The sequence below is a fragment of the Anomaloglossus baeobatrachus genome, chromosome 1, assembly GCF_048569485.1.
Source record: "Anomaloglossus baeobatrachus isolate aAnoBae1 chromosome 1, aAnoBae1.hap1, whole genome shotgun sequence".
NCBI classification, from domain to species: Eukaryota; Metazoa; Chordata; class Amphibia; order Anura; family Aromobatidae; genus Anomaloglossus; species Anomaloglossus baeobatrachus.
The window spans coordinates 615,092,792-615,381,149 of NC_134353.1; the positions used below are offsets into that span (position 1 = coordinate 615,092,792).

At 46.8% G+C, this 288,358-nt stretch overlaps 1 protein-coding gene across 1 annotated transcript; it reads right to left on the bottom strand.

Moving 5' to 3' along the window:
- Nucleotides 1-29,669: 29,669 nt before the first annotated feature.
- On the bottom strand, nucleotides 29,670-216,158 carry HSD17B3 (hydroxysteroid 17-beta dehydrogenase 3). Its single transcript, XM_075340462.1, has 11 exons — nucleotides 215,923-216,158; nucleotides 174,774-174,820; nucleotides 159,838-159,913; nucleotides 111,992-112,099; nucleotides 110,206-110,273; nucleotides 105,508-105,543; nucleotides 47,874-47,908; nucleotides 46,665-46,746; nucleotides 37,810-37,875; nucleotides 33,437-33,586; nucleotides 29,670-30,553 (listed from the first exon to the last, which is right to left on the bottom strand). Exons 1-11 carry the CDS (start codon nucleotides 216,074-216,076, stop codon nucleotides 30,455-30,457), a joined length of 921 nt encoding a protein of 306 aa, XP_075196577.1. The 5' UTR covers nucleotides 216,077-216,158; the 3' UTR covers nucleotides 29,670-30,454.
- Between the last annotated feature and the right edge of the window lie 72,200 nt (nucleotides 216,159-288,358).

Here is a 288,358-nt window from a genome sequence, read left to right on the forward strand (position 1 = left end):
TCCCCTTGGTCATCCAGGGGACGGGAAAGGCACGCGTATTTTTGAGAGTGCTTCATGCCAAGCATCTTTTTCTTTTTCAAAAGGGGGGGTCAACTGATGCCAGTCAAGTGGGGTGTGTGTGGCCCAATTAGTGGCAATGAGGGAGACTGTGGTTGGAGTCCCCTCGCTGTGTTTCTAAAAGAACCAAGATGAACAAGTCATGGCTCTCAGAGGACTTTTCTTCCCCTGGGTCAGCCATGGGACGGGAAAGGCACGCGTATTTTTGAGAGTGCTTCATGCCAAGCATCTTTTTCTTTTTCAAAAGGGAAGGTCAACTGATGCCAGTCAAGTGGGGTGTGTGTGGCCCAGTTAGTGGAAACGAGGGAGACTGTGGTTGGAGTCCCCTTACTGTGTTTTACATGCTTTTAGAAAGGCATGACATGGCTTAGAGGTTGACTTTCAGCATCTGGAAACTGTTGGCTACCAAAATGCTGCCTTTCCAACCTTTTTAACCGAGGATTTTCGAGACCTTATGCCCATCGCAGTGCCCCAAGAGCCGATGCCCAGGCGCCACTCCTTCTCCAACAAAGGCGTGCACGCGCTACACCAGCATGCCGCACTAAACATCACTGATTCCTTGAGAAACTCTGTGTGACAGGGTGCATTTCACCACAGATAATTGGCCCAGTAAGCATGGACAGGGGCGTTACATGTCGCTGACTGGGCAATGGGTTACTGTGGGGAGAGATGGAGAAGGGTCTGCTGTACAAGTCTTGCCGTCCCCACGAGTTGTGTCAATCCTTCTTCTGTATGTAGAAGTTAATACACTGCTTCTGCCTCTTCAACCTCGTGTGGGTCCTCCACCTTGGCGCAACCCCTGTGTGGTCAGGCCACCCTTCCTTGTAACTGCGCACAAGGACTACCACACACCTCCTTACTATGCTGGCAGCAGAGCTCAATGCCATCAGGCGGTCAAAGGTTTACTTTGAAATGTATGGGAAATGTGAGTCACACCGCTGAGAAGTTGTGGACGGTTAGCTCTGGAGACCGAGTTTCATCAATGGTTGTCTCCACTCAACCAGCAGCCAGGGAAGGCCGGGTGCGACAATGATGCAAACATGGGTGCGGCCCTTCGCTGTGACAATGTGACACATGTGCCTTGTGTGGTTCACGTGTTGAACCTGGTTGTCCAGCAATTTTTAAAGCACTATCCTGGCCCACATGGCCTTCTGCAGAGAGCACGGTGTAACGCCTTCCTTGATCCACACACTCAGATGGGCTGTAAATGATAGGCTAGAGGGAAGCCACTCACCAAGCAGGACCCCTAGAACCCTGAAACCCTTTAACCCCTATACAGGGATTAGGAATTACACAGGGCCCAAGGTGATTAATACCTGTGGAAGGCTGCAGTTCCAGAGAATAGTAGTCAGGCAGGGTCAAAACATTAATTGAGGAACAGGAACAGAATGGGACGGCCAGGACTTAATCAGAAAACAAGCAGAGGTGAAATGCGGATCGGCCAACAAGGTACATAAACAGCAAGCAGGAAAAGTAGTCAGGTAACAAGCACACAAAATCATAAAACTGAACTGGGGGTAAAATTAACCAGAGGTTCATAGCTATGTCTGGCAGTGGTCTGCAGACAGGATGGGCATAAAAAAGGGTGTGGTGTCTTGCCATTGGTTGTAGCTGAATGATGGTATTTCATCTGCGAGATACCCACCAGCTACATTCAGCCAGAGATTCTGCATCTGTCAAGGTAATGCAGCCCAGTGGGTGAGCATAACCTGCGTCCACCTGCGCCGCTGGCATCGACTCCTCTCCCATCATCAGCACTATGCATGAAAGGAAGACGTTGTCACCTGGCGACCGGAGTACAAATTGACGGAGCGTACTCCGTTGGTGACTTAACAGCCGTGTGCGGCAATGATGCAAACCTGGCTGCGGGCCATCGTCAGGGCAATGTGACACACGTGCCTTGTATGGCTCACGTGTTGAACCTAATTCTCCAGCAATTTTTAAAACACCATCCCGGCCTACATGGCCTTGTGCAGCGGGCACACTCGCTATGTGCTCACTTCCATCGTGCGCACACAGCAGCTCAACAACTTTCATCACTCCGGAAGTCTTAGGGTCTGGCAGTTAAACGCCGGAAATGCGATGTTCCGACACGCAGGAATTGGAATCTGCACATGTTGCAGCGTGTGTGGCAGCACCGCAGAGCCCTGCTGAAATACGGTATGACATATAGCCTGGGATAACTTGATCCAGAGGTGGTGCAGATCACGCTGCTGGAGTGGTGTCAGATCAAGGACCTATGCACCCTGCTACACAGTTTACAAATGTCGACGAAGATGTTTAGCACTGGCAATGTCATTCTCAGCGTGACAATTCTGGTCATCTACATGATGGAGCACACTGTAATTATTATTCGGAGTCAGGTGTTGGGACAAGAGAAAGGGGAGGAAGTACAGGAGGAGTCATATGCGGAAGGGATAACAAGATCTACGAGGTCCAGATGGTCAGCGGCACCTATGCGGCAGTCATGGTGAGGGTGAGGGATTAACAAGGGCGCATAGTATCAGCAAAAAGTGTTGAGGAAAGTGCAGGAGCCCATGAAGAAATGGAGGACGAACTGGCGATGGGCATGGAAGACTCAGCAGATGAGTGAGAGCTTGCTCACATTTCGGTTGTGCGAGGTTGTGGGGAGAGGGCAGAGGAAGGAGGCACGATTCTCACCTCTCTGCCACCAACACACCAAGGACTTGGTCCTCCTGGATGCACAAGACACATGAGCGCCTTCTTGCTGCACTACCTACATGACCCTCGGATTGTACGAATTCGAAGTAATCCTGAATACTGGGTTGCCACACTGTTAGATCCCCGGTACAAGACAAAATTTGGCGAAATAATTCCTGCCATAGAAATGGACGCACGTATACAGGAGTATCTGCAGAATGTGGTACGCAATCTTAGATCTGCTTTTCCACTAAACACCAGTGCTGCACAGAGTGAATCTCAACGCTTTGTCATGGATAGGAGGAAATGGTCTTTTCCTTTTCCACATCGGAGGGACCGAGGGATGGCTGCTGTGCTGAGATGGCGTTGAGTACGGTGTCCCTGCAGAGTTGCACTTTTGGTCATATACCAAAATGAGTTGAAAAAGGACAGATGCTGGTGGAAAGGGGAACAGGTGTGTTGGAAAGGGGAAAAAAGTTTTGGTCCGTGGATTTGGTGGTTAAGCAAAAGTAACATTTGATGAAGAAACACCATCTGTTACAGTGGGACTGGCAGATTTGGATAAGGTGGTATATACTATGTTACCGCTATATAACGAAAATTAATAAGAAAAGAAAGAGAAAGGTATATATCCCCATCAGCAGTCAGTGTCCACCGTGCTCCCAGTTGGAAAAGGAGAGGTTGGCAACTGGAAGGTTTGGTGGAGGATACAGAGCTGTGTGGCTATGAAACTAATAGTAGCCTGAACCGAGTTAGACGCCATTCGGATCTGGAGACTGGGAGCCCTGTTAGCGTCACAGGGTCCACATGCCCACCCAGCCCAGGAACTCCCTGTTAACAACACAGGAGCCATTGAGTACGCTGACCGTGTGCGTAGGGGCCACACCTGTGGACAGCAGGCGCATCAGCAGCAGCAGGCCTGTTAATGCCACTGGGCTGCACAAGCAGGACTGGTAGGACAGGAGCTAGTCTTAACCGTTCTGCGTTACCAACTGTGGTGGTGGCCTGCATCGACACCCTATCCCTGCCTACCTCTGGCCTAAAGCCGCAATGGGTTCAACACATGGAGGTGTGCTCTTTCGGAGCATAATAGAAGAATGCGCACCTCCTTGTTGGCTCCAGCCCCTTTTATAACCTGGGTCCGCCCCAAACCAGGGTGAACCACAATGAACCTCCTGGAGACAAAAGTAGAGTGACACGTCATGAGTGGCATAACTAGCGTCCTATTTGGAACCGCAACTTCAATGATGACCTCATGGCTGCCATGACCCAAACACCTCACCAGTCATCGTCTGACCATCAATAATGCGGTGACAAGTCATAGGGGTGGGCCTCTGCAAGCCATTTGGGAGGACACCTGATGCCCTGTGGTCTATATGGGACCCCCACATCAGGGGCAGGGCCAAAGAGTTCATTACCGGACCTAGTCTCTGATGCAGTAAGTGCCTGAGCATGCTCAGTAGCATGAAATACAGTCTCTGAAAAAAGACTATCAGCTTTAGCATGGTGTCTAGGTACAAAACAGGACTTAGACCCGGCACGGAATGCAAGTACCTGTGCAAAGAGGCTTTTGACACTTAGTGTGGGAGCATGCGCTGTATCCCGAAATGAAGACTTAGCCTCAGGAATGGCACAGTCAGGCTGAGCATACTCACTAGGCGAAACACTGTAGTTAGGCTGCAGCTGGGGTAAATCGGCACACGCATGCGCACTAGCTGCCTCTCCACACTTAGACGTGGAGGAGAAATTGCTCTTCGGGTGTGAACTTGGAGATGCTGTCTATGAACAGAAGGAAAAGCTAAAGGAAGCCTCACTTTCTATCCCTCCGAATTATCAAATGCAGCAATGAATTCCCTGAGTTTGCTATAACATTAGCGTAGCAAAATGTGCATGAGGGTGTCATGTAGAGGTGCTAGAAATAGCTTGGCACCAGTGGGGCACTAATGGAATACAACAGCCAGTTCTATGATGCCACTAAATGGCAGTATTTTTTGCTATCATTATAGCTTATTAAAAACAGAGCAGGAGGGTGTCATGCACAGGTGCTGCACATAGATTTGCACTAGTGTGACTAGACAAAAGTCCAATAGCCACGTTTAGGATGCCACTAGGTTCACTGACTGTTTGCTAGTATAATGGCTTAGTAACAATGAGTTTGAGTGTGCAATGCAGGCAGAGGTGCTGCAAATATCTTTGCACTAGTGGGAGTATACAGAAGTCCAATAGTCACGTTTAGGATGCCACTAAGTTCACTCAGTGTTTGCTAGTATAATGGCTTAGTAACAATGAGTTTGAGTGTGCAATGCAGGCAGAGGTGCTGCAAATATCTTTCCACTAGTGTGACTATACAGAAGTCCAATAGCCACGTTTAGGATGCCACTAGGTACACTGACTGTTTGCTAGTATAATGGCTTAGTTAAAAAGAGTTTGAGTGTGCAATGCAGGCAGACGTGCTGCAAATATCTTTCCACTAGTGTGACTATACAGAAGTCCAATAGCCACGTTTAGGATGCCACTAGGTACACTGACTGTTTGCTAGTATAATGGCTTAGTTAAAAAGAGTTTGAGTGTGCAATGCAGGCAGACGTGCTGCAAATATCTTTCCACTAGTGTGACTACACAAAAGTACAATAGCCACGTTTAGGATGCCACTAGGTACACTGACTGTTTGCTAGTATAATGGCTTAGTTAAGAAAAGTTTGAGTGTGCAATGCAGGCAGACGTGCTGCAAATATCTTTCCACTAGTGTGACTACACAAAAGTCCAATAGCCACGTTTAGGATGCCACTAGGTACACTGACTGCTAGTATAATGGCTTAGTTAAAAAGAGTTGGAGTGTGCAATGCAGGCAGACATGCTGCAAATATCTTTCCACTAGTTTGACTACACAAAAGTACAATAGCCACGTTTAGGATGCCACTAGGTACACTGACTGTTTGCTAGTATAATGGCTTAGTTAAAAAGAGTTGGAGTGTGCAATGCAGGCAGACGTGCTGCAAATATCTTTGCACTAGTGTGACTACACAAAAGTCCAATAGCCACGTTTAGGATGCCACTAGGTACACTGACTGTTTGCTAGTATAATGGCTTAGTTAAAAAGAGTTGGAGTGTGCAGAGAACAGGAGGGTACAGTGGCAGGATTGTGGGGCTCTGGGTAGAGGAATGGAAGCCTGCCTTTCTATTCCCTCCTAATAGGGAAATGCAGCGACGAAATCCCTGACCTGGGCTACACAGACGCTGTCTCTGTTTTCAGGACCTGTCACCTATGGCTCTGACCCTGCCGGTTTGAGCCCTTAAAAGGACTGATAGAAAGTGCTCTCCCTAAGCTGTCTAGCGCTGTGTATGGAACGCATACAGCTGTATCGGCGATAGGACAAAGGACGGAGCTGCGACAGTGATGTCTGACACCAAGGACGCAGAAGAGATAATGGCGTCCGGACGGGCAGATACTCGTTTTTATAATGCAGGGACATGTGACATGGACATCCTATCACACATGCCGTTGCTTCTCTGGCTAAAAGTCCACGTAGCTGTGTGTGTGTCTGGGATTGGCTGACATGCTGGCCCGCCCCACAAGACGCGCGCGCTTAGGGAAGGAAGACAAGGAAAAAAAAAAAAAAATGGCGATCGCCATTATACAAACAGCAGTGATCTGAAGGCGCTGTTCCCGCACACTATACACTGAAATGTCATAATAGTGTGAGTCACAGAGTGACTTACACTGTTACAGCGGAAAGCCAGCTAGGAATTAGCTTTTTTTTTGCTGCTAGAACTGTTCTCGAACGTTTCTAGAACTATCGAGCTTTTGCAAAAAGCTCGAGTTCTAGTTCGATCTAGAACAGGCCCCAAAATCACTCGAGCCTAGAACTGGAGAACCTCGAACCACGAACCGCGCTCAACTCTAGTCCCTACAATGCTCGTCTCTCTAATCCAACCCCTTGGCAATATATCACTCCTACCATACTTGCTTTAAGCTCCTTCTGGAACTAGGAAGTGCCTAACTCTCCTAACGCTGTACAACCTATACTTTCAACTTACTTGGTTAATCTACATCATTAAACAGTAGCAATACACATTATACAATAAAACATTTCTATATAAGACAGAAAAAAGCAAATAGATTATCAGCACACCGATCAGCTGTTCCACCAATCTCTGTAACGGTACTGCGCACGGAGAGGCTAGGCAACCTTGAAATCCTAGGAAAAGAAAAGAAAAGCCAGCGCAGACCAGAAGATTAAAAGGTCCTTGCAAAAGAAAATTAATATAATAATAATAATTGTTATTTCTACAGCGCCAGTATATTCTGCAGCACTTTACAATTCAGAGGGGACATCTCCAGACAATATCACACATTAGAGTAACTCATTGTCCAACACATACTAAGAGGAGTGAGGGCCCTGCTCATAAGCTTACAAACAATGATGATATAGAAGCTAACTTGGCTGTTGTTATTTGTGGCATATAGTTCAATGAAAATGCATTTAGTTTTATCTTATTTTTGTGGCACCCAAATAGGAAGTGATTTAAAGTGTTCCTTCTTTTCACATACCATATAATCAGTGAGAAAGCACGCATATGGACATACTGTGTAGAAGATAAATGTAGAGTGTGATTGCCACCAAGTGGCCATGGTAAGCTTAACATGATGGACAGAATAAGTACTTTGAAAAGTAGCACACACATTGATTATTGCATTGGTACTGATGTAAATCACTTACATTTATTAAAAAGAACAGAATTATTACATGCATAACTATTCACACCTACGTGTTCGTATGAAAGACCTGCGCATTGACAGCTTTTCCCGGCTGAAGTCTTTGTGAACATGTGTAAACCTACAGTCTTTCCCAATTATTTCATGAAAACCTTTAAATTGCATGCGGAGTGAAGAGGGCTTTTGTATCCAGTCTAAAGCTGAATTGCAATTTGTTCTCAGTCTGGGCCACTCTACAACACAAAGGAGTTATTGAGATTAAAAAAGGTGAGCTTTTTCAACAAATAAGGCTTCTCATGTCTTAGGTCTGTGCTCGGCACCATTCAGGGGCACCATAACAACTGGCTTACATAAGTGCTTAAAGGGAACATGTCTCCAGGTTTGCCCAAAATACACTAAAGCTACCGCTGGTCTATTACCGCAGTTCAATAAGCTGTGTACAATATATGACAAAAGTGAGTACACCCCTTAATATATTTCTAAATGTTTAATTATATCTTTTCATGGGAAACCATTGAAGGTATGACACTTTGATACAATGTAAAATAGTTAGAGTACAGCTTGCATAACAGCAATAAGAAGTACACCCCTAATTGAAAATGGCCAAATTGTGCCCAATTAGTAATTTACCCTCGCTGGTGTCATATGACTCATTAGACTAAAGATTTTTTAAGATGGCTTAGGCTAGAAGATGATTGCCAACACCCTGAAATTGAGCTGCAGCAAGGTGGCCAAGACCGTACAGCGGTTTAACAAGACAGGGTCTCACCACGGTTGCCCATTTGGATTCCGGCTCCACAGGCAATTTCATCCTTCAGTATCTGCTCCATCGCCTTCAGCTCCGTACACAACAGCTGGGTTTTCAACTGACTAGTGCCTCTATTAACAGGAAACTCCTGGCAGAACTTAATTGGTTTGTCACGTGGTCAGTCACGCTATGGATTGGAGTCCTACATTCTGAAGAAATCTCCTTCTCATGCTCTATTCTCCTAGGTCTTTCTTGGCTATGTCTTCATGTGCTGGTTATTGACTGGTCTACTGGTCAGATGCTCCACTTTGGATCTTATTATGCTACCAACTACCTTGCCAATGTCTTGCCCAAGACCATGCTTGCCATGCCTCTGAACCTTGCTTCACTGCCAATCCATTATCGAGCTTTTGCAGATGTCTTCTGTTAAAAGAATGCTATGATCTTGCCACTCCACAGACCATATGTCCCATCAATCTTTGACCTGGCACGTCAGCTCCTCGAGGTCGGGTGTATCTGCTATCCCTGCCTGAGACTCAGCTCATTTCGGAATTATTTTAAGAAAACTTAGCCAAGGGATTCTTCATCCGTAAATCCTCTTCCCTGGCTGAAGCCAGCTTCTTTTCTGTGACTAAGAAAGATCGCTCTCTATGTCCCTGCGTCGATTATCGGGCCCTTAAAAAAAATCATCATCAAGAACAAGTGCCCTCTGCCTTTGCTCTAAAAGTTATTTGACAGAATCGGTGGGACAAAATTTTCTCTAAATGGGATCTAAGGTAATTGGGAGTACCGCCGCTGCCGTTGGGAGTACCCGGGGTGATGGAGTTGGGCAGCAAGGTGTTGTTGCCCTCCACGGGTAGGGAAAGGCCCCGGGTCTCTGAATGGTGGAGTGCAGTGCAGGGGGGAATGCAGGCTCGCTAGTTGCAGGGGTTAATTAGGTACTCACGCAGCAAAAAAGCAGACGCTGACAACAGGGTAAACCAAGTCTCTGACTGACGCTGTCTCTTGACGGGAGCTCGTCCAGGTCCTGTTCCCTACAGCACTGCCTGGTGGTCCGTGACCTGCCTCCTGGCACAGTAGTTTTAAAGTGTCCTTTGTGGCCCGTCAGCTTAGAGCTTTCCGCGCCCTGCTCCCCACTGTGGCTAAGTGAAGAAGCCTGCTCTCAGGAGCTCACTCTTGGGATTTCAGTGGGCCACTTGTTTGGAAAGCCCTATCCCCCTCATTGCGTTAGTGCCCCCGATCTCTGAGCTTCGTTGGAACAGTCCATAGAGGTCCTGTTCTCCGCAGGTTAATTTGCAGGTCGCCTGAAGCTTCTCCCCGACCTAGGGTCCGTATACCCCGCCGTGCCTTCGGTCCCAGACCGGTGATTAAGCCCAGGCTACTGCCCGTCCTCAAAGACAGTTCCCATGCACCTAGCCTCAATCCCCTGCGACCGGGGGTCCATCTCCTCTAGGTCCAGACCACCGTCTGCGACCTAGTCTGCTTCTCCTCTGGGAGCTACAACTCCCAGCTTCCTAAGAGCTCTGACTTGACACCTCCCACCTCCCTGCCTGACCCCTAGGTGGGTGGCCCTATTCCAGATTAAGCAGCCCACTGGTGTGCCTGACAGGGTGGTGCAACGTGTATCTAGGATTTGTGAATGCTGGTGGAGGCAGTACTGCAGGTTAGGTTCCCAGAACCATGGGGGTTTGAGCACTGCACGGGGAGGGAAAGATTATGCAGAACCCTGTGACGTCCTGAATAGTCCAGGGTGTCAGAGTATCTGGAGCCATCATCAAAGAACTTGAGATTTGCATCAGCAATTGATTGATCAGTAACAAAAGAAAATTCTGCTGTTTCTTGTTCCATCATTACAAAATAATAACACTCATGTTCTACCCTAAATGCATTATACAATGTAATGGGCAGGGCAACTGGTGCTGAGGGTCGCATACGTGCTCTGCCAAGTTATAGACCTCATGCATGCCACCTTTAACATGGGAGGCCAGGACATGATGAAGCTGAGATGAATGAGAGAGATCAGAGTCCAATAAAATCTTTACTGAAAGAAGTGGTTAAACGTACAGTATATACACATCTTATAGCAGGCACAAGACTTTAAAAATTAATTGTCTGCAATATCCAGAGGCAATAACTTCACTGTTACACATTATGGTACACTTCTTCTGTTGCATGTAACACTAAACCAATAAATCATCATGGGAGCCTTCATCTTCCCTTGCGAAGTCTGCACAGGTCAAGGTGGGTCGCAATAGCTCCTCAAAGCTACTTTCAATTTCAAATTGGTGTGGTACACACGCCCCTTGGTGTGCATCTTCAATTCCCCATAGGAGAACCTGTGTCCCAGTTTGCCGCCCCTGCAGCAGTCGAACCTCTCGGATCTGAGGTCTGCTGCTGTGGCTCGAGGGTCTTCGTACCCGGGGTCTTACGGCCACTTCAAATGCAATGGGGGGATAAGAGTTTGTGACGCCACCCAGGGTTCACGGTAAGGGGAGTACCGCCGCTGCCGATGGGAGTACGCAGGGGAGATAGAGCAGGGCAGCCAGATGACGTTCCCTCCACGGGTAGGGTAGATCCCGGGACTCTAGATGGTGGGATGCTGGTTGTAGGGGAGCGCAGGGCTGGTTGGAAGCAGGGGAGAACCATGTACTCACTCAGGCAGTGTTGGTAATGATGCGGCCGCAAAGCAGACTCTGATAACAAGGTAATGTCAGGTTTCCGGGTTTTCCAGTTCTCTTTTGACAAAAGCTTGCCCTCGGTTAACATGGAGTATACTGTTCTGTTGCCCTACTTCCTGTCCAGCTGCTTAAAAGGCCGCCTCTAAGCCTAGTCCAGTGCCTGAGTATACTGCTTGCTGTGTGCTCCTGCCTTGCTGCTTCTAATTCCTGATTGCCTTTGGATCCTCCTGAAAGAATACCGACCGACTCTGGACCATACCCGGTTTCTTCAAGCTGTGCCTGGACTCCGTCTGCCGTCTGTGTTCAGCACTTCTGCCCGGTTCCTTCCGGTTTGTAACCACTTTGGACTATCATCCCGTACGGACACTCCTGGACTTTACCACTTGCCCCTTGTGTCCCGGCTGCTGCGCATTTAGGCCTTCCGGGGTGATTGCCGGACAGTCCCTGTATAGGGGTTTGCTCTGGTGGTCTCCCTGGGGGAGTCCGGTGCGTGGCCCCGGGAATTCCCTTCGCTCCGTTTCGGGAAAGTATTTCGTGTGTTTGTTCTGCTGTGTTTGTTCCGTTCTGTACCTACCGTGGTTACATATTATAAACATCTTGTACCAAGAACTTGTCTCTGGTTGTCATTGCCCTAACGCTATCGAAATCCTCAGAACATACAATAGTATTACAGGTAAACCAAGTCTCTGGGTGCCGCTGCCCTCTCGGGAAGCCCGTCCAGGTATCCGTCCCCTATAGTACTGCTGGGTGGTCCGGAACCTTCCTCCATGCACAAATTAGAAGTGTTCTGGTGGCCCATAAAGCTGTCCGGGCCCCACTCCCTACTTGTTGGTAGTGGAGCTGCGCTATCAAGGGCTCACGCTTAGGATTTCTGTGGGCTGCATGGGTTGGAAAGCCCTATCCCCCTCGTTGTGCTAGTGCCCCTGATCTCTGAGCTTCTTGGGGACAGTCCATAAAGTCACTATCCTCCGCAGGTTAATTGCCGGGTTGCCTGAAGCTACTTCCCGATCTAGGGTCCTGAACCCCGCCGTGCTTTTGGTCCCGGACGAGTTATTAGACTCGAGCTGCTGACCATCCTCCAAGACCAGGTCTAGGCACCCAGCCTCAATAACCTGCGACCGGGTCTCCGACTCCTCTGGGCCCAGACCACCGTCTGCGACCCAACCTCTAACACCCAGGGAGTCACACACTCCCCCACCTCCTCACTTCTCGAGAGCTACCACTGTTCTGTTCTACTTCTCTCCCACCAGTCTGTCTGACCCCTAGGTGGGCGGCCCTATTACAGCTCAGCAACCCACTGGTGTGTCTGACAGGGTGTAGTGTGAGGTGTGGTTTTGATTTGGATACGGATGGAGGCAGTACCATAGGTTGGGAACCAGGAACCAAGAGGAGATGAACCCTCCACTAAAGGGCAGACAGTTCAGTACCCTGTGATGCCCTGACTAGTCCAGGGGCGTCACACCAGGGTAGCCATTTACTCCTCTATAGGCCGCTTTACACACTACGATTTATCTAACGATCTCATGAGCGACGTGACACGCCCAGATCGTAGTTACGATTTGCCGAGATCGCACATAGGTCATTTATTAGCGGTCACATGTAACGATCGCACAAGCGGCACAAAATCGTTCAGCGATATATTGTTTGACCAAGGAGGTCGTGTGGATGTTCGTCGTTTGCAGGGTGTCAAACGTACCAATATGTCTGCGATGAACAATATTTTGAAAGTGAACGACGTGTCAATGATCAACGATTTGCGATCCTTTGGCGTCGCACGTAGGTGTCACACGCTACAACGTCGTTAACGATGCCGGTTGTGCATCACAGAATCCGTGACCACGACGATATATCGTCAGATAAATTGTAGCGTGTAACGCCACCTTATGACCTTCAGGTCTGGCTACACTTTCCAATTCTACCTAGTAATGATAACACTTGCTTTAGGCCCAATTTGCCTGTGATAGAGAATCCTTCTGTCTCTTGATACTTGTACACTTTAGAGCTATTCCGAGTATGGTCTCCCTTCTTCACATACAATACCTGTAAGATAATGCTGGTCTGCAGACTATAGGACCTTAGCAGTAGCATATCTACCGGGGGAGTCGCCCCGGGCCCCAGACCTGGAGACGCCCACCCGGAGCTACTGCTATGCAGGTCTCAATTGGAGGGATTTGCTGTACGAGTGCTGCTGGGGCAGAGAACTAATCAGCTCCTACCCAGATGGAAGACAATACCTGGCCTGCTATTGGTAAAGGACCTGCAATGATGTCATGCACATTTGACCCCCACGTGGGAGGAGCCACAGGGTTTTGACGGGCAGGTAGCAAAAGGGGGTAAAGAAGAAGCTGAAGGAGATATAGACATGTAATGAGGGATTATTGAATGTTCTCAGTAATTTTTCAACTGGCTAACACGGTACCAAAACCTTTTCACTTGTAACATGTAATGAGGGGACATGGAGAGTACAGGGTGAGTGGCATGAGGGGTGCAGTCTGTGTGGGATATGGGGGTGCAGGGTGTGTGAGGTATGAATGGTGCAGGGTGTGTGATACATGGGGGTGCACGCTGTGTGGGATATGGGAGTATAAGCTGTGTGGGATATGGGGGTGCAGTTGTCGCTGGCAGTAGTGACTGTCCATGGCAGGGAAGGCTACCAGAGGCGCTCTGATTCGGAATCGTGGCTGTGGCTTGAGTGGCAGCCGGATCTGGGGCTCACGCAGCAACCTGCCGCCCACAACAATAAAAAGGGGGGATTTACAAGGGAAGAGTTTGTCAGTGACGCCACTTGGTTGCGGTGAGGGTTGGTGGCACCGCTGCTGCCTGGTTATGGGACGCCCGGGGCTGATGGAGCGGGGCAGCAGGATGGTATCCCCTCCATGGGTAGGAAGGTGTTGTCCCGGGGCCCAGGTGTACGGGAGAGGAAATGCTGCGGAGAGTGTCATGCAGGGCTGGACCGAGCCAGAATGGTGTACTCACAGTTCCAAAGAAGTTCACACAGAGTCCAGTAGTAAACCAAATTGCCAGTGACTGTAACCTCCAGTGGGTGTATTCGGGTCCCACACCCTGGTGTAAGAAACAGGGGTCCCTTCCTCCTCTACTCAGTGTTTTTGTCTTCTTTCGGACAACTCCGCTTGGAACGGGGAAGTCCACTCCCGGTAACTTCGTATGTTGGGAGCTGTGGCCCGCGAAATCTGACCCGTGGGATCTCTGTGGGTTCTGAAAGACACCCTATCCCCCATGTTGGGCTTCCGTTTCGCTCTCTCTGGGCTTGCTGGTGGGACAAGAAGTGGAATCTTGTCCCCGGTTGGTTAATTAACAAGGGGCTTGCAACCTTCCTCGTCCTAGGGTCCAGGTACCTCAGGACCCCTAGATGGGCGCTCCCATCCGCCTCGTCCCGCCCACTGTTGTGTCCCTATTGTCATGGGTGGTGACTAGGCTTTACTGGCTGGTGTTGTGCACTCGGGTGTGGGTTTGTGTTGGTGTGCCAAGGAGGATGGAGTCCTGCACCTGGAAGATTTGTACAGTCTCTGTGACAACCTGGTTTTGCCAGGGCGTCACACATTGAGTGTGGAATAGAGCACCACAAGGAGGCAGGATGAAAGGTAAGTGCTCCACCATGGAGCTGAAGATGCAAGGAACGTTTATGGTAATGTGTGGAGGGAGAATAGGGTTGTTCACTCAGTGTACAAAGTGACGGCACATTTTGGGGGGCAGCATACAAAAGTAAGGACAGTGTGACAGTATGGGGGGAGCAGTAAATGAGGGACAGCGTGAGGGCACATTATGGAGGCTGAGTGAAAAGGGGTGCACAGTTGTCATGCTCCATCCTGTGCCATCCCCGACCATGGACCCTGCTGGCCATGGGGACCCGGGGCGTCTTCGCAGTGTTACCAGGGCTGGAACAGCTTCTGTCCGTTCTGTACTTAACATTTCCAGCAAGCTGACACAGCCCACGCGCGCACCCTGCTTTCCTGTATCCACAGTAGCACTGCAGAGCCCTGCATGCACTAGGGATCATGTGATCTCTGACTCCTCCCCTCCCTCTGACATCATCGCAGGTCCCGTTAGTACAGAGCTATTTTGAGTGCAATTCCCTCTTAGCCTATTGTTGAGCAGCTCTGTGTATATAAAGCACCCTCCCCTTATAGGAAGTGCTTGGGCAACATTTCCTATCCTTAGGTATTTTGTCAGTGTAGAGGTCGTGCTGCGTACCTCTTCCGGTGTCTCTTACTAATATGTAATTTCCTATCCTTAGGTTTCCTTTTGTTTGCTGAGCCTCTGGAGCTGCTGCTTCTGTGTTGCCAAAGGGACCCGCAAGTTCCACGTCCACAGAGCCTTGTTGTAACAGCGGTGCCACATCCGGAGGAGCCACTTCCACTTCCTTCACGTTTGCCGTGTCTTTGCACATTGTGTAGTGCCACTGTCGGGGTACACTAACCTGAGACTTTGCTCTTTTCTTGTGACGCGGTGAGTTGTAACCACTGTCTGGGAGATCATGCATTTAGGTACCTTGGGGTTCGGCCAGACAGCCCCTGTATAGGGGTTTGCTCTCGGTTGCTCCTCCAGGGGAGTCCAGTGCATGGTCCGGTGGAGCCTCTCTTGGTCACCTTCGCACTCCTTTCCTATTTAAGGATTGTCAATAAACCCAGTCTATTGCTTACCATCTACACTCTCCCGTGTCCTGCTTGTGGTCAGCTACCACGGAGCTGCAGTCTAGTGTGTTCACACATCCACGCTCGCCATGCTGCGGTGAGGGTTATAACAGTATGGAGAGGGGGCAGCATGGCGAGGCGCACAGACGTTTTGGACAGTGTGGTGGGTATTGTCCATATCACAGGTACATTATGTTTTATGGACAGCGTGTAGGCCATAGTTTATGATGGGGGGAAGAGTTTATTTTTCATAAAGAAAGACAGGGTGGCACCATAATTCATGGGGGAGGGATTGTGCAGTGATTGTAGTATATGAGGTGGATAGTGTGGGGGCTACTTTTTGGTCATGGAGCATAATGAGGCAAAAAAAATGTAGGTGCACAGTATATGGGTTATTTAGTGCACACTGCACAGCATGTATGGATATTTTTTATTTGGGTGTAATTATAATGACACATATTTTTTAGGGCATCGCGTTGGGATGTGCTGCAGAAGACCGGAGAAGATGGAAGTCTGCGGAGAAGAGCTGTGGGCATGAAAAGTCATCATGGCACCTGGACCAGATGAAAAAGAATGGGGTGATACAAGACTAATTAGAGAAGTCACCAATAAGGTACCAGGTTCTAAGGTGCATTTACACTGGACGATCGCAGCCTTTAAACGTCCGTCGATTGGTTGCTTATATGATGCTGATCGGAAGTCGTTTAATGGCCTATGACTGCAGACTTGTGAATCTTCATAACAAGCGCACAGCATGATGTCAGGGTTTTCCAAGGCAATACAGTCTGGGGAAAAAACCACAGATATGTGAACTACCCCATAGACTATAATAGGTACATGTATCTGTGAAAAACACATACTTGAAACACAGAAATCTGCATGAGGCTTTAGTCTTACTTATCAGTAGAGGGCGTGATCAATTTAAGTGCTTGGGGCAGCATGAACGCCAACTATAGGTCTGCCGCTACCCTTAACTGTATTAGTGTGTGTATTCATGCAGACATTTTTTTCTTTTTCTAGAACTACTTGGTCGGGGGACAAAATTGGACATGTGCATTGCCTCATTGGATAACATTTGTCAGAGTACGATCCAATGATTTGTCGGACCGCACTCAAAACGAAAATATGGTTGTCTGCACAGCCCTTAGCATGTGACACTATAGTTGTAAATGTGGTTACCTGGTTAGGGGCCCACTCAGATGTTTTGGCACCTCTGAGCCTAACCCCTAATTACGCCTCTGGACCTTAGGTATTTTTACTTTTCTCTTCCAATATTATTATCGAAATTTTACAATTTTAACAGAAAACAAAAAGAAAACACTCCAATGTAGATCAAAAAAGGAATAAATAAGAAGCAATAAATGAGAGATCTGTTAGCAGTAATAAACCAACTGTATTTATGCCTTATAAGAAAAGGAAATAACACACAAATATTAAACATAAGTAAAGAATATTAAAGGAATGCTAGTAATTCAAGTTTTAAATCCTACTTTAGGCCTCTTTCACACATCTGTGGTGTACGTGCGTATGTGTGTGCATGTGTCATTGTGTGTGCCTTCAGCTTGTGCTGTCAGTGTGCTATCAGTGTGACACCTGCATAGCACACGGACAGCATGAATTTCTAAACTTGTGACGCTCTGGACTATTCAGGTCGTCACAGGGTACTGCACAAACTGCCATCCCCATGCAGTATTCAACCCCACATGGTTATGGGAACCTAACCTTGCAGTATTGCCTCCAAGCATTCACAAATCCTAAATACACTTTGCATCACACCTATCAGGCACACCAGTGGGCTGCTTAAGCAGGAATAGGGCCGCCCACCTAGGGGTCACACAGGGAGGTGGGAGGGGTCAAGTTCAGTTCAGTTCAGTTGTAGCCTTCGAGCAAGCTGGAAGTTGGAGCTCCCAGGGGAGAAGCAGACTAGGTTGCAGACGGTGGTCTGGACTTAGAGGAGTCAGTCGCAGGGGATTGAGGCTAGGTGCCTCAAGGCTAGGTAGGTCGCAGGGGATTGAGGCTAGGTGCCTGTAACCTGTCAAGGAGGACAGTCAGCAGCATAGTCCTATCACCGGTCCGGGACCAAAGACACGTCGGGGTACACGGACCCTAGGTCGGAGAGAAGCTACAGGCGACCCAGCAATTAACCTGAGGAGGACAGGGCCTTTATGGACTGTTCCCACGAAGATCAGAGATCGGGGGCACTAGCGCAACGAGGGGGATAGGGCTTTCCTAGCAAGCGGCTCACTGAAATCCCAAGCGTGAGCTCCTGAGAGCAGGCTTCTTCACTTAGCCACAGTGGGGAGCGGAGCCCGGACAGCTCCAAGCTACCGGGCCACTACGGACAATCTAAATTGGTGCCAGGAGGCAGGTCACGAACCACCAGGCAGTGCTGCAGGGGATGGGACCCGGACAAGCTCCCCTCGAGAGGCAACGGCAGTCAGAGACTTGGTTTACCCTGTTGTCCGTGTCTGCTTCATTGCTGAGTGAGTACCCGACTGACCCCTGCACTGCAACCCCACATCCCCATACAGAGTCTCGGGGCCTTCCCCCTACCCAAGGATGGTAACGTCATCTTGCTGCCCCACTCCATCACCCCGGGTGCTCCTAACGGCAGCAGCGGTACTCCCAATTACCGTACACCATGGGTGATGACATGAACTATACCCATCCCCTGTAAATACTCCCCTTTTTCATTTGAGTGTGGCCCCTAGCTCCCGGGTTCGGAGACTCTTGAGCCACGAGTAATCACCACCACCGGATCTGAGCGGTTCGATCCTCTGCAGGAGCGGCACACCTCAAATTTCTGGCGTCACGAACAGGATACGGACTTGGACCACTAACCTGGGTGACGTGTGCATTGAAAATTGAAACTGCCTGTCAAAAGTTCCGTTCCCACCATTTTCCGCTATCTTTGGTGCCAAAACGCAATCTTCCAGACCAAAAGCGTGTGAAGCCGAAACCCCGCCCTTCGTCCTGAGAGTTCGGCCGGAGCCGGAAGTTCCCAGAGTGCCCCAGCGCGACAGTGAGTGGCTGGCGAAAACCGAGGGGGCATAATGGCATGTAGCAGCGGAAGTGGAGCAGGGACACCAGGACTCTACCAGAACTTTCCTGGGTACCGCAGAGGCAAGATGGCGGCTGCACGAGACTGGTCACCGGAGCGCGCTGCTCCTGGGACCACGACCTGGATCGAGCAAGAGACTGAACAACTCTGCAGTAGGATGCGGACGCAGATCCTCTTTATCCTGGACCATTGGAGGGAAGAGATGAGGAGCCTGGCAATGGTGGTGCGAGCCTGTGAAATTGAAGTCCCACGTGAGAAGCGGTTAATCAGCTACCCAGCCCCAGTTGACCTGACCTATATGGCTGCGGGGTCTGGTCTGCCCTCGCCCGTTGCAAGCGCTCCGCCACCGTCACCCTCGTCCATGGCGGACGCCGAGCTGCCTACCCCAACAGCGGCAGCGAAACCTCCAGGCCCCATTTGTAGAGAGCAAGCTGCAGAGACTCAGACCCACCAACCGACCAGGCCATGACAGCGGCTACCGCAACATCGGCCAGACCAGACTCAGCCGCATAACTGGGCCCGTACCCTGACACGGAGCACCTGGACTCTGCACCCCCGACTGCAGAGCAGTCGGTTCTTTTATCTGCCAGGGCGGAGTCTGTGGAGATGCCAGCTCCACCACCATGCGGCGTCCCAGCGGCTGCAGAAGTATACCTATGACCCATACCAGCAAGGGAGGCGAGGCCGGACGCTGGCGCCCCCTACTGGGAACGACAACAGCACAAGCTGCACTTGGAGATGACAACACAAGATCAGCGACGACTGGAGATTGCTGCCCGTACCGAAAGAGAGAAGGAGAATGTGAGAAGTGCCGCCTCCCAAGTCAGAGGGCCGTGGTACCAAGGTCTTGTAGAGCGGTTTGACCCCGATCGAGGATGGGGGTTTGTACGGGAAGCAGTCCTCAAGGAGGGGGTGTTTGTCTCCCGGAGAGATGTAGAGGAGCATCTCCCGAGGGGACACCCACGCCGTACCCTGGAGCTGGGAGAGGTGGTTTTGTACACCAGGCACTGTGGAGAGCGGGGCTGGTATGCCTTGGATGTGAAAAAGCTTGTTATGATCGATGAGCAGGTCTTGCCAGCCTCCACTGTAGGTTACAAGCATTAATGGCAGCAGTACCAGGCTATCAAAAAGTTACGTTGAAAATCTGTGTTTTCTTTTATTATTTTTCTTAGTTTGTTATTTTCTTGAAAGATAAGTAATGTTTATATGAAAAATGATGATTACCGGGTTTTAATCAACCGAATACTTTACCTGATTAAGAGAGTTAGCATGATGTTTGCACCTGGTGCATGGACTCGGCTTTCCTTTTCCATCCATATATTTTTTAGTAAAAATGGACCATGGCTGCGGGGCTGGTTGTGGCCAGCATGGACTTGTGCTATTGTAAATAGGTTGCACCTCCTGTGCCTACCAGAGTCGTCCTTTTAAATCTGGGACTTTAACCCTGTCACGGAACCAAGTAGGAACCAGTGGGGTTCAGGTTTGTTTGGGTGGCGGGTTAATGGGATCCGGGACATTGGAACTGGACTGTCGCAGGAAGGGGCTGCAACTGAGAAGGTTGAGCCTCCGCTATCAATGCAACCGGTAGCGTTCCACAGTTTTTATAAAAGATGAACTCTAAGAGTTAATGAAACATTTAAGTGATATGCCTCCCCTATGAGGAATGAAAAACAAAAGTGCTAATAAAAATGTTATTTCTTTTACTTTTGCAGTAAAAAAAAAAAGTAAAACCTCTGGATGCCCTGTAGCTCGTGGACAAGCTATGTTTAACCAAGGGGGAATGTGACGCCCTGGCCTATTCAGGTCGTCACAGGGTACAGCACAAACTGCCCTCCCTTTGCAGTATTCAACCCCCCCATGGTTCTGGGAACCTAACCTGCAGTACTGCCTTCACTAGCATTCACAAATCCTAGATACACTTTGCACCACACCTGTCAGGCACACCAGTGGGCTACTTAAGCAGGAATAGGGCCGCCCACCTAGGGGTCAGACAGGGAGGTGGGAGGGGTCAAGTTCAGTTCAGTGATAGCCCTCAAGCTGTGAGGAGCTCTGAGGAAGCTGGGAGTTGCAGCTCCCAGGGGAGAAGCAGACTAGGTCGCAGACGGTGGTCTGGACCTAGAGGAGTCGGACCCCCGGTCACAGGGGATTGAGGCTAGGTGCCTGTAACCCATCAAGGAGGACAGTCAGCAGCCTAGTCCTATCACCGGTCCGGGGCCGAAGGCATGTTTGGGTACACGGACTCTAGGTCAGGGAGAAGCTTCAGGCGACCCGGCAATTAACCTGCAAAGGACAGGGCCTTTATGGACTGTTCCCATGAAGATCAGAGATCGGGGGCACTAGTGCAATGAGGGGGATAGGACTTTCCTAGCAAGCGGCCCCCTGAAATCCCAAGCGTGAGCTCCTGAGAGCAGGCTCCTTCACTTAGCCACAGTGGGGAGCAGAGCCCGGACAGCTCCAAGCTACCGGGCCACAACGGACAATCTAAATTGGTTCCAGGAGGCAGGTCACTGACTACCAGGCAGTGCTGCAGGGGATCGGACCCAGACGAGCTCTCCTCGCGAGGCAACGGCAGTCAGAGACTTGGTTTACCCTGTTGTCAGCGTCTGCTTCATAGCTGAGTGAGTACCCGACTGACCCCTGCACTTTAACCCCACATCACCATACAGAGTCCCGAGGGCCTTCCCCCTACCCGTGGAGGGTAATGTCATCTTGTTGCCCCACTCAATCACCCCGGGTGCTCCCAACGGCAGCGCCGGTACTCCCAATTACTGTACACCACGAATGGCGTCACAAACTATATCCATCCCCTGTAAACACTCCCTGTTTTCATTTGAGTGTGCCCCCTAGCCCCCAGGTCCAGAGACCCTCGAGCCACGAGTAATCACCACCCCCGGATCCAAGCGGTTCGATCCGCTGCAGGGGCGGCACATACTTGTTCATGGTGCTGCTGTCTCTGGCGCAGCTGCTGCTTTCGGTCCTCGGTGCGGTACATATGCAATGAACGGGGGTCAGATGCAGGTGACAGCAGGGCCAAAGACAGGAGCACTGGAGACAGTTGAGTATAGAAAATCATTTTATTTCATGAGGTTTTCTTCGGTACGTGTCACACTGATGTCACACGGATCACATCAGTGTAGAGGCTGTGTGTCCGTGTCTCCGGTATGTATAAAAATAGACGTCACATGTACGGTACCGGAGACACGGATGTGTGAAGGGGGCCTTAGAATGTTAAACCAAGGTTTCCATTTGCTTGAACATTTGGCCTATGAGTTATTGGCTGTTGCAAAAATGTTTTCATATGTGTTGGGAAGAGAGGTTTTTTTCAACAATAGTTGAAATATTTGGAACTGTTCTGTCCTTCCAATGTGCGGCAATGTCAAATGGGCAAATTGTTGTTTGTATTATTAACCCTATGCTGATCGAAGGTATAGATTGAGGTTTCAGTGTTTGTTGTAGTTTGACCATCTTTTCAGTTAGCCATTAAAAGGTATCAACCACTGAGGACTCTGTTCTTTTAAACAATTTTTTTTGTTGTAGTTTGATTAATTTGGACTCCATTTAACCTCTGTTCCTAAAGTTTCCTAAGGCCGGCATCTCACTTGCATATCGCTTCCAGTGCGAGAGCATCAGATGTGAAATGCTAATGAACCTTGGCTCAGGCTCTGCTGTGAGGGTGAGCAAAGTGTCATGCAAATGATGCCCTCGCAAAACCAGGTTGTCACACAGCCTGCATAAATCCACCTTCCAAGTGCAGGCCATTGGCACCTCCTTGGCACCAACACAGTAACCACACAGATATACACCAGCCAATCAGTCCCTACTCACCCCCTCCCCAGGAAAATGGGAGTGGTCGAGGAGAGCGTGAGAAGAGACAAAGCAGAGTTTAGTTTCAGTTGAGCTGTAGTCAGTGAAGAGCTAACAGGAGGGAGTTGGAGCTCCCTGGAGAGGTTGGTAGTCGGGGTTGGAGCCCTGGACTACCGGACTAGGTGGCAGTGAGGGCCACAGGCACGGAGATCCGGTCACGGGGAACCTGAGGCCGACCAGGTCAGGGTTGTAGCCCACCGGTGCCGAGAGAGGGGACTCGGTCTGGAGGCTGTTCAAACGGACTAGTCCATACAAGAAAGAGATAGACAAAGAGCATGGAAGAAAGGGCCCCTGACTGTATATCTGGGTGTGGGACCCGAAGACACTCGCCAAAGGTGACCGGCCATTGGCAATTTTGTTTACAATACAGACTGTGTGTGGTTACTGACCATTCACATCATCAGCAGCTCATCCAGCACCATGACAACCGAACTGTGGGTTTCCTGCTCCCTGCAATCCCTCACCATTCTCTGGGCCCCGGGACTACACCTCCCCTACCCGTGGAGGGGATCCCACCTTGCTGCCCGGCTCCATCAGCCCCGGGCGCCCCATCACCAGGCAGCGGCGGTGTCACCATCCCTCACCACAACCCACGGTGGTGACTCTGTCCCCTATAAATAACCCCTTTTCACTTGTGGGCGACGAATGGCTGCAACTCGAGCCACAGCCACTGCCCGGATCCGAGTGCCTCGAGCGCCCCCCCCCCCCCCTCCTCCGGTTATGATCTGTCCCCCGCCCACGGCACAACTGTAATCCGATCTTGGCGATCGGATCACAGGTGCAGAGAAAAGGCAGGGAGTGATCTCTTCATCTCCTCCATTGTCAGCCTGTGTGTATATCGCACTGCACTCGGATGACATAGACTTGTATGGGTGCGAGTGAGCCGAGGCTCGCAGACAATAACAGCTCGCTGCAATTTTTTTTTCCTCAATTCGAGCCGGTAAAGCACTGGGCTTGTCGCATCTAATGGATGCGACAATTCCAGGCGGCTGGAGGCTGATATTTTTAGGCTGCACCACCCCTGTCTGAGAAGACCAGCTCCCAGCTGGCGTTATCTTGGCTGGGTATCAAAATTGGGGGGAACCGCACGTTTTTTTTTAATTATCTAAAGTTAAAAAAAATGCTGCTTGAGGTTCCTCTTCTTTTGGTACACAGCAGCGTAGGTCTGGGGCTGTAGCCTTGGACTTTATGTGCTGGGTATCAGAATACAGGGGGGGTCCCTACACCAATTGTTTTATTTATTTTGTACCATGATTCTGATGGTACATGTTAGGGTGAATCGGATCTTCCAAATGTGATGTCATTTTAACACGTCCCCTATCACATTATGTTTATTCTGGCTAGAAATATAATTTTTCTCTAAGTCCACGTTGGCATGGAGTTCTTTATAGTAAAAGTGAGGGTGTGAGGGTAAGACCCCCAGATAGGGGGGCGAAGCCCCTCGTGCATGATTATGGTGTATGAGAGAAAACGTGAAGCCCACCAACCAAGTGAGTCGCCTACTAATCTATAATGAGCCCATACATTTCTAGGCTCATGGTAGATGCTAGAGTTTATGGGCTCCTTCAGTTACACTGCTTTCCCTGCCCACTGGCCGTCCTGGCGCCTGGGATTGGATGCCGTCAACTGACATGCTGCCGCTCAGGGTGGGGGCGCATCTGTCTGAAACCAATCACAAGCGCCGGTGGGCGGGGAAAGCAGTGCATATGTGATGAGCGTAATGCGCGGCACCAGAAGTGAATGCGAGGCCTGGAAGCAGCGTACAGCCATGCTGGAGCCTTGGTAAATATAGCACGCTTGCTCCCATGCCCCTATCTCTTCTACCATGATTTTTAATCTCTGGATTCTGATCCCCATAAACCGGAACCGGATTATTAAAAAAAAAAAAGATAGCAGCGACCCGCCAGTCTCAGTTTTCTGTGAGTCTGCCTCACAGGTCTAATTTTAATCTTTCCATCCATGGAGCTGTGTGAGGGCTTGTTGATTTGGGTGGTGAGTGGATGTTTTTATTGATATAATTTTAGGGTACATACAACATTTTAATGGGTTTTTTTTATTACATTTTTGGATGAGTTATGAAGACCAAAGAAGAGCAATTCTAATATTGAAGTTTATTTTCTGTTTACGTTGTTTACCAGTAAGGTTAATTAATTTTCTACTTTATTAGATCTAACTTTTACTGAAATAGTAATACCACGTATGTTTATTTAAAACTTTTCCTGCTCTATACATGTACAGAAGATGAAGGGGTTAAATAATTGATGTTAGGTTAAGAACTTCTCAAGAAACTGCAAGTATTGTGGAATGTTCTTTGTATGCAGTGGTTAGTACTTACCAAAATTGCTCTCAGAAAGGAAAAGCAGTCATGAGTGCCCAAAACTAATTAATGTGTGTTAAAGCAAAGATTAACCAATTTGATCGGCTCCCAAGAATACCTATTGTGGAACAACTTGATGAAAAAATGTATGGTAGCTAAAATGAAAAAAGAAAAAAAAAAAAAGTCAGAACACATAGCACTTTACAGCTTGCTATGTATATGTCACGCTGTAGAAAGGCTAGTAAGACGTAGTACAGTGTAATCCCCACTAGGTGGCAGCAGAGTAGTGAAGGAGAGACAAAGAAACACTGTAACGGAAACACAGCTGAAGTACAGCAGAGTGACTTCAGCAGGCAGTTTACCGACAAGACACCAGGGGGCAATAGAGTAGTCAAACAGTCAGGGTCTAGCCAAGAAAGTCGAGTCACTGCAAAGGGAGGATCAATATCAAGTCAGAAAACAGAACCGAGTCGGAAGCCGGGACACCAGGTATGCAGAGGGGAACACAAACAACAGACAGGAGAGGGAAGTCTGGGACCGGGACAGGCAGACGAACGGGGGAGGATACAAGTCAGGACACAGTAACAGGGAGGCAGGACAGATCGGGGACACTCACCAGAACCAGTATACGAGCTGCAAGGCAGAAATATCACTGGCACTGAGCAGTAGGTAGAGAGGCAATATATAGCGTCCTGTGATTCAGAATGAGGCAAGGGAAGTTAACCACTGACATGACCAGGTCAGAGCTGGGTGTAACCAGCAGCAGGGAAAAGCCGGCCTGGATCATGACAGTATGGAGCTGCATACCTGCAGAACATTCAGAGTTCCCGTGATGATTCCTGCATATTTCTTAGGCTCGTTTCACACATCAGTGAAAAACACTGCCGTTCTTCACTGACGTGTAAAACACGGACATGTCCCTCCGTGTGCTGTGATTCACGGCACATGTGGGTTGTCTAAGTGCAATCCGGGCTCCGTTCTCCGTGGCCCGTGATTGCATTTAGAAATCAACTCACCTGGGTCTGCGTATGTCAGTGATTCTGGTACATTTAAAAAAAAGCACAAACGTACCAGAATCACTGACGTGTGAAAGGGGCCTTAAGGTGCCTACAACAAGCATGTGAAAAGCAGAAGTGGACCATGGAGCTATAGAGGAAGGTGCCCGTCCTGCTGTGAAGAATCACATTTTCGTTAATAATCAAACAATAGTGAGATGTGTGAGAGTTACATAATCGAGTTGCAGATGTAAGCAAAATGCACTATAGGGAGACAGTAAAATGGTGGATGTAGTGTGATGGTTAGGCGATCTTATGAAAACCTGGAATTCTAGCATTAATGTGACATGTTCTACCTAGCCTATCAATGCAGACCAAATATTTTGTTGTTTTCTCTATTCTTTTTCTTCCTCCAAGAGAAGTAACTTTTATGTATTTCTGTGACGCCCTGGCAAAACCAGGTAGTCACAGATAGGCCCCCGCATAACCCCATCCCTGACCTAGTTAACACACAGCTGACCTGAAACCCTAGTCACCCCCCCCCTTAGGGAAAGATAGGCACACCAGTGGGCGAGACCAGGCGGTTGGACACGACCTAGACCGCCCTGGGTGGGAAAACAAGCAGTTGAGTTCTGAGTCAGAAGTAGAGTTGGTAGTTCGAGGGGAGAGGAGTGTGGGCTGGAGCTAGGGTTAGCTCCAGCAAAGGAAGTCCAAGTTGAGCGGTGCCAGGGTCGGAGCCCTGGTACCTTGGCTAGGAGGCAGACGGTGGTCTCCATCAGCAGGAGACGGGAAGACAGCTCAGCAGATCCGAGGTGGACCGGGACAGGGTTGTAGCCCGCCGGTACCAACACGGAGAACTGACCCGGAAACCGTAGTACAGAGGGGGTACTCGGACCCTGAAGCCAGGACTGAAACCAGCGGCCTAGCTAATTAACCGATTGAGGGCAGGATTATAGGTCCTGTCCCACCCAAAGTTCCTAAAGAAGACAACAGCCCACCGATATGGATAAGGCCACCGCCAGGGCCCATAGATCCCACGGGCCAGCGTCTGCAGGCACGGCTCCATAGGCCATAGCCAGCTGGGAGCAGACTCCTGAGTTCCAGACCATGAAGATAACTGTGGAAGAAAAGGCGCAAAATAGGGTCTTACCCGGTATGACACGTGGGGGCAAGTGTGGGTTAGTACACTCACCTAAAGGGGTTGTGCAAGTCACAACCCCTATGAAGGCACGTAGTAAATGTGGAAGGCAGCGGTCCCGCAGTGTAGATGAGATCCAAGAGGTAAAGCAGAAAGCAGGTTTCAAATTCCGCGCCAGGCCACAGCGAATCCAGATGCTTGTTAGTAAATCCTTTCTTTATTTTTACACAGGTCTACGCGTTTCGAGGACATATCCATCCTCATCATCAGGACAAAGTACAAAGAAAGACTATACTATGCCTGTCCGAGTGCACCGGCCCTTGCCATCTCTATACCCTGCACAAAGACACTGGGTCCCGGGACAACCATCCCTACCCATGGAGGGGTTAACATCCAGCTGCCACTACATCTCCCCTGGGTGCCCGACAACAGCAGCGGTGGTGTCCCACCTCACCATACACCGTGGGTGGCGTCACAAACTTAATACAGCCTAGCCCGTACATCTACGTCCCCCCTTTTTATTCGGCGTAACCCCCGGTTTCGGAGGATCCCTCGAGCCACAGACACATACAGCGGGTCCGGACCTGAGCAGCGGCGGCTGCTGGCACGGGGGCGGCACATTTCCATTGACAAACCCATATGAGGACTTGTTATTTGTGACTGGCGAAAGCTGGATTCAGGACATATTATTATATGAAGGATATTACGGTACTTCATACTCGGTAATAAAACTGTACAGTAGCAACATAAAACTAAATTATGGAATGTGTGGTCGACTACTGCAATTTGGTGCCCACAGACACTGCCAAAAAGAAAGACAGAGCACAAAGTGACTCCATTTGATTCATTAAAGTCAATAGCCCCATCAACGGATCCACCTGAATCCCATTTTTCAGGGCTTTGATTAAAGCCCCTGACCTGTGGCAAGGGCGTAATGTGAACACAGACTACAGCTGGCCATACACATTGGCTGTTGGCTGAACAATGCATTGGCTAATCATTTAGCTGACTGCCATCTTAGCTGACCCTCCCATGCACAGGAGCAGTATTTCGTTTGAGTTCTCCTGTGCTGTCAATGAGAAAGTTGCGGCCATATAAGGCTAGTGATGGCTTATCTATACTGTAACAGGACAAAGAGATAATAAGACCAAAATTGGACATGCCCGTTCAACATTTTTCTTGATCCTCAGTTATCTGTGGCCACCATACACTTTTGACTGTTGGCGGAACTCATTGATATCGGTGTGTTTGGCTGACATTAGTCTTATACATATCGGGGGTCACAAGAAAACCTATATACCCTTTCTCGCCCTTAGGCCTCTATTTAAGACTAGCTAACAATGTGATATAACCAAATTAAACCCATTGTCTGCTCATATTATGTTTCTGTCACACAGATGAGGAGACCAAATACTTTAACGGCATCACTTCTTACTGGAGGACTCAAGACAAAATTAGAAATGACATTCCATCAGTGACATAATCAGTCCATGGAAGTAGTGAACTTATTTAAGATGTAGTCAATAGAGGCTTAAATGGCTTGTCCAGAATTAGAAAAAGGATCTGCTTTTTTCCATTAACAGTGCCACGTCTTTGGTGCAGTTCCTTTATTTTCACTGCCATACCAGAAGTAGCCCATGGACAGACAGGGTGCTGTTTCTTGGTAAGAACAGAATCTCCCTTTTATTAAATCCCAGACAACCGCTATAGGGTCTTCATTTTTTATAATGTACTTTGAGGTGAATCTAAAGCCAGCTTTACACGTTGCAATTTCGCATACGATATCGTATGCGATTTGCAACGCCCCCATCGTATGTGTGGCACGTTCAATTTGTTGAACGTGCCACACAAACAATTAACCCCCGTCACACGCACTTACCCGTCCATACGACCTCGATGTGGTCGGCGAACGTCCACTTCCTGCAGTGGGAGGGACGTTCGGCGTCACATCGACGTCAAGTGGCAGCCGGCCAATAGAAGCGGAGGGGCGGAGATGAGCGGGACATAAACATCCCGCCCACCTCTTTCCTTCCACATTGGCGGCTGGAGCTGCGGGACGCAGGTAAGATCTGTTTAATGTTCCCGGGGTGTCACACACTGCGATGTGTGCTGCCTCGGGAACATTGCTCAATCGCACGTTCAATCCACGAGGAATGAACGACGTGTATGCGATGAATGGATTTTCATTCAATCGCACGTACCTGTCACACACTACAATGTACCTTACGACGTGACCCCATCGACACATCGTAAGATATATTGTACTGTGTAAAGCTGGCTTTGGGTTGTCATCTGGGCTGTATGACATTATATGTACACACGTACACATTCTTACTGCTAATTCAGTCTGCGTACAAACCGTATATTTCAATGTTAGATAAAAAAGACTAAAATTTTAATTGAGTCTACTGCTAAACAGTAAATTTTCATTAGATGAATACAACTTTAGAAATGTATTCATAACTAACAGAACAATATTACACTGGATAATTGATAAACTTGATATAATCGTATTAAACAAACAATTTAATTAGTATTAGGTTTAATACGTTACTAAACCTTTATAAGTTTTTTGACATTTTTGTCACCCTAAATTGCCCTATACATTGGTGGGGGGTCTGCATCCTGAGACCCTCACTGATCCCTCCGAGCTCAGACCACAGCTCAATAGGAGGTATAGATTCCACTTTGTACATTTGTGCAGAATCTGAGTGCTTCAACGAAACTGGTTGAACGATTCCTGGGGTGTCATAACCAAGACGCTGGCAGTTTCACTGGATCTCCAATATATCAAAAAGTTTATTCACACTTTAAACGATCGATTCACCTTTGAACAGCATTTTACTATCTACAGATTTAGCAATAATAAAAATAACTTGCAAGACATACTATGGCGTTCACTTAGATCCATTATTTGAAGAAGACAATTTACATAGTATTTCAGCTGCCATGTAAAGCTGTAGTCACACTTGCGGGAGGATCACATCGCGTCGGGCGGACCGGCTGGTGGCTCTCCTGAAAAAAACATGTCAGCTTCATGTATTTCTATGCAGCCGACATGTTTCGGAAAGCTGGCAGCTGGTCCAGGAGATGTGATCCTAACACGAATCACAAGCAAGTGTGACTCTAGCTTTACACAAATTATTATGGTAAACAAAAATTCAGGGTGCATCATACATTAATTTTACTAATGCAATATTTGTATCTCCATCTTCATTTTTTGTAGCATCTTGTAAGCCAACTATAAATTTGTTTGCCAAGGCACAGTAAGTCGTTGCTGAAACTGTAGTGTAGATACTCTGTACAATAGCAAAGGAGACCAATGATAGGATGGCCATTTAATAATGTCATTGAGACCACCAGTCTCCAGTTATAACAGAATAAGGTCCACCATATGCTTCATTTATAGTAAATTTGCTTCCACAGGAATGTTGTTTTGGTGTCATTTTGCTTTTGATTTGTTTTTTTACTGTGAGCTCCTAAGGTGCTAAGCATTTAATGCTCATAGGCTCCAGAGATGTGAATCCAATCTTGGAAGGCAGCATAAGTTTTGTCTTCCAACCAATTTAAGTTTTTTTCATTGCTTTTTCAATAATTTTTAAAAATCTCTCTTGTACTCTATCGCTGTGGATAACGGACAGTGGAATTTGTTTCATTATACTTCCCTGGAAGAAAAGGCAAACATAGTTAAAATTTAGTTATTATATTTTAAGGTATTATCATTAAAATGACATGTTAAAGTTGGCCAACTCTTTAGGCTACGTTCCCATGATGAGCTTTTGGTGAGTTTTTGATGTTGCAAAATTTCTGCACCTGTTAAAGGGAATCTGTCACCACAATTTTGCAATGTAAGCTAAGAACAGCATGCTGCAAGGGTTAAAAAAAGAAGAAAATATCTGTTTCTCTTATTTGCCTGCCAGCTATTGTTTACTCATACTAAAGGGTTAATTGCTCTGTGATTAACAATGGTGTGACCCCTCTGCACATGCATGGCAGTCTGGCATGCCCTTGATATGATTGACACCTCACAGCCAATGCACAATCTCTATTGAGAGCCTGTGTCAGTGGTGATAGCTCCCAGCTCTGCTAAACTCAATTCTGAGATAAAGTCAGAACGGCTACACCCAGTAATCTAAGTTAAACATAGTTAGTTTCAGAATCTCTTTGCCTACATTATGCTGCTCTCAGATGAAGTAGCAAAAAACTGGTTACAGATTGCCTTTAAGTAAATAAGGTTACTTGTGTTTTTTTTATTACATTTTTTAAAGAATCTTTTTTACCCTGTGGTTCTTGTCTCTTTTTGATATACCATGTTTTAAATAAAGCTGCTTTGTTTTTTAATAGTTTACTGTATTTGGCTATGACAAAACTTCATGTGGAAGGAACCTGAAGACCCACCTCTTCCGACAAGCCTACAACCTGCCATAACCCTCAGTCTGATACAGCGCTGCACCTCTACCCTCACCTACTGTATCCTCACCTATCCCTTGTAGACTGTGAGCCCTCATGGGCAGGGACCTCTCTCCTCCTGTACCAGTCTGTGCTTGTATTGTTTATGATTATTGTACTTGTCCCTATTATGTACACCCCTTTCACATGTAATGCGCCATAGAATTGATGGCGCTATAATAATAAATAATAATAATAATAATAATAATGTGCTTATTACAACTGCAGAAACACACTATAACTGCTTGTTCACTTTACCAGCAGTTTTGCATCTAATATAATGAAAAAGGAAAGACCTCGCATCACCTCCCATAGGTGCTCAGGAGAAATTAGACAGTTACTAGAAGATTAACTCCGGCACACTATTAATTTCAATAGACCAAAAATGAACGCAGTAGTTGGATATCAAAATCTCTTTCTTTTATTTTGTTAGTGCAAAACGTGAAAAAAGGTGCTGTACAATTGTCCGCCAGGTGTCGACGTTTCCGCTAACAAGCCTTCATCAGGTCAGACAGGCTTCACCTATACTGGAAAAATAGTCTGGTAAATCTGTAAGATGATTGCAGGGATATAGAGACCTCCATGCGGAGACAACATCTATGGGGTCCCTTGGTAATGCCGGTGTACAGGGTCAGGCCCTAAGAATGTGTGCCTTCTAATGAGGAGATCTCAGTAGTAGTATATGTCTCTTGTTGGAGCGTCCAGGTGTTAGGAGAGTATGGCAACCAAGCAGAGGTCAGGTAGCTCCGATTTGACTTTGGTGCTATGGTCTGGTGTGAAGTCCATTGGACTCAAGTTAGTCTCTTGGGATTATCAAGGGCAGCTCCTGTGATATGGAGACAGGGTCCACGGCTCATGCTAGGAATCAGGGGATTATGCCTGATTGTTATTTGGCTAGTGACTTCAGTGGTATAGCCAGGAGGGAGGTCCGTAGGGTTAGTAATCATGAGAGAGTCATGTAAGGTGCAGCTCCTAGTACCCTCAGAGGTAGCTGACATGAGTCTGTGGTGCCACAGAGGTGAATCCCACAGGACGAGCGATTCACCTCTGCGGCACCACAGACTCATGTCAGCTACCTCAATTCCCTCCATGCCCATGGACCTTTCCTCCAGGCCATACCTCTGAGGGTACTAGGAGCTGCACCTTACATGACTCTCTCATGATTACTAACCCTACGGACCTCCCTCCTGGCTATACCACTGAAGTCACTAGCCAAATAACAATCAGGCATAATCCCCTGATTCCTAGCATGAGCCGTGGACCCTGTCTCCATATCACAGGAGCTGCCCTTGATAATCCCAAGAGACTAACTTGAGTCCAATGGACTTCACACCAGACCATAGCACCAAAGTCAAATCGGAGCTACCTGACCTCTGCTTGGTTGCCATACTCTCCTAACACCTGGACGCTCCAACAAGAGACATATACTACTACTGAGATCTCCTCATTAGAAGGCACACATTCTTAGGGCCTGACCCTGTACACCGGCATTACCAAGGGAACCCATAGATGTTGTCTCCGCATGGAGGTCTCTATATCCCTGCAATCATCTTACAGATTTACCAGACTATTTTTCCAGTATAGGTGAAGCCTGTCTGACCTGATGAAGGCTTGTTAGCGGAAACGTCGACACCTGGCGGACAATTGTACAGCACCTTTTTTCACGTTTTGCACTAACAAAATAAAAGAAAGAGATTTTGATATCCAACTACTGCGTTCATTTTTGGTCTATTGGAAATTAATAGTGTGCCGGAGTTAATCTTCTTGCATCTAATATAAGTCTATGGGGAAAATCTGCATATAAAACTCAGCATACCCACAAGATAAACTGACATGTTATGGATCCAAAACGCACCACAGGTCAATTTATTCTGCTCAAAATAGAAGACGCACAGTGGGAAGAAGATTTCTACAAATCCCATCTGTTTTGCTACAACTGTAAGAAACTGAGTTCTTGACGCAGTAAAATATAGAGTCAAAATCTCCCTAAAAACTCATCGTGGTCACACAGCCTTAGACAAGAGTAATTTTATTGTTGTTAAGTGTTACTTTTATAAATAACTTATAATATTTAATAAATGTTTAATTCTATAAATTACCAAAACTGCATGTGCAAGGCAACCAAATGTCTCATTTCCATGTGTAACATGATTTAGTGACTCTTGTACAAAGTCTCTTGAAGATTTTGTTATTATATTTGTTTTTTGGTTTTTGGTCATAGGAGTAGAAACACCATATGGAGTAACAGCCTGAGGGGAAGAAAAAAAAATAGGCAGATTAAAACACTGATAGAAAGGTATATTACTAGCAAATAAATTCAATTTATTTTCATTACATAATAATTATATTACTTATATTTTTCCTTATATCACCTTTATATATGTAACAGTTTTTATACAGTAAAGTAATAATTGTGAACACATTTCAGGTTTCATTTCATGGCAGTCAGTAAGGGGGGAGGGGAATACAGCTGAAATGACAGTACTGTGTCAGGAGAGGTGCAGCTGTAGATTTGTTTGTAAGTCCACAAACCTCTGCTCTGCTGTAAAGCCCCTTTCCCAAACACACTGCCACGAGATGAACCCTGAAAGGTGTTAGTATTCTCTGCTCTACTGCAGGCAGACTGTCTGTCATTACATGTCTCACATGAGTAACCTGTTCTAAGCTATGGAGGGGCTGTGTTCTTTTGACCCCTGTATGTTTCTGCCTGCTTAAGATTGGACAACAACAGGCAAGAGACAAAGTGCAAGCCCCCTAGTGAAAAAATCTTATTATAACCTAAATTTTACAAGCTAATATCTCCACAAGGATAAATTAAGAAATTAAAACTAAGTTTAACTTAACTCTGCATCCACTATTCCATGATATGGCTAGTTTAACCCTAAAACGCGCAAGCAATTCAATCTACCATAGAAAACAAATGACCTAGCAGGCCTGCGAGGCCCCAGGTATCCGTTCTAGGGTTAATACTCTAAAACTAGTGACTGGTTATTTTTAGGAGCATAGAAGCCCAGTAAACCAAACCAGTATCATATATATTATTTTCCTAGTACATGTATAATACAGTATTTAGTTAGATACACTATCTTGAGTCAGAGATGTAACATAAAGCTCCAGCGCCTCATCTACCATTTGACATTTATAACTCTGGTGTACTCTCATGTGGCAGAGGAATCTTTGGGCCTAATAATGCTTTGGGACCTAGGTGCATCTACTTCCTCTGCTCCCCATATAAGTAAATCTCTGTACCAAGTTGTGGCTTCTCTATTATACAGGGTGGTCCAAAAGTAGGTGGACAGTATGTGTAATAGGGTTATCAAACATGGTATAAAGTGAAACTGACTCAGTTGCCCTTAGCAACCAATCAGATTCCACTTTTCATTCTTCACAGACTCTTTGGAAAATGAAAGGTGGAATCTGATTGGTTGCTAAGGGCAACTGAGTCAGTTTCACTTTACACCATGTTTGATAACCGTATTACACATACTGCCCACCTATCTAGAAATCTAACACAAGTCATTTTCTACTAGATTCATAGAGCATTATAAGAAAAGTAGAACTTATAAATGCTTTAAGGGAATCTGCTAATTATTTTAATTGTGTTTACAACATCATTCCAGATGGAGTTAATTTAATAAGTCAGTGAGTATTTTAAGGTGTTGCCCCATTGAGGGGTTGGTTGTCTTAAATGTCATTATTTGTTTTACCTAGGGCTTAAAGGAAATCTGTCAGCAGGATTTTGCCACCTAATCTGAGAGCAGCATAATGTAGGGGCAGAGGCCTTGATTACAGCAATTTGTCACTTACTGGGCTGCTTAGTGCAGCTTTTATAAAATCACTGGTTAATCAGCAGTAGATCATCGTTAGATGACTACTTGGTATGCTGTCAGGTAGTCCAGCATATTCATGAGCTCTGTATAACTGCTACATCTGCAGCAGAGAAAACATTGATTTTATCAAAATGATAGCAGGCAGCTCAGTAAATGACACATCTCTGGAATCAGAGTGTCTATCTCTACATTATGCTGCTCTCAGATGGGGGGGGCAAAAATCTGGTGACAGATACAATACAGGCAAATTAGACATAACAGTACCAGGTAAGAAGCCAGCACATAAATGGGGGTTAACTCACCAGACACCTTATAATCATGTTTACTGACTTGATCTTCCCTCAAATACAAATAAATGTGCTAATTCATGTAGATCAGCTGCTAATTCATTTCATTCAGTTCTTATGCATTGACTAGGGCAAAACCATTTGTAAATATAGAATTTCCTCATGCAATGGAAGTTATTGGAAATACTAATGAAATACTAAAGAATACTTAATTAGTATTAATAGCATCTGCCTAATTAGTAAGCATAGAACATTTCAGTGTGGAAGCTGTAAAAGATGGAATTAAGCAGATTTATGTGTATATATATATATATATAGATATATATATATATATATATATATATATCTATATATATATATATATATACACACACATACATACATACATATATATATATATATATATATACACTAGTTGTAGTACCCGGGCGTTGCCCGGGATAGTAAGTGTTTGTCTCTCTCTCTCCCAATCTCTGTTTGTCTGTCCCTGATGTCTGTCTCTGTGTCTCTGTCTGTCTTTGTATCTGTCTCTCTGTCTATCTGTCTCTATCTCTGTGTCTGTCCGTCTCTTTCCCCGTCTGTCTCTTTCCCCGTCTGTCTCTTTCCCCGTCTGTCTCTTTCCCCGTCTGTCTCTTTCCCCGTCTGTCTCTTTCCCCGTCTGTCTCTTTCCCCGTCTCTTTACTTGTCTCTGTCTTTCCCTGTCTCTTTCATTGTCTATGTCTCTTTCCCTGTCTGTCTCTGTCTGTCTCTCTGTCTGTCTCTTTGACTGTCTGTCTCTCTCTCTGTCTCTTTCCCTGTCTATCTCTGTCTGTCTCTTTCTGCCTCTCTATCCGTCTCCCCACCGACATCTTATTACCTCACACATAAGCTTCTTATACTAACAATTTATTTTGTTCCTATAGCAACCAATCACAGCTCCTATTAATAACCTAATAGCTCGCAGCTCCATTGACTTTAATGGAGGCAGGATTTTTGGAAAGGAACTGTAAAGTGCGGGGCTAAATTTTCCTGTCAAAACATAGTCTTTGATGTTCCCTAAGTCACATAGGGCATCTGTGCAAAATGTTTTGATTGTAAATGTGATGGTGTGGATTCCTTTCGCGGACATACACACATACATACACACATACATACATACATACATGGATACACACACACATACATACACTCAGCTTTATATATTAGATTTTTGACTGATTATAAAAAGACTGTTCAAGTTTTCTACCTTGCCTTACGCATGAGACAACTGTTGGCCAAAGACTTAATTAATAAACATCTATTTCTATGTGGGCAATCATGAAATGACACTTATTAGAGGCTCAGTTGCCAAAGCAGTCTCTCACTACTTTTAAAGTGCAGTCCACAGAGACATCCCTAGTATCAGCCACATTGTTTTAAAAAATTGTCTTCATTTTAGTGGCTTACTAAGTACCTCAAACAAAGTAGCCCATAACAGAACCATACAATGTTCCCAAATAACAGATCGAGCCATAATACCCTCCATCTGTGCAAAACAGCAAGTACCTATAATAACACAGGCCGTAATCACCTCCTACAGGCATCTTTGCCAATAGGAGAAAATGATATGTCAGTGGCCAATCATAGGTAATTTCTTCATCTGGTCTCACTTTCTGGAATTTTAGGTATCCAATGACAATGTAGTATGGGATGATATCACCTATGTAATTACCTAACACATTGCTCAACGTGAGCACTTCTTCCCTTGTATATAATATCTCTTCTTTTTTTCATACATATTTTTCATGCTAAAATTTTTTGTTATTTGATGTCATCATCTAGATGTTTGTTTGTTTATTTTTTTTTATTCTGTTCTTGTACAGACACTCTTATTCCTTGAAAAAGGATATACTGTATATACTCGAAATGTTGGATTGGAATTGTTTAATTTAAAGCCTATGAATAAAATACATTAACTTCAATTACATATTTTTTTTTCTATATTTCATTATGGGTGCCGAAGTTCACTAGCCCTACTGGCCATGGCCAGGAGTCCCCTTTTGAAGAAGATTTTCTTTAAGCGTGCAGTGGTGATAAAAAGAGGTGACAAGGACCTATGAGAAACATCAAGCAGTGGATTTAGCTGGAGGGTGAATTAAGTGAATATTAGTTTTTTTTAACCTTTTAAAGGCCTTTTGTCAGCCTTCTTTGTTAACATTCTGCTGAATTTGCGCTTAGTAAATAAAAAAAATCTCTATTGTGAAGAAAACAGATTTTGTTAAATTCTAATAGATGAACTTATTCGAGAACAATTGAATTCAAAGTCTAGACACCACAAATATTGCAAGACTAACAGAATAACAATATGAAAATTTGATAGTCTTAATTACACATTACCTGTATAATAATTCCTTTGATTTTGTATTCAGCTTGGAGTGCTTTGGAAAAAGTAGAAACAAATGCCTATGGAAAAAATATAATAACAAATAGATCAACGCATTGTTGCAACGTACATAATAAAATAAAATGCAATGGACCTTATTCATTATTGTATATTCCCCAAAGTATTTGTCGCACTTTTAGTGTTTTGCACCTTTTTTTGATTCTGCCATATTCATCTTTCCATTTAAGTCTTCTTTAAAGTCACATTGGGTTAATCCAGGGTTTCCCAAACTCCAGTCTTCATGGCCCCCAACAAGTCATGTTTTCAGGCTGAGCTGTCACTGAGGTTACCCGCTGTCACTGGATACAGCAGTGGCCGCGGGTAACCTCAGTGACAGCTCAGTTGATCGCGCTACTCATTACAGTTGCTGCGTGGAGCTGACAGGAGCGGTGGTGAGTAGCGCGATCAGCTGAGCTGTCACTGAGGTTACCCGCGGCCACCGCTGCATCCACCGCTGGATCCAGGTAACCTCAGTGACAGCTCAGCTGATTGCGCGACTGTCTTCAGTTGCTGCGTGGAGGTGACCGGAGCGGCGGTGTCTTCAGCAGCGGCAGTGTCTTCAGCAGCTCCGGTCACCTCCATGCAGCAGAGCTTGAAGCGACGCTGGAGGTCCGTGGATTACGCCGGACATGGAGGGCTTTTTTGGGCTTATTAAAGTGGTGAACCAGGGTATATGTTTGTTTTTTATTTCTAATAAAGGATTTTTTCGGGTGTGTGTGTTTATTTACTGTCACTTACAGATTAATCATGGAAGGTTTCTCGGGGAGACGCCTGACATGATTAATCTAGGATTTAGTGGCAGCTATGTGTCGCGGGCGGGGAGGAGGGTGTCAGCACACCGCGCTCACCCCTTCTGCTCGGGTCCGGCAGCTGCTCAGTGGTGGCTCGAGCGGTGGGCCGGATCCCGGGGTTTCTCGAGCGACACTCCTCGCCCGTGAGTGAAAGGGGGTTGTTGGGTGTGGGGATTGTTATAGTTCGTGACGCCACCCACGGTTGTGGTGATTTCACCACCGCTGCTCAATATGGGGCTCCCGGGGATGGTGATGCGGAGCAGCCAGTTGTTGTGTTGCCCCTCCGTGGGTAGGGGTTGGTGATCCCGGGGCCCGGTGATGGGGAAGTAGGTGCGGGGCCTGGTGGGCGCAGGGACGCGGGGGCAGCGCTGTGCCTTGCGGCACTGTGGTACTCACTCAGCCTGAGACACGGACACAGTTTGTACGGTAAACCAAACGGCTGGTAGGACGGTCCCACAGACGGCTGCACCTGCACTCCCGGTAGGTGACGGTGATGTCCCTCTTCCTTGCACCTATGTTTGACTTGTGGTAGCGGTGGATTCCCTCCGGTTACCCGCTCCCCGACTGCAATCTGGGCCGGAGGAGCTCTACACTTTGCCCGCAGGCGCTGGCCCTGAGAAACTGGTGCCGTGGCGGTGGCGGTGTCTCTCCAATACGGGTTGGGCTGTTGCCTTCAATCGGGACTTGGTTGTTGGGGGATCTGCGTCCCCGTCACTGACGGATTCGGCAAATTTGGCGACTCCTAGCCTTGCCGGGGTCCGAGAGGCCCCTGCCCTGGTGCTGACTGTCCTTCGGAACACTGCTCCAGACCACCGGGCACACAGCCAATGGGGTCCTTCCAGGAACTTCCAAACGGTCCCCCTCCAGACAGTCACCGCCGTCGCTGACCTTGCTGATCTGGCCCTACACAAAGCTGGACCTTCAGGCTTTCTTTCTCTGCTGCCACTTTACTTGCTTTCTTCCCTTTTCCACTTTTCTTCCTTCACTTTCACTTAGCTGTTCACTTTCTCACTTAGCTCCTCACTCCTGCTCCTCCCTGAGCTTAACTCTCTGTTGTTTACTCCTTCATGTCCCTCACTGGACTGCCTGGTTTTCCCGCCTCCAGAGTTGTGAGCTCCTCGGTGGGCGGAGCCAACCACCTGGCCCACCCCCTGGTGTGCATCATCAAACTCCTGGAGGAAGGCAACAAGGATTTGTGGTTAGCATTGATGTGCCTACCTGGAGTGTGGGGTGTGGTGGTGTTGTGACCCGTGTCCCCTGGCTTGCCCAGGGTGACACATTCCCCCTTAGCAAAATGCAGACCGTCCGCGGGCTGCCGTCCTACACCGGTTTTATTTTTCTGTAAAAAGGGGTAACAAGGTTAAGAAAACATAAATAACATTTTTTTAATCAAAACTCTTCCCAAGACGGGAGGCACATTTACTTTTAACGTTGCAACGGTTTACGGCTACGGTTTCCGCTCTCTCCCACCCAAGCAACCTGGCCCTGATGCTGCCCCTAAAACCCAGGCAGCACCCCTTGACCCACAGTCCAGCACAAGTCACCCGAGCGGGATCTGTCCTTCCCCTCCAGAGGGTGGCCACCGGTTCCTTTGGTGGCTGGGCCCTGGCCTGCTCCGCTCAGGGCCCTCCCTCCAACCTGCCTCTCCGGAGACGGTATTGCGGAAACGGTAACGGTAACCAACATATTTACAAGCCACTTAACGTTTGTGGTGCCCTGCAAGTTCACGGGCTTGTCCATGGATAGTTCCCATGCAAAACTTAAACGGTCCCCACGGGGACAACGGTGCCGGCTCCGGCCGGTTGCAATCACAAAAGCAAATCAGATGAAAAACTCGGTAATTTTCATTTTCCTTATCATTCTTTTGCAAACTTTCAAACAAACAACAACTTAAGTGGTGGTCCCAACGGGGACGGTGCACCGGGCATCCGCTGCCCTACTCCGGTCCTCCAGGCTCCAGTGCTCCTTCCAGGGGAGGGGGCGCGGCGCTTGCTAGGGCCTCTGGGCTGCCCTTCAATCTAGCGTCCAGCGCAAACCACCCTCGCTCCCCAAAGAACCGAGTGTACTGGATGATATCACCCGGCATCAGATTACGGCCAGGATGCTCCTCGGGCAGGTGGGCATTCACATCCCGCCGGGCTACAAAAACTTCGGCCTCCAGGCCCGGCTCGTAGATGAACCCGTAGCCCCGGCGGACATCAAACCGCCTCACCTGCCCCACGTACAATGGTCCTCGGGCACGGGAGGTTGCCCGCCGGAGGTGCTCCTTCTCCCAGATCGCTCTGGCCACCAGTTCGGCCTTTTTCTGCTCCCTCTCGGCGATCTCCAGGCCCAGCGGTACCGGCTCCCTATCCCAGTATGGCGCTGCCGCCAGCGCCGGCGCACGGGTCGGGCCCCGCGGGACATCCAGAACGTTACCCACTGTCAGGAAGGTGGGCGGCGTATCCCGCGGTGTCATGGCCTTGGGCGCTGCCTTGCAGCAACAACCCGGCGCCACCTCAGCCGAGGTGTGGGGGATGGGCATAGGGGCTTTCCGCTGGCGGGCCTTGGGCTCGGAACGGGTCATCGGCTCCGGCTCGGGGAGTTTTTCAAGGGATGCCTCCGGTTCTACTTTCGGCGTCTTCCACGGTAACACCTCCGGTGTGCCGCGGGCTCCGGTTACAGGTCGGCCCCCCTGGGTGGGGACGCTGGGTACTGCTACCGGTTGCGATGGTAGCAGGCCTAGTGGCGGGGTCACGGCCTCCGGGACGGGTGGCGAGGGAGGCAACGGGGGGAGAGGGCTTGGACCGGGCCCCACAGCCGCGATGACCGGCCCTTCAAGGGCATCGGGACGTGGGTCACTCACACTCCCTTTCTCCGCCTCCTCCTCGCGTCTCCGCACGGTGGCTACAACGTCCGCCATGTCGGCCTCCCACTCCTCCATGAGGAGCTGCATCCTGACCTGCAGCCTTTGATAGAGCTGCGCGGTTCGGATCTCCACCCACGCCGCGGTTTCAGGCGCGGGGGCTACGGTGTCGCGGGACGGCATCCACATGATGGCTTCTCTGTTTGCTTCCAGGAACGGTATATTCGCAGGGTCCTGGCGTCCCTGCTTTTTATAGCTGCAGCTACATGCGTCCAGCCGCCATCGCGTCCCCCTTAGCTCTTTCCGGCCCCTCCTCTCTCGGGGCGGAGTTTTGGCCTTCGCGCCTCTACTTCTCGAGAAGACGCTCGAGCGGGAACTTTTCGCGCCAAAGATGGCGGCTTCTGAAATTTTCCTGCCGGATACCTCCGGCGGTAACAAGGCGCACCTCTACCTGACGGCAGAGCGGTAAGATCCTGTTCGTGATGCCAAGTTGTCGCGGGCGGGGAGGAGGGTGTCAGCACACCGCGCTCACCCCTTCTGCTCGGGTCCGGCAGCTGCTCAGTGGTGGCTCGAGCGGTGGGCCGGATCCCGGGGTTTCTCGAGCGACACTCCTCGCCCGTGAGTGAAAGGGGGTTGTTGGGTGTGGGGATTGTTATAGTTCGTGACGCCACCCACGGTTGTGGTGATTTCACCACCGCTGCTCAATATGGGGCTCCCGGGGATGGTGATGCGGAGCAGCCAGTTGTTGTGTTGCCCCTCCGTGGGTAGGGGTTGGTGATCCCGGGGCCCGGTGATGGGGAAGTAGGTGCGGGGCCTGGTGGGCGCAGGGACGCGGGGGCAGCGCTGTGCCTTGCGGCACTGTGGTACTCACTCAGCCTGAGACACGGACACAGTTTGTACGGTAAACCAAACGGCTGGTAGGACGGTCCCACAGACGGCTGCACCTGCACTCCCGGTAGGTGACGGTGATGTCCCTCTTCCTTGCACCTATGTTTGACTTGTGGTAGCGGTGGATTCCCTCCGGTTACCCGCTCCCCGACTGCAATCTGGGCCGGAGGAGCTCTACACTTTGCCCGCAGGCGCTGGCCCTGAGAAACTGGTGCCGTGGCGGTGGCGGTGTCTCTCCAATACGGGTTGGGCTGTTGCCTTCAATCGGGACTTGGTTGTTGGGGGATCTGCGTCCCCGTCACTGACGGATTCGGCAAATTTGGCGACTCCTAGCCTTGCCGGGGTCCGAGAGGCCCCTGCCCTGGTGCTGACTGTCCTTCGGAACACTGCTCCAGACCACCGGGCACACAGCCAACGGGGTCCTTCCAGGAACTTCCAAACGGTCCCCCTCCAGACAGTCACCGCCGTCGCTGACCTTGCTGATCTGGCCCTACACAAAGCTGGACCTTCAGGCTTTCTTTCTCTGCTGCCACTTTACTTGCTTTCTTCCCTTTTCCACTTTTCTTCCTTCACTTTCACTTAGCTGTTCACTTTCTCACTTAGCTCCTCACTCCTGCTCCTCCCTGAGCTTAACTCTCTGTTGTTTACTCCTTCATGTCCCTCACTGGACTGCCTGGTTTTCCCGCCTCCAGAGTTGTGAGCTCCTCAGTGGGCGGAGCCAACCGCCTGGCCCACCCCCTGGTGTGCATCATCAAACTCCTGGAGGAAGGCAACAAGGATTTGTGGTTAGCATTGATGTGCCTACCTGGAGTGTGGGGTGTGGTGGTGTTGTGACCCGTGTCCCCTGGCTTGCCCAGGGCGACACATATGGGCTGCCAATAACTCCTTATTACCCCAATTTGCCAACGCACCAGGGCAAATCGGGAAGAGCCGGGTACAGTCCCAGAACTGTCGCATATAATGTATGCGACAATTCTGGGCGGCTGTTGACTGATATTGTTAGGCTGGGGGGCTCCCCATAACATGGAGCTCCCCATCCTGAGAATACCAGCCTTCAGCCGTATGGCTTTATCTGGCTGGTTTTAAAATTGGGGGGGACCGCACGCCGGTTTTTTTAATTATTTAATTATTTATTTCACTGCACAGTATAGACACGCCCACCAGCTGCTGTGATTAGGTGCAGTGAGACACCTGTCACTCAGCGTGGGGGCGTGTCTCACTGCAACCAATCATAGGCGCCGGTGGGCGGGGAAAGCAGGGAATACGAGATTGTTTAATGGGCGGCCGGCTTTTTCAAAACAGTAAAAGCCGCCGGAGCAGTGTGAATGCCGTGCAGCGCCGCGCCGGGGATTGGGGATCTTTAAATATATGAGAGAGGGCTGCTCAATTCAGTTACTCAGGGGATTAGCGGTCACCGGTGAGCCCTTCACAGGTGACCGCTAATCAGGACGCCACACAGACAGAGCCGCAGCATGACAATGAAGTCGGGTGAAGTTAACCCGAGTTCATTCTGATTGTGCGGCTCTTTCTGTGTCTGCTGTCATCTGCCATTCAGCTCTGCTACATGGCTGTATGTGTCTGCTGTCAGTGGCCATGTAGCAGAGCTGAATGGCAGATGACATAGTAAAAACGCATCTCTACACATTACACACGCTTGGCAAGTCAATAAATAAAAAAAAAAAAGGGTGCCCAATGCATACGTCACAGAACACATGATCTAAAGGATCGCACACAAAATTGATCAATTTAACATAGACTACTAACGCTCATGTGACAGCAAATGAACGGCCTACATGCAATCTCTTAAGATCCCGTATGCAACCTGGGCGTGTCACATCGCAAATGCGATTGTACAACTAATTGCAACGTGTAAAGCAGGCTTTAAGGGATACCTTAATCTGTGATCCAATCAATGTCCTATTCCACAAAAATCTTCACTTATCTTATATGTAAATAAGTTGTTCCAGGCTAAAGGATGGACAATGATCTGCACGAGAATCTGCCTCAAGATTTACCTTTATTTCTAATAAAGGGAGGAGTTACCAGTGTGAGACATGACTCTAACACAGAACATTTGATTTAAACTTTGTCTTCTCACAAACTCATTTGCTGCAGCTCTCACAGCTCTGCTGTATTGCAACAATATTGCACCACTGACTGCCTATGAGAAGGAAGCTGAAGCATTGAGAGGAGCCTGCAGATGTGTCAAAACTCTTCCATATGATCAGAACAGAAAGCAGTCTTCACAAATAACAATGGTAACACACCCTTCTATTTACAATAAGCTCTGGAGATGGATTTTCGTACAAATCAGTGTTCAGCCCATAGCCTAGAACAGCTCATTTACATGTAAGAAAAACGTGGATCTTTTTTACTAAGACATCGGATTGCAGATATTAAGGTATAATGTTATTTAGCTTCCTATGACCTACATGCCCAAATAGATGACTTAGGAAGGTTGAGCCTACTGACAGGTTCCCTTTAATTGGTGGGACAAACTACAAGGCAGAAAGTAGCGAGAACAAATCTTAATCAATACTTCATCCAAAGTAGTGTCAGATTAGGACTTAAAAGGCCTTGGGAGGATATTCTTTGAGCCGATTTGTGAAAGCCAACATGGAGCACAGCAAAGGGGTGCATAGATAGTGGAAGGGAGCAAAGTTTGGCCCTGGAGCTGAGACAGGTGCATAACAGGATCCTTCAAGCAGAGATTGTCCAAAGTGGAGTATATGTGGTGCTCTGGACAAGCCAGGACGTCACAGGTACAACAACAACAACAACACACCCCACACCCCGGCTAGGCACACCGAAGTCAAACACAAATCCTTGTTGCCTCCCTCCAGGGGCTGATGTCCACACCAGGGGGTGGGCCAGGCGGTTGGCCCCGCCCACTGAGGAGTTCACAGTACTGGAGGCGGGAAAAGGAAGGAGTTGAGAGAGATGAGTTTTGGAGAGGAGTTGAGGAGGAGTGAAGTGAAGTGGTAGTAGAGGAGACTGAAGGCGTCCGGGTGTGTGGCCCGGACGGAACAGCAAGGTTGGCAGACGGTGGTGACCGTCTGCAGGAGAGGCTGATTGGAGTGAACCGTAAGGACCGGGAACGGGCGGTGGCCCAACGGTACCGGATTGGGGAGCAAAGAGAAGCCAGCACCATTCGGCAGGGCTTACGGACCCCGACCAGGCTAGGAGTCGCCGTAAAACTGGCAAATCCATTAGCGAAGGGAACCTCTGGGGTTTCCCAGCAGTCAAGACCCGATTGAAGGCAACAGCTCACACCGTAAAGGGAAACACAGTCACTGCCAAGGCTACAGTTCCCAGGGCCAGAGCCTGCGGGCAAAAGGGGCTCCCTCAGCATCCATCCAAGCTGGGGAGCGGGTTACCGGTGGGAAGCCATTAGAACCGTAAACACAACACAGGTGCAGGGAAAGGCAGTAACCATCAACCTACCAGGAGAGCTACCGCAGCCGTCTGTGGGACCCGTCCATCCAGCAGTTTGTTTTACTGGAGACTTTGCATTCATCATTGGCTGAGTGAGTACCACCGTGCGGCACAGCGCTGCCCCCGCGACCCTGCACCTCACCAGGCCCCGTAACCCGCCTGCCATCCATCCCTACTCGCTCACCGGGCCCCGGGACAACCAACCCCCCTACCCACGGAGGGGAGAAACAACATCCAAGCTGCTCCCTGTCATCGCTCCCGGGATCCCCGTTCAGAGCAGCGGTGGTGTCACAACCTCACCACAACCGTGGGTGGTGTCACGGACAATATCCCTAAACCAAACCACCCCCTTTCACTCATGGGCGAGGAACGCCGCTCGAGTTCCCGGGATCCGGCCCATCGCTCGAGCCACCGAGCAGCAGCAGCAGCAGCCGGACCCGAGCAGTGGGTGAGCGCAGCGTCCCCTCCTCCGCCCGCGACATATACGCTTTATAGATGACCTAGGACGTATGTAGTACAGTATAACCTGGTGAAAAATGGACCAAGAGGGCTAAGCCATACAGAACTGTATTGACAGTGGCATGGCACTACAGATTGAGATATTGCTTTGGACTGACTATTGTTTGCTTAGTCTACACTATGTGTAGGACTGGAAAATGGGGACCACAGACCAATGGTGTGTCTGAAACTTCCTCTAAATGTTTTATTCTCCACCAACCCTATTGTCCACCAAAACCATAGGAAGCTAAAGAAGCAGTGTATTAATTTATTGTATGATTTCTACATCTTTTTTATGAGTAAAAAAAGGCAGTTCATTATTTAACATTTTGTGCTCATCACATTCACTTACTTTGGAAGCAGAATATATAGTATAAAGAGGGCAAGGAAAGGTACCACAGGCAGATGAAATATTCAGAATAAGACCCTTTCTCCTAAAGTAAATAGAGCAAATATGAGTGACATATTATTTACTTTATAATAGGTTGAGTTATTACTTTAAGGTCTCATTCACACATCACTGTTTAAGTCTGTATGTCAAAACATAGTACTGGTGTCATCAGTGTTTTGGATCCGTATATGGTCCATGTGTCCATTGCGTCTACTGTTTAATAGTTTTTTTTATTTTTTTTAGGGGTACTTTGCACGTTGCGACATCGTGGTCAAATCAAAAGTGACGCACATCCGGCGCCGGTAACGACGTCGCAACGTGTAAAGCCTAGAAGCACCAATAAACGATCGCAAAAGTGTCAAAAATCGGTGATCTGTGTAGTGTCGGTCATTTCCATAATTTCGCTGCAGCGACAGGTACGATGTTGTTCCTCGTTCCTGCGGCAGTACACATCGCTGTGTATGAAGCTGTAGGAGTGAGGAACATCTCCGTACCTGCGTCCCGCCTGCAATGAGGAAGGCGGGATGTTTATGTCCCGCTCATCTCCGCCCCTCCGCTTCTATGGGCCGCCTGCCGTGTGACATCGCTGTGACACCGCACGACCCGCCCCCTTAGGAAGGAGGCGAGTCGCTATCCAGAGCGACGTCGCAGGGCAGGTAAGTGCATGTGAAGCTGCCGTAGCGATAATGTTCGCTACGGCAGCTATCACAAGATATCGCATCTGCGACGGGGGCGGGGACTATCGCGCTCGGCATTGCTACAATCGGCTAGCGATGTCACAGCGTGCAAAGTACCCCTAAGATATGTATCTAAGTTGTGTAGTTTCTAAACTGTGAACTACATGCTGTATATTATGAATTTACTGCACATATTACACTATATTCAGGCTCAGACTGGTCCACCGGTGAACAGGTGAATCACCGGGTGGGCCCTTGTGCAGGAGTATGAACAGTATTTGACACAAAATACTTGATTCACTATGTACAGACAAATGCAGCATCTCATCATTCATATAAACTCCCCAGCTCATTGTATAGAGGCATAGCCAAATTTGTGAATGCAGGTAATTTAATATTTACATGTAGGTGAAAAGTGAGCTGACACTGACTATAGCACCTTCAAACAGAAGATACATTTTCAAGAAATGTACCTAAAAGTAACAGATTTTACCTTTGCTCCATCTGTGTCAGTACTAGTCTTGTCATCTAGATGAAAATACAAAAAGTAATATTCAGTATAATATATAAACATATTTATATTTATGTACTGTATTTTTCGGATTACAAAACAAACTGGAATACAAGACGCACCCCAAACTTAGAAGATGAAAACAGGAAAAAAGAATTTTTAATGTTAAAAAAGGAGGTCCATATTATAATCCTGGAGTCTATTTAATAATCTGGATATAGCTCACTGGGGGGACACGGTGGGGGTCACAGAAGGCAGGGTCACAGCTGAAGGATAGCGGCAACGGCACTGGGCTGGGAGCAGGGGGTGTTGCGGCAGTGCAATGCGGGCGCCATTTATCTCCAGGCGTTGGAAGCGATGGGCTTCAGGAAAATGGCTGCGGTGGTAGTGCACGTTCAGTCTGAGATCTTGGCCTCCACAGACATTTTCCTGAAGCCCTTCGCGTCCACTGCCTGGAGATCAATGGCGCCACATCGCACTGCCACAACACCTACCCCTCCCAGCCCTGGTCCTGCAGCATTGCACTACTCATGCTGCCACCGACAACCTTCGGCTGCGACCCCGCTTCATCCCAGCTGTACCCCATCCCTCTTTCCGGTGATCTATATCTGGATTACAAGTCTCACCCCCCATTTTCCCCCCAATTTGCAAGTTCTGTTCCCGTCTCTGACACCAGAGAATCCTCGCAGTGCACAGTGTGTGATTTCAGGATTCATAAGTCTGCAGTCACACAGAGTGAAAGCAGACTTATGGATTTAGGTTGAACAACCCCTTTAACCTCTTCCCCGGCAAACAATTTTTGCTTTTTCACTTCGCTTTTCCCTTCCTTTCTCCAAGAGTCTTAACTTTTGAGTCATGTAAAGACTTGTTTATTTTGTTGGACAAATTGTAGTTTTAAATGAGACCATTTATGCTACCATACAATCTATGTAGAAATAGGGGAAAAAAATTCTAAGTGGAGTTAAATTGTGAAAAAAAATCAATTATCATTTTTTAAATGCGTTTTAGACATTTCCTACATGGTAAAAATATACTGGTAACATGATTCTTTAGATCAGTAAGATTACGTATATTTTAATGCTTTAAAAAAATCAGAACTGTTGTTAAAAAATAATTAATTTGTATCATTATTTGCTAAGACCATCAACGTTTTTATTTTCCATTTTTGGAGTAGTAAGGGCTTGTTTTAAAGAGGTGAACTGTAGTTCTCATTTTGGTGGCCACTTTTACTTCATTTTTTGGGGGCCAACACAATGAATTAAAAATGCAATTTCATATTTTGATTTTCTACTTTTTAATTTGCTGTGTTTATCATAAAAAGCAGCCATGGGTTTTTCTAAACAGCTGCCTAGCACTCTGAAAATGAAAATGGTGGAGACCCACAAAGCAGGGTTTTCAAGTTGCCCTTTCCTCAGTTCGAAATATAATTAAGAAATGGCAGTTAATAGGAACAGTGGAGGTCAGGATAAGGTCTGGAAGACCAAGCAAAGTTTATGTGAGAGCTGCTGGTAGGATTGCAAGAGAGGCAATCCAGAACCCCCGCCTGACTGCAAAAGACCTTCAGGAAGATTTAGCAGATTCTGAAGTTGTGGTACATTGTTCTACTGTTCCGAGACACCAGCAAAATATAGCCTTCATTGAAGAGTCGTAAGAAGAAAACCTCTTCTCCCAACCTCACCAATAGGTTGAGCAGTGATATTTCCGTGATTTCGAAAGTAATGAATGAGCATTAAGGAAACTGTGTAGGCAGAGATGGGAATTTACCCAAAAATTACAGTAAATGTTTCTCTCAGATTTTTTTTATTATTTTTTAATAAATTGCATACACATATTTATGAAATATCTGTTCTAAAATACTTTGTGCACCTCGGCATTGAACAAAATTTCTATTTTCATAATTCAAAAAGTGATGTTTCCCACTGTGTAATGTTCTTACATTCATCTTTGTAATTGAAATAGACTACCATAACTACATTAAAATAATCCATGTTTTCTTAGGGGAATTTAAGGAAAGCTCAAAAATTCTAACGGTTGGAGGAAACCCATTTGTTTGCCACTTTTGATTAGTATTACTGCATGCAGTTTTAGAACAATTCTATGAATCTGTATAGGAAATTTAACAACATACTTTTCTGCTGCATCAGACATAAAATAAACTAAAACAATCTGTAGTAAGGAAACATTAATGCGCTATGTGGAAAGCTGGCCAACAATCCGATAATTTCATGTCAGCAAGACCTTATTTCAGTGATATGTAATCCATGGTGTGAACACAAAACAATTTAAATAATAAAAAAAATACATCCAAAAAAACATCGGTCTATGAAGCTTGTCAGGAGATTTGCTTGACTGACTTATCACCAGTGTAGAAGAGCAAAACTTAAAGGGGTTGTTTTCTCACTAATACATTTCTCCTCGACAGGGTGGCAGCAAATCAGTGATCTCAATGGCTGTAGCAGGGAATTACGTGTCCCACTTGGAGCCCTGAGCTCACTGATTGGCTGCTGTGCTGTTGATGTGAAGTACATACTGCAGCCAATGCCAGCCACCGGGAACAGTGGCAGAGACTCGCCGATGGACCCGGAGAAGGTGAGTGCAGCACTGTTTGTGTGGCGCCCTGGACTAGCCAGGACGTCACAGGTACTGCAACAACACACCCCACACCCCGGTTAGGAACATCTAAGTCAGACACAAATCCTTGTTGCTTCCCTCCAAGGGCTGATGTCCACACCAGGTGGGGCGGAGCCAGGTGGTTGGCCCCACCCACCGAGGAGTTCACAGTCCTGGAGGCGGGAAAAGGGTGCAGTTTTCAGTGGAGTGTAGAGCGAGAGTGAGGGAAGTAGTAGTGGAGGAACTGACTGGCCGTGTCCGGGTACGTGGCCCGGGCACAGAAACAGCAAGGTTGGCAGATGGTGGTGACAGTCTGCAGGAGAGGCCGATTGACGCACAACCGTAAGGACCGGGGACGGGCGGTGGCCCGCCGGTACCGGATCAGGGAGCGAAGAGAAGCCAGCACCATCCGGCAGGGCCTACGGACCCCAACCAGGCTAGGAGTCGCCGTAAAACCGGTGAAATCCATCAGCGACAGGAACCTCCGGGGTTTCCCAGCAATAAAGACCCGACTGAAGGCAACCGTCCAAACCGTGAGGGAGATAAAGCTACCGCCAGAGCTAGAGCTCCCAGGGCCAGAGCCTGCGGGCAAGAAGGGGCTCCCTTAGCCAACATACCGCAGGGGAGCGGGTTACCGGTGGGAAGCCATCGGGGCTGAGAACATAATACCGGTGCAGGGAGAGACAGTTACCGCCAGCCTACCGGGAGTAACCGTTGCAGCCGTCTGTGGGACTCGTCCATCCAGCCGTTTGTTTTACCAGAGACTCCGTGTGCGTTACTGGCTGAGTAAGTACCACCGTGCCGTCTGGCACTGCGCTGCCCCGCGACCCTGCACCTGGCCAAGCCCTGCAATCCACCAAACAGACAATCACTCCGGGCCCCGGGACTACCACAATCCCCCTACCCACGGAGGGGAGGAAAACATCCCAGCTGCTCCCTGTCACCGCTCCCGGGATCCCCGTACAGAGCAGCGGTAGTGCCCCTACCTCACCACACACCGTGGGTGGCGTCACAAGCAGACACCCCAAACACCAACAAAACACCCCTTTCACTTACGGGCGGGGAGCGCCGCTCGAGTCCCTGGATCCGGCCCACCGCTCGAGCCACCGAGCAGCAGCAGCAGCAGCGCCAGACCCGAGCGTGGTGAGCGCAGCGCCCCGCCGCCCGCGACAACTTGGCGTCACGAACAGGATTCGTACCGTTTTACCGGCTGGTGGAAGTGCGCCTTGTGTCCCGCCGGAGGTGTCCGGCCGAAATGTTTCGGAAGCCGCCATATTGGGCGCGAAAAGTCCCCGCTTGAGCGTCTTACCGAGCAGTGGAGGCGCGAAAGCCGAAGCTCCGCCCCTGAAGAGGAGGTACCAGAGAGACACCAAGGGGGCACGGATGGCGTCTGGCCGCATCTAGATCCTGGCTATAAAAGCAGGGACACCAGGACCCTGCGGCCATCTTTTGGTTCCTGGAGGAGGCCGCGGCAGCGATGCACCATCTGACAAGCAACACCGTAACCCCCACGCCCGGCACCGCGGCGTGGGTGGAGGTCCGGACCGCTCAGCTGCATAGCCGACTGCAGGTCCGAGTGCAGCTCCTCTTGGAGGAGTGGGAGGCCGACATGGTGGACGTGGTGGCGGCCATCCGGAGACGCGAGGTGGAGGAAGAACTGGAAGAGCGGGTAAGCGACCCACGCCCCTGTAGCCCTATAGGGTCGGCCATCGTGGCTGAGAAGCCCGGGCTGCGCCCGCTCGCCCTGCTGCCTCCCCCGCTACCCGTGCTGGCTGCTGCTGCCCCGCCACTAAGCCCGCTACCACCGCAACCGGTAACGGTACCCTGCCAATCCGCCCAGGCGGACCGACCTGCAGCCGAGGCCCGTGACCGTCCGGCGCCGCTCCCCTGGAAGATACAGAAAGCCGAGCCCGTTAGCGGAGATGCCCCGGATGCACACCCAGTGACCGTGCCTAGGCCCGAACCGACCCCGGCAGCTCGCCCTGTGCCGAAGGAGACGGAGGGCAAGCGGGAGAAGCGCCCTGTACCCATCCCCCACGCCTCGGCTGAGGCTGCGCCGGGTTTTTGCTGTGCGGCAGCATCCCAGGCCATGACACCGCGGGACTTCCCACCCCGAATGCCGGTCCTGGGCAGTGTAAAGGAGGTCTCGCGGGGCCCGACCCGTGCGCAGGGGCCTGCGATAGCCCCTTACTGGGACAGGGAGCTGACACCGCTGGGCCAGGAGATCGCGGAGAGAGAGAAGAGAAAGGCGGAGCTGGTGGCCCGCACGATAAGGGAAAAGGAGAACCTCCGCAGAGCCACCTTCCGAGTACGGGGCCCGAGGTATGAGGGGCAAGTGAGGAGGTTTGACGTCCGAAGGGGCTACGGCCTTATTTATGAACCGACAAATAGGAATAACGTTTGGAACACCATTCTAAGTCCGAACTGGGTGCAAAAACCTAAAAAATCATCACTATGGGGAGATAAGGTATGCACACCAGTGACTATGTAAGGGGAATACATGAAATAGCAGAAACTGCTGTGTGAATACTGACTTGAAAAATCCAATAGCTATATGCAAGAGTGAATATGTGAAAAATGGAATCTGCATTACTGCCATGAACATATGAATCAAGAGAAATTTAGCTCCTGAATTGATCAATGCAATAGAGCCCCAACACTACGCCAAAGTATTTCTCTACATTGGGGTCCCTAGCTTGTGTGTGTCCTCTCATGCAGTTAAAAAACCTACCGTGTATGGGAAGCTGAGACCCAGGCTATTTATGCGTATGATATGGATTGGCAATAGGTGTGGTTGGGGAGGGTCCACAAACGAAAAAATACTAACAAATAGAATGGTGTTCCAAATGTTATTCCTATTTGTTAGTATTTTTTCGTTTGTGGACCCTCCCCAACCACACCTATTGCCAATCCATATCATACGCATAAATAGCCAGGGTCTCAGCTTCCCATACACGGTAGGTTTTTTAACTGCATGAGAGGACACACACAAGCTAATTGCATTGATCAATTCAGTAGCTAAATTTCTCTTGATTCATATGTTCATGGCAGTAATGCAGATTCCATTTTTCACATATTCACTCTTGCATATAGCTATTGGATTTTTCAAGTCAGTATTCACACAGCAGTTTCTGCTATTTCATGTATTCCCCTTACATAGTCACTGGTGTGCATATCTTATCTCCCCATAGTGATGTTTTTTTAGGTTTTTGCACCCAGTTCGGACTTAGAATGGTGTTCCAAACGTTATTCCTATTTGTTAGTATTTTTTCGTTTGTGGACCCTCCCCAACCACACCTATTGCCAATCCATATCATACGCATAAATAGCCTGGGTCTCAGCTTCCCATACACGGTAGGTTTTTTAACTGCATGAGAGGACACACAAGCTAGGGACCCCAACGTAGAGAAATACTTTGGCGTAGTGTTGGGGCTCTATTGCATTGATCAATTCAGTAGCTAAATTTCTCTTGATTCATATGTTCATGGCAGTAATGCAGATTCCATTTTTCACATATTCACTCTTGCATATAGCTATTGGATTTTTCAAGTCAGTATTCACACAGCAGTTTCTGCTATTTCATGTATTCCCCTTACATAGTCACTGGTGTGCATACCTTATCTCCCCATAGTTATTTATGAACCGGGCCTGGAGGCCGAAGTTTTCATAGCCCGGAGGGACGTCAATGACCACCTGCAGGAAGATCACCCGAGCCGCAACTTGTTTCCCGGTGACCTTGTCACCTATACTCGGCACTGCGGGGAGAGGGGCTGGTTTGCCCTGAACGCTAGTGACTCGCCCACCCCAGGGCTATGGGACACCCGGTGCCGGGCTGGACTAGTCCGGTGGTAGTCAGTGGTGGCTGGGCCCGGCTCCGTGGCCCTGGTGGGTGTCAGTAGAATATGTAGCTTGCTTGTTAATGGTTGTGTTCGTGACGCCACCTGTGGTATGCGGCTAATAAGCCGCCGCTGCTGTGTGAGGCCTCCGGGATGATATTATGGCAGCTATGATGGTACTGCTCCCCACAGGTGGAGCAATGCCCGGGGCACAGTTGGTGCTTGTGAAAGTCTATGGTGCTGTGTGACTAACACGGTGCAGGGCCGACAGGCGAGGAAAGAACCAGGCACAAACAACAGTCTCTTTACCTTTTCCTCTTTTACTCTGGGAACAGTCCAGTCCTGGGAGACCGTTACAGGTGGTGATGGGGATCCGGTCGGCCTGGAAGTACTTGGGGTGATCTTTCTGGCCAGCTGAGTATGAGGCCTACTCCTGTACCTTTCTTGGTGATGATAGGACCCTGCTTCTCTGAATCCAGCAATGGCCCTCTTCGCTGCTGGGACCAATAGCACGTCCCTTCCCTCTGTAGGTGGCTGCGCAGGCCCACTCCCTGGTGCTTCTCCGCTGGGGTCCACACCGGGCCCTGATGCTGCAGCTGTACCTTGGATGTGTCTGGGCCAGGGGCTTGCAGCTCCCCTGCCCTTCGGATTCGGCTACCAGGGACGGATTTTATACCCTGGCAACCACAGACTCCGATGTCCGAGTCTCTCTGCTGCCTCTCATCTACTCCTGCTTCTCTGGGCCAAACTGCTCCAGCTCTAGGCCCCAGATTCACAGGACAGCTCACTCTGTGTCTGTTCACTTCTGCTGCTCCCTACAGACTAACTAACTCCTCCCCCAGGTCAGGCTTAAGGAAGCTCCCTGAAACTTCAGGTTCAGAGCTCCCCCTACTGGCCTGAGGGAGAAACTGCGGTGGATGTTAACTTACTGGCCAGTAGACTTCCCCATTACCTCCAGACTCAGCATTAACCCTCAGGAGGGCAATGCCGTTGTGGCGACCAGGTCCTAGGGCGCCACACTAGGCTGAGAGGAAGCCAGGAGCCTCCAGCACCAACCCAGTCCCCTCCCCCGCCAGGTGGAGCGGATCCAGAGTGATGGCAGCGGTTCCCCACCGCAAATAGTCCCCGTTGGGACCACATGCACTGTGTGATGTTCTTGATGTTGTTAAATGATTGATCTGTTGAAAAAGTAACCGATGATAAGATCGAATCAACCGAACAGTTATCTGATTTACAACCGTGATTGAACCGGCCGTTGCCGGCAACTAGTCCCCGTTGGGACCCCTTGCACCGTGCGTAAGGAACTGCTTACGGACAAGCCCGAGAACTTGCAGGGCAACCACAAACTTGTGGCGTGTAAATAAAATGTGGGCTTGATACTGTGACCGCCTCCGGAGAGGCTGATTTGGGAGGATGGGCCTGGAGGAAATGGATGGCCCAGGCCCGCCACTACCGTAACTGGTGGCATTCCTCTGGGGGTCAGGGGTCCCCCATGGACGTGGGTCCCCTGAAAGAGACCGTACCCGCTCGGGCAATTTGGTTCTGGACTGGGGCAAGGGGAGCTGCCCACTTCTTAGGGGCAGCATCAGGGCCAGGTTGTTTGGGCGGGGGGAGAGCGGAAGCTGTACCGTTAATAAAATGTTGGTAACGTTAAAGTACTGTGCCTCCCGTTGTGGGAAGTTTATAAGATGTTTCATGTTTTACCGTTTTATTACCTTTTTTCCAGTTGTGAAAATAAAACAGAGGATGGACGAGCAGCCCGCGGATGGTCTGCGTTTAACCAAGGGGGAATGTGGCGCCCTGGACTAGCCAGGACGTCACAGGTACTGCAACAACACACCCCCCACACCCCGGTTAGGAACATCTAAGTCAGACACAAATCCTTGTTGCCTCCCTCCAGGGGCTGATGTCCACACCAGGTGGGGCGGAGCCAGGCGGTTGGCTCCACCCACCGAGGAGTTCACAGTCCTGGAGGCGGGAAATGGGTGCAGTTTTCAGTGGAGTGTAGAGTGAGAGTGAGGGAAGTAGTAGTGGAGGAACTGACTGGCCGTGTCCGGGTACGTGGCCCGGGCACAGAAACAGCAAGGTTGGCAGATGGTGGTGACAGTCTGCAGGAGAGGCCGATTGACGCACAACCGTAAGGACCGGGGACGGGCGGACTCGTCCATCCAGCCGTTTGTTTTACCAGAGACTCCGTGTGCGTTACTGGCTGAGTAAGTACCACCGTGCCGTCTGGCACTGCGCTGCCCCGCGACCCTGCACCTGGCCAAGCCCTGCAATCCACCAAACAGACAATCACTCCGGGCCCCGGGACTACCACAATCCCCCTACCCACGGAGGGGAGGAAAACATCCCAGCTGCTCCCTGTCACCGCTCCCGGGATCCCCATATAGAGCAGCGGTGGTGCCCCAACCTCACCACACATCATGGGTGGCGTCACAAACCAACACCCCAAACACCAACAAAACACCCCTTTCACTCACGGGCGAGGAGCGCCGCTCGAGTCCCCGGATCCGGCCCATCGCTCGAGCCACTGAGCAGCAGCAGCAGCGCCGGACCCGAGCGTGGTGAGCGCAGCGCCCCGCCGCCCGCGACATGAGTGATCTGTACGCATGCGCACCACTCTCCCCTCGTCTCCACTCGGCCTCCGTATCTTCATGGTGTAGGTGTTGGCTGATCATGTGATGTGTTCAGCCCTCCTCCTCCATGACGCGGCGGTCGATTGTTGATGCTGGTTGTTGTGGTTACGCATGCGTCACCACCTAGGTCACTACACACTGATTGGCTGCATGTCTGATTAAATACCGGCTGTTACCACCTATATCCCGCCCCTGGACGAAGGCGTGTGCCGAAACACGTGTAGGGCGTCCTGTGTATCCGGACACACTCTGAGTTTTTTGTATATCTGCAAAGCCTATTCAGGTAATGTTGGTATCCTGCCTCCGTATGGCGACCCACTAGTTTGTTCTATGTTCTTGTGATAAGCTATATTTTAGGCATTATATTGTCACATTTGTAGTATGATTGGTACACCAATTGCTGGTGATCTGGTCGATCTAATGGTAATTACCATTCCTATATAATGCATATCATTATGCTGTATTAAATCTCATATTGTCTGGCCTGTTTTTGCAATAATTATAGTAGACCGCCTTTTTATTGATTGCCCAAATGATAACATCATATACCGCTGCGTTATCGGCTGGTTGTCCAATCAAATGGTGACTGCACATAATAATGGCAAATAATATAATCTATCTATATATGACCCTATTGGGTCTTGCAGCCCAATTTTGATTGGACGGTGATTGGTTTCCTCGGCGGTGATTCCATTGTCATTAATTAATACTGGCAGGTTGTGACAATCATGGGTTTGGAGCCCTATTATCACTATTGATCTTAATGGTCAATTGCTTGGGTTTGTGGAAATATCGGATGTAATAAATGGTAATTATCACCTGAATTTCTGAATATCTCCATAAACCCTGCTGACTACATATATATATATATAATTTTGATTGGTGATTTGTGACTCCACCCTTGACCTATTATATCACATGGCAAATACTTGATATATGTTATTTTGTCAATATGGTCGCTGTATATGGCAGTTCTTCCTCTAATTTATATACCACAAGTATGATCTACTATAGTCAGTAATGTGTCCGGATACTTATGATGTTTTATGGTGTTTTTACTTTCACTTGATCAATAAAATTTTGCACAATTATTGGACTGTTTGATCGCTTTTTCTTTGTTTTTTCCGCCCGCGACATTTGTATAACAAACTGCAGCCAGGGGAGAAATTTAATTGAAAGATAATAACCACTTTAAAGTAAATTTGTCAGCAGGTTTTCGCTATGCAATCTGCCAGCAGCATGATGCAGGGACAGAGACCCTGATTTTAGTTTACTGAGTGCACCAGTTAATACAGAATCACAATATCCTCTGCTGCAGATTCTCTAGCAGATTTCATAATGATGAGCTCTGAATAACCTTGTCCACACCCCCATTAAGCAAGCTTTTGTGTACATTGTATATTGAGAGAAAGCTGCTAATCAGTGAAGGAAAGTGGTTGAACTAGGAGGCATGATGCCAGCTTCTCCTTAGTGATGATCTGGAGCTGATAAAACTCTGTATTGAAAAAGCAAAAAACAGCCCAATAAGTGAGACATTACTGGAATCAGGATCTCTGCCCCAACATCATGGTGCTTTCAGATTACATCAAAAAATCTGGTGACAGATTCCCCTAAAGATATGTTCACAAATGTTTGATTTAATGCAGTTGTGACAGGGTCCTTCTCCCATATCACACAATCAACAGAGCGAGAGATGGATGAACAATCCAAAGCATATTTATTCAATGCAATACAGAATGCCCATCAAATAATCCACCATACAGAGGGTAAAATTGTCCAGTAATGGCATAAATGTCCCGGGGATCAGTCACAATCCTCCAGCAGTCCTTTTCCAAGCAAACGGGGGTTTCTCACAGTCTCTCTGGCATGCTGGCCGCAGCCTCAGCTTTTCCCTCCCAGAGGATCAATCTTGCTTCTTCTCTCTTGTAAGGCTGGGGTCACATGTAGCGACGCACCAACGATCCCACCAGCGATCTGACCTGGCAGGGATCGTTGGTGCTTCGCTACATGGTCGCTGGTGAACTGTCAATCAGGCAGATCTCACCAGTGACCAGCCATCAGCCTCGTGTAATGATGCTGCGCTTGGTAACCAGGGTAAATATCGGGTAACTAAGCAAAGCGCTTTGCTTGGTTACCCGATATTTACCCTGGTTACCAGTGTACACCGCTTACAGGCTGCATGCGCTGGCTCAATGTATACATAGCTAGGATACACATCGGGTTACTAAGCAAAGCGCTTTGCCTAGTTACCCAATATTTACCCTGGTTACCAGTGTACGCTGCTTACACAGAGTCTGTGCTCATTGGTCTCCCGCAGTCAAACACGCCGATGCGTGTTGCACAGCGGGAGACCAACGAGCAAAAAATGAGCCAGAACAGCGTGTAACGATCAGCGATTTCACAGCTGGGGCCAGGTCGCTGCTTACTGTCACACACAGCGAGATCGCTGATGAAGTCACTGGTACGTCACAAAACCTGTGACTCGGCAGCGATATCGCTAGCGATCTCGCTGTGTGAGAAGTACCCCTTAAGGCCCCGTCACACTAAGCAACATCGCTAGCAACACCGCTGCTAACGAACAACTTTTGTGACGTTGCTAGCGATGTTGCTGTGTGTGACATCCACCAACAACCTGGCCCCTGCTGTGAGGTCGTTGGTTGTTGCTGAATGTCCTGGGCCATTTTTTAGTTGTTGCTGTCCTGCTGTGAAGCACAGATCGCTGTGTGTGACAGCGAGACAGCAACAACTAAATGTGCAGGCAGCAGGAGCCGGCTTCTGCGGACGCTGGTAACCAATGTAAACATCGGGTAACCAAGAAGCCCTGTCCTTTGTTACCCGATATTTACCTTCGATACCAGCCTCTGCCGCTCTCACTGCCTGTGCTGCCGGCTCCTGCTCTGTGCACATGTAGCTAGCTGCAGGACACATCGGGTTAATTAACCTGATGTGTGCTGTAAGTAGGAGAGCAGGGAGCCAGTGCTCAGTGTGCGCTGCTCCCTGCTCTCTGCACATTTAGCTGCAGCATACATCGGGTAATTAACCCCATGTGTGCTGTAGCTAGGAGAGCAGGGAGCCAGCGCTAAGCATTGTGCGCTGCTCCCTGCTCTGTGCACATTTAGCTGCAGCATACATCGGGTAATTAACCCCATGTGTGCTGTAGCTAGGAGAGCAGGGAGCCAGCGCTAAGCATTGTGCGCTGCTCCCTGCTCTGTGCACATTTAGCTGCAGCACACATCGGGTAATTAACCCGATGTGTGCTGTAACTAGGAGAGCAGGGAGCCAGCGCTCAGTGTGCACTGCTCCCTGTTCTCTGCACGTGTAGCTCCGTGCGCTGGTAACCAAGGTAAATATCGGGTTGGTTACCCGATATTTACCTTAGTTACCAAGCGCAGCATCTTCCACGCGGCGCTGGGGGCTGGTCACTGGTTGCTGGTGAGCTCACCAGCAACTCGTGTAGCCACGCTCCAGCGATCCCTGCCAGGTCAGGTTGCTGGTGGGATCGCTGGAGCGTCGCAGTGTGACAGCTCACCAGCAACCTCCTAGCAACTTACCAGCGATCCCTATCGTTGTTGGGATCGCTGGTAAGTTGCTTAGTGTGACGGTACCTTTAGTCTCACCCAGAATGACTAATCACCAGGTAAATAGAGAGTTTAGGTGGATCCCAGGTCCCCTCTCCCAGACCTACTGACAGAAACCCAGCAGGGGGGGGATTAACAGGCAAACAAGACAATGTACACAGAATGGACAACAGAGCACCGCGTCTAAAACATGAACCCACACAAAATGGTACATAACTCACAATATATCACACCATCACAACCTCTCCCTCCTTTTTATTAACTGAGTACGCCATGAGGTCTACACAGACCTCTGGCCACCTCACTTAAATCCATGCTTCTCAGCTGTGGATAATCCCTTGTACAGCGGTAGGGTTGGAAGGACAAGCTTCCCTTTGTGTCCTCCTTCACTTAAACTGTGTTTCCCACACCCACAAATCGGCATTGTAGATCTCCCACATCATTTCCAAGGAGAATATCTGCAGGCAGGCCACTCATCACCCCGCCCACACATAGCTTGTCCCCAAAGCTAAAGTCCAGATCTACAGTCGCCTTTGGGATATTCCTCCTTTGTCCTCCAGCCAATTCAATAACAATCCCTGGTCCATGATGTATCGTCTCTGGCCGAATCACCCGGGGATCAGTTATTGTGAGAAATGCCCCAGAGTCACAAAATCCAATGACTCTCTGTCCATTCAGCACAACCTCCTGTAAGTACTTACTTTGATGGTGAGAGGAAGTCGGGCTGTGGCTTGCACCCCATAAACTCCTAGTGGTCGATAACGAGTGTCTGAGTCATTAGGCAAGTCAACTTGAAGGGGTGAGAACTCTTCTCCCTTGTATTTGGCTGTAGAGAATGAACAGGTCGATTTGGTGCAAGATCATTCCTCAATCGACCAGCAGGGCAAATGTTTTGCAAATGCCCAGGCTGCCCACATCGATAACATCTCCTCTGTGTCGTACTCCTTCCAGTGTGCATTCTGGAGAAGGCAGGAGGAGAACCTGGTAACAAAGGCCAGAGCCCATACACACCAATAGGGGCATCTATGGAACAGGGGTCAGCGGTACACTCTGGCAGAGGTGGTTGTACTTCTTCCTCAGTCAGGATGGAATGCACAAAATGCACTGGAGGTGGAGGTGCGTGGGGGTCCCTCCGAGTCCTTGCGGGACAACTGGATTGCAGGTGCCCAGGTTGCCCTCACCCATAACATCTCCTCTCTATAATTCCCCCAGGATGTGGTCAGAACTGTTGGGGCCCAGAATTATGAGCCATGGTTGTCATCAGCCTGCAACTGCGTGGAGGGACAGATATAACTAGAGAGGGCCGGGGTGCAGAAGTAGACTGTGGCTTATCGTCCAGAAGGCTCCACCATTATGTTCGGATAGTAAGAGCCTCATCAGCCAGGACTGCAGCTCAATCCAAGGTGCACGGCGTGTGCTCTCTGACCCATTCCCATATTTCTGAGGGACACTTGGAAAGAAATTGTTCTATAAGAAATACTTGTATAATGTCTTCCACAGTGAAAGCATTTTCCGCTTCCAGCCATCTCCGACATGCCTGGGACATTTTATGGGCATACATCCTAAACGATCCCCCCGTGGTGCATGGGAGGTCTCGGAACTGTGCTCTATGTGAGTCTGGGGTGATGGCATGGTATTCCAGGATAGACCACTTTACAATGTTGTAATCCCGGTTCTGCTGTGAATCAATGGTGCGATAAGCCTCTGCCAGACTTCAGTTCAGGAGTCCCACTAACAAACGCATCCAGCCAGAGTAGGGCACCTCCATCATGGCACACTGCTGCTCAAAGTCCTTGAAGAACCCTTCCACAGCTCCTGAAGCCTCATCAAATGGCTTGATGTCCGCCCAGGTGATCCGTACAGGCTCCCGGATTGCTGGGTTTACATTCCAACTCACAGTACTCCCTCTGTCGGACTCCATTGCGTCTTGTCTCCTCTGTGCTTGGCAAGCAGCCTCCTTTTTATACTCCTGAGATACAGCGGGGCCCAAAGCTGCCATCTCTTCTTCGAACCACACCAACCACTGGCTTTTTGGGGCAGGGATCCCCGTCCCCAGTGCTTGTCTGTCAGACATCTGCGAAGAGGTGGTCTGGCTAACACCCACCAATAGATCAATTAAGGCCTCTTTACTTGGTCCATGGTGGTTCAGGCCCAGATCTCTGGCTCTCTCATGTAGACTGGATGCAGTCCAGTCTCTGTACTCACTCTGTGGGTGGATCTCCATTAGAATGTGCTCTATTGATCCCACCGCTGTCAACCAGTTGTGACGCTGTCCTTCTCCCATATCACACAATCAACAGAGCGAGAGATGGATGAACAATCCAAAGCATATTTATTCCATGCAATACAGAATGTCCATCAAATAATCCACCATACAGAGGGTAAAATTGTCCAGTAATGGCATAAATGTCCCGGGGATCAGTCACAATCCTCCAGCAGTCCTTTTCCAGGCAAATGGGGGTTTCTCACAGTCTCTCTGGCATGCTGGCAGCAGCCTCAGCTTTTCCCTCCCAGATAATCAATCTTGCTTCTTCTGTCTTGTAAGGGTACCGTCACACTTTAGCGACGCAGCATCGATCCCACCAGCGATCTGACCTGGTCAGGATCGCTGCTGCGTCGCTACATGGTCGCTGGTGAGCTGTCAAACAGGCAGATCTCACCAGCGACCAGTGACCAGCCCCCAGCCAGCAGCAACGTGCAAGCGACGCTGCACTTGCACGGAGCCGGCGTCTGGAAGCTGCGGACACTGGTAACTAAGGTAAACATCAGGTATGGTTACCCGATGTTTACCTTAGTTACCAGCGCACACCGCTTAGCGTGTGCAGGGAGCAGGAGCCGGCACTGGCAGCGTGAGAGCTGGGGAGGCTGGAAACGAAGGTAAATATCGGGTAACCACCTTGGTTACCCGATGTTTACCTTGGTTACAGCTTACCGCAGGCTGTCAGACGCCGGCTCCTGCTCCCTGCACATTCAGGATTGTTGCTCTCTCGCTGTCACACACAGCGATGTGTGCTTATCAGCGGGAGAACAACAATAAAAAAATGAACCCGGGCTATGTGTAACGAGCAGTGATCTCACAGCAGGGGCCAGATCGCTGCTCAGTGTCACACACAGCGAGATCGCTAATGAGGTCACTGCTGCGTCACAAAAAACGTGACTCAGCAGCGATCTCCGTAGCGATCTCGCTGTGTGTGAAGTACCCCTAAGTCTCACCTAGAATGACTAATCCCCATGTAAACAGAAAGTTTAGATGGATCCCAGGCCCCCTCCCCCAGACAGAAACCCAGCAGGGGGGGGGATTAACAGGCAAACAAGACAATGTACATAGAATGGACAATAGAGCACGGCGCCTAAAACAGGTGTGACGCCCTGGACTAGCCAGGTCGTCACAGGTAGTACAACATACACCCCCACCCTGAGACAGGCACATCAGCCAGACACAAAATCCTTGTTGCCTCCCTTCGGGGCTGATGTCCACACCAGGTGGGGTGGAGCCAGGCAGTTGGCCCCACCCACTGAGGAGTTCACAGTCCTGGAGGCGGGAAAGGGAAGTCAGTCAGGGACGTACAAGAGTGAGGAGTGAATTAGTAGTGGAGGAGAATACTGACCATGTCCGGGTGTGTGGCCCGGGCACTGAGAGCAAGGTTGGCAGACGGTGGTGGCCGTCTGCAGAAGAGGCCGATCAACGCGGAACCGTAGGACCAGGGACGGGCGGTGGGCCGCCGGTTCCGAACCGGGGAGCGAAGTGAAGCCAGCACACACAGGCATGGCCTACGGACCCCGACCACGCTTAAAGCTGCCATTAGAGGTCAAATCCGTCAGTGACCGGAACCCCAGGGGTTTCCTAACAGCCAATACCCGATTGAAGGCAACCGTCCAACCAACAGAAGGAAATACAGCTACCGCCACCACAGCTAGAGTTCCAAGGGCCAGAGCCTGCGGGCAAAAGGGCTCCTCCGGCACATATATACGCTGGGGAGCGGGTAACCGGTGGGAATCCATCGGGACCGAACATACACAAAGGTGCAGGGAAAGGCAGCCACCACTAACCGTCCAGGAGAAGCCACAGCAACCGGCTGCGGGACCCGTCCATCCAGCCGTTTGGTTTACCAGAGACTTTGCGTACCTTTGTGGCTGAGTGACTACTACCGTGCCGTCTGGCACCGCGCTGCGCAGTCCAAGCGACCCTGCACCCATCCAACCCTGCCTCCCTGTCATCTCACCGGGCCCCGGGACCACCAACCCCTACCCACGGAGGGGGAAAACAACATCCCAGCTGCTCCCTGCCATCGCTCCTGGGATCCCCGTTACCAGCAGCGGTGGTGCACAACCTCACCACAACCCGTGGGTGGCGTCACGGACCACATCCCCAAACCAAACTACCCCCTTTCACTCACGGGCGAGGAGCGCCGCTCTAGTCCCCGGATCCGGCCCACCGCTCGAGCCACCAAGCAGCCATCGCATCAGCGCCGGACCCGAGCGTTAGCAAGCGCAGCGCAGCGACGTCCTTCCCCGCCCGCGACACATGAACCCACACAAAATGGTACATAACCCACAATATCACACCATCACATCAGTTTTCATCTTGGAAAACCAACAACAATTTACATTCAGTAGATATAAACAAGGTTTCTGTGATTTAGGTCACATGCATCAGAAAATTTGTGCATAATATATCATTTCTATTGATTCTGCATAGAAAAGGAATGTATGAGCCCCAATAAATGACAACTGGGCTAATACAGATTTGCTGCTATGCAAACTCCAAATCCATGCCACAAAGGCAAGGTTCAGCTTGTGACCATAGCCAAAAGGGAATGTCTCTTTAAAACAGCTTATGTAGATTTGCAGAAGAGAAATATTGGATATATTGCTGGATTTGGTGTATGACTTTGGTCTTCTTTATTTAGTGGGGAATGTGGATCTTTGCTGAGTAGAAGTGTTCATTTTTGGTGTTGCTTATGCAGCCTAAGGGCGGCTTTGCACGTTGTAACATCGCACGTGCGATCTCGGTGGGGTCAAATCGAAAGTGACGCACATCCGGCGTCACTTTCGACATCGTTGTGTGTAAATCCTAGATGATACGATTAACGAGCGCAAAAGCGGCGTTATCGTATCAGCGGTGCAGGCTCCGACTTTTTCATAATTACGCTGCCGCGACAGGTACGATGCTGTTCCTCGTTCCTGCGGAAGCACACATTGCTGAGTGTAAAGCCGCAGGAGCGAGGAACATCTCCTTACCTGCCGCCGGCAGCTATACGGAAGGAAGGAGGTGGCCGGGATGTTTACATCCTGCTCATCTCCGCCCCTCCGCCGCTATTGGCCGCCTGCCATGTGACGTCGCTATGATGCCGCACGACCCGCCCCTTTAGGAAGGAGGCGGGTCGCCGGTCAGAGCGATGGTCACAGGGCAGGTGAGTGCATATGAAGCTGGCGTAGCGATAATTTTCGCTATGCCAGCTATCACAAGATATCCTACCTGCGACGGGGGCGGGGACTATCGCGTGCGATATCGCAGCATCGGCTTGCGATGTCGCAACGTGCAAAGCCCACCTTAGACTATATATTTTTTAACCTATTACACTCTACCTAGGTGTTTTTTTTTTAAACTTACCCAACTTTTACCGCTCAAGTATATATTTCTTCTCATTTAGGCTGGAGTCACACTGCGAGAGCAACGGATGTGATCTCCTCCATTGGCAGCCTGTGCGTATATCGCACTGCACTGGGATAACATCCGAGTGCAGTCCAATGTTTCTCTCGTAGCCATTCACTTGAATGGGTGCGAGTGATATGGCTCTCACAGAAAATCGCAGCAAAGCTGACCAACTGCGCTCCCTCATTGACTAACATTGGTCAGAGTGCAATGCGAGATTTTCTTGTATTGCACTCGTTAGTTTTTCACGCTCGTGTGAGCATGCCCTTTAGAGTTGAGCGATGTTCAAAGTTCGGGGTTCGCCAATTTCATATTCGAGTGATTTTTGGGGGTGCTCGAGATCGAACTCGAACTTGAGCTTTTTGCTAAAAGCTAGACAGTTCGAGTTAGGTTCGAGAACTGTTCGTTCACCAAAAACGTGGCTTTTCACAGTAAGGGGTACTTTGCACGCTGCGACATCGCAAGGCGATGCTGCGATGCCGAGCGCGATAGTCCCCGCCCCCGTCGCAGCTGCGATATCCTTGTGATAGCTGCCGTAGCGAACATTATCGCTACGGCAGCTTCACATGGACTCACCTGTCCTGGGACGTCGCTCTGGCCGACGACCCGCCTCCTTATTAAGGGGGCGGGTCGTACGGCGTCACTGCGACATCACACGGCAGGCGGCCAATAGCGGCGGAGGGGCGGAGATGAGCGGGATGTAAACATCCCGCCCACCTCCTTCCTTCCGCATATCCTACGGAAGCCATGGTGACGCCGGTAGGAGATGTTCCTCGCTCCTGCGGCTTCACACACAGCGATGTGTGCTGCTGCAGGAGCGAGGAACAACATCGGACCGTCGCATCAGCGTAATTATGGATTACGCCGACGCTACACCGATGATACGATTATGACGCTTTTGCGCTCATTAATCGTATCATCTAGGCTTTACACACTACGATATCGCCTGCGATGCCGGATGTGCGTCACTTTCAATTTGACCCCACCGACATCGCACCTGCGATGTCGTAGTGTGCAAAGTACCCCTAAGAGCTTGGACCTCACTATATCCAATCTGTTGGCCACAGAAATGTCGCCTTTCAGCCTGGTGGATACAGGTGGTTTCCGAAAGCTGATGGCCATTGCAGTCCCTCAGTACCAGTTGCCCAGTCACCATTACTTATCTAATAAAGCTGTGCCTGCACTACACCAGCATGTTGCAGACAACATCAGCTGTTATTTGAAAACCTCTGCATCTGACAGGGTGCATTTCATCACTGACACCTTGACGAGCTAATGGCCAGTGGTATTATATTTCAGTGTCTAGTTACAAGAGAAAAAGTTTGGGTACCGTGTTAGCCAGTTGAAAAATGATTGATTATTCTCAGTGAGAGAAATAAAATTATAATTTTGTAGTTGTGATAACCTTTTAATGTCTAACTAAAATAAAATAAAATGCTTTGTAACACGATTTTATTTTAGTTAGCCATTAAAAGGTATCACAACTACAAAATTATAATTTGACTGACTGGAGCACTGGGTGACTCTAGTGGCTGAGGTGGCAGGCAAGGAAGGGGCTGCTTCACCAGTCTTGAAATCCTCAAGACTTGTGGGATAAACCTCTGTATCTACCACTTGTTCCACTGCTTCTGCCTTCTCCACCTCCTCTTGGGCCTCCACCTACGCCCTCAACCTCTCCCTTAGGCTTCTGCCACACTCACGTGAAATTCACGCACGTGCCGAGAGACACGTATTTTCCCTGCGTGTTGCGTGCAGGTAAGTACGTGTCTCTGGTACGTGCGTGACACGTGTGTTCTACGTGTGCTATCCGCGATAGCACACGTAGAACCGGTAATTATTATACTCACCTGGTCCTTCCTGATGTCCGCGCTGCTGTCCGTGGTGCTGATCCTCGGTCTCCAGCCCTCCCATCTCCCCGCTGCTGCTGCTGCCAGGCAGTGAAGTGAATATTCAATGAGAATAATGAGCGGCGGTCGGCAGCAAGAGGCAGCAGCGGCAGAGACAGGAGGGCAGGAGAAGGTGAGTTAATGTTTTGTTTTTTTTTCACTGACATGTGTGTTTTCTCCGGCGCGTGTCACACGGGACCGCATCCACACTACACCAGTGTGGTACGGGTGCGGGCCGTGTGACACCCGTGCTGCCGGTGAAAAAACGGACATGTCAGCGCTTTGAAAATCGCACACACGTACAAACGCACACGGACACACGTTCCGTGTGGTTTTACGTGTGTGTGCCTGCTACCATAGGGTAGCATTGCTGTACGTGTCTCCGTGCCGCTGGTACGTGTAAAAAATGCCAAACACGTACCGGAGGCACGGATGTGTGGCGCTAGCCTTAGGCAATGTGCACACAGTGCGTTTTTCGCCTCTTTTTTTGCGCGTTTTTGGGTGCGTTTTTGGCCTCAAAATTGCATGACTTTGCTTCCCCAGCAAAGTCTATGAGTTTTCATTTTTGCTGTCCACAACCTTTTTTTTAAGCTGCGTTTTTTAGCTTAAAAAAAATTGGACATGTCAATTCTTTCCTGCGTTTTTCTGCATTTTCCCCCCATGCAATGCATTGGAAAAACGCAGAAAAATGCAGAGATCAAAAACGCAGCAAAATGCAGCCAAAAACGCACCAAATCGCGGTAAAAACGCATGCGTTTTTTGCTGCGTTTTTGCCGCGGGTGTGTTTTTATGCGTTTTTAGCGGCCAAAAACGCACAAAAACGCAGCATCATAAAAACGCAGCGTGTGCACATAGCCTTAATGTGACATGCATTCCAACAGTCCAGAGAATCCACCACACCTCCGTACTGTGCAGCGAGGGCTTAATACAATCAGGCAGTGTTTAAATTAAAATGCATTGGAGAATGCAGTCACACAGCTGCAGGGCTGTGGATAGCTATCCAGGCCGAGTTTCAGCAATGGCTGTCTCCACTAAATTTGGAGCCAGGGAAGGCCGTAGGCTACTATTCAGTCCTGGATGCACTGCTACAGGAGCACAGTCGCTGTGTGCTTACTTGCACCTTTCACAACCCGCGGCTCATCAACTTGCATCACTACAGAGGTTTTTCGGCCTACTGGTTAACCGGTTGATATGCGATGTGCCGACACAGTGGAATGCCACTCTGCACATGTTGCAGTGACTGTGGCAGCAGCGACGAGCCCTGGTAAAGTATGTCATGATACTTAAGGGGGCTTTACACGCTACGATATCGTTAATGTTTTATCGTCGGGGGTCACGTCGTTAGTGACGCACATCCAGCGTCATTAATGATATTGCAGCGTGTGACACTTGTGTGCGACCTAAAGCGATCGCAAAAGCGGCCAAAATCGTTTGCCGCGGAGAGGTCGTCCTAAAACAAAAAATAGTTTACCTCTCATTAACAATGTTGTTCCTCATTCCTGCGGAAGCACACATCGCTGTGTGTGACACCGCAGGAGCGAGGAACATCTCCTTACCTGCCTCCGCCGGCTACGCGGAAAGAAGGAGGTGGACGGGATGTTACGTCCCGCTCATCTCCGCCCCTCCGCTTCTATTGGACGCCTGCCGTGTGACATCGCTGTGACGCTGAACGACCCGCCCCCCTTAGAAAGAAGGCGGATCGCCGGCCAGAGCGACGTCGCAGGGCAGTTAAGCCATGTGATGGGGGAGCGCAATTTTGTGCGCGATGGGCAGCGATATGCCCGTGTCGCACAAATGATGGGGGCGGGTACGCACGCTAGCAATATCAGTACCGATATCGCTAGCGTGTAAAGCCCCCTTTAGCCTGGGCCAACGCAGTCTGGTTGTGGGGCAAATCACGCTTGCGGAGTGGGCACAGATAACGGACCTCTGCATTCTTTTGCACAGTTTCTAAATGGCTCCTAAGATGGTTAGCGCTTGTGATGATGTCATCAGCATCCCTATTCTGGTCATCCACATACAGGAGCACACTTTCAGTAGTCTGCAGGAGGAGGTTTTGGTTCCAGAGGAAGAGGAGGAAGCAGAGTAGGATCGGGAAGGGATACCAATATCTCTAAGGTCTGGACTGTCATCGCACACATGGGTGGCATGGTAGGGTAGAGTACAGCGATCGAGGGGGGGTTCAAGGTAACAGATAAACTGCTAGTGAAGGTGCAGGAACAGATGAACAAATGAAAGAAGGAGGAAGAGGTGATGTGCACCCCAACAGTCAGGAGATGAAAAAGCTCTCTGTTGTCTATGGTTGGTGGCAGGGGACAGAGGAAGCAAGCTTGAGTGTTACCTAGCCACCAACACACCATGGACTTGGTCCATATGGAAGCATCCGACACATGAGTGCCTTCTTGCTGCACTATCTGCAACATGATGTCCGTATTGTTAGGATTAGAAATAGTGCTGACTACTGGATTGCCACTCTATTAGATTCACGGTACAAAAATACATTTTGACAGATGCTTCCCCCCTGTAAAAGGGAACGGGCATGTAGGAGTATTGACCAAGTTTGTACACAATCTTAAGAGTGGTTTACCCCAATACAGCAGTGAGGCACACCGTGTGCTTCTCAGTTCTAGACTTCCAACCCTGGTAACATTGAGTCATCATCACGGAAACTTTAGCAGCATCAGCAGTTCAAGTGGCAGAAGCAATTTCTATGAGTTGTGGCGCACATTTTTTTTATACCATCCCATGCACCAGCAGAACAGACTACAAGTCTGACACATAGTGAACGACTGAAGAGGATGGTGCATTAGTATTTAGAGCTCAATATTGATGCCATATCAGGGGGGGTTTGGATCCTTTTTCCTTTTGGTTTTCAAAAATGCCCTCTCCAGTCATGCCTTGGAGGTTTTGTCATGCCCGCCAGCTAGCGGTCTCTCAGAACCTGTCTTCAGCACTGCTGGTGGTGTCCTGACAGATAAGCACATCCAGCTGTTCCCTGAAAGTGTAGACTGCCTAATTTTCAACAAGATGAACAAATCATGGATCTTCAATGTCTTTACAACCCCAGTCACAGACTGTGCAGACTAGGTGATGGTGTAGTTTTCAGTGTGCTGCCTTGATCTCGCATTATTGTAATCTTTGACACCTTTGTTGTCCTGACTTCTGTGGCTGCTGTTGCTACTGCTGCTAATGTTACTGTGATGGTGTGATATTGTGGTTTATGTACCATTTTGTGTGGGTTAATGTTTAGGCGTGGTTCACTGTCCATTATTTGTATTGCTTGTGTGTATATTGTATTGTCTGTAGGTAATCACCCCCTGTAGTGTTTGTCCCTAGGTGTGGGGGGAGGTGGGCCTGGAATCCACCTAACCTCTTTACTTACCTGGGGGGATGAGGCAGTCTGTTTGAGAACTTGAAGAGAGAAGAATGAAGATTGATCCTCTGGGCTGAAGGTGCGGCTTCTCAGAGAGACCTGGGCCTTGGTGTAGCTCAGGAATATGAGGAGGAGGCTGCTCGCCGAGCACAGTGGAGACAAAAAGCAATGGAGTCCGACAAAGGAAGTAATGTGAGTTGGAGTGTAAACCCAGCAATCTGGAAGCCTGTACGGATTACCCAGGCAGACTTCAAGCTATTTGATGAGGCTTCTGGAGATGTGGAAGGTTTCTTCAAGGACTTGAGGCAGAGGCTTATCGCACCATTGACTCACAGCACAACTGGGATTACAACATTGTAAAGTGGACTATCCTGGATTATCATGCTGTCACCCCAGACTCACATATGGCACAGTTCCGAGACCTCCCATGCACCACGGGGGGATTGTTTAGGATGTAATGCCCATAAGATGTCCCAGGCATGTCGGAGATGGCTGGAAGCAGAAGACGCTTTCACTGTGGAAGACATTATACAGGTATTCCTTATAGAACAATTTCTTTCCAAGTGTCCCTCAGAAATATGGGAATGGGTCAGAGAGCGTACGCCATGCACCTTGGATCGAGCTGCAGCCCTGGCTGATGAGGCCCTTACTATCCGACCGCAATGGAGGGGGCTTCTGGACAATAAGCCACAGCCTGCTCCTGCTTGCCGGCCCTCTACAGTTATATCTGCCCCTCCACACAGCTGCAGGCCGATGACAACCACGGCTCACGATTCTGGGCACCAACAGTTCCGACCATGCCCTGGGGGAATCACAGAGAGGAAATTTTATGGGTGCGGTCAACCTGGGCACCTGCAATCCAGTTGTCCCGCAAGGATTCGGAGGGACCCCCATGCACCTCTCTCTCGTCCGGTGCATTTTGTGCATTCCATCCCGCCTAAGGAAGAGTTACCACCACCTCCACCGGAGTGTACTGTTTACCCCTGCACCATAGATGCCCCTGTTGGAGTGTATGGCCTCCGGCCTTTGTCACCAGGTTCTCTTACTGCCTTCTCCAGAATGCACATTGGATGGAGTACGACGCAGAGGAGATGTTATCGATGTGGGCATTCTAGGCATTTGCAGAACACTTGCCCTGCTGGTCGATTGAGGAATGACCTTGTACCAGATCGACCTGTTCATTCTGTATGACCGAACGCAATGGTGGGGGCATTCTCACCCCTTCGGGTTGACTTTCTTAGTGATTCAGACACTGATGGTCAGCCACTAGGGGTTTATGGGTGTGAGGCACAGCCCCGAGTTCCTCTTACCATCAAAGTAAGCACTTACAGGAGGTTGTGCTGGATTGACAGAGTCATTGGATTTTGTGACTCTGGGGCATTTCACACAATGGCTGATCCCTGGGTTGTTCGGCCAGAGGCGATACATAGTGAGCAAGGGATTGTTGTTGGGTTGGCTGGAGTACAAAGGAGGAGTATACCAGGGGCGACTGTGGATCTGGACTTTGGGTTTGGGGTCAGGCAAGGTGTGTTTGAGGTGATGAGCGGCCTGCCTGCCGATATTCTGCTAGGAAGTGATGTGGGAGATCAACAATGCTGATTTGTGGTTGCAGGAAACACAGTTTGAGTGAAGGAGGACACAAAGGGAAGCTTGTCCTTCCAACCCTACCGCTGTACAAGGGACTATCCACAGCTGACCAACATGGACTTAAGTGAAGTGGCCAGAGGTCTGTGTAGACCTCATGGCATGCTCACTTATTGAAAAAGAGGGAGAGGTTGTGATGGTGTGATATTGTGGGTTATGTACCATTTTGTGTGGGTTAATGTTTAAGCGTGGTTCACTGTCCATTATTTGTATTGCTTATGTGTACATTGTATTGTCTGTAGGTAATCACCCCCTGTAGTGTTTGTCCCTAGGTGTGGAGGAAGGTGGGCCTGGAATCCACCTAACCTCTTTTCTTACCTGGGTGGATGAGGCAGTCTGTTTGAGAACTTGAAGAGAGAAGGATGAAGATTGATCCTCTGGGCTGAAGGTGCGGCTTCTCAGAGAGACCTGAACATTTATCGCTTTTTGGACTATATTCGTGTTTCTGGACTAATTTTACCCTCTGTTTTGTGGATTATGTTATGGACCATTTGATTTGCTTGGAATAAATGCTCTTTGTATTGCTCACTCATCTCTCGCTCTGTTGATTGTGTGATATGGGAGAAGGACCCCGTCACAGTTACTAACAAGTGCCTTGGTGGCGTAACAATCAAAAGCTTTGTCCACACCTGTTACTTTTACAATTTGTTTTTTTTATGTATGAAAAGTACTATTCCTCCTAGTGCTCCTCCTTTTGCATACTCCTGAGTCACAACAAGCCAAAATTTTTGTAAATGGAGACTCTTATTCAGGTCAAGCCCTGTCCCAGGTTCTGTTCCAAGCATCTGTGACGGCCCTGCGGTAACCTGGTGTCACAAAAATAAGGTAGCAATTAAGGTAACAGCCCAAGTCCAACATAACTGTGCCAGCCACCACACACACACACTAGAACGCCAGGACATTTACACTCGCTGTACCAGGTTGGGAGCCTCACTTAGCCAGATGACAGGGCTGGGCACTGTAGATAATAGGCAGCAAACTGGGAAGAAGAGACCAGACCTGGGGGAGGAGATCATGACCTGGGGAGTGTGGGTAGTCTGCAGAAGACAGGAAGTGTAGTTAGTTAGGAGTAGACAGTGAAAGAGGAAGGGTGTCAAGACAGACCAGAGATTCTTGAGACACATAGAAAGAAGGAAAGACACTGCAAATACCTAAGTTGTAAGAACAGCCACTCAGAGGAGGAAAGTAGCTGTGGAGCGAGAGAGCAAGCCTCAAGGACAGAGTCTCCTTTGGACAGAGACATCTTTGGATGTCGTGTGGACATCCAAAGCTCACAGTACTTTGTTCTGGGGATCTGCACCCCTGCGTGCAGACACGGACTTCAAGCCCTCTGTTAACTCTGCCAGGCGGGTGGGTTTCCAGGACTCATCTGTCACCCTTTAACGTCCGAGGCATCAGCAGCAAAGTGGGGACCGGGATATATTCCCTTAAATAGTCCAAGCTGCCTGCAGCAGGACCCAGACACCAGGAGGACCTCCAAGTGCTCCACGCCAGGGAGGACCCACATATACAGGAGTGCACAGGTGGAGAGTGGCACAAGGTTGGCAGGCAGAGCCATCAGGACAAGGGCGCACCTGGAATCCAGTACATCTCAGGGAGTCAAACCATCAAACTGCTCTCCTTGTCTGGACTGCTTCATTGCCATGCGCCTCCACGTTAACCCCTTCACCTACCCCTGGGGAAAAGCCCTGCTTGCGGAGGGCTCCACCATCCACACTGCCCCTATCCATCATTCCTAGTGGGGACCTGCAGCGGCAGCCCTACTATCTGCAAGTGGCCGCAAGCCGCGAGTGGCGTAGTCAGACTTTTATTTTATTTTTCTTTTAAAAACTGTTCGACGGTGCCCCCGGGTCCGGGACCCCTCGAGCCACGGACCGCCCGGATCCGAGCAGCTCAGCTGCCCCGAGGCGCGACACATCCATGCTGCGCCATTATACTATTTGCACTCTGGGGCAATTGATGCCCTATTAATGGTTTCTGTCCCTAATTTTGTGAAACATGGAGTTACAAGTTGGGTCTCCATGTTGTGTGTTGCCTGTAGTGGCAGGGACCACAGAGCACCAGGCCTACACCTGTCACTCATTCACCTGTTACTGATCTATAATTAAGGTAGAAATGCTGGGTCAAGCCCTGTCCCATGCATCCATAATGTGCAACTGATGCCACTTTCCTGGAGTCTGCCCCTAATTTTGGGAAATGGGGATTGAGACTCCTAGTTGGGTCTCCTTGTTGTGTGTTGTCTGTAGCAGTAGGGCTCCCAGACTGGCAGGCAAGCACCTAACTTTCACTCATCTACCTCTCTTAATATATTTAAATGTGTCTAGCAATAACAGTCTATGACGCTAATATTGGTGCCACCTGAGTGTGGCTGAAAAGAAAAGCAGTTTGAGCTGTTACATGAGGCATGAGGGCTCACAGCCCACCAGGCCTACACCTGTCACTCATCCACCTCAATATTTCATGTGTTAATAGTCTAGAAAGCTAATGGTTGTGCTTTGAGCTGTTTTGGCAGACTTTGGTTTTGCCTGCCATTGAATTCAATGGGGTTTGGATGTGTTCGGTGAACATCGGGAAAGTCAGTGAACCAAATATTGAAAGGTTCGCTCATTTCTAGTCTTTAGGAGAGTCCAAAATGCAAGTGCATTTTAAAAATGTTGGTGCCGTTTACAGCAACAAACTTAAATTTAAGGCTAGCATTTGAAATACCAATCCTAATATGTATCATATAATATATAGCATGTACAAAACTGGAGAACATATTGTAACTATTAATAAAATGTGAAAATACTCCACAAAATTAGTGACTGAATACAAAATTCTACTAATGATACAAGTGCAAACATTTATTCAAAATGACACTTTACAGACACTTGGAAGTGATGCAGGTAGCAGTTTAATTATGGAAAAAAAATCAACCTGTCACCTGGAAAAACATAATATTTGGGAGCATTTGGAAAATGTCACCTTTAGTAAATCTATAAGAAAAGCAGATGGAAAGTATGACCAACGGGAGTCACGATTTATAACAGAGACTTAAACAACGTAAGCTAGTCAGCTTGCAAAATAAGGTCCAATAAAACCATATATGAAGATACTGCATATAACCACATAACAAATTTCCACTTAAAAGCCAAAGATTAGCCCTCCCTAAAAGATGTTCTCTATATATTAAAATGAATATAATTATTTGGCTAAATTCCGTATTGCACAAAAGGTCAAACAGAAAATGAGCTTTCTTGTATTGCATTATAATTTATGGGCTGTTTTGTCATCTGCTTTTTGGGCTTGAGTAGTGATGATCGGGTGCTCGGTACTGAAAATGAGCAGGTTGGACACTCGAACGGGTTCGACTCAAGTACTGAGAACTATGGAAGTCAATGGGAAACTCAAGCATTTATCCAGGAGATCTTGCAGAAAAATTCTCAAGTTTCCCTTTGACTTCCATTATACTTGGCACACAAGTTCCAACCATCCGAGTATATGGCTGCTCATTTCGAGTACCGAGCACCTGAGCATGGTAATGCTTAATCATCAATAATTATTACTCAAAGCCTTTTAAAGCGTAACCGTTGTTTTAATTTTTATTTTAGAAATGAAGAGTACGCATGAAAATAAGCAACCTTGTAATATATTTTTATCAGATAAATTTGCTTCTTTTTTTGCCAGAATTGACCAGTCATCATCAAAATTCACAATTCTGAGGTAAAATCTGTGTTCAGTGAAGACTTTCCCATTACTGAGATAGGAGATGGCAGCTGTTACTGATGAGAGTCTATCACAAGGGAAGGAAGGAGGAGCTAGAGGCTGAGCTCCGTCTCCTCCCTCTTCTAGTTAAATAGCATCTCATCAGTAACAACTTCCATCTCCTATCTCAGGAATTGGAAAGTTCTGCTGTCTATCAAAAAATCCTGAAGGAGAATGTTCAGCCATCTGTTCGTGACTTGCTGACAATGCAGCAGAACAATGATTCAAAACACATTAGCAAGTCCACCACTGAATGGCTTAAGAAAAGCAAAATTAAGACTTTGGAGTGGCCAAGTTAAAATCCTGACCTTAATAAATTTGAGATGCTGTGGCATGACCTTAACCTCTTCATGACACATGACGTACTTGGTACATCATGGATCGTGTCAGGGTAATCACCGCCAGTTACTGCGGTATGCCGGCGGTGAGTCCTGCACATGTCAGCTGATTTGGACAGCTAACATGTGCGACTTTCAGGTGATCCACTCGTGCCTGTTAACCCCTTTGATCACGCTGTCAAAATGTGACAGTGTGATGTAAATGCCCGCCTCGGTAAGCGTGCACTCACCCGCCGCCATCGGAAGCCAGGTGACATGATCACGTGGAGCTGATGGTTGCCAAGGTAGCACAGGGTCATGTGATATCTCCTGAAGTCATCACATTACTCACTTCCTCTCACTGCCAGCAAAGAGCTGGCTGTAATAGGAGAGAAGCATTTCAGCAGATCACAGCTATGCAGCTGTAATCGACAGAAATGCACAAGCGATCAGACTGCTGATTCTTATAGCCCCCTAGGGGGACTAGCAAAATAAAAGTTTTAAAAAAATGAAAAACAAAAGTTCAATCATCAAAAATAAAAAAAATATACACATATGCAATATCGCCATGTTCAGAAATGCCCGATCTATCAAAATATAAAATCGATTAAATTGTTCGGTAAACAGTGTAATGGCAAAAAAATTTCAAACGCCAAAATTAAGTTTTTTGGTCCCCACAAATTTGCGCAAAATGCAATAACAGGCGATCAAAACCCAGCATATGCGCAAAAATGGTACTGTTGGTACATGATACAAAAAACGTCAGCTTGAGACACAAAAAATAAGCCATCTCTTAGCCCAAGATCACAAAAAGGGAGAATACTGTGGGTTTTGGAAAATGGCACAAAAAGTGCGCTACTTTTTTAGACAAACTTGTGAATTTTGTTTTTAGATAAAAGTAAACCTATACATTTTTGGTGTCTACAAGCTCGTACCAACCTGAGGCATCACACCCACACATCAGTTTTACCATATAGAGAACACGGTGAATAAAATATCCCCAAAACATTTATGCAATCACACTTTTTTTGCAATCTTTCCACACTTGGAATTTTTTTTGCCATTTTCCAGTACCCTATATGGTAAAACTCATCCTTTCACTTAAAAGTACCAAAAAATAAGCCCTTTATAGCAAGATTGATGGGAAAATAAAAAAAAGGTATGACTCTCAGAAGAAGGGGAGCAAAAAAAAAAAGAAACTCTCCCGTGAGTGAAGGGGTTTAAAAGATGATTCATGCTTGGAAACGCTCCAATGTGGCTGAATTACAGCAATTTTGCAAAGATGAGTGAGCCAATATTTCTCAAGGGAGTTGGAAAAGACTCATTACTAGTTTTCGCAAATGCTTGAATGCAGTTGTTGCTACCATGGGTGGCCAAACCAGTTACACTATTTGGTTTAGGGGCAATCACTTTTTCACACATGGCCCTGTAGGTTTGGATTTCATTTTCCCTTAACAATTAAAGATCTTCATTTATAAACTGCATTGTGTATTACTTGTGCTATCTTTGTCTAGTATTTAAATTTGTTTGGTGATCTGAAACATTTAAGTATGAAAAACATGCAAAAGAATAAGAAATCTGGAAGGGAGCAAACACTTTTTCACACCACTGTATGTGCTCAGTTACCATGTGCGTTGGAATTTACTGCCATACAAGTCTCTCATCTGCAATCATCTCTGCAAACTCCTGTGGTTTCTACAACCTTCATCTGCTGTAAGGATAACAAATTTGTATCTGGAATTTTTCACACTTCAAACAAGTTTACCTCTAAAACTCTGCTCAGAGAGCATCATTGCTGATTAAACAATTGTCTTCTGTGAGGAATAGTTCCCATTACAAACACTGCTGCCAGGGGCATAAAAATCCATATGAAAGAGGGGGGCCCAGCGCCTACTTCAGTTGGATGTGCATCAACTGAAGTGTTTTGTTGCAAAGAGACCCCTCAAGTCCCTGTACCACACAACATGCTGCCAGTCAATCTGAGGCTGGTAAATGAAGTCACCATGCCAGGCATTGGCTTCGCATGCCAGTGACATTATGTGATGCCATAGCAGGTACACAGAAATCAGCTGCCAGCATCTGCACCACCTACAGAAGAGTACGTCGTATGTCGGGGGAGCTGAAGATGGTAAGAATAATGTTTTTTGGGGTTTTCTTCTGCATTAAAGAACAGTGGCAGTATGGGTAACAAATGTATCAGAATGGGGCCCAGCATGGAAGACATATATACCAGGATGAAGGACATATATACCAGCATGGGGGACATATGCAAAAAGATAGAGGATGGAGGCCATATATACCTGAATGGGGCCCAGGATAGGGCACATATTCACTGGAATGGGTACATATATACCAGGATGGGAAAATATCAGAATGGGTCTCAGGATGGGGGATATATATACCAGGAAGGGGCCCTGGATGGAATACATATATACCTGGAAGAGGGGCAGGATGGAGGACATATATACCTAAATGGGTGACATATATACCAGGAAGGGTCCCAGGATGGGGGACATATATACCAGGATGGGGCACATATGTATACCAGGACATTACTACATAATGGAATGGGGGAAAAACGCATGTCTTTATAGGATTTAGAATGCTACAAGAGTCCACACATCTGACCAAGTGTCATACCTTGATCCAGCAGCCTCCTGTGCTGTGGTCCATTTCCCTCTCCACTGAGCCACAGTCAGGTTTGGTTGCTATCCTGGCTCTTAACACCTTATGTGTTCATTGCCTTTCTGCCAACAAGTGTTTCCAGTGCTTTAATTTAGTCTGCCCTATCACCTGGCGGGTGTAACTATTTAAAACTTCCTCGGGCTTGCATTTCCCTCTGGTGAGATTTCTGAAGTGGACCCTGCTTGAAATTACAGCCTGTCTGCCAAGTGCTTTCCTATTAAAAAGCTGAGAAAAGAGAGTGCAGATAGGGTATTACCAGATAATAAAGTAGCAGTGTGCATAAAAATACACTCACCTTCTGAGGTTGTGAGGGTCACAACCACCAAGACAGCAAAGAGATAATGGCAGCTGCCGCAGCCCCACGTGGATGAATCTTCAGTGCTGGAGAGGAGAGGGAGTTAATGCCGCACTGTCACCAAGAAGGATGAAAAAAAAGGTTGATTTATTAATAAATGTTTTTACTCCATAGGTCAATGCATTTCAAGTTTCAAGATCTCTTCTTCAGGACCAAAATAGAAGAAAAAAAAAAAGGTATTGTTGATTTTTCTTCTTTTTTGGTCCTGAAGAAGAGGTCTTGAACCTTAAAACACATTGACCTATGGAATAAAAACTTTTATTACTAAATCAACAATTTTTTTCATTCTTCTTGGCGACAGCGCGGAATTAACCCCCTCTCCAGTCTAGCACTGAAGTGCTTTCCTGGGAGACTGTTACTTTTGGTTCACCTTATTTTTTACTGTGCACCTTCCCCCAGATTCTTAAGGAGGTATGTGATATCCTCAGTGAGCACTTAGGAAGCAAATGTCTCAGTAACCATCTTAGTCATCCAGTTAGGGTTGTTTCAGTCTGTGCAGAGGTCTTTAGGGACTGCGCAGCTGAGGCCTCTAGTCTGTACAAGAACTGGGTGGGTCAGATGTAGTAGTTTTAAGTTAGACCTTAATTTACGTTATTTTCCACATTTGAACGTCTGTGCGCATAACATACAAGTGGAGATCCAGGTCCAAATTTTGCACCGGGGCTAAACGAATCCTATTTACGCAGCTGACTATTGCAATTCCTGGGCTGACTATACATCTTTAGTTCTTGTATTTTTCTAAGGCCTAAAACACACTTCCGCATAAAAAACGTACGTGTCTCACGTTCCGCTTTTCGGGTCCGTGTTCCGTTTTTTATGGGCGTTTCTCCGGTACGTATGACATCTGTGTGATGGCGTATGCTTGCCATGTGTGCGTGTGGAATGGCTGTGTATACGTACGTGTAATGTCCGTGTGAAATGATCCGTGTGTGATGCTCAATGTCGTTGATACATGTCGGCTGACAGCAGACAGAGTTGCGCGATGAGAATGAACTCAGGTGAACTTCACCCGACTTCATTGTCATACCGCGGCTCTGTCTGGGTGTCGCGTACTGATTAGCGGTCACCCGTGAAGGACTCACCGGTGACCGCTAATCCCCTGAGTGAATGAAGTGAGCAGTGCGATTTGCGCTGCCGTCACTCAGGCTACCCGCGGCCAGCTGGAGTCCTCCCCCCGAGACCGCAACTCACCTGTGACTTCATCGCTGTCACTTGGGCGACTTGCTTTCACAGTTGGAGGATCCAGTGGTGGCCACGAGTTACCTGAGTGACATCATCGCTGATCACGCTACTCACCTCAGTTGCTGCGTGGAGCTGACAGGAGTGGCGGTGTTCTTCTGCAGCTCCTGTCACCTTCATGTAGCAGAGCTGGAAGCGACGCGGGACCTCCGTGGATTATGCCGGACAAGGATGGGTTTTTAGGGCTTAATAAAGTAGTGAACGAGGGTATTTGCTAGTGGGTTTTTTTTGCAAATAAAGGATTTTTTGTTGTGTGTGTTTATTAACTTTAACTTACAGGTTAATCATTGGGGGTGTCTCATAGTCGCCTGCAATGATTAATCTTGGACTTAGTGGCAGCTATGGGTTGCTGCTATTAACTCCTTATTACCCCAATTGCCAACACACCAGGGCAAATCGGTAAGAGCCCGGTAGAGTTCCAGAACTATCGCATCTAATGGCTGCGGCAATTCTGGCTGGCTGATATTTTTAGACTGTTGGGCTCCCCATAACGTGGAGCTCCCCACCCTGAGAATACCAGCCTTCAGCCGTATGGCTTTACCCTGGCTGGTATCAAAATTGGGGGAGACCATACGTCGTTTTTTTTTTAAATTAATTAATTATTTATTTTACTGCACAGTATATACCCGCCCACCGGCGGCTGTGATTGGTTGCAGTGAAACAGCTGTCACTCAGCATATGGGCGTGTCTAAATGCAACCAATCATAGGCGCCTGTTGGCGGGGGAAGCAGGGAATAGTAGATTGATTAATGAGCGGCTGGCTTTTTCAAATTATTTGATGCCGCATATCTTTGGAACAGCTGTTCTTCGCCGCGCTGATGATCGGGGATTGGTGAGTATGCGACAGGGGAAGATACAGACCGAGCGCAAAAGGGATGATGACTGAGAACAGCAGAAAAAAAGGTAAGTAGACTGACATTTAACAAAAAAACCTGACATCGTTCGTTTAAAAGCGCACACAGACGGTACGTGCTGAACACGGACATCCTACGTGTGCCGTCCATGCAGGCACAGACCCATTGACTTTAGCGGGTCCGTGCCTGCGTGTTGACAGCCAAAAAAGGACATGTTGACAATGTGGAAAAATGCACACACGTACTAACCACATGGACACACGTTCCGTGTGATTTTACGTGTGTGTGCCATCTACCATAGGGTAACATTGGTCAACGTGTCTCCGTGTCTCCGGTACGTGCAAAAATGTACCAAACACGTACCGGAGGCACGGATGTGTGTAGCTGGCCTAAACCAGTATGTCCTGTTCCATTGTCTGCCTGCTGTCCAGCTTAACTTGCTGTCCTGGTCCTCACTGTTTCATATGCAATGTGGCAAGACCTGCCCATGTGGTTAACCTAACCTGCGACTTACTGAATCCACTTCATCAAATGAGATAATAGAATGCTCAGACCATGAATTCCAAAGCTGCAGCGACATCAACACCATTGCTGTTAGATACATAGGACTTATCTGTGGGGTTTTTTTCGACAAATGAAACTATGTAGCTATAGAACTATGATTCTGGAGATGGAAAATGACTCTGCTGTACAAATTTTGCTCCACTTGGAACTCCAGAGCTTTATTGGCCAAGTTACATACAAGATATGATAATCCGCCAGATGACATAGATGCAGGGCATTATGGGGATTCTCTTGTGGATACAAAAAAAATATTAGCTTGCTCTTTGATGTTTAAGTGTGGAAAATGATACAAGTGAATTTTTTGCTTGTTTGTTTTTTGTTTTGCGAACTGTAAATCGAATCTCTAAGTGTTCGAATTCATATGAAGTTACAAATGTCAGGAAATTCAATTTGAACTTGACCCTCACCAGATCAATCTGCTCATCTCTACTGGCAACACAGAGAAACACAATATCATCCCAAATTATGATATATAGTCATGTTTGATGTGTCTAGGATGCATTAAATATGCTTGAGGGTGACGGTAAAATTAGTTCATTAGGAAGTTCCTCTGAGAAGATATCACCTAAGGTAGAATTATAGCAGACAGTGTCCAAAACAGGTGGTACAAGACATACTTTATTATTCCAAATACATAATACAATGTTTCGACCTGTATCCGGTATTTATCAGGTATGGCCTGATACAGGTAGAAATATTGTCCCCTGTTTAAGGAATAATAAAGTTGTCACCTGTTTTGGACGCCATCTGATTTACTTGCGCTTATGCGGGCGTCACACGATACGATCTATCGTGCGATCGCACGAGCGATCGTACCTGCCCCCGTCGTTTCTGTGTCACGGGCAATTAAACCGCTGTCACACGCACTTACCTGCTGAGCAACGTCGCTGTGGGTGGCAAACATCCACTTCCTGAAGAGAGAGGGACGTTCGGCATCACAGCGACGTCACACAGCGGAGGGGTGGAGATGAGTGGGACGTAAACATCCCGCCCACCTTCTTGCTTCAGTATAGCCGGCGGGAGCCGCGGGACGCAGGTAAGCTGTGTTCATCGTTCCTGGGGTGTCACACGGAGCGATGTGTGCTGTCCCGGGTACGAAGAACAACCAGTGCAAAGATAAATAAACAACTTTTTAAAAATGAGCGACGTGTCAACGATACACGATTTGCGAACATTCTGCGTCGCTCGTAGGTGTCACACGGGACGATGTTGTAAATCGTGACCCCGACGACATATCGCACGATAGATCATCTCTTGTGACGCCCGCATTACACTATTACTAAGTAGCTTACTTGGTCTTCTGGACTTTGAGTCTTTTTGAAGGAGAGTGCCCGGAGCTACATACATTTCTGATGTCTAAAGCCTGCTTTACACGAGACGATAGATTGTGCGATAGCACAATCGATCGTACCCGCCCCTGTCATTTTTGCGTCACGGGCAATTAGTTGCCCGTGGTGTACAAACTCGTTTAACCCCCGTCACACGTACTTACCTTCCGGACGACCTCGCTGTGGGCGACGAACGTCCACTTCCTGGAGTGGGAGGGACGTTCGGCGTCACAGCGACGTCACACGGCACCCGGCCAATAGAAGCGGAGGGGCGGAGATGCACGGGATGTAAACATCCCGCCCACCTCCTTCCTTCAATTAAGCCGTCTGGTCCTGCGGGACGCAGGTAAAGCTGCTGTTCATCGTTCCCGTGGTGTCACATGGAGCAACGTGTGATCCCACGGAAACGATGAACAATCGCTGCCATTTTAATTAAACAATTTTATGAAACCTAGCGACAAGTACACGACTCACGATTTGTGAGCGATACTGCGTCACTAGGAGCTGTCACACAAGATGACGTCGTGCGGTATGCCGAATGTGCGTCACGAAAACCGTGACCCCCAACGACACATCGCACAATCTATCGTCTCATGTAAAGCCCGCTTAAGGTGAAGTAACTTGAGAGATCTGGCAGACCCTTTATAAAATCTCATACAGAAAATCTTATGGTAAGATCCACAATAGACATTGTGAGATGTCTAATTTCTCCAGTGATTGCCTCTGCAAAGAATCTCTCATGGATCTAATCAGTAAGTGTTTTCTTTATTTATCCTTTTTTTTCTTTTTTGTTTTTGCCTTTATGTGTAACTTTTGCAGTGTCATTTCTTTCAACCTTCTTAAAGTAGTATACTCTTTGTACAGTGGGTTCGAAAAGCATTCAGACTCCTTTAAATTTTTCACTCTTTGTTTCATTGCAGCCATTTGGTAAATAGAAAGAAGTTAATTTCTTTACTCATTAATGTACACTCTGCACCCCATCCTGACAGAAAAAAAACACAAATGTAGACATTTTTGCAAATTTTTTAAACAAAAAAAACTGAAATATCACATGGTCATAAGAATTCAGATCCTTTGCTCAGTATTGAGTAGAAGCATCCTTTTGAGCTAGTACATCCATGAGTCTTCTTGTCAATGATACAACAAGTTTTTCACACCTGGATTTGGGGATCCTTTGCCAATCTTCCTTCTAGATCCTTTCCAGTTCCGTCAGGTTGGATGGTGAACGTTGGTGGACAGTCATTTTTAGGTCTCTCCAGAGATGCTCAATTGGGTTTAGGTCAGGGCTCTGGCAGGGCCAGTAAAGAAAGGTCACAGTTGTTCTGAAGCCACTCCTTTGTTATTTTAGCTTTGAGCTTAGGGTCATTGTCTTGTTGGAAGGTCAATCTTCGGCCAAGTCTGAGGTCCGGAGAACTTTGAAAAAGGTTTTCTTCCAGGATATCTATGTAGTTGGCTGCATTCATCTTTCCTTCAATTGCAACCAGTTGTCCTGTCCCTGAAGCTGAAAGACACCCCCATAGCACGATACTGCCACCACCATGTTTCACTGTTGGGATTGTATTGGACAGGTGATGAGCAGTGCCTGAGTTTCTCCACACACACTGCTTAGAATTATCACTAGAAAGTTCTATCTTCATCTCATCAGCCCAGAAAATCTTATTTCTCATAGTCTGGGAGTCATTCATGTGTTTTTTTGCAAACTCTATGTTGGCTTTCATATGTCTTGCACTGAGGAGAGGCTTCCGTCGGGCCACTCTGCCATAAAGGCCCAATTGGTGGAGGCCTGCAGTGATAGTTGACTTTGTGGAACTTTCTCCCATCTCCCTACTGCATCTCTGGAGCTCAGCCACATTGATCTTGGAGTTCTTCTTTACCTCTCTCACCAAGGCTCTTCTCAAAGATTGCTCAGTTTGGTTGGACGGCCAGTTCTAGGAAGAGTTCTGGTGGGCCCAAACGTCTTCCATTCAAGGTTTATGGAGGCCACTGTGCTATTAGGAACCTTGAGTACTGCAGAAATTCTTTTGTAACCTTGGCCAGATCTGTGCCTTGACACAATTCTGTCTCTGAGCTTCTTGGGCAGTTCCTTTGACCTCATGATTGTCATTTGGTCTGACATGCACTGTGAGCTGTGAGGTCTTATATAGACAGGTGTGTGCCTTTCCAAATCAAGTCCTATCAGTTTAATTAAACAGAGCTGGACTCCAATGAAAGAGTAGAAACATCTCAAGGAGTATCACAAGGAAATGGACAGAATGTGAATTAAATGAGTGTCTGAGGAAAGGGTCTGAATACTATATGACCATGTAATACAGTTTTTCTTGTTTAATAAATTTGCAAAAAATGTCTACATTTCAGTTTTTTTCTATCTAGATGGGGTGCAGAGTGTACATTAATGAGAAAAAAAATGAACTTTTTTGAATTTACCAAATGGTTGCAATAAAAGAGAGTGAAAAATTTAAAGGGGTCTCAATACTTTCCGTACCCACTGTATATTAAATCTAAAATTGACCATACCTTTTGTTTTATAAAATGCACCGGTTTATCAGGTTTATTAAGGAGAACAAGGCCTGAAACCTCGTCCTCTGCTGGTGAATTAACAAGGGGCATGCAACCTTCCTCATCCTAGGGTCCAGGCACCCAGACTGTGCACGGCCTCTGGACCGGATTCCCCCTGTCGGCACCGGCGGGTTACAACCCTTCCCCGGTCCACTTTAGGTCTCCCGCGACCGGATCTCCGTCGCCTGTGGCCCTGCTCACTGTCTGCCACCTAGCCGGGTAGTCCAAGGGCCCCTACCCCTGACTCCACTGCTGTCAGACTTGAACTCTCCCTTCCACTGTCTGCACTTGACTGTGATGTCAACTTCACTCCTTCACCTCCTCCACTTACAGGAACTGTTGTGTTCCCGCCTCTGACACCTCAGGACCCCCAGGTGGGTGTTCTCATATGCCTGATCCCACCCACTGGTGTGTCCTTATTATCATGAGGGGGTGGCTAGGCTTTTATGGCTGTGTGTTGTACCTAAGGCGGGCTTTGCACACTACGACATTGCAGGTGCTATGTCGGTGGGGTCAAATTGAAAATGACGTACTTCCGGCATCGCATGCGACATCGTAGTGTGTAAAGGCTCGATGATACGATTAACGAGCGCAAAAGCGTCGTAATCGTATCATCGGTGCAGCGTCGGCGAAATCCATAATTACGCTGACGCAACGGTCCGATGTTGTTCCTCGCTCCTGCGGCAGCACACATCGCTGTGTGTGAAGTCGCAGGAGCGAGGAATATCTCCTACCGGCGTCACCGCGGCTTCCGTAGGATATGCGGAAGGAAGGAGGTGGGCGGGATGTTTACATCCTGCTCATCTCCGCCCCTCCGCTCCTATTGGCCGCCTGCCGTGTGACGTCGCAGTGACGCCGCATGACCCGCCCCCTTAATAAGGAGGCGGGTCGCCGGCCAGAACAACGGACGCAGGACAGGTGAGTCCATGTGAAGCTGCCGTAGCGATAAAGTTCGCTACAGCAGCTATCACAAGGATATCGCAGTTGCGACGGGGTCGGGGACTATCGCGCTCGGCATCGCAGCATCGGCTTGCAATGTCGTAGTGTGCAAAGTGCCCCTAAGTGTAGGTTTTTGGTGGTGACAAGGAGGATGTGCACTTTTGTGACTACCTGGTTTTGCCAGGGCGTCACATTAGTCTATTTCATAGATGAGTGACCAATTGAATGTAAGATGTGTAGTCTCACATCTGAGTCATGTGGGCATTGACTGAGCAATGTTAGTGACATTTTCACTAAAGAGAATCTGGAAAGGGATGCAGGCTTCATCTTCATTAAAAAGACAGGTCTCTTAGGGGCCCTTTGCAAACTACGACATCGCAAGCCGATGTTGCGATGCCGAGCGCGATAGTCCCCGCCCCTGTTGCAGCTGCAATATCTTGTGATAGCTGCCGTAGCGAATATTATAGCTACGGCAGCTTCACATGCACTTACCTGCCCTGCGACGTCGCTCTGGCCGGCAACCCGCCTCCTTCCTAAGAAGGGCGATCGTGTGGCGTCACAGTGACGTCACACGGCAGGCGGCCAATAGAAGCGGAGGGGCAGAGATGAGTGGGACGGAAACATCCCGCCCACCTCTTTCCTTCCGCATTGCAGACGGGACGCAGGTAGGAGATGTTCCTCGCTCCTGCGACTTCATACACAGCGATGTGTGCTGCCGCAGGAACGAGGAACAACATCGTACCATCGCTGCAGCCAAAATAATGAAAATGACCGACACTACACCGAACATACGATACCGATGCTTTTGCGCTTGGTAATCGTAGTTAAAACGATTTACACACTATGATGTCGAGAGCGTCCCCACCGACATCGCACCTGCAATGTCGTAGTGTGAAAAGTAGAGTTGAGCGCGGTTTGCGGTTCGCGGTTCTCCAGTTCGCGGTTCGAGTGATTTTGGGGGGTGTTCTAGATCGAACTAGAACTCGAGCTTTTTGCTAAAGTTCGATAGTTCTAGGTACGTTCGAGAACGGTTCTAGCAGCAAAAAGCAGGGCTTTTTACAGCTACAGTGTGCAGGAGCCATCGCTGGCAGTCTGCCAGAAGCTGGTAACCAAGATAAACATCGGGTATCCAAGCAAAGCGCTTTGGTTAGTAACCCGATATTTATCCTAGTTACGTGTGCAGGAAGCCGACACTTCCCCACTCAGCTCGCTCCGCCCCCTCCTGCACGCGGCATGTACACATACATACACACACACACACACATACACACACTCACACTCACCTGTCTCCAGCCATGCAGTGCACGACACTGACGTCCTCAGCGCCACATGACCCCGCTAGGCTCCACCCACTTTGCACTCCGCCGCCAGCACACATGGCTCCGCCCAACTGGCACTCTGCACACATGGCCCCGCTAGGCTCCACCCACCTGGCACTCTGCACACATGGTCCCGCTAGGCTCCACCCACCTGGCACTCTGCACACATTTCCCCGCTAGGCTCTGCCCACCTGGCACTCTGCGCACCTGGCACTCTGCACACATGGTCCCGCTCGGCTTACCTGCGATGATGAAGTCCCGACCTCAGCTCTGTCACTGTCCTCCATGGCCGCCGCTTGTCACATCACCTTCTCTCGCTACCGACCCGAGACTGACTAGCGGTGACGTCACGGGCCTCTCGCGATACTTGGCTGTGAAGGTCATTGAACTCAGTGACAGGTGCTGTCAGCAGTGCAGGAGATCAGTGCAGGTAATGTACCTCACTGACAGCAGCACTTGTCATCCCCTGCAGTGACCTGGGCTGACCCATTGATGTTAGCTCAAGTCACTGCATTGCTCTCCCAGCCAATGGGGAACATCCTGCTCTTCATTGACTGGGACAGTGTGGATCGTCATGCAAAACCCTTGGATTACACCAGACCTGGATTTGTTTTTCTTTCTAATAAATTGGTTAAAGAGGGAATGTATTGGGGAGTGTTTTTTCAAATAAAAATGTGTTTGTCGTCTATTTTTTTTTATTACTGACTGGGTTGGTGATGTCGGGTATCTGATAGACGCCTGACCTCACCAACCCCAGGGCTTGATGCCAGGTGACATTACACATTTGGTATTAACCCCATATATTACCCCATTTGCCACCGCACCAGGGCATGGGATGAGCTGGGGTGAAGCACCAGGATTGGCGCATCTAATGGATGCGCCACTTCTGGGGCGGCTGCGGCCTGCTATTTTTAGGCTGGGGAGAGTCCAATAACCATGGACCTCCCTAGTCTGAGAATATCAGACCCCAGCTGTCTGCTTTACCTTGACTGGTGATCCAATTTTGGGGGGACCCCTACGTGGTTTTTTTTAAAATTATTTATTTAATTTAAAATAACAGCATGGGGTGCCCTCAGTTTTGGATTACCAGCCAAGGTGAGGCTGCCAGCTGTGGTCTGCAGGCTGCAGCCGTCTGCTTTACCCTAGCTGGCTACAAAAATAGGGGAAACCCCACGTCATTTTTTTTTTCATTTTTTTGGCTAAATACAAAGCTAAGCACCCCTTAGTGCCACATGAAAGGCACCAAAGGGTGCAAAATTACAAAATGCAGGAGAGTGGGACATGATGTGTCTTTCTGCCATTATAATGACAGAAAAGACTGATATGAAGTGTACAAGCACAGGAAAATCACCAGAGCGCTCTACGCTGTGAAAAGCAGTAGAAAATGGCCCTGGAGTGAACATGTGACCGCCTCATGTAGGTTGAAGCTATGGATCCTGGGTAAATTTATGTATTTTCCCTTCTTCAGTTTTTTGGCAGTACACAAAAAAAACGGAAGGCACACGGATGACAAACAGATGACATACGGACCGTCTACGGAATGGAAACGGATGCCACATGGATGCACCCGTGAAAAAAAACGGACTGTTTTTTCCAGACCACAAAAATGGATCAGTCGTGTTAATGTAGCCTTATTCTGATCTGCCGTTTATAAACAGCAGGCAGAAATAAGTGAATAGCGCCCCCCAGCGTCAGAAAATCTCCGTGGTTTCAGGGGGTAGCTGAGACCCTGGAGATCATGATTCAGGACGGTTTTTCCGGTCCCCGCTCATGTGATCACAGGTATACACCGTACACCGATGATCACGTTACAGTAAATGACAGTGTCGGTAAAAAATTATTTATCTCCCATCTGGCATTAACAAACATGATAAATCTCCTCCCCGGTCCCCTCCGGTCCCCCGGTGTCGCCAAAGTGCCCACCCTGATGCCCTCCCAGAAATCCAAGATGGCCGCGCGCACAGCAGCGCGCCGGCCGCATTCACCCTACTCCTCTGATTTCTGTCGCATATGCCATGACACATGCGACAGAAAACTCCTCCCCAGGCCCTGCCAGGTCACCCCCTATAACCCCATCGGTGTTCCCCGGTGTCCCACAGTACCTGTGCAGCGTTGATCCCCCCACGGCCCTCTCCTTCATAATAGACGCTGCCGCATGCACAGAGCGGCTGTCAGCTCAGCTTCCTGTGTTCAGACACAGTGAGTGGTGGTTATGCATCTGTAAGCTAAATGGGCGGCACGGTGGCTCAGTGGTTAGCACTGCAGTCTTGCAGCGCTGAGGTCCTAGGTTCAATTCACACCAAGGACACCATCTGCAAGGAGATTGTATGTTCTCCCCGTGTTTGCGTGGGTTTCCTCCGGGTACTCTGGTTTCCTCCCACACTCCAAAGACATACAGCGCTATGGAATTAATAAACGCTATATAAATGAATAAATTATTATTATTACTGCAATGCCCTGCTCATGAGGTAAGGAACATAATTGATCAGGAGAGCTATACTACATTTCCAAATGGAGGGATTTGCTTTTATAGTTTCCCTGCTGAATGACTACCAAACATGAGAGTCCGTTATACGCCACAAGAAAACACATCTAAATAGCGAGCTCTGTTGTTAAGTATTCATTCAGCTGGATAACTGGACTTAAAGGGGTATTCCATCTCCAAGATCCTATCCCCAATATATAGTAGGTGGAATAACAATAATATCAGCAAATACCAATATTTGGAAATGTAGAATAGTTTTCCTGATTAGGCATGCCCTTACCTCATGAGCAGGGCATTGCAGCTTTGGTAGCAACAGTTACGACATGGACTCTGCTGCTGTGGACCCGGGGAGAGTGAGTGCAGATTCATTGCACCCACACTCCTCACATGAAGGGTCTGCACTCCTAGAAAATGGGGGGTATGTTCACCGAGTGTCTCCCCCCCCATATTCTAGACGGTCCAGAGTCGTCGTGGCACCCCTTTATTTTTTTCTTACAATAAATTGGTGAAAGAGGAAATGTTTTGGGGACTGTTTTTTCAAATAAATTTCTTTTGTAGATTTTTTTTCTGTTAGTACTGACAGTTTATGATGTTGGGTATCTAATAGACTCCATGACATCACAAACTGCTGGGCTTGATCTCAGGTGACTTTACAGCTAGTATCAACCCGATTTATTACCCCGTTTGCCACTGCACCAGGGCACGGGATGAGCTGGGGTGAAGCGCCAGGATTGGCGCATCTAGTGGATGCGCCACGTCTGGGGTGCCTGCGGCCTGCTATTTTTAGGCTGTGAAGGCCAAATAACTATGGACCTTCCCACCCTGAGAATACCAGACCACAGCTGTCCGCTTTACCTTGGCTGGTGATCCAATTTGGGGGGGACCCTACTTTTTTTGTGTAATTATTAATATTTATAAAATAATTATAAAAAAAGAGCCTGGGGGACCTCCACATTGGATCCCCAACCACGGTAAATCTGCCAGCTGTGGTTTTCAGGCTACAGCCATCTGCTTTACCCTAATCAAGAAGGCCTGCGGAGACACCATCACATGTTTCTCAACGCTGGCAGGAAACTAGCTAGGTCTTTCACCGGGAAGGAACAACCACGGGAAGGGCAGTCTCCAGTCAAGGAGACCACCTATGCCAAACATGGTATCCATCCACAGAAAGCAGTTTCGGGGTGTTTGCCCCTCATCAGTGCGGAGTAGGAATTTGGCTAGTGGGACATTGCCTAGTAAAAGACTATGTGAGCAAGGATGGTTGACCTTAGGGAGATCAACATCCACCACTGCGGAGACACCATCACGTGTTTCTCAATGCAGTGATTCTAGAGCAATGCCCCCTGGGAAATATTCAAATCAAGAAGGCCTGCGGAGACACCATCACATGTTTCTCAACACTGGCAGGAGGGCATTGCTCTAGAATCACTGCATTGAGAAACACGTGATGGTGTCTCCGCAGTGGTGGATGTTGATCTCCCTAAGGTCAACCATCCTTGCTCACATAGTCTTTTACTAGGCAATGTCCCACTAGCCAGATTCCTACTCCACACTGATGAGGGGCAAATACCCCGAAACGGCTGTCTGTGGATGGATACCATGTTTGGCATAGGTGGTCTCCTTGACTGGAGACTGCCCTTGCCGTGGTTGTTCCTTCCCGGTGAAAGACCTGGCTAGTTTCCTGCCAGCATTGAAAAACATGTGATGGTGTCTCCGCAGGCCTTCTTGATTTGAATATTTCCCAGGGGGCATTGCTCTAGAATCATTGCGTTGAGAAACACGTGATGGTGTCTCCGCAGTGGTGGATGTTGATCTCCCTAAGGTCAACCATTCTTGCTCACATAGTCTTTTACTAGGCAATGTCCCACTAGCCAGATTCCTACTCCACACTGATGAGGGGCAAACACCCTGAAACGGCTGTCTGTGGATGGATACCATGTTTGGCATAGGTGGTCTCCTTGACTGGAGACTGCCCTTGCCGTGGTTGTTCCTTCCCGGTGAAAGACCTGGCTAGTTTCCTGCCAGCATTGAAAAACATGTGATGGTGTCTCCGCAGGCCTTCTTGATTTGAATATTTCCCAGGGGGCATTGCTCTAGAATCACTGCGTTGAGAAACACGTGATGGTGTCTCCGCAGTGGTGGATGTTGATCTCCCTAAGGTCAACCATTCTTGCTCACATAGTCTTTTACTAGGCAATGTCCCACTAGCCAGATTCCTACTCCACACTGATGAGGGGCAAACACCCCGAAACGGCTGTCTGTGGATGGATACCATGTTTGGCATAGGTGGTCTCCTTGACTGGAGACTGCCCTTCCCGTGGTTGTTCCTTCCCGGTGAAAGACCTGGCTAGTTTCCTGCCATCGTTGAGAAACATGTGATGGTGTCTCCGCAGGCCTTCTTGATTTGAATATTTCCCAGGGGGCATTGCTCTAGAATCACTGCGTTGAGAAACACATGATGGTGTCTCCGCAGTGGTGGATGTTGATCTCCCTAAGGTCAACCATCCTTGCTCACATAGTCTGCTTTACCCTAGCTGGCTATCAAAAATGGGGGAACCCAACGTCATTTTTTTTTACTTTTTTAAATAGAAAAAATTAATGGGCTTCCCTGTATTTTGATTGCCAACCAAGGTAACGGCAGGCAGATGGGGGTGGCAACCCGTAGCTGTCTGCTTTATCTGCACTGAGAATCAAAAATACCGCGGAGCGCTACGTCATTTTTTTTAAAGATTTATTTTTACAGCACTGTGATGTCCAGCAATCAAAATACAGGGAAGCCCATTTTGTTTTTAGTTATTTAAATAAATAATTAAAAAAATATATATGGGCTCCCGCTGCATTTTTTGTATTGCTAGCTAAGGGTAATCCAAGCAGCTACTGGCTGCTAACCCCCACTGCTTGGTGTTACCTTCACTGGCAATGGAAAATCCAGGAAAGCATTTTTTATTTTTTTTGCCAAAAAACTTGAGCTTCGCCATATTTTTGTATGCTAGCCAGGTATAGCAGGCAGGTGCTGGAAGAGTTGGATACAGCGCCAGAATATGGCGCTTCTATGAAAGTGCCATTTTCTGAGGCGGCTGCAGACTGCAATTCGCAGCAGTGGGGCCCAGAAAGCTCAGGCCAACCTGTGCTGCGGATTCCAATCCCCAGCTGCCTAGTTGTACCTGGCTGGACACAAAAATGGGGCGAAGCCTACGTCATTTGTTTTCTAATTATTTCATGAAATTCATGAAATAATAAAAAAAGGGCTTCCCTTTATTTTTGGTTCCCAGCCGGGTGCAAATAGGCAACTGGGGGTTGGGGGCAGCCGTACCTGCCTGCTGTACCTGGCTAGCATACAAAAATATGGCGAAGCCCACAATTTTTTCAGGGGGCAAAAAACTCCGGCATACAGTCCTGGATGGAGTATGCTGAGCCTTGTAGTTCTGCAGCTGCTGTCTGTATTGAGAAGAGCAGACAGCAGCTGCAGAACTACAAGGCTCCGCATACTCCATCCAGGACTGTATGCAGAAGTTTTTTGCCCACCAAAAAAATGACGTGGACTTCGCCATATTTTTGTATGCTAGCGAGGTACAGTAGGCAGCCACGGACTGCCTCAAACCCCCAGTTGCCTATTTGTAGCCGGCTGGGAACCAAAAATATAGGGAAGCCCGTTTTTTTTTAATTATTTCACTTATTTCATGAAATAATTAAAAAACAAATGACGTGGGCTTCGCCCCATTTTTATGTCCAGCCAGGTACAACTAGGCAGCTGAGGATTGGAATCCGCAGCACAGGTTAGCCCGAGGTTTCTGGGCGCCTCTGCTGCGAATTGCAGTCTGCAGCCGCCCCAGAAAATGGCGCTTTCATAGAAGCGCCATCATCTGGCGCTGTATCCAACTCTTCCAACAGCCCTGAAGCCGGGTGGCTTGCTGGGTAATAATGAGTTAATACTAGCTTTGTTTTACTAGCTAGTATTAAGCCAGAGATTCTTAATGTCAGGCACGTTTGACGCGGCCATTAAGAATCTCCAATAAAGGGTTAAAAAAAAGACACCACACAGAGAAAAAATACTTTAATAGAAATAAATACACAGACACATTAGAGACTCCATCTTTATTACCCCCTGTCACCCCTCCACGATCTTCTGTCTTTCTCGTTCAACAAATGCAGCTCTGCTCCATCACTGCTGCATGGGGGAAGACGCTGCTTCCCGTGCAGCCTTCACTCCGTGAAGGTTGCACGGGAAGCAGCGTGCAGCCTTCACTCCATGAGAGATCAGTGCTGCTGGTTGTTAGCGGTAACAGCGGTAACGCTGACAGACGCGTTACCATAGCAACAGTGCTCTGATCATGTGATTCCCGGAGCCGCGGTTAGCGGTGACGTCACCGCTAACTGCGTTGCTATGGCAACGGTGATCTCCGTTAATGACCGGCTGTGTCAGCCGGTCCCTAACGGAACGCGGAGTCGACCGTGTGCTAGAGCATGTCGCCGGTACACGGCGATACACAAATGTGCACCGTGTACCAGAGAGTGCAATGACAGGACCTAGGACAGTCTTTATATACCTCGTATTGAATAGAGAGTGCAGTGTCTATATTGCATATGATAGTCTGGACCCTGGTCCACTCACTAGCATCTCCAAACCCACTTACAGCTGAGTGCACACCATATACTTCTATCTTATTTTAGGACCTAGGACAGGACATGACGTCAAAGCCATGTGACCAGTCTGTAGGCAATGAGATAATAGCCACGTCACTGGTCACATGGCTATTTTGACGACGTCACAGAAGGTCCTGTCAGTGCTGGTTATCGGGAGGACGCAGCGATCATCGGAAGGAATAGTGACAGGAGACAGAGTGCAGGACGCATCGCGGGCACCGGTAAGTGTTATGGCAATGTTTATTAACTGTATGTGTACATTTATAATGCGTTTTTATGTGTTTGTAATTGCCTCCCATTCTTTTCTATTGGTTCGAGTTCGGTTCGTCGAACGTTTGCCGAACCGAACTCGAACGGGACCTCGGTTCGGCAAACCGAGCTCGAGCCGAACCTCGGCTGGTTCCCTCATCTCTAGTGAAAAGGGGCCCCTTAGTGTATAAACGATCAGGGTCTGAATAAAACCACACTGAAAGACTGTTATCTATTGCCGCTCAACACTGCAAGATAAAAGGTCCTGTCATGTTCACTATATTAAACCTGCGTGGAGCTTAAAACCTAATCAGCATTATTGACGGCAACAAATTAAACCACGCGTATAACATCCATAATGGTCACAATGATTATTTTGTCATGCCTTTTGGATTATGCAATACTCCAGCTGTATTACAGAACTTTGTTAATAAGATCTTTTGTGATATCCTACTCGTATAACAGTACATCCTGGTCCATCAGGACAACATCCTAATCTTCTCCAGAGTTCTACTCTTACATACTGTAGTCTTGTCTACTCTGTTCTGAAAACACTATGCGAAAACTATCTTTTTGCCAAGCTGGAAAAATAAGCTTTACGTACTACTATTTCACGCATATATAATCTCATCTGGAGATCTGGGCATGGATCCAGAGAAATAGTCTGCTATGTTGGTTTAGCTACAATTTGTTGATCTCCAATATTTCCAAAGATTTCTTAACTCTGAAAATTATTACAGCTAGTTCATTAAAAATTACTCTCAAGTGGCGGCTTCACTTATGGTGCTCACTTCAAAGGGCACTAATTTCAAATCTTGTAGGAAATTAAATCTCAATTACCACTGCTCTAGTCCACCATTCTGATGTTGACAGCCTGTTCTTTAAGTAGATGCCCTTGATATTACTGAAGAAGATAGTTTGTCTCAAAACAATTCCTTTGAATGAATAAATCATGAATATTCTTCTCCAAGAAATGCTCTCCAATAGACATCTTCTTGAAGCAGCTAAGTTCCTGGTGACCATCTATACAGACCATGAAAATTTGGAATATCTTCAGTCATCCCTCAGGGTTGAATCCCTGTGAAGCTCAATAAATCAATTTTCTGCTAACTGTTTGACTTTATACTCACCTATCATCCTGCTGAGTAAAAAACACAGAGCTGAGTCCCTTTGATCCATGTGATGCTCCTGAAGATGTGGCAACAGATACATTAACCTGGACATATACTTGCTTTCATCTCTTTATCTTTTAATTTCTTCACCCTGAGAATGTTCCTTAAGGGGGCTTTACACGCTACAATATCGTTAATGTTTTATCGTCGGGGTCACGTTGTTAGTGACGCACATCCGGCGTCATTAACGATATCGCAGCGTGTGACACTTACCAGCAACCTTAAGCGACCTCAAAAATGGTGAAAATCGTTCACCATGGAGAGGTCGTCTCAAAACCAAAAATCGGTAATTGTTGATTATCGATGTGCTTGGTCACTCCTGCGGCAGCACACATCGCTGTGTGTGACACCGTAGGAGCGAGGAACATCTCCTTACCTGCCACCAGCCGCAATGCGGAAGGAAGCAGGTGGGCGGGATGTTACGTCCCGCTCATCTCCGCCCCTCTGCTTTGATTGGCCGGCCGCTTAGTGACGTCGTGGTGATGCCGAACGTCCCTCCCCCTTGAGGGAGGGATTGTTCGGCAGTCACAGCGATGACACCGACCAGGTAAGTGCGTGTGACGCTGCGATAGTGTTCGCTGCGGCAGCGATCACACGAAATCGCATGCACGACGGGGGCGGGTGCTTTTGCGTACGATATCGCTAGCAATTGCTAGCGATATCGTAGCATGTAAAGCCCGCTTTAGTCTCGAAAGTACACCAATGGAAAGTTTTGTATTGAATTAATTCTTCTCTTTCTTTTCCTCCCAAATATGTGAAATGTTGAAGGTCCAGAATTCCTTCCTCATTCCACTGGTGACCCACCAAATGGAAACAAGACGTCAAACAATTTGTGGCATCTGGCTCTCAGGGGCACTTTGCACATTACGACATCGCAAGCCGATGCCGAGCGTGATAGTCCCCGCCCCCATCGCAGCTGCGATATCATGATGATAGCTGGCGTAGCGAACATTATCGCTACGCCAGCTTCACATACACTCACCTGCCCTGCGACGTCGCTCTGGCCGGCAACCCGCCTCCTTATTAAGGGGGCGGGTCGTGCGGCGTCATAGCGACGTCACACGGCAGGCGGGCAATAGAAGCAGAGGGGCGGAGATGAGCGGACGTAAACATCCCGCCCACCTCCTTCCTTCCGCATAGCTGGCGTGAGCCGCAGGATGCAGGTAGGAGATGTTCCTCGCTCCTGCGGCTTCACACACAGTGATGTGTGATGCCGCTGGAACGAGGAACAACATCGTAACATCGGTCATTTCCAAATTATGGAAATGACCGACGCTACATTGATGATATGATTACGACGATTTTGCGCTCGTTAATCGTATCAAAAAGGCTTTACACACTACGATTTCGCCTGTGATGCCGGATGTGCATCACTTTCAATTTGACCCCACCGACATCGCACCTTCGATGTCGTAGTGTGCAAAGTGCCCCTCAGTGTACACAGTTTAAAACCTCGTCATGCACCTCTTAATCCTCCTCAACCTCTTCCTATACCACAAGAGCCTTAGATATCCGTGGACTTTGCTACAGATCATTCTGAAGAATAAGAGTTCACTAGTAGTAGTGGATAGTTTCTCAAAAAAACATCTCATTTTGTTCCAATAGCGGACTTCCAGCTGCTCCATAGAGGGGTCAAGTTTTTTCTTTTTAAGAAACTTTCCTGTTCCATGGTTTCCCATTTTGCATAGTATCTGACCATGGTACATTGATTGCATGTTCTGAAAAGGCCTTCTGCAACAATTTAAAATATACTTTGATTCTCTCAGTTTGCCCAGTACTTTGAGGGTGATGGGCTTAAGTGGCCTTTACACGCTATGATATTTCTAGCAATTGCTAGCGATATCGTACGCAAAAGCACCCGCCCCTGTCGTGCATGCAATATCGTGTGATCGCTGCCGCATTGAACATAATCGCTATGGCAGCGTCACACGCACTTACCTGGTCGGCGGTGTTGCTGTGACTGCCAAACAATCCCTCCCTCAAGGGGGAGGTGCGTTCGGAGTCATGGCGACATCACCGCGACGTCACTAAGCGGCTGGCCAATCAAAGCGGAGGGGCGGAGATGAGCGGGATGCACATCCCGCCCACCTCTTTCGTTCCTCATTGTGGGCGGGACTCAGGTAGGGTGAGGTTCCTCACTCCTGCGGTGTCACACACAGCGATGTGTGCTGCCGCAGGAGCGAGGAACAACATCTATAAACAACCATTAACAATTTTTGGTTTCAGGATGACCTCTCCATGGTGAACTATTTTCACCACTTTGGAGGACGTTTAAGGTCGCTGGTAAGTGTTACACACTGTGATACCGTTAATGACGCCGGATGTGCGTCACTAACGACGTGACCCCGATGATTAAACATTAACGATATCGTAGCGTGTGAAGCCCCCTTTAAAACAAGTCAATCAGTTGGTGGAATAATATCTATAAATTTTCTCCAAATCCCAAGATAATTGGCTGGATTTGCTTCTAGGTGGAACTCACCCACAATAATTTAGGTTCAGTCTTCTGGGAGATCTCAGTTTATTACAGTATATAAATTAATGCTTCTTGACTGGCTCACAGAGAGCCAGAAATGCATAGTCGTGTTTTTTCTATTAGCAGCATGTGGATTTTATTTGTATGACACTTATGGAATAAAATTTCAAGTTTTTATTTATTTTTTGGATGTGCCAATCAACTTTATTTTTTCCTACAGTGTCTCTTGGGACGTGTAGTGCTGTATTAGGGAGATCTGAAAAAATGCTGCAAATGTATGAATGCTTTCAAGAATAGATGCTGTATGTTAATAGTTTATTTATATAAATTAAAAAAAATGCAAAGTGAATGAACAAAAGATAAAACTAAATGTAGTTAATTTTTGGTGAGACCACCTTTTGCCTGCAAAATAGCATCAAACCAAAAGTTAGTCTAGGTACATAATTTGTACTTAGTTTTTTAAATAATTTAGTAAAGCAGTTGTTGTAAACATCTTAGAGAACCAACCCCATATCGTCTGTGGATATAGGTTTTCGTAAATCAGCCTGTTCGCCATTTAATTCCAGACAGATTGGTTAATGATGGGATCAGAGCTTTGTGGATGCCATATTATCACTTCCAGGACTCTTTGTTCTTTTTTTATGCTGAAGATAGTTCTTAATGACATTGGCTGTATGTTTGGGGTCTTTGTCCTGCAGCAGAATAAATTTGGATCTAATCAGATCCTTGATGGCATTGCATAATGAAATATATTGAATTGCAAGTGTCCCATCCTGGGGGCCTCCTGACATATTTGTCTGCTGAAAAACCCCCCAACACATTTTACTCACCCTCCCCAGCTCCCACGTCGCACAATGTCTTCTCTAAGCAGTAAGCCATGATGCATTTAAGCACCCTCCCGTGCATCTAGCTGAAGCAAGGCAGGGGCTGGGGTCGGCGGGCCTGCAGTCGGCAGACGGCTCCGGGCAGGAATCAGCAGGCCCCCCCCAGGGTTGGGATCAGTGGATGGGCCACTCCACCCCCCACAACCCCAGTGATTGTTTTCAGCTCATAGCGCTTACTTATCCCCATTGGCTGCCGCGTCCTCACCACCTCAGCCGTTGCTACTTGCAGGAGTGTAATGAGGTCGCAGAGTGATGACCTCACCACCCTGCTGCACAGCCCAACGATGATGCGCCAACACCCTGCTCTGCTCCAATGACCCTGTCTCCACACATGGCTAATTTGCATGCTCCGTCCCTTCGTATGCAAACTAGTCATGTAAGGTAGTGTAGCGACACTGCGGGGCCCCTCTGCTGCTGCTGTGACTGGGACCTGGTGAAGAGAAGGGGCCCGTCCTGCCTGGGGCTTAATAAAGCTAAGTAATTACCCCAGGCCTGGCTCTATTCACCGGGCCCGGTAGACCAGTCACAGTAGTAATGCCCTGATGGCGGCCCTGAATCACATACAAGTCTTTACATCCTTGTTAGAGCCAAAGGTGATCATGAGGGTTTTATTTAGCGTTTTCTACTTAGTGCCATTCTTATAAAGGACTTATAACCCGTAAAAACATAGTTTTCAGATTTTATATTCACCCTATTTCAGATCTCTGCTGCCCTTGTCCTCCACCATCTTTGGTTCCTCTATTCAAAATTGAGTTCTGATTAAGTGTGACGTGTGACTTTGGCTATGGAATGTTTATTGGTGCCAAACAAGTGATTTTCATTCACAATAGTCTCTTGAGTTAACAAAGTATGCTGAGTAAAAAAAAAAAAACACCCAGTGATGCCAATGCAGCACAAGCTTCAGTTCTGTGGGAGAAAAAGTTTTCTTGCTGCTGAAGGTCAGAGTAGAATGGGTAGGGTTCAGGCCATACAATATTGAATTTTGAAGGAGATCGACTACAATGGGAGAATGTAGAGTATAGATAAAATCAGAAAGCAAAGCTTCTCAAAGCTGAAAAAGTAGCCTCATCTAGAGAATTTTGACAATTTTGAGAAATTGTTGTAAACCATTTGCATTCACATATTCATTCATGTGTAAGCTGTGTAGAACAGGAGTAATATGGCATATAGAAAGTTTTCTTTTACCACATTGCAAAGTCATTAAAGGGATACTCCCATCTCCAAGATCCTATCCCAATATGTAGTAAGTGCAATTCATATAATATTAGCAAATACGTCTGATTAGAAATGTAATATAATTCTGGTTAGCTAAGTCACTTTTCTCATGAGCAGGGCATTGCAGTAGCTTAGATAGCGATGGTTATGACCATGAGCAACCAACCAATTAACTGCCAATATATGAGTGGTCATAACCACGGATACCTAAGCTGCAATACCCTGCACACGAGGGAAGATACATAGCTAATCCAAAGAACTATACTACATTTCTAATTGGAGGTATTTGCTATTATTATTATTATTATTACTACACCTACTGCATATTAGGATAGGATCTTGAAGATGGCAATACCCCTTTAAAGGGTATCATAAACCAGCCCTCTGCTGCCCCTTATTGTCAGGAAAATTATGCACTTGACCAATGATTACATATGAGGCTGCGGCTGTTTCCACGATTATAGAGATAGATTCGACACCCATTACAGGTAATGTTTGACTTTCGGGTTGCAGATAATAGAGCAAAAGGAGTGAACCTATTAAATTGTATATATTACTCCAAAAGAATTTGCAGTGTTTATAAAAATACCAAGATTTTACAAAAGGGAACAAGACAATACAATATAGGCAATTACATGAAATAAAAAGGAAAAATAAAATAAAATTACTACACTTGGGTTACTGAAATGGCTCAAATATATTGGAGGCAGAAAACATTGAACAACCCTACATGGTGATGTATCCTCCTGGTGTTGTACAAAGCAAAAAATGTGGTGTGTACTTTTTATCAACACCAGTCACCTCCCCTTAGAAAATTATAAAATTCCAGATTCTGGGATATCTCCGCCCTGGGGGTTCCAGGCGGGAAATATTACTGTCATCTTTCCTATCATAAATTCATCTGTTCATAGATAGGAAGCATGAACATAACATGGCTAGCATCATCTAGCTGTCAGAGTTTAATTTGAGGCTGATAGGCATCTGTTACAGATATGAAAAAATATATAATATATAAATATAAAATATATATATATATATATATATATATATATATATATATATATATGTAATGTGTGTGTGTGTGTATTTATACTATATGCAGCTTTGTCGCCATAGAAGGGGGGCCAGATACAATTTCTTGCACAGGGGCCCCAAGCTGTCAGTGTCCGCCCCTGCTGCTGAGAGCAGACACTTGATTGTGGAGCTCCTGACATTGGCTCCATGTGGAGCTCAAACATAACTAGAGCGGGTCTGGTGCCTAGAATCAGCACAGAGAAAAACCCGTAACTGCGAGTGGTACTGGACTTACATCGGGTACCACGCGCTCCCTCCCCGCCCCCTGCAGCAGCGTGCCGCCATTACAGGGCCTGATTGCGTTTCTCTGGTACCTGTTTGCATACGTGTGACAGGTATCAGAGAAAACACGAGTCTGTGAAATAAAAAGATTTTCCATATTTACCTGCGTTCTTCGGCTCTGCTGCCTCCCGCTCATGACCCCCCGCTCATTCATCGATTATTCACCACACTCAGGACCTGGAAGCTGGAGCATCACGGTGACAGCGCTGGGCACAGCGCCACTGAGGACATCACCGCAGGGACAGGTGAGTATTCTGCAAGTACAGTGACATACAGGAGGTCATCGGAGTTTCCAATGAACTCTGAGGATCCCCATGCGTCACCCATGCTACAGCTTCACGGGTTCATCAGAGTTAATTGGGAACTGTGATATGAGTCCCCGATGCTGTCGCTGTGATGCTCCAGCTTCCAGGTTCTCGCTACACACACACACACACACACACACACACACACACACAAAGTAGACACACATGAATACACCGAGCACATATACACGTATAGCGCACATGCATGTATACACTGAACACACACTCTGCTTTATACTCACCCAGCGATGCGGTTCCCGGCACTGAAGTCCCCGTGTTGCTCCTGCTTCCAGCTCCACAAGGCACTGAATATTCAGTGAGTATAATGAGCGGGGGTCAGGAGCGGGAGGCAGCAGAGCCAGAGACAGCATCGCTGGAGAGAGGTAAATATAGAAAATCTTTTTATTAAAAAGATCCATTTTTTTCTCCAGTATGTGTAACACTGAAGTCACACGGATCACATCAGTGTGTGATCCGTGTGACACCCGTGCTACCGGTGAAAAAAAACAGACCTGTCTGCGTGTGTGCATGCGGGACCATGAGGGGTCACACAGTCCGTGTGAAAACACAGACATGGGAGTAACAGCAAATAACAACATGGGTACGTGTGGCATCTGTGTTAAAAACTGATGTCACACATACCTGAAACACGGACGTCTGAAACTGCCTAAAGTTGACCATTTTCTAAAGTGAACTATCACAAGTTCATTAAAGTTCATCATCTCATCATTAAATAATAATGTAATTAGGTCCTCCATATTTTCATTGAATCTTTGTATTGTTTAACTTACTGTTTGTTTATGAGGGATCGTATATATTCTATATACAGTATTGGGTAAAACTGAGTTAATTACATTAGTCCGGCCTTCTAAAACCATCCCAATTTCTCATGCGGCCCCATGGGAAAATTAATTGCCCACCCCTGCTCTAGAGCATCCATCCTATTACAGTTTTACAGTAGGAAGGGGCTGTTAAAGTAAGGGCGATCAAATGCACACAATCTGCCCATGGTGCTTTAAGCACCTCATTTACTTATCAATATACAGAATTTTTCCTTTAAAACTAGTCAATGTATGTATATTTAAACATGTTATAGTGGTTTGCCTCAGTGAAAAGTCCCATATAAGGAACTGTCCTCACTTTCATAGGAATTTCAGAGTTGACAGACTCCCTATATAGACAAAAGAGAGAATAAGAAGGTAGATGTATTTTTTGGATGAATTGAACCTTAAATAATACAATTAATTATTACAATTAATTATTTATTTAAAGCACCAGAATGACGCTTTAAATCTAAGCCCCCTGTCATATACACTCACTTTCACAAGGTGCCTTCCTGTGACTAACTTCTGACTGGCTGGAAGTCAGTAGTTACGTTAGAAGCTCCCAATGCAACTCTATGATGCAAGAATGAGGCTCTCATAGACTTGTATTGATTTGTGACCTCAGGTGTGCTCCAGCAAACACTGGAGCCGTGGCAGGTCACAAGTCACAGGATACTGATGGAGCAGCGCTGATAGAAGATGAAGACTGCGGTGAGTATCAGACAGGGGGCAGGGACTTACATTAAAGCACCACTCCACCGGGGAAATAAAAAAAAACTCTGCTGCTTTAATGTTATTAGCTACAAGTTTGAACACAGATTTATCGCTAACATACTTTATATAAACAGAAAGGAAAAAAAAATGTCCATACTTTTCATACATACCTTCACAGCAGAAACGACATTGCAATGAATGAGATTCTACATGAGAAACAGAAAAGAATAGTTACAATGTGTATTATCGTTATACTGTACGTCTTCTGTTCCATTTATTCTTATTTTGCTTGAAGGTAAAGACGACCTATCTTAGCACCTTCAATTTATTAGATAAATAGATGCAACATTTGATTCTTAATAGAGTACACGTAGCTTTAGGGCTTATGTTCAGTACATTGTGGGAGACAGTGAGTGATTACGTCACATGGCTAAAGGGGGCTTTACACGCTACGAGATCGCTAAAGCGATCTCGTTGGGGTCACGTAATTTGTGGCACACATCCGGCCGCTTTAGCGATGTCGTTGTGTGTGACACCTATTAGCGATTTTGAATCGTTGCAAAAACGTTCAAAATCGCTAATCGGTGGCATCCCCCCCTCTACCCAAATATCGTTGCTGCTGCAGTAACGATGTTGTTCCTCGTTTCTGCGGCAGCACACATCGCTCCGTGTGACACCGCAGGAACGAGGAACCTCTCCCTATCTGCGTCTCGCCAGTAATGAGGAAAGAAGGAGGTGGCCGGGATATTCGTCCCGCTCATCTCCGCCCCTCCGCTTTGATTGGGCGGCCGCTTAGTGACGTCGCTGTGACACCGAATGGACCGCCCAATTAGAAAGGAGGCGGTCCGCCAGCCAGAGCGACGTCGCAGAGCAGTTATGTGCGTGTGACGCTGCCGTAGCGATAATGTTCGCTACGGCAGCAATCACCACATATCGGCCTTACGATGGGGGCGGGTGCTATCACGCTTGACATCGCTAGCATCGGCTAGCGATGTCGCAGCGTGTAAAGCGGCCTTAACAGCAGACTGGAGAGCATTCATAAGTATGATGAAAGCCATTATGTGAATGAATCATGAGACGTATATAATATAGCTTTAAAATGATGCAATAATGAAGTATTGAAGTTACCAAATAAGATGTTAACTTAAAGGGTAGCTAAACACCTAAATATTTATTTACTCTATCTGGTTAGTAATAATTATTGGTCGTCGAGGTCTATAAATCCTCCACCAATTGTTAACACTTAGGGCAGAAGCGTTCTGCTTATCCTTAAAGAGGTATTCCCATCACCAAGATCCTATCCCAATATGTAGTAGATGTAATAATACAATCATCCCGCACTATATCGTGGTTCACTTATTGTGGCTTCAATGTATCGCGGGTATTTTTTGTTTTATAAGACGCACCGGATTATAAGACGCAACCCAAATGTAGAGAGAAAAAGAAAAAGGTAAAAAAACCCCGTGGAGTCCGTCTTATAATTCAGTGGTGTCTTACTGGGGGCAGCAGTGGTGGTGGTGGAGCGGGATAACAGGAGGCAGGGGCAGTGGTGGAATAGAGCGATGCTGAGGGCAGTGCGGTGGGAGTCCCTGAAGCTTGCTGCGTGCACTAGCAGGAACATCAAGAAACTGTCAGCAGTGCAGGGCTTCAAAGATACAGCGCCTGTAGTCGGCACGTGCGCAGATTGAGCTATCGGCACAATGACAAACAGAGATCTCATCTGCACATATACCACCTCCAGGCACCATTTCCCTTAAATCCGCTGCTGGAGTATCAATGGGCCAGAGGCGGCACGTGTGCAGATCAGATATTGAGCAGAGAGTTCAATCTGCGCACGCACTGACTCCGGGCACAATTATTTGAAGCCCGCACTGCCGATATTTTCAAGATGGCTCCTGCCTCACCGCCCACAGCATAGGGCACAGTCAACAATCCGCAGCATTGCCCCTGCCTCCTGTCATCATTCTCCACCACCCCCCCTGGTAAGCTAAATTCGGCTTATAAGACACACCCCTCATTTTCCTCCAAAATTTTGGGGTAAGTAATAAAGTAAATATAACTCTGCTACTTCGCAGACTTTCACCTATCCCGGGGGTCTCTAGAACATAACTCCCGTGATAAGTGAGAAATCACTTTAATATTCGCAAATGCCTCCAATTAGAAATGTAGTATATTTCTTCTGATTCACTATGTCACTTACCTCATGTTTAGGGCATTGCAGGGCCTTAGGTATCCATGGTTACAAGAACTAGCAACTAACTGACTATATGCATGGTCATAACCATGGATACCTAAGGTCCTGCAATGCCCTGAGAATGAGGTACGCAACATAGTGAATCAGAAGAACTGTACTACATTTCTAATTGCAGATAGTCACTACTATTATTACTTTTACACCTACTACATATTAGGATAGGATCTTGGAGAAGGGAATAACTCTGTAAAGGGGAATTCTTGGGAAACTCATTGCCATTAGACACATTTTGTTCTCCAGTACGGTACTAGAATACAATTGCACAAAAATGTTGTGACATTTCAAAAAGTCACAAATGATCTTAGGCTAAACTAACTGGGTAAGGGAGACCAGACAAAAGCAAGAAAGGTTAACTTAAAAAAAAAGTATAAATTAAATAATGAATAAAGTGCGCACATAAAAGTCACTATTAGGACCAATTTTTTTAAGTCACTTTTCTTTTTGTTTTGTCTTGTGGCATTTGCTGAGGTTTTTATGCCATATTCATAAACATGGCAAACATGAATCATGAATTTGGCACAAAATAAAATGTTATTTTTTTTTATTATTAACCTGTTTTGCAAATTTTTTTATTTTATAAAGTTGCATATTATGCTAAAATGTTGCAAATATTGCGCTGAGATTTCAGGCATACATAAGATCACTCGAGGGGGAGACTAAGGGGTACTTTGCACACTATGACATCGCAGGTGCGATGTCGGTGGGGTCAAATTGAAAGTGACGCACATCCAGCATTGCAGGCGACATCGTAGTGTGTAAAGCCTAGATGATACGATTAACGAGCGCAAAAGCGTCGTAATCGTATCATCGGTGTAGCGTCGGCATAATCCATAATTACGCTGACGCGATGGTCCGATGTTGTTCCTCGCTCCAGCAGCAGCACACATCTCTGTGTGTGAAGCCGCAGGAGCGAGGAACATCTCCTACCGGCGTCACCGCGGCTCCCGTAGGATATGCGGAAGGGAGAAGGTGGGCGGGATGTTTACATCCCGCTCATCTCCGCCCCTCCGCTCCTATTGGCCGCCTGCCGTGTGACGTCGCAGTGACGCTGTACGACCCGCCCCTTAATAAGGAGGCGGGTCGCCGGCCAGAGCGACGTCCCAGGACAGGTGAGTGCATGTGAAGCTGCCGTAGCGATAATGTTCGCTATGACAGCTATCACAAGGATATCGCAGCTGCAATGGGGGCAGGGACTATCGCGCTCGGCATCGCAGCATCGGTTTGCGATGTCGCAGCGTGCAAAGTACCCCTAAGGTACATTTGAGACACATTTTGCAGGTGAAGAAGTAGGTGAAAACATAGGGAGACCCTAAATTCTGCATACAGTGAATAACTAAAGAAAAATAGAAAAAGATGTAAAACAACAAACTTTAAAAAAAAGCACAAATGGAAAGATGATTATGGCACACAAAAAAGTCACAAAACACAGTAGAAAATGCTACAATGCATACAGTATAAACAATATAAACCAGAAGAAGACTACACTTCTGACAGTAACCAGGATTCGTTCCTGTGAAATCATCTAGGAACTCTGAAAAGTAACATGGCATTACGAGGGGCTGTTGATAAATCTTTGGCTTTACCCAGAAAGAAACGAGATAGGATGATGAAACTTTACATTTATTCCACATACTCTCCACTGATGTCAACACACTCTTTACATCGGTATTCTTCCAAGTTCTGTAAAGCGGGCTTTACATGCTACAGCGATCTCGTTAGGGTCACGGATTTTGTGACGCACATCCGGCCACTGTACCACGATGCCGTTGCGTGTGACACCTATGAGCGATTTTGCATCGTCGCTAAAACGTGCAAAATCGCTCATCGGTGACATGGGGGTCCATTCTCAAATATCGTTACTGCAGCAGTAACAAAGTTGTTCCTCGTTCCTGCGGCAGCACACATCACTCCGTGTGACACCGCAGGAACGAGGAAGCTCCCCTTACCTGCCTCCCGGCCACAATGCGGAAAGAAGGAGGTGGGCGGGATGTTTGTCCCGCTCATCTCTGCCCCTCCGCTTCTATTGGGCGGCGGTTCAGTGACGTCACTGTGACGCTGAACGAACCGCCCCCTTACAAAGGAGGCGGTTCGCTGGTTACAGCGATGTCGCAGGGAAGGTAAGTCCGTGTGACGGGTCCGGGCGATGTTGTGCGACACGGGCAGAGATTTGCCCGTGTCGCACAACCGATGGGGGCGGGTACGCACGCTGGCAATATCGGTACCGATATTGCAGTGTGTAAAGCGGCCTTAAGCCTAGCAAAAAAAAAGGATTTTGGTTGTGCCTCAAACCAGGCATCCATAGCAGCCATGGCATCAGAAATGGTGTGAAATTTGGTTCTCTTGAGGTGTTTCTTCAGGTTTGGAAACAGATGATAGTCGGAGGGAGCTAGATCTAGTGAATAAGGTAGGTGCTCAACCAGCTGGAAGTTAATGGCCGTGGACAGGATATGGGTGGACACACTGTATGTTAGATACATAAGGCTTTCATGTGATATAACATTCGTTACCACAGAAACAAAAAAAGATCACAAAGCCAAAGACTTATCAGCAGCCCCTCGTATAAGTGGTTTTTACAAATCCGAAAATAAATGCTCTAAGCATTAAAATACTGTACCTCATCTATGGCTGGAGAAGCAAGAAAACGAGAAGGTTCTGGACTGGGGAGCATTCCAACATTATTAACTAACAGAGCAAAAGAAGAGATAAAATGAAGTTTAAAAATCTAAGCATAAGATTATAAATGTATACATGAAAAAAAGTTACAGTATTAGGGCTCGCTCACACGACTGTATACGGTAAATAGGACAAGTGCAAGTTGAAATAAAAATGGTATTGCACTCGGGCCCATGTTAGTCAATGAAACAATACAGATCTGGGATTGGTTTTTTCTCAGCTGTATTTGGCCTGAGGAAAAAATTGCTGTGGGAATCGGACGAGAATCACCAATAAAAGTTGGACACCTTACCATTCAGTTACATAGGACAATGTAAATGGTCCTGTAAATTATAGTAAATGAATAATAGCTGCTGAGAAAAAACGGATTGAATGCGGATAGCACATGGATAACAAGTGAGAACCGATTAAAAACAGACATCTATCCTTGTTATCAAGGACACACGTGGCTCACACGGACATACAGTCAGTGGAGAAACACGGACATATGAATATAACCATAGGTCATAATGGGTGCGTGTGGTATCCATGAAAAAAAATGTATGCCACACATACAGGAAACACAAAAGGGGGCCTTAAGGCTGTGTTCACACACTGCGTTTTTTACCTGCGTTTTTGGTCCGTTTTTGCTGCAGAAATTTCTTGAGAAATTCTTGTAACCTTTCTGCAGACATTCCCCAGCAAAACCTATGGCAAAAAAAATTAGCTGTGCGCACACTGCGTTTTTTTCTTAAGAAAATTCTTTCAGTAGATTTTCTTAAGAAAAAGAATGAGCATGTCACTTCTTTTCTGCAGCTAACTGCGTTATTTGCCATATATAATTGGCACAATAACGCAGGGGAGCAACCAGCGGTAAAAACGCACCAAAAACGCACCGAAAACGCGGCAAAAACGCAGGAGCGTTTTTGGTGCGTTTTTTAACGCAGGTGCACTAATCCTTCACTCTTAAGAAATTTCTTAAGAAAAATCATTTTTCTAGTGTGAACATAGCCTAAGGCGGGGTTTGCACACTAAGACATCGCAGGCCGATGCTGCGATGCCGAGTGCGATAGTGCCCGCCCCGTCGCAGCAGCGATATGTGGTGATAGCTGGCGTAGCGAAACTTATCGCTACGCCAGCTTCACACACACACACTCACCTGCCGTGCGACGTCCCTGTGGCCGGCGACCCGCCTCCTTGTTAAGGGGGCGGGTCGTGCGGCGTCACTGCGACGTCACACGGCAGGCGGCCAATCAGAGCGGAGGGGCGGAGATGAGCAGGATGTAAACATCCTGCCCACCTCCTTCCTTCCGCATATCCTACGGAAGCCGCAGTGAGGCCGGTAGGAGACGTTCCTCGCTCCTGCGACTTCACACATAGCGATGTGTGCTGCCGCAGGAGCGAGGAACAACATCGGAGCATTGCGTCAGCGTAATTATGGATTACGCCGACGCTGTACCGATGATACGATTACGACGCTTTTGCGCTCGTTAATCGTATCATCCAGCCTTTACACACTGCGATGTCGCATGCGATGCCGGAAGTGCGTCATTTTCAATTTGACCCCACCGACATCGCACCTGCGATGTCGCAGTGTGCAAAGTGCCCCTAAGGGTTGTACTTCATTTTTAACACAAATTATACGAATTTTGAATATTTGCTTTCCTCAAATAATGTCAATAAGTAAAATATTTTATGTATTTATGTAAGCACAACAGAATCTAAATGATCAGATCATTATATCATACCTAGAATTCCAATTTCCAGCCCTTTCAGATTTTCTTCAATGTGCTTATATATTTCAGTTTTGGTGAAGTCGGCTTCAATGATTATGACTTTTCTTCCTGTAGTTTGCTCTATTGAAATGTAATCAAAATCAACAAAAACTATTTATTCAATTTAAATGTATTCATATAAAAATAATTGCATGTAAAAAGTATAACCTTCTATTCTAGATATTGAAATATTTGCATACTTTTATGTTTTAATGCCCTTTTTAATGTTTTAATGCACCAATGCTTATAGTAGTATAAAAACATATGGGAGTCACTTAAAGGGGCTGTCCAACCCATTATTTATTTAATTTATTTAGTTATTTATTTATTCATTCTTTTATTTTTAAAAATCGCCAGCAATGGCTTGAAATAATAAAGAGAAGAATATTCACTTTAGCAATTCCCTGCAACTAAGGCTGGTTTCACACTACGTTTATTTAACATCCGTCCATAACTTTTTTTAGCGGAAAAACGGATCCAGTGCAAATGCGTTTTCACTTCAATGCTTTTGCAATGGACTCGCGTCCACCTGCGTTCGCATGCGTTAGACACAGGATCCATACTTTTGCGTTATTTTAACATGTTTCAAAAACGCTACTTGTAGCGTTTTTTACCTTTGTCAAAATAACGCATCTCACAGGATCCTTCACATTGCGCCGCCAGCTGCAATGCATTTCAATGAGCGCTGGATCCTGCCTAGCAGAATGCGTTGAGTTGCGTTGTAACAGGATCCTGCTTTTGTACTGAGCATGCCCAGAAAGTACTGAGCATGCCCAGAACCAGTCTCGCGTGATCTGTCTCTCTCTCCTCCTCCCTCCCTCACCCTCTCTATCTCTGTCTTTCCCCCTTCCTCTCCTCCCTCTCTCTCCCACCTGAGAGCTGCGGACACTCGTAACCAAGGTAAATATCGGGTAACCACTTCTCTTAGTTACCCGATGTTTACGTTGGTAACGTGTGCAGGCAGCCCTGCTCCTAGCAGCTGCAGACACTCGTAACCAAGATAAATATCGGGTATCCAAGCCCGATGTTTACCTTGGTTACGAGCGTCTGCAGTTGTCAGAAGCCGGCTCCCAGTCTGGCACGTTTAGTTCCCCTCACTCCCGATCATATGACTCCAATGCCCGCCCCTAAACATCCAGTGACAGGATCCTGCAAAATAACAGATGCCTTAGCATGCGTTTTTTGCTGTAAAAGCAGGATCCGCTCATGTTGCACACACTCCATCAAACACACTGCAAGTTACTGACACACTATCTTAGGCCCCCTTCACACGTCCGTGATACACGTGCGTGTTTGGTCCGTTTCCGTATATACCGGAGACACGGCCAAACGTGCACCAATGTTAATCTATGATTGTGGTCACACGTCCGTTATTTCATTATGTCCGTGTGTGCGTGTCCGTGATCCGTATGTGTTTGCGTTTGGCACGGATGCATGTCCGTTATCTGCACGGAGCACGCACACGTGGACACAATGAAAGTCTATGGGTATGTGCACACACGTTAGTAAACACGTATGCATATACCTATAGTCCGTGTCCGTTTGGTGTTTTTATTTCTAGTGATGTCGGCTATTCTTTCTATTTCTGTGTATGTCGGTCAATCTCCCTGAGTCCGTCGGTCAGTCTCTCTGTCTCTCTGTCGGTCTCTCTGTCTGTCTGTCCCTCTCTCACAGTCTGTCGGTCAGTTTCCCCCCCTCTCTCATACTTACCGTTCCCCGATCTCCGGCGCAGCGCTGCACGGCATTCACACTGCTGCGGCGGCTTTTACTATTTTGAAAAAGCCGGCCGCTCATTAAACAATCTCCTATTCCCTGCTTTCCCCGCCCACCGGCGCCTATGATTGGTTACAGTGAGACACGCCCCCACGCTGAGTGACAGGTGTCACACTGCACCCAATCACAGCAGCCGGTGGGCGTGTCTATACTGTGCAGTAAAATAAATAAATAAATAATTAAAAAAAAACGGCGTGCGGTTCCCCCCAATTTTAATGCCAGCCAGATAAAGCCATACGGCTGAAGGCTGGTATTCTCAGGATGGGGAGCTCCACGTTATGGGGAGCCCCCCACCCTAACAATATCAGCCAACAGCCGCCCAGAATTGCAGCATACATTATATGCGACAGTTCTGGGGCTGTACCCGGCTCTTCCCGATTTGCCCTGGTGCGTTGGCAAATCGGGGTAATAAGGAGTTATTGGCAGCCCATAGCTGCCAATAAGTCCTAGATTAATCATGTCAGGCGTCTATGAGATACCTTCCATGATTAATCTGTAAGTTACAGTAAAAAAACACACACACCCGAAAAAATCCTTTATTTGAAATAAAAAACACACACAAATTCCCTCATTACCAATTTATTAACCCCGACAAACCCTCCATGTCCGGCGTACTCCACAGTCCTCCAGCGTCGCGTCCAGCTCTGCTGCATGGAGGTGACAGGAGCTGCAGAATACACCGCCGCTCCTGTCACCTCCACGCAGCTAATGAGATGAGTAGCGCGATCAGCTGCTGTCACTGAGGTTACCTGGATCCAGCGGTGGCCGTGAGTTACCTGACTGACAGCAGCTGATCGCGCTACTCACCTCATTTGCTGTGTGGAGGTGACCGGAGCGGCGGTGTCTTCTGCTGCTCCTGTCACCTCCATGCAGCAGAGCTGGACGCGACGCTGGAGGACTGTGGAGTACGCCGGACATGGAGGGTTTGTCGGGGTTAATAAATTGGTAATGAGGGAATTTGTGTGTGTTTTTTATTTCAAATAAAGGATTTTTTCGGGTGTGTGTGTTTTTTTACTGTAATTTACAGATTAATCATGGAAGGTATCTCATAGACGCCTGACATGATTAATCTAGGACTTATTGGCAGCTATGGGCTGCCATTAACTCCTTATTACCCCGATTTGCCAACGCACCAGGGCAAATCGGGAAGAGCCGGGTACAGCCCCAGAACTGTCGCATATAATGTATGCTGCAATTCTGGGCGGCTGCTGACTGATATTGTTAGGCTGGGGGGCTCCCCATAACGTGGAGCTCCCCATCCTGAGAATACCAGCCTTCAGCCGTATGGCTTTATCTGGCTGGCATTAAAATTGGGGGGAACCGCACGCCGTTTTTTTTAAATTATTTATTTATTTATTTTACTGCACAGTATAGACACGCCCACCGGCTGCTGTGATTGGGTGCAGTGTGACACCTGTCACTCAGCGTGGGGGCGTGTCTCACTGTAACCAATCATAGGCGCCGGTGGGCGGGGAAAGCAGGGAATAGGAGATTGTTTAATGAGCGGCCGGCTTTTTCAAAATAGTAAAAGCCGCCGCAGCAGTGTGAATGCCGTGCAGCGCCGGTGATCGGGGATCGGTGAGTATGAGAGAGGGGGGGACACTTCAGTCACTCGGGGGATTAGCGGTCACCGGTGAATCCTTCACAGGTGACCGCTAATCAGTACTCGACACAGACAGAGCCGCGGTATGAGGATGAAGTCGGGTGAAGTTCACCCGAGTTCATTCTCATCGCGCAACTCTGTCTGCTGTCAGCCGACATTTATAAACGACATTGTGCATCACACACACGGACATTACACACGGACATTACACGTACACATACACGTTAATTCCACACGCACACACGGACGTTCTGCACACAAACACGGCTAGCATACGCAATTCACACAGGTGCCACACGGACCATAAAAACGGACACAAAAACGGGACACGGACCCGAAAAACGGCCCGTAACACACGTGCGTGTTTTTCACGGACGTGTGAAGGGGGCCTTATACACACTGCATGTTACACAGACACACACACTACATGTTGCATACACACACAAACTCATGAGTAATCCAGGGAAAAACCAGCAACCAAGTCCAAAAAAATAATTGTGTTAAAATTTTTGCACATTTTATTCCAAATCGTTAAAAAAAGTCCATCATTAGGTTCAGGTAAGGCACTTCACTAACCTCCTGACGGCAGCGCTTGTCATCCCCGCGGCTGCTGTCACTGCAGTGTGGACAGCTGCGGACACCGTACAGTGCGGGCAGCTGCGGATACTGCAGTGTGATCAGCTGCGGACACCGTACAGTGCGGGCAGCTGTGGATACTGCAGTGTGGGCAGCTGCGGACACCGTACAGTGTGGGCATATGCTGACACCATAATAACAGTACACGTTTCGAACATGATTGTTCTTATTCCTTCTCTAAAGGCCCCTTTACACACTGAGACTTTCTAGCGATCCTACCAGTGATCCCAACCTGGCCGGGATCGCTACAAAGTCTCTGGTGAGCTGTCAAACAGGCAGACCTGGCCAACGACGCAACAGCGATTCGGACCTGCAGAACGACCTAGCTAGTCATTGGGGACGTTGTCAGACCTAAAACACACATCCGTGAAAACCATGAAAACCACCGTGAAAACTGTCGGCAGGCAGACAGACAGAGTAGCGCGATGAGAATGAACTCGGGTGAACTTCACCCGACTTCATTGTCATGCCGCGGCTCTGTCTGTGTGCCGTGTACTGATTAGCGGTCACCTGTGAAGGATTCACCGGTGACCGCTAATCCCCCGAGTGACTGAAGTGTCCCCCCCTCTCTCATACTCACCGATCCCCGGTGCTGCACGGCGTTCACACTGCTCCGGCGGCTTTTTCTAATTTGAAAAAGCCGGCCGCTCATTAAACAATCTCGTATTCCCTGCTTTCCCCGCCCACCGGCGCCTATGATTGGTTGCAGTGAGACATGCCCCCACGCTGAGTGGAGTGACAGGTGTCTCACTGCACACAATCACAGCAGCCGGTGGGCGTGTCACTATGGAGTATAGAAATAAATAAATAAAAAAACCGGCGTGCGGTTCCCCCCAAATTTAATACCAGCCAGATAAAGCCATACGGCTGAAGGCTGGTATTCTCAGGATGGGGAGCTCCACGTTATGGGGAGCCCCCCAGCCTAACAATATCAGTCAGCAGCCGCCCAGAATGGCCGCATACATTAGATGCGACTGTTCTGGGACAGTACCCGGCTCTTCCCGATTTGCCCTGGTGCGTTGGCAAATCGGGGTAATAAGGAGTTATTGGCAGCCATAGCTGCCAATAAGTCCTAGATTAATCATGTCAGGCGTCTCCCCGAGATACCTTCCATGATTAATCTGTAAATTACAGTAAATAAACACACACACACACACAAAAAAATCCTTTATTAGAAATAAAAAACACAAACACATTCCCTGGTTCACCACTTTAAATCAGCCCCAAAAAGCCCTCCATGTCCGGCGGAATCCAGGATGGTCCAGCGTCACTTCCAGCTGTGCTTCATGGAGGTGACCGGAGCTGCAGAAGAAACCGCCGCTCCTGTCACCTCCACGCAGCAAATGAAGAGAGCCACGTGATCGGCTGAGCTGTCACTGAGGTTACCTGGATCTAGCGGTGGATGCAGCGTTGGCCGCGAGTAACCTCAGTGACAGCTCAGCTGATCGCGATACTAACCTAAGTTGCTGCGTGGAGCTGACCTGAGCGGCGGTGAGTAGCGCGATCAGCTGAGCTGTCACTGAGGTTACCCGCGGCCACCACTGCATCCACCGCTGGATCCAGGTAACCTCAGTGACAGCTCAGCCGATCACGCGGCTCTCTTCATTTGCTGCGTGGAGGTGACAGGAGTGGCGGTTTCTTCTGCTGCTCCGGTCACCTCCATGCAGCACGGCTGGAAGAGACGCTGAACCATCCTGGATTCCACCGGACATGGAGGGCTTTTTGGGGATGATTAAAGTGGTGAACCAGGGAATGTGTTTGAGTTATTTCTAATAAAGGATTTTTCAGTTGTGTGTGTTTATTTACTGTAATTTACAGATTAATCATGGAAGGTATCTCGGGGAGACGCCTGACATGATTAATCTAGGACTTATTGGCAGCTATGGGCTGCCAATAACTCCTTATTACCCCGATTTGCCAACGCACCAGGACAAAATCGGGAAGAGCCGGGTACTGTCCCAGAACAGTCGCATCTAATGTATGCGGCCATTCTGGGCGGCTGCTGACTGATATTGTTAGGTTGGGGGGCTCCCCATAACATGGGAGCAAGGATGGTTGACCTTAGGGAGATCAACATCCACCACTGCGGAGACACCATCACGTGTTTCTCAACGCAGTGATTCTAGAGCAATGCCCCCTGGGAAATATTCAAATCAAGAAGGCCTGCGGAGACACCATCACATGTTTCTCAACGCTGGCAGGAAACTAGCCAGGTCTTTCACCGGGAAGGAACAACCACGGGAAGGGCAGTCTCCAGTCAAGGAGACCACCTATGCCAAACATGGTATCCATCCACAGACAGCCGTTTCGGGGTATTTTCCCCTCATCAGTGTGGAGTAGGAATCTGGCTAGTGGGACATTGCCTAGTAAAAGACTATGTGAGCAAGGATGGTTGACCTTAGGGAGATCAACATCCACCACTGCGGAGACACCATCACGTGTTTCTCAACGCAGTGATTCTAGAGCAATGCCCCCTGGGAAATATTCAAATCAAGAAGGCCTGCGGAGACACCATCACATGTTTCTCAACGCTGGCAGGAAACTAGCCAGGTCTTTCACCGGGAAGGAACAACCACGGGAAGGGCAGTCTCCAGTCAAGGAGACCACCTATGCCAAACATGGTATCCATCCACAGACAGCCGTTTCGGGGTATTTGCCCCTCATCAGTGTGGAGTAGGAATCTGGCTAGTGGGACATTGCCTAGTAAAAGACTATGTGAGCAAGGATGGTTGACCTTAGGGAGATCAACATCCACCACTGCGGAGACACCATCACGTGTTTCTCAACGCAGTGATTCTAGAGCAATGCCCCCTGGGAAATATTCAAATCAAGAAGGCCTGCGGAGACACCATCACATGTTTCTCAACGCTGGCAGGAAACTAGCCAGGTCTTTCACCGGGAAGGAACAACCACGGGAAGGGCAGTCTCCAGTCAAGGAGACCACCTATGCCAAACATGGTATCCATCCACAGACAGCCGTTTCGGGGTATTTGCCCCTCATCAGTGTGGAGTAGGAATCTGGCTAGTGGGACATTGCCTAGTAAAAGACTATGTGAGCAAGGATGGTTGACCTTAGGGAGATCAACATCCACCACTGCGGAGACACCATCACGTGTTTCTCAACGCAGTGATTCTAGAGCAATGCCCCCTGGGAAATATTCAAATCAAGAAGGCCTGCGGAGACACCATCACATGTTTCTCAACGCTGGCAGGAAACTAGCCAGGTCTTTCACCGGGAAGGAACAACCACGGGAAGGGCAGTCTCCAGTCAAGGAGACCACCTATGCCAAACATGGTATCCATCCACAGACAGCCGTTTCGGGGTATTTGCCCCTCATCAGTGTGGAGTAGGAATCTGGCTAGTGGGACATTGCCTAGTAAAAGACTATGTGAGCAAGGATGGTTGACCTTAGGGAGATCAACATCCACCACTGCGGAGACACCATCACGTGTTTCTCAACGCAGTGATTCTAGAGCAATGCCCCCTGGGAAATATTCAAATCAAGAAGGCCTGCGGAGACACCATCACATGTTTCTCAACGCTGGCAGGAAACTAGCCAGGTCTTTCACCGGGAAGGAACAACCACGGGAAGGGCAGTCTCCAGTCAAGGAGACCACCTATGCCAAACATGGTATCCATCCACAGACAGCCGTTTCGGGGTATTTGCCCCTCATCAGTGTGGAGTAGGAATCTGGCTAGTGGGACATTGTCTCCGCAGGCCTTCTTGATTTGAATATTTCCCAGGGGGCATTGCTCTAGAATCACTGCGTTGAGAAACACGTGATGGTGTCTCCGCAGTGGTGGATGTTGATCTCCCTAAGGTCAACCATCCTTGCTCACATAGTCTTTTACTAGGCAATGTCCCACTAGCCAGATTCCTACTCCACACTGATGAGGGGCAAATACCCCGAAACGGCTGTCTGTGGATGGATACCATGTTTGGCATAGGTGGTCTCCTTGACTGGAGACTGCCCTTCCCGTGGTTGTTCCTTCCCGGTGAAAGACCTGGCTAGTTTCCTGCCAGCGTTGAGAAACATGTGATGGTATCTCCGCAGGCCTTCTTGATCCCCATAACATGGAGCTCCCCATCCTGAGAATACCAGCCTTCAGTCGTATGGCTTTATCTGGCTGGTATTAAATTTGGGGGGAACCGCACGCCGTTTTTTTTTAAAAATTATTTATTTCTATACTCCGAGTCCATAGTGACACTGTGCTTGGGTGCAGTGAGACACCTGTCACTCAGCGTGGGGGCGTGTCTCACTGCAACCAATCATAGGCGCCAGTGGGCGGGGAAAGCAGGGAATACGAGATTGTTTAATGAGCGACCGGCTTTTTCAAATTAGAAAAAGCCGCCGGAGCAGTGTGAACACTGTGCAGCGCCGGTGATCGGGGATCGGTGAGTATGAGAGAGGGGGGGACACTTCAGTCACTCGGGGGATTAGCGGTCACCGGTGAATCCTTCACAGGTGACCGCTAATCAGTACACGGCACACAAACAGAGCCGCGGCATGACAATGAAGTCGGGTGAAGTTCACCCGAGTTCATTCTCATCCCCCTACTCTGTCTTCCGACATGTAGTAACGACATTTTGCATCACACACGGACATTTCTCGGAAGATCAAATAACACACTCGTGTGCCTTTAAACAAAAAAACATATGTGCACGTTTGGTCGTATCTCCGGTATGTACGGAAACGGACCAAACACGCACGTTTTAAACGGATGCGTGTTGCAGGTAAAGCAGCTTTTTGAAAGGGAAGTTGCTAACGAAGTCGCTGTAAAGTCCCTTTTACACACTGAGACTTTGCTGTACAGCGGGAAACAAAGGACCAAGGAATGGTCCTGAACGATTTGTAGCGATCAGCAACTTCACAGCAGGGGCCAGGTCGCTGATGTGTTTCACACACTGCAATGTCGCTGGGGAGGTCACTATAACGTCACAAAACCGGTGACGTTACAGCGATGTCATTTGCGATGTTGCAGTGTGTAAAGCCACCTTTACACATACAAAATGAGAGACCAGTTAAAAGAAAATGGACCCGGACATGAGGTCAGAAAAGGGTGACATCTAAGTATGCAAATACTATGATATTACTATTCATTATATCATCAGGTATAATTTAATACATCAATATTAAATATAATCTTTTTTTATGTTCATTCCCTTGTTTCCATCATAAAGATCCATTTAATCTCTCTGCGGTGTAAACTGTCTTTCAGATCACTGACCCATTTAGGCAGGTGCACCTTTTCCACTGCGTTTACCCGCAGACTATCTACACTGCCGGCATGCACATTTAAGAAATACTAAGAAGCTCCCAAAAGGCTTCTGGTGGTAACATTATTGGCGTCATATATGTGTTCTGACACCCTTTCTCTTAATGTGCGTGTCGTACACCCAATGTACTGCAATTTACATGTAATACAGGAAATTAAATAAATCGCATTACTGGTACCGCAATTCATCATGGTATTAATACCAAATGTTTTATTGTTGGAAAATGACGTAAAGCTCTTGGTACTAGTCATATGCCTACACAGACCACACAAATTCCGTATTAGTGATGGGCGGACCCGGACTGTAAAAGTCCGGATCCACGCGTTTTCAAAGGTGCTCAGGTGCCCGACTCAGTAAATACAAAAAAAAAATAAAAATGAAGCAAACTCTTCATAGTTTTGAAGGCTCCGGCCCTTCTGTACACTGCTCCCACCGGTTGTCACACTGCTTTGGTGGCTTCTTCATCACTCACTGGGCCACTCATCATTGCTCATCCATATTCACTGTTTTCCTGCCCATCGAAAGGCCGGCCTGGTGTCTGTAATTGGTTGCAGTCAGACGTGCCCCCAGCCTGTGTGACAGCAGTGTCTGACTTCAACCAATTACAGGCGCTGTCTACGTGTCAGTATCGTGGTATAAATAAAAGTAAAACAATTGATGTAGTTTCCCCTCATATTATGATACCAAGCACAGATAAAGCCCACAGCTACAGGAGAAAGTTATACAGATTATTTTAACGGTAATTATCATCATTTTACAGTTTACAGTGAATACAGCTAAAATCTCAATATCAGAATTATGGGCTGTAGACATGTATCACTTATAATCATAATGATTTAACATGGTTTTACAATGTGTACATAACAACTATTGTCTGTCTGTGATTATTTTGATAAGCTGTCAAGGAAAAATGAAGTCAAACAGGCCACCCTGCTTATAATGTAGGGCTGGCTTCATCAGTACAGTTCTGACTTGCAAAGGCTGGGAGCCTTTTTGGAGATGAGAACACTGGGCAACGTCACAGTTTTCCCTTCATCTCAACATCCACGGCAGCTCTGCACATCACAACTACAGGCGAGAATAATTGAGTTCAGTATGATCTCCCAGTGGCTCCTAAATTATGCTGATTTCTAATGATTTGATTACTAACACTTGTTAAGTAATGTAATATAAAAACCCATTTTAACATTCCAGTGCTCATGTTCACAATAGTAACATACCAATAAAACAAAGTTACATTGATCAGCAAAAGGATAACAATGTTTTCAACTATTGACTTTCAAGCTCCTTATCTCACCATCCACTAAAGCTTTGAATGTAAAGGCTACTTTACACGCTGCGATATCGGTCCCGATATCGCTAGCGTGGGTACCCGCCCCCATCTGTTGCGCGACACGGGCAAATCGCTGCCCGTGTCGCACAACATCGCCCAGACCCATCACACATACTTACCTGCCCGGCGACGTCGCTGTGACCGGCGAACCGTCTCCTTTCTAAGGGGGCGGTCCGTGCGGCGTCACAGCGACGTCACTGAGCGGCCGCCCAATAGCAGCGGAGGGGCGGAGCTGAGCGGGACGTAACATCCCGCCCACCTCCTTCCTACCGCATAGCGGCCGGGAGGCAGGTAAGGAGAGGTTCCTCGTTCCTGCGGTGTCACACGTAGCGATGTGTGCTGCCGCAGGAGCGACAAACTACATCGTTACTGCTGCAGTAACGATAATCGAGAATGGACCCCCATGTCACCGATGAGCAATTTTGCAGGTTTTTGCAATGATGCAAAATCGCTCATCGGTGTCACACGCAGCAACATTGCTAATGCGGCCGGATGTGCGTCACAAATTCCGTGACCCCAACGACTCCGCATTAGCGATGTCGCAGCGTGTAAAGCCCCCTTTAGACTATCTTCATTTTATAGACATCATCTTGGCTCGCTGTACATAAATTTGACTTGCAACTATTTAGCATATGATTAGTTATGCAGGTTCTTCTCATGTCACTGCATTGTTACTGTTTTGCTCCTGATGATGGAAAAATCTTTTTTTCCTGTATACTAAGAATTACAGCCTGTTATCACATCCCCTAATAGCGCAGTGTGTTTTTAAGTTGATTCCCAAGCAAAACGGTCACTGGTTTGAATCGAGAAGCAGCTATGCAGAAGATTTCGTAAGAAATGATGTATGGTATAGTGTATAAACAGTGAGTGTGGTGTTTACTGTATACAATATACAGTATATAGTGATTGCAAAAGGCAAACCAACAATAAACTATGGATGATCAGTTTAGGAATCTACAGAATGCTCATTAACATGACACCCCATAAAAAAGACAATCACAATCAGCAGCAGTCAGCACTGTGTACATAAAGTAATACAGCAAATATGATAAAATTCCACCTTTTAACAAATTCAATAGATTGAATATACTGGTTGTATATATTTGCTTGTTTTTTTTTTAAAGATTTTTCCCAGTATTGCAATTCAGAGAGTATTGTTGATCAGGGAGGTAAGTAATCTAACAGTGAAACAAAAAACTAAATATTTTATTTAAATTTCTTAAATCACACCACAAAAATACCATGAAGAAATGGTGCAATAATGGTTTAAAGCACCACAGATTTATCAAAATATAGTTTCAATAGATATGTTTGCCAGGCATCCACAATGATCTTGTATGTCTCTGGTGCTGGTATTCGGATAGTGGTACTGCCTAGCTGCAGAGGCTGGCACCTTAATGTAAACAAAATGTTGCACCCACGGTCAATGTTGGCTCGCCATAAATAACCCTATGATGTTCCTAATCTTTATCCTCAGGATAAACTAGTGCAATAATAGGAGCTAGGGTACAGATAGATCCAAATTCTATTGATTTCACATACGCATAGGTAGATAGTACTTCGATTGTAGATATATTCCCTTAGGATAGAAGGGAATTCCTGGTGTCTATCTCATTGCGTTTCCTTATGTTTTTTGGTTCATCAGGAGGCTGGTTAACAGATGCAAGCAGGTCACAGGTCCAATATGGTGTGCCTGATAATCACAGTATTGAGCTTTTTATATGTATCCTAAATTGAAATGTCCACCTTGTCTACTTTTAGGATTGATAAAACGTACGCTTACTGCAAATGTGTAGATGGACATGTTTAGAAAGTTAACATTAGAGGTCCCAGAACAGAGATTTACAGGCCCACACTTGTGCAGTGGGGCTTGTCATATGATTTGATACAGACTTAACTGCCCGGCTTGTATTATCGCGTGTGTGCAGTGATGTCACTTAGTTAGCCGCACATGCGCAGTGACATGTGAGGTGCCATGGAATGGGAAACTCAGATAGGCATGTGTGCGCTCATGGAGTGACTTCATGCATTTCACTCTGGACCACCCAGGAGTTGTAGGCTTCCAGTGGGAAAATTGGTGTATATACTTCATGCGATTGCGCACTCATGGCAACATTTTGAGCTTCACTCTAGGATGCATAGGGATCCCTGATTAAGTCCTGGCTATTACCATGTATATTTAAAGATAAAATATAGCAAGGTGTGGGTATATACAGTATGTATGGGCACCCATATAAGAGCGGATGTAAATACATCTTATGCTTGGGCGCATGTTAACCCATTTAATCCCAAGGCTAAAGTTACACAGTGACCAATTTGACCCCTATTTTGCCTGCTTAATGTAAACAGGGACAAACCCCACCCTAGTTTCTATTGCACTAATTTATCCTGAGGATAAAAATTGGGGACATAATAGGGTGTTTTAGGGCGAGTTGACGTTGAGTGAAGGCGCATATTGAATGGGCGGTCCTGTTCTTATCTGTAAAACTACATTTACCAGCAGCCTTTGCTTTGCCTTAGTGCTGCAGACCCCTCCCCCCTCTCTAATTTGATCCTCTGTCGTCGACATCATAATAGTTGCCTGTGTGGTTTTGCATCATTAGCTGGTTCTAGTAAAACTGAACTTTCATAGTTACATAGGTTGAAAAAAGATCAAGGTCCATCTAGTTCAACCTTCCTCCACTAAATATACATTTTGTCATAAAGTCAACCCACAATGTTTTGTGTACTGAGGAAATCATCCAGCCCTTTTTTAAAAGCTGTTATAGTACCTGCCATTACTACCTCTTGTGATAGAGAAGTCAGACTGTGGAATGCCCTAACTGTAAGAACCCTTTCCTATTTAGCTGCCAGAATCTCTTTTCTTCCAGTCGCAGTGTATGCCCCCTGGTCCTTAGTACTGTCTTTGGAAGGAATAAGTCATGTGCTAGTCCTATATATTGACCACACATATTTTTTTACATATAGATGAGATCTCCTCTGAGATGTCTTTTTTCTAAGCTAAACAAATCTAACTTTTCCAACCTCTCATCATATGGGAGGCCTATTATTCCTTGTAGTAGTCTAGTTAGCTGCCTTTGAACTGACTAACTTCTTAATGTCCTTTTTAGAATATGGAGCCCAAAACTGGATCCCATATTCCAGATGTGGCCTTACAAGTGATTTATAGAGGGGGAAACAATATGTTGGGATCACGGGATCTAATCTCTTTTTATACACCTTAAAATCTTGTTTGCTTTTGCAGCTGCTGCTTGACATTGAGTTCTGCTCCTCAGCTTATTTGTAAATAGAATACCCAACTCCTGTTCTGTAGTCCTGAGTATCCTTCCATTTAATGTATACGCAGCTATAGGATTACTCTGTCCTAGTTGCAATACTTTACATTTATCAACATTAAATCTCATTTGCCAAGTATCTGCCCATTCTGACATCTTCTCCAGATCGTTTTGTAATATTGTACTATCAAGGTGAGCTGTCAAACAGGCAGACCTGGCCAACGACACAACAGCGATTCGGACCTGCAGAACGACCTAGCTAGTCATTGGGGACATTGTCAGACCTAAAACACACATCCGTGAAAACCATGAAAACCACCGTGAAAACTGTCGGCAGGCAGACAGACAGACAGAGTAGCGCGATGAGAATGAACTCGGTGAACTTCACCCGACTTCATTGTCATGCCGCGGCTCTGTCTGTGTGCCGTGTACTGATTAGCGGTCACCTGTGGAGGATTCACCGGTGACCGCTAATCCCCCGAGTGACTGAAGTGTCCCCCCTCTCTCATACTCACCGATCCCCGGCGCTGCACTGCGTTCACACTGCTCCGGTGGCTTTTTCTAATTTGAAAAAGCCGGCCGCTCATTAAACAATCTCGTATTCCCTGCTTTCCCCGCCCACCGGCGCCTATGATTGGTTGCAGTGAGACATGCCCCCACGCTGAGTGACAGGTGTCTCACTGCACTGAACAGTCACATCTAATGTATGCGGCCATTCTGGGCGGCTGCTGACTGGTATTGTTAGGCTGGGGGGCTCCCCATAACATGGAGCTCCCCATCCTGAGAATACCAGCCTTCAGCCGTATGGCTTTATCTGGCTGGTATTAAATTTGGGGGGAACCGCACGCCGTTTTTTTTTTTAATTATTTATTTCTATACTCCGAGTCCATAGTGACACGCCCACCGGCTGCTGTGATTGGGTGCAGTGAGACACCTGTCACTCAGCGTTGGGGCGTGTCTCACTGCAACCAATCATAGGCACCAGTGGGCGGGGAAAGCAGGGAATACGAGATTGTTTAATGAGCGACCGGCTTTTTCAAATTAGAAAAAGCCGCCGGAGCAGTGTGAACACTGTGCAGCGCCAGAGATCGGGGATCGGTGAGTATGAGAGAGGGGGGGACACTTCAGTCACTCGGGGGATTAGCGGTCACCGGTGAATCCTTCACAGGTGACCGCTAATCAGTACACGGCACACAAACAGAGCCGCGGCATGACAATGAAGTCGGGTGAAGTTCACCCGAGTTCATTCTCATCCCCCTACTCTGTCTTCCGACATGTAGTAACGACATTTTGCATCACACACGGACATTTCTCGGAAGATCAAATAACACACTCGTGTGCCTTTAAACAAAAAAACATATGTGCACGTTTGGTCGTATCTCCGGTATGTACGGAAACGGACCAAACACGCACGTTTTAAACGGATGCGTGTTGCAGGTAAAGCAGCTTTTTGAAAGGGAAGTTGCTAACGAAGTCGCTGTAAAGTCCCTTTTACACACTGAGACTTTGCTGTACAGCGGGAAACAAAGGACCAAGGAATGGTCCTGAATGATTTGTAGCGATCAGCAACTTCACAGCAGGGGCCAGGTCGCTGATGTGTTTCACACACTGCAATGTCGCTGGGGAGGTCACTATAACGTCACAAAACCGGTGACGTTACAGCGATGTCATTTGCGATGTTGCAGTGTGTAAAGCCACCTTTACACATACAAAATGAGAGACCAGTTAAAAGAAAATGGACCCGGACATGAGGTCAGAAAAGGGTGACATCTAAGTATGCAAATACTATGATATTACTATTCATTATATCATCAGGTATAATTTAATACATCAATATTAAATATAATCTTTTTTTATGTTCATTCCTGAAGGAACCCTTGTTTCCATCATAAAGATCCATTTAATCTCTCTGCGGTGTAAACTGTCTTTCAGATCACTGACCCATTTAGGCAGGTGCACCTTTTCCACTGCGTTTACCCGCAGACTATCTACACTGCCGGCATGCACATTTAAGAAATACTAAGAAGCTCCCAAAAGGCTTCTGGTGGTAACATTATTGGCGTCATATATGTGTTCTGACACCCTTTCTCTTAATGTGCGTGTCGTACACCCAATGTACTGCAATTTACATGTAATACAGGAAATTAAATAAATCGCATTACTGGTACCGCAATTCATCATGGTATTAATACCAAATGTTTTATTGTTGGAAAATGACGTAAAGCTCTTGGTACTAGTCATATGCCTACACAGACCACACAAATTCCGTATTAGTGATGGGCGGACCCGGACTGTAAAAGTCCGGATCCACGCGTTTTCAAAGGTGCTCAGGTGCCCGACTCGGTAAATACAAAAAAAAATAAAAATGAAGCAAACTCTTCATAGTTTTGAAGGCTCCGGCCCTTCTGTACACTGCTCCCACCGGTTGTCACACTGCTTTGGTGGCTTCTTCATCACTCACTGGGCCACTCATCATTGCTCATCCATATTCACTGTTTTCCTGCCCATCGAAAGGCCGGCCTGGTGTCTGTAATTGGTTGCAGTCAGACGTGCCCCCAGCCTGTGTGACAGCAGTGTCTGACTTCAACCAATTACAGGCGCTGTCTACGGGTCAGTATCGTGGTATAAATAAAAGTAAAACAATTGATGTAGTTTCCCCTCATATTATGATACCCAGCACAGATAAAGCCCACAGCTACAGGAGAAAGTTATACAGATTATTTTAACGGTAATTATCATCATTTTACAGTTTACAGTGAATACAGCTAATATCTCAATATCAGAATTATGGGCTGTAGACATGTATCACTTATAATCATAATGATTTAACATGGTTTTACAATGTGTACATAACAACTATTGTCTGTCTGTGATTATTTTGATAAGCTGTCAAGGAAAAATGAAGTCAAACAGGCCACCCTGCTTATAATGTAGGGCTGGCTTCATCAGTACAGTTCTGACTTGCAAAGGCTGGGAGCCTTTTTGGAGATGAGAACACTGGGCAACGTCACAGTTTTCCCTTCATCTCAACATCCACGGCAGCTCTGCACATCACAACTACAGGCGAGAATAATTGAGTTCAGTATGATCTCCCAGTGGCTCCTAAATTATGCTGATTTCTAATGATTTGATTACTAACACTTGTTAAGTAATGTAATGTAAAAACCCATTTTAACATTCCAGTGCTCATGTTCACAATAGTAACATACCAATAAAACAAAGTTACATTGATCAGCAAAAGGATAACAATGTTTTCAACTATTGACTTTCAAGCTCCTTATCTCACCATCCACTAAAGCTTTGAATGTAAAGGCTACTTTACACGCTGCGATATCGGTCCCGATATCGCTAGCGTGGGTACCCGCCCCCATCTGTTGCGCGACACGGGCAAATCGCTGCCCGTGTCGCACAACATCGCCCAGACCCATCACACATACTTACCTGCCCGGCGACGTCGCTGTGACCGGCGAACCGTCTCCTTTCTAAGGGGGCGGTCCGTGCGGCGTCACAGCGACGTCACTGAGCGGCCGCCCAATAGCAGCGGAGGGGCGGAGCTGAGCGGGACGTAACATCCCGCCCACCTCCTTCCTACCGCATAGCGGCCGGGAGGCAGGTAAGGAGAGGTTCCTCGTTCCTGCGGTGTCACACGTAGCGATGTGTGCTGCCGCAGGAGCGACAAACTACATCGTTACTGCTGCAGTAACGATAATCGAGAATGGACCCCCATGTCACCGATGAGCGATTTTGCAGGTTTTTGCAACGATGCAAAATCGCTCATCGGTGTCACACGCAGCAACATTGCTAATGCGGCCGGATGTGCGTCACAAATTCCGTGACCCCAACGACTCCGCATTAGCGATGTCGCAGCGTGTAAAGCCCCCTTTAGACTATCTTCATTTTATAGACATCATCTTGGCTCGCTGTACATAAATTTGACTTGCAACTATTTAGCATATGATTAGTTATGCAGGTTCTTCTCATGTCACTGCATTGTTACTGTTTTGCTCCTGATGATGGAAAAATCTTTTTTTCCTGTATACTAAGAATTACAGCCTGTTATCACATCCCCTAATAGCGCAGTGTGTTTTTAAGTTGATTCCCAAGCAAAACGGTCACTGGTTTGAATCGAGAAGCAGCTATGCAGAAGATTTCGTAAGAAATGATGTATGGTATAGTGTATAAACAGTGAGTGTGGTGTTTACTGTATACAATATACAGTATATAGTGATTGCAAAAGGCAAACCAACAATAAACTATGGATGATCAGATTAGGAATCTACAGAATGCTCATTAACATGACACCCCATAAAAAAGACAATCACAATCAGCAGCAGTCAGCACTGTGTACATAAAGTAATACAGCAAATATGATAAAATTCCACCTTTTAACAAATTCAATAGATTGAATATACTGGTTGTATATATTTGCTTGTTTTTTTTTTAAAGATTTTTCCCAGTATTGCAATTCAGAGAGTATTGTTGATCAGGGAGGTAAGTAATCTAACAGTGAAACAAAAAACTAAATATTTTATTTACATTTCTTAAATCACACCACAAAAATACCATGAAGAAGTGGTGCAATAATGGTTTAAAGCACCACAGATTTATCAAAATATAGTTTCAATAGATATGTTTGCCAGGCATCCACAATGATCTTGTATGTCTCTGGTGCTGGTATTCGGATAGTGGTACTGCCTAGCTGCAGAGGCTGGCACCTTAATGTAAACAAAATGTTGCACCCACGGTCAATGTTGGCTCGCCATAAATAACCCTATGATGTTCCTAATCTTTATCCTCAGGATAAACTAGTGCAATAATAGGAGCTAGGGTACAGATAGATCCAAATTCTATTGATTTCACATACGCATAGGTAGATAGTACTTCGATTGTAGATATATTCCCTTAGGATAGAAGGGAATTCCTGGTGTCTATCTCATTGCGTTTCCTTATGTTTTTTGGTTCATCAGGAGGCTGGTTAACAGATGCAAGCAGGTCACAGGTCCATTATGGTGTGCCTGATAATCACAGTATTGAGCTTTTTATATGTATCCTAAATTGAAATGTCCACCTTGTCTACTTTTAGGATTTATAAAACGTACGCTTACTGCAAATGTGTAGATGGGCATGTTTAGAAAGTTAACATTAGAGGTCCCAGAACAGAGATTTACAGGCCCACACTTGTGCAGTGGGGCTTGTCATATGATTTGATACAGACTTAACTGCCCGGCTTGTATTATCGCGTGTGTGCAGTGATGTCACTTAGTTAGCCGCACATGCGCAGTGACATGTGAGGTGCCATGGAATGGGAAACTCAGATAGGCATGTGTGCGCTCATGGAGTGACTTCATGCATTTCACTCTGGACCACCCAGGAGTTGTAGGCTTCCAGTGGGAAAATTGGTGTATATACTTCATGCGATTGCGCACTCATGGCAACATTTTGAGCTTCACTCTAGGATGCATAGGGATCCCTGATTAAGTCCTGGCTATTACCATGTATATTTAAAGATAAAATATAGCAAGGTGTGGGTATATACAGTATATATGGGCACCCATATAAGAGCGGATGTAAATACATCTTATGCTTGGGCGCATGTTAACCCATTTAATCCCAAGGCTAAAGTTACACAGTGACCAATTTGACCCCTATTTTGCCTGCTTAATGTAAACAGGGACAAACCCCACCCTAGTTTCTATTGCACTAATTTATCCTGAGGATAAAAATTGGGGACATAATAGGGTGTTTTAGGGCGAGTTGACGTTGAGTGAAGGCGCATATTGAATGGGCGGTCCTGTTCTTATCTGTAAAACTACATTTACCAGCAGCCTTTGCTTTGCCTTAGTGCTGCAGACCCCTCCCCCCTCTCTAATTTGATCCTCTGTCGTCGACATCATAATAGTTGCCTGTGTGGTTTTGCATCATTAGCTGATTCTAGTAAAACTGAACTTTCATAGTTACATAGGTTGAAAAAAGATCAAGGTCCATCTAGTTCAACCTTCCTCCACTAAATATACATTTTGTCATAAAGTCAACCGACAATGTTTTGTGTACTGAGGAAATCATCCAGCCCTTTTTTAAAAGCTGTTATAGTACCTGCCATTACTACCTCTTGTGATAGAGAAGTCAGACTGTGGAATGCCCTAACTGTAAGAACCCTTTCCTATTTAGCTGCCAGAATCTCTTTTCTTCCAGTCGCAGTGAGTGCCCCCTGGTTCTTAGTACTGTCTTTGGAAGGAATAAGTCATGTGCTAGTCCTATATATTGACCACACATATTTTTTTACATATAGATGAGATCTCCTCTGAGATGTCTTTTTTCTAAGCTAAACAAATCTAACTTTTCCAACCTCTCATCATATGGGAGGCCTATTATTCCTTGTAGTAGTCTAGTTAGCTGCCTTTGAACTGACTAACTTCTTAATGTCCTTTTTAGAATATGGAGCCCAAAACTGGATCCCATATTCCAGATGTGGCCTTACAAGTGATTTATAGAGGGGGAAACAATATGTTGGGATCACGGGATCTAATCTCTTTTTATACACCTTAAAATCTTGTTTGCTTTTGCAGCTGCTGCTTGACATTGAGTTCTGCTCCTCAGCTTATTTGTAAATAGAATACCCAACTCCTGTTCTGTAGTCCTGAGTATCCTTCCATTTAATGTATACGCAGCTATAGGATTACTCTGTCCTAGGTGCAATACTTTACATTTATCAACATTAAATCTCATTTGCCAAGTATCTGCCCATTCTGACATCTTCTCCAGATCGTTTTGTAATATTGTACTATCAAGGTCAGTTTTTAATATCCTACATAGTTTGGTGTCATCAGCAAAGACTCAAGGGGGCTTTACACGGTAGTGATATCACTAGCAATTTGTAGCGATAGCGAGCGTGTAAGTACCCGCCCGCCTCGCGCATGCGATTGTTTGTGATCGCTGCCGTAGCGAACATTATCGCTACGGCAGAGTCACACATACTTACCTGGTCGTCGTCGTCGTTGTGACTGCTGAACAATCCCTCCTTCAAGGGGGAGGGACGTTCGGCATCATAGCGATGTCACCGCAACGTCACTAAGCGGCCAGCCAATCAAAGCGGAGGGGCGGAGATGAGCAGGACGTAACTTCCCGCCCACCTCCTTCCTTCCGCATTGTGGCCGGCGGCAGGTAAGGAGACGTTCCTCGCTCCTGCAGTGTCACACATAGCGATGTATGCTGCCGCATGAGCGATGAACCACCTGGATAAACAACCCTTACCGATTTTTGAGTTTGGGACGACCTCTCCATGGTGAACGATTTTCACCATTTTTGAGGTCGTTTAAGGTCGCTGGTCAGTGTCACACGCTGCGATATTGTTAATGACGCCAGAGGTGCGTCACTAACAACTTGACCCTGACGACAAAACATTAACGATATCGTAGCGTGTAAAGCCCCCTTTGCTCTTACGATCAATCCCATCCACAAGGTAATTAATAAATAGATTAAAAAGAATTGATCCTAGCACACATCCCTGTGGCACCCCACTACTGACTATAGCCCATTTAGAGAATGTACCATTTATGACTACTCTTTGTTTCCTATCTTTTAGCCAATTCCTTACCCAGTTGCATATAGTTTTCCCTAGTCCTTGCTTCTGGAGCTTTAGTATAAGGCTATTATGTGGTACAGTATCAAATGCCTTTGCAAAGTCTAAATAAATCACATCCGCTGCATTACCAATATCCAGGTTTGCACTTACCTCTTCATAGAACCCCAACAGGTTGATTAGACACGACTTATCTTTCATAAATCCCTGCTGTCAGTTATTATATTATTTTCTGCAATATATTTTTGCATGTCATCCCTTAAAATGCCCTCAAAAACTTTGCACACTACTAATGTCAGGCTTACTGGATGGTAGTTGCCTGGATCCACCCTCTTACCTTTCATAAATATCGGTACTACAACAGCCAGCCTCCAATCATGAGGCACCAACCATGTTACAAGCGAGTCTAAAGGGGGCTTTACACACAATGACATCGCTAACGAGATGTCGTTGGGGTGACGGAATTTGTGACATACATCCGGCCTCATTAGCAACGCCGTTGTGTGTGACACGTACGAGCGACCGCTAACAATCAAAAATACTCACCTAATCGTCGATCGTTGACACGTCATTCAAATCTCAAATATTGTTGATGGTGCAGGATGCAGGTTGTTCGTCGTTCCTGAGGCAGCACACATCGCTACTTGTGACACCGCAGGAACGACGAACAACACCTTACCTGCGTCCTCCGGCAACGAGGTGGGCGTGACTTTCATTCTGCTGCTCTCCGCCCCTCCGCTTTTATTGGACGCCTGCCGTGTGACGTCACTGACGCCGCACGAACCGCCCCCTTAGAAAAGAGGCAGTTTGCCGGCCACAGTGACGTCGTTAGGTTGGCAAGTACGTGTGACGGGTGGTAGCGATAGTGTGCGCCACGGGCAGTGGTTTGCCCGTGACGCACAAACGACGTTGGCTTTTGCTTTCACGAGCGACATCGCTAGCGATGTCGCTGCGTGTAAAGCAGCCTTAAGAAGATGAGATACAGCGGCCTATCAATTACTGAGCTCAATTCCCTCAATATTCATGGATGAATGTCATCTGGCCAGGGGGATTTTTCAATGTTTAATTTACTCATACAAGAAAAAACAATTAGAAGCGCACAGCCATAGTTTATACGGTAAATTTATCAGGAATAGGGGGGTGCACCTGTCAAGCAAAACCAACTATATGAATCAAAAGAAAAGCGCTTTACCAAAAGGCACTCACTCCAGAATTAGTATAATATAATACGATTTTTATTTGTGTATCAAAAAGTTTAAAAACACACATACAAAATACAACACAGTGCAGACATATTAAAAAAACACCAAAGACAATAGTAATGAGACCCAATCCAAAATAAATCCTCTCAAAGATAAATATTGTACCAGAATCACCATAGATAGTCCAAAATGTATAACAATCTAGATAATGAATCAGAAATATAACCATCTTATAAATAGATATACGTTGAGACAGACATTCTATCTCACAAGCAGCATTGTCACCAAATAGTCAAAACAGCAACTGCAATGCCTCATAGGGAATCACCATGATAGGGATTTTCTGCCTATGAGGCATTGCAGTTGCTGTTTTGACTATTTGGTGACAATGCTGCTTGTGAGATAGAATGTCTGTCTCAACGTATATCTATTTATCAGATGGTTATATTTCTGATTCATTATCTAGATTGTTATACATTTTGGACTATCTATGGTGATTCTGGTACAATATTTATTATCTTTGAGAGGATTTATTTTGGATTGGGTCTCATTACTATTGTCTTTGGTGTTTTTTTAATATGTCTGCACTGTGTTGTATTTTGTATGTGTGTTTTTAAACTTTTTGATACACAAATAAAAATCGTATTATATTATACTAATTCTGGAGTGAGTGCCTTTTGGTAAAGCGTTTTTCTTGTGATTGATATGTTTAATTTACTCAGACACAGATGTACTTCTTCTTTGTTAAATTAATTATATCAGGTGGTGAACTTTGATTTTTGACTTTTTGAATGATCCCTGGAACAGTCAGCTCCTTGGTGAACACTGATGAGAAGTGCCTGTTTAATATCTCAGTCTTTCCTTTGTCCTCTATAAGTAACTTGTTATTTTATTTTAAGGGGCCAATACTATCCTTTGTTTTCCATTTGGCCTTAATGTATTTATAAAAAATTTTTGGATTTATTTTAATGTCCTTGGCGATTTTTATTTCAGTAGCTAATTTTGCTTGCTTGATTTTTTTTTAGATTTCCTCTTGATATCTTTATACTCCTGGAATGCAATTTCTGTATTCTCAGTTTTAAAGATTTTAAACGCCCTTTGTTTTTGATTTATTATACTTTGTACAGTCTAATTTATCCATAGTGGTTTCTTTTTGTTCCTGGACATTTTATTACCAGAGGTTATAAGTTTTTTTACAGGACTCTAGGATTATATCCTTAAACTTACCTCGTGAACTCCACATTGCTTTGCTGCCTACTGCAGACATATCAGTGATATGAAGTGCTTTGTTGATGCACATATTAGAAATAATCTTTTGACATAAGCTTCAATACAGATTCATTAGCAGTTTCACAACATTGAACTCTCAGCAGCAAGCTACAAGAACACCTCAATGAATCTCAGCCCCTATACGCAGAACCCCATACTGCCCCATAAGAGTATGTCTTTCCTATTAGCCCCCCTGTATACAGGCCATCCTGCAATAAATCACTTTTCTGTCCTCTCAATATACAGCCCATCCTGTGGTACATCACTTCTCTTAGTTGCCAGCATATAGGCACACCTCTGCTTTCTTATATGAGCTCCTGCAGTGTAATGAAGGAGGCATCACACCTCGCTGTGACATCAACCCCCACAGTGAAAGCTCCATACTAGACACAGCTAAACTATCAGGTTGCTAGCTACAGAGATTGCATTGTGCAGGATTAACCAGGGCTCCTGGAACAACAGGACATTTCAGTTACAACTGAAGGTAAATGGACCATAGAGGGGCATCCCAAGGGGGTTGCTATGTGTATACCAGGTCAGATTTAAAAATGGGTTAAATAGTAAAACTAATTCTTACAATGTGCAATACAGGGTAATATTGTGGTACCGTGTTAGCCAGACAAATCAATTGAAATACTATGTCCCAAGAATGACAAACGTATATTAGGATTTAGGAGTGATACCTTTATAGGCTAACCAGAAAAATTATATTAGCAAGCTTTCAGAGCACAATATATATATGTGTACAGTCTTAAAAGATCACATTGTGATTTTGGGAACACCCATCTAAAGAAAACCTGTTAACAGGATCAACCCTCCAGTCCCAAGCCATTTATATGGGCATGCAGGTTATAGAAAGTTGGATAAAATTATGCCTTGATATCTGCTAACCAATATCTTATTCCAGAAAAATCCATGTTTTCTTTATTCGTAAATGAGCTGTTAAATCGGCCACAGATCTCCCTGAGAATCTGCCTTATATTAAATGAAAAGGGGAATTAACAGTGTAAGACCCGCAACACACATCCGTTTTTTTGTACGTGTGTGGTACGTATTTGCACGTACTGGAGACACGTACACACGGAGACCCATGTTATTCAATGGTAGATGGCACACACACGTAAAATCACACGGAACGTGTGTCTGTGTGGTAAGTACGTGTGTGCGCTTTTCTACCTGGATGACATGTCCGTTTTTGGCTGGCAGCACGCAGGCACGGACCCGCTAAAGTCTATGGGTCCGTGCCTGCACGGATCGCACACGAGTATGTCCGTGTTCAGCATGTTTCGTGCGTGTGCGTTTTTACACTAGCGATCTTATTTATTTTTTTTTTTAAATTAAATTCAGTATACTTACCTTTTTTTCTGCTGTTCTCAGTCATACTTACATTGGCGCTCGGTTTTTTTCTTCCCCCGGCTCATACCGCTCCCCGATCACCGGCGAGGAACAGCTGTGCAGAGAATACGCGGCAACAATTACTTTGAATATGCCGGACGCTCGTTAATCAATCTCGTATTCCCTGCTTTCCCCACCCACAGACGCCTGTGATTGGTTGCGGTCAGACACGCCCCCCCACGCTGAGTGACAGGTGTCTCACTGCACCCAATCACAGCAGCCGGTGGGCATGTCTATACTGTGCAGTAAAATAAATAAATAATTTAAAAAAACGGCGTGCGGTCCCCCCCCAATTTTAATACCAGCCAGATAAAGCCATACGGCTGAAGGCTGGTATTTTCAGGATGGGGAGCCCCACGTTATGGGGAGCCCCCCAGCCTAACAATATCAGTCAGCAGCCACCCAGAATTGCCGCATACATTATATGTGACAGTTCTGGGACTGTACCCGGCTCTTCCCGATTTGCCCTGGTGCATTGGCATTCGGGGTAATAAGGAGTTTTTGGCAGCCCATAGCTGCCAATAAGTCCTAGATTAATTATGTCAGGCTTCTCCCCGAGATACATTCCATGATTAATATGTAAATTACAGTAAATAAACACACACACCCGAACAATCCTTTATTAGAAAAAAAAACACTAACAAATTGCCTTGTTCACCAATTTTATAAGCCCGAAAAAGCCCTCCATGTCCAGCGTAATCCAGGATGCTCCAGCGTCGCTTCCAGCTCTGCTGCATGAAGGTGACCGGAGCTGCAGAAGACACCGTCGCTCCTGTCAGCTCCATGCAGCTAATGAAGGGAATAGCGCGATCAGCTGTATTCAGCGTTGGCCGCGGGTAACCTCAGTGACAGCTCAGCTGATCGCGCTATTCCCTTTATTAGCTGCGTGGAGCTGACAGGAGCGGTGGTGTCTTCTGCAGCTCCGGTCACCTTCATGCAGCAGAGCTGGAAGCGACGCTGGAGCATTCTGGATTACGCCGGACATGGAGGGCTTTTTCGGGCTTATAAAATTGGTGAACAAGGGAATTTGTTAGTGTTTTTTTTTCTAATAAAGGATTGTTCGGGTGTGTGTGTTTATTTACTGTAATTTACAGATTACTCATGGAAGGTATCTCGGGGAGACGCCTGACATGATTAATCTAGGGCTTATTGGCAGCTATGGGCTGCCAAAAACTCCTTATTACCCCGAATGCCAATGCACCAGGGCAAATCGGGAAGAGCCGGGTACAGTCCCAGAACTGTCGCATATAATGTATGCGGCAATTCTGGGCGGCTGTTGACTGATATTGTTAGGCTGGGGGGCTCCCCATAACGTGGGGCTCCCCATCCTGAGAATACCAGCTTTCAGCCGTATGGCTTTATCTGGCTGGTGTTAAAATTGGGGGGGACCGCACACCGTTTTTTTAAATTATTTATTTATTTATTTTACTGCACAGTATAGACACGCCCACCGGCTGCTGTGATTGGGTGCAGTGAGATATCTGTCACTCAGCATGGGGGGGGCATGTCTGACTGCAACCAATCACAGGCGTCTGTGGGTGGGGAAAGCAGGGAATACGAGATTGATTAACGAGCGGCCGGCATATTCAAAGTAATTGTTGCCGCGTATTCTCTGCACAGCTGTTCCTTGCTGCCTTGGTGATCGGGGAGCGGTAAGTATGAGAGAGGGCTGCTCACTTCAGTCACTCGGGGGATTAGCGGTCACTGGTGAATCCTTCACAGGTGATCGCTAATCAGTACGCGGCACACAGACAGAGCTGCGGCATGACAATGAAGTTGGGTGAAGTTCACACGAGTTCATTTTCATCGCGCAACTCTGTCTGCTGTCAGCCGACATGTATCAACGACATAGTGCAACACACAAACGGACATTCCACACGAACATTCCACGTACACATACACGGGCATTTTACACACAAACACGGACATTTTACACGTACACACGGCTCGCATACGCCATCACACGGATGCCATACGTACCGGAGAAACGCCCCAAAAACCGGAACATGGACCCGAAAAACGGACCGTGTCACACGGACGATTTTTATGCGGAAGTGTGTTTTAGGCCTAAGACAGTCCGCTCTCCTGATCTTCATGTCTCACACTGATAACACCCACTTTCATTTAATAAAAGCTCCAGGGAAAATTCTTATGGAGATCTATATCCTTTCCTCCCAACCTTTAAAGAAAGAAAGAGCGACAAAGTATGCGGAGCAGAAAGTGGCCATAGCAAATTTTGGCCACACTCCTAGCCACACCCAAATCCACACCAATTTAGCAGTGAGGGATGTTCAGAAGACGTCCAGGAGTGTTCATTCATTCATAGTCGTATCAGCCAGAACTTACTGATATTTATATGAGTCACTATATGACATGTTGCTTTTTGTTTCTATAAGGCTGTGTTCACACGTTACAGAAATCTGGTGTTTTTTGTTTTCTGCACGTGTCTGTGTGACGCCCTGGCCGAGCCAGTTAGTCAGTAAATAGGCCCCTACACAACACCTTTCCTCACAGGTAACAGCAGCCGACTTTCAAAACCCTAGTCACCCCCCCTCAGGGCTAGATAGACACACCAGGGGGTGGAACCAGGCGGTTGGGAGACGCCCACGGAGGAGTTTAGATAGCCCGGGGCGGGAAAGTAAATAGTGAAATGTTAGAGTTCAAGTTGGAGAGGAGTGTAGGCTGGAGCTGTGTCCAGCTCCAGCAGAGGAGAATACCCCAAATTGAACAGCGCCAGGGAAGGAGCCCTGGTGCCACTGGCTAGGAGGCAGACGGCGGTCTCCGTCTGCAGGAGCCGGAAAGATGGCTCGGTGGAACCGAGGTGGACCGGGACAGAATTGTAGCCCGCCGGTACCGACCCGGGGAACTGACTCGGAAACCGGAGCACACAGGGGGTACTCGGACCCTGGAGCCAAGACCAGAAGCGACTGGAACCAGCTAATTCACCGATTGATGCCAGGACTAGACGTCCTGTCCCACCCAAAGTCCCTATTAGACGGCAACAGCCCACCGAGGGGAATAAAAGGCCACACCAAGGCTCAGAGATCCCACGGGCCAGCGTCTGCGGGCAAGGGCTCCTCAGGCCACAACCAGCCGAGAGCGGACTCCTGAAGTTGCAAGCACAGACAGTCCACTGTTCTAAAAATGTGCAGGAGAAAGAGAGAGACCACCAACCGGGTGGGGGACCAGAACGCAGCCGGCTGTGGGCACCGACCACCATCACCTTGGTTTACCAGCGACTCGTGTGTTTCCTTAATAGTGAGTACAGCAGCACACTGTGGTCCCCCATCTCCCTGCACCAGCAACCCCCACGGGTCCCGGGGCCACCATCCCTACCCACGGAGGGGTTAACAACTTGCTGCACGACATCTCCCCCGGGTGCCCCATAACTGCAGCGGTAGTGTCCAATCTCACCACATACCGTGGATGGCATCAAAAACCTAGTACGGCCCAGCCCGTACATATACGTCCTACATTCACCACCCCCACCCTTTTCTTTCGGAGTGTCCGCGGGATCCCCCGGGTCCAGAGACCCTCGAGCCACCCACCGGAAGGTCCGGACCCGAGCAGCGGCAGGCTGCTGGCACGGGAGCGGCACATCCCGAAAAACTTGGCGTCACGAACAGGATACTTACCCATCCACTTACCTTGTGGAAGTGAGCCTTGTATTGAAGTCAGCCGTGATCCGTTGCAAAATTTCCAGAAACCGCCATCTTGCGACCATCTTATGGTGCGAAGATTCCTGCCCAGGGTCTCCTTCCCCGCGAAAAGGGCGCAAAAGCTGAAGCCCCGCCCCCTGGGAATACGGCCGGAAGTCGCAAAACGGAACTTACCGGCATAAAAGAGGAGTGCCAGGAAAAGACCAAGGGGGAGAAGTGGGAAGATGTCCGCGCCTAACTCTGACAGCGGAGTGGCGCTGGCCACTGGAGCGGCGGCGCCTGCAGGTGCGCCTAACGACGGGAATGTGGCGGCTCTCGCTCCGTTCGCAGGAGTGGGGGAGGCTGCGGCCCCGACGGTCACCCAGTTAATGCCAATCTCCTTGCCCTACATGCCCATGCTGCCTGGCTACCCCAGTACGATGGGAAACCTGATGCCTTGCAGGTGTTCCGGAAGAAAATATGCACGATTCTTGATTTGTACACCATGACTGGCAAGCAGCGTGCAGCGGTAGTACTCGGGCAGCTGACTGGCGCCACTGAGCAGGAGGTGGAAACTTGGGTAGACGCAGACCGGGTCTCGGTAACCCCCATTTTTGATAAGCTCCAAATTGCTTTTGAAACCCGCACATAAGCGGAGTTACGGATGCAGTTTTATAACTGTCGGCAGTGGCCACGGGACAGTATCCGAGACTATGTCAGTTCCTGCAGGGGCTGCTGGGGTCCGCCGAAGATTGTAAGCAACTACGGCTGTGGTCTTTGGAGCACGCCGACTTGAACTTTGCAGTCTTAAAAGACTGAGCCATCAATGCACTACAGACGGCGGATGCTGGCGCTCCCGACCCGCCATCTTAGTCGGCTGACACCGCTCCTGTCTCAGTAGCAGCCCCCTTGTTGGCCCTACTGGCCCCTACCGCAGCCACCGGAGCTCCGGAAGATCTGTAGTCGCAAGTCCAGCGCCTGAGTGATGATGTTGCCAGGATCCTCGCCACCCTACAGCTACCGACGAAAGTCAAGCCAGCGGAGAAGATACAGCTCGCCGACAGCCCGGAGGACGTCCCCTGGATGCAGCAGAGGAGGAACAATGACACCCGGTATGGACCATCTGTCTGCTACAAATGTAACAAGACCGGTCACTACTCCAGACGGTGTCCTTTAAACGAGCAACCCCTGAGGCCAAGGGTCAATCCTCAGGAATAGACCCTCAAGGCCCAGCTGATTGGCGGGATCAGTACATTGGAGGTCGCCCCATCATCTCCCTGGCGGTAGACGGTATCCCAACTTTGGCCCTTCTCGACACCGGATCGCAGGTAACGACTATGCCTTATGCGTTGTACCAACGGTATTGGTCTGATAGTGAACTTGCCCCTTTGGACGACAGTTTAACCATCATTGCGGCCAATGGACTCCCTATGACCCAAGTGGGGTTCAAGGAGGTGACTTTGACTGTAGGGCGACTGGAGTTGAAACGTCAGGGGATGATTGTGGTGCAGAATGACTCTAGCGACCGTAAGCCAAAGGTAGTCCTCGGGACAACGTGATTGAGAACTGCATGGGTGAGGTGCTGCACTTGTTGCAACAATAGTCTGGGGGCCGGCAGAGGGCTGTGCAACGTGAAATCCGGTCTTTCCTGCAGTGGCAACAGGTGAACATGACAGGAGGAGAGATCGGTGGTGTGCGAGTGATGGACGCGGCGCCTTTGGTGGTGCCGCCGCGGAGTGAGATGATGATCTAGTGTAGGGCAGCAGTAGGTCTCCAGGAACAAGATTACCCGTCAGTGGTGGAGCCCCTGCCTTCGGAACATTGGCCCACAGTAATGGCAGCAAGAGGGGTGATTGATGTCAAGAAGGGGAGAGTGAGAGTGATGAACTGCGGAGAGGAAAAGGTTAGGCTACCCCGCTATGCCACCATAGCCAAGCTATTCACTGTAGACGCACACGCCATCCATGTAACCACCTCCACGATCACCACATCACAGTCAGGCAGCGACCCTCCACCTGAACAGTTAGAGGAGTGGTGCCGGGAGTTGCATGTCGGCACCGAGTCCACACCCATACATCACAAGGAAGGGGTATATCGGGTAGTGCAAGAGTACGGGCAGGTCTTCAGCAAGCACCTGTTAGATTTTGGGAGGATTAAGGGGGTTCAGAACCATATCCCTACAGGAACGCATCCACCTATTAAGGAGAGGTACAGACCGATCCCACCTGCACACTACCAGTGCTCCAAAGATATGTTGAGGAACATGAAGGAGGCAGGGGTCATCCGTGATAGTTGTAGTCCTTGGGCAGCTCCGTTGGTGCTGGTAAAGAAGAAGGATGGTACCATGAGAACGTATCTGGATTACCAGAAGATTAATCAGATAACGCATAAAGATGCATACCCTCTCCCTCATATTGACGAGTCGTTGGCTGTGCTGAAGACTGCTAATTATTGCTCTACCCTTGACCTTACTAGTTGCTACTGGCAGGTGGCGGTTGCAGAGGAGGACCGTGAGAAGACAGTGTTTGCTACCCCAATGGGACTCTGCGAGTTCAACGGTATGCCGTTTGGGCTGTGTAATGCCCAAGGAACCTTCCAGAGGCTTATGGAGTGTTGCTTGGGGCATCTCAACTTAGAGACTGTTCTGCTGTACCTGGATGATGTGATCATCTATTCCAAGACATATGAGACCCATCTGGAGCACCTCGCAGAAGAGTTTGCAGCTCTTTCTAAATACGGAATGAAATTAAAGCCCTCTAAATGCCACCTGTTGAAGCCCAAAGTGCAGTACCTCGAACATGTGGTGAGCGCGGAAGGTGTGGCCCCAGATCCCGAGAAAATCACCGCCATCCAGAGTTGGCTGCAACCTACCACGGTAAAAGAGGCGAGGCAGCTCCTGGGCCTGGTGGGCGACTACCGTCGCTTCATCAAGGGATACACTAAGATGGCCGCGCCCATGCAAGACCTCCCCGTTGGACAGACCAAAAATGGCAGAGCTCCTGGACCACCGTTTGCCTGGGATGAGAAGCATGAGGAGTCCTTTCAGCAGCTGAAGTCGGCCCTGACCGGGGAAGAAATCCTGGCTTATCCCGACTATGGCCTCCCGTTCATTCTTTACACTGATGCCAGCAATGTGGGCTTGGGTGCTGTCCTATCCCAGATGCAAGAAGGCAGGGAGAAGGTGATCGCCTACGCAAGCCGGAAGCTTCGGCCCATGGAAATAAATCCCAAGAACTACAGATCCTTCAAGTTGGAGTTCTTGCCACTCGTCTGGGCGATAAAGGAAAGGTTCAAGTACTACCTGGCGTCGGCAAAGATCACCGCCTACACGGACAATAACCCGCTGACACACCTGGGCACGGCAAAATTAGGGGCCCTAGAGCAGCGATGGGTGGCCCAGCTAGCCAACTATGATTTCACCATTAAGTAAAGGGCCAGCCGCAAGAACACCAACACAGATGCATTGTCTCGAATGCCGCACCTACCCGATGAAGGGACGGAGGAAGACGGTCTGGAGGAGATTGAGGTGCCCGCGTTTCATCAACCAACGGACGAAAAGCCCTATGTTGGCCAACAGAAAGCGAACCTTGACCCAATGCCCAGCCAGGGGTGGCAGGAAATTCAAGATCAGGAGCCCGCAGTCCAGCTCGTCAAGATGATGATTGCCCAAGGTGCTTCCAGGCTAGAACCTACAGCCCCCTCCGAAGCCCAGTGGTTGTGGAAAGAGAGGGACCGCCTTTACCTGCAACAAGGAAAGCTGTACAGGGGATTGATTAACCCGAAAACACACGAGAAAGTCCGCCAGCTGGTGGTGCCGCAGGCATACGTGCCCACGGTCCTAAAGGCTTACCATGACGGAGCCGGACACTTCGGCTGGAAGAAAATAGAGATGCTGCTGAGAGAGCGCTTCTCCTGGAGTGGGATGCGAGAGTCCGTAGAGGCCTGGTACAGAGAGTGTGGCCCCTGTGCGCTGAGAAGACGGGATGAAACCAGTCAGAAGGCCCCGCTGCAGCTGATTGTCACCCGCCAGCCGTTGTAGTTGGTCACTCCGGACCATGTCAAACTTACGCCTAGCCGGAGCGGGTATACATATGCCCCGACTATCAAAGACCACTACTCAAGGTTCATGGTGGTGGTCCCCGTCAAGGGCTTAACAGGCCGCACCACAGCCAGGGTCTTTCAGGCGTACTTCTGCCGGCCGCATGGTTACCCAGAGAAGGTGCTCACGGACCAGGACCTGGGCTTTGAGGCAGAGGTGTTTCAGGAGTTCTGCAACTTCTACGGGTGCAAGAAGATCCGGACCACGGACTACCATGCCCAGACTAATGGGATGTGTGAGAAGATGAATCACCTGGTCCTTAACCTCCTCAAGATTCTGCCCCTGGAGGAACGAAACTTGTGGCCTGAGAAGCTGGCCGACTTGGTGGACGTGTACAATAATATCCCCTGCAGCTCCATCAAGTGCACACCTGCGTACCTGATGAGGGCCCGGCTGGGAAGGCTGCCGGTGGATCTAGAATTAGATGTCGAGGTACCTGAGACTCTTCCCCCACTGCCAATTGGGATATCAAGCAACAGAAGCAGTACCGGCATATCCAAGAGTATGTGGAGAAGAACTTGCGCCAGAGCCGGGAGAGGCAAGAGCAACGCTTCAACAAACTGGCTCAGGCTGCCCCATTCGGACCCGGAGATGTGGTGCTGAAAAGGAAAAGGAGAACGCATAAGCTCGATGACCAGTGGGAGAGGACCCCTTACGTCATACAGCCTACCGGATGGGAGGACAGGAAGACGTATCTGATTAGTCGTGACCCGGGGAAGACCACGGCCACTGTTTCAAGGGTTCACCTGAAGAAGTGCCCAGAGCCCCTGCAGTTGGTGGACGAGATTCCTGCCCCTACGCTGAGCGTAGGAAAGAAGAAGGAGGTGATCCACACAGTGATGGGTGAGTTTCCGGCTGATTGGCCTATGTAGAATGGCGCGGTAATTGTTCTCGTTATAATGTTTCCACAACCCGTGGAAGAAATAGAGCCAGAGAGGTCCGTCAGCGAGTCACCAGAGCAAGCGCCTAGGGATGCACCTACACCATGCCCCCGCAGGTCTCTGCCAGCCATACCTGACACTCGAGAAGAGAGACCTGTCGTCCCCTCTCCTCCACTAGCCCCACACGAGAGTGTTGGGCCTAGAAGGTCCACACGCCATAACTTCGGTCAGCCCCCACTCAGATACAGGGAGACAGCAATCTAGGGGTGTTGCGTGTTGATTGTGTAAATAGATGTGTGAATGAATGCCAATTAACCGAGATTCTCACCTGATTTAGAGTATTAAAGTGGTAGCGGTTCCCGGCTACCTTTCTGCAAAGTCCTCGTTGGGACCCTGTTGATGTTCCTGCTTGTTTTACTGCATTTATAAAAAGACACGGCTGAGAACTTGCAGGCCAACCCATAAATTATTGGGTCTTGTAAATAGCCCCAGACCACCCTTTTCATCATGCCGCAGTCTCCGGAGAGGCTGGTTGGAAGAAAGGCCTGCGGCAGAGTAGGCCGATGTCCCGTCACCATGGAAACCAGTGACTATCCTCCGGACCAGGGGTCCCCTGGATGTGGGGCCTCTGATAGAGACTGCCGGGTAAGGAAATTATTACCCGGCCCGTATGGGCAACACCCGAACCCGTTTCTTGGACTGGGGAAAATGGGTGCGCACCAGTGCTTAGCAGTGGCACCGGGGCTAGGTTTGTTTGGGTGGGCTAAGGTGAAAAGGACCCGGTCCCGTCCCGGTTAATAAAAATGTTTTTATGCAACGTTTAAGTAACAAGCCTCCTGTAAGGGAAGAAAACTAAAATATCCGAACTATGTAAATATGTTATTATACCTGTATATGTTTTTTAAAACTTTTATCTTTTTCAGTTACACAAAATAAACCGGTGGTGGTCGGACAGCCCGCAGACGGTCTGTGTTTAACTAAGGGGGAGTGTGACATTCTGGCCGAGCCAGGTAGTCACTAAATAGGCCCCTACACAACACCTTCCCTCACAGGTAACAGCAGCCGACCTTCAAAACCCTAGTCACCCCCCTCAGGGTTAGATAGACACACCAGGGGGCGGAACAAGGCGGTTGGGAGACGCCCACCGAAGAGTTTAGACAGCCCAGGGCGGGAAAGTAAACAGTGAAGTGTTAGAGTTCAGGTTGGAGAGGAGTGTGGGCTGGAGCTGTGTCCAGCTCCAGCAGAGGCGAATACCCCAAATTGAATGGCGCCAGCGTAGGAGCCCTGGTGCCACTGGCTAGGAGGCAGACGGCGGTCTCCATCTGCAGGAGCCGGGAAGACGGCTCGGTGGAACCGAGGTGGACTGAGACAGGGTTGTAGCCCGCCAGTACCGACCCGGGGAACCGACTCGGAAACTTCAGCGCACAGGGGGTTACTCGGACCCAGCTAATTCCCCAATCGAGGCCAGGATTCGAGGTCCTGTCCCACCCAAAGTTCCTATTAGAAGGCAACAGCCCACCGAGGGGGATAAAAGGCCACCGCCAAGGCTCAGAGATCCCACGGGCCAGCGTCTGCGGGCTCCTTAGGCCACAACCAGCCGGGAGCGGACTCCTGAAGTTGCAAGCACAGGCAGTCCACCGTTCTAAAAAGGTGCAGGAGAAAGAGAGAGACCACCAACAGGGTGGGGGACCAGAACGCAGCTGGCTGCGGGCACCGACCACCATTACCTTGGTTTACCAGAGTCTCGTGTGTTTCCTTAATAGTGAGTACACCAGCACACTGCGGTCGCCCATCTCCCTGCACCAGAAACCCCCACAGGTCCCGGGGCCACCATCCCTGCCCACGGAGGGGTTAACAACTTGATGCACGACATCTTCCCCGGGTGCCCGTAACTGCAGCAGTGGTGTCCAATCTCACCACATACCGTGGGTGGCGTCATGAACTTAGTACGGCCCAGCCCGTACATATATGTCCTACATCCACCATCCCCCACCCTTTTCATTCGGAGTGTCCGCGGGATCCCCCGGGTCCGGAGACCCTCGAGCCACCCACCGGAAGGGGGCGGCACATCTGCACCAAATTATGCAATAACAATCTTCTCTAATTGTTGCATTATCACTACACTTTTTAAGCCTTTTCCACATTATATCATGCATTTTTGGTGCTTGATATAATGTGTTTTTTTAGTGTTTTTATAGTACAGAAAAGCTTTCATTCTGGACATAAAAAAGTACCTACAGCTTTCTCCATGCATTTTTTTTAAGCTCCACAGAGAAACCTCTAGAGAAAAAAAAGCACCAAAACTGCAGAGGTCAGCGGTGTCTTTTCATGGAATCACATCCACTTTGCTTGGACAATTAAACACAGCAGAACATATGTGCAAAAAAAGCAGCCGAAAAACCCGGCATTTACGCCACATGTGAACACGGACTAAATTTCCAAGCAAAGAGGATGTTAGTTCATGAAAGCTCTGGTTTCCGTGTGTCTAAAGACACTGCTGAACTCTGCAGTATTTATGTTTTTTTTCTCTATAGGCTTTTTTGTGGAGCCTGAAAAAAACTGCGAGTGAAAAAAGTGTTGTATTTTTAAATGCTGACTCAAAGCTTTTCTGTACTATTAAAATACATTAAAACCCGAATTCGCATCTGCAACAAACATGTATCAAATATCGGAAAAAACACCTAAAAAATGCAGCAAACACGCAAATCAGAGAAGACTTTTATTGCCTTGTGTGCAGGGCCGTATCTGGGGTATTTGCTGCCCTAGGCACTGTCAGTGGTGGCGCCCCCTTCTGATCAGTCAGATTACGGGTATGTGCACACAGCTTTTTTTTTTTTCCAGACAGATCCGCTCTGTAACCCGCCCAAAAAACCCAAACTCTAAATATTAAAGAAATGAACTCATACACTGCAGTGTAAAACGACTTGCTGTCCATATGTTCAGTCTTTGGAGTTTTTTTGAGCGCGTCAGGTTTCCTCAGACATGAAGCAGCTGACAGTGACTGGTCCATTATATGGCGCCTGCTGCTTGGATGCCGCTTACTAGTTCATTTAAAAAAATAAGTAAAATCCAGTAGCTAAAAGATGTTGGAAAAAACAACCAAGAAGCCACAGCAAAAAAAATAAATATTTGCTTCAGGATAAAATGATGACTGTCCTAAAGTGTTTTCTGTCTGAATAATTCCGGGGGTTCACAGACCACTACAAGACGTGTGCACATTCCATGATAGAGCCCAGAGCCTTCAGATAGTAGTTAAGACCTCCATACACATTAACCTAAAGTTGTCTAAACCCGCCAATATCGACAGGTTCTGCTGATAGCCCAATGTGAACAGGGGTTCTCAATTCTGATTGTCAGGGGAATAAGGATCCAGCATGTCCAATGACGGAGTGTAGATCCTATTATCCTCTAAATGATAAGCTGCTGTCGGAGATGTCCAACAGCGGCTCTAATAAAGAACACAGAAACACTTGGCAGAATGAGTGCTCCTGTATATGGGAGAGCCGAGCAAGATAGCTGCCGGCCTAAAAATCAGACTATAGTGTATGGGGGCTTTAGTCTATTACTTATTCGGCTGACAGACATGCAGATAGCTGTATTTTTAGTCCAGCACGCTGACCCTATGTTTTAGGATCAAGACTGATAAGGTAAAGATTACAACAGCCACATGACTATCACCAGAACCACCATCAGTACAGTAATACATAACTAAAACCACACTACATACTATAATACGTAACCAAAACCACAGTTAGTACAGTAATACATCAACAGAACTACTGTCAATACAGTAATATCAGCAAAACCACCCTAAACACAATAACACATCACCAAACCCACCCTGAAGACAATACATTGCCAAAACCACCATCAGTACATGAATACATTGCCAACTTCACACAGCAATCAAGTGCAGTGTCAGGTTAGACCCATATACATCTATGTATTGCATTAACGTACAACTCTCAGTATGTCCTTAACAATGGTAAGGAGATGCTGGTAGTTGTTACCAGCCATCATTAGACTGTGGACCATATAAGAACCACAATACTGATTAGTCCCAGGCAGTAGACAACTTTTGGGCGAGATCTTATAGGTTTAGGTCCATTAATTCTGAGGAGATTAGTAGGGCAGAGGTGGGCTCAGTAGGGAGAAGGGGCATCATGGGGTGGGACTTGAGACCCCCACCAGTTGCTCAAAAGACCTCTTAAGTGCACAGCTCAGGAGACAGGACTATGAAATTTTACTCCCGGAATCCATTCTGTCTGCATGTTCTGGTTCTGGGAAACACTCGGGGCCACGGTAGTCGGACCCCCAGCGATTGGAAAGTTATTCCCCATCCCAAGGATAGGGGGTAAGTTCCCAATGTGAGAAAACCCCTTTAAAAGCAGCATTCACACTGCAGCCAAAGATGGGAACCTGATTTATCTAAACAGTGTCCATCACCCGATGCACGAGCAAAAAACTTTCATTCGTCAGGTGAGATGATTTTTAAGCTGACTTAAAGGGAATCTGTCACCTCAAAATGACACCTAGACTGCGGAAATATTTATATGGGGGACATGATCTGTGGAGAAATAATCCCACCCATATAGTTCAGCTTAAAAGGAACTGGTCACGACCTTTAATATTAAACTGCTCCATTGTCTTGTTAGTCAGAAAATGTGCATCACTTACATTGCGTCACTAACAAGACATTGGGGGCAGTTTAAAATTGAAAAAGGGTGGAACAGGTTCCCTTTAATGTTCACTGAAAAAGCCACATTTGATATGAAAATGAGGACATTTCTGCGCGGCCTAAGCCTGGTGCACCGATACCACCGAATATAGGAAAATACTAGCCAGGCCTGTGTCTTGATTAATAGTGATCCATTGGTGAGAGTGAGCACCGTAACACCAGATCTCCTGCTGCACCGCACCCAACACTGCGGCACACTCCAAGCGTCAGTGCGGGTGTGCACATAACACAGGAGGAGCACAGCGGCACACACCAAGCGTCAGTGCGGGTGTGCACACAACACAGAAGGAGCACAGCGGCACACTCCAAGCGTCAGTGCATGTGTGCACACAACACAGGAGGAGCACAGCGGCACACTCCAAGTGTCAGTGCATGTGTGCATCCAACACAGGAGGAGCACAGCGGCACACTCCAAGCGTCAGTGCGGGTGTGCACACAACACAGGAGGAGCACAGTGAGGAGGGGGACACGGCGCTGTGATCTGCTGTCTGCTCACTTCAACAACCTTCCTCATTGAATCGGCAGTCAAATACAGGCAGCAACCAGGTGTCAGAACGTACCTGCATCACATTGCATGCACACCCACGCGGACACTGGAGTCACATTGCAGGCGCACCCACTGCAGTCACATTGCAGGCACACCCACGCGGACACTGCAGTCACATTGCAGGCGCACCCACGCGGACACTGCAGTCACATTGCAGGCGCACCCACACTGACACTTGGAGTGCTACTCTGCTCCTCCAGTGTCAGGACACGTGCAGAAATGCTAAGTGATTTTAAACAGCACTGACTCACCTAAGGGCGAGGGACTGTCTTTAATATGCAAATAGGACGGTGCACATCTGCACCAAGACATCGGCCGCACCAGGGGGGACAGAACAGTTTGCATATATATAATATTAAGGTAAAACTGTATATGCCAGAGCGACGTCCCCTGTATAAATGTGTCTGCAGATTAATTGCCATTTTGGGAGTAAAAGTAAAATGTCATCGCTCTTAGCAACACATTGTCCTGCGTCTCCCAAGACTCCCCTCTTGTCTGGTCTGCTGCAGCACATACTGCAATGGTGCCCGTATAGGGAATCTGTCACCAGGTTTTGCTCCCCCATCTGAGAGCAGCATAATGTAGAGACAGAGCCCCTGATTCCAGCCATGTGTCACTTACTGAGCTGTTTGCTGTCGTTTTCTCTGCTGCAGATCTCGCAGTTATACAGAGCTCATGAATATGCTGGACTACCTGCAGCACACCAAGTAGTCCTGTAATGATAACTACTGCTGATTAAACAGTGATGTTATCAAAACTACACTAAGCAGCCCAGTAAGTGACAACACTGGAATCAGGATCTCTGCCCCTACATTATGCTGCTCTCAAATTAGGTGGCAAAAACCTGGTGACAGACTCATAATTCTCACTAAAGAGTAACCACCCGAAGTAAGCCCAAGGCTGTGCCCAAGAATGAATAACTGCCCATCACTGAGCTCACAGCACAAAGAATGATCACACACCGTGTCACTTACAGTATACAGCCTCCACATTCTCTCCTATAACATTTCCACTACACTGCCCCCTCACATGAAATCCCCACTGTCCTCCCCACTGAATTATACCCTCCAGACCTTCCTCACCTATGAACTATGACCTCCACTGTCCCCACCTCTCCATGCAGCCCCCACTTCACTGTCCCCCTCATGATGTCCCCACTCTATAATGAGCCTTATGCTTCGCATTATGTATACCCAGCCCTTCCAGGCTCCTAACTGAGCGCTCCCCATGCTGCCCCTTCTCCATATCAAGCCCCCTCCATACCAAGCCCACCATGGTTCCCCTTCCATACAGAGTACCCCCCATGCTTTCCCATTCTCCATACCATGCCTCCCCCCGTGCTACCCCATTCTCCATACCATGCCCCCCCGTGCTACCCCATTCTCCATACCATGCCTCTCATTCTCCATACCATGCCCCCCCCCATGCTACCCCATTCTCCATACCATGCCTCTCATTCTCCATACTGTAACTCCCATTTGCTATACTGTCCACCACCCTCCCTCATTTTCCCTCCCCCCCCCATTTTCCCATTCTGCTCCATCCCCCATGCTGCGCCCCCACATCATGCTCCATCCCCATGTTGCGCCCCCACATCATGCTCCATCCCCATGTTGCGCCCCCACATCCTCCATGTTGCGTCCCCACATCATGCTTCATCCCCCCCATCCTCCATGCTGCGCCCCCACATCATGCTTCACCCCCCCATCCTCCATGCTGCGCCCCCACATCATGCTTCACCCCCCCCCCCATCCTCCATGCTGCGCCCCCACATCATGCTTCATCCCCCCCCCATCCTCCATGCTGCGCCCCCACATCATGCTTCATCCCCCCATCCTCCATGCTGCGCCCCCACATCATGCTTCATCCCCCCCATCCTCCATGCTGCACCCCCACATCATGCTTCATCCCCCCCATCCTCCATGTTGCGCCCCACATCATGCTTCATCCCCCCCATCCTCCATGCTGCGCCCCCACATCATGCTGCATCCCCCCCATCCTCCATGTTGCGCCCCCACATCATGTTCCATCCCCCCATCCTCCATGTTGCGCCCCCACATCCTCCATGTTGCGCCCCCATATCATGTTCCATCCCCCCCATCCTCCATGTTGCGCCCCCATATCATGTTCCATTCCCCCCATCCTCCATGTTGCGCCCCCATATCATGTTCCATCCCCCCATCCTCCATGTTGCGCCCCCATATCATGTTCCATCCCCCCATCCTCCATGTTGCGCCCCCATATCATGTTCCATCCCCCCCATCCTCCATGTTGCGCCCCCATATCATGTTCCATCCCCCCATCCTCCATGTTGCGCACCCATATCATGTTCCATCCCCCCCATCCTCCATGTTGCGCCCCCATATCATGTTCCATCCCCCCTATCCTCCATGTTGCGCCCCCATATCATGTTCCATCCCCCCCATCCTCCATGTTGCGCCCCCATATCATGTTCCATCCCCCCATCCTCCATGTTGCGCCCCCATATCATGTTCCATCCCCCCCATCCTCCATGTTGCGCCCCCATATCATGTTCCATCCTCCATGTTGCGCCCCCATATCATGTTCCATCCCCCCATCCTCCATGTTGCACCCCCATATCATGCGGCATCCCCCCCCAGCCTCCATGTTGCACCCCCACATCATGCTTCATCCCCCCCATCCTCCATGCTGCGCCCCCACATCATGCTTCATCCCCCCCCATCCTCCATGCTGCGCCCCCACATCATGCTTCATCCCCCCCCATCCTCCATGTTGCGCCCCACATCATGCTTCATCCCCCCATCCTCCATGCTGCGCCCCCACATCATGCTGCATCCCCCCCATCCTCCATGTTGCGCCCCCACATCATGCTTCAACCCCCCCCATCCTCCATGCTGCGCCCCCACATCATGCTTCACCCCCCCATCCTCCATGCTGCGCCCCCACATCATGCTTCATCCCCCCCATCCTCCATGCTGCGCCCCCACATCATGCTTCATCCCCCCCATCCTCCATGCTGCGCCCCCACATCATGCTTCATCCCCCTCATCCTCCATGCTGCGCCCCCACATCATGCTTCATCCCCCCCATCCTCCATGTTGCGCCCCCACATCATGCTTCATCCCCCCCATGCTCCATGCTGCGCCTCCACATCATGCTTCATCCCCCCCATCCTCCATGTTGCGCCCCCACATCATGCTTCATCCCCCCCATCCTCCATGCTGCGCCCCCACATCATGCTGCATCCCCCCCATCCTCCATGTTGCGCCCCCACATCATGTTCCATCCCCCCATCCTCCATGTTGCGCCCCCACATCCTCCATGTTGCGCCCCCATATCATTTTCCATTCCCCCCATCCTCCATGTTGCGCCCCCATATCATGTTCCATCCCCCCCATCCTCCATGTTGTGCCCCCATATCATGTTCCATCCCCCCATCCTCCATGTTGCGCCCCCATATCATGTTCCATCCCCCCCATCCTCCATGTTGCGCCCCCATATCATGTTCCATCCCCCCCATCCTCCATGTTGCGCCCCCATATCATGTTCCATCCCCCCCATCCTCCATGTTGCGCCCCCATATCATGTTCCATCCCCCCCATCCTCCATGTTGCGCCCCCATATCATGTTCCATCCCCCCCATCCTCCATGTTGCGCCCCCATATCATGTTCCATTCCCCCCATCCTCCATGTTGCGCCCCCATATCATGTTCCATCCCCCCATCCTCCATGTTGCGCCCCCATATCATGTTCCATCCCCCCCATCCTCCATGTTGCGCCCCCATATCATGTTCCATCCTCCATGTTGCGCCCCCATATCATGTTCCATCCCCCCATCCTCCATGTTGCATCCCCATATCATGCGGCATCCCCCCCCAGCCTCCATGCTGCGCCCCCACATCATGCTTCATCCCCCCCATCCTCCATGTTGCGCCCCACATCATGCTTCATCCCCCCCATCCTCCATGCTGCGCCCCCACATCATGCTGCATCCCCCCCATCCTCCATGTTGCGCCCCCACATCATGCTGCATCCCCCCATCCTCCATGTTGCGCCCCCACATCATGTTCCATCCCCCCATCCTCCATGTTGCACCCCTACATCCTCCATGTTGCGCCCCCACATCATGCGGCATCCCCCCCATCCTTCATGCTGCGCCCCCACATCATGTTCCATCCCCCCATCCTCCATGTTGCGCCCCCATATCATGTTCCATCCCCCATCCTCCATGTTGCGCCCCCATATCATGTTCCATCCCCCATCCTCCATGTTGCGCCCCCATATCATGCGGCATCCCCCCCAGCCTCCATGTTGCACCCCCACATCATGCTGCATCCCCCCCATCCTCCATGTTGCGCCCCCACATCATGTTCCATCCCCACATCCTCCATGTTGCGCCCCCACATCATGCTGCATCCCCCCCATCCTCCATGTTGCACCCCCACATCATGCTGCATCCCCCCCATCCTCCATGTTGCGCCCCCATATCATGTTCCATCCCCCCCATCCTCCATGTTGCGCCCCCATATCATGTTCCATCCCCCCATCCTCCATGTTGCGCCCCCATATCATGTTCCATCCCCCCATCCTCCATGTTGCGCCCCCATATCATGTTCCATCCCCCCATCCTCCATGTTGCGCCCCCATATCATGTTCCATCCCCCCCATCCTCCATGTTGCGCCCCCATATCATGTTCCATCCCCCCCATCCTCCATGTTGCGCCCCCATATCATGTTCCATCCCCCCCATCCTCCATGTTGTGCCCCCATATCATGTTCCATCCCCCCCATCCTCCATGTTGTGCCCCCATATCATGTTCCATCCCCCCCATCCTCCATGTTGCGCCCCCATATCATGTTCCATCCCCCCATCCTCCATGTTGCGCCCCCATATCATGTTCCATCCCCCCCATCCTCCATGTTGCGCCCCCATATCATGTTCCATCCTCCATGTTGCGCCCCCATATCATGTTCCATCCCCCCATCCTCCATGTTGCACCCCCATATCATGCGGCATCCCCCCCAGCCTCCATGTTGCACCCCCACATCATGCTTCATCCCCCCCATCCTCCATGCTGCGCCCCCACATCATGCTTCATCCCCCCCATCCTCCATGCTGCGCCCCCACATCATGCTTCATCCCCCCCATCCTCCATGTTGCGCCCCCACATCATGCTTCATCCCCCCCATCCTCCATGTTGCGCCCCCACATCATGCTGCATCACCCCCTTCCTCCATGTTGCGACCCACATCATGTTCCATCCCCCCATCCTCCATGTTGCACCCCTACATCCTCCATGTTGCGCCCCCACATCATGCGGCATCCCCCCCCATCCTTCATTCTGCGCCCCCACATCATGTTCCATCCCCCCATCCTCCATGTTGCGCCCCCATATCATGTTCCATTCTCCATCCTCCATGTTGCGCCCCCATATCATGTTCCATCCCCCATCCTCCATGTTGCGCCCCCATATCATGCGGCATCCCCCCCCCAGCCTCCATGTTGCACCCCCACATCATGCTGCATCCCCCCCATCCTCCATGTTGCGCCCCCACATCATGTTCCATCCCCACATCCTCCATGTTGCGCCCCCACATCATGCTGCATCCCCCCCATCCTCCATGTTGCATCCCCACATCATGCTGCATCCCCCCTCCATCCTCCATGTTGCGCCCCCATATCATGTTCCATCCCCCCCATCCTCCATGTTGCGCCCCCATATCATGTTCCATCCCCCCATCCTCCATGTTGCGCCCCCATATCGTGTTCCATCCCCCCCATCCTCCATGTTGCGCCCCCATATCATGTTCCATCCCCCATCCTCCATGTTGCACCCCCATATCATGTTCCATCCCCCCATCCTCCATGTTGCGCCCCCATATCATGTTCCATCCCCCCCATCCTCCATGTTGCGCCCCCATATCATGTTCCATCCCCCCCATCCTCCATGTTGCGCCCCCATATCATGTTCCATCCCCCCATCCTCCATGTTGCGCCCCCATATCATGTTCCATCCCCCCATCCTCCATGTTGCGCCCCCATATCATGTTCCATCCCCCCATCCTCCATGTTGCGCCCCCACATCCTCCGGCATCCCCCCTCCCCCCCCCGGGTTGCTTGTTCGGCGCTGTCTTCGGCTGTAAAGCGCTTACCTGCTCCAGGCGGCAACTCCCGGCGGCTGCACCTCCCGTTCTCCGCGGTGGTGGTGGCGGTGGCAGGATCATCATTTCAAATCTTCCTCGGCGGCGGCTCCATGTCCCGTCCTCCTCTGCGCGGCGCTGCCTCACGCTCCTGTGACCTCTGCACAGTGAGCGCACGGCAGCACGTCGGGGCGGGGAGCTGATTACAGCTCCTCTGACCCCGGAAGTAAGGGCCGGCACGCTCACAGTGTTATTTATATTCGCGTGTTATAGACGCGACTATAAATGACTGTGCGCTCCCTCCCTCCTCCAAAAAGGCGCCGAATTTAATAAAGAGTTTGGAGGAGGGAGGAAGATTTTAAAAAAAAAATTTTTATTTTTTTTTTTAAATTTTTGTTTGGGCGCCGCCCCCCTGGAAGGCGCCGCCCTAGGCATGTGCCCTCAAGTGCCTAATGGCAAATACGGCCCTGCTTGTGTGGTGCGGACACCTGCAGAAAAAATTGCAGCATTAATGCTATTTGTGAATGAGGCCTCAGCATTACATTTTTTATGGGTTTTAATAGAGAAAAATAATCAATTGCACCTTTTTTTTTTCACCATTTACCGATCCCCATAAATAATTTGATCACTGTGTTGTTCGGGTTCTTACGATTACAGTGACACCAAATATATCCATGTTATTTGCTCATTTGTCATATTTATTATTTTTAAAAAAAATGCAAATTCAAAATTACATTATTCTATTTTTTGTTTATTTATTTTAAATTTTATTGGAAGAAAATAAATCTTTTTCTCTCTTTCTAGAATACAGGATACAGAGACGCTGCTCTGTGCAATGGATCTCTATGTCCTGTGTAATCTGCTGTGGAGGCAGAAGCTTCTGCTTCATCTGTATAAAATCCTCTCTCTGGTGTCAGCAGATCCTGTGGATCTCCAGCAAGGGAAGCTGTAATGTGTTTGAAAATTGCTGGTTTGATTACAAGGGGGGTGAAAATAAAAAAAAAGTTGTCATATTTTTTTCTGATTTCTTTATAGTAGTTTCATAAGAACAAAAGAATCTGACTTTTTCCTTCACCTACATAGTGACAGAATATATCTCTCTGTATCTCTATGTAGCTTAATAATTTGCTTCTGGCTTCTCAGCCTGCAACAAAGGTCAAGATTACCAAATCCTCCTATGCCTCTCAATACAGGCAGTGACTCAATTGTAGTACTGCTGCTTATGGACAAAGAGCTCATAAGCTCATGAGTTTTATCACCATCCTGATAAACAGATGAGAATTTAATTTATGCACTGCACTAAGGGGAGGAACTGGGACAAAAGCAGTGACCAGCGATTCTGCGGAGGACAGTCTCGCTGAATCCGGGACTATTGGGAGATGTGCTATATCTGACCTATAAATTAATTATATATTGAGAAAATATTGGATTGCAGATATTAAAATATCATTTGGTTCATCTTCCTATGACCTGTATGTCCATATAGATGGTGTAAGGCCGGGTACACATATCCGGCTTTTCACCGGTTTGACGGATGCGGCGCACGCCAGTACAGTGTATACAGTACACTGACAGCGCAGCAAGCGCCGGTCACATGCTGTCATGTGACCTGGAAGTTGTGGCGCTGCCACTGTACTGTATCATACTGTACTGGCGTGCGCCGCATCCGGCGAAAAGACGGATATGTGTACCCAGCCTAAGAGGGATGATCCAACAGACAGATTCCCTTTGACTAATTTCCCTTATTGTTGTTAGATATTTAAGCCGTGTTCATATCCACTTTTTCATTTATTTTCTTCTGCTCCATCGTAGGAGCACAACAAAGAAATGATAGTAGTGTTGGATGTGTAAGATGATGGGCACCAATGACCACGCTTATTATGATAGAATCCATAAGAGTTTTGTTATGGTGTACGTAATTTTAGCAGAGAAAAAGCTGGGGTTTTTTTGCTAAGGCTATGCGCCCACGGGACTCTGTATCTGCGGACTTTTCTGCATGAAAATCCGCAGCTTTCCCCCGGAATCCGCACCTTTTCATAGGTGCGGATTTTGTGCGGATTTGACGCGGATTTGATGCGGATTTGACGCGGATTTTGTTGTGGATTTTGCGATTTTTATTTTTTTTAATTCAATTGAATAGGCAAAATCCGCACGAAAATCCGCAACAACAATTGACATGCTGCAGATTATTCCGCACGAAAATCCGCACGATTTCCGCTGCGGAAAAATCCGCAGCGTGGGCACAGCATTTCCCAAATGCCATAGAAATGGCTGGGGAGTAGCTGTGCTGCAGATTTCTGGAAAACCCGCGGCTTTTCCGCGAGAAATCCGCGGCAAAATCCGCTCATTTTCCGCAGCGTGGGCACATAGCCTAAATCTGCAAATAAATCAGAATTAAACACAGCTTCATTGTGTCTAGATGGTATTTAGGTGTGTTATAAATGAATACCAATTTCCACTGCAATCTTCTTCATTTTCGCAAAGGTTCGGCTGATCATCACAATATTCATGCCACGATTTGCCAGCTGTAAAAGAAAATGTTGCATATGTGATCAAGAGAATCAGGTTAATAATAAAATAAAGATGTAAAACTTTGATGTGATTATTCTAGGTCAGTGGTAGGCGACTGGCAACCCGGAGGGTCTTATATACCTTAGGTGTTCAAGCGTCCTATAAAGTGTATACAGTACACAGCTCCATGCATGCACTTTGATATCCAGCTACACATTCTGCATGTGTCTAATGCTCTATGTTTATGAGGACATGATACACTACATATAATGTACATCTGATAGCCTCATAATGTTGTGAATTAAACTTCATTATTACCAATATACTGTAGAGGACTGTGCAAATGTTTTAGGCAGGTGTGCAAAGATGCTGCAAATTTATTTTTAGGAGAAAAAATATATATATAGAAATAAATTCTTATATGTAGAAAATCTGCGCTGAACCAAGGTATATCTGTATTTATATTTTTATTTCTATTTCTACTCACAGAGTGGGAATATTTGTAGTAAAAAATTTACAAGAAAATAGTACATAAAACACATAATTTTGCACAATAAGAGATAAACACTCAAAAAATAATTTTTTAACTACAAATATTCCCACTCTGTGAGTAAAAATAGAAATAAAAATAAAAATATAAATACAGATATACCTTGGTTCAGCGCAGATTTTCTACATATAAGAATTTATTTCTATATATATATATTTTCTAGTTTAATCCCAGGCAATAAGGGGTTTATTGCCTTAAAAATCTAGCTGCAGAACTATAGGAACATGGGGTCTTAGCGCTGACCTTTATCCATACGGATTTTTACCCAACTATATTTTTATCAATTAACTAAATGCAAAGTGGATGAACAAAGAAATCTAAATCCAATCAATATTCCATTGTAACTTCAAACCAACATCAATTTTAAGTACGGTATATCTGCACATTTTTGATGGAACGTGGCAGGGAGGTTGTTTGAAACATTTTGAAGATCTAACTACAGATCCTCTATGGATGAGGCCTCTGTAAATCCTTCTGTCTCTTCATGTAATGCCAGATGGACTCAATCATTTTGATATCAGGGCTCTGAGGGGCCATATTATCGCTTCAAGTACTCTTTGTTATTTATGCTGAAGATAATTCTTAAGGCTGCTTTACAGGCTGCGACATAGCTAGCGATGTCACTAGCGATCGCACATCCCCCCCACGTTGTGCATGCGTCACGGGCAAATTGCTGCCCGTGGCGAACAATATCGCTAGTGCGCGTCACACGCACATATCTTCCTAACGACGTCGCTGTGGCCAGCGAACAAACTCTTTTTTAAGGGGGAAGTTCGTGTGGCATCACAGCAATGTCACACAGTGGGCCACAAAAAGAAACGAAGGGGCGGAGAGCAACCACTTTAACGTCACTCCCACCTTGTTGCCGGAGGACGCAGGAATGCTGTTGTTCGGCGTTCCCGGGGTGTCACACGTAGCGATGTGTGCTGCCTTAGAAACGACGAACAACCTGCGTCCAAAACGAGCAACGATATTTGGGAAAGGAACGACATGTCAACAATCAACGATTTTTGCCGTTTTTCGGATTGTTAGTGGTCACTCGTAGCTGTCACACGCAACGACATCGCTAACGATGCCGGATGTGCGTCACGAATTCTGTGACCCCAGCGATATCACGTTAGCGATGTCGTTGCGTGTAATGGGGCCTTTAATGACATTGGCTGTATGTTTAGAGCAGTTGTCCTACTGAAGCATAGATTTGGAGCTGCTTCATTGATGGTATTGCATGATGGATAAGTATTTGCGTGTATTATTCATCATTGAGGACTCGATGAAGCCTAACCACATTCCCACTTCATTTACTAAATGCAGATCAAACCTTGCAAACAATTTCCAAGATGTCCACCGTAGTGTGCATATATTTATGATTGTACTGCTTCTCAAATATTTTTTACGAACATAATTGCCTTCTGTTACAGCTAAATATTTAAAATTTTATATATTTCCTCAATCAAGAACAACTACCACCATTTTTTTGCACTCCAGTGATTTTTGTGTACACTTGAGATGCTTGGCTTTATTTCCATGTTCAAGGTATGACTTTTTGGGCACAATCTTCCATGAAGACCAATTCTGGGTAGGCTTCGCTAAACACGAATCAATACCTCCTAAGAATGAAATAAGTATGAACAGATGCAAGCTTTTCGCGACTATGCTATAGGCAAACCAAGGAGTGCTGGAATGCACTGTAAGCTCTAAACTACAAAAATCCTTTCATGTTGAGATCAAGGCTCTGTGGGAGTCATATCATCAATTCCAAGATTCTTTGTTCTTCAGAATGGACTAAGTAACTGTTAGGTAGATTCATAACTGGAATAGTAATCCGAGCCAAAAAGTGGTCATGAATGGCTGCACATCCAGTTGGAAGAGTATCTCAAGTGGGGTACCACAGGGTTCTGTCCTGGGCCCTGTGTTGTTCAACATCTTTATTAATTACTTAAATGAAGGAATTGAGGGTAAACTGATTAAATTTGTTGATGACAGAAGGGAGGAATAGCTATAACTATAGAAGCCAGAGAAAGGATTCAGATGTTATAAACAAACTGGAACAATGGGTAGCAACTAACAGAATGGTGTTTAACAGGGAGAAATGCAAAGACATCCCGGCAAGAAAAACAAAAATCGAATATACAGAATGGGAGGATTAGGGCTAAGCAACAGCACGGTTGAAAAAGACTTGGGTATACTAATAGATCACAGACTGAACATGAGTCACCAGTGTGATGCAGCAGCAAAAAAGGCAAACACATTTGTGGAATGTATTAACAGAAGCATACAGTCTAGATCACAAGAAGCAATTGGAACTCTCTACTTTTCTTTGGTCAAACCTCATCTGGAACATTGTGTCCAGTTCTGGGCACCACATTTTAAAAAAGACATCAACAAACTGGAGCAAGTTCAGAGAAGAATGACCAGAATGGTGAGTAGTCTGCAAACCATATCCTATGGGGAACGGTTTCAGAAGTTGGGAATGTTTAACTTGCAAAAAAGAAGACTGAGAGGAGACATAATAGATGTCTACAAATACCTCAAGGGTTGTCACACTGTAGAGGGATCATCCCTATTCTCCATTGCACAAGGAAAGACTACAAGCATGGGACTTAACTGAATGAGAGGAGACACAGATTAGATATTAGAAAAAACTTTTTGACAGTGAGGATGATCAATGAGTGGAACAAGCTCCCACAAGAGGTAGTCAGTTGAACTTCAATAGAAACAGAGGTCGGACAGACAACTGTTTGGGATTATTTATTGAATCCTGCTTTGAGCAGGGGGTTGGACACAATGGCCCTGGAGGTCCCTTCCAACTTTACCATTCTATGATTTTATGATTCTATAATTCTTTATGTTGAAGATAGTTCTTAATAACATTGGGTATAGGTTTGGGGTTGTTTTCTTGCTGCAAAATAAATCAAATCAGATGCCTCCCTGATGGTATTTTGAGATTAATAAATACAGTATTTGGCTTTATTTAGTGTTATTGAGGACACCATTAATCTTAACCAAATTCCCAACTCCATTTACTGAAAAGTAACCTCTGCCATGCTTCAATTTTGCCTGTAGGCACTCATGTTTGTATTGCTCTCCATTCCTTTGGCAAATAAACTGCCTGCCGTTACTGTCAAGGATTTTAAATTTTGACTAATCAGTCATGAGCACTTGCTACCATTTTTCCTCATCACAGTTTCTATGTTCTTTGTGCATAGTTAAGGTGCTTGGTCTTTTTTCCATGTCAAAGGTATGGATTTTGGATACAATTCTTCCATGAAAACCACTTCTGGCTCGACTTTTTCCAAATAGAAAATGGGTTTAGCTGGGCCCCACTGATTGCTGCCAATTTTAAGATGATGTGTTTCAACTGCTGCTTTAAGTTTACTTCTTTCTCCAACCACTACGTCTACAATCCATATAATATACAAGTGCATCTCAATAAATTAAAATATCATCAAAATGTTAATTTATTTAAGTAATTCAATACAAAAAGTGAAACACATATATTATATAGACACATTACACACAGAGTGATCTATTTCAAGTGTTTGTTCTGTTAATGTTGATGATTATGGCTTACAAGCCAATGAAAACCCAAAAGACATTATCTCAGAGAATTAGAATAATTAACACAAAACACCTGCAAAGGCTTCCTAAGCATTTAAAATGTTCAGTAGGCTACATAATCATGGAGAAGACTGCTGACTTGACAGATGTCCAGAAGGCAGTCATTGACACACTCCACAAGGAGGGTATGCCACAAAAAGTGACAGAAAATTAGAATATTATAGAAGACCAACTGAAAAAAAATATTTTAAACTCAGAAATATTGGCCTACCAAAAAGTTTGTACAGTAAATGCACTCAATACTTCGTCGGGGCTAGTTTTGCATAAATTACTGCAGCACTGTGGTGTGGCATGGAGGCGATCAGCCTGTGGCACTGCTGAGGTGTTCTGGAACCCCAGGATGCTTTGATAGCAGCCTATAATTTGTTTGTATTGTTGGGTCTGGTGTCTCTAATCTTCTTCTTGACAATACCCCATAGATTCTCAATGGAGTTTAGGTCAGGCAAGTTTGCTGGCCAATCAAGGACAGTAACACTGTGGTTATTAAACCAGGTGTAACGCGGGAGGACGGTTAGAGCCAAGAATAGTAAAAGCTAAAACGTCTCCGAAGGTACACTGAGCAGATGGTAAGGCTACAGATGGACAAATGGACGGAAGACACAGCTTCAGAGAACATAAATACACACAAGGCAGTGTTAACGTCCCACACACCGGCAAACAGGACCTCTCTCGTTAAGTATACAGAGAGGACCCTGCAGTTGACTATCAGTACTAGAACGGGGCACTCCTGGACCGGAGATATAGCTCAGTTAACTCCACTGAGCTGCCACTGAAGGGCTGGATTGGTGGCAGAGAAGAAGAGTGACAAACCCTTCACCACTTAGTCTTGAAGTGATGGGTATGGCACCTGACCCTGTCTACCAATTCCAGACTACTGCATAGCTCTGATAGTGGAGGAGAAGTGGGGGGACTAACCCTAACAGTACCTTCACCACTTAGTCTTGACGTGATGGGTACTGGTGCCTGACCCTGCCTACCACTTCCAGACTACAGCACATCTCTGATACACTTGACAGAGCAAAAGTGACGCACGCGCAGCCATGTGCATCGTCCAGGAGCTTTTAAAGACTAAGCCCTGCCCATAGGTCCGGCGCCAGATAGCAATGGTGCTGGCGGTGGCCAATCAGAGACTGCTACATCACCGGTGACGTCACCAGTGGCCAATGTGGAACCGTCACGTCATTGCTGAGGTCAGTGGCGGTCAATCAGAAACCTCCGTGACTCTGGACCCCTGACGCCTAGAAGCCAAACGCCTGGAGCGGCAGACAGGTTGTGCAGGAGATTTGGCATGACCACAGAAGGGGATGGAGACTGAGCAGGCGTGGTTCGAGGCTCCGGAGACATCAAGTATTGGTACTTTTGGCAGTGTGGACAGGTGTCAAGTCCTGCTGGAAAATGAAATTTCCACTTCCAAAAATCTCGTCGGCAGAGGGAAGCATGACGTGCTCTAAAATTTCCTGGTAGGCGGCTGGGCTGACTTTGGTCTTAATAAAACACAGTGAACCTACACCAGCAGATGACATGGCTCCCCAAACCATCATTGATTGTGGAAACGTCACATTAGATCTCAAGCAGCTTGAATTGTGGTCTCTCCACTCTTCCACCAGACTCTGGGACCTTGATTTCCAAATGAAATGCAAAATTTACTTTCATCTGAAAACAACACCTTGAACTACTGAGCAACAATCCAGTTATCTTTCTCCTTGGCCCAAGTAAGATGCTTCTGATGTGGTCATGAATGGCTTGACACAAGAAATGCAACAGTTGTAGCCTATATCTGTGTGTGGTGGCACTTGAAGCAATGAAGTCCACTCCTTGTGAATCTCCCGCAAATTTTTGAATGGCCTTTTCTTAATCCTATCAAGGTTGCGGTTATCGCAGTTGCTTATGTACCTTTTAATACCACACTTTTTCCTTCCACTCAACCTTCTTGGATACAGCATTCTGTGAACAGTCAGCTTCTTTCACAATGACCTTTTGTGGCTTACTCTCCTTGTGGGGTGTGTCAATGACTGTCTTTTGGACAACTGTCAAGTCAGCAGTCTTGCTCATGTTGTATAGCCTACTGAACCAGACAAGGGACCATTTTAAACATTTAAGAAGCCTTTGCAGGTGTTTTGTGTTAATTATTCAAATTTTCTGAGATAATGACTTTTGGATTTTCATTGACTGCACAAATCTATGGGGTATTGTCAAGAAGAACATGAGAGACACCAGACCCAACAATACAAACAAGCTGAAGGCTATCAAAGCAACCTGAGCTTCCAGAACACCTCAGCAGTGCCACAGGCTGATCACCTCCATGCCACATCACATTGCTGCAGTAATTCATGCAAAAGGAGCCCCGACCAAGTATTGAGTGCATTTACTGTACATACTTTTCAGTAGGCCAATATTTCTGAGTTTAAAATATTTATTTTTTTCAGTTGATCTGATATAATATTCTAATTTTCTGTCACCGTTTGTGGCATACCCTCCTTGTGGAGTGTGTTAATGACTGCCTTCTGGACATCTATCAAGTCAGTACATAATCAGTGATTATGTAGCCTACTGAACAAGACTACGGGACCATTTTAAATGCTTCGGAAGCCTTTGCAGTTGTTTTGTGTTAATTATTCTAATTTTCTGAGATAATGACTTTTGGGTTTTCATTGGCTGCAAGCCATAATCATGAACATTAACAGAAATTAACATTTGAAATAGACCACTCTGTAATGACTCTATATAATATATGGCGTTTACCTGTTTATATTGAATTACTGAAATAAATTAACTTTTTGATCATATTTTAGTTTATTGAGATGCACTTGTACAGTATAACCTCTTGGTGCTTCTTTAAAATAACTTGAACAGCACATCTTGAAACCTCAGTCTACTTTGCTATCTAACTCTGGAAAAGACCTTGCTGGTATAGTATAACTAATTTGTCTTGTAGCTGTTCTCAGTATTGCCATGGTGTATGACCTCTGACATGAAACTGTCTTCCATCACCTCACCCTTGTATCAGAATTTGGCTGTTCCTCACCCAATTGTAAGCCTCTAACAGCAGTTTCTGTTTCAGCTAATAGCTATTTCAACCTACATATAAAAAATTATGATCATTATCACCTGTTTGGTATGATTGGTTACTGATACACATTATTATTATTTATTATTATTATTGTTTATTTATAGAGCACCATTGATTCCATGGTGCTGTACATGAGGGGGTTACATACAGAATACATGTACACGTTACAATAGACAGACTAGCACAGGGGGAAGAGGGCCCTGCCCTTGCGGGCTTACATCCTAAAGGATTTTGGGGAGGAGACAGTAGGTGGGGTGTAGGTGGGGCGGCAGCTCCGCACGGTGGTGGGGCGGCAGCTCCGCACGGTGGTGGGGCGGCAGCTCCGCACGGTGGTGGGGCGGCAGCTCCGCACGGTGGTGGGGCGGCAGCTCCGCACGGTGGTGGGGCGGCAGCTCCGCACGGGGGTGGGGCGGCAGCTCCGCACGGGGGTGGGGCGGCAGCTCCGCACGGGGGTGGGGCGGCAGCTCCGCACGGTGGTGGGGCGGCAGCTCCGCACGGGGGTGAAGCAGTGAGGTCATTGAAGGTTATAGGCATTTCTGAACAGATGAGTCTTTAGGTTCCGTTTGAAGCTTGCGAGTGTAGTAGATAGTCTGACGTGTTGAGGCAGTGAGTTCCAGGAGACTGGGGATGCTCGGGAGAAGTCTTGGAGTCGGTTGCATGAGGAGCGAATGAGAGAGGAGGATAGAAGGAGATCTTGGGAGGACCGGAGGTTACGTTTTGGAGTGTAGCGAGAGATTAGTTCAGAGATATATGGAGGAGACAGATTATGGATAGCTTTGTAGGTCAGTGTTAGTAATTTGAATTGGATACGGTGGAAGATTGGGAGCCAGTGGAGGGACTTGCAGAGAGGAGAAGCGGGGTGGTATTGAGGAGAGAGGTGGATCAGTCGGGCAGCAGAGTTAAGGATGGACTGGAGAGGGGCGAGTGTGTTAGCAGGGAGACCACAGAGGAGGATGTTGCAGTAGTCGATGCGGGAGATTATGAGGGCGTGCACTAGAATTTTTGTAGATTGGGGATTGAGAAAAGGGCGGATTCTGGAGATATTTTTGAGTTGAAAACGGCAGGAGGTGGTGAGGGATTGGATGTGCGGTATGAAGGACAGGGCAGAGTCAAAGGTCACTCCGAGGCACCGAACTTTGGGTGCTGGGGAGAGCGTGATGTTATTAATTGTAATGGATAGATCAGGTGGAGAGTGCAGGGGAGATGGAGGAAAGATGATCAGTTCAGTTTTGGCCATATTGAGCTTTAGGAAGCGAGAGGAAAAGAAGGAAGATATAGCAGATAGGCACTCTGGGATTCTGGACAGCAGAGATGTGACATCTGGACCAGAGAGGTAGATCTGAGTGTCATCAGCATATAGGTGGTACTGGAAGCCATGGGACTTTATGAGTTGTCCCAGGCCAAATGTATAGATAGAAAAAAGTAAGGGTCCCAGGACAGAGCCTTGAGGGACACCAACAGAGAGAGAACGGGATGAAGAGGTTGTGTGGGAATGGGAGACACTAAAAGTGCGGTTGGAGAGGTATGAAGAGATCCAAGAGAGAGCGAGGTCTCTGACACCAAGGGAAGAGAGGATCTGTAGTAGCAGGGAGTGGTCAACAGTGTCAAAGGCTGAGGATAGGTCTAGAAGTAGGAGTACAGAGAAGTGGTTGTTAGCTTTGGCGGTAAGTAAGTCATTTGTGATTTTAGTCAGGGCAGTTTCAGTGGAATGATGTGGACGGAAGCCGGACTGTAGGTTGTCAAAGAGAGAGTTAGAGGAGAGGTGGGAGGAAAGTTCAGCATGGACATGCTGTTCCAGGAGTTTTGAGGCAAGTGGGAGTAGCGATATGGGTCGATAGCTGGTAGTAGAGGTTGGGTCGAGGGAAGGTTTCTTTAGGATAGGTGTGACTGTTGCATGCTTAAAGGCAGAAGGGAAGGTACCAGTTGTTAGAGATAGGTTGAAGAGATGGGATAAGGCGGGAATAAGGATAGTGGTGAGGTTGGGGAGGAGGTGGGATGGGATGGGGTCAAGTGCGCATGTAGTGAGGTGCGCTTTTGAGAGAAGATGTGCAAGCTCTCCTTCGGTGATAGTGGGGAGGAAGTTTATGGGGGAGGGGCAGTGGTCTGTTATATAAAGGGGTTGTGGTGGTTCAGCAGAAAAGACTTGTCTGGTTTGGTCGATCTTTTCTTTGAAATATGTGGCAAATTCTTCTGCGGAGATGACTATAGATAACTATAACCCTAAAAAAATTGCTGACTTTGTGCAACTCTACCTATAACAATTAAGGCTATTTTGAAAGAAAAGGGTTGTTTCACCAAACATCGACTTAGATTTCACTTTTGTTGATATACCTTGTATGTATTTCAATGCAGTGTCGTTGATAGAGTCTTAAAAGTGTAGCGCCCAATGGGGCAGGTGTTTTTACCTACTCGTTGCCAGATCGGGGGTGCAGATCCTCTGTGATGTCACGTACAGGAAAGAGGATTGGAGGGTGGTAGGGAGGATGGAGGTAGTAGTTGGAGGTTAGGAAAGTCTATTAGGATCATGATGCCACTTGTGGTATGCGGCCAGAGATGGGGGCCGCCACTGCAGGGACTCTCACCGGGGCAGATGTTGGGTGCAGCCTGGATGGTGTCGCTCCCCACAGGCAAAGCAAGATTACCCCGGGGAGGATGACGGGGGTGGTAGTAGTACCCGTTGGCGCCGCAGTGCTGGGCAACGGCATAGGTAAAGGAGAGGCAGAGGCAGGGGCTGCGGTTTCAAGTTTTTTTACTCACAGGTAGTTCAGGCGCTGCCCCAGAGTACCGATCTCTGCCACGATGGGCTCCAGCTGATCCCGGATAGTCAGCGGTCACCACCGGTGCCCGGGAAAGTCTGTTAGTGAAATGTCCTTCAGTTGCTATCTGGAACCCAGGCCGAGCCTCCTGCTCCAGGCCACAGGCCCACGAAGAAAGAGAAACACTAACTCCAATTGTCAGTGCTAGATGTTATTCCAAGCTGTGCCCAGGAAGGTTCTGTCTAAGTGTGATGGTTGCGCCTACTTCTTCCCCATGTGGTGCCCACCCCAAGTGGTTGTCCTAGCAACTGGGGAAGTCCAATGATTTATGATGGCTAACTCCCTGTCTGCCCTAGTCCAACCCCCTCTGAGTAAGCACCTAACTGTTGTATGTGTGTGTTTTGTGAAGGCACCGGCAGGTCAACCCCTCCCCGACCTGGGATAGATATTGTCCCTGAAAAGTGGTGTAATACCCTGTGGCACCTGAAGCCCAGGGGCGCCACAAAAGATCAGAGGCCCAAGCCCAAAATGATAAGTGTCCCCATACACCCCCAAACACATGCATGGATATTGTCATAAAACATGGTTGTAAAAGGCTTATTTCAGAATAATAAAGCAAAGACCCATGCCCTCATTCTATTATATTCAAGTAAATATACTAAATTTCACTGTATGTCTGAGACTGAAAGGCCACAATGAAGAGGGAAATTACAGGCAATAATACAGCAGGTTTTAAAAACAGAATAAGGCCCTGTGCGCACTGGAAAACAGAATTTTTTAAAGAAAATTCTGCAGGGTCCGAAAGATTACTGCACCCGCAGTAACAAAAACGCGGCAAACCGCACCCAAAAACCGCATGTGGTTTGCCGCGGTTTGCTGCGGTTTTACCGTGGTTTTGCCGCGTGTTGGTACATGTGTTTTAATGCATTCAATGTAATAAAGCACATTGAAGAAAAAGAAAAAAAAAAAAAAGTAATTTCCTTCTATGATAGATAGTAGATAGATAGATAAATAGACAGAGAATAGATAGATAGATAGATAGATAGATAGATAGATAGAGGGATAGATAGAGGGATAGATAGAGGGATAGATAGAGAACAGATCAATTAACAATCTACACACTGCATTTCTCCCGAGCGGTAATATGTTGTTCACATTACCGGCTGTAGGAAATGACCTGTATTTACCTCTGCAGGCTGTCTCGTTGCGAGGCTGCATTCAGTATGCGTCAGTCGCGGCTGGATGCAAGCGACGTGGGACATCGCTGTGGATTACGCCGGAGCTGTGTGTTGGAGGGGTTAATAAAGGGGTGAAACAGGGGCTTTTTTCTGTTTTATTTAAAATAAAGGATTTTTTAGTGTTTGTGTTTATTCACTTTACTTACAGGTTAGTCATGTCAGCTGTCTCATAGATGCTGCATGAATAAGCTGTGACTTAGTGGTGGCGATGCGCTGCCATTAACTCATTATTATCCTGATTGCCACCGCATCACGACAACAGGAAGAGCCAGGACACACTGGGGCTGCCGCATAATGGATGCAACAGTCCCGGGGCAGCTGCGGGCTGATATTCTCGGCTGTGGGAGGGGGGGAATTAACCCTGGCCCTCGCCCTCCCCAGCCTGAGAGTACCAGGCTGCCGCTGTGTGCTTACCTGGCTGGACGGTAAAATACAGCGGAGCCCACATGTTTTTTTTTTATATATGTCCGTTTGATTTCTGTGTGTATTCTATATGTCTGTGTCTGTGTGTGAGTGTGATGTGTGTGTGTGTTTACTCTGCTCTGCTTCCTCTTCCTGTCATAATGACATCACTTCCCTGCAAACCGCAGTGCAGTGCTGAACATTATGTCCCGAAACCGCGAAATACCGCAGGGCATAACGCAGGAAAATGCAGTGAAACCCACAGAATTTGCTACCTGCGTTGTTCCCTGCGGGATTTCACGATTACATTGCAGTCAATAGAGTGAAATGCCGCAGCGACGTGCGGAAAAGAAGTGACATGCAATTGTTTTTGCTGCGGTAATCCCGCAGCAAAACATGCAGCTGTCAAAATCCGCATAGTGCGCACAGCATTTTTTTTTGCTGGTGAATCACTGCAGAGATGTTATGAAGATAACATGCAGTGAAACATGCAGCAAAACCGCAGGAAATCCGCGGGGAAAACCGGTAAGTGCGCACAGGGCCTTAGAGTAGAAATGAGAAAAAAATATTGGGAAGAGGTGGCTGGTAAGGGAATAGAACTGCACTTTAATAACATTCAATCCATTATGTCTTAAGAAAATAAGTTATGGAAACTATCAGAGTTTATATATTCCTCCCACGGATGCCATAGCTTCTCCATCCCATAGAGAAGGGACATTTCATGCTGCCATTCTAACATAGAATGAGTGTTATTGGAGTGAAAGCCAGTGGCAGTAGTAGGAGAATGCCACAGGATGTTTTTCTTTTGCGCCTCAGTAGAGCCTGGGAATATAGAAAGTAGGCCAAATTTGAGAGTATTTTAGATTATTTAACCACTTAAAAAGTCAATAATGTGAAAAAAAATCCCAGAAAGGCTTAATTTCACAGCAATGCCACCAAATATGGGTCATTGACCCTACATCAGTATCAATTCTATATCACCAACATATCTCTGATAAATTGGGGAAGGTTACATGTAATCACGATGACTTTTTAAGAGAAAACATTTTTTTTTCTTCTCCAGGAGAAGAAATCTTCATTTTTAACTCCTCCCCTATGCCCTGCTAAACTCAACACCGCTCTCGATTAAAAAGCTATAAATTATGGATATACAGTAAGCAGAAGAAGGAGAAAACTCCATAAGAAACAAGGCTTTTTGGTAGAAGCTCTGCCTCAAGTCAAAACTTCCTGGTTCTTATTAAAATTTACACAATGTAGATTCAGATTTAGCAAAACCATGAGGTGATACTTATGGAAAAAAGGAGAAAAGAAACACACATGAAGCAAACCAGACTGTGTTAAACTTTAGATTCCTCAAAAGTATCCCATTTATTTTTACTCCCACTGTCTTCCCACTTTTTCTTCTGATAACAGCTGTACACTACCTCTCAAGCAGTTTCATCAGGCAGTCACCTGGAATGGCTTGCAATGAACAGCTTTGTACCATGAAAAGTTAATTTGTGGAATCACCAACCTTCACAAACTGTTTGCAACCATCAAGTGTGTTTGCAGAGGCTATGCTGGAACACAGTTCCATGCAGTGCTGGACCCCATTCATCAACGGTTTTAGCTAGACTATAGCAAGAACCACTCAACTAATTAAAGAAAAATGACAGCTCATTATTATTGAATGTCAGTCAAACAAGAAAATTGGTAGAACCTTCAATGTATTCTCAAGTGAAGTGAATGAAAACCATCAAGAGCCATGATGAAAGTAATGGAAATGTAGACCTAGAATTACCTCTGCTGCAGAGGATAAGGTCATCGGAGCAACCATCTTCAGAAATATAGAATATTAATACCTCAGAAAAGAGTCATAGGAAATGAAGCACACACATGAAGTAGCAGATAGATCTCAACATCAAGTAGCAGTCCAAAATCAACTGTCCAGAAAAGACTGAGTAGCAGGCCTCTATGGTCAAATTGTTCAACAGAACTACTAAAAACTGCAAACAGAAAAAATAAACTTGTTTGGGTTAAGCAAAACAAGGGCTGGATATTAGATCAGTGGAAATTTGAATTGTGGTTTGATGATTCAAAATTTGAGATTTGTAATACCAACCATAATGTCTTTGTGATGATGAAACTCGTAAAAGGTGAATGGATGTTTTCTACATAATTGGTGGCCATTATGAAGTATGTAATGGGGGGAGTATGAGGGTCAATATAGTATAAAGCTGTTATTAGAGTAAAAGGGGGGGACTTTGAGGAATTCAATGTATAACACATACTGAATTCTGGTTTGTTTCCATTGTGTTTCCTTACTGTTTGTTTCAATATGTGGTTCTTGGTCTTTTTGCTTCCTTCAGTTTGAATCTACAATCTGTACATTCCAATAAAAACCTGGTGAGTCAAAAATTTTGACCAAGCATGCTTTTAAAAATAAATCTAAATCAAAATTTTGTCTGATCACCCTTTGCCTTCAAAACAGTCTTATAGCATGAATTTTTCTAGGTTAACTTGCACAGTTTTTGAAGGAACTCGGCAGGGTGGTTGTTCCAAATATCTTGGAGAACTAACCACAGACGAATGAAGACTTGTGAATATATTCCTTTTCATGTAATCACACACAGATTTGATGCTGAGATCAGAGCTTTGTGGGGGCCATATCATCACTTCTAGGACTCCATGTTCTTATTTTTGTGGTTAGTTTCCTGATGAGTTCCTTCAAAAACTGAGTGCAAGTGTACCAAGAATAATTTATGCTGTGATGCTGTTTTGAAGGGAAAGAGTGGTGACACCGAATATTGATTGATTTACATTTCTCTTCTATTCATTCACTTTGCAAATTAATTGATAAAAGATAAACAATTCACACTATTTTAGAAAATATTCAAACTATATAATAGTAAAATAATATACTACTTTAGATGTTACATTCATTTTCAAGAGTCAAAACATCCAGATAAGCCAGGCTTCACATCAGTGGTATTCTGCTGCAATGCGTTTCACTTCAATTCATTTCCTATGGACTCGTGACAAGTTCCGGTCACATGGGGTTGTGTATGATGCACGCAACCGCATGTGACCGGAACTTGGCACGAGTCCATAGGAAATGCATTGAAGTGAAACACATTTGTGCCGTATCCGGCATTGCGGTAAAATACCGCTGATGTGAGCGCAGCCTAAGACATTTAAAAAAACAACTGTTTGGAAATAAAGAGTGATTCATGAATTTGAAGCTTTCTAAAAGACTCTCACCTCAATTGAGTATGCTTTTCCGATACCATCGCCAGCCCCAGTCACAACTAGGAGATAAACCAGATACCATTACTCAATGCATTGCTCCTGAAAAGCAAAGAATCTGGAAGAGTTTACCTATATGCGAAGTTGCATATATTTTGTTTGTAACATTTGTTTCTTACGATGTGCGTATGTACTGTAGCCTAAATAATGCAAACAATACATAACGCCATTTAAACAAAACCTTGTCTTCTGATGAATTATAGCGCACATAACATTGCGTATTGATGTGCAAGCTGTCATATATTTTCACTCCAGTAGATATATATCTGGACGTATTAGTCTTGAGTGTTACATGGTTACATTGAAAAAGAAACAAATTACATCTATAAATCATAAGAGGGGAAGATGGATCTGTGTCCTATTTTGGAATAAAGAAAAATACTAACAGTAGGGTAACGTTATACAGAGACCTTGTCAGAATTAATACAAGCAATCGTCAACATGTGCACACCAGACAATGGTAATATCTTCTGTGCATATTGATGCAAGATGTTTCTCCTAGGAATGCTTCCACTCAAAGTCATTGTAAAACATATTACAGCAAACCTTAACATTGCAAGGAACCACTTTAGTGTTTAACCCCTTCATGCCTGGCTTTGTTTATTCTTCCGTCGCTTCTGAGAGCCGCAACTTTTTTTTTTCAATCTAGATACGACTTTTAGTTTTGAATAACACCATTTATTTTCCTATATAATAAAGTTAAAAAAAAAATTCCAAGAGAGGTAAACTTGTTAAAAATACACAATTCCGCCATTGTTTTTTAAATTTTGCTTTAATGACATTCATTGTGCTGTAAAAACATAACCTGGCAATATAATTCTCCAGGTCAGTACAATTAGGGCGATACCAAACTTAGTGTTTTTTATATTCTAGAGGAAATTTTGTTTTAACTCTGTAAAATAAAAAATATTGTTTGTGTCCCCATTTTCTGAGACCGTAAACTTTTAAGCTGTGTTAGGCCTGCAACACACATCCGTGTTTCTGGTACGTGTTTGGTACGTTTTTGCACGTACCGGAGACACGGAGACACGGAGACCCATGTTATTCAATGGGTAATGGCACACACACGTAAAATCACACGGAACGTGTGTCCGTGTCGTAAGTACGTGTGTGCGGTTTTCTACACGGACGACATGTCCGTTTTTGGCCGGCAGCACGCAGGCACGGACCCGCTATGGTCTATGGGTCCGTGCCTGCACGGACCGCACACGGAGTATGTCCGTGTTCAGCACGTTTCGTCCGTGTGCGTTTTTAAACCAGCGATCTATTTTTTTTTTCTTTTTTATTAAAGTCAGTATACTTACCTTTTTTTCTGCTGTCAGTTATACTTACATTGGCGCTCGGTCTTTTTCTTCCCCCCGGCTCATACTTACCAATCCCCAATCACCAGCGTGGCGAGGAACAGCTGTGCCGAAAATACGCGGCTTCAATTAATTTGAAAATGCCGGCCGCTCATTAATCAATCTACTATTTCCTGCTTTCCCTGCCCACCGGCGCCCATGATTGGTTGCAGTGAGACATGCCCACACGCTAAGTGACAGCTGTCTCACTGCACCCAATCACAGCAGCCGGTGGGCAGGTCTATACTGTGCAGTGAAATAAATAAATAATTATTTTAAAAAAACGGCGTGCGGTCCCCCCCAATTTTTATTCCAGCCAAGATAAAGCCATACGGCTGAAGGCCGGTATTCTCAGGATGGGGAGCCCCACGTTATGGGGAGCCCCCCAGCCTAACAATATCAGCCAGCAGCCGCCCAGAATTGCCACATACAATTGATGCGACAGTTCTGGAACTCTACCCGGCTCATCCCGATTTGCCCTGGTGCGTTGGCAATCGGGGTAATAAGGAGTAATTGGCAGCCCATAGCTGCCAATAAGTCCAAGATTAATCATTGCAGGCGTCTATGAGACACCCCCAATGATTAACCGGCAAGGTAAAGTTAATTACCACACACAGTGAAAAAATCCTTTATTTGAAATAACAAACAATAACAAATACCCTCGTTCACCAATTTATTATGCCCCAAATACCCATCCATGTCCGGCGTAATCCACGGAGGTCCCGCGTTGCTTCCAGCTCAGCTACATGAAGGTGACAGGAGCTGCAGAAGAACACCGCCGCTCCTGTCACCTCCACGCAGCAACTGAGGTGAGTAGCGTGATCAGCTGAGCTGTCACTCAGGTTACTCGCGGCCACTGCTGGATCCTCCACCTGTGACAGCAAGTCGCCCGAGTGACAGCGATGAAGTCACAGGTGAGTTGCGTTCTCAGGTGGAGGATCCAGGTAGCCGCGGGTAACCTAAGTGACGGCAGCGCTAATCGCGCAGCTCACTACAGTCACTCAGGGGATTAGCGGTCACCGGTGAGTCCTTCACGGGTGACCGCTAATCAGTACGCGACACAGACAGAGCCGCGGTATGACAATGAAGTCGGGTGAAGTTCACCCGAGTTCATTCTCATTGCGCAACTCTGTCTGCTGTCAGCCGACATGTATCAACGACATTTTACATCACACACACGGACATTACACACGGACATTACACACGGACATTCCACGTACACACGGACATTTTACACCCAAACACCCACACACAGATGCCATACGTACCGGAGAAACACCCAGAAAAAACGGAACACGGACCCGAAAAACGGACCGTGTCACACGTACGTTTTTTATGCGGAAGTGTTTTTCGACCTTAGAGCTTATTTCTGCACACCAAGCTGAGGTTTTTATTGATAAGATATTATTGTACATGTAACATATTGCTGGCTTTTTTATTGGTTTTGGTTTTTTTTGGGGGGGTGCAGTGAAAAATTTGCAAAAAATGCAATTTGATTTTTTAAGGTGGAGTTTAATATATGGTTTAAAGACTTATATTTTGGTACATTGGACGTAACAGTACGAAATATGCTTATTATTATATTTCTTTATTTTTAATTTGTTAAAAGTAGCTAATTTTGTTATATATATTTTTTTTTTTTTACTTTGTCCCATTAGGTGATATGAACCATCACTTACTATATACTGCAATACTGTTAAATATATGTTTTCATTACAGGCTCAGCCATGGGCTTCATAGTTAGAGGAATATGGCACCGATAGGGGCCTTTACAGGCCCCCCATTGCCATGAGAACCCATTGGCAACCCCGTTTGTGTCACAGACGGATGAATAGGAGATGGATTATGAGTACAACTATTAAAATTGCCGGTCACTTATTGACAATTGCATTCACATTGTTAAATAGAGATGATCATCGCTAGCTCCAATTGTTGTTGTAACATTCTGATGCTGGATGTGCAACACAGCCAGTATCTGTTCAGTATGGAGCAGTCTAAGCTCCACAAGCACCATTATTGTGATATACAGTTACATAAGGGTACATGAAAGGGTACACTGAAAAAAAATCTTTTACTCATTCTCTACATTGTTGCAACAGAGTTGGTGACATAAAAATGACTATAATTATGGATGAGCAAACTGCTCAGTGCTCGGCAAGCGTAATGAGAATTTTCATGCTCGGGTGCTCGATATTTATTTACAGAGAGGTACAAACAGCTTCTGGTGGTTTGGGGGCATGGGGACCTGACAGGTTCCCTTTTGGACCAGGCGATTTTTCTTTTTTTAATCCCCTTATTCAAAGGGTCATAATTTTTTTCCATCTATATAGCCATGTGAGAGCTTGTGTTTTGCGGGATGAGTTGCACTTTTGAATTACACCATCCATTTTATCATATGTCTAGGGCTGCTAAGTGGTGGTGGATGAAAACGCACTCCCAGGATGATTTCACCACATTCAAAAATGCAATTCACACATTTCGTTCAGCCCTCACCTCTGCTAAACAGGATTGCTTCAGAACCCTCATATCCTCTTTAACTCACAACCCCAAACAGTTATTCAATACTTTCAACTCCCCCCTTCGCCTACCACTGCCCCTCCAACCTCCCTCATCTCCACAGAAGACTTTGCCACATATTTCAAAGAAAAGATCGACCAAACCAGGAAGTCTTTTCTGCTCAACCACCACAACCCCTTCATATAACAGACCACTGCCCCTCCCCCTAAACTTCCTCCCCACTGTCACCGAAGGAGAGCTTGCACGTCTTCACTCGAAAGCGCACCTCACCACCTGCGAACTTGACCCCATCCCACCTCCTCCCCTACCTCACCACTATCCTTATTCCAGCTTTAACCCATCTTTTCAACCTATCTTTAACAACTGGTACCTTCCCTTCTGCCTTTAAACACGCAACAGTCACACCCATCCTAAAGAAACCTTCCATCGATCCAACCTCTGCTACCAGCTATTGCCCCATATCACTACTTCCGTTCGCCTCAAAACTCCTCGAACAGCACGTCCATGCTGAACTTTCCTCCCACCTCGCATCTAACTCTCTCTTTGACAACCTACATTCTGGCTTCCATCCACATCATTCTACTGAAACTGCCCTGACTAAAATCACAAACAACTTACTGCCAAAGCTAACAAACACTTCTCTATACTCCTACTTCTAGACCTATCCTCAGCATTTGACACTGTCGACCACTACCTTGTATTACAGATCCTCTCTTCTCTTGGTGTCAGAGATCTTGCCCTCTCTTGAATCTCTTTTTGATAACCAGTCAAGATAAAGCAGATAACTGGGGGCTGGTATTATCAGGTTGGGAAGGCCAATGGTTATTTGACCTCCTCAGCCTTAAAATAGCTGCCCTCAGCAGCCCCAGAAATGGCACATCCATTAGATGCGCCAATTCTGGCACTTTGCCCAGATGTTTCTGATTTCCCTAATGTAATTAGGAAACCCTAATGTAATTGCTCAGCATAGAACATAAGATAAATGGGAACTGATCTAAAATGTTCTGTACCTCAAATTGTCACCAAATACCATTCAACTCAACCCACAAAAACATAAGTTCCCACACAGTTCTGTCATCTGTTAATGAAAATATAGGGAACTTCAATATTACTGGTAGCACAAAGGCTCTAGAAAAATGCCATGGCTCCCCCCTCAAAATACCCCCCAGCAAAATCTGTTATGCCGAAACCAAATACCCCTTCCCTTCTGAGTACCGCAATGTGCCTAAACCACAGTGAACATTCACATGTTTGGCATTATTGCAGTGCAGAAGACCCACTTAATTTACAGGGGTCTACAAGCTGGGCACAATGTATGGACACTACAATCTACTAGGCATGACAAGGACATATTTGCAATTTTAAATTCTTTAACATTCTTTGCGATTCACTTCTTGGGTGTTTTCCAGAGACTAAATCATCACTACACTCATAGGTGAACTCCGGGAGAGGTGTAGTTTCTAACATTTGGTCACTTGAGGGAGTTTCTGCTGTTCCGGCACTTAAAGGTTCTGCAAATGGAATTGGCAAACTATTCTAGGAAAATCTGTGGTCCAAAAATCAAATGGTGCTGCTTCTCTTCAGAGCCCTGCCGTATGCAACAACGATCCTACAGATAAGTGCAAGGTGTCTGCTTGAATCCAGAGCTTGTGAAGGAATTGAATATCACCAGCACAAGTCCAGGGAAAATTAGAATATTTAAACCCAAGGGGAAATACAGATGATTAGCAACTGAAGGGAAGAGGACCTCTGTAAGGTCCTAGAGGAAAATAAATGAAAATGCAGCAGAGGAGATATCTAATACACTGAATACTAACAGCAGAAATAATAGAAAGTCAGGGAGCATTTTGGACAGCCAAACGCTGTTACCTTCTATTGCTGGACACCACAGGACAGTCTGTCACCCATAACGCCTTCATAACACTATTATGGGTCCATTTTTACCTATGCATCTTGTGAAAATTAGAGATCTAGGGTTAAAACAAAATTTTAGTGGTAAAAATGTAATTATTTTTTCTTCACTGACGAATGGTAGAAAATTTAGTGACCCACCTGTAGAGTCAATATGCTCTTTGCACCCCTGGGTAAATTCATTGAGGGGTTCCGTTTGAAAAATGGAGTCACTTCTGGGAGGTTTCTGCTGTTTTGGCTCTTCAGGGGCTCTGCTAATGTGATATAGCACCCACAAACCATTCCTACTAAATCTAAACTCAAATATGGTGCTCCTTCCCTTCTCACTTTGCACTGTGCCTTAAAAGTAGTTTTGAACCATATAGTGGGTATTACCATATTCAGGAGAAATTGCACAACAAATTTGTATGGTGCATTTTTTTCCTGTTACCCTTGTGAAAATAAAAGGTTTTGGGTTAAAGCAACATTTTTGTGGTAAAAATATATTTTTTTATTTTCACTGCTCAGCATTATAAAATTCTGTGAAGCACCTGGAGGTTCAAGATTCTCACCAAACATCGAGATAAATTCCTTTAGAGGTCTAGTTTCCAAAATGGGGTCACTTGTGGGGGACCTCCACTGTTTAGGCACATCAGGGGCTCTTTGAATGCAACATGGCATCCGCTATCTATTCCAGACACTTTTGCGCTCTAAAATTCAAATGGAGCTTCTTCTCTTTCAAGCCCTGCCAAGCTCCAAAACTGTAGATTTTTACCACATATAGGGTGTCAGTGTACTCAGGAGAAATTTCACAACAAATTGTATGGTGCATTTTCTTTTATTACATTTGGGAAAATGCTTAATTTGGGGCTAAAGTAACATTTTTGTGAGAAAATGAAAAATGTCATTTTTTTTTTCCTTCTACATTGTGTTGGTTCTTGTGAAGCACCTAAAGGGTTACTAAAATTCTTGGATGCGATTTTGCTCAGTATGAGGTGTGTAATTTGTAGAATCATGTCATTTTTGAGTTTCTTTGGTCACCAAGGCCTCTCAAAGTCACTTCAAATGTGATGTGGTCCCTAAAAAAAGGATTTTGTAAATCTTGTAATTGCTGATAAACTTTGAAACCTTCTAACAATTCATAGTTTGACAATTGAAAATTTTTCGCCAAATTTCCAATTTGTTCACAAAATAAACACAAAAAATATTGTCCTAAATTTACCACTAACCATGAAGTACAATATGTCATGAAAAAACAATATCAGAATTACTGGGATCCGTTGAAGTGTTCCAAAGTTATTAACTTATAAAGCGATACTTGTCAGAATTGAAAAAAAATGGCCCAGTCATGGGTTATGGGTAGACTCGTGCACTAAGTTGAGGCTAGCCATAAGTCCAACCCTCTATAAAGTATAATAAAGTCTTAGAGCAATCAATTTTTTTCTATCTCCAAACAGAGGGAAATAACTTTTTGTCATACATAACGGGTTTTAAAATTATTATTTAAACTTATGTGCTAAGTCACTCTCAAGATGTACAGAAACCCTGAGTTAAGGCTACTTTACACACTGCGATATCGGTCCCGATATCGCTAGCGTGGGTACCCGCCCCCATCTGTTGTGTGACACGGGCAAATCGCTGCCCGTGCTGCACAACATCGCGCAGACCCGTCACACATACAGTGCCTACAAGTAGTATTCAACCCCCTGCAGATTTAGCAGGTTTACACATTCGGAATTAACTTGGCATTGTGACATTTGGACTGTAGATCAGCCTGGAAGTGTGAAATGCACTGCAGCAAAAAAGAATATTATTTCTTTTTTTATTTTTTTTTTTAAATTGTGAAAAGTTTATTCAGAGGGTAATTTATTATTCAACCCCTCAAACCACAAGAATTCTGTTTGGTTCCCCTAAAGTATTAAGAAGTATTTCAGGCACAAAGAACAATGAGCTTCACATGTTTGGATTAATTATCTCTTTTTCCAGCCTTTTCTGACTAATTAAGACCCTCCCCAAACTTGTGAACAGCACTCATACTTGGTCAACATGGGAAAGACAAAGGAGCATTGCAAGGCCATCAGAGACAAGATCGTGGAGGGTCACAAGGCTGGCAAGGGGTGCAAAACCCTTTCCAAGGAGTTGGGCCTACCTGTCTCCACTGTTGGGAGCATCATCCGGAAGTGGAACGCTTATGGAACTACTGTTAGCCTTCCACGGCCTGGACAGCCTTTGAAAGTTTCCACCCGTGCCGAGGCCATGCTTGTCCGAAGAGTCAAGGCTAACCCAAGGACAACAAGGAAGGAGCTCCGGGAAGATCTCATGGCAGTGGGGACATTGGTTTCAGTCAATACCATAAGTAACGTACTCCACCGCAATGGTCTCCGTTCCAGACGAGCCCGTAAGGTACCTTTACTTTCAAAGCGTCATGTCAAGGCTTGTCTACAGTTTTCTCATGATCACTTGGAGGACTCTGAGACAGACTGGTTCAAGGTTCTCTGGTCTGATAAGACCAAGATCAAGATCTTTGGTGCCAACCACACACGTGACGTTTGGAGACTGGATGGCACTGCATACGACCCCAAGAATACCATACCTTCAGTCAAGCATGGTGGTGGCAGCATCATGCTGTGGGGCTGTTTCTCAGCCAAGGGGCCTGGCCATCTGGTCCGCATCCATGGGAAGATGGATAGCACGGCCTACCTGGAGAATTTGGCCAAGAACCTGCGCTCCTCCATCAAGGATCTTAAGATGGGTCGTCATTTCATCTTCCAACAAGACAACGACCCAAAGCACACAGCCAAGAAAACCAAGGCCTGGTTCAAGAGGGAAAAAATCAAGGTGTTGCAGTGGCCTATTCAGTCTCCTGACCTTAACCCAATTGAAAACTTGTGGAAGGAGCTCAAAATTAAAGTCCACATGAGACACCCAAAGAACCTAGATAATTTGGAGAAGATCTGCATGGAGGAGTGGGCCAAGATAACTCCAGAGACCTGTGCCGGCCTGATCAGGTCTTATAAAAGACGATTATTAGCTGTAATTGCAAACAAGGGTTATTCCACAAAATATTAAACCTAGGGGTTGAATAATAATTGACCCACACTTTTATGTTGAAAATGTATTAAAATTTAACTGAGCAACATAACTTGTTGGTTTGTAAGATTTATGCATCTGTTAATAAATCCTGCTCTTGTTTGAAGTTTGCAGGCTCTAACTTATTTGCATCTTATCAAACCTGCTAAATCTGCAGGGGGTTGAATATTACTTGTAGGCACTGTACTTACCTGCCCGGCGACGTTGCTGTGACCGGCGAACCGCCTCCTTTCTAAGGGGGCGGTCCGTGCGGCGTCACAGTGACGTCACTGAGCGGCCGCCTAATAGAAGCGGAGGGGCGGAGATGAGTGGCCGGAACATCCCGCCCACCTCCTTCCTTCCTCATAGCGGCCGGGACGCAGGTAAGAAGAGGTTCCTCGTTCCTGCGGCATCACACATAGCGATGTGTGCTGCCGCAGGAGCTACGAACTACATTGTTACTGCTGCAGTAACGATAATCGAGAATGGACCCCCATGTCACCGATGAGCGATTTTGAACTTTTTTGCAACGATGCAAAATCGCTCATCGGTGTCACACAGAGCAACATCGCTAATGCGGCCAGATGTGCGTCACAAATTCCATGACCCCAACGACTCCGCATTAGCGATGTCGCAGCGTGTAAAGCCCCCTTTACACTGTTTGCAAGACACCTTCATGTAAGACATACCGATGCATCAGAGGGGTAAACAGTTTCAGCTGCCGGGGTGACTGTCAAACTCCATCTTTGCTCCCAGTGGAAAAAATCTTAGCTACGGCTCTGATGGCCAGTCATCATTCATTTCAATATTAAAGGGTTTGTCTTAAGAGAATCTTCAGCAGGTGATCTCCTGAAGATTGACAGCATGAACTGCCAGCTGGTTCAAACTGTGCTTTCTTCCAAGCTATTAGCAGACATACAAGTAGCTTTACCTCTGCAGCATACGAGAAGATTACGGCAAAATAAGATGGATTCAACAATACAAGCTGGAAAGTATAGAGCTTGCTCATGCCGCGCACTACTTGCCTAGATAGCTAGCCATGCTGGGCATGCTAGGTGGCTGGTAATCTAGGAAATCAACTGCCTTAAGAGTGGAGAGGATTCATTAAAAATTAGTAAATTCCAGTTTCTTGTTTCAAATTGCAGTTTTACCCATTTATGAACGTGAGCTTTATATGGGTGGCACGGTGGCTCAGTGGTTAGCACTGCAGCCTTGCAGCACTGGGGTCCTGGGTTCAAATCCCACCAAGGAAACTATCTGCAAGAATCTGTTCTTCCAGTGTTTTCATAGGTTTCCTCCCACACCCCAAAAACATATTCATAGAAACCTAGATTGTGAGCCCCAAAGGGCACAGTGTTGCCAATGTATGTAAAGCTCTGTGGAATTAATAGCGCTATATAAATGAATAATTATTATTATATTCCAACAGCCATTCATAGGCCATCATGTATGAGGAGTCTGATCAGAGCTCCAGAAGTCTGCTGGACATATGAAATCCATGATTAATCTCTTCTGTTGGGGCAGATGTGTGGCAGTCTAAGACACTGCCAGGAATTTTGAATATCCTTACCGAATCCTGGACATTTTTTGGAAATGTGGTTGAGTTGAATGCCACAAAAAAATAGACCAGCAGGCCGCAAGTGACTTCAAGGATAGTGAGGGCGGAAAATTGGAAGCAGAGATGAGAGTCACATTGGTCATGTCCAATATTTGCTCACCGTTTACAACCCGAAACCACAGAACTATTGGAACAAAATAATTGTTCTTTTATGAGTAGAATAAATAGGATTGCTTCTCATAAAATGGAATAAGTTTTTATATTTGTTGTTATCAGGCAATGATAGTTGAAATGGGGAAAGTATGGAAGAAATAATAATTATTGCCATAAAAACACAAATGTCAGTGTCTGATTTGATCAGAGACTTTAAAAGACATCTTACGTGTGATGCGATTCCAATGCTGTTCAATCAAAATGTCTTATGTTCCTTTCCAGCAAGTATATGTCACCATGTGACTTAATAGGGATTTATCAGGTGTGTACAGTGTTCAGTGATTGATTGCTCTCAGTGAGAGAAACAAAATTATAAATTTGTAATTGTGATACCTTTTAATGGCTAACTAAAATAAAATAAAATCGGATGTTACAAAGCAAGCTTTCGAGACATCTCAGGTCTCTTCATCAGGCATGTGTTCAGTGACACGCAAGACAAGTCTTCATAATCTGCTCATAAACCTGCTACATGAATGTACTATGTGACTGTTGAGGATTAGAAAAAAGGATTTTTTTTCCCACATACTTTGACACTTTCCTGAATTAGCAATCTACTGCAGTTTATTCACATTCATGTAAATGGGGCCGAACTGCATTACCAATACAGCCTGTGGACCAAAGTGGCGCTATTTACAAAAAACAGCTCATAATTTTTTCTATTTTAATTTCTCCTCTTTCCCACAACCATCAATCAGAACAAAAAAAAAGAAAATGAGATTTGAATCAATAAAATCTAAAAAAAAAATTATCTTAAATTAGTGTGACAATTTACCATATGTCCTGAATTATTTTTTAATAAAGAAAGAATTAACAGATATTTCAAAAGGTTCATTTCAAACTTCTCATTGGAACGTCTCTTAAGCAAAATTTTGCAGTCAAAACAAATATTTGCTTATAAAAGTGACAATTTTGGCAAGGAAAGGTCTGACATACTAAGAAACACATCTCAGATCTTTAATGCTTAACAATAGGGATAAGTGAACCTGAAATGTAATGTTTGGGGTTCATACCAGACACCTAGTATCCAGTGCTCAAATGTGAACACGGACTTTTCAAAGAAGCCCTTGTCCGAGTTCGTAGTTACATGCTGAATTAAGCTTGTTGAAGGCTGCAGCAAAGCCAATCAACAAGCTTTTTGGCTGTGGGCACTTACACAGCCATCACAGCCATGCCAAGTATTGGCAAAATTGTGTTTGGCCAGAACATCTCTTGACTCAGCCTGTATAAATGCCAGATCACCGTTGGCGCTTCCATTTTGCTCTGACTAGCGTAAGGACAGAACAGTGCTTGAGAAATGGACAGTGTTAAGTTACGGTGTGGGTACTCAAAAAATGCACTATTGTCCACACAGCACCAGGCTTTGTAGGGGTACTCTAATGAAAATGTGTACTCTAATGAAAATGTATGAAAGATTGTATTGTTCACGAGTTCATACCTCCCATAAAAGAGAAGAAATGTTGTTGTTCTTTTGCATAATCACAATTTTGCAGTTTCCACTGTAATGCCTTGTTTACAGCCTGCGGACGTGCTATGATTCACTGTGGGGGTATGTGGCGCTCCTGCAGCTTTAGGCGCCACAGGGTACTGCACCTCATCTGAGGTGCAGTATTCATCTCAGATGCGGAGGAGGTCGTCACCGGTAATCACCAGCAAACACACTCATCCAACAGATAACATGGGAGCTCTTCCACTGGGACTGTGCTAGAGTAGGTGCTGGGGTGCCCATCGTGAGGTATGGGACCTCAAGCCCACTAGTTCAGCCACCTGGGAGGCGGGGCACCAACAGGGGAAGTTAGTACCCATCTCACACACAAGTCAGTCAAGAAGAGACGTTTGGACATGGCAGGTGTCTGGAGAGACTCAGGAACAAGCAAAGACATGGACAGTTTGGGGCCCGTGGTCTGGAAGTGGAAGCTCGACCTGGGTTCTTAGGAAAGAAGGGGGATAACAGGGTTCACTGGGAGTACAGAAGGTACCTGTGACCCGTTCCATGGCCCAGGAGCAGGAGGGAAACCATCAAAAGGTGACACACAGAGGGAAACACCGGCCTCGACCTCTGAAGTATCCGGGATCAGGTGAAGCCCATCACAGCGTAGCTCGGTGCTCCAACGGCAGTGTGTTTCCAGTGAGTAAAAGAACTTGAACTGCACCCTCTGTGTCATCCCGTCACTGCCGGCATTCGCAGCCTTGAGCCCCTTCGCCATCGGCGACTACCACCACCATCATCCTCCTAGGGGCCTAGCTCTGACTGTGGAGCGCTGCAACACTCGAGCTGCGTCACCATCTGCCCCAGAAGAGAGAGACTTTCCGCAGCAGTGGCTAATAATTGGCCGCACACCACATGTGGTTTCATGAACAACTACTTTCGTCGTACCTATCCCCAGCTTTATTGACACCGCTGGGTTCACGAAACAGGGCAAGGCCACTGCGGCGTCCCAGAAGAAGAACCACTGCCCAGTGACAGGTAACCCCAGACCCCATGGGCAAAATGGTCTGTGGAGGGAATTTAATAAAGGGTCTGAGTGACGACTCTGCACCTTGATCTGTGGGGCTACTTTAATAAGAGGGTCTGCCCAGGGAATTTTAGTAAAGGCTCTTTGTGGCCACTCCGCATGCAGGCTGTATAATAATCTGGTGGGCACTCTCTCTCTCTGTATATAGGCCTCATAATGATCTGTAGTTTTTTGGGGTGCAGAGGGTGAGGAGAGCATGAAATAGGGGACAAGGCTGTGGTGCTGCTGCTGATGGTGGTGGAGCTGCTGCAGGGAGAGAGCATAATTGACCTGTGCCTGCTACACACCCAAATGAAACACCTTTCTCTGGTGTATGCATGCAACAGGACTTTCTGTGTAATTTATTAGGCTTGAATGCCGCAGCACAAATGGTGTGATAGAACAAGTAGAGGTGGCTTTAGATTGCATGGATGAGAGTACCTCTAGTTCCTTTGCTTTGTCTTCTACCCGGTCCCATGCTGAAAGTGCAGAGTTTGCACCTGCAGCTCATGGGCATCTTTCTTTCACCTCACTCCCTAGCAAATCAGGCAAGCAGTCTGAGCCACAAGTAATGGGGCAGGCATGTCTGCTTTTTCATGATTTCCCTGGCTGGGTTTCAGTGGGCCATCTACCTGGCCCTGCCTACAAAGTGGGAGTGATTGAGGGCACTGAAGCCCAACTACTTGTTCAGTTTGAGGATGAGGATATGGGAGGGCTAGTGCACTTGGTCAGCAAACCACCGCAACACATCTCTGATGATCATCACGAAACACAGATGCCAACTGCTGCGCCTTTCTGCAGTGTGAAGACTGACAAGGAGGACAGGGCTCAGGAGTGGGGGGAAAATGATGAGAGGGATTATGAGGTCCTAGACCCCACATGGAGTGAAGGCCATCTGAGTGACGTGCTCAGGTGCATGGCAAAAGAGGGAGCAGGCTGCAAAAGCAGTGCCCAGCCCCTAGTCGGTACATTGGCTGATACTGGCCACTATGTTGATGGACTGAACACAACAAATGTAGCTCAAAGGAGCTCCCTGGTGTAACATTTCTTCAGGCAATGTACTGATGACAAGACACAGGTGCTTTGCAGTATATGTCCACACGTCTCCACATACTGAGCCGTGGATCTGCCCCTTGTAACTTTTGGGTCTACAAACTGGACACATAGCCTGAGCTTGCCCTTTACACCTTAGAGGTGCTGGCCTGCCTTGCGGCAACTGTCTAGCATGACAGGGGGTGTGAGCACAGACAGGCGCATGCGCCTGTCCACAACCAACGAGGGAAGCTCACATTCATTGAAATGAACCAGGCGTGGATACCACAGGAGATGACCAGGGCCGGCCTTAGCCTGAATGGCGCCCTGAGCAAAACTGCCCTTTGGTGCCCCCCCTACTGATTTTTTACCCAGTTTCCCAGGAAACAAGCGAGGACAGGAAGCCATTTTTTTTTATATCCTAAGAAAATTGATCTCTTCAAGTGTACAATAAATTACAAATTTGTGCTGGAGAATCTGCACCTCAAATCCACCAAGTCTGACCTCGCTTTTTTAGAGGTCTTCCGATTTCAACCATTTATGCCGTATCCAGGATATTACACCTCAACCTAGCTCCGACTCCACCCCTCAAGCCCTCCACACTCACCACCATTCTTGGAAAAACATATGTGTGTATATATATATATATATATATATATAAATATATATATAAAATATATACACACACACACAGTATATACTCTCTACACCGCCCCTTTCCATAATCTCTCTCCCACACTGCCCCTATTTATAATATTCCCCCACACACTGCCCCTCTGTATGATATCCCACACACACACACACACACACACTGCTCCTCTGTATAATATCTCTCCCACACACTGCCCCATGTATAATATCCCCCACAAACACTGTACCTCGGTAGAATATTCCCACACAATGCCCCTGTGTATAATATTCACACACACACACACACACACACTGCTCCTCTGTATAATATCCCCCCAAACACTGCCCCATGTATAATATCCCCCACAAACACTGTACCTCAGTAGAATATTCCCACACAATGCCCCTGTGTATAATATTCACACACACACACACACACACACACACATACACACACACTGCTCCTCTGTATAATATCCCCCCAAACACACTGCTCCTCAGTGTAATATCCCCCACACACTGCACCTCTGTATAATATCCCCACACTGCTCCTCTGTATAATATCCCCCCCACACACACTGCACCTCAGTAGACTATCCCCCCCACACACACTGCATCTCAGTATACTATTCCCCCCACACACACTGCTCCTCAGTATAATATCCCCCCACACACTGCTCCTCAGTATAATATCCCCCCACACACTGCTTCTCTGTATAATATCCCCCACACACAATGCCCCTCTGCATAATACCCCCCCACACACTGCTCCTCTGTATAATATCCCCCACACACTGCTCCTCTGTTTAGTATCCCACACACACTGTTTATCAATATAACATCCCTCACACACACTGTACCTCTGTATAATATCCTCACACACACACCCACTGCTCCTCTGTATAATAACCTCCCACCCACTGCTCCTCTGTATAATATCTCCCCACAAACACTGCTCCTCAATATATCCCCCTCCACACACTGCTCCTCTGTATAATATCCTCTCACACACTGCTCCTCTATATAATATCCTCCCACACATTGCTCCTCTGTATAATATCTCCCCACAAACACTGCTCCTCAATATATCCCCCTCCACACACTGCTCCTCTGTATAATGTCCCCACACGTACACCGCTCCTCTGTAAATACCAAGACACACTGCCCATTTGTATAATATCCCACACACTGCTCCTCTGTGTAGCATCCTCCACACACACACTGCCCCTCTATATATCCCCCACACACTGCAACTCTGTACAATATACACATACACCTCTGTGTAATATCCCTCATGTACACTGCCCCTTTGTACACTATCCCCCACACAAGCTGCCCCTCTTTATATATATCCTCACACACACACAATGCTCCTCTCTATATCACCCCATACACACTACCCCACTGTATACTATCCCCCCACACACATTGTCTCTCTGTATAATATCCTCCTGGTATATATAGCCAAATCCTGGTATATATGTCTGCATCCTGGCCCCTTCCTGGTATGCATGTCTCCATCCTGGTTTATTGTTCCCTTCCTAGCATAAATGTCCTCTTCCAGGTATATATGTCCCCATCCAGGGACCCTCCTTGTATGCATGTCCCCATCCCAGTTTATTTGTCCTTATCCTGGTATATATGTCCAATCCTGGGGACCTCCTGGTATGTATATCCCACTCCCTGGCACATTCTGGTATATATGTACCCATCCTGGTTTCTGTCCCCTTCTTGGTATATATGCCCTCCTCCTGGTATATATATGTTCCCATCCTGGTTTATTTGTTCTTTTCCCAGCATATATATCCCCATTCTAGGCTCCTCCTGATGTATATATATTCCCCTCCTGGGCACATTCTGGTATATATGTCCTCATCCTGGTTTTTGTCCCCTTCCTGGTATATATCTCCTCCTTCTTGTGTACATGTGCCTTTCCTGGGTCTCTCCTCCTATATATGTCTACTGCAAAAAGAAAAAAACCCAAACATTTTACTCACCCTCCCCGGCTCCCACGTCCTGCAGCGTCCTTTCTGAGCAGCGATGCATTTCAACTGGATGTGTGCCCTCCAGCTAAAGCAAGGCTGGGGCTGCAGTCAGTGAGCGCTCCCACAGCCCTGGGCTGGAGTCAGCTTCCTCCCCACCACCTGCATCTGGAGTCAGTGCCCCCTCCACCACCCACGGCTGGAGTCAGCGCCCCCCGCGGCTTGAGTCAGCCCCCCCCCAACCCCCCGCGGCTGGAGTCAGCACTCCCCTGCGGCTGGAGTCAGTGGCCCCCCCACAGCTGGAGTCAGCACTCCCCTCACGGCTGGAGTCAACACCGACCTGCTGCTGGAGGCAGCGGCCCCCCACCACCCGCCGCTGGAGTCCGTGCCGCACCACCACCCACGGCTGGAGTCAGCCCCCCCCCAACCCCCCGCGGCTGGAGTCAGCACTCCCCTCACGGCTGGAGTCAACACCGACCTGCTGCTGGAGGCAGCGGCCCCCCACCACCCGCCGCTGGAGTCCGTGCCGCACCACCACCCACGGCTGGAGTCAGCGCCCCCCCTACCCCTCGTGGCTTGAGTCAGCACCCCCCACGACTGGAGTCAGCGGCCCCCCCAACCACCCACAGCTGGAGTCATTGCCCCACCACCACCCGCAGCTGGAGTCAGCAGCCCCCACCACCCCTCGCAGCTGGAGTCAGCGGCCCCCCCGCCCCCCACGGCTGTAGTCAGCACCCCCCTGCCCCCCCGCGGCTGGAGTCAGCGCCCCCCCACCACACGCGACTGTAGTCAGCACCCCCCCAACACCCGTGGCTGGAGTCAGTGCCCCGCCACCACCTGCGGCTGGAGTCAGCGGCCCCCCCGGCTTGAGTCAGCACCCCCCCGTGGCTGGAGTCAACGCCCCCCCGCCCCTCGCAGCTGTAGTCAGCACACCCCCACCCCTCATGACTGGAGTCAGCGGATCCCCCACCACCTGCGGCTGTAGTCAGCACCCCTCCACCCCCAGCGGCTGTAGTCAGCAACCCCCCGCGGCTTTAGTCAGCGGCCCCCACCACCCGCGGCTGTAGTCAGCACCTTCCCGTGACTGTAGTCAGCACCCCCCCACCACCCACGGCTGTAGTCAGCACCCCTCTGCCCCCCGCAGCTGGAGTCAGCGGGTTCCCCACCACCCCCGGCAATCTTCAGCTCAGAGCGTCTACCTCTCCCTGCTGGATGCCGCGCACTCAACAGCTCCGCGTTGCCCGCAGCACTGTGATGAGGTGGAGAGTGATGACCTCATTACATTGGGCTGCGGGATGACGCGCTGGATCCCTGCTCTGCTCCCCTCACAGTGCCTCCCCCACCACATGGCTAACTTGCATGCGATGCCCTAGAAGGACTTCGCAAGCACCTTAGTCATGTGTAGACTGCAGTTGTTACTGAAGCATTACTGCCAGGCCCCTCTACTGGAGCTGTGACTGGGGCTCACTGAAGATGGTGGGCCCGGCATGCCAGGGGCTACATAAAGCTAAGTGATTAACCGGCTAAGTAAGTAACCGGCAGCGGTTACAGTAAAAACGCAGTGCTGGGACCGGAGGAGCCAGGACATTTACGACTTCTTACCTCTCTGCTGCGCCCCCCCCCCCCTGAAGAATGGCTGTCGGCGCCCTGTGTGATCGCACAAGTCGCACATGCCTAAAGCCGGCCATAGAGATGACCTTAACTTTGGCTGACTAGAGAAGTATACCAGCCGCACCCAGCCATTGTTATACTCCACTATAGTTTGTTTGATTTGCCATCCTCAATGTTTTGGGGCCTCCCCAAATTTAAAAGAAAAAAAATACAACATTGTCTTTACTGTACTTCTCAATCCTTTCATGAAAATAACATATAGTTTCCTATCCATGTCTATATAGTCTGAAGTATTTGACTCTTGGATCAATATGTTCTTCACAATCCTGAAAAACTGAGGTCTGTAATATGGAGTGATGTTGAGTAAAGGCTCACATTTGCATCTCATTCTCTGTTGTAGTCTTTTCTTGTAGTGTACATGCTTAGGCTGTCCTCATTTGTCCTCCTTTCTTTGACATGAATTTGATGTTAAATGAAGGACAAAGTTCTTCTATGCTAGTGATCGGTGATGGAATACTGTATGGAATATTGGTAAATGTCTGCAGTCTGCCTAAAAAGTACCAACCACCAGGATTTTCATATCTAATATATAAAGCCATGTCGAGTCATGCAATATTTTCTTGGATGATGTTAAAGAAATTACCAATAAAGGTTAATTTTATTATAAAGAAAAGAAATCTGGAAGCTGGATCATTTCTTCTTGTTTCACAAGTAAAGTTTGTGAAATGCACTGGTACTTGATGATAGCTGCAACAAAATATAAAATAGATGGGTCGGCTTTTGCTAGTTATTCTCCCTCCTGTCTGCCTGTCTGTCCTTCCTCCCCTGTCTTTGTAATTAATGGTGAAGGAAGGACAGTGGGAGGAAGGACAGGCAGACAGACAGGGGCGGGAATAACTAGCCAAACTGGACCCACCAATTATATATTCCATTGCACTTATCATCAAATAACAGTGCATTCTCAAACTTTACTTGCCTATATTTCAGAAAGTATATATCCGATCTTACAACTAAAGGTATGTTCAGAATCAGCATAATAGAGCCAGTATAGCATTGACTTTAGTTTATATATGAAAATCCTGGTGGTTGGTCCTCTATAATGGAACTAATGAGGCCAACAGAAAGCATGAATAATAGCCACAGCCTATTCATCCTTCACCACTAAGCCTTATACTAGGGAGTACATCATTTTTAGGAAGTGTTTTGACAAACTTAGATTTATCTTTCAGACTCGAATGGCAGTGTTTTTCACACCACTCCACCCAATGATTAGCATTATTTATGAGAATCTGAAGCTTGTGTTATGGTAATCCAATCCATGAAGCTTTTGACAAACAGTTTTGATTTTATCACCAAAAGCAGTCTGTGTGTCCTAGTGAGACAGATGATTATTACATCATGTGAGTTTATCTGGTTTAATATTATATTTCTAAGCAGCTTTATACTCTTATTTCAACTTTCCAGTAATCAGTGGATGCAAAATGCTGACCAAATATGTTTGAATGAGGCTTTCCATCTCCATTGAGCAAACTTGGAAGGTCAATAGTAAACTATATGGTAAAGTTAATGAACTTTATCTTTTACGTCCTCAAAATTCCATGGCAAATGAAAGTGATTGTTCAGCTGGGAGACAAATCTGTAAAGACTCACTCCAGCGTTTTATTTTATATTACCACTTGATTGGTGATTGTAGTCTAAGTTCCCTGCTCTTTGTCTTATACTTACCTGCCCCTGTTTTCATCTTCTATTACCGCCGCACCCGATTATCTACAGCAATTTGTGACCTGCCGGCTGCTGCAGAGATTCATGGAGAGAGCTAGAGGTCACTTTTCAGTGTAAGTCTATGAGAGAATCATTCTGGTTCCCATAGACTTGCATTGAGCGCTTGTAACTATTACCTCTGACTTCCCACAGTCAGAAATTGCAGTCATAAGATGGCACCGGGAGGCCACAGCGGTGCCAATAAAAGGTGAAGACGTGACGTATAAGTATAAGATCTTAGATTAGAAACACCCCTTCAGTGCTGAAACCCTCTACCCCCCCACCCCCCACTGGAGTGGTGCTAAAAAATTGCTTCAAAATTAGAAAAGCCATATTTTATCAGTCCAGAGTAATTCCCATTCCAAAATTTGTTGTGGCAAGAAGACTGGAAGGGGACTAATAAGGATATTCCATATAGAAAAAGTGACTGCAGTAGACACTGGCTGTAGTGGGACACTGTTTTGGCCAGAGATTGGCCCCAGTTGTTATATGTCCATAATGGAGCAGGAAGACCAGCGACTGTCAGGGGACTGGAAGCATCGGAGTGATAGCAGAATGGGGTCAGTGAGGCAGGTATCATTTCATCTACTCCCCTCTCATCTCCTCTTCCCACCATCGCATCCAGGATTTCTCCTGTGCCTCCCTCATACTCTGGAATGCTCTGCCACAACATATCAGACTCTCACCCACCTTGACAAGCTTCAAAAGGAACCTGAAAACTTACCTCTTGCGACAAGCCTACAACCTGCCATAACCCTCAGTCTGATATAGCGCCACACCAGTTCTACCCTAGCCAACTGTATCCTCACCTATCCCTTGTAGACTGTGAGCCCTCGCGGGCACGATCCTCTATCCTCCTGTACCCGTCTGTGCCTTGTATTGTTTATGATTTTTGTACTTGTCCCTTTCATGTATACCCCTTTCACATGTAAAGCGCCATGGAATTGATGGCGCTATAATAATAATAAATAATAATATTAACCCTTTTTGAAATTCCTTCGAAAACATATCAAGGATGGGCAACCCCATTAAAGAGAATTTAGCAGAAGCCTGCAAATGGCCTATTTCTGCATTTACTAGTGGAGCATCTAGGATCCCGCTGTACTATATCTCTGTAATCATAGCTGGGAAGAACATTAAAGAATGAAAGTTATTGTATTTTTGCTTTCCTTTTTTTACTGTCAAACAATTTAACTAGTGTTATGAAGGAGTTGCATTATGGGTAGAAGATGAAGAATAGACATATCAATGTGGATTTACATTCCCAGCTGTATTGTGATATATATTAGAAAGTAGTAGAGACGTTTCCATTTATAGATAATAATATAGGATTAGATAGTTATGTCATGTTAATTAAGTTTCATACCTCATATAATCCAATCTTGTAGATTACCAAAAATCTCATATTTTGAAACGTAAAGGGAACCTCTCACACATTTCATGCTGTGTAAACCTCCTATAGCTCCTATAGCATGAATCACAGTCTGACTGCACGATTCCAGCCAGGTATAGTAGTCTCTGAAATGGTTTAGCGTTTCAGAGAAAATATACTTTGCTAATCCGGCCCTGGACCATAGCTAGAGACTAGAGTGCTCCGTATCCGTCCCCAGATGTCTCTTTCCAGCATCTCTCTAGTTGATTGACAAGTCTCGCCCTATGTGCACATGAGACCTGTCAATCACCTATAGCAATGCGCTGGGAAGAGCTGGACTGGGCTGGATCTTCAAAGAATATTTTTCAATTCTTTCATGCTAGTCTTGAAAAATTCTGATCAGGGTCATATTCTCTCCATGTTTTCATGCAGAGAATATGACCCTGATCGTCGTTTCCGTTCCCACATTCAGTGGCTCCACTGAACCTTTTGTCTGAACCCCTTGCAAAACTGGATTCTGGAGTATGAGACGGAGCTGTTGACTAAAAGTGATGCAGATGGAGTCACCGTATGCTCTTTCGTGCATCATTTTTGCCGATATCCATGTATTGGAGGCAGAAAACTAGACGTGGAAAATTATGTCTTAGTGTGTGCCTCCAATAGGTGGATACGGCCAAAAAATGTGCACAGTGTCTTCATCTGCATCATTGTACCTCATGGCTGCATCGGCACATTTGCCAGAATCCTGTTTTGCTGGGGATTCGGATGTAAGCCCCAATGGGGCCACTGACGGTGGGGACAGCACAGTGTGACAGTGGTCTAACACATTAAAAAAAAAAAACAATCATAGGTTAATTGGAGTACTACACTAATCGATCCTGGTGTACAACTGTATGAAATGGGGAAATTGAAGTGTGAACCCATTTGAGGACAGGGACTAATATGGACGATGACAATTTTTGGACATATATTGCATTATAATCAATACTAAAAAGATTAATAAATATATAGGAATTAGTACAGTTCTCTACTAGTCTTATATATGACTTTTAGGACATGCAGTCAGCTTAGTCTTGCTGCTGTTCTATTTTCTATTATTTAGTTATTTATTGGCAAGCAATTGTTATATGCTGCAAAAATATTGTCTAGGTCTTATATTGTATCAGTGCAGCATTAACGCTATACAGTCAATGCTTCAGAAGAGAGGAAGGTCACCCCAAAAAAACATTTAAGGGCATTGAATTGTCGCATAGAAGAAAAAATTGGGACTCTTTATCATTAAAAGGAACAAGTGTTCTTTACTTTTCTTCAAATAGAGAAACGTTTTCCAGACTAAAGTGCCTAGTTGCTATAGAGCTCATCCATGAAAATCAAATGGGGTTATGAGGATTTCATTTAATATGCTGCAAAATATAGTTTTACTAACTGATTTGCTTCAATTGTATTATTTTACACTTCCCAAAAAAAGTATCACAGAGTCTGGTGGCACATAAAAACTATTCAAACTAAGCACAGCACCTGTAGGGGACATATCACTAAAAAAAAATACACCTTTAGTGTTCACATCTGTTGCTGCATTTGTCAGAAATCTTTTTTTTATTGAAATATGTTAATAACTTGCTCAGTGAACTCTAGCCATGTCCAAGAAGTTCAGTGCTGCTTCCCATCTACTTGTTTCTCATCTCTCTCCCCCTTCCACTTCTAAAGCTGCTGCTGTCAATCAAGAAAAGGGAGGTTTGAGACTGATGGAAACCAAGTATGTGGGAATGTGCACTAACCTGCTTGGGCAGAGTGCACTGAGCACGTCATTAGCATATTTGAATGAAGCAATGGATTTTTACACTAAAGATATGACTTTTGTTACTGATATGTCACTATAAAGTGTTATGCTTGGTTTAAAGGGAATCTGTCCGTAGAACCAAACCTCCTAAACCATCTATATGGGCATATACATTTGCATCTCAATAAAATTACAAAATCATCAAAAAGTTAATTTATATTTCAGTAATTCAATACAGAAAGGGAAACGCATATGTTATATAGAGTCATTACAGTGATCTATTTCAGGTGTTTATATTTGTTACTGTTGTTGTTTATGGCTCACAGCCAATGACATCCAAAAGTCATTATCTCAGAAAATCAGAATAATTACCAAAAACACCTGCAAAGGCTTCCTAAGCAGTTAAAATGTTCTCTTAGTCTGGTTCATTAGGCTACGCAATCATGGGGAAGACTACTGAGCTGACAGATGTCCAGAAGGCAGTCATTGACACACGCCACAAGGAGGGTAAGCCACAAAAGGTCATTGCTAAAGAATCTGGCTGTTTACAGAGTGCTGTATCCAAGCATATGCACAAGCAATCGGGACAACCGCAGCCTTGCTAGGCTTGTTAAGAAAAGGCCATTGAAAAATTTGAGGGAGATTCACAAGGAGTGGACAGCTGCTGGAGTCAGCACTTCAAGAGTCACCACACACAGACGTATCCAGGAAATGGATCAGTGATGGTTTGGGGAGCCATGTCATCTTCTGGTGTAGGTCCACTGTGTTTTATCAAGACCAAAGTCAGCACAGCTGTCTACCAGGAAATTTTAAAGCACTACCAATACGTGGTTTAATAACCACAGTATCACTGTGCTTGATTGTCCAGAAAACTCGCCTGACCTAAACTCCATAGAGAAGCTATAGGGTATTGTCAAGAGGAAGAGGAGAGACACCAAACCCAACAATGCAGACAAGCTGAAGGCTGCTATCAAAGCATCCTGGGCTTCTATAACATCTCAGCAGTGCCACAGGCTGATCGCCTCCATGCCACGCTGCATTGATGCAGTAATTCATGCAAATGAGCCCCGACCAAGCATTGAGTGCATTTACTGTACATATCTTTCAGTAGGCCAACATTTCTGAAATAAAAATCATTTTTTCAGTTGGTCTTATATAATATTTAGAGTTGAGCGAGTACCTAAATATTCGTACTCGCTATACTTATAACGAGTACTCTCTAAAGGCTGCTTTACACGAGTCAATCCATCGTGCGATTTATTTGGCAAAGTCTTTTTTTTTTTTTTGTTTGTATCGCTGATAGGTAGTTGTCCATGTGTCACACGTTGAGTGTTGTCAAACGACCACAAAGCGCTTATCGATATATTGATTGGCCATGGCGGACGTCCAAAAGGCTTCACACATGTTTTCCTTTGGTCAATCTGTCTTTTGTATGGGCGTAATTAGGCAAACTATACAGCCCTCCGTGACGTTGTCTGGATTGTTGCACGCCCTGAATTCTTCTGACCTGCTCAATCCAGTTCTGCTAATGTGGTTGATTGGTTACATCCCATATATATAGTTTCTCTTCTGCGTCTGTCTTTGTTGCCTCGTGTGTCCTTAGCATCAATCTTGTTTGTTGTTTGTGGTCTGGTTAATGTCGATTTTGATCCAAAAAGGAAAGATTGGCATATAACAACTTACCACAAAAAAGGGATAACAAGGAGTGAGGGCGGAAAATCCAGCGAACAAACAATCGTAAGAAAAATTAGGAGTAATGCACTATAAAACACTGTGCATGACGCCAAGGCTGAATGTTCACACATCATGACTACAGCTCCGTATTTTATAACAGTAATAACCAATCAAAACGCATCTGCTACAACCAATCCGATTAGATTAGGCGTGATTATTTAAAACCACAAATACGCCCTGAACGTTTACTGACGTCACAAACAACTACGAGGATGGCCGATTACACGGTGTCACACTTTGCAAAGTGTCGTTCATTAAGACTAAACTGACCGATTTTATGGAATTAAACGATGAGTACACGATGGCCGAATTTCAAACGATTAGGCATCGGTTGGACTCGCAAGGAGCTGTCACATGAGGAGATGTCGTTACGAATGACGGAAATGCGTCACAAAATCCGTGACCCCAACGATGCATCGCACAATAGATCGACTCGTGTAAAGCAGCCTTAATACTCGCATATTCATTCCGAATAGCGAGACTCGCAATGTAATGAGTAATCCAAGATTCCGCACTATTCACTACTCACGAAAAGTACGGCATTCAGGTTACTCGTTACATTGCGAGGTTTTCCCCATTGACTTGCATTGCACACACTATTCGGAACGAATACGAGAGTGTTAGACAGTACTCGTTATGAGTATAGCAAGTACGAATAGTTAGCTACTCGCTCATCTTTAAAATATTATAATTTTCTGAGATAATGACTTTTGGGTTTTCATTGACTGTAAGCCATAATCATCAACATTAACAGAAATAAACACTTGAAATAGATCACTCTGTAATGACTCTATATAATATATGCTTCACTTTTTGTATTGAATTGCTGAAATAAATTAACTTTTTGATGATATTCTAATTTATTGAGATGCACCTGTAGGTCAAAGGACGCTGAACAAAATGTTACCTTGATATCTGCAATCCAATGTCTTATTCCAGGTACTGTAAATCAATGTTTTTCTTATATGTAGATGAGGTGTTCCAGGACATAGAGCTGCATCAGAATTTGCCTCCAGAAGAGGAAGTTACCACTTGCTGTGTAATGGCTGCTCTCTGCTCTACTGATCTCACTGCAGAGCTGAATATGTTTAAAGGGCTCGGTTCCACTTGCATTTTGCACGGACGAGTGCAATCTGATAAAACATTGGGTTGCTCTCACTCTAGTGCAAAACTATGAGGCAGCGTCCATCTGGGATAGATGTCCCATGCCATATCAGCATGAGAAATGAATCGCAGCATGCTGCGTTTGCCAGTGAGTCTCAGCTCGCATGCACCCATACAAGCCTATGGATGCGTGTGAAATATCGCACTGCACTTGCATGTTATCTGACCGCAGTGCGATGTATGTAGAGACAGGCCGGGGAGGAGATAGGAAGAAAGTTCTCCTTCTCTCTTCTCTACAGCTGTGATCCGATCTCAAGATCAGATCACAGTCGCATGACCCTCGTCTGACACACGCAGCAGAGGGTCATTAGCATATCACTTCTGATGCTCTCGCATCATAAGCTATGTGTGACACCCTGGCAAAACCAGGTAGTCACAGATGACTGTACCCCCCACAAAGGGTACAGGAATCGCCTCCTCCTTGGGAATTTACACCACACTTCCCCACACATGGGAACACCAACCAGAAATCCAAGTCGCCCTCCCATGACAGCCAGGAGACACCAGTGGGCGGGACCAGGCGGATGGGAACGCCTACCTAGGGGTCTTGAGGTGACATGGGGTGGGAACGAGTTCAGTTCAGTTGGGAGTTGAAGCAGAGTGCAGTCTAGAGTCAGTGACAGGAGTTGAAGTGCAGTGGGGTCGGGGTTGGAGCCCTTGGACCACGGTAGGACCGAATAGGTGGCAGATGGTTTTGTAGGGCCACAGAAGATGGAAACTCAGTCGTGGGAGACCTGAAGTGGACCGGGGCAGGGTTGTAGCCCGCCGGTACCGACAATGGGAATCCGGTCCGGAGGCTTTGCACGGGCGGGGTACCTGGACCCTAGGATGAGACAAGCTTCAAGCCCCTTATTAATTGACCAGCGGGACAAGGTACCAGGCCTTGTTCCCGAAAAGAGCAGCCCAGACAGAGCAGACAGGAAGCCCAATGCAGGGGACAGGGTGTCCGCCAAGAACTCATTGAAGTCCCACGGGTCAGCATCTGCGGGCAATGGCTCCCTCTGCGTCCAAAGCTGCAGGGGAGCGGATTTCTTCCATTCCAGGCGAATTAATCCACACACCACAAGACACAAGTGCAGGAAGAAGGGCCCCTACATTGCTAACCCGTGTGTGGGACCAGCACACCCCTCCAGAGGCAACCAGCATCCGGCCTTGGTTTACAGTACAGACTCTGTGTGGATTATTCGTAATCATGAGTACACCGGTGTGACCAGGTCCAACCTGCCAACAACGCTCCAGCCCTGCTCCTTACTCTACAATTGGGCTCCAGGACTACACCTCCCCTACCCGTGGAGGGGATCCCACCTTGCTGTCCTGCTCCATCAGCCCCGGGCAACCCCATACCAGGCAGCGGCGGTGCCACCATCCCATCACCGCAAAAAATGAGTGGCGTCACAGACAACCTCCCCTGTAAATACCTCCCTTTTTCACTGTGTGTGAAGACGGGCGGTTGCACGAGCCCCGGGTCCGGCCATCACTCGAGCCCAGGACACGATCCCGGATCCGAGCGCCCCTCGAGCAGCCCCGGTTGCCGCAGCGGAGGCGGCACCCGTCCGCGACATATGCGCAAGTGGAACCGAGGCCTAACTGACACATTTGCAGGTTCCTCTCAGCTTCAGCATCCATCTCACAGGCAGTCAGTGGTGAAATATTGTTGCAATACAGCGGAGTTGTGAGAGCTGCAGCAAATGAGTTTGTAAGAAGACAAAGTTCTGCTGCTCTGTGTTGGTTATGTCGCGGGCAGGGAGGAGGGTGTCAGCACACCGCGCTCACCCCTTCTGCTCGGGTCCGGCAGCTGCTCCTGGTGGCTCGAGCTGTGGGCCGGATCCCGGGGTTTCTCGAGCGACACTCCTCGCCCGTGAGTGAAAGGGGGTGTTTGTTGGGTGTGGGAATTGTTATAGTTCGTGACGCCACCCACGGTTGTGGTGATTGCACCACCGCTGCTCAGTATGGGGGTCCCGGGGATGGTGATGCGGAGCAGCCAGGTGTTGTGTTGCCCCTCCGTGGGTAGGGGCTGGTGATCCCGGGGCCCGGTGATGAGATGTAAAGTGTAGGGCCTGGAGGGCGCAGGGACGCGGGGGCAGCGCTGTGCCTTGCGGCACTATGGTACTCACTCAGCCTGACACACGGACACAGTTTGTACGGTAAACCAACGGCTGGTAGGACGGTCCCACAGACGGCTGCACCTGCACTCCCGGTAGGTGACGGTGATGTCCCTCTTCCTTGCACCTGTGTTGACTGATGGTAGCGGTGGATTCCCTCCGGTTACCCGCTCCCCGACTGCAATCTGGGCCGGAGGAGCTCTACACTTTGCCCGCAGGCGCTGGCCCTGAGAAACTGGTGCCGTGGCGGTGGCGGTGTCTCTTCAATACGGGTTGGGCTGTTGCCTTCAATCGGGACTTGGTTGTTGGGGGATCTGCGTCCCCGTCACTGACGGATTTGGCAAATCTGGCGACTCCTAGCCTTGCCGGGGTCCGAGAGGCCCCTGCCCTGGTGCTGACTGTCCTTCGGAACACTGCTCCAGACCACCGGGCACACAGCCAACGGGGTCCTTCCAGGAACTTCCAAACGGTCCCCCTCCAGACAGTCACCGCCGTTGCTGACCTTGCTGTTCTGGCCCTCACAAAGCTGGACCCTTCAGGCTGTCTTTCTCTTCTGTCACTTCACTTGCTTTCACTTTCTTAACTCCTCCACTTAGCTCCTCACACTTGCCCTGACTGGGCTATCTGCACTCAAGCCCTCCTGGGCTAATCTGCTGTTACTCCTTCCACTTCCTCCTCCTGGACTCATCTCCAGCTCGTCCCTGAGCTAACTGCCTGGTTTCTTCCTGCCTCCAGAGTTGTGAGCTCCTCGGTGGGCGGAGCCAACCGCCTGGCCCACCCCCTGGTGTGCATCATCAAACTCCTGGAGGAAGGCAACAAGGATTTGTAGGTTAGCTGTGATGTGCCTACCTGGAGTGTGGGGTGTGGTGGTGTTGTGACCTGTGTCCCCTGGCTTGCCCAGGGCGACACATTCCCCCTTAGCAAAATGCAGACCGTCCGCGGGCTGCCGTCCTACACCGGTTTTATTTTTCTGTAAAAAGGGGATAACAGGGTTAAGCAAACATAAATAACATTTTTAATCAAAACTCTTCCCAAGACGGGAGGCACATTTACTTTTAACGTTGCAACGGTATACGGTCACGGTTTCCGCTCTCTCCCACCCAAGCAACCTGGCCCTGATGCTGCCCCTAAAGCCCAGGCAGCACCCCTTGACCCACAGTCCAGCACAAGTTACCCGAGCGGGATCTGTCCTTGCCCTCCAGAGGGTGGCCACCGGTTCCTTTGGTGGCTGGGCCCTGGCCTGCTCTGCTCAGGGCCCTCCCTCCAACCTGCCTCTCCGGAGACGGTATAGCGGAAACGGTAACGGTACCCAACATATTTATAAGCCACTTAACGTTTGTGGTGCCCTGCAAGTTCACGGGCTTGTCCATGGATAGTTCCCATGCATTTTAAACGGTCCCCACGGGGACAACGGTGCCGGCTCCTGCCGGTTCAATCACAAAAGCAAATCAACAAACAAATCAGGTGAAGTACTCGGTATCATTTCACTTATCATTTTCAACTGTTAAACACACTGACTTCTGGTCCCAACGGGGATAACTTTTAGGCGGAGGACCGCCGGCTTAGCAGTCCATCCTCAATCGTGGGGCTCTAGTGCCACCTTCACATGGTGCACCGCTCTGGACCCCAATGGTAGCTCGCTGCAGGCGATCTTCTTCCATATTCATGCGGGCATGCACATCCGCTCTACACCCCTCTTGGGCATCGATCTCCCTGCGCAGCTGCTGTTGCCGTCGCTCCCAGCCGGGAGCACTTTCTTTTTGCCCCGGTTCAGCGTGTGCGAGGGACGGGCCCAGCCAGAGTCCCTCCATGTCGGCTACGACCGGCACCTTCAGTAATGAGGGACCCCGCTGTGACATGGCCTGCTCTGCCTCCTGGCAGCTGCATCCCCGCCGTGCCTCCGGTGCATCTTTGCTGACGGGCTCAGCCTTTGGCTTCTTCCATAGAAGCGGTTCAGGGTGGTCATGAGCTTCTGCTGCAGGTCGGTCCGCCGGGGCGGATTGGCAGGGTACCGCTACCGGTGGTGGTGGTAGCGGGCCTAGTGGCGGGGCAGCAGCAGCTAACGCGGGTAGCGGGAGAGGCAGCAGGGTGAACGGGTGTAGGCCGGGCCCCTCAGCCGCAGCGGCCGATCCCTCGGGAATACAGGGACGTGGGTCTCTTACCCGTTCCTCCAAATCTTCCTCCACCTCGCATCTCCACATAGCAGCCACCACTTCCACCATGTCGGCCTCCCGCTCCTCCAGGAGGAGCTGCCTGTGGACCTGCAGACGGCTGCTTAGCTGGACGGTCCGGACTTCCACCCACGCCGCCATGCCAGGCGCGGGGACCACGGTGTTGTTGGTCGGACTCAGCATCTTTAGCAGCGGCCTCTTCCAGGAACCAGTAAATGGCCGCAGGGTCCTGGCGTCCCTGCTTCCATAGCCGCGCTTACATGCGGCCAGCCGCCATTTCGTCCCCCTTAGCTCTCTCCGGCCCCTCCTCTCTCGGGGCGGAGTTTTGGCCTTCGCGCTTCTACTGCTCGAGAAGACGCTCGAGCGGGAACTTTTCGCGCCAAAGATGGCGACTTCTGAAATTTTTCTGCCGGATGCCTCCGGCGGTAACAAGGCGCACCTCTACCTGATGGCAGAGCGGTAGGATCCTGTTCGTGACGCCAAGTTGTCGCGGGCGGGGAGGAGGGTGTCAGCACACCGCGCTCACTCCTTCTGCTCGAGTCCGGCAGCTGCTCCTGGTGGCTCGAGCTGTGGGCCGGATCCCGGGGTTTCTCGAGTGACACTCCTCGCCCGTGAGTGAAAGGGGGTGTTTGTTGGGTGTGGGGATTGTTATAGTTCGTGACGCCACCCACGGTTGTGGTGATTGCACCACCGCTGCTCAGTATGGGGGTCCCGGGGATGGTGATGCGGAGCAGCCAGGTGTTGTGTTGCCCCTCCGTGGGTAGGGGCTGGTGATCCCGGGGCCCGGTGATGAGATGTAAAGTGTAGGGCCTGGAGGGCGCAGGGACGCGGGGGCAGCGCTGTGCCTTGCGGCACTATGGTACTCACTCAGCCTGACACACGGACACAGTTTGTACGGTAAACCAACGGCTGGTAGGACGGTCCCACAGACGGCTGCACCTGCACTCCCAGTAGGTGATGGTGATGTCCCTCTTCCTTGCACCTGTGTTGACTGATGGTAGCGGTGGATTCCCTCCGGTTACCCGCTCCCCGACTGCAATCTGGGCCGGAGGAGCTCTACACTTTGCCCGCAGGCGCTGGCCCTGAGAAACTGGTGCCGTGGCGGTGGCGGTGTCTCTCCAATACGGGTTGGGCTGTTGCCTTCAATCGGGACTTGGTTGTTGGGGGATCTGCGTCCCCGTCACTGACGGATTTGGCAAATCTGGCGACTCCTAGCCTTGCCGGGGTCCAAGAGGCCCCTGCCCTGGTGCTGACTGTCCTTCGGAACACTGCTCCAGACCACCGGGCACACAGCCAACGGGGTCCTTCCAGGAACTTCCAAACGGTCCCCCTCCAGACAGTCACCGCCGTTGCTGACCTTGCTGTTCTGGCCCTCACAAAGCTGGACCCTTCAGGCTGTCTTTCTCTTCTGTCACTTCACTTGCTTTCACTTTCTTAACTCCTCCACTTAGCTCCTCACACTTGCCCTGACTGGGCTATCTGCACTCAAGCCCTCCTGGGCTAATCTGCTGTTACTCCTTCCACTTCCTCCTCCTGGACTCATCTCCAGCTCGTCCCTGAGCTAACTGCCTGGTTTCTTCCTGCCTCCAGAGTTGTGAGCTCCTCGGTGGGCGGAGCCAACCGCCTGGCCCACCCCCTGGTGTGCATCATCAAACTCCTGGAGGAAGGCAACAAGGATTTGTAGGTTAGCTGTGATGTGCCTACCTGGAGTGTGGGGTGTGGTGGTGTTGTGACCTGTGTCCCCTGGCTTGCCCAGGGCGACACAGTTACATGTCTCCACCTTTTATTAAAAATAATCTCTGGAGGCAGGTAGTTATACAGATCAATGTCCAGACCATAGTGTGGAACGGTTCATTTACATATAAGAAAAATACAGATGTCTCTGGAATAAGACATAGGATCACAGATATCAAGGTATCATTTTATTCAGCTTCCTATGATCTGTGTGCCAATATAGATAGCATAGGAGGGTTGTTACTATTGACAGATTCCTTATAATCAGTTATTTCATGCAGACAGGTTCCCAAGACCTAGGACCTTTATGTACGTCCTAGATTGCCTGCTCCCAGTTACCGCGGGCTTCCACGGTGAGCCTACGGTAATCCCTGCACGTCTGCTGATCTGATCAGCAAACATGTGCAGCTGACAGGCATGGGTGGATCTCCGTTTGAAAGGTTTTATGAATTGTGACAGCAAATATGTAGTTTATTTAGCCAAATACAATATCTATAATTTGGCATATGTGGGATGCACCATTTGTTGAAACAAAGGATCAGGGAGCATTTCAGAGATGCCTCTGATTCTAATGATTCTATCTAATGTCTCCAAGCAACTTCTCAGCTCTCACAATAACAATGGAGATATAACCCACTTTGGTTTTCATGCAACAGAAAAGGTTAGCAAGCCAGTTAGAGGATGGAATTGAAGACAAACTCATTTAAACAGAGGCTATTTGGATTTTAATGTTAAATACAACCCATCCAACAGGTTTAAATAAAAGTTCGGATCTACAGTAATATTGCATTATTAGTGTGTTAACGAGTGTTGTTTCCATATCGATAAATACCGAATTTTCCAGTTTGTAAGACACACTTTTTCCCTCCAAAACTTACAATCTTGCATCTTACAATCCGCATATGGCTTACCGGGGCGATTCAATGGAAGCCCATTGCGTCAATGACCAGCTATTCAATGAAACCTGCAGTCCACCGGCAGATCAATAGCGCTCACCACCACGAGACACCACAAGCCCGCAGTATCACTGACCCTCCGATGACATACAATGACCCTCCTGAGCCGCGATACCCCCTCCTCCGAGCACGCCGTCAGATCAAATGCGCCCGCCGCCATGACACCCTAACGAGCCTGCAGTATCGCCAACCCCCCAGACACTGACCCTCTTGAGCCGCTACAACCCCTTCTCTAAGCCCTCAGCATCGCCGACCCTCCTGAGTCACGACACTTCCTCATAAGAGCCTGCAGCATTGCCTACCCTGCCTCCTGTGACCTTCCTGAGCCGCTCCACGACCACCGCTCCCCTCGGTGAGCTAATATAAGAGGCACTAGGATTATAAGACGGACCCTCATTTTAGCAGTAAAAAATATTTTTTTCCTATTTTCCTCTAAATTTGTGGTGCGTCTTATAATCTGGTGTGTCTTATAAAACAAAAAATACGGTATCTGTTCATTCTGTGTCTAACAAGCACAAGATTTTTTAGTTGTATAAATCTGATTTTATGCAGTATTTTTGTGACTGTTTTCTTATTGTATGATGTATGTTAATTTTGGTTTTTAGCCACACACTATTCATAATGATGAATTTGACTTTGTTCAGCTATGAAACTTGTGTAACTGTCATATATATGTAAATTTACACAATGTGAACACAAGTTGTCTTATTAATGAAATATATTTTTATTCTATATTATTGACAACTTTTCAACACATTTTGCTCCAGTGCATGGATTGTGGTTTTCTCCTTTCGTCTCCCCTTAGAGCATTTTGTAGGTATTTTTGTGTTTTTTGAGGTGGGTTTCTTTCAACATGTGTTTTTGATTTGTATAATGAATCAGTGAATAATATATAATCCCATGACTCTTAGCGAGTGTTTGAGGCAGTGACTAAGGACCATGCGGGTCAGAAACTCACTGCCTTTGCTCCTAGTCTATGCTTTGTACCGATGAATCACCAATACTGTGCACTTTGTGGGTGAGCTAATTCAAACAAATGTCCTTTTTTACAACTTTGTAATATATATTATCAGAGAAATCTGCTTCTTTCTCTGCCAGAATTAATCAGTCATGATCAAAATTCTCACTTCTGAGGTAAAATCTGTATTCAGTGAAGACTTTCCCATTACAGCGATAGGAGATGGCAGTTGTTACTGATGAGATTCTATGTAGATGTGCTGCCCCCGTGCCGTCAGCCTGCCGCTGCTCGGGTCCGGACCTTCTAGTGGGTGGCTCGAGGGTCTCCGGACCCGGAGGATCCCGCGGACACTCCGAATAAATAGGGTGGGGGTTGGTGGATGTATGACGTATATGTACAGGCTGGGCCGTGCTAGGTTCGTGACGCCACCCACGGTATGTGGGGAGTTTGGACACCACCGCTGCAGTTACGGGGCACCCGGGGGAGAGGTTTTGCAGCAAGTTCTTAACTCCTCCGTGGGCAGGGATGGTGGCCCCGGGCCCTGTTGGGGTTTTTGGTGCAGGGAGGTGGGCGACCGCAGGATACTGGTGTACTCACTATTAAGGAAACACACGAGTCTCTGGTAAACCAAGGTGATGGTGGTCGGTGCCCGCAGCCAGCTGCGTTCTGGTTCTCCCACCCGGCTGGTGGTCTCTGTCTTTCTCCTGCACCTTTTGTAGAACGGTGGACTGCCTGTGCTTGCAACTTCAGGAGTCCGCTCCCGGCTGGATATGGCCTAAGGAGCCCTTACCCACAGACGCTGGCCCGTGGAATCTCTGAGCCCTGGCGGTGGTCTTTTATCTCCCTCGGTGGGCTGTTGTCTTCTATCGGGACTTTGGGTGGGACAGGACCTCTAGTCCTGGCCTCAATCGGTAAATTAGCGAGTTCCAGTCGCTTCTGGTCCCGGCTTCAGGGTCCAAGTACCCCCCTGTGTGCTCTGGTTTCCGAGTCGGTTCCCCGGGTCGGTACCGGCAGGCTACAACCCTGTCCCGGTCCACCTCGATTCTACTGAGCCGTCTTTCCGGCTCCTGCAGATGGAGACTGACGTCTGCCTCCTAGACAAAGGCACCAGGGCTCCGACCTTGATACCTGTCAGTTTACTTCAGACCTGACACACAGGCCTGACCTCCACTCTCCTCGAACTCTCAAAACTTAACTCCCAAAGCTTAACTGCTCTTTTTCCAGCCCTGGGCCGTCTAAACTCCTTGGTGGGCGTCTCCCAACCACTTGGTTCTGCCCCCTGGTGTGTCTATCTAGCCCTGAGGGGGTGATGACTAGGGTTTAATGGTTGGCTGCTTTTACCTGTGAGGGAAGGTGTTGTGTAGGGGCCTATTTGTGACTACCTGGCCCGGCCAGGGCGTCACATAGACAAGAGGAGGGAGAAGCTAGAGACCGAGGGAGGAGCTAAAGACAGAGGGATGAGGTAGAGGGAGGAGCTAGAAGCAGAGCTCTGCCCCTCCTCCCTCTATCTACATAGAATCTCATATCAACTACTGTGCCGCCCTGGCAAAACCAGGGTGTCACAGAGGTCTGCATACATCTTTATGGTGCAGAGCTCACTCTCCCTTGAGGAGTTTCAATACACCAATACACACCAGCCAATCAGGCCCCACTCGCCCCCTCCTCAGGAAAACAGGAGGGGAGAGAGGAGCTTGGGGAGAGCAGAGTGTAGTTTCAATCAGTCTGCAGGAGGAGAGAGGGCTGGAAGCAGCCCCTGTGTGGGGCTAGGAGAAGTGGCAGTGAGGGCCTCAGGAATAGGCCAGCCACTTCCTGTGTACGGAGCAGACACAGACACCAGGCAGGAGAAAACACCCGAATTACACACACGGGTGTGGGACCTGTCCTCACAGCAGCCGTGGGCACCAGTTACCAGCAACTTGGTTAATTTTTGGACTTGTGTTATTTATTGCCTTATACTGTGAGTACTCCTGCACCACCCGGTCCAAGCCGTGGACTGCACCCGTTACTCCATAATCCATCACACCAGGGTCCCGGGACATCAACACCCTACCCGTGGAGGGAAAATCACCACCTTGCTGTCCATTACCATCCCCGGGATCCTGTGACCGGCAGCGGCGGTGCTCCATTACCTCACCGCACACCACGGGTGGCGTCACGGAACATAGACTACCAAATCTCCCCTGTATATAATGCCCCTTTTGTTGTGGTGCCTGGGATCACAGACCGGGTCACGCCACCGTGATACCTTCAGAAGCGACCCCTTGGCCCGGATCTGAGTACCCCCTATCCCTGGGCGACACACTACCATCTCCTATCTCAGTAATGGGAAAGTCTTCACTGAATACAATTTTTACCTCAGAAGTGAGAATTTTGATAATGACTGATCAATTCTGGCAGAGAAAGAAGCAGATTTCTCTGATCAGATATAATACAAAGATGCTTGTTTCCATGTGTACTATTGAGATATGAAATAAAATTTAAACTGACGATAACACATTAAAGACATGAGACTGCTGCACACGAATCGATAATCACTGGGGCTAATTTATTAAAGCTGGCTAACTTTTATAGTCAGTGCAAAATTTAGACTAGATAGTCTTAAAAGTTGGGAAAAATGTTTAAAGGGAACCTGTCATCAGAAATTTAGCTTTAAACCTAAAAGTTTCCCCCTCTGCAGCTCCTGGGCTGCATTCTAGCAATGTTCCTGTTGTTTATGTGCCCCCTTTCTGACCAAAATAAAGACTTTATAAAGTGGTACCTTTTTGTATTGAAATCTTGATAATGGTACACGGGGGCGGGCTCTCTGGTGTCCGTTACTGTCCTTTCTGGCGATTTACGCCGTCCCCCAATGCTCCATTCCATACTTCAGGACGCCGCCCACTGTGCCCGAGGTCCCGTGCACGCGAGGACCGCTGGTCACGTGTGTCGCAGGCACGAGATTATGGGCGGCGCTGTGATTGCATCGCAAGTGCCCGCCCATCATCTCGTGGCCACGCTCTCCCCTCTGCCTCCAGTGTTCTGCGCAAGCGCTGGCCAGATGACCTGACGTCACCTCTTTCCCATCTTACCCTGCAGCAGGAAATAGATGGGAGGAGCGGAGCAAGACACCACCGGTTACGAGAGGTGACGTCGGGTCATCTGGCCAGCGCTTGCGCAGTACGCTGGAGGCAGAGGGGAAAGGGCGGGCACGAGATTATGGGCGGGCACTTGCTGATGACAATCACAGCGCCGCCCATAACCTCGTACCTGAGCACACGTCACCAGCGGTCACTGTGCACACAGTGCACAGTCGCACGGCGCATGCGCGGGACCGCACTGGGCGGCGTCCTGAGATATGAAATTGCGCGATGGGGATGGCCTAAAGCGACAGGAGGCAGACTATCGGACACCACAGAGCCCGCCCCCGTGTACCATTATCAAGATTTGAATACAAAAAGGTACCACTTTTTAAAGTCTTTATTTTGGTCAGAAAGGGGGCACATAAACAACAGGAACCTTGCTAGAATGCAGCCCAGGAGCTGCAGAGGGGGAAACTTTTAGGTTTAAAGCTAAATTTCTGATGTCAGGTTCCCTTTAAAGTGTCTGATGCTGGTGAATCTTCATTCTAAGGTTCTGCTATTAGGCCACATGTCTGCTGCATGCAGTCCCACAATCTCTGTCTATAAGGGCATATAGACATGCAGGATTCCCCCGCTTAGAGGACCCCCTAATATGTGTCAGAATACAGAGTCAATCTGTAAGAGCAGCTCTCAAGCTAGACGTTTTATCCATTCATATATTACCTCTCAATGGCTGGACATATAATACTACATTTACCCTATATATTACATCTGAATGGCTGGACATATAATACTACATTTACCCTATATATAACATCTGAATGGCTGGACATACAGTCATATGAAAAACTTTGGGCACCCCATTAATATTAACCTTTTTTCTTTATAACAGTTTGGGTTTTTGCAACAGCTATTTCAGTTTCATATATTTAATAACTGATGGACTGAGTAATATTTCTGGATTGAAATGAGGTTTATTGTACTAACAGAAAATGTGGAATCCGCATTTAAACAAAATTTGACCGGTGCAAAAGTATGGGCACCTCAACATAAAAGTGACATTAATATTTTGTAGATCCTCCTTTTGCAAAAATCACAGCCTCTAGTCGCTTCCTGTAGCTTTTAATGAGTTCCTGGATCCTGGATGAAGGTATATTTGGCCATTCCTGTTTACAAAACAATTCCAGTTCAGTTAAGTTTGATGGTCACCGAGCATGGACAGCACGCTTCAAATCATCCCACAGATGTTCAATGATATTCAGGTCTGGGGACTGGGATGGCCATTCCAGAACATTGTAATTGTTCCTCTGCATGAATGCCTGAGTAGATTTGGAGCGGTGTTTTGGATCATTGTCTTGCTGAAATATCCATCCGCCGCGTAACTTCAACTTCATCACTAATTCTTGCACATTATTGTCAAGAATCTGCTGATACTGAGTTGAATCCATGCGGCCCTCAACTTTAACAAGATTCCTGATGCCGGCATTGGCCACACAGCCCCAAAGCATGATGGAACCTCCACCATATTTTACTGTGGGTAGCAAGTGCTTTTCTTGGAATGCCGTGTTTTTTTGCCTCCATGCATAACGCCTTTTTGTATGACCAAACAACTCAATCTTTGTTTCATCAGTCCACAGGACCTTCTTCCAAAATGTCTTGTCCAAATGTGCTTTTGCATACCTCAGGCGACTCTGTTTGTGGTGTGCTTGCAGAAATGGCTTCTTTCGCATCACTCTCCCATACAGCTTCTCCTTGTGCAACGTGCGCTGTATTGTTAACCGATGCACATTGACACCATCTGCAGCAAGATGATGCTGCAGGTCTTTGGAGGTGGTCTGTGGATTGTCCTTGACTGTTCTCACCATTCTTCTTCTCTGCCTTTCTGATATTTTTCTTGGCCTGCCACTTCTGGTCTTAACAAGAACTGTACCTGTGTTCTTCCATTTCCTTACTATGTTCCTCACAGTGGAAACTGACAGTTTAAATCTCTGAGACAACTTTTTGTATCCTTCCCCTGAACAACTATGTTGAATAATCTTTGTTTTCAGATGATTTGAGAGTTGTTTTGAGGAGCCCATGATGCCACTCTTCATAGGAAATTCAAATAGGAGAACAACTTGCAAGTGCCCAACTTTCTCATGATTGGATACACCTGCCTATGAAGTTCAAAGCTCAATGAGGTTACGAAACCAATTTAGTGCTTTAGTAAGTCAGTAAACAGTAGTTAGGAGTGTTCAAATCAAGACATTGATAAGGGTGCCCATACTTTTGCACCGGTCAAATTTTGTTTAAATGAGGATTGCACATTTTCTGTTAGTACAATAAACCTCATTTCAATCCAGAAATATTACTCGGTCCATCAGTTATTAGATATATGAAACTGAAATAGCTGTTGCAAAAACCCAAATTGTTATAAAGAAAAAAGGTTAACATTAATAGGGATGCCCAAACTCTTTCATATGACTGTATAATACTACATTTACCCTATATATTACATCTGAAAATGGCTGGACATATACATTTATCCTATATATTACATCTGAATGGCTGAACATATATTACTACATTTACCCTATATATTACATCTGAATGGCTGGACATATAATACTACATTTACCCTATATATAGCATCTGAATGGCTGGACATATAATACTACATTTACCCTATATATTACATCTGAATGGCTGGACATATAGTACTACATTTACCCTATATATTACATCTGAATGGCTGGACATATAGTACTACATTTACCCTATATATTACATCTGAATGGCTGGACATATAATACTACATTTACCCTATATATTACATCTGAATGGCTGGACATATAATACTACATTTACCCTATATATTACATCTGAATGGCTGGACATATAATACTACATTTACCCTATATATTACATCTGAATGGCTGGACATATAATACTAAATTTACCCTATATATTACATCTGAATGGCTGGACATATAATACTAAATTTACCCTAAATATTACATCTGAATGGCTGGACATATAATACTAAATTTACCCTAAATATTACATCTGAATGGCTGGACATATAATACTACATTTACCCTATATATTACATCTGAATGGCTGGACATATAATACTACATTTACCCTATATATTACATCTGAATGGCTGGACATATAATACTAAATTTACCCTAAATATTACATCTGAATGGCTGGACATATAATACTAAATTTACCCTAAATATTACATCTGAATGGCTGGACATATAATACTACATTTACCCTATATATTACATCTGAATGGCTGGACATATAATACTACATTTACCCTATATATTACATCTGAATGGCTGGACATATAATACTACATGCAATGTCCAAGGTTCCCATAAGTCAGACTCCTGAAGGCAACAATCTAAATATGGTTATATCTAATGAAAATCTACCTCAAAACATATGCAACTACATACCTATACAGACAGATGCACACATACACCTACCATTCTTACTTACTAAAATGTATAATGCTCCACGAACCCCTACACTTTCCAATACAGTGTTAAAAGAAAACTGTGCTGGGGTCTGATGGCAATTGATATCCCCTGGGCATAATGACCAATTGCCACAGATGTAATAAGTGAATTGACATACATAAATTCTAAAAAAATAAAAATAAATAAATGCACAGATAATAAGTACATACAAATATATATATATATATATATATATATATATATATATATATATATATATATATATATATATATAAAAATAAATATATATATATATATATATATATATATATATATATACACACAGACACACAGGCACAGATATATACATATATACACACACACACAGGTATATATATATGTATATATATATATATATATATATATATATATATATATATATATATATATATTGTTATTTTTAATATGCATTAATAATATAAGTTGAGAAAAAAAAGATAGAGGTATGAAAGGAATGAATTATTTACCTGCCCATTCTCCCATTGTTCGAAAAAAAGATGGTGGCATTACTCCCCAAAGGCTTGGAAACAGGTACTTTGAAAATCCCACACATTTCACTATAAATTGAAGACATACAAAAATTCCCAGCGCAGTTAAAAAGCGCTGAATGAGCAGCTCCATGCCAGCAGATTCCTGGATAACTGAAGTGCACTGTCTCACTCACTCACTGCCCTGCTACTTGCTCCTTAGTTACTTGCAGGAGAATTTATGCTTAACAACTGTTAGGGAGAGGTTTGAAATCACATGTATTCCAAGAGTCATGGTTTATATGGTTACTCCTTCTCCCCTCCTTTTTTTCTGTTTAATTATAAGCTTTTATGACTTGCTATTAGAATATGCCTTGCAACTATTTTTCTATGGATTTGACATGAAGTAAAACAGTAACTACACCCCAAGTACAGTTTTTCGTGCTTTTAACATATGTAGATATATTTACTATTTGTTTTTGAGTTCACATTGTAAGAGAGTTGAACAAACTAGAAAGTGATGAAACAGGTGATATGTCAAACCTCAGGATGAGTAAACATTCTGGGCTAACCTATCTTCAGGCTTTTCTGCATTCATTCAGTGACAGTGTACAGTCAGGCTTCCAACTCATTTCCTTATCGAACCTACTGACTCCATTTATCAGAAGACAAGAAACTTTGTGGTGTAGAAGCAAACTGAGGTCTAAGGAGTGTACCAAACAAGCACAAGACAATACAAAGCCCGTGCAGATGTTACTGGACCCGAACGAAGAGGAAAAATATATATATATTTGTTTCCACTATGCAGCAATTACATTGTGTCCAGCTCAACATGAAAAATTTGGTGAAATGTGGTTCCTGTTTAAGCCCTTTGGTGGAATATCAGTGATAAATATTATTTAACCCCGTTAGATTGTACAAAGCAGACCAAAAATGACAGCTCAACCTAAATGATGCCCAGTATAATGGTGAAAGGTATAGGTACCAACCAGTTATGTATTACAAAACAATTTACAGAATACAGATCTAAATATAAATACTTCACAGAGATGTAATGGTCATTTTGGCCATATTTATGTTAATATTATGCAGGTGCAGATACTACATAAATATGATTCATATATAAAATATAGCACCAATGAAATAACAGAAGATGCCTTAAAACTGTTATCTCACAAAGTCATATTCACTCCTTCATGACCTTGGATGTACTGGTACGTCCAAGGTCATGTCTGTGCCATTAATGCAGGCTAAAGCGGGGAGCCTGCATGTTTCCTCACTTATGTCGGCTGATCTGACCAGCTGACATGTACAGCTAACAGGCAAGGGTGGATTGGAGATTTATCCACGCCTGTTAAGGCTAGTTTCACACATCCGGCTTTTCGCCGCTTTGCCGGATTCGGAGCATGCCAGTACAGTGTATAAAGTACAATGGCAGCACCGCAACTTCCGGGTCACATGCTCTGGTCACATGACAGCATGTGACCGGTGCTTGTCGGCTGCCACTGTACTGTATACACTTTACTGGCGTGCGCCAAATCCGGCAAACTGGCGAAAAGTGTGTGTGAAACCAGCCTAACTAGTTAAATCCCATTGATAATCTCTGAGAACAGGATTTAATGCACTCTGTCTGGGAGCGCACCATTCCCAACCGCAATTGGCGGCCCCATGACGCGATCACAAAGTGCTGATGGGTTGTCATGATAGCCGGGAGTCAGCTGATGACTCCTGTCACTGCCATGACAAAGTTATTTGTGGACAGTAGAAGCGATCGGACAGTGTCAGCTTCAAGTCCCCTAAGGGCACTAGAAAAATCAATAAAAAGTGTAAAAAAAAGTTTGAAAAAAAAAAGTTAAACGTTCAAATCACCCCCATTTTGCCACACTGAAACTAAAACAACTAAAAAACAAAATACACATATTTGGTATCGCCGAGAACAGAAATGCCCAATCAAAATATAAAATCAAATTAGTCTGATAGGTAATAAAGAGTGTAATGAGAAAAATAAATCAAAATGCCAGAATTAAGGTTTTTTGGGGCCACAATATTGCAATATAATGCAATAACAGGAGATCAAAACAGCACATCTACCCAAAAAATGGTAAAATTAAAAACGTCAGTTCAAAACAAAAAGAATTAGATGTCACTGAGACCCAGATCCTGAAAAATGAGAACGCTATGGGTCTTGGACAATGGCGACAAAAGCTCAATTCTTTTTTTCACAAATTTCTGATTTTTTTTCCACCAGTTAAACAAAAATAAAACTATACACATTTAATATCTACAAACTCATATTGATCTGGGAAATCATATTGCCAGGTAAGTTTTACCATATAGTGAACATGGTAAATAAAAAATAAAAAACTATCGTGAAAGTGCACTTTTGTTTTGCAATTTCACAGGACTTCATTACTCTAAGAAAATATAACTCCGGCACTCAATAAGAAAAAAAATGGGAAAAGTCCAGAATGCAAATATGCTTAACAGAATAATTTTATTGAGAAAAATTGATGCAAGGAAATGGACAGTCAGATGGTGACGTTTCGGCTATGGTAGCCTTTGTTAAACATACTGTTAGCAGGGGGCCTATTGAAATGAAACCTTGTAAATGATAGATCTTGACTGTAATTCGATCATACGTATAAGACCGTATATCCAAGAATCACCTGATCCTCCTGTGCTTCCATGTGCCAGACTCTAGTGCTTTTGATACCCAGTACATTTAGCTTGTACCCCTAGTTCCTTACAGCACACTGCAGGGCTCTTTCCAGGCTGTTTTGCACCTTTTTGCCCAGGAGTACAGTCTGCATCCGACACAACTTTAACTACTTACTTGCCTGTTCAGCAGTCTTCAGGTTGCTGTGTAAAACCATAAGGATTCTACTTGCCTGACTCTCTTTCATAGGCTGGAAACACATCTATGCGAGTAAAATCAGTCCGAGTTGGCTGAAAAAAACTCGGCTGATTTTAGTTCACGTTAGGTCCGAGTGCAACGCAAGTGCGATGCTTTTTCTGAATAAATTAATGATTTTACTAGCGTGTGTAATGCGTGTGTAATGCATGTGTAATGCGTATTTTTTACTATGTCATCTGCCATTCAGCTCTGCTACATGGCCGCTGACAGCAGACACAGACAGCCATGCAGCAGAGCTTAATGGCAGGTGACAGCAGACACAGACAGAGCCGCACTGTCAGAATGAACTCGGGTGAACTTCACCCGACTTCATTGTCATGCTGCGGCTCTGTCTGTGCCGCGTCCTGATTAGCGGTCACCTGTGAAGGACTCACCGGTGACCGCTAATCTCCTGAGTGACTGAAGTTAGCAGCCCTCTCTCATACTCACCGATCCCCGATCTCCGGCGCGGCGCTGCACGGCATTCACACTGCTGCGGCGGCTTTTACTATTTTGAAAAAGCCGGCCGCTCATTAAACAATCTTGTATTCCCTGCTTTCCCCACCCACAGGCGCCTATGATTGGTTGCAGTGAGACACGCCCCCACGCTGAGTGACAGGTGTCTCACTGCAACCAATCACAGCAGCCGGTGGGCGGGTCTATACTGTGCAGTGAAATAAATAAATAAATAATTAAAAAAAATGGCGTGCGGTTCCCCCCAATTTTAATACCAGCCAGATAAAGCCATACGGCTGCAGGCTGGTATTCTCAGGATGGGGAGCCCCACATCATGGGGAGCCCCCCAGCCTAACAATATCAGTCTGCAGCCGCCCAGAATTGCCGCATATATTAGATGCGACAGTTCTGGGACTGTACCTGGCTCTTCCCGATTTACCCTGGTGCGTTGGCAAATCGGGGTAATAAGGAGTTAATGGCAGCCCATAGCTGCCACTAAATCTTAGATTAATCATGTCAGGAGTCTATGAGACACCCTCCATGATTAATCTGTAAGTTACAGTAAATAAACACACACACACAGGAAAAAATCATTTATTAGAAATAAAAAACACAAACAAATTCCCTCATTACCAATTTAATAAGCCCCCAAAAGCCCTCCATGTCCGGCGTAATCCACGAACCTCCAGCGTCGCTTCCAGCATGAAGGTGACAGGAGCTGCAGCAGACACCGCCGCTCCTGTCACCTCCACGCAGCAACTGAGGTGAGTATCGCGATCAGCTGAGCTGTCACTGAGGTTACCCGCTGTCACTGGATCCAGCGGTGGCCGCGATTAACCTCAGTAACACCTCAGCAGATCGCGCTACTCACCTCAGTTGCTGCGTGGAGGTGACAGGAGCGGCGGTGTCTTCTGCAGCTCCGATCACCTCCATGCAGCAAAGCTGGAAGCGATGCTGGAGGTCCGTGGACTACGCCGGACATGGAGGGCTTTTTGGGGCTTATTAAATTGGTAATGAGGGAATTTGTTTGTGTTTTTTATTTCTAATGAATGATTTTCTTCAGGTGTTTGTGTGTTTGTTTACTGTAATTTACAGATTAATCATGGAAGGTATCTCGGGGAGACGCCTGACATGATTAATCTAGGACTTATTGGCAGCTATGGGCTGCCAATAACTCCTTATTACCCCGATTTGCCAACGCACCAGGGTAAATCGGGAAGAGCCAGGTACAGTCCCAGAACTGTCGCATCTAATGTATGCGACAATTCTGGGCGGCTGCTGACTGATATTGTTAGGCTGGGGGGCTCCCCATAACGTGGAGCTCCCCATCCTGAGAATACCAGCCTTCAGCCGTATGGCTGTATCTGGCTGGTATTAAAACTGGGGGGGGACCGCACGCCGTTTTTTTTAATTATTTAATGATTTATTTCACTGCACAGTATAGACTCGCCCAGCGGCTGCTGTGATTGGGTGCAGTGAGACACCTGTCACTCAGCGTGGGGGCGTGTCTCACTGCAACCAATCATAGGCGCCGGTGGGCGGGGAAAGCAGGGAATACGAGATTGTTTAATGAGCGGCTGGCTTTTTCAAAAGAAGAGAAGCCGCCGGAGCAGTAAGAAAGCCGTGCAGCGCCGCGCTGGTGATCGGGGATCGGTGAGTATGAAAGAGGAGGGGAAAATGACCGACAGACTGTGAGAGAGGGACAGAGATAGTGACGGACCGACAGAGAGAGAATAGAGACCGAGAGGGAGAGACCGACTGACAGAGAATAGTGATTGACAGACATTGTGAGACATCACTCGTTTCCAGTGTTTTAGGAAACATGCGAGAAATGTATTTAGAAAATCGGATGTCACTAGGATGGTGTGAGTGCCGTCCCGTGACATCCGATTATTTACACGCTCCCATAGACCTGCATTGGAGAGACTCGCAGTAGAAAAAGCAGCATGCTGCGAATTTTTTCTCTGTCCGATTTGGACTGAGAAAAAAATCGCAGATGAGAGCTGAATCATTCACTAACATGTGTCCGATTCCAATGCGAGATTTTCTCGCATTGCTCTACTGCGAGAAACTCGCAACTGAGAAGCAGCCCATACTGGCAGACTTGCTCCCCACCACTGTGGTTTACAGCTTACTTTCCGTCGTATAAACGCTGTGCAGAAACACAGTATTCTAGGACACATATCTATTTAGGACCAGTTTTTGTTAAATCGAGCGCATCGATTCTTGGATATACGGTCTTATACATATGATCGATTTACAGTCAAGATCTATCATTTACAAGGTTTCATTTCAATAGGCCCCCTGCTGACAGTATGTTTGACAAAGGCTACCATAGCCTTAACGTCACCATCTGACTGTCCATTTCCTTGCATCAATTTTTCTCAATAAAATTATTCTGTTAAGCATATTTGCATTCTGGACTTTTCCCATCTTTTTTCTTATTGAGTGCCGGAGTTATATTTTCTTGGATTTTGCTATTTTTCTCCAGAGCACCACCTACAGTCGAGCCAGGCCTCCTCTTTCTCTAGGTCTTTATTACTCTGTCCAAAAAAAAGTGCAATTCTGCAATTTTTTTTATTGTTATTTTCAACGTTGATTTTATGGTAAAACAGGACAGAGACGGCGCAAGGATGAGGTGTCAATGTTACACAATTACAGACAGAAAAAACATTTATCTATCGCCAAACGTTTCTGTGCTTCAGGACACAACATAAGCTGCATGAACGTTGTCATATTAAAAGACAACTTCAGATTACAGAACCATCCAAAGGTCTGGGATTACAAATTCTGTCCACACAGGACTAAATTCTGTGAGGTGGATTTATGACACACTATAAAATCTGAGGAGTTTGCTCCAGAGATAGTGAAGGCACCAGACCTCTCATCCTACATGGATATTGGGGCAATAAAACCACTAATCAAAGCTAATTAAGGGCTGTCTAACCTCAGTGTTTGTTTATTTAAATGTCCATTTATTACACCATGCTTCTGCTCTGTTTGTGTTTCTTCAGATACATTGTTATACCATGCCTGATGAAGAGACCTGAGAAGTCTCCAAAGGTTGCTTTGTAACATCATTTGTTTTAGTTTTTAGCCATTAAAAAGGTATCAGAACTACAAGATTATAATTTTGTTTCTCTCACTGAGAGCAATCAATCAATGACCCTAAACACAGCAAGGGCAACTAAGGAGTGGCTCCATAAAAAGCATTTCAAGGTCCTGGCATGGCCTAGCCAGTCTCCAGACCTGAATCCAATAGAAAATCTTTGGAAGGAGCAGAAACTCAATGTTGCCCAGTGACAGCTCTGAAACCTGAAAGACCTGGAGAAGATCTATATGGAGGATTGGGCCAAACTCCCTGCTGCAGTGTGTGCAGTGTGCAAACTTGATCAAGAACAACGGAAAACATCTGACCTCTGTAAGGCCGCTTTCACATTACGTTATTACCTATGTTCACTGGTCCCATTGGAGCTTACGTCTGAATCCCTACGCAAAACGTGTTTTGGATGCATGCACCGACGGGAACATTGACTGTAATGGAGTCACCGTGTGCTCTGTCTTGCACCATTTTCGGGCGTATACATTTTCTGCAGGCAGACACCCAGACACAGTCTACTATGTCTGGGTGTCCGCCTGCAGAAAGCATATACACCCGAAAATGGTGCAGGACAGAGCACATGGTGACTCCGTCTGCTCCATTACAGTCAATGTCCCCATTGGCTCATACATCTGAAAATGTATTGTGGGGGGTTTGGACAGAGGCCCCGACAGGACCAGTGAAGGTAGGTAATAACGCAATGTGAAAGAGCCCTAAGGCTAGCAACGCAATTTGCGTTTTTACCTGCATTCTAGGTGCTTTTTAGGTCCGTTTTGAGAAGCACCTTTTTCTTGCCATAAGGCATGCGTTTTGATTTACCAGCAAAGTCTATGGAAAAATTGGATTTTCCGACCCCACTTTGTGTTTCTAAACGCTGCGTTTAATTTGCATATTTTGTGGCAAAAACCATGCGCTCAAAGAAGGAGCATGTAGTTGTTTTTGCCATTTTCAGTGTGTTTTGCTAACATTGGAGTCAATGAGAAATGGCAAAAACCCATTTTCCTTCAAATTCCTGCAGTTTACCTGCTTTTTCAGTGCAGAAAGCATGCGTTTTGGACTACCAAAACGCATACTTTTTGATCAATAAAATAATGATTTCATATGTCCCTTTACACACACACATAGTCCGACAATTTAAATTAAGGAAAATAATACTTTATTGCAATTTTTCCATAAAATATCATATTACCGCAATAATTTAATGAACATAAATTAATTTCATGATTTTGTCTATTATAGTTTTTTTTAACCATTTTTTCTAAGATTTTGACTATTTAAACTTTATTAAGCAGTGTCTTTATGTTCAAAATGCAACTATCAGAACGCAGGTGGAAACGCAGATAAAAAGCGCAGAAAATGCATCAAAATACACAGCAAAAACGCATGCGTTTTCAGCGCAAAATTTCAGAAAAATGCAACTTTGGTCAAATCAATTAAGCCCAAAACATGCGTTCTAAACTGCAAGTAGGTGAACGCAAAGTGCGTTCCTAGCCTAACTGCAAACAAAGGTTTCTGTACCGAATATTAAGGTCTGGTTTTCTAGTATATAAAATACTTATTTCATGCAATAAAATGCAAATTAATTATTTAAAAATCATACAATGTGATTTTCTGGATTTCTTTTTGGGATTCTGTCTGTCACAGTTGAAGTGTACCTATAATAAAAATTACAAACCTCTCCATTCTTTGTAGGTGGGAAAACTTGCAAAATCGTCAGTGTATGAAATACTTATTTTCGAGACTGTATATACACAAACTGCTAGATATAAATAGCGTTAACTCTGGGAAAGATTATCCCCCTAAGGACCAGGCAATTTTTCCTTTTTGCGCTTTTGTTGTTTTTTCCTTCCCTTATTCCAAGAGCCATAAAGCCATAACTTTTTTATATTTCTGTTAACGTGACCATGTGAAGGCTTATTTTTTGCTGGACTTGTACTTTTGAATGACTCCATCCATTTTGTCATATGATGTAGTGGAAAGCAGGAAAAAAGTTTAAAGTGTAGCAAAATAGTAAAAGAAGTGCAATTTTGCAATTTTTTTCTATTATTATATGCAGAATTGATTTTTGTTAGGGCCAGGTGGACGGGCAGACCCAGGAGGTGGATCCACTGGGCCGAACTCCTTGATGAAGGCAAGGGGTCCGGTAGCCGGAGCACTACGGGTAGCAGGACAGTCCGTGCACAAGAGTGGAATGGAGAAGGCCCTGGGACCACGGAGTCACTGATGGTAGTCCGGGTGACGGAGCTCAGGTTCGGAGGCCGAGATGTTGTCAGGCAGAGTCCGGAACCGATGGAGCGAGAGGACGGGTCACCACAGGGATCAGAGATGGTACGGACTGACGGGATGGCAGATAGTCAGCGTTTGGGAATCGGCAGGACCGGATGGCGAGGCAGGAGCGGCTCTAGAAGAGAGATAGGTAAGTATGGCACAGAGACACAAGGAGACCTGACTCCTAGCTTAGGAAACACGAAGAACAGGCCCTGCCCACTTGGACACTAAACCCCTTTATACCCTGTACCTGTGTGTTCAATTTCCTGTCAGTGGACGCTGGCCCTTTAAGAAAGGGTCAATGACCGCGCGCGCGCCCTAATGCGCATGCGCGAGGCCCGGGTGCCAGAAGCCAGGGCAGGGAGCGGTGAGAAGGACGCAAGAGAGCCGGGCTGGGGCTGAGTAGCCGACGGGCGCCGGGAGCGGGGACCGGGCCGCCTGGAGACCGCAGGCAATGGAGGCTGGAGACCGGGGAGAGAAGCAGGGAAGCCAGGGAGCGTGGCAGGTGAGCCGGGGAGCAGAGCAGGGGACCCGGAGAGCGTGACAGTACCCCCCCCCACGCCCCCCTCCCCGCAACCGGGACAGGAAGGCACGGATCAGAGGAGTACCCACATTCTCCCGGGGCTCCCAGGACCTATCCTCAGGACCATACCCTGCCCAGTCTACCAGGAAGAACTGTCGGCCCCGTACGGTTTTCATGGCCACGATATCCCTTACCGCATAGATGTCATCATCGGCAATAGGAGGAGCCGAACTGGCAGCAGCGGAGAAGGGACCAAGGACAACCAGCTTGAGCAGGGAGACGTGGAAGGAGTTGGGTATCCTCATCGTTGCCGGGAGCTGCAGTTTGTAGGAGACCTCATTGATCTTGCTAAGGACTTTAAACGGCCCGATGTAGCGAGGACCCAGCTTGTAGGATGGTAGCTTCAATCGGACGTACTTGGAAGCAAGCCAGACCAGATCACCTGGAGAGAAACACGGAGGATCCAGACGCCTCTTGTCTGCGTGTCTCTTCATCCGCAGGGAAGCACGTCCAAGGGACGCCTTGACAGAGTCCCAAATTGTTGAAAAGTCACGGGCTACAGCATCAGCAGCAGGGACATCTGAGGAAGAGGATACAGGTAATGGGACGGAAGGCTGAAGTCCGTAAACGACATGGAAGGGAGAGCTGGAGGAGGACTCACTGACGTGGTGGTTATGGGAGAATTCAGCCCAAGGAAGAAGCGTGGACCAGTCGACATGATGGACGTTGACGTAGTGACGTAAGAAGGAGATCAAGATCTGATTGACTCGTTCCACTTGGCCATTCGACTGAGGATGGTAGGCTGAAGAAAAGTCCAGAGTCACTCCCAGATGTTTGCAGAGGGCCCTCCAGAAGCGGGAGGTGAACTGAGTTCCTCTGTCGGACACAATGTGTGATGGAAAGCCATGCAAGCGGAAGATGTGTTGTATATAGGCGTCTAGGGTATAGGCAGAGGCAGAAGACGGCCATATGGCAGATCTTTGGGCGTCTTGTTCCTGGCACAAGAGGAGCAGGCTGAGACAAAAGAAGCGACGTCCGTGCGAAGGGATGGCCACCAGTAATGACGTACGATCGTACTCCATGTTCTCTTCTGACCAGCATGGCCGGCTGTTTTCGAGGCCTGGCCCAAGTGCAACACTTTTTGCCTGTCAGTCTCAGAGACATAGGTCTTCCCGGGCGGTATCTGGGCCAGGGTGACAGGGGCCACCGGAATGATCTTACTAGGACAGATGATGGGCTGGGATGTCTCCTCCTCCTGTTCCATGGGCAGGAATGACCTGGACAAAGCATCTGCGCGTACATTCTTGTCCGCAGGTCGGAAATGGAGCTGGAAATCGAACCTGGTAAAGAATAAGGACCACCTGGCTTGCCGTGGGTTCAGTCGCTGAGCGGACCGCAGGTATTCCAGGTTCTTGTGGTCCGTGTAAATGATCACGGGGTACACTGCTCCCTCTAGAAGGTAGCGCCATTCCTCCAGAGCCAGTTTGACTGCTAATAGCTCTCGGTCACCGATGGTGTAGTTGCGTTCAGGCGCTGAGAAGCTCTTGGAGAAGAAACCCCAAGTCACCATCTTCCCGGAGGAGGACTTCTGCATGAGCACTGCTCCGGCTCCCGAGGAGGAGGCATCCACCTGCAAGGTGAACTGTCGGTTTAACTCCGGACGGTGGAGCACAGGGGAGGAGGCAAATGCCCGCTTCAGAGAGCCAAACGCGGCGTCGGCCGCAGGTGACCAGTCCTTTGGATTAGCCCCCTTCTTGGTCAAGGCGGAGAGAGGAGCAGTCAGAGCCGAGAAGTGAGGGATGAACTGGCGGTAATAGTTTGCGAATCCCAGAAAGTGTTGGATTGCCTTCAGTCCAGAAGGAGGGGGCCAGTTGAGAATGGAAGAGACCTTCTGCGGATCCATCTGCAGTCCGGTATCGGAGATTACGTAACCCAGGAAGGGCAGAGAAGACTGCTCGAAGACACACTTCTCGTACTTGGCGTACAGACGATTTTCCCTCAGTCGTTGTAGTACCAGCTGCACGTTCTCTCTGTGGGTTTGGAGGTCCGGAGAAAAGACCAGGATGTCATCAAGATACACCACCACACAGATGTAGAGAAGGTCCCGGAACACGTCGTTCACCAATTGTTGAAAGACTGCTGGTGCGTTACACAGGCCGAAGGGCATCACACAGTATTCATAGTGCCCATCACGGGTATTGAACGCGGTCTTCCATTCGTCCCCAGAGCGAATGCGGACCAAGTTGTAGGCACCCCGAAGATCCAACTTGGTAAACACACGAGCTCCTCTAAGCCGATCAAACAATTCGGGGATGAGCGGCAGGGGGTATTTATTTTTCACGTGATTTGGTTCAATCCCCGGTAGTCAATGCATGGGCGTAGGTCGCCCTCTTTCTTCTTAACGAAGAAGAAGCCTGCTCCAGCAGGAGAGGAGGATCTCCGAATGAAACCCCTTGCCAGGTTCTCTGTGATGTAGGTAGACATGGCCCTTGTTTCGGCAGGAGACAGCGGATATATCCGTCCTCGAGGTGGTGTAGTTCCCGGGAGCAGGTCGATGGCACAATCGTAAGGACGATGTGGCGGCAGTAACTCTGACTCCTTTTTATCAAAGACGTCCGCGAAGGACCAATAGGCCGAGGGCAGTCCCGGTAGGGACTCTGGAACCGGAGGTCGTCGGATGGGTTGTATAGTCTTCAGACAGTTCTCGTGGCAAGAGGAGCCCCATCGGGTGATTTCACCAGTACCCCAGCTGACTGAGGGTTCGTGTGTCCGTAACCAGGGGAGTCCCAGCAGGATTTGATGGGACATGTGTGGGAGGACATAGAGAGCGATGTTCTCGGTGTGCAGGGCACCGATACGCAGTTCCACCGGCTTGGTGATCCACGAGATGGTGTCAGAGAGGGGTCTCCCATCCACAGAGGCAATCACGAGGGGTTTGTCGAGTGGAGTAACAGGCACCTGGTACTTGTCCACCGTGGCCTGCTGGATGAAATTGCCTGCTGCCCCGGAATCGAGGTATGCCTCAGCCGTGAACCGCGTCTCTCCCGTTGTCACTTGAACTGTCCACGTAACCGGGTCTGAGAGAGTCCCAGCACCTAGGGTGGCATCTCCAACCAACCCTAGGCTTTGGAGTTTCCCGGCCTCTCTGGACAGGAGCGTAGAAGGTGTGTGCCCTCTCCGCAGTAGAAGCAGAGACCCTTGGCGAGCCGTTCTGCTCGGCGTTGTTCAGACTGACGCAAACGGTCGATCTGCATGGGCTCGTGGACGGAGACACCAGATGACGTTGACTGAAGTACGGCGGGCTTCTGCGGAGGAGAGGAATGCCGTATCGGACGTCTCTCATGGGACACCTCTTTGGATCGTTCCTGAAAACGAAGATCCACTCGAGTTGCTAGCGTAATCAGGGCATCCAGGGTAGACGGCACGTCACGACCAGCCAGCTCGTCTTTAATTCGACCCGAGAGGCCTTCCCAGAAGGCGGCGGTTAGAGCCTCATTGTTCCACCCGAGTTCCGAAGCCAAGGTGCGAAAACGGATGGCATATTGACCCACCGTCAGAGTCCCCTGACGTAACCGGAGGAGAGATGAGGCAGACGCGGAGGCGCGTCCGGGCTCATCAAAGGTGCCACGAAATGCCTGCAGGAACTCCTGGATGTTAGTGGTCACAGGGTCCTCCTTCTCCCACAAGGGGTTCATCCACGCCAGTGCCTCACCCTCTAGATGGGACATCATGAATGCGACCTTGGCTTGGTCGGAGGCAAACAAATGCGGCAGTTGCGTGAAATGGAGGGAGCATTGGTTTATGAATCCCCTGCAGGTCTTGGGATCTCCGGCGTACCGGGGTGGTGAGGCCAGACGAAGCCTGGAAGCATCCGAGGAGGCTGCCACGGGAGCTGGGGCCGTGGATCGTCCAGTGGAAGCTCGAGATGCCGAAGATGTAACCGACGCTTGTAGCGTGTTCAGGCGGGCGTCCACGGAAGACATAAAGTTCAGCATACGGGTCTGGGTCTCACGCTGGCGTGTGAGTTCCTCCTGCAAGGCCGCTAGTGCTTCGGCGGGATCCATGGCCTGTTCTTACTGTTAGGGCCAGGTGGACGGGCAGACCCAGGAGGTGGATCCACTGGGCCGAACTCCTTGATGAAGGCAAGGGGTCCGGTAGCCGGAGCACTACGGGTAGCAGGACAGTCCGTGCACAAGAGTGGAATGGAGAAGTCCCTGGGACCACGGAGTCACTGATGGTAGTCCGGGTGACGGAGCTCAGGTTCGGAGGCCGAGATGTTGTCAGGCAGAGTCCGGAACCGATGGAGCGAGAGGACGGGTCACCACAGGGATCAGAGATGGTACGGACTGACGGGATGGCAGATAGTCAGCGTTCGGGAATCGGCAGGACCGGATGGCGAGGCAGGAGCGGCTCTAGAAGAGAGATAGGTAAGTATGGCACAGAGACACAAGGAGACCTGACTCCTAGCTTAGGAAACATGAAGAACAGGCCCCGCCCACTTGGACACTAAACCCCTTTATACCCTGTACCTGTGTGTTCAATTTCCTGTCAGTGGACGCTGGCCCTTTAAGAAAGGGTCAATGACCGCGCGTGCGCCCTAATGCGCATGCGCGAGGCCCGGGTGCCAGAAGCCAGGGCAGGGAGCGGTGAGAAGGACGCAGGAGAGCCGGGCTGGGGCTGAGTAGCCGACGGGCACCGGGAGCGGGGACCGGGCCGCCTGGAGACCGCAGGCAATGGAGGCTGGAGACCGGGGAGAGAAGCAGGGAAGCCGGGGAGCGTGGCAGGTGAGCCGGGGAGCAGAGCAGGGGACCCGGAGAGCGTGACAATTTTATGGTAACACTGAACTGGCAATATGATTTTCCAGGTTACAATTTTGCAAAGGGACTTGAACTTGCGATCATATAGTTGCTTGTGCTACATAGCAGCAATGCTACTGCTGTATATAGCAGAAATCATGGTCTCGTATGAACGCCAGCCATGGGCTTGCTTTCGCATGAGTACCGTTTGACAGACACAGGGCTCTTCCGCAGACCCATGGCTGTGATGGCAATACATCGGAATCACGCAGTCGCGGCATTTCATATGTAAACAACACTGGGCGGACCTTCTCTCAACTTGGCGTTGTTAGGCAGATGAAGGCTGAATTTTCAGCAAATGCAGAGGCAAAAGTAGGGAGGCAACTTACAACAGATATAGTCTATCATAAATCCCTAAGGGGTTAATAAAATAACTCACATTACAAAATGTGAGTACAACATGTGGCCTTTTTATGCACTAATTACAGTACATTTTATTAAAAATGGTGGCTAGTGATGGGCGGACTCGCTGATAACCTGGACCGGCAGATCTAACTGGATTAAAAAAATCCGGTTCCGGACTGACATTAATCCTGGATATCTGGCTGGACACCGGTAACCATATAAGTCTATGGGGACCAGAATCCGGTGATTAAAAATGGCCTAGGAGCAAGCGAGCCATCTGGCACAGCTGCAACTGCTTCCTGGCCGCTCATTGACTTCCAGGGCTGGTCATTACCTTCATTGCATATTTCTCCTTTCCCTGCCCACCAGTGTCTGTGATTAGTTGCCCATTACTTGTAGGTTTTTTAACCCGATAGAGGCGTATTACGATAGGGTAGCGACAAAAAGAGGTACGCCCCGTAGTTGACTGTTCAGCTTACACAAATTGGCCAATTTGTAAACCAAGTATCTCATTTTTTTCCAATAGCAGTAATGCAGTGCTAAAATTTTTATATTTCATGTTTACGTATTTTAGCTTTTCAGAGTGCTGCTGTACATATTTTTGTAAATTGGTTGCAGTCAAACACACCCCCACCCTGAGTGGCACCCTGTCAGCTGACTGCTTTCAATCACAGACGCTATGCACCTCTATCGTAGTATAGAAATAAATAAATTCTAATTTAAAAAATTGGCGTACGGTCCCTCCATATTATGATACCCAGCACAGAAAGCATTGGACTATAGGCTGCAGCCTCCAGCCGTGCGCTTATCTTGGTTGTGTATCAAAATTAAATGAACCATATGCGCTTTTTAAATTATTTAAATAACTAATTTTAAAAAATGTCATGTGGTCCCCCCCATTCATTTTGATACCCAGCCAAGATAAATCCTGACAGCAGGGGGCTGATATTTTCAGGCTGGGGGGACCCATGGTAATTGACCCCTCCAGCCTATAAATAGCAGCTCACAGCCACCCAGGATTTAATAGATACTGGAGAAAGAATGGATGTATTGCTGTGCTACCACCAATGCAAAAAAGTGTTGATTAATATTAGTTTTTTTATTTTACAGGTCAACGCGTTTCTGAGATCAAGTCCCCTTCCTCAGGACCATGGAAATCAACAACAGTCTATATGGTTAATTCTTTTTCACCTCTGTTAATGTATCACTAGGAAATTTATGGAGTATTATTAGCAATGTGAAACAGAGGTGGGCATATAATAATACATTATTTTATATGACCTATATACCACTAATAGGATTGTATATCTTCATCATTTGTTGTTTTCTGTTGTGTTCAGAAACTTAGATTTGGGTAATAGAACATCTTTATTATATTGAGGTTTAGTAAGTAGGACATTTCTTTTCTGCTGTATATTATTTTTGCTAGCACACAGCACTTTTTTGTACTTTGCATTAAATTATTTATTATATTTATTATTTATTGAATATATTAATCTTGAAATTTACTTCACATATTTCAACCTTATTTATTAGGTGATGTAGCTTTTAAGATTCGTTAGTCTGGTGTAAACATATTTTGAAGTATTTTTTCATACACATTTATTTTTTATACTGTGTATCCACTCCCACACTGGAATGTTTTCTTAAAAATAAGTTATTAATAATAAAAATAATTTATTTATCTTGGTGTCTGTGTGTCCATGTTCCAGTTTTATATTATTTATATATATATATATATATATATATATATATATATATATATATATATATATATATATATAGCAAATGGACGGAGACATTAATTTGATTTATACAGCACCTCAGTAAGGTGCTATATAAATAAGGTGCTATATATGTAAGTAAGCCTGCTTGCTTTATTATTTTCTTCTTAATTTTTCCTTTATTTTTTCGTATTTCCATAGTGTCATATCTGGATCATTAGATGAAATTTCATGGCAATTCCAACTCCGACACTTGGGTACGTTTGAAACCAAGCGGATCCGGACTTTTACAGTCTGAGTCCACCCATCACTAGTGGTGGCACATAGAAGTGACCTGTATAATTGCACAAAATCTACAGAAGTGGACTATTATATTACTTCTCTATAGTTTCTACTATTTTACGTATTTACAGCATCACACATATAAATGTATTTTACACCTATGATAGCTATACCATGTATAAACATTTATCGATGAGTGTGATGCTCCTTGTTCATAATTTAATCGCGGTTTGTACCCATCTGCCATGTCACACTGACCTAGGTCAGATGGGTCTGCACACTAATGTTTTATTTGTATAACCTCTCTTCCTTGGTCTTTATCTTGCATAGTACAATATATTTGTAGTACCCCACCTGTAATCTGCTTTACATAAAAGCCTTAGGGGTGCTTCACACACAGCGAGCTCACTGCCGAGATCGCTGCTGAGTCACGCTTTTTGTGACGCAGCAGTGACCTCATTAGCGATCTCGCTGTGTGTGACACTGAGCAGCGATCTGACCCCTGCTGCGAGATCGCTGCTCGTTACACACAGCCCTGGTTCGTTTCCTTCAAAGGCGCTCTCCCGCTGTGACACACAGATCGCTGTGTGTGACAGCGAGAGAGCGACAAATGAAGCGAGCAGGGAGCAGGAGCCGGCGTCTGGCAGCTGCGGAGGCTGGTAACTAAGATAAACATCGGGTAACCAAGGTGGTTACCCGATATTTACCTTAGTTACCAGCCTCCGTAGCTCTCACGCTGCCTGTGCTGCCGGCTCCGGCTCTCTGCACATGTAGCTGCTGTACACATCGGGTTAATTAACCCGATGTGTACTGTAGCTAGGAGAGCAAGGAGCCAGCGCTAAGCAGTGTGCGCGGCTCCCTGCTCTCTGCACATGTAGCTGCATTACACATCGGGTTAATTAACCCGATGTGTACTGTAGCTAGGAGAGCAAGGAGCCAGCGCTCAGTGTGCGCGGCTCCCTGCTCCCTGCACACACAGCTAAGCGGTGTGCGCTGGTAACTAATGTAAACATCGGGTAACCATACCCGATGTTTACCTTAGTTACCAGTGTCCTCAGCTTCCAGACGCCGGCTCCGTGCAAGCGCAGCGTCGCTTGCACGTCGCTGCTGGCTGGGGGCTGTTCACTGGTCGCTGGTGAGATCTGCCTGTTTGACAGCTCACCAGCGACCATGTAGCGATGCAGCAGCGATCCTGACCAGGTCAGATCGCTGGTCGGATCGCTGCTGCATCGCTAAAGTGTGAAGGTACCCTTAATGGCTATGTCTCAGAAGTGAGCTCAGTTTGAGCTTTTAATCCTTTTTTAGGCAGTAATAGGATATAGAAAATTTCACATTGACTGGCTGACCTAGGACTAATTTTATTTTGTACACTAATCGAAGTAGACACATAGGGGTTAGACAGTAATCATGGGAGAGACTTTAGATTGGATGGATGAACACCTCCATCTACAATGTGTCCCTCATTCTATTAGAATGCTCTCTGATGCCTTCTGCCTTAGTAAATCCTTGTTGATTTTGTATCATATTAGTGTAAACATAATAATTTGGTATAAAGTAACATACACCTACGACCCGCTACCAATTTACATTGATGTGAAGGGAATTAAGAAACATAAGTCCTCAAGTAGCACATCTATGCAATGAATTTAGAAAAATACTATTCAAACAAGGAAAGAAGAGGAGGAGGGGGAGATGAAGCAGAGAGTGTGCTATCTGAGGATAGTATTCCTACAGATTCAATGTTTGAGAATGTAGAGAAAAGGATTCACACTTCTCCGGGGCACAACTTCTTGCAAATGTATGGTGATCCTGATGGTATAGATGCTTGCAACCTGCCAGGTCAACTTCCGGTTGCCTTGCAAACAAGATCGCAAGAGCAGAAATGTCTCAACTGTACCCATTCTCGTGAATATAAAATATTCTACTACCTTCTGGTTGAGAAGGTTTAAATAAATAAAGGGAATCAAATACCTGAATAAGGCCTAGTATTCACAACTAGAGATGAGCGAACCGGTCCCGGTTCGGCTCGAGGCCGGTTCGCCGAACGGGGGTCCCGTTCGAGTTCGGTTCGTCGAACGTTCGACGAACCGAACTAGAACCAATAGGCTATAATGGGAGGCAATCACAAACACATAAAAATGCATTATAAATGTACACAAACAGTTAATAAACATTGCCATAACACTTACCGGTCCTCGCGATCCCTTCTGCACTCTGTCTCCTGCCGCTATTCCATCCGATGATCGCTGAATCCTCCCGGTGACCTGCACTGCCAGCAGAGAAGCAGGACCTATCGTGACGTCAAAATAGCCATGTGACCAGTCACGTGGCTATTATCTCATTGGCTACAGACTGGTCACATGACTATGACACGTCATGTAGGACCTGCGAGTGCATCTCTCCGGTACACGGTGCACATATGTGTATCGCCGTGTACCGGCGACATGCTCTAGCACACGGTCGACTCCCCGTTCCGTTAGGGACCGGCTGACACAGCCGGTCATTAACGGAGATCACCGTTGCCATAGCAACGCAGTTAGCGGTGACGTCACCGCTAACCGCGGCTCCGGGAGCACCGTTGCTATGGTAACGCGTCTGTCAGCGTTACCGCTAGCAGCCAGCAGTGATCACTCACGGAGTGAAGGCTGTACGCTGCTTCCCGATTGTAGTGAGCATTGTAGTTAGGATGGAGGTTCCCCAGCCCCAAGTGATGCCCCTCACTACAATCGTCACTACTACTACACTAGAAAGAAAGAAGACAGAAGAGCAGGATCGTGGAGGGCTGACAGGGGTAATAAAGATGGAGTCTCTAATGTGTCTGTGTATTTATTTCTATTAAAGTATTTTTTCTCTGTGTGGTGTCTTTTTTTAACCCTTTATTGGAGATTCTTAATGGCCGGGTCAAACGTGCCTGACATTAAGAATCTCTGGCTTAATACTGGCTGGTAAAACAAAGCCAGTATTAACTCATGATTACCCAACAAGCCACCCGGCTCCAGGGCTGTTGGAAGAGTTGGATACAGCGCCAGATGATGGCGCTTCTATGAGAGCGCCATTTTCTGGGATGGCTGCGGACTGAAATCCGCAGCAGAGGCGCCCACAAACCTCGGGCTAACCTGTGCTGCGGATTCCAATCCCCAGCTGCCTAGTTGTACCCGGCTGGACACAAAAATAGGGCGAAGCCCACGTCATTTGTTTTTTAATTATTTCATGAAATAAGTGAAATAATTAAAAAAAACGGGCTTCCCTATATTTTTGGTTCCCAGCCGGGTACAAATAGGCAACTGGGGGTTGGAGGCAGCCCGTGGCTGCCAGCTGTACCTGGCTAGCATACAAAAATATGGCGAAGCCCACATCATTTTTTTGGTGGGCAAAAAACTTCTGCATACAGTCCTGGATGGAGTATGCTGAGCCTTGTAGTTCTGCAGCTGCTGTCTGCTCTTCTCCATACAGACAGACAGCAGCTGCAGAACTACAAGGCTCAGCATACTCCATCCAGGACTGTATGCAGAAGTTTTTTGCCCCCTGAAAAAATTATGTGGCTTCGCCATATTTTTGTATGCTAGCCAGGTACAGCAGGCAGGTACGGCTGCCCCCAACCCCCAGTTGCCTATTTGTACCCGGCTGGGAACCAAAAATAAAGGGAAGCCCTTTTTTTATTATTTCATGAATTTCATGAAATAATTAGAAAACAAATGACGTAGGCTTTGCCCCATTTTTGTGTCCAGCCAGGTACAACTAGGCAGCTGGGATTGGAATCCGCACCACCGGTTGGCCTGAGCTTTCTGGGCCCCACTGCTGCGAATTGCAGTCTGCAGCCACCTCAGAAAATGGCATTTTCATAGAAGCGCCATCTTCTGGCGCTGTATCCAACTCTTCCAGCACCTGCCTGCTATACCTGGCTAGCATACAAAAATATGGCGAAGCTCACGTCCTTTTTTTGTAGCTTTTTGGCAAAAAAAAAAAAAAATGCTTCCCTGGATTTTCCATTGCCAGTGAAGGTAACACCAAGCAGTGGGGGTTAGCAGCCAGTAGCTGCTTGGATTACCCTTAGCTAGCAATACAAAAAATGCAGTGGGAGCTAACATATATTTTTTTTAATTATTTATTTAAATAACTAAAAATAAAATGGGCTTCCCTGTATTTTGATTGCTGGACATCACAGTGCTGTAAAAATAAATCTTTAAAAAAATGACGTAGCGCTCCGCGGTATTTTTGATTCTCAGCGCAGATAAAGCAGACAGCTATGGGTTGCCACCCCCATCTGCCTGCCGTTACCTTGGTTGGCAATCAAAATACAGGGAAGCCCATTAATTTTTTCTATTTAAAAAATAGTTAAAAAAAAAAAATTACGTTGGGTCCCCCCATTTTTGATAGCCAGCTAGGGTAAAGCAGACGGCTGTAGCCTGAAAACCACAGCTGGCAGCTTTACCGTGGTTGGGGATCCAATGTGGAGGTCCCCTCAGGCTCTTTTTTATAATTATTTTATAAATATTAATAATTACACAATAAAAGTAGGGGACCCCCCAAATTGGATCACCAGCCAAGGTAAAGCGGACAGCTGTGGTCTGGTATTCTCAGGGTGGGAAGGTCCATAGTTATTGGGCCTTCACAGCCTAAAAATAGCAGGCCGCAGGCACCCCAGACGTGGCGCATCCACTAGATGCGCCAATCCTGGCGCTTCACCCCAGCTCATCCCGTGCCCTGGTGCAGTGGCAAACGGGGTAATAAATCGGGTTGATACTAGCTGTAAAGTCACCTGAGATCAAGCCCAGCAGTTTGTGATGTCATGGCGTCTATTAGATACCCAACATCATAAACTGTCAGTACTAACAAAAACAAAAAATCGACAAAAGAAATTTATTTGAAAAAACAGTCCCCAAAACATTTCCTCTTTCACCAATTTATTGTAAGAAAAAAAATAAAGGGGTCCCACGACGACTCTGGACCGTCTAGAATATGGGAGGGAGACACTCAGGGAACGTATCCCCCATTTTCTAGGAGTGCGGACCCTTCATGTGAGGAGTGTGGGTGCAATGAATCTGCACTCACTCTCCCCGGGTCCACAGCAGCAGAGTCCATGTCGTAATGGTTGCTACCAAAGCTGCAATGCCCTGCTCATGAGGTAAGGGCATGCCTAATCAGGAGAACTACTGTAGAGGAAGCTCTGCTCACTGGTATATAGGTGCTCAGAGGTAATAATAGATAAAATTAGTGAGTAACCTCGGCACTCTATATCTCCCAGACTAAGTCAGTAAGTCACAACGGATAGTAATGCAAAATCACTCTTTATTGGTCCGTATTAAGAAAATTTTTTTTTCATAAGCATATATGTTTTTGTCCAAAACAAGTTACAAATGACGTTTCGGCCTGAGCCTTCGTCAGATTGGACTTATCTGCATGTAATCATGAAAAATGACAATAATCAGTATCACATAAGAGTGAGAGAACAATAACATAAACTCGAACAATGTAGAGGTACAATTGGGATGCAGCAAAAAAATTGCAACACAGCAAGAAATGAAACACATGATACAAATGTCATAATACAGTACAAGGACAATATAGTAATGACAAATATGGGGTCAGAGTAGACTTAGACAGCTCTGGTACGAAAGAGATGTCAATCATAAAGTAACATGTGCAGTAGGTGTAGAGCTACACTATGCATGGCAGAGCTAATGGGTAGACCGACCATAGAAAAAGTAGAGAAAAAGTGGAGAAAAAGTGGAGAATAAGTGGAACATAAGAGGAGAAAAAGTGGAGAAAAAGTGGAGAAAAAAGTGGAGAAAAAGTGGAGAAAAAGTGGAGAAAAAGTGGAGAAAAAGTGGAGATTAAGAGGAGAAAAAGTGGAGAAAAAAGTGGAGAAAAAGTGGAGAAAAAGTGGAGCATAAGTGGAGAAAAAGTGGAGAAAAAGTGGAGAAAAAGTGGAGCATAAGAGGAGAAAAAGTGGAGAAAAAAGTGGAGAAAAAGTGGAGAAAAAGTGGAGCATAAGAGGAGAAAAAGTGGAGAAAAAGTGGAGAAAAAGTGGAGCATAAGAGGAGAAAAAGTGGAGATTAAGAGGAGAAAAAGTGGAGAAAAAGTGGAGCATAAGAGGAGAAAAAGTGGAGAAAAAGTGGAGAAAAAGTGGAGAAAAAGTGGAGAAAAAGTGGAGCATAAGAGGAGAAAAAGTGGAGATTAAGAGGAGAAAAAGTGGAGAAAAAAGTGGAGCATAAGAGGAGAAAAAGTGGAGAAAAAGTGGAGAAAAAGTGGAGAAAAAGTGGAGCATAAGAGGAGAAAAAGTGGAGATTAAGAGGAGAAAAAGTGGAGAAAAAAGTGGAGAAAAAGTGGAGGAAGTGGAGAAAAAAATGGAGAAAAAGTGGAGAAAAAGTGGAGAAAAAGTGGAGAATAAGAGGAGAAAAAGTGGAGAAAAAGTGGAGAAAAAGTGGAGAAAAAGTGGAGAATAAGAGGAGAAAAAGTGGAGAATAAGTGGAGAAAAAAATGGAGAAAAAGTGGAGAAAAAGTGGAGAAAAAGTGGAGCATAAGAGGAGAAAAAGTGGAGAAAAAGTGGAGAAAAAGTGGAGAAAAAGTGGAGCATAAGAGGAGAAAAAGTGGAGAAAAAAGTGGAGAAAAAGTGGAGAAAAAGTGGAGCATAAGAGGAGAAAAAGTGGAGAAAAAGTGGAGCATAAGAGGAGAAAAAGTGGAGAAAAAGTGGAGAAAAAGTGGAGAAAAAGTGGAGAAAAAGTGGAGCATAAGAGGAGAAAAAGTGGAGATTAAGAGGAGAAAAAGTGGAGAAAAAAGTGGAGCATAAGAGGAGAAAAAGTGGAGAAAAAGTGGAGAAAAAGTGGAGAAAAAGTGGAGAAAAAGTGGAGCATAAGAGGAGAAAAAGTGGAGAAAAAGTGGAGAAAAAGTGGAGAAAAAGTGGAGCATAAGAGGAGAAAAAGTGGAGAAAAAGTGGAGAAAAAGTGGAGAAAAAGTGGAGCATAAGAGGAGAAAAAGTGGAGAAAAAAGTGGAGAAAAAGTGGAGAAAAAGTGGAGCATAAGAGGAGAAAAAGTGGAGAAAAAGTGGAGCATAAGAGGAGAAAAAGTGGAGATTAAGAGGAGAAAAAGTGGAGAAAAAAGTGGAGCATAAGAGGAGAAAAAGTGGAGAAAAAGTGGAGAAAAAGTGGAGAAAAAGTGGAGAAAAAGTGGAGCATAAGAGGAGAAAAAGTGGAGAAAAAGTGGAGAAAAAGTGGAGAAAAAGTGGAGCATAAGAGGAGAAAAAGTGGAGAAAAAAGTGGAGAAAAAGTGGAGAAAAAGTGGAGCATAAGAGGAGAAAAAGTGGAGAAAAAGTGGAGCATAAGAGGAGAAAAAGTGGAGAAAAAGTGGAGAAAAAGTGGAGAAAAAGTGGAGAAAAAGTGGAGCATAAGAGGAGAAAAAGTGGAGATTAAGAGGAGAAAAAGTGGAGAAAAAAGTGGAGCATAAGAGGAGAAAAAGTGGAGAAAAAGTGGAGAAAAAGTGGAGAAAAAGTGGAGAAAAAGTGGAGCATAAGAGGAGAAAAAGTGGAGAAAAAGTGGAGAAAAAGTGGAGAAAAAGTGGAGCATAAGAGGAGAAAAAGTGGAGAAAAAGTGGAGAAAAAGTGGAGAAAAAGTGGAGCATAAGAGGAGAAAAAGTGGAGAAAAAAGTGGAGAAAAAGTGGAGAAAAAGTGGAGCATAAGAGGAGAAAAAGTGGAGAAAAAGTGGAGCATAAGAGGAGAAAAAGTGGAGATTAAGAGGAGAAAAAGTGGAGAAAAAAGTGGAGCATAAGAGGAGAAAAAGTGGAGAAAAAGTGGAGAAAAAGTGGAGAAAAAGTGGAGAAAAAGTGGAGCATAAGAGGAGAAAAAGTGGAGAAAAAGTGGAGAAAAAGTGGAGAAAAAGTGGAGCATAAGAGGAGAAAAAGTGGAGAAAAAAGTGGAGAAAAAGTGGAGAAAAAGTGGAGCATAAGAGGAGAAAAAGTGGAGAAAAAGTGGAGCATAAGAGGAGAAAAAGTGGAGAAAAAGTGGAGAAAAAGTGGAGAAAAAGTGGAGAAAAAGTGGAGCATAAGAGGAGAAAAAGTGGAGATTAAGAGGAGAAAAAGTGGAGAAAAAAGTGGAGCATAAGAGGAGAAAAAGTGGAGAAAAAGTGGAGAAAAAGTGGAGCATAAGAGGAGAAAAAGTGGAGATTAAGAGGAGAAAAAGTGGAGAAAAAAGTGGAGAAAAAGTGGAGAAAGTGGAGAAAAAAATGGAGAAAAAGTGGAGAAAAAGTGGAGAAAAAGTGGAGAATAAGAGGAGAAAAAGTGGAGAAAAAGTGGAGAAAAAGTGGAGAAAAAGTGGAGAATAAGAGGAGAAAAAGTGGAGAATAAGTGGAGAAAAAAATGGAGAAAAAGTGGAGAAAAAGTGGAGAAAAAGTGGAGCATAAGAGGAGAAAAAGTGGAGAAAAAGTGGAGAAAAAGTGGAGAAAAAGTGGAGCATAAGAGGAGAAAAAGTGGAGAAAAAAGTGGAGAAAAAGTGGAGAAAAAGTGGAGCATAAGAGGAGAAAAAGTGGAGAAAAAGTGGAGCATAAGAGGAGAAAAAGTGGAGAAAAAGTGGAGAAAAAGTGGAGAAAAAGTGGAGCATAAGAGGAGAAAAAGTGGAGAAAAAGTGGAGAAAAAAGTGGAGAAAAAGTGGAGAAAAAGTGGAGAAAAAGTGGAGAAAAAGTGGAGATTAAGAGGAGAAAAAGTGGAGAAAAAGTGGAGAAAAAGTGGAGCATAAGAGGAGAAAAAGTGGAGAAAAAAGTGGAGAAAACGTGGAGAAAACGTGGAGAAAAAGTGGAGAAAAAGTGGAGAAAAAGTGAAGCATAAGAGGAGAAAAAGTGGAGAAAAAGTGGAGAAAAAGTGGAGAAAAAGTGGAGAAAAAGTGGAGATTAAGAGGAGAAAAAGTGGAGAAAAAGTGGAGCATAAGAGGAGAAAAAGTGGAGAAAAAAGTGGAGAAAACGTGGAGAAAACGTGGAGAAAAAGTGGAGAAAAAGTGGAGAAAAAGTGGAGAAAAAGTGGAGCATAAGAGGAGAAAAAGTGGAGAAAAAAGTGGAGAAAACGTGGAGAAAAAGTGGAGAAAAAGTGGAGAAAAAGTGGAGCATAAGAGGAGAAAAAGTGGAGATTAAGAGGAGAAAAAGTGGAGAAAAAGTGGAGAAAAAGTGGAGAAAAAGTGGAGCATAAGAGGAGAAAAAGTGGAGAAAAAAGTGGAGAAAAAGTGGAGAAAAAGTGGAGAAAAAGTGGAGATTAAGAGGAGAAAAAGTGGAGCATAAGAGGAGAAAAAGTGGAGAAAAAAGTGGAGAAAAAGTGGAGAAAGTGGAGAAAAAAATGGAGAAAAAGTGGAGAAAAAGTGGAGAAAAAGTGGAGAATAAGAGGAGAAAAAGTGGAGAAAAAGTGGAGAAAAAGTGGAGAATAAGAGGAGAAAAAGTGGAGAATAAGTGGAGAAAAAAATGGAGAAAAAGTGGAGAAAAAGTGGAGAAAAAGTGGAGCATAAGAGGAGAAAAAGTGGAGAAAAAGTGGAGAAAAAGTGGAGAAAAAGTGGAGCATAAGAGGAGAAAAAGTGGAGAAAAAAGTGGAGAAAAAGTGGAGAAAAAGTGGAGCATAAGAGGAGAAAAAGTGGAGAAAAAGTGGAGAAAAAGTGGAGCATAAGAGGAGAAAAAGTGGAGAAAAAGTGGAGAAAAAGTGGAGAAAAAGTGGAGCATAAGAGGAGAAAAAGTGGAGAAAAAGTGGAGAAAAAAGTGGAGAAAAAGTGGAGAAAAAGTGGAGAAAAAGTGGAGATTAAGAGGAGAAAAAGTGGAGAAAAAGTGGAGAAAAAGTGGAGCATAAGAGGAGAAAAAGTGGAGAAAACGTGGAGAAAACGTGGAGAAAACGTGGAGAAAAAGTGGAGAAAAAGTGGAGAAAAAGTGGAGCATAAGAGGAGAAAAAGTGGAGAAAAAAGTGGAGAAAACGTGGAGAAAAAGTGGAGAAAAAGTGGAGCATAAGAGGAGAAAAAGTGGAGATTAAGAGGAGAAAAAGTGGAGAAAAAGTGGAGAAAAAGTGGAGAAAAAGTGGAGAAAAAGTGGAGAAAAAGTGGAGCATAAGAGGAGAAAAAGTGGAGAAAAAAGTGGAGAAAAAGTGGAGAAAAAGTGGAGAAAAAGTGGAGATTAAGAGGAGAAAAAGTGGAGCATAAGAGGAGAAAAAGTGGAGAAAAAAGTGGAGAAAAAGTGGAGAAAGTGGAGAAAAAAATGGAGAAAAAGTGGAGAAAAAGTGGAGAAAAAGTGGAGAATAAGAGGAGAAAAAGTGGAGAAAAAGTGGAGAAAAAGTGGAGAATAAGAGGAGAAAAAGTGGAGAATAAGTGGAGAAAAAAATGGAGAAAAAGTGGAGAAAAAGTGGAGAGAAAGTGGAGAAAAAAATGGAGAAAAAGTGGAACACCCTTTGGTACCTTTCATGTGGCACTAAGGGGTGCTTAGCTTTGTATTTAGCCAAAAAAATGAAAAAAAAATGACATAGGGTTCCCCCTAGTTTTGTAGCCAGCTAGGGTAAAGCAGACGGCTGCAGCCTGCAGACCACAGCTGGCAACCTCACCTTGGCTGGTAATCCAAAACTGAGGGCACCCCACGCTGTTATTTTAAATTAAATAAATAATTTAAAAAAAAAACACGTAGGGGTCCCCCAAAATTGGATCACCAGCCAAGGTAAAGCAGACAGCTGGGGCCTGATATTCTCAGACTAGGGAGGTCCATGGTTATTGGAATCTCCCCAGCCTAAAAATAGCAGGCCGCAGCCGCCCCAGAAGTGGCGCATCCATTAGATGCGCCAATCCTGGTGCTTCGCCCCAGCTCATCCCGCGCCCTGGTGCGGTGGCAAACGGGGTAATATTTGGGGTTAATACCAGATGTGTAATGTCACCTGGCATCAAGCCCTGGGGTTGGTGAGGTCAGGCGTCTATCAGATACCCGACATCACCAACCCAGTCAGTAATAAAAAAAAAATACACGACAAACACATTTTTATTTGAAAAAACACTCCCCAAAACATTCCCTCTTTAACCAATTTATTAGATTGAAAAACAAATCCAGGTCTGGTGTAATCCAAGGGGTTGCCATGACGATGCACACTGTCCCAGTCAATGAAGAGCAGGATGTTCCCCATTGGCTGGGAGAGCAGTGCAGTGACCTGAGCTAACATCAATGGGTCAGCCCAGGTCACTGCAGGGGGGTGACAAGTGCTGCTGTCAGTGAGGTACATTACCTGCGCTGATCTCCAGCACACTGACAGCCCCTGTCACTGAGGTCAATGACCGGCGCCTTCACATCAAGTATCGCGAGAGGTCCGTGACGTCACCGCCAGTGTCAGTCTCGGGTCGGAAGCGATAGGTGATGTGACAAGCGGCGGCCATGGAGGACAGTGACAGCGCTGAGGTCGGGATGGCGGGACTTCATCACCGCAGGTAAGCCGAGCGAGCGAGCGAGCGGGCGGGCGGGCGGATGGGCGGGCGGGGGGGGTGGATGTGTGTGTGTGTGTGTGTTTGTGTATGTGTATGTATGTGTACATGCCGCGGGCAGGAGGGGGTGGAGCGAGCTGAGCGGGAAAGTGTGGGCTTCCTGCACGTAACTAAGATAAACATCGGGTTACTAACCAAAGCGCTTTGCTTGGATACCCGATGTTTATCTTGGTTACCAGCTTGTGGCAGGCTGCCAGCGATGGCTCCTGCTCACTGTAGCTGTAAAAAGCCCTGCTTTTTGCTGCTAGAACCGTTCTCGAACGTATCTAGAACTATCGAGCTTTTAGCAAAAAGCTCGAGTTCTAGTTCGATCTCGAACAGCCCAAAAATCACTCGAGCCGCGAACTGGAGAACCACGAACCACGAACCGCGCTCAACTCTATTCACAACATATTATATTTTAATCTCTGAATTCATTGAAATCACAACCACGAGGTAGAGGATTTTTTTACACCTACGCTGGTTGAGATCTGGAGTAGAGATGAGCGGTTCCATCGAGGCTCGGATTACTGGCAGCAAACGAGCTTAGCTCCACAGGCTTGAGCTTGACCCGAATCCCATATCAAGTCACTGATTTGCAGTTTGAGTCTCCACCCACATACAGCCAGCCATAAGCAGATCACTTCCGGGGAAGAGTGGGTGGGCTTTTTCAACCTTTTTTATTTTTTGTGCACACGACATGTGATCATGCTGTTGTTACCCCCAGTGTGCGCCTTTCAAACACTGCAAGCGGCTTGCCCAGGGCTAAGTACCAAGTGTACCTGAGCACAGCGTTGCTCACGTAAGTTTTCTTTGCACGTAAAGCATCCAAACCCTGATTTTTAAATTCAGAGTTTGGTTCTAAAATCTAATCTGGAGTGCCACAGTGACCTTTGAACTTTCAAGACAATTAGAACTTTTGACAAGGGAAGGTTCATAGGACTATTTTGCAGCTAAATTTTCAGCTTACATTTATGTTTACTATTCCAAACCAAAGCATCGTATATGTCATAAAACCTATCGCTAGCCTTTAAGGCCTGTTTCACACGTCACTGAAAAATGTAGATATTTTTCACTGACTTGTTAAAAACGTCTCCCCATGTGCCGTGGTTCACAGCACACGTGGGTTGTCCATGTGCAGTCCATGATACGTGATCCGTACTCCGTGATTGCATATGAATGTATACTCAACTGTCTCCGCTCCTGCTGTCCATGGTGCTGAATGTGACACCCTGGCCTATCAGGTCGTCACAGGGTATTGTGCAATCTGCCCTTCTGCACAGTATCCACCCTCCTTGGTTACGGATCCTGGTCCTTTGGTGTTGCTAACAGCTTAGCCAATCAAAATCCTAGAAACACTTCACACTTTACCCACCAGACACACCATTGGGGTCTGAAGGGAATTAGGCCTCCCACATGGGGGGTTGGTGGGGGAAAGTGAGAAAAGTGACAGTTGAGCTGAAGTTGAGCTGGAGTGAGCTGGAGGAGAGGAGGAGGAAGTGACTCTCATGTGGAGAGGTCACAGGTGGAGCAGGGCTCCTGAGTATTAGGTGGCAGATGTTGGTCTGGGCCTGGTAGGAGCTGGAACCCCAGTCGCAGGGGATAGTGTCAAGGGGCACGGACAGCTGAGGAGGGCAGCCGGCAGCCTTGAGCTATCACCGGGCAGGGGCCAGGGCATGACGGGGTACGTGGACCCTAGGCCAGAAAGTAGCTTCATGCGTTCCGGTAATTTACCCGACGGGGGTGAAGACTTCAAGATTCATCCCTAACCCGCTCCAAAATCGGGGTACTAGCGCACCGATGGGATAGGACTTTCCCAATACAGTCCAAAGAAATCCTACGCGTGAACCCTGAGAGCAAGCTCACTCTGTTAGCCATACGGGTGAGCGGGACCCGAAGAGTTTTATACCCAAGGGTCCAAACAGACACAGGAGCCAAGGACAGGGCCACAGGCTAACAGCAACACCAAGGGCAGGGACCCAAGCGTGCTCCCTACAAGCTTCAGTGGTGATCAGTATTCTGGTTTACAAGCTGTCGATTATGTTATTCCTGGACTGAGTGAGTACACTGAAAACCCCTGTTCCTATCTCCCACGGCACCCAAGGGCCAACCATCCAACGGGCCCTGGGACACAAACTCCCTACCCACGGAGGGGTTAAACATCAGGCTGCAACACCATCGTCACCGAGCTCCCCAATGGCAGTGGTGGTCCCTCACATTACCACACACCGTGGGTGACGTCACAAACTTTCTAACCCCTCTTTGCACATATCCCCTCTTCTTCTTTTAATTCAAGTGTCTGGGCGGACCCCCCGGATCCGGAGACCCCTCGAGCCACGGCGGCTCTGGATCCGAGTGGCTCGGCCGCTGACGTGGGGGTGGTTCATAAACTCTTTGGCTCTGCTGTGTTTCTGTGACGCCCTGGCCTATCAGGTCGTCACAGGGTATTGTGCAATCTGCCCTTCAGCACAGTATCCACCCTCCTTGGTTACGGGTCCTGGTCCTTTGGTGTTGCCAACAGCTAAGCCAATCAAAACCCTAGGAACACTTTGCACTGTACCCACCAGACACACCATTGGGAGGCCTGAAGGGAATAGGGCCACCCACATGGGGGGTTGGTAGGGGAGAGTGAAAAAGTGAGAGGAGAAGTGAAGTAGCAGTGGAAGGAGAAGGAAGTGACTCTCGGGAGGAGAGGTCATGGAGCAAGGCTCCTGAGTACTAGGTGGGAAACGTTGGTCTGGGCCTGGTAGGAGCTGGAACCCCGGACACCGAGCTGCCCCCACCAACCACGGCAGTGGAACCTTCAGTTTGTTTATCAGAGTCTCCGGCTGCAGAGATCCAGAACAAGGCCCTCATTCCAGCCACGGCAGCGGTCGCCCAGACACCGGCCAGACCAGACCTGGCCGCATCACCGGGCCCGTCCTCAGAGGCGGAGCACCTGGGCCCTGCAACAACGGCAGCGGAACCAAGATGTCTACCAGCTCCGTTACCGCTTGGCATCCCGATGGCTGTTGGGGCCGCCAGAGTCCACGTAAAGCCAGAGCCAGATAGGGAGCTGAAGCCGGACCCTGATGCCCCCTACTGGGAGCGATAACAGTACCAATTACAGTCAGAAATTGAAACCCGAGACCGGCGACGACGGGAACTTGCCGCCCGTGATCGAGAAGAAAAGGAGCAGATAAGGAGCGCTGCTTCCCATGTAAAAGGGCCGCGGTACCGTTACCTTGTGGAACTGTTTGACCCCGAGGAAGGATGAGGGTTCATCCGCGAAGGAGGCCTCACAGCGGGGTTGCATGTGTCTCAACGAGATGTGGTGCAGCACCTTCCATAATCTTCAGCCTGAGGAGATGGTTACCTATACCCGGCATTGCGGAAAGCGGGCCTGGTATGCCCTGGAGGTAACCAAGCATGTAATGTTTGAGGAAGGGTATGTGTCGGCGTCAGTAGCACGTAGTCGCAAAGAAGCATGGCTACGGGACCTGACCATCTATTACTAGTGTTAGGAGAAATGTTACAGTACCAGTAGTTGCGATGCCATAGAATTGTTAGGTATCGGTGTTTTCGTTTATTATTTTCCATAGTTTATTATTTTTCATATAGAAAATGTTAGTTGTAGTTCTGCAGCTGCTGTCTGCTCTCCTGCATACACTAGTGAATGGAGCATGCTGAGCCTTGTCGTTCTGCAGCTGCTGTCTGCTCTCCTCCATACAGACAGATAGCAGCTGCAGAACTACAAGGCTCAGTATACTCCATCCAGGACTGTATGCAGGAGTTTTTTGCCCCCCCCCAAAAAATTATGTGGGCTTTGCCATATTTTTGTATGCTAGCCAGGTACAGCAGGCAGCTACGGGCTGCCCCCAACCCCCAGTTGCCTATTTGTACCCGGCTGGGAACCAAAAATATAGGAAAGCTCTTTTTTTTATTATTTCATGAATTTCATGAAATAATTAAAAAACAAATGACGTGGGCTTCGCCATATTTTTGTGTCCAGCCAGGTACAACTAGGCAGCTGGGGATTGGAATCCACAATACAGGATGGCCTGAGCTTTCTGGGCCCCTCTGCTGCGAATTGCAGTCCGCAGCCGCCCCAGAAAATGGTGCTTTCATAGAAGCGACATCTTCTGGCACTGTATCCAACTCTCCAGCTGCCCTGGTGACGGGTGACTCGCTGGGTAATAATGGGGTTATGGCTAGCTGTATATTATCAACTGGCCCTAAGCCCGAAATTCATGGTGTCAAGCCAATATTAGACATGGCCACCGTAAATTTCTAATACTGATAAAAAGAACCACAACACACAGAAAAATATTTTTATTATAAATAAAACACAACACAATTAGTGACTCCATCTTTATTGAAATAAAGAACCCCCCTCCGCAGTAATCCTGGGTCAAGGGTCCTGTGCCGTGCAATCCGGATCCAATATCATCTGATCGGTTTGCTGGAAGGCAAAGCGATCGGATGATGTGTCAGGTTCAAGAGCCTGAATCACATGACACAGCAGCTGATTGTATAAACGGCTTTTATACAATCAGCTGATGCATCAGTGCAAAAAAAACAAAATAAACTACACACTTCAGTGCAGACTCCTGTCCGACAGCATCACCTGATAGTTTAGCCGGCCGGGCGGTAAAAAGCCAACCTCACCGCTCGACTTATAGTGTCAGCTGATTCCGTCAGGTGACCGCATCAGCTGATCATTGCCAGGTCTGAGAAAGAGAGATTGAGAAAAAAGAGAGAGAGAGAAAGAAGAGAGAGAGAGAAAGACAGAAAGAAGACAGAGAAAGAAGAGAGAAAGAGAGAAAGAAGAGAGAGACAAAGAGAGAAAGAAGAGAGAGAGAAAAAGAAGAGAGAGAAAGAGAAAGAAGAGAGAGAAAGAAGCGAAAGAGGAGAAATAAGAGAAAGAGAGAAGGAAGAGAGAGAGAAAGAGAGCAAGAAGAGAAAGAAGAGAGAGAAGAGAAAGAGGAGAAAGAAGAGAAAGTAGAGAAAGAAGAAAAAGAAAGGAGAGAAAGAAAGGAGAGAGAGAGAGAAAGGAGAGAAAGAAAGGAGAGAGAGAAAGGAGAGAAAGAAAGGAGAGAGAGAAAGAGAGAGAGAGAAAGGAGAGAGAGAAAGGAGAGAGAAAGAAACGAGAGAGAGAAAGGAGAGAGAGAAAGAAAGAGAGAAAGAAGAGAGAAGAGAAAAAGGAGAAAGAAGAGAAAGAAAGGAGAGAAAGAAAGGAGAGAAAGAAAGGAGAGAGAGAAAGGAGAGAGAGAGAAAGGGGAGAAAGAAAGGAGAGAGAGAGAAAGAAGAGAGAAAGGCGAGAAAGAAAGGAGAGAGAGAAAGGAGAGAAAGAAAGGAGAGAGAGAAAGGAGAGAAAGAAAGGGGAGAGAGAAAGGAGAGGGAGAAAGGAGAGGGAGAAAGGAGAGAAAGAAAGTAGAGAGAGAAAGGAGAGAAAGAAAGGGGAGAGAGAAAGGAGAGGGAGAAAGGAGAGGGAGAAAGGAGAGAAAGAAAGTAGAGAGAGAAAGGAGAGAAAGAAAGGGGAGAGAGAAAGGAGAGAGAGAAAGGAGAGAAAGAGAGAGAGAGAATGAGAGAGAAAGAAAGGAGAGAGAGAAAGGAGAGAGAGAGAAGGGAGAGAAAGAAAGAAAGGAGAGAGAGAGAAAGTAGAGAGAGAAAGGAGAGAGAGAGAAAGGAGAGAGATAGAGAGAGAGAGCTCACAGCTGATGTCCAGCTCCTCCCCTCAGTGCATAATTAAATTATAATTATAAATATATTATAAATATAATTTAAAATTAAAAATAAAAAAAAATAAAAATTCTTTACCGGGTCTAGAACTCACCACCTTATGCTTCTTAGGTGAGTGCTCTATCCACTCAGCTATTGCCTCTAATGTGAAAGACAAGCAGATTTGGTAATCTTGAAGTCTGGATTGCTGAAGTCTCAGCTGACCACGTGATTCACTTGATTGCTACGTGGAGCTCATACAGAGCACTCGTGTTCTGTAGCAGCGATGACAGTGTCGTGTGGATTACGTCGGACCTGGAGGGGCATTGGAGGAGTTTAATAAAATGGTGAAACTGTGTTTTTTTTACTTTTATTCCAAATAAAGGATTTTTCGCGGTGTGTTTATTTACTTTCATTTATAAAGAGATAATAATTCTAATTTAAAATTAAAAAAAAAAAAAAAAAAAAAATTAAATTCTTTACCAGGACCGGAACTCCCAACATTATGCTTCTTAGGCAGGCGCCACTAGATCTTCAGGGAGCAGAGCTGACAGTGTCATGTGGATTATGTTGGACCTGGAGGGGTATTTTTGGGATTAATAAAGGGGTGAACCAGGGTGTTTTTTGTCTTTTATTCCAAATAAAGGATTTTTCGCAGTGTGTGTTTCTTTACTTTCACTTTCAGTTTAATCATGAAAGGTATCTCGGGGAGACGCCTGGCATGATTAAACTCATTATTACCTTGATTGCCACCGCACCAGGGCAATTCGGGATGAGCTGGGTGGAGTCCCCAAGGACTGTCGCACCTAATGGATGCGGCTATTCCGGGCGGCTGTTGGGTGATATTGTTAGGGTAGTGGGCTCCCGATAACATGGAGCTCTCCGTCCTGACAATACCAGCCTCCAGCCGTGTGGCTTTATCCTGGCTGGTATCAAATATGGGGGAAAGCACTTTTTTTTTTTAATTTATTTATTTATTTATTTATTTTACTGCACAATATAGACCCGCCCGCCGGCGGCTGTGATTGGTTGCAGTGAGACAGCTGTCACTCAGCTTGGGGACGTGTCTGACTGCAACCAATCATAAGCGCCGGTGGGCGGGGAAAGCACAGAATAACTAATTGACTAATGAAGCGTCAGTCATTTTCTAAAGAGGAAAAGACGCCGCAGATTTGGGACAGACGTGGAGCGAGACGCACGTGATCGGTGAGTTGGAAAGGGAGAGGGATTGTGCTGAGGATGCAGGACGCATGCAGATAGCAACATGTGCACATAGCCTTACTGTGAAAAGCCACGCTTTTGGTGATCGAACCGTTCTCGAACGTAACTCGAGCTGTCGAGCTTTTAGCAAAAAACTCGAGTTTGATCTCGAGCACCCCCCAAAATCACTCGAACATGAAATTGGCGAACCTTGAACCTCGAACATCGCTCATCTCTAATAAAGAAGAAGCTGTTCATTTAAGCTGTACTATTTTGTCTCATTTATTTAATAACTAGGTCATGGCAGAGCCTATGTCCGAACTCTGAACAGGAGGTAGATGGCAGCAATGGTGAGCTGGATTTACTGCTACTGTATATGATTTTCTAATAATATTATTATTACACCTACTACATATTGGGATAGAATCTTGGGGATGGAAATACCCCTTTATGTCATCATAAAATGGTTCCAAGAGGATTAATAAAAATAGTTTACAAATCTCTAGATTTCATCCAACATCCTTAAAGGGACTTTGTTCGGGCGTTTTTGCTATGTAATCTGAAGCCAGCACGCTGCAAAGGGTGCTTTACACGCTGCGACATCGCTAGCGATTGCTAGCGATGTCGAGCGCGATAGCACATGCCCCCGTTGTACGTGCGATATTTGGTGATTTCTGCCGTAATGAACATTATCGCTACGGCAGCGTCACACGCACATACCTTGACAGCGACGTCGCTGTGATCGCCAAACAATCCCTCCCTCAAGGGGGAGGTGCGCTCGGTGTCATTGGCGGCCACTGCGGCGTCACTAAGCGGCCGGCCAATAGGGGTGGAGGGGCGGAGATGAGCAGGACGTAACATCCCGCCTACCTCCTTCCTTCCACATTGCCGGTGGACGCAGGTAAGGAGATGTTCGTCGTTCCTGCGGCGTCACACATAGCAATGTGTGATGCCGCAGGAACGACGAACAACATCGTACCAGTGGCAGCAGCGATATTAAGGAAAGGAGCCGCGTGTCAACGATCACCGTTTTTGAACGATTTTGTGATCATTGATCGTCGCTCCTTGGTGTCACACGCTGCGATGTCGCTACTGGCGCCGGATGTGCGTCACTAACGACGTGACCCCGACGATATATCGGTAGCGATGTTTTGTGTGTAAAGCACCCTTAAGAGCTAACATGCAGTTTACAGCCAGCCATCTCTTATCTTAAAGTCAGTTTTTGTTTACCTGCAATGTTAAGGCCGCTTTACACGCAGCGACATCGCTAGTGATGTTGCTGGTGAAAGCACCCGCCCCAATCGGTTGTGCATCACGGGCAAATGCTGCAAATGGCGCACAACATCGCTAGGACCCGTTACACGGACTTACCTGCCTAGCGACGTTGCTGTGGCCGGCGAACCGCCTCCTTTCTAAGGGAGCGGTTCATGCGGCGTCACAGCGTTGTCACATGGCAGCCGTCCAATAGAAGCAAAGGGGCAGAGAACAGCTGAAAGAAAGTGACACCCACCTCGTTGCCGGAGGATGCAGGTAAGGTGTTGTTTCTCGTTCCTGGGGTGTCACACGTAGCGATGTGTGCTGCCTCAGGAATGACGAATAACCTGCGTCCTGCATCAGCAACGATATTTGGGATTAGAACGATGTGTCAACGATCAATGATTAGATGAGTAATTTTGATCGTTAGCGGTCGTTCGTACGTTTCACATGCAACGACGTCGCTAAGGAGGCCAGATGTGCGTCACAATTTCCATGGCCCCAACGACATCTCGAGTCGTTAGCGATGTCGTTGCGTGTAAAGCCCCCTTTAGATTAATCCTTTTAGCTTTATCAATAGTGGGTCTGAGGAGAACATGAGCTGTAGTCAGACTCCAACCCCCTCTGTGATTCGCAGCTTCTGTCTATGGAAATATACACTGAAAGCCTGGTGTGGGTAAGGCAGGTCCCAGAGCTTTGCTATATGCTAAAAATAAGTAATATCTTCCACCCTGTGAGAACGGCTGTACCCAGTAATCTAAGTGATACATCGTTAGATTCAAAATCTCTTTGGTTACATCATGCTGCTCTCAGATGAGGTGGAAAATAAACCTGTTGACAGATTCCCTTTAATATGAGGTTATGTGTCGCCCTGGGCAAGCCAGGGGACACAGGTCACACACCTTACATCCCAGGTAGGAACATCTAAGCTAACCAAAAAAATCCTTGTTGCCTTCCTCCAAAGGCTGATGATGCACACCAGGGGGTGGGCCAGGTGGTTGGCTCCGCCCACCGAGGAGTTCACAGCTCTGGAGGCGGGAAAAACCAGGCAGATTAGCCCAGGCAGGGCTCGAGTAAAGAACAGTTAGGGGAGTGAAGGAGTAAACAGCTAAGATGAGCTAAGGAAGTGAAAGTAGAAGTGAAGTGAAGTGGTAAGAGAGGAGAGCAAGAGTGGTGACGGAGAGAAAGCCTGAGGTAGTCCAGCTGTGTGCTGTGGTCCTGGAAGGACCCCGTAGGCTGTGTGCCCGGCGGTCTGGAGCAGTGTTTCGAAGGACAGTCAGCACCAGGGCAGGGGCCTCTCGGACCCCGGCAAGGCTTGGAGTCGCCATAATTTGCCGAATCCGTCAGTGAAGGGGACGTAGATCCCCCAACAACCAAGTCCCGATTGAAGGCAACAGCTCAGCCAGTGTAAGAGAAACACCGCCACCGCCAAGGCACCAGTTTCTTAGGGCCAGCGCCTGCGGGCAAAGAGTAGAGCTCCCCCGGTCCAGCTTGAAGCCGGGGAGCGGGTTACCGGTGGGGACCCATCGCAACCAACAAGTACACAAGGGTGCAAGGAAGAGGGACATCACCGTCACTTACCGGGAGAGCAAGTGCAGCCGTCCGTGGGACCGTCTTACCAGCCGTTTGGTTTACCGTAAAAACTGTGTCAACGTCTCAGGCTTGAGTGAGTACCACAGTGCCGCAAGGCACAGCGCTGCCCCCGCGTCCCTGCGCCCACCAGGCCCTGCACCTCCCAAACCATCACCGGGCTCCGGGATCACCAACCCCTACCCACGGAGGGGCGACACAACACCTGGCTGTTCCGCATCACCATCCCCGGAACCCCTGTACTGAGCAGCGGTGGTGAAATCACCACAACCGTGGGTGGCGTCACGGACAATAAACAATTCCCACACCCAACAACCCCCCTTTCACTCACGGGCGAGGAGTGCCGCTCGAGAAGCCCCCCCGGGATCCGGCCCACCGCTCGAGCCACCACTGAGCAGCAGCCGCCGGACCCGAGCAGAAGGGGTGAGCGTAGTGTGCTGACACACCCTCCTCCCCGCCCGTGACAACTTGGCGTCACGAACAGGATCTTACCGCTCTGCCGTCTGGTAGAGGTGCGCCTTGTTACCGCCGGAGGTATCCGGCAGAAAAATTCCAGAAGCCGCCATCTTTGGCGCGAAAAGTTCCCGCTCGAGCGTCCTCTCGAGTAGTAGAGGCGCGAAGGCCAAGACCCCGCCCAGAGAGAGGAGGGGCCGGGAAGAGCTAAGGGGGATGCGATGGCGGCTGGACGCATGTAGCTGCAGCTATAAAAGCAGGGACGCCAGGACTCTGCAAACATACCGTTCCTGGAAGTAAAGAAGAAGCCATCATGTGGATGCCGTCCCGCGACACCGTAGCCCCCGCGCCTGGAACCGCGGCGTGGGTGGAGATCCGAACCGCGCAGCTCTACCAAAGGCTGCAGGTCAGGATGCAGCTCCTCATGGAGGAGTGGGAGGCCGACATGGCGGATGTTATAGCCACCGTGCGGAGACGCGAGGAGGAGGCTGAGAAAGGGAGGGTGAGTGACCCACGTCCCGATGCCCTTGAAGGGCCAGTCATCGCGGCTGTGGGGCCCGGTCCAAGCCCTCTCCCCCCGCTGCCCCCCTCACCACCCGTCCCGGAGGCCGTGACCCCGCCACTAGGCCTGCTACCACCGCAACCGGTAGCAGTACCCAGCGTCCCCGCCCAGGCGGGCCGACCTGTAGCCGGAGCCCGCGGCACACCGGAGGTGTTACCGTGGAAGATCCCGAAGGTTGAACCGGAGGCATCCCCTGAGAAGTTCCCCGAGCCGGAGCCGATGACCCACTCCGAGCCGAAGGCCCAGCAGCGGAAAGCCCCTAGGCCCATCCCCCACACCTCGGCCGAGGTAGCGCCGGGTTGTTGCTGCAAGGCAGCGCCCAAGGCCAAGACACCGCGGGACATGCCGCCCAGATTCCTGACAGTGGGCAACGTCCAGGATGTCCCGCGGGGCCTGACCCGTGCGCCGGCGCTGGCGGCAGCGCCGTATTGGGATAGGGAGCCGGTACCGCTGGGCCTGGAGATCGCCGAGAGGGAGCGGAAGAAGGCCGAGCTGGTGGCCCGAGCTATCCGAGAAAAAGAAAATCTCCGCCAGGCCACGTTCCGTGTCCGGGGCCCGTTGTACGAGGGGCAGGTGAGGCGGTTTGATGTCCGCCGGGGCTACGGGTTCATCTACGAGCCGGGCCTGGAGGCCGAAGTGTTTGTAGCCCGGCGGGATGTGAATGCCCACCTGCCTGAGGAGCATCCCGGCCGCAACCTAATGCCGGGAGACCTTGTTTGGTACACCCGACACTGCGGAGAGAGGGGGTGGTTTGCCCTGGATGTGAAGCTGAGGGGCAGCCAGGAGAGCAGAGTGAGTCCTGCACCCCCTCCCTCGGATGAAGCTGAAGGTCTGGAGTAGGGCGGCGGAGCACCGTTGTCCAGTCCCCGTTGGGACCACCTTTGTGTTTGTTTAAAAGTTCTGAAAATGATAAGAAAATGATACCGAAGTTTCACCTGATTTACCGTGATTTGCAACCGGCTGGAGCCGGCACCGTTGTCCCCGTGGGGACCGTTTAAAGTTTTGCGTGGAGGACTATCCATGGACAAGCCCGTGAACTTGCAGGGCAACCACAAACGTTAAGTGGCTTGTAAATAAGTTGTTTGCCGTTACCGTTTTCCGCAATGCCGCCTCCGGAGAGGCAGGTTGGAGGAAGGGCCCTGAGCAGAGCAGGCTGGGGCCCAGCCACCAAAGGAATCGGTGGCTACCCTCTGGAGGGAAAGGACAGATCCCGCTCGGGTAACTTGTGCTGGACTGTGGGTCAAGGGGTGCTGCCTGGGCTTTAGGGGCAGCATCAGGGCCAGGTTGCTTGGGTGGGAGAGAGCGGAAACCGTAACCGTAAACCGTTATGCAACGTTAAAAGAAATGTGCCTCCCGTTAAGGGAAGATTTATTAAAAATGTACATATATTATTATTTTACTATGTTATCTTTTTCAGAAAAATAAAACCGGTGTTGGACGGCAGCCCGCGGACGGTCTGCATTTTGCTAAGGGGGAATGTGTCGCCCTGGGCAAGCCAGGGGACACAGGTCACACACCATCACACCTTACATCCCAGGTAGGAACATCTAAGCTAACCAAAAAAATCCTTGTTGCCTTCCTCCAGAGGCTGATGATGCACACCAGGGGGTGGGCCAGGCGGTTGGCTCCGCCCACTGAGGAGTTCACAGCTCTGGAGGCGGGAAAAACCAGGCAGATTAGCCCAGGCAGAGCTCGAGTAAAGAACAGTTAGGGGAGTGAAGGAGTAAACAGCTAAGATGAGCTAAGGAAGTGAAAGTAGAAGTGAAGTGAAGTGGTAAAAGAGGAGAGCAAGAGTGGTGACGGAGAGAAAGCCTGAGGTAGTCCAGCTGTGTGCAGGACAGGTCAGCAAGGTCAGCAACGGCGGTGACTGTCTGGAGGGGGGACCGTTTGGAAGTTCCTGGAAGGACCCCGTAGGCTGTGTGCCCAGCGGTCTGGAGCAGTGTTCTGAAGGACAGTCAGCACCAGGGCAGGGGCCTCTCGGACCCCGGCAAGGCTTGGAGTCGCCGTAATTTGCCGAATCCGTCAGTGAAGTGGACGTAGATCCCCCAACAACCAAGTCCCGATTGAAGGCAACAGCTCAGCCAGTGTAAGAGAAACACCGCCACCGCCAAGGCACCAGTTTCTTAGGGCCAGCGCCTGCGGGCAAAGAGTAGAGCTCCCCCGGTCCAGCTTGAAGCCGGGGAGCGGGTTACCGGTGGGGACCCATCGCAACCAACAAGTACACAAGGGTGCAAGGAAGAGGGACATCACCGTCACCTACCGGGAGAGCAAGTGCAGCCGTCCGTGGGACCGTCTTACCAGCCGTTTGGTTTACCGTAAAAACTGTATCAACGTCTCAGGCTGAGTGAGTACCACAGTGCCGCAAGGCACAGCGCTGCCCCCGCGTCCCTGCGCCCACCAGGCCCTGCACCTCCCAAACCATCACCGGGCCCCGGGATCACCAACCCCTACCCACGGAGGGGCGACACAACACCTGGCTGCTCCGCATCACCATCCTCGGGACCCCTGTACTGAGCAGCGGTGGTGAAATCACCACAACCGTGGGTGGCGTCACGGACAATAAACATTTCCCACACCCAACAACCCCCCTTTCACTCACGGGCGAGGAGTGCCGCTCGAGAAGCCCCCCCGGGATCCGGCCCACCGCTCGAGCCACCACTGAGCAGCAGCCGCCGGACCCGAGCAGAAGGGGTGAGCGTAGTGTGCTGACACACCCTCCTCCCCGCCCGCGACAGTTATCTTATAGGTTGTGTCCTGAAGGTGTAGTTGGTCAGGGGCAGTAGTCGTGGGAAAGGTACATGTCTTTCACATCCCTGCCACACTACATGAAACTATGTGTCCTTTCTAAGGTGTGTGTCTGTGGTGCTATTTACTTGGGCAATAGGCCTCTGCAGACTACTCGTTGCCACTAGATACAGCAGGTCAGGACCAGATGGTTCACAGTGAATTGAGAGAGACCAATGTCCAACAGTGATCTTTACTAAACATTAGCTTGGTAATAACCATGTACAGCAGATAGTAAGCACATTTCTTCTGGTACAGTTCTGTTGCTATAAGCAGGCATGGGATCAGCAAATAACTAAAAATTAACTTTTAATAGGTACTCATAAACGTTTAACGTCACTTTCAATAGGTACTCATAAACGTTTAACGTCCCTCAAGAACATGACATATACCAAAAAACTCCTAGGATGATAAATATTGTAAAATATGTCTGTCCGGAGACAATATGACCTATTTTTAGGCCCGTTTTCATGGTTCCTCAACCCATCCTAGGTAGCCACTAGATGTTAACACAATTCCGAAAAAAAAACACAACAAAACAAAACAAGAAGTGAAGTAGCAGTGGAAGGAGAAGGAAGTGACTCTCGGGAGGAGAGGTCATGGAGCAGGGCTCCTGAGTACTAGGTGGGAAACGTTGGTCTGGGCCTGGTAGGAGCTGGAACCCCGGACACCGAGCTGCCCCCACCAACCCCGGCAGTGGAACCTTCAGTTTGTTTATCAGAGTCTCCGGCTGCAGAGATCCAGAACAAGGCCCTCATTCCAGCCACGGCAGCGGTCGCCCAGACACCAGCCAGACCAGACCTGGCCGCATCACCGGGCCCGTCCTCAGAGGCGGAGCACCTGGGCCCTGCAACAACGGCAGCGGAACCAAGATGTCTACCTGTTCCGTTACCGCGTGGCATCCCGATGGCTGTTGGGGCCGCCAGAGTCCACGTAAAGCCAGAGCCAGATAGGGAGCTGAAGCTGGACCCTGATGCCCCCTACTGGGAGCGATAACAGTACCAATTACAGTCAGAAATTGAAACCCGAGACCGGCGACGACGGGAACTTGCCGCCCGTGATCGAGAAGAAAAGGAGCAGATAAGGAGCGCTGCTTCCCATGTAAAAGGGCCGCGGTACCGTTACCTTGTGGAACTGTTTGACCCCGAGGAAGGATGAGGGTTCATCCGCGAAGGAGGCCTCACAGCGGGGTTGCATGTGTCTCAACGAGATGTGGTGCAGCACCTTCCATAATCTTCAGCCTGAGGAGATGGTTACCTATACCCGGCATTGCGGAAAGCGGGCCTGGTATGCCCTGGAGGTAACCAAGCATGTAATGTTTGAGGAAGGGTATGTGTCGGCGTCAGTAGCACGTAGTCGCAAAGAAGCATGGCTACGGGACCTGACCATCTATTACTAGTGTTAAGAGAAATGTTACAGTACCAGTAGTTGCGATGCCATAGAATTGTTAGGTATCGGTGTTTTCGTTTATTATTTTCCATAGTTTATTATTTTTCATATAGAAAATGTTAGTTGTAGTTCTGCAGCTGCTGTCTGCTCTCCTCCATACAGACAGATAGCAGCTGCAGAACTACAAGGCTCAGTATACTCCATCCAGGACTGTATGCAGGAGTTTTTTGCCCCCCCAAAAAATTATGTGGGCTCTGCCATATTTTTGTATGCTAGCCAGGTACAGCAGGCAGCTACGGGCTGCCCCCAACCCCCAGTTGCCTATTTGTACCCGGCTGGGAACCAAAAATATAGGAAAGCTCTTTTTTTTATTATTTCATGAATTTCATGAAATAATTAAAAAACAAATGACGTGGGCTTCGCCATATTTTTGTGTCCAGCCAGGTACAACTAGGCAGCTGGGGATTGGAATCCACAATACAGGATGGCCTGAGCTTTCTGGGCCCCTCTGCTGCGAATTGCAGTCCGCAGCCGCCCCAGAAAATGGTGCTTTCATAGAAGCGACATCTTCTGGCACTGTATCCAACTCTCCAGCTGCCCTGGTGACGGGTGACTCACTGGGTAATAATGGGGTTATGGCTAGCTGTATATTATCAACTGGCCCTAAGCCCGAAATTCATGGTGTCACGCCAATATTAGACATGGCCACCATAAATTTCTAATACTGATAAAAAGAACCACAACACACAGAAAAATATTTTTATTATAAATAAAACACAACACAATTAGTGACTCCATCTTTATTGAAATAAAGAACCCCCCTCCGCAGTAATCCTGGGTCAAGGGTCCTGTGCCGTGCAATCCGGCACCAATATCATCTGATCGGTTTGCTGGAAGGCAAAGCGATCAGATGATGTGTCAGGTTCAAGAGCCTGAATCACATGACACAGCAGCTGATTGTATAAACGGCTTTTATACAATCAGCTGATGCATCAGTGCAAAAAAAACAAAATAAACTACACACTTCAGTGCAGACTCCTGTCCGACAGCATCACCTGATAGTTTAGCCGGCCGGGCGGTAAAAAGCCAACCTCACCGCTCGACTTATAGTGTCAGCTGATTCCGTCAGGTGACCGCATCAGCTGATCATTGCCAGGTCTGAGAAAGAGAGATTGAGAAAGAAGAGAGAGAGAGAGAAAGAAGAGAGAGAGAGAAAGACAGAAAGAAGACAGAGAAAGAAGAGAGAAAGAGAGAAAGAAGAGAGAGACAAAGAGAGAAAGAAGAGAGAGAGAAAGAAGAGAGAGAAAGAGAAAGAAGAGAGAGAAAGAAGCAAAAGAGGAGAAAGAAGAGAAAGAGAGAAGGAAGAGAGAGAGAAAGAGAGAAAGAAGAGAAAGAAGAGAGAGAGAGAAAGAGAGAAAGAAGAGAGAGAAGAGAAAGAGGAGAAAGAAGAGAAAGTAGAGAAAGAAGAAAAAGAAAGGAGAGAAAGAAAGGAGAGAGAAAGGAGAGAGAGAGAGAGAGAGAAAGGAGAGAAAGAAATGAGAGAGAGAAAGGAGAGAAAGAAAGGAGAGAAAGAGAGAGAGAGAAAGGAGAGAGAGAAAGGAGAGAGAGAAAGAAAGAGAGAAAGAAGAGAGAAGAGAAAAAGGAGAAAAAAGAGAAAGAAAGGAGAGAAAGAAAGGAGAGAAAGAAAGGAGAGAGAGAAAGGAGAGAGAGAAAGGGGAGAAAGAAAGGAGAGAGAGAAAGAAGAGAGAAAGGCGAGAAAGAAAGGAGAGAGAGAAAGGAGAGAAAGAAAGGAGAGAGAGAAAGGAGAGAAAGAAAGGGGAGAGAGAAAGGAGAGGGAGAAAGGAGAGAAAGAAAGGAGAGAGAGAAAGGAGAGAAAGAAAGGGGAGAGAGAAAGGAGAGAGAGAAAGGAGAGAAAGAGAGAGAGAATGAGAGAGAAAGAAAGGAGAGAGAGAAAGGAGAGAGAGAGAAGGGAGAGAAAGAAAGAAAGGAGAGAGAGAAAGGAGAGAGAGAGAGAAAGGAGAGAGATAGAGAGAGAGAGCTCACAGCTGATGTCCAGCTCGTCCCCTCAGTGCATAATTAAATTATAATTATAAATATATTATAAATATAATTTAAAATTAAAAATAAAAAAAAATAAAAATTCTTTACTGGATCTAGAACTCACCACCTTATGCTTCTTAGGTGAGTGCTCTATCCACTCAGCTATTGCCTCTAATGTGAAAGACAAGCAGATTTGGTAATCTTGAAGTCTGGATTGCTGAAGTCTCAGCTGACCACGTGATTCACTTGATTGCTACGTGGAGCTCATACAGAGCACTTGTGTTCTGTAGCAGCGATGACAGTGTCGTGTGGATTACGTCGGACATGGAGGGGCATTGGAGGAGTTTAATAAAATGGTGAAACTGTGTTTTTTTTACTTTTATTCCAAATAAAGGATTTTTCGCGGTGTGTTTATTTACTTTCATTTATAAAGAGATAATAATTCTAATTTAAAATTAAAAAAAAAAAAAAAAAAAATTAAATTCTTTACCAGGACCGGAACTCCCAACATTATGCTTCTTAGGCAGGCGCCACTAGATCTTCAGGGAGCAGAGCTGACAGTGTCATGTGGATTATGTTGGACCTGGAGGGGTATTTTTGGGATTAATAAAGGGGTGAACCAGGGTGTTTTTTGTCTTTTATTCCAAATAAAGGATTTTTCGCAGTGTGTGTTTCTTTACTTTCACTTTCAGTTTAATCATGAAAGGTATCTCGGGGAGACGCCTGGCATGATTAAACTCATTATTACCTTGATTGCCACCGCACCAGGGCAATTCGGGATGAGCTGGGTGGAGTCCCCCGGGACTGTCGCACCTAATGGATGCGGCTATTCCGGGCAGCTGTTGGGTGATATTGTTAGGGTAGTGGGCTCCCGATAACATGGAGCTCTCCGTCCTGACAATACCAGCCTCCAGCCGTGTGGCTTTATCCTGGCTGGTATCAAATATGGGGGAAAGCACTTTTTTTTTTTTAATTTATTTATTTATTTATTTATTTTACTGCACAATATAGACCCGCCCGCCGGCGGCTGTGATTGGTTGCAGTGAGACAGCTGTCACTCAGCTTGGGGACGTGTCTGACTGCAACCAATCATAAGCGCCGGTGGGCGGGGAAAGCACAGAATAACTAATTGACTAATGAAGCGTCAGCCATTTTCTAAAGAGGAAAAGACGCCGCAGATTTGGGACAGACGTGGAGCGAGACGCACGTGATCGGTGAGTTGGAAAGGGAGAGGGATTGTGCTGAGGACGCAGGACGCATGCAGATAGCAACATGTGCACATAGCCTTACTGTGAAAAGCCACGCTTTTGGTGATCGAACCGTTCTCGAACGTAACTCGAGCTGTCGAGCTTTTAGCAAAAAACTCGAGTTTGATCTCGAGCACCCCCCAAAATCACTCGAACATGAAATTGGCGAACCTTGAACCTCGAACATCGCTCATCTCTAATAAAGAAGAAGCTGTTCATTTAAGCTGTACTATTTTGTCTCATTTATTTAATAACTAGGTCATGGCAGAGCCTATGTCCGAACTCTGAACAGGAGGTAGATGGCAGCAATGGTGAGCTGGATTTACTGCTACTGTATATGATTTTCTAATAATATTATTATTACACCTACTACATATTGGGATAGAATCTTGGGGATGGAAATACCCCTTTATGTCATCATAAAATGGTTCCAAGAGGATTAATAAAAATAGTTTACAAATCTCTAGATTTCATCCAACATCCTTAAAGGGACTTTGTTCGGGCGTTTTTGCTATGTAATCTGAAGCCAGCACGCTGCAAAGGGTGCTTTACACGCTGCGACATCGCTAGCGATTGCTAGCGATGTCGAGCGCGATAGCACATGCCCCCGTTGTACGTGCGACATTTGGTGATTTCTGCCGTAATGAACATTATCGCTACGGCAGCGTCACACGCACATACCTTGACAGCGACGTCGCTGTGATCGCCAAACAATTCCTCCCTCAAGGGGGAGGTGCGCTCGGTGTCATTGGCGGCCACTGCGGCGTCACTAAGCGGCCGGCCAATAGGAGTGGAGGGGCGGAGATGAGCAGGACGTAACATCCCGCCTACCGCCTTCCTTCCACATTGCCGGTGGACGCAGGTAAGGAGATGTTCGTCGTTCCTGCGGCGTCACACATAGCAATGTGTGATGCCGCAGGAACGACGAACAACATCGTACCAGTGGCAGCAGCGATATTAAGGAAAGGAGCCGCGTGTCAACGATCACCGTTTTTGAACGATTTTGTGATCATTGATCGTCGCTCCTTGGTGTCACACGCTGCGATGTCGCTACTGGCGCCGGATGTGCGTCACTAACGACGTGACCCCGACGATATATCGGTAGCGATGCTTTGTGTGTAAAGCACCCTTAAGAGCTAACATGCAGTTTACAGCCAGCCATCTCTTATCTTAAAGTCAGTTTTTGTTTACCTGCAATGTTAAGGCTGCTTTACACGCAGCGACATCGCTAGCGATGTTGCTGGTGAAAGCACCCGCCCCAATCGGTTGTGCATCATGGGCAAATGCTGCCCATGGCGCACAACATCGCTAGGACCCGTTACACGGACTTACCTGCCTAGCGACGTTGCTGTGGCCGGCGAACCGCCTCCTTTCTAAGGGAGCGGTTCATGCGGCGTCACAGCGATGTCAAATGGCAGCCGTCCAATAGAAGCAAAGGGGCAGAGAACAGCTGAAAGAAAGTGACGCCCACCTCGTTGCCGGAGGATGCAGGTAAGGTGTTGTTTCTCGTTCCTGGGGTGTCACACGTAGCGATGTGTGCTGCCTCAGGAATGATGAATAACCTGCGTCCTGCATCAGCAACGATATTTGGGATTAGAACGACGTGTCAACGATCAATGATTAGATGAGTAATTTTGATCATTAGCGGTCGTTCGTACGTTTCACACGCAACGACGTCGCTAAGGAGGCCAGATGTGCGTCACAATTTCCGTGGCCCCAACGACATCTCGAGTCGTTAGCGATGTCGTTGCGTGTAAAGCCCCCTTTAGATTAATCCTTTTAGCTTTATCAATAGTGGGTCTGAGGAGAACATGAGCTGTAGTCAGACTCCAACCACCTCTGTGATTCGCAGCTTCTGTCTATGGAAATATACACTGAAAGCCTGGTGTGGGTAGGGCAGGTCCCAGAGCTTTGCTATATGTTAAAAATAAGTAATATCTTCCACCCTGTGAGAACGGCTGTACCCAGTAATCTAAGTGATACATCGTTAGATTCAAAATCTCTTTGGTTACATCATGCTGCTCTCAGATGAGGTGGAAAATAAACCTGTTGACAGATTCCCTTTAATATGAGGTTATCTTATAGGTTGTGTCCTGAAGTTGTAGTTGGTCAGGGGCAGTAGTCGTGGGAAAGGTACATGTCTTTCACATCCCTGCCACACTACATGAAACTATGTGTCCTTTCTAAGGTGTGTGTCTGTGGTGCTATTTACTTGGGCAATAGGCCTCTGCAGACTACTCGTTGCCACTAGATACAGCAGGTCAGGACCAGATGGTTCACAGTGAATTGAGAGAGACCAATGTCCAACAGTGATCTTTACTAAACATTAGCTTGGTAATAACCATGTACAGCAGATAGTAAGCACATTTCTTCTGGTACAGTTCTGTTGCTATAAGCAGGCATGGGATCAGCAAAGAACTAAAAATTAACTTTTAATAGGTACTCATAAACGTTTAACATCACTTTCAATAGGTACTCATAAACGTTTAACGTCCCTTAAGAACATGACATATACCAAAAAACTCCTAGGAAGATAAATATTGTAAAATATGTCTGTCCGAAGACAATATGACCTATTTTTAGGCCCGTTTTCATGGTTCCTCAACCCATCCTAGGTAGCCACTAGATGTTAACACAATTCCGAAAAAAAACACAACAAAACAAATATGATAAAACAGTAAACAAAAATGTGATATAATTTCTATTTTAGAGGATGACAGTGGTCATCCCATGCTAAAAAAGAAAAAACAGTGCGCGCTCCACATGACACATGCGCGATCAAAGACTACAGCCCTAATGCACTGCTGCTCCAAGGGGCAGGACCATCATGTTGTCAATAGCCAGGCTCATCATCTATGGAGGTGGCGCCTAGGCGCAGCAAAGGGATGCAGGCAAATAGACATATGTAACCGTGGTGACGCATGTGTGCCTCACAAGAAAGCACCACAACTCCACGCATGTGTCAACCCCGAAAGTCCATAGCCTCTACATCTATTCCCAAATCTGCACATCTTAACGGGATCCAATTAATCACAGCAGTAGCCTCGTATCCACCCATATCCATACAAAAGAGAGGTGGACCTCCCAAACTACGCAAACCTTCACATAGCATACATTAATTAAAGCCAAGGTAAAAGAAATAAATGTAGAGGAAAAATGGAATTACAAATAGGAAAAAGCGACCATATACACTGTCTGCTGATCACAAATGAAAAGACATCTGTTTTTTAGGAAAAATCAAATATATTTATGTAATGTAGGCCTATTGAACACAACAGGGTCAAAAAGCCAATCACAGAATGAATTACAAGAGGAAATAAAGTACTTTCAGAAAAACACGACAAAAGAGGTAATAAAATATAGTTAATTTTATAATGTAAATAATTAAAATCAAGAAAATTGGGCAAAAAATAGTCTCACTTAACGTATAATAATTTTTTTATTATACACTGTGTGAGACTATTTTTTGCCCAATTTTTTTTTGTTTTTATTTATTCACATTAATAACACTAATTATATTTTATGACCTCTTTTGTAGTTTTTTTCTGAGAGTACTTTATCTAGTGTTGGTTCCTATGGTGGTCATTATGGTTATGGTCTAGTCACACCTTTGAGTACACACAGGTTTACATTCAATTTATTATTTACATCATTTTGTGGTGCAAGGTGTCTTTTGTTGGTATTTTCTTTCTATAAATACAAGAGGAGGAAGAACTGCGAAGACTCCCACATTCAGGTTGGACTTCAGAAAGGCAGATTTTAATGGACTTAGAAGGTCCAAAGCCTGGATGTTTTAAAGGACAGAAATGTGCAAGAAGGATGGGAGAGTTTGCTAAATGAAATTCTCATTGCACAATCAGTAACAATCCAGGATGGATGAACACAGAACTTAAAGGGAATCTGTCAGCAGGTTTTCGCTATGTAATCTGAAAACAACAGGCTGCAAGTGTTAAAACAAGAATTCAGGGACACCTCTCAATGGCTTCACCCTGTAATCTAAGTGACACATCAGTGGATTTAGGATCTCTTTGCTACCATCATGCTGCTCTCAGATGAGGTATTGAAAACCTGGTGACAGAGTCCCTTTAAACATTTGCTAAAAAGGAAAAAAATAAATGTCTCTCAAATGAAAAGAGGGGGCATATCTAAAGAATATAATGCTGTTTGCAGGGAATGCAGGGCAAGCTTTAGGAAAGCTAAAGTTAGTAATGAACTGAGGCTTGCAAGGGAGTCCAAAAGCAATAAAAAAGGGTTTGGGGGGTATGTCAAAAGCAAAAGAAAACCCAAAGATGTTATAGGATTTTTGCAGGATAATAAGGGTAAAGGGATCAATAATTATGTTGAGAAGGCCAAACAGTTAAATTTCTATTTTGGATCTAGGTAAAATATATCTTTGTACCGTGTTAGCCATTAGAGATAAAAAAAAAGTTTGTTTAAAAGAACTGAGAGTCCTCAGAGGTTGATACCTTTTATTGGCTAACTGAAAAGATGGTAATAATAGGAAGCTTTCGAGACTTCTCAGGTGTATGTAAAAGTATGGTATTTAAAAGGGAGAAATACAAAATTCTACATTTGGGGAAGAAAAACAAAAATAACATCCACAGAATGGGAGAAATAGAAATAAACAACAGTACGTGTGAAAAAGACTTGGGTATACTAATACATCACAGACTGCACATGTGTCAACAGTGTGGTGCAGCAGCAAAAAAGGCAAAAACAGTACAGTTCTGGGATGTATTAAGAGAAACATAGAGTCTAGATGACGTGAAGTAAATCTCCCTCTCTACTCATCTTTGGTCAGACCTCATCTAGAATACTGTGTCCAAATCTGGGCATCACATTTTATAAAAAGACCGAAAAACTACTGCAAGTTCAGAGAAGAATGGCCAGGATGGTGCACAAACTGCAAACTATGCCTTACAAGGAAGGGTTCAAGCATCTCTGAATGTTTAGCTTGCAAAACAGAAGGTTAAAGTGGGCTTTACACGCTGCGACATCGCAAGCCGATGCTAGCGATGGCGAGCGTGATAGCACCCGCCCCTATCGTTATGCCGATATGTGAAGATCGCTGCCGTAGCAAACATTATCGCTACAGCAGTGTCACACGTACTTACCTGCTCGGCGACGTCGCTGTGACCGGCGAACCGCCTCCTTTCTAAGGGGGTGGTTCGCTCGGCGTCACAGCGACGTCACTAAGTGGCCGCCCAATCAAAGCGGAGGGGCAGAGATGAGCGGAACGAACATCAGGCCCACCTTCTTCCTTCCTCATTGTTGGCATGTGGCAGGTAAGGAGAGGTTCCTCGTTCCTGTGGCATCACACGTAGCGATGTGTGCTGCCGCAGGGACGAGGATCAACTTCGCCCAAGCGACAGCAGCGATAATTGGGAGTGGACCCCCATGTCAATGAGGAGAGATTTTGGACGTTTTTGCAACGATCCAAAATCGCTCCTAGGAGTCATACACAACGAGATCGCTACATCGGCCGGATGTGCGTCATAAAATCCGTAACCCCAACGAGATCGCTGTAGCGATCTCGTAGCAGGTAAAGCCCCCCTAAGGGGAGACTTCATAGCTGTCTACAAATATTTCAAAGCATGTCACAGTGTAGCGGGATCATTGTTATTCTTATTTGCACATGGAAACACAAGAAGCAATGTAATGAAACTGAAAGGGAGAAGATACAAATTAGATATTAGAAAAAACTTTTTTACAGTGAGGGTGATGAACGAGTGGAATAGGCTGCCATAAGAGGTGGAGAGTTCTTCAATGGAAGTGTTCAAGGAGACTGGACAGACATCTCTCTAAGATGGTTTAGTGAATCCTGCATTGAACAATGTGTTGGACACAAGGGCCCTGGAGGTTCCCACCAAATAAAACATTGTATGAATTTTTATTTACAAATTTTGGAATTTTTTTTAACCACTTATGTACAAAAAAATTACAGTGAAGGAAATAATTATTTGATCCCTTGCTGACTTTGTAAGTTTGCCAACTGACAAAGACATGAACAGTCTATAATTTTAAGGGTAGATTAATTTTAACAGTGAGAAATAGAATATTCAAAATAAAATCCAGAAAATCAAATTGTATAAATTCTAAAAATTAATTGTCATTTGCAAAGATAAATAAGTATTTGATCCCTCTGCAAACAATGCAAACAAATGTGAAAACACACAATGGAGTATAAAAATCCACAAATTTATTAGATATATATAAAAGACATACATTTAAAGAGAAAAAATTCTATGTGTTGATACACAGTAAGAAAGAGGTAGGTAGCAAGGGGATAGTAGTCAAACAGGTGGAGACCACATGACTACGTGTATTAATAATAAATGATAAAGGATGTCTGGGGGGAGCAAAAGGACACCAGAAAGCAGATAATGCAGAAACGTTCATAAGTCCACCTCCCACAGACCAAATTAGAGTAGTATCCCACTAGAAAAAGGGGGTGCTATTCACCCATATTGTCACCAGTCTGCGTCCCGTACAGTATGTTAACAAAATTTCAAAATGTATTTACCTTAAGGACATGCAGGACACACAGGGTTAAGTGGGGTCGCCCTCCCGATAACCAGACAGGATCAAGTAGTCACTGGTCAGAGACTTAATACTTGGTGGCAAAACCCTTGTTGGCAAGCACAGCAGTCAGGCTTTTTTGTAGTTGATGATGAGGTTTGCGCACATGTCAGAAGGAATTTTGGTCCACTCCTCTTTGCACATCATCTCTAAATCATTAAGATTTTGAGGCTGTTGCTTGACAACTCGGAGCTTCAGCTCCCTCCACAGGTTTTCTATGGGATTAAGGTCTGGAGACTGGCTAGGCCACTCCATGACTTTAAGTGCTTCTTTTTTAGCCACTCCTTTGTTGCCTTGGCTGTATGTTTTGGGTCATTGTCATGCTGGAAGACCCAGCTACGACCCATTTTTAATGTCCTGGCGGAGGGAAGGAGGTTGTCACAGGATTTTAATGTACATGGCTCCATCCATTGTTCCATTAATGCGGTGAAGTAGTCATGTACTCTTCGTAGATAAAAACACCCCCAAAACAATATTTCCACCTCCGTGCTTGACAGTGGGGACAGTGTTCTTTGGGTCATAGGCAGCATTTCTCTTCCTCCAAACACGGCGAGTTGAGTTAAGGCCAAAGAGATCAATTTTTGTCTCATCTGACCACAGAGCTTTATCCCAATCACTCTCAGAATCATCCAGGTGTTCATTCGCAAACTTCAGATGGCCCTCCTGCACATATGCCTTCTTGAGCAGTGGGACTTTGTGGGCACTGCAGGATTTTAAGCCATTACGGCCTGATGTGTTAACAGTGGTTTTCTTCGTGACAGTGATCCCGGCTGCCTTGAGATCATTAACAAGTTCCTCCCATGTAGTTTTAGGCTGATCTCTCACCTTCCTCATGATCCTGGATACCCCACGAGGTGAGATTTTGCATGCAGCCCCAGATCGATGGCGACTGACACTCATTTTGTATTTCTTCCATTTTCTTACGATTGCATCAACAGTTGCCTCCTTCACACCCATTATATTATGTATGGTTTTGTAGCCCATTCTAGCCTTGTGTAGGTCTATGTTCTTGTTTCTGACGTCTTTAGAAACCTCTTTGGTCTTGCCCATGTTGTAGAGGTTAGAGCCTGACTGATTGAGTCTGTGGACAGGAATCTTTTATACAGGTGACAATTTAAGACTGCTGTCTTTAATGCAGGTAACGACCAACGAGTTGATTAGGAGCGTCTAAGTGGTCTGTAGGAGCCAGAACTCTCAATGGTTGGTAGGAGATGAAATACTTATTTCTCTCTGCAAAATGCAAATAAATGTATATAATTTATACAATGGGATTTTCTGTATTTTATTTTGGATATTCTATCTCTCACTGTTAAGATTAACCTACCCTTAAAATTATAGATAGTTCATGTCTTTGTCAGTGTGCAAACTTACAAAATCAGCAAGAGATCAAATAATTATTTCCTTCACTGTATACATACATACCCCTGTTTGATATCTACATATTCATACTGACCTGGAGAATCATAATTCCAGGTCAGTTTTACCATATAGTGAACATGGTAAATAAAAAACTCAAAAACCAATTGTAGAATTGCACTTTATTTTAAAATTTCTAACCACTTTGATTTTTTTTCCCATTTTCAATTTCACTAAATGGTAAAATGAATGGTTTCATTCAAAACGCATAAATCATCCTGCAAAAAACAAGCTCTCATACAGCTATATAGACAGAAAATTAAAACGTTATGGCTCTCGGAAGAAGAGAAGGAAAAAACGAAAATAAAAAAAATGGAAAATGGCAGAGTCCTGAGTGGGTTATAAACAGTGTATTACTTTACAACACTTCATATTATCTTCGAGAGGGTGTGGATAGCACTTCCAACTCTTTACAAAGTCAATAGGTAATGACTGAGAAGTTGGATATGTATGCAAAAAATTAGCAATATATTGTAATAAAACAACAATTTGTTGTCATCTAAAGTCAGTATGCCTTTGAACCTCTCACCTTCATATATAATATGTTAACTTACTTTATGAATGCATTTTAAGACTTAGTTTCCTTGTTAGTTATTATCTCCATTTCACTGGTTAGAACAGTTGTTTTAGGACGTCTATCGCCTAAGTAATGACAGACAAAACAATAATTCACGTGCCGGACTGCATACCTCTTATGCAAAATAAAAGTAATGTAAATATATACACAAGCAACTGACACTCTCTCTATAGAGCAAAGTTCAGGGTAACATTTATAAAAGATTATCAAAAAACAGAAAATCATTGACTAATGCCTGCTAACAGTTCAAACGTAAAAGTGACCCTAACCCTAACCCATATGGTAAATGTGACTATAAGTTTCTAATAAGTGTTTGGGGGTGAGCCAAGAAGCTGTATTATTGTGGGCCAAGAAACCTATCGACCAGCATCAATAAAACATCTCAGTAAGCAGAAAACCATATTATTGGTTCCAGTATACATTACCATATATAAGACCTACAAAAAAATACTGAAACTCATATTCAAAACAATAATTTTTATTATTGAAAATTGTTAAAAAATTACAGAAAATAGTATAAGATGGGGGGGGGGGGAGAAAAAGGGACGAGAAAAGGAGCAGTGAAAATGTTTTTCCTGAATTGATCACCCAGTAATTGTAAAGGGAATTTATGTTAATACAGTACATGGATTAAAGAGTGGAATTCTTAATACAAGTAAAATACTGTGAGTTGAGTCAGATTCCAATGTACAATATGTACCTAATACATATCAGATATTAAATTAGTACAAAGTTGCTGTTAATTCCATATAGAGCCTGAATCAGACCACATATGTAGCTCCGGTGCAGTAGTCTGATGCGGAACACATGAAGGACTTGGCGGTGGAATGCATCCATTAATGAACGCGATTCATGGAACGCACTTTCATGAATCGCTGGTCTAAATGAATGGGGACCTTTGTGCTCAACTACTATTTGAAACATTCCTCTAGGCACTGTAAGGGCTCATGCGCACGTAACTGAAAAGAAAAGAATATTCTGCAGCGATTTGACAACACATGTGCGCTTCAAATCGCTGCAGAAAGACTGCATAATGAATGCAGTTTTTTTGGTTAAAAAAAGCCGATTTCATGCATTCGGGATGCTGCCCCCACCATAGACAGAGTGGGAGCTGTATCCATGCACAGAATAATTGACATGCTGCTTTTATGAACGCATGGATTTGGGTCAAAATTTTAGCACCCAAATCGCTGCATTCATAAAAGCATTGTGTGCACGTCTTCATAGATTGTGCAGGGGACGCAGGACACATGCATTTACGCTGCAGTGCAATATGCAGCGTAAAGGCATGCAAATACGCAAAGTGCACATGAGCCCTAACAGAATTTTGATTAGTACAAATATTTTGTCATTATGTGAGCATTATGACTGTATAGGCAACTATCTGGTAAGCAATTTTTTTATGGGCACTCTGCTCACAATTACCGTATAATCTAGGTTGTTATGTTTCTTTAGAATTACCATAATGGACTCTGTCTATTTACAATTATTTTGGGTATCATTATATGTGTGGTCGTGTTTTGGGGGGCGGGGGAAACGGCACTTATTGGGCACTTATTATTGTGAGGGTCACAAGACAGTAGGCAAAGTATTGGGAAAAGCAGCAAAATGATGCAGTCAAGGCTCCAGGATGTGGCTCTTGTTTGAGAAAGTACAAGGGATGCTAAACAAATGATGAGCCAAAGATGTCTGGACAGCAAAATCTACAGATGAGTCATAGTTGGAAAAATTTAATTTTCGTCTTGGCTGAATAAAGAAAATTACTGAAAGAGAATGTCTACAATCAGAGAAGATGTTGCCTCTGAGTCATTGCCTGCAATTGAAAATTTTCCCTGCGACTGCATCTAATCAGTGGTATATTTCCTTAATGGTCTGCAGTAACTATTTGAATAGTAATATTCATGCAGCTACAGTGCGCTGGTGAACTTGTGCATATAGGCTGTCCTAGCATGTAAAACGTGTTTCTAGTGTAGGGGGACAGTATCATAAGTGGCGTTATATGAGTTCTACAGACCCAAGGCTGGGAACATTTGATCACTGCTTGCATACTTTACAATGAACATGTCATTGAAATAAATTATCTGATGAAGAGCAGACATGGAGTGTGTATACAGAGTAATTAACAGTTTGTGGAGAAAAAATCCAGCATCTCGTCCGGTTGCAGTATAAATAAAATCAACTTTATTCCACATTCTTTAAAAAATTCCAAAAAAGGGGGAAGTCATAAAACCATACAAGGTAGAAGACGTAATTAACAGGTAGATGCTAATGTTGGATGATTATTTGGGCCGGCAGATGTGTCCTTGTATGCCTCCACATGGACATAAGTGTTATACACAGGCGTGTCAATGCTTTTACCTTTGGTAACTGTTCTGTTCCCACTTAAAGGTGATTGAAGGCACATAGTTGTGGAATGGCGTGAGAATCTTACCTTCATTTTTCCTATAGGTGAGGCAGACATGACCAGAGCGCTCCAGAGTTAAACATGCACATGCTGAGTTGAAACAACGGTGATTTATTTTCTCCAAAGTTTAAGGACATGCAGGAGTACAGTGGTCCAAGTACCTGGCATTGTGGTTATTTTGTGATGCTTGTTTCTGGAGCCACTAAGGTCAGAAGACTTTGCTTCTAGCACCTCAAATAAGGGATGTGATTCTCACAATCTCTAGCTGTGAACTGAACATGCCACGAAGTGATGTAAGAGGAGCAGCTGACACTCTCATGGGCTGGACGAAAAGAAACAGAGGAGCCGAAAGGTCTGACAAGTAGATGGCAGCAGAAGACAAGCATGAAAACATTAAATAACAGTTTTAAATAAAACAAGTAGGAACAGCACAGTAACCACTCTGTATTGCATAGCTGGGACAAAGATATAAAATATTTCATATCTCCCAACTATCCCAGATTCAGTGGGACTGTCCAGATTCAAAGAGCCAGTTCCACTGTCCCGGGAGGTCAGATCACTGTTCCAACCTCTCTCACTCTCTCTCTGTGCAATGTCTTCTCTTGGCATGTTAAAACTGGTTTTTTTTCTCCATTAGGCCCGTTTCACACGTCAGTGAAAAACACAGACGTTCTTCACTGACGTGTAAAACACGCCCATGTCCCTCCATGTGCCGTGATTCATGGCACACGTGGGTTGTCTAAGTGCAATCCGGGCTCCGTTCTCCGTGGCCCGTGATTGCACTTAGAAATCAACTCAACTGCGCCCGCTCCCACTCTCCATGGTGCTGATCGCGGTGCAGCATCCGGCCGGCGCTGACCCCCGCAGCAGCTGCTTCCGGGTCGGCTGTGTCGTGCATCATGAATATGCGTGACAGTAATGAGCCGGCTCAGAAGCAGCAGACTGCACAGAGAGCACAGAGCGTCACTGGAGCCGGGTGAGTAAAAATGCTTTTTATTTTAAAAGCATGTTTTTTTCTGGCACGTGTTTCACGGATCACACCATAGTGTGGTTCGTGGGACATCCATGATGCCAGAAAAAAATGGACATGTCTCCGTCCGTCAATCACGGACACGCGTGTACGCCGCACAGAGACACGTTCAGTGAAAAATCACTGATGTGTGAGCAGACCCATTCATTATAATGGGTCTGCGTAGTGATTCTGGTACGTTTAAAAAAAAGCACAAATGTACTAGAATAACTGACGTGTGAAAGGGGCCTTAAACTCATAAAAAATGTAATACAAATGTAACAATCAGGCTGTGTTCACACTTAGTGGAACTGCTGCATTTTTTCTACTGCTTTTTTTCTGCATCTCTTCTAATTGTATCCACACAATGCTATAAAAAACAATTCTAAATAGTGTGTGTGTTTGCTGCATTATTGTATGCTCTTTCCTCCTTATTTGATGCATTTTTGTTGTAGATTGAATATCTTTCCACCGCCAGCAGTAAATAACTGTTGACACTTACTGGGCTTTGTGCAGTGCCGATGTGTCTCTATGGTTTGAGTTCTGCAAGTACCAGGATTTTGTTTCAGAACGCTAGTTCTGACCGGTGACATCATCGGTATCTGATTGGTTAAGGTCACAATGATGTTCTCTCTGTGTTATATTCTAGATGCTGCGATCAATAGCGATCATTGCATTTAGAAGTTTGTGAGAGGAAGTGAGCTCCTTCTCCTACCCCTGTGGCCTCCCGCAGTGTGATCAAGAAGGAGTCAAGGGTTGTCATGGCAGCCAGAAGTCAAATGATAATCTCTGGGTGTGCCAGATATGGTGGCTTGTTAGATCCTGCTTCTGGCTGTGTCTAAAGCCCCCTTCACACATCCGTGAAAAAACACGCACGTGTGTTACGTCCGTTTTTTGTGTCCGTTTTCCGTTTTTGTGTCCTTTTTTTGTGTCCGTGTGCCATCTGTGTGAATGCCGTATGCTAGCCGTGTGTGCGTGTTGATTGTCCGTTTATGCGTGAGAGAAATAACTGACATGTGTATGTGTTGTCCGTGTGAATTTATGCGTGTTTGTGATGCACAATGTCGTAGATACATACCCGCTGACAGCAGGCAGAGTCGCGCGTAGAGAATGAACTGGGGTGAACTTCACCCGACTTCATTGTCATACCACGGCTCTGTCTGTGTCGCGTCCTGATTAGCGGTCACTCGTGAAGGACTCACCGGTGACTGCTAATCACCCGTGACTGAATGTAGTACCCCTCTCGCATACTCACCGTTCCCCGATCTCCTGCGCGGAGCTGCACGGCTGTTCTCTAAACTCCGGCGGCTTTTCCTCTTTTGAAAAAGCCGGCCGCTCATTAATCAATCTCGTATTCCCTGCTTTCCCCGCCCACCAGCAAATATGATTGGTTGCAGTGAGACACGCCCACACGCTGAGTGACAGCTGTCTAACTACAACCAATCACAGCCGCCGGTGGGCGTGTCACTATGGAGCAGAGAAATAAATAAATAAATAATTTAAAAAAACGGCGTGCGTTCCCCCTATTTTAATACCAGCCAGATAAAGCCATACGGCTGCAGGCTGGTATTCTCATGATGGGGAGCCCCACGTTATGGGGAGCACCCAAGCCTAACAATATCAGTCAGCAGCCGCCCAGAATTGCCGCATATATTATATGCGATAGTTCTGGGACTGTACCCGGCTCTTCCCGATTTGCCCTGGTGCGTTGGCAATCGGGGTAATAAGGAGTTAATGGCAGCCCATAGCTGCCACTAAATCCTAGATTAATCATGTCAGGCGTCTCCCCGAGATACCTTCCATGATTAATCTGTAAGTTACAGTAAATAAATACACACACACACCTGAAGAAATCCTTTATTTGCAATAAAAAACACTAACACATACCCTCGTTCACCACTTTATTGAGCCCGAAAAAGCCCTCCATGTCCGGCGTAATCCACGGAGTTCCAGCGTCGCTTCCAGTTCTGCTACATGGAGGTGACAGGAGCTGCAGAATACACCGCCGCTCCTGTCAGCTCCATGCAGCAAATGAGGTGAGTAGCGCGATCAGCTGAGCTGTCACTGAGGTTACTGAATCCAGCGGTGGCTGTGAGTTACCTGACTGACAGCAGCTGATCGCTGTGGCAAAAAAAAAAATCATTTTTTCATTTTTGCAGCTCAACATTACACCGTGTACAGAATTATTAGGCAAGTTGTACTTTAGAGGATTTTTTATTATTGATCAACAACTATGTTCTCAATCAACCCAAAAGACAAATAAATATCAACGCTTAATATTTTTGGAAGTTGGAGTGGGTTTTTTTTAGATTTGGCTATCTTAGGAGGATATCTGTTTGTGCAGGTAACTATTACTGTGCAGAATTATTAGGCAACTTAAAAAAAACTAATATATTCCCTTCTCACTTGTTTATTTTCACCTGGCAAACCAAAATAACTGTACAAAATTTAGAAATAAACATTTCTGATATGCAAAAACAAACTCCCCAAAAATTAGTGACCAATATAGCTATCTTTCTTTATGATGACACTCAACAGCCTACAATCCATAGATTCTGTCAGTTGCTTGATCTGTTTGCGTGCAGCAGCCACCACAGCCTCCTAGACACTGTTCCGAGAGGTGTACTGTTTTTCCTCCCTGTAGATCTCACATTTTATGAGGGACCACAGGTTTTCAATGGGGTTCAGATCAGGTGAACAAGGGGGCCATGTGTGACGACATGGACTCTCATGGGTTAAAGTTTCTTAACATTCAGCCAGACTATTGTTCTTATGTGTGCTAAGTCATGTTTGCTTAACTATTGCTCTCCAGACTTTTCCAGTAATCATTGTATTGTAGTTGTGTATTGCTAATGTGATTACCTTAGTAGCCATTGTCTAGTCGGTGACTTGCCGACTCCATGTAGATATACTGAGTCTTTCTATGCACATCATTTAAATGAACATTATCCATGCAGCTTGAGATTCATCCAATGGGAAAAGCAATCTTGTCCAACCAATCGATGAGGACGCAGTGTATCCTAAGGAAAGTTTATGGCTATAAAAGGGACTTCTTTAAGCCACCAGGGTTGATGAAGGTTGATGGATGCTGATGGATCCAGTCTAAGCTCTTTGGAGCTGACTAGAGGATCAGGATATCTTATGGCTTCAATCTAGGGACTCCGGTGCCGGTTGGAGACCATATCCACAGCCTAGGGATTTCGACTCCGGCTGCCAGGATTGTAACATCATACCAGGACTACCTAAGGAGGACACTCAGGTTGGGACAGTTCAGTCACCTGTTACAGACTTTGCAGACCTCACACAGCTTCCTAAATCTGGCATTATTCTTTTCTCGGTGGGTGCCCGCCAAAAGCGGGGTGCTGCTGGATTTGAGTAAATAGCCCTAGAACCTCTGAGGCATGGACATTCTAAATCCCTGGTGAGCCAGCGGAAGGGTGAGACTCTGTTGCCTGTTACATTTGTGTGTTTTGCTGGTTATGGGTTATGTGCCGTTAATTGTTTGGGGATCCAATAAAGTCTAATTATTGTGGTTCCCTCATCCTGTGTTGTCTGAGTAGTGTTACGCCCACGGTTAAGGAGGCCGGCGTTCAGTTGGGATGAGCCCTGAGCCACGCTGTATTTCTAAAGGCGGCGGGTTTTAGTGGACGAGAGCACCCACTGAGCCCCGTGTCTCCACACCATGTCATTATTTTTTCATCTTTTAGACCTTTACTAGCCAGCAACGCTGTGGAGTAGTTGGATGCATGTGATGAAGCATTTTCCTGCATGAAAATCATGTTTTTCTTGCACGATACCGACTTCTTAATGTACCACTGCTTGACGAAGTTGTCTTCCAGAAACTGGCAGTAGGTCTGGGAGTTGAGCTTCACTCCATCCTAAACCCGAAAAGGTACCACAAGTTCATCTTTGATGATACCAGCCCATACCAGTACCCCACCTCCACCTTGCTGGCGTCTGAGTCGGAGTGGAGCTCTCTGCCCTTTACTGATCCAGCCTCTGGCCCATCCATCTGGCCCATCAAGAGTCACTCTCATTTCTTCAATCCATAAAACCTTCAAAAATTCAGTTTTAAGATATTTCTTGGCCCAGTCTTGACATTTTATCTTATGTTTATTGTTCAAATGTTGTCATTTTTCAGCCTTCCTTACCTTGGCCATGTCCCTGAGTATGGCACACCTTGTGCTTTTTGATACTCCAGTAATGTTGGAGCTCTGAAATTTGGCCAAACTGTTGGCAAATGGCATCTTGGCAGCTTCACGCTTGATTTTCCTCAATTCATGGGCAGTTATTTTGCACCTTTTTGCCCAACACGCTTCTTGCGACCCTGTTGACTATTTGCCATGAAACGCTTGATTGTTCAATGATCATGCTTCAAAAGTTTGGCAATTTCAAGAATGCTGCATCCCTCTCCAAGACATCTCACAATTTTGGATTTTTTAGAGCCCGTCAAATCTCTCTTCTGACCCATTTTGCCAAAGGAAAGGAAGTTGCCTAATAATTAAGCACACCTTATATAGAGTGTTGATGTCATTACACCACACCCATCCTCATTACAGAGATGCACATCACCTGATTTACTTAATTGGTAGTTGGCTCTCAAGCCTATACAGCTTGAAGTAGGACAACATGTATAAAAAGTATAATGTGATCAAAATACTCATTTGCATAATAATTCTGCACACAGTGTTTAAAATTATGTGATGCTTTTTCGGCTTCAAGGTGCTCACCACACCTCTACATAAATTCCTTAGGCCTCTTTCACACGTCAGTGATTCTGGTACGTACAGTTAGGTCCAGAAATATTTGGACAGTGACACAATTTTCGCGAGTTGGGCTCTGCATGCCACCACATTGGATTTGAAATTAAATCTCTACAACAGAATTCAAGTGCAGATTGTAACGTTTAATTTGAAGGTTTGAACAAAAATATCTGATAGAAATTGTAGGAATTGTACACATTTCTTTACAAACACGCCACATTTTAGGAGGTCAAAAGTAATTGGACAAATAAACCAAACCCAAACAAAATATTTTTATTTTCAATATTTTGTTGCGAATCCTTTGGAGGCAATCCCTGCCTTAAGTCTGGAACCCATGGACATCACCAAACGCTGGGTTTCCTCCTTCTTAATGCTTTGCCAGGCCTTTACAGCTGCAGCCTTCAGGTCTTGCTTGTTTGTGGGTCTTTCTGTCTTAAGTCTGGATTTGAGCAAGTGAAATGCATGCTCAATTGGGTTAAGATCTGGTGATTGACTTGGCCATTGCAGAATGTTCCACTTTTTTGCACTCATGAACTCCTGGGTAGCTTTGGCTGTATGCTTGGGGTCATTGTCCATCTGTACTATGAAGCGCCATCCGATCAACTTTGCGGCATTTGGCTGAATCTGGGCTGAAAGTATATCCCGGTACACTTCAGAATTCATCCGGCTACTCTTGTCTGCTGTTATGTCATCAATAAACACAAGTGACCCAGTGCCATTGAAAGCCATGCATGCCCATGCCATCACGTTGCCTCCACCATGTTTTACAGAGGATGTGATGTGCCTTGGATCATGTGCCGTTCCCTTTCTTATCCAAACTTTTTTCTTCCCATCATTCTGGTACAGGTTGATCTTTGTCTTATCTGTCCATAGAATACTTTTCCAGAACTGAGCTGGCTTCATGAGGTGTTTTTCAGCAAATTTAACTCTGGCCTGTCTATTTTTGGAATTGATGAATGGTTTGCATCTAGATGTGAACCCTTTGTATTTACTTTCATGGAGTCTTCTCTTTACTGTTGACTTAGAGACAGATACACCTACTTCACTGAGAGTGTTCTGGACTTCAGTTGATGTTGTGAACGGGTTCTTCTTCACCAAAGAAAGTATGCGGCGATCATCCACCACTGTTGTCATCCGTGGACGCCCAGGCCTTTTTGAGTTCCCAAGCTCACTAGTCAATTCCTTTTTTCTCAGAATGTACCCGACTGTTGATTTTGCTACTCCAAGCATGTCTGCTATCTCTCTGATGGATTTTTTCTTTTTTTTCAGCCTCAGGATGTTCTGCTTCACCTCAATTGAGAGTTCCTTAGACCGCATGTTGTCTGGTCACAGCAACAGCTTCCAAATGCAAAACCACACACCTGTAATCAACCCCAGACCTTTTAACTACTTCATTGATTACAGGTTAACGAGGGAGACACCTTCAGAGTTAATTGCAGCCCTTAGAGTCCCTTGTCCAATTACTTTTGGTCCCTTGAAAAAGAGGAGGCTATGCATTACAGAGCTATGATTCCTAAACCCTTTCTCCGATTTGGATGTGAAAACTCTCATATTGCAGCTGGGAGTGTGCACTTTCAGCCCATATTATATATATAATTGTATTTCTGAACATGTTTTTGTAAACAGCTAAAATAACAAAACTTGTGTCACTGTCCAAATATTTCTGGACCTAACTGTATGTAACAGTTTTTATACGTACTAGAATCACGGACATACGCAGACCCATTAAAATCAATGTGTCTGTGCACACATCAGTTTTCACTGACCGTGTCTCCATGCAGCATACACGTGTGTCCGTGGCTTTCGCACGGAGACATGTCAGTTTTTTCTGGCATCACTGATATCCTACGGACCACACTATGGTGTGGTCCATGAAACACGTACCAGAAAAACGCAGACATTGAAAATAAAAAGCATTTTTTACTTACCTTCTCCAGCGAAGCTGCCTCCGGCCTTAGCTGCCTGCTGCGTCAGAGCCGGCTCGTTATGGTCATGCATATGCATTTATGGAAGTAGCTACAGCGGCGGTCGGAAACACAGCAGAGCCGAAGAGTTCAGCATCATGGACAGCAGATGTGGGGACAGGTGAGTTATTCTCCATGTGCTATCACAGATAACTGATCACGTATCATGGATTGCACATGGATAACCCATGTGTGTCGTGAATCACGGAACACGGAGGGACACGTGTTATTTACACATCAGTGAAAAACATCTTTGATTTTTACTGAAATGTGAAACAGGCCTTAAGGCTATGTGCGCACTAGAAATGTGAAGTTTCTCAAGAAAATTTCTTGAGCAACTTCTGGGAGTGGAAGATTTCCGGACCTCCGGAAAAAATCCGCACCAAATCCGCGGTAAATCCGCATGAGGATTTGCCGCGGATTAGCCGCGAATTTGCCGCGATTTTCCTGCAGGTTGTTCCCTGCGGATTTTGCAGGCTGTACTGCAGAAATCCGCAGGTACCTGCGGAAAAGAATTGACATGCTCATTTTCTCAAGAAAATCTTCTCAAGGAAATTTCTTGAGAAAAATCCGCAGCGCGCGCACAGCTATTTTTTTTCTCATAGGATTTGCTGGGAAATGTCTGCACAAAGATTGCCGACATTTCTCAAGAAATTTCCGCAGCAAATCCGCGGGTAAAACGGCCTAGTGCGCACATAGCCTAAGGGTAGTAGTTTCCAAAATGTGGTCACTTGTGGGCGTTTTCCACTGTTTAGACCCATAAAGGGCTTTGCAAACGTGACATGGCATGTGCTATTCCAGCCAATTTTGTGCTCCATAAGTCAATTGTTGATTTTTCCCTTCTGAACCATGCCGTGCACCCAAACAGTAGTTTGTTCACTCTATATTGGGTATCTGTGTACTTGGGAGAAATTGCATAACAAATGGTATTGTCTATTTTCTCCAATTAGCCTTGTGAAAATGCAAAATGTTGGGTTAATGCTACGCTATTGTGGGAAAAATTTAGATGCTAATTATTTCCTTCTATATTGCTTAAATCCTTGTGAAGCGCCAAAAGGGTAAATACATTTCTTGGATGGGATTTTGAGCAGTCTGAGGAGTGCAGGTTTGAAAATGGTTTCACTTATTGGTATTTTCTGTCACCTAGGACCCTCAGAGCCACTTCAAATGTGATATGGATCCTAAAAAATAGTGTTTGTAAATTTTGTTAGAAAAATGATAAATTGCTGATAAACATTTAACCCTTCTAACGACCTAACAACTAACAAATGTTTAAAAAAATATCCTGAGGTAAAGCAGATGTGTGGTAAATGTTATTTGGTTATTATTTTGTGTGACATAATAAGAGTTGGGATCAAAGTGATATATAGTCATTAACAGTAGTATATATAGTTTATATGAGGTATGCGGAGTATGCTTTTACATCCAGAGTTAAACTCCCCACAGGCCTTGTTACTGGGCAGAATAGCCTAGTGGGCGGAGTCTTAGTGCATGTAACTGCTGTTACCTTAAGGTTTAGTCCGAGTACAGTTGGAGCTCAGCGATTGCATGTGCCAGAAACATGTATGGGAAGACCAACCTCTGCTCCAGCCAGCTGTATGGGAATGAACTGACCCAAAACCACAAGTAGGAACTCTTAGGACTTGCATCTCTTTAGGCAGATGGAATGCCCTGGTCTGTATAGTTACTAAGCCTACTCGAAACTCAAAGCTGTGGATGCAGGACGAGTTCTGGTCGGGAGGTGGGTCCCCCATAAAGAAGGTGGGTACACAGGAGAGTAAACTTTACATGAAGGTCAGAGAGAGCAGGAACTCTGGGGTATGCTGGGGAACCACACCCCAGTGGTATAGAGGAAGCTACCAACGTTGTGTCAACTTGATGGACAAGATGGGCTCTGTTTGCACTTGCTGTCATCATGCCTCATGTGTGACTGTATCTTTGCATTCTTTGCTATCTGCCTGTCTGTGGAGGCATATCATCTAAGTATGTTATCACTATCATGGCTGTGTACCTTCTTGAATGCTGAATAAGTAAAAAGTCCATTTATTTTACTGTTGAACATGCCTTCTGACTCTCCTGTTTTTCGTGTGTCGTGCCCCTGCGGCCTTAGGCGCCACAGGCTACTGCATCTCACTCGACGTGCAGTATTCATCATGGATACGGAGGAGGACGTCACCGGTAACAATCACAACCACACTCAAGCAACACACAACACGGGGGTTCTGTCACTGGGACCGGGCTAGGGTAGGTGCTGTGGTGACCATCACGAGGTATGGGACCTCTTGCCCCCTAGTTCAGGGACCCTGGAGGAAGGGCACCCACAGGGGAAGTGAGGAGCCAAATTACACACTACTGGAAGTTAGCACCAGACGACGTCCAAGTCAGGTCGAACTCTGGAACAGACAAAAAAGCAAAGACATGGAAAGTTCAGGGCCCGTAGTCTGGAGCCGGAGGCTAGACTCGGGTTCTGAGGAAGGAAGGGGGATCCCAGGGTTCAGAAGGCACCCATGACCTGTTCCATGGCCCAGGAGCTGGGGTGGAGGGAAACCTTTGAAAGGAGACACACAGAAGGAACCTCTGTCCGCGATCTCCAAAGTATCCGGGATCGGCTGAGGCCCATCACAGCGTAGCCCAGTGCTCCAATGGCAGTGTGTGACCAAAGAGTAAAAGACCTTGAACTGTTCCGCCTGTGTCATCCTGTTACTGCCGACGCCATCAGCGCCCGGGAGACTACTACCACCACCATCCTTCCTGCGGCCATAGCTCTGCCTGTGGAGAGCTGAACCATCCGAGCTGCGTTGTCATCCGCCCCAGCAGAGAAGTCTGGCAGCAGCGGCTAATAGTAGCCGCGCAACATAGGTGGCATCACGAATTAATATAAAAATTGAAAATTTGAAAATTGTATTGAATATAACATTCCAAATAAGAAAATTGCTAAATTTTCACATTTTTTGTGACATTTTCAATATTTTCATAAATAAACGCAAATCATATCGACCAAAATTAATCACTAACATAAAGTATTACGTGTTGTTAAAAAACAAACTCAGAATCATGGGGATATCTTGAAGCATTTTTGAGTTATTACCTCATAAAGTGATACTGGTCAGATTTACAAAAATTGGCCTGGTCTCAAAGATGAAAATAGACTGTGGCAAGAAAGGGTTAAAGCCAGATTTTTAATGTTATTTTAATAGAAATGCTTTGATTCTGCACTTAGCCCCTTCATGACCTTGTATGTACCAATATATCCAAGGCCGTATCTGCCCAAATCGAGGTCACATGGCAAGTCCACATTTTCCCCCCCAAATGTGCAGTTAACAGGCGTGAGTGGAGTGAAGGTCCACCCGCGCCTGTTAACTAGTTAAATCACGCTGTGAATCTTGGTTTTCCGCTGCTATCCCCATTCAAGGGATGCCGATGGGTTGTCATGACAGCTGGGGGGAAGCTGATGACCCCTGTCATTGTCATGACAAAGTTCCGGTGAATGTCAGTTGATCAACATTTCTGGTGTGCAGAGGGATGATGAAGCATCACTCGCAACAGCAGAAGTGATTGAAGGTGTGTGTCAAGTGCGCTAAGGGGACTAGTAAAATCAATAAAAAGTAAAAAAAAGTTTTGAAAAATAAAAAAAAGTTAAAAAAGTTATTCACCCCCCTTTTGCCCTATTGAAAATGAAAGTGGCTGGATCCAAGAAGAGCAAACAATGGTCTGAACACAAACAAGACCTAAAACATAACTTTTAATAAGTACCAATTAAAAGAGCTAAATGCTCAAAGAATATTTTAAAAACCGTGAAGCGATGATATAACTCATGCTCTACAAGAGGGCATCAGATATAGCCCAAGTCAAACCACCATACATAGGTCCTTATCACAGTGGTATCATATAAACCAGGAAAAATCCAGGAAGACCCCGGTAGGTACCTAGAGGATGTTTGACAAAATTGAAACACACTCACCCCCACTGCCCCTTACTATAGTACTCCAACTTAGAGAGAAGAAGGAGGGGGGGGGGGAAAGAGTGTGCTACAAATGCTGGCAAAATGCTGGCAGTACAGATCAGATTAACATGGCATAGTTAGATCCCATATAAGAGGGAACCAAATGCTGATCATACACAAAGGATCAGGGTATAAACCGTAATACGTCCTAAGATGGAACAATCTTACCCCGTCCTGTAGAAAAAAGGGCGACTAGAAGTACATCATGGCTCATGGGGAAGCTGTCAACCAGCTATTTTAGATCCCTCAGAAATGCCATGAAGAAATCACCTCCATAGTGTTGAGAAACACTCACTCCCAATAAGGACCTATGTATGGTGGTTTGACTTGGGCAATATCTGATGCCCTCTTGTAGAGCATGAGTTATATCATCGCTTCACGGTTTTTAAAATATTCTTTGAGCATTTAGCTCTTTTAATTGGTACTTATTAAAAGTTATGTTTTAGGTCTTGTTTGTGTTCAGACCATTGTTTGCTCTTCTTGGATCCAGCTATTTACTCTTGTGGATACTGTGGGTCCCCCTGGTATTTTGCTAATTGAAGACCTATTGAAAATGAAACAAAAAAACCCCACAAAAACACATATTTGGTATCGCTGAGTTCAGAAATGCCCCATCTATCCAAATATAAAATAAAAAAATCAATCAATCTGACGGGTAAAGGGTGTAACAAGACGAAAAAAAAACCCACAAGAATTATGGGGGGGTTTGGTCGTGGCAACATCTCAACAAAATGCAATATTTGGCGATGAAAACATCGCATTTACCCAAAAATAATATAATTAAAAATGGCAGCTCAAGATGCAAAAAATAAGACCTGACTTAGCCCTAGATCCTGAAACATGAGAATGATACGGGTTTCGTAAAATGGCAACAAAAGCGCAATTCTTTTTTTAAAAACCTTTTGCATTTTTAATTTCACCACTTTAATAAGAGTAAAACTATACATATTTGGTATCTATGAACTCGTACTGACCTGGAGAATCATAATTTCTTGTCAGTTTTACCATATAGTGAGCATGGTAAAAAAAATCCCCAAAACAACTGTGCAATTGCACTTTTCTGCAATTTCACCGCAATTGGAATTGTTTTCCAAATTCCAGTACAATATGGGGTACAATGAATGGTATCATTCAAAATTGCAACTCGTCCCACAAAAAACAAGCCCTCATATGGCTATATTGATTGAAAAATAATAAAGTTATGTCTCCTAGAAGAAGGGAAGGAAAAAAATGAAAACAAAAAATGGAAAATCGCCAAGGGGTAAAGGGGTTTTCTTTATATGCATTTATTTCAAGATCCACATAATACCTTTTAGAGAAAAAATGCAACAAAACCACACCCTTCAGTAGCATTTTTAGACACAGAGAAAGTTTTCATACACTCACATCCACTTGCTGGCACATTTAGGCCACATTCACATGTAACCTAAGGCTAGGGTCATACGAAGGTATTAAAAATTGTTCTGATTTTCATCCAGTAGAACAATTATTTTATCACTTTTGTTATCAATCCGTTATTTTACATCAGCAGGTATTAATAATTTAAAGGACCATTTAGGGTACTTTCACACTTGCGTTATTTTCCTTCCGTTACAATCCGCCCTTTTGGGAAACAGCGGAATCCGTTAACGGATTCCGCTGTTTCCCATAGACTTGTATGGTTGACGGATTGTACCAAAAGGAGCTGCGTTGCTTCCGCTGGGCGACGCTCCGTTGCTTCCGCCCAGCGGGAGGAACGCAGCATGTAACGTTATTTTGAGCAGCGGAATCCTCTGGATTTCACTGCGCATGCTCTTTTTTTTTTTTTTTTTTTTTTTTTTTTTTTTTAAATCAAACTTTATTTTGGCTCGCGGTGGCCGAACGTTCAGCTGAGCGCCCGGCCGTCGGCAAGCGACAGCGCTCAGCTGAATGACCGGCCACCAGCATGCCCGGCCGCCGGCAAGTCACAGCGCTCAGCTGAGCGCCCGCCCGCCGGCATGCCCGGGCGCCGGCAAGTGACAGCGATCAGCTGATCACCCGGCGGCCGGCTGCAGGGAGCGATCAGCTGATCACCCGGCGGCCGGCTGCAGGGAGCGATCAGCTGATCACCCGGCGGCCGGGAGCGATCAGCTGATCACCCGGCGGCCGGGAGCGATCAGCTGATCACCCGGCAGCCGGCTGCAGGGAGCGATCAGCTGATCACCCGGCAGCCGGGAGCGATCAGCTGATCACCCGGCGGGCGGGAGCGATCAGCTGATCACCCGGCGGCCGGCTACTGGGAGCAATCAGCTGATCACCCAGCGGCCGGCTGCAGGGAACGATCAGCTGATCGTTCACTATAGTCTGCCGCTGGTAAAACCGGGAAAAAAAAAAAAAAAATCAAAACGAATTGCGTTGTTTTGCAGCATCCGTTGCATCCGTTGTGTCACTATATGCAACACATCCGTTGCATCCGTTACACAACGCAATGCAACGGATACCGTTCAACGCAAGTGTGAAAGTAGCCTTACAGTTTCTTATGTTACAGAATCGTAATGTATCCATAAAAATCGGTTACTATACTGTGGCATCCATCTTTTTTCTCGTACCCATAGATTTGAATGGGTGAGTCTCATCCTATTTCTGGGGGAAAATCGAGCATGCTGTAATTTTATTTCACACAGATTCTGTCAGTTAAAATTAACATCTGAACTGCCCCATTGAATAACATTGGTCAGAGTGCTGTTTTTTTAACGGATAGAACTAAGACAGAAAATATGACCGTGTGGCCCCAGCCTAAATGCTGCACGTTTCTTTTTCTAGCAGAAATTCTGCTGTGTGTCACTGTTCAAGCAAATCGGAAGTGATTTCATGAAAACTTAGCCCGCTGTGCATCTAAAGATGTTGTTGAAGTGTGCAGTTTTACTGCATTTTAGCTTTATATGCTTTCAACAAAACTGCAATGCCAGGACAGGGTAGGGAATCCCTGGTCAGCGCCTCACCCTAGCATGCAGTGGCATGATGAGATCAGCTAGCTGCTGACCTCATCACACCACTGCCATTTTCATGCCGCAGAGCAACAATGACACGGCAGGGATCTGGAGCCAAAAAGTCACTGGATAAAATTGTTGCAAGTGCACATTGTGGGGCACTGTGAGAGAGAACTGTGTGGAATGGGTGTGTAGGGGATCTCAGGCTCCGCCACCCCCCCATACTAATGTCCGATGGCATTGCACTTGTGTTCGTATTAATAAAGTGAAGTATATGTGTAGTCGTGGCCACTAGGTGGCAGTATTATACAAGGTACTGCTCCCTTTGACTCCTGGGTTGGAAGGTGTTAAGATCAGGGAGGGCAGTAGTGCATATAAGGCCTAAAACACACTTCCGCAAAAAAAAATGTACGTGTCTCACGGTCCGTTTTTCGGGTCCGTGTTCCGTTTTTTAGGGGCGTTTCCCGGTACGTATGGCATCCGTGTGATGGCGTATGCGAGCCGTGTGTGCCTGTGGTATGTCTGTATTGACATAAAATACGTAGGTGTGCTGTCCGTGTGCTGTCCGTTTTTAAAGGCCCGCATTCTTACCCAATTAACGTTGTTAATCATTCATCATGAGATCCTGGTGTTGTTGTTTGCCATCAATTGACCTGATAG

Bases quoted from the DNA above. Each gene is read 5' to 3' on its own strand.
- HSD17B3 (XM_075340462.1), bottom strand. From the start codon at position 216,076: ATGGAGCTGCTCATTCAGCGCTTTTTAACTGCGCTGGGAATTTTTGTA. The intron at 105,544-110,205 runs GTACAGTATTTT...TTTCTCATGTAG, and splicing joins CTTCTCCAGCCATAGATGAG to AATCTCATTCATTGCAATGT. The intron at 46,747-47,873 runs GTAAAATCTGTT...TATTTACTTTAG, and splicing joins CTGACACAGATGGAGCAAAG to GAGAAAGGGTCTTATTCTGA.